The sequence below is a fragment of the Scardinius erythrophthalmus genome (genome assembly GCF_964197995.2).
Source record: "Scardinius erythrophthalmus genome assembly, chromosome: 11".
Taxonomy (NCBI): Eukaryota; Metazoa; Chordata; class Actinopteri; order Cypriniformes; family Leuciscidae; genus Scardinius; species Scardinius erythrophthalmus.
Genome location: NC_138231.1, coordinates 27,114,019 through 27,402,376, shown reverse-complemented (window position 1 = coordinate 27,402,376; position 288,358 = coordinate 27,114,019). Strand labels below are relative to the sequence as shown.

At 40.3% G+C, this 288,358-nt stretch overlaps 9 protein-coding genes across 12 annotated transcripts; 5 read left to right on the top strand and 4 right to left on the bottom strand.

Moving 5' to 3' along the window:
• Positions 1-5,605: 5,605 nt before the first annotated feature.
• Positions 5,606-34,107, top strand: nid2b (nidogen 2b (osteonidogen); the record flags this gene model as incomplete). Its single annotated transcript, XM_081379478.1, has 19 exons — positions 5,606-5,800; positions 6,057-6,332; positions 7,224-7,450; positions 16,868-17,268; positions 17,354-17,599; positions 17,712-17,912; positions 19,408-19,632; positions 19,749-19,895; positions 20,059-20,187; positions 20,673-20,795; positions 21,102-21,338; positions 22,437-22,661; positions 23,371-23,540; positions 23,643-23,772; positions 24,168-24,339; positions 32,757-32,914; positions 33,299-33,422; positions 33,523-33,629; positions 33,742-34,107. Coding segments are annotated over 19 exons (3,495 nt in total). The 3' UTR covers positions 33,744-34,107.
• A 34,095-nt stretch (positions 34,108-68,202) lies between these two features.
• On the top strand, positions 68,203-73,051 carry zfp36l1b (zinc finger protein 36, C3H type-like 1b). The gene is made up of 2 exons (XM_081377790.1): positions 68,203-68,419; positions 70,223-73,051. The coding sequence occupies exons 1-2, from the start codon at positions 68,369-68,371 to the stop codon at positions 71,225-71,227; spliced, it is 1,056 nt and encodes a 351-aa protein (XP_081233916.1). The 5' UTR covers positions 68,203-68,368; the 3' UTR covers positions 71,228-73,051.
• Positions 73,052-73,984: 933 nt separating this feature from the next.
• Positions 73,985-141,990, bottom strand: rad51b (RAD51 paralog B). 4 transcript variants are annotated; one of them, XM_081377786.1, is made up of 11 exons: positions 141,673-141,990; positions 141,446-141,559; positions 141,252-141,356; positions 134,320-134,456; positions 134,120-134,239; positions 132,845-133,028; positions 123,878-123,950; positions 110,103-110,212; positions 99,006-99,084; positions 76,107-76,270; positions 73,985-75,848 (listed from the first exon to the last, which is right to left on the bottom strand). In XM_081377786.1, exons 1-10 carry the CDS (start codon positions 141,757-141,759, stop codon positions 76,155-76,157), a joined length of 1,125 nt encoding a protein of 374 aa, XP_081233912.1. In that variant the 5' UTR covers positions 141,760-141,990; the 3' UTR covers positions 73,985-75,848; positions 76,107-76,154. The 4 variants fall into 4 exon arrangements, with proteins under 4 accessions (XP_081233912.1, XP_081233913.1, XP_081233915.1 ...); XM_081377787.1 differs by having other exon boundaries at positions 132,845-132,950; positions 141,673-141,989; XM_081377789.1 differs by lacking the exons at positions 73,985-75,848; positions 76,107-76,270; positions 99,006-99,084; positions 110,103-110,212 and adding exons at positions 114,232-114,488; positions 123,670-123,771.
• Positions 141,991-145,419: 3,429 nt separating this feature from the next.
• Positions 145,420-163,289, top strand: crip2l (cysteine-rich protein 2-like). Its single transcript, XM_081377791.1, has 8 exons — positions 145,420-145,626; positions 150,998-151,092; positions 159,378-159,435; positions 159,707-159,832; positions 160,261-160,329; positions 160,476-160,570; positions 162,600-162,657; positions 162,749-163,289. The coding sequence occupies exons 1-8, from the start codon at positions 145,584-145,586 to the stop codon at positions 162,811-162,813; spliced, it is 609 nt and encodes a 202-aa protein (XP_081233917.1). The 5' UTR covers positions 145,420-145,583; the 3' UTR covers positions 162,814-163,289.
• A 757-nt stretch (positions 163,290-164,046) lies between these two features.
• rdh14b (retinol dehydrogenase 14b) lies at positions 164,047-168,241 on the top strand. The gene is made up of 2 exons (XM_081377876.1): positions 164,047-164,479; positions 166,813-168,241. Exons 1-2 carry the CDS (start codon positions 164,126-164,128, stop codon positions 167,422-167,424), a joined length of 966 nt encoding a protein of 321 aa, XP_081234002.1. The 5' UTR covers positions 164,047-164,125; the 3' UTR covers positions 167,425-168,241.
• A 1,362-nt stretch (positions 168,242-169,603) lies between these two features.
• Positions 169,604-178,705, bottom strand: LOC308698295 (brain-enriched guanylate kinase-associated protein; the record flags this gene model as incomplete). Its single annotated transcript, XM_081378250.1, has 6 exons — positions 169,604-170,977; positions 172,716-172,796; positions 172,915-173,022; positions 173,838-173,904; positions 176,371-176,532; positions 178,608-178,705. The coding sequence occupies 6 exons, from the start codon at positions 178,703-178,705 to the stop codon at positions 169,604-169,606; spliced, it is 1,890 nt and encodes a 629-aa protein (XP_081234376.1).
• A 59,113-nt stretch (positions 178,706-237,818) lies between these two features.
• Positions 237,819-243,382, bottom strand: nt5c1bb (5'-nucleotidase, cytosolic IB b). Its single transcript, XM_081378764.1, has 6 exons — positions 243,187-243,382; positions 242,936-243,103; positions 241,026-241,155; positions 240,595-240,717; positions 240,251-240,435; positions 237,819-238,985 (listed from the first exon to the last, which is right to left on the bottom strand). Exons 1-6 carry the CDS (start codon positions 243,292-243,294, stop codon positions 238,620-238,622), a joined length of 1,080 nt encoding a protein of 359 aa, XP_081234890.1. The 5' UTR covers positions 243,295-243,382; the 3' UTR covers positions 237,819-238,619.
• Positions 243,383-260,277: 16,895 nt separating this feature from the next.
• Positions 260,278-271,849, top strand: syt14b (synaptotagmin XIVb; the record flags this gene model as incomplete). Its single annotated transcript, XM_081378971.1, has 6 exons — positions 260,278-261,235; positions 264,706-264,855; positions 264,948-265,162; positions 267,260-267,697; positions 267,807-267,987; positions 271,533-271,849. The coding sequence occupies 6 exons, from the start codon at positions 260,278-260,280 to the stop codon at positions 271,847-271,849; spliced, it is 2,259 nt and encodes a 752-aa protein (XP_081235097.1).
• A 3,665-nt stretch (positions 271,850-275,514) lies between these two features.
• Positions 275,515-283,936, bottom strand: kcnk5b (potassium channel, subfamily K, member 5b). Its single transcript, XM_081377720.1, has 5 exons — positions 283,683-283,936; positions 281,200-281,311; positions 279,074-279,240; positions 278,813-278,981; positions 275,515-278,046 (listed from the first exon to the last, which is right to left on the bottom strand). Exons 1-5 carry the CDS (start codon positions 283,902-283,904, stop codon positions 277,319-277,321), a joined length of 1,398 nt encoding a protein of 465 aa, XP_081233846.1. The 5' UTR covers positions 283,905-283,936; the 3' UTR covers positions 275,515-277,318.
• Positions 283,937-288,358: the final 4,422 nt, after the last annotated feature.

Sequence of the window (288,358 nt, the reverse complement as noted above, 5' to 3'; positions counted from 1 at the left end):
GCATCTTTGCTTGAGCTTAACGATGCCCAAATGGCCCTCATGCGCCATTGATAGGACACGTGCATGCAGACTGCCCGGCACCACTGCACAGAGGCCCTTGGAGACACAAACATCACCCCAGCAGGACAGTTCATTTCGCACTTTAGCAAAAGGTGTCAACTCCTCAGGCATCCATGCTGGCCACCCCAAGTGTATATATGTGAGGAGTGTTATCAGTGTGGGGTCACACTTTGACTCCCTCTGCAACTCCTCCAGAGAGACAGACGCTTTCAGAAGTGCATGGCCATGCAATCTGGATGAGTTCTGGCTCCATGTCATCACTCCCTGGCGAGGCTGTTGGTGTGGGCGCATCAATGGATCGAGATAGAAGATCAGCGACCACGTTGTCCCTCCCTGGTGTGAATTTGAGTTGGTAATCATACTGCCTTAGGCGCTCACCCCATCTGTGCAGACGTAAGGGTTTATGACCTGAGCTGGAGGCTGACAAGAGCGTGGTCAGAGCCTGATTGACTCGATGATGGAGGATGAAACGAGGACCATAGAGGAAAAGGGGCCATCTTTCAGTTGCCCAGATACACATGAGGGCCTCGCGTTCACAGACAGAGTAGGGTTGTTTCGTGGGGGTCAGAGCTCTGGAGGCGAATGCTACTAGTTTTTCCACTCCAACCTGCTCCTGTGACAGCACCGCTCCCAGGGCCTGTGTAGATGCATCACAGGTGACGATAGTCTGACTGTCAGGGTCAGGGTCGAAGTGGGCCAGGACAGGTGGTGCTGTAAGCTGGGACTTCAGTGTCCGGACGGCCTCAGAGCATGCTGCAGTCCAGTTCCGTGTCTTCTCTTTTTTTAGTAACTGGCGAAGTGGTGCTGTGGTTCGGGAGTACTGAGGCAGGAAACGAAGGTAGTAGGTCATCATGCCCAGAAACGAGGCTACCTGGGAGGCAGAAGTGGGTTCTGGGATTTTTTGAATCGCTTCGATATTTGACTGAAGAGGCAAATATATATATATATATATATTTTTTTTTTTTTTTTATAGAAATGGCAACCACTATATAACTTTCATTATGACATCATTAATGGAGCAAATTGTGCTCATAGAGTTCCACAGGGATCAGTACTAGGACCTTTTTTTAATCTCTCTTTATTGAATCACAAGCAAATTTATCAAATCTAATGGCTTTCTTTATCATTCTCATGCAGATGATACTCGGTTAAATCTCTACTTCTACCCTCTGACAAACAGGGCCCTCATTTATCAACAGTGTGTAGAAAAGGTTCTATATTTTGTCCAACGAATGAAATTTAGAATGTGCCTAAGTACAAGAAAATCCGCATTTATCAAACGTGCGCACGCAGTTCTTACGCACATGAGTAAGCAATCATTGTTGATAAATACCACATGTGCGTAAGTACCATGCTCGTTCACATTCATGGTCATTAGCATTCGGAAACGCCTCCAATTAACCATATATGGTGACAACACTTCCCTTTAAAAATTACGTGATTGTGTTTTTTCCTCACTGCAATAATGGCAAAGAGAGCAAAGAAGAGGAACTTCACAAACACAGAATTAGAGATACTTGTAAATGAAGTTGAATCCAACCAACAGATATTGTTTAGTTCATTCACTGCAGGAGGAATTACAAATAAAAGAAAAAATGCTGCATGGGAGAATGTCACCAATGCAGTTAATTCCGTTGGGTCTGAGGAGAGAACTGTCCCAGAAATAAATAAAAGGTTTGATATTAAAGTATTGGCTAAAAAACGTGTCACAGCACACAGACGAGAAATGTCCGCAACTGGAGGAGGACAGACAACAACGGAACTTTCCCCATTGGACAACCGCATAGCCTGCATCATCGGAGACACGGCTCTGTCCGGGATAACTAAGGACGGTGACACTGATGCTCTTGCGACAGAACAAACCGGGCCATCTAACACCCAAAGTGAAGGTAAAATAAACCAACTGGAATAGGATATTGTGTTTGCATACATTTTATTTCAATTTGTAAACTTTTAATGAAATCATTCATAGGATAAACTCAATTAAATTAATGTGAACATGTGTTTCATTAATAGCGACACCCGTTGTGCCTGAGGAGCTTGAGGAGCCGGGCCCATCCATTGCCCCTTCCATGCGCCGTGCGCCAAGAGTGCTGAGTGAGGCGGTGCTACAAAATCAAGAGGAAACAACAAAATCCATTAATGACCTAAAGGATCAACTGAGCAACATAACGAATGTATTGATTCAAATCAACGAGTCTCTAAAACAGATTGCCTCTTGCGCAAATACAATTGCTAATAAGCCATAAACCGCTGACTAATGTGATTTCAGTTATTTGTTTCCACGAAGCTGCAAAACACAAAATGAAATCGCTGTAATGTTTCTGTCACAGTGTCTGGTTGTGTTTCCCTGGGGTTCACTAGAGGTCCTCGTTCTCACGGTGTCATTCACATTAGACTACATTTCCCAGCATTCTGTTCTGTCACTTATCTGATTATTGCACTCAGCTGGTTCCCATCACCTTGTTAGTTCTGTGTGTAAATATGCCCTGTCTGTGTTAATGTTTGTTACGGAGTCCTTGTTATGTCTCACACTTCTTGGTTTGTTCCTGCTTGTTCCTTGTGTTCATTGTTCTCGTTTTGATTGCTTGTATGGTATTTGACACTTGCCTGGACTGGATTACGTTTCACGGATTACCCAATAAATATCTCACTGCACTTGGATCTACTGCTTCCCTCATGTGTGTCGTGACAGTTTCTGCACTCGACCAATGGCCAGACTTACCTAAAATGTCTGTATGATCCTTACAGACATCCTGTATGATCTTGTCTGAATGCCAGCGGCATTAGGAGGTGGCAGGGGCACTGCATCGGGCATAGGGCCGTCTGGTCTTGGGGGTTCCTGCAGAGGGATGCCCTGTCTGATGGCCAAGTTGTGTAGCACACTGCAAGCCATGATGATTTTGCATGCTTTTTCTGGCTGATACTGCAGTGTCCCTCCTGTGCTTGACAGACACAGCCATCGTCCTTTCAGCAGGCCTATTGCGCGCTCAACTGTGCTCCTTGAGCGTGCATGGGCACGGTTGTACGCCTGTTCCTGCTCGGTCCTCGGGTTGGTTAGGGGGGTCATTAGCCATGGCTTTAACGGGTAACCTTGATCACCTAATGATGAAATAGTTTTAAGTAATTGTACATAGCCCTACAATAGCATTTTAAACATGTTGTAGCCTTAAATTCACTAATGAGCCAGCCATCCTCAACAGCGCCGCCTTGGAGACGCACACCCACAGAGCTATTCTGCAGAACGAACGAGTCGTGTGTTCCTCCAGGCCACCGCGCAACGACGTTTAATAACAACAAATTTGCATCACAAATTATTTGCACGTTAACAGAATGAAACCCTTTTCTATTTACGTAATTAAATTTGTTGGTTGATGGTGCTTTTATGGCGATGTGGGTGCAGTCTATAGCTCCAATTATGTTTGGGAATCTAGCAATGGCATGAAAGTCCCGTTTTATTGCGGCTTGTTGAGGATTTCGATAAGGGAACTGGATGTAGGTTGGGGCCAAGGAAATAATTGCATCCAACACTGCCGGCATGATCCTACTCACTGATGGCTGGGATATACCACATATGTCTCCAACCTCACGCTGAAATGTGCCAGTAGCTAAAAATCCAAGGGTGGACAGGAGTTGGATGTGCACGGGAATGGCTTTCGTGCGATTTGTTTCTCTCTCCAACACTGGTCCTAAATCACGACACAAATCCAGCAGTACATTTTTGGGAAAGCGGTACCTACTTAGAAGCCACTCTGTGCTCTCGCCAAGCAGATCAGCGCGATCTTGGAAAACGCGCTCTCTGCGGAGCGCATTGTTTGCCAAGTCTTCCAATAACGCAAGATAAGCCATTGCACTGAGACAAATATATTTCACATCTGTCTTTTATAGGGTTTGACACCAATTAAGCATCGTGTTTAAAACTAGACAAATTATAAATTGAGTGTTTTAAAGGAAACACAGGACATGTGGATTGCTTAATGCTTACTGTGACACTCTTAAATGCTTTTTATGTGTAGTGTCGCTATTCTACCACTAGATTATCTGCGTAAGCATGCTCAGAGGTGTGCTTATATTTACACACATTTCTACGTATAAGTACAACTTGGTGAATCCCACACTTTGCGTGAAATTGTTCTTACGCACTCACTACGCACAGTACGCATCTGTCCGTACGCACCATTGATAAATGAGGGCCCAGGTTTCACAGCATTTCTGGAAGACATTTCTGTGCAGATAAATGAAGCAAAAATACTGAAAACAAAGCAGCTGTTCATCCTAGGCAAGTTCCAACCATTGGCAAGACCATGTAATTTCAATAAACAAACTCAACCATCTCACCCACTCAGACAGCCAAGAGCCTTGACAACGACCTGTTGTTTGCACCTTAAATACCACAGTCAAGACATGCAGATTCCTCCTGCAAAAAAATCCAGAACATTGGTAGAACAATTACATGGGCTCTACATACAGTATTCCGAGTGCAGTAACCGATGCAACTGCAGAACAATATTGTCTTTCAGTGACTGTATAATTTATATTTATTCATTTATGTAAATAAAGGACATTTTATAGTGAACTTTGTACATTTAAAGGGTAGTTCACCAAAAAAAAGTCATCATTTACTCACCCTCATGTCTTTCCAAACCTATTTATTTCCTCTGTTGAAGAAGATATTTTGAAGAATGTAAGTTACCAAACAGTTTCAGTTCCCATTGGCTTCCATTGTTTTGTTTTGTTTTTCTTGTTGTTTTTTTTTTTTTTACATATATATATATATATATATATATATATATACATATATATATATATATATACATATATATATATATATATATATACATATATATATATATATATACATATATATATATATATATACATATATATATATATATATATACATATATATATATATATACATATATATATATATATACATATATATATATATATACATATATATATATATATACATATATATATATATATATACATATATACATATATATATACATATATACATATATATACATATATACATATATATACATATATACATATATATATATATATATATATATATATATATATATATATATATATATATATATATATATATATACAGTATATATAAAACTCTTATTTTAAGCCAATAAAATATGTTAGGGGATTCCAAGGGTTCCAAGAATTAGATAACGTTTTTGAAAATTATCCTAATTTCTGTGAATGAAAGTAATTTTTTATATTTAATATTTAAAATACACATTTCTTGAAACAGGTGTCTGTTTGCAAAAATCATTTTCTATTCTCCATAAGTAAGTGCAAGAAACCTCTTTATTATTTTATCCATTCTGTTCTATTCAACCACATATGAGCATTGGATGATGCTTTGTACTCGCCTACTAAAACCCTCCCATAGACATTTTGAATGTGGTTTGTGGTTGAGGCATCCTTTCATTTTAAATCACCACATGGTCACATCTCATGAACTTCTTCTGGGACAATTATATTCAAGTGCTCCAGATCGAAGCTGCTTCGTCTCGAAATGAAGAACTGCTGGGTTTTTGCTTTACTTTTTACAAATGTTTATTTCATGAATGCGATTCAAAAGGACGCACTTTTCCCTTTTGGATTATCTGAAGGCGATTCAGTTCTTCAAGAAGGTGATGATGAACTGTCTGAAGCCCTGACGCTAAAAAAGCCATTACAGTTCTACAATGTGCAGTTCAGCGTTCTTTATGTAAGTCACACTATTTTATTTTCATTGCCATTACATTCTAAAAAAAAAAGAAGAAAAGTTTTATTTCCCCATTATTTTAGCATGAATTTTGCATATTCAACCAGATCTATTGAGCATGTGGAGTCTGAAGTTTAACAATTAATTGAATTGCTATTTGTTGTCATACAAAATCATGAGCAAAAATTTTAAAATGCATCCAATTATTACAATATGATAAGTCTTGAGTTATCACAAAGGGATCTTCTCCATTCCTCAGGTTGCCACAAATGGCTTCTTGTCCCTTCAGCTTCCTCCTGAAGAGAGTCAGTATTTAAGAACCATGTTTCCTCTGAGCTTCTCAGCCATAGCACCTTTCCTGACAGACATTAGTTCGAGACATGGGAAAGGATCTGTGTTTTACCGTGTGGAGGAATCATTGGATGTATTAAACTGGGCTTCTGAAATGGTGCAGCGTGGTTTCACTGGTTCTACATTTAAGTCCAGCCACACGGTCATCGCCACATGGGACAACGTTGCATGTGAAGAGGACAGGCTACTCCAGTCACCATTTTTACATTGTGTAACAGTCTTTTGTATTCCTTCATCATGCCTTTTTGGTTACACTTTATTTGGTAACACTTTATTTTACAGTGTTCTTGTTACATATGTTACATGTTATGCCGTATAATAACAGTACATTATGCATAATTAGATTAAATTAACCCTCAACCAAAACCTAATCCTACCCTAACCCTATAGTTAATTATTATTACTCAGTACTTAAGTGTATCCCTTTATTTTAATGTGTCCATGTTATTTATGCATTTATGTACTGTGTAATAATAATTAACTACTGTATGTACTTACTATAGGGTTAGGGTTAGGATGGGGTTTAATTTAGGGTTAGTTGCGTGTAATTATGCATCATTTATAGTTATTTATATTTATAGTTATACTTTAAATGTTCGCCGGTTTCCGCCTCCTTCTTCCCATAACAACAAACTGCGTTACACTGGTGCCGAAACCCGGGAAGAAGGAGGATGGAACCGGCGAACATTTAAAGACTTTAATGACATAAAATAAATCAATAACAAAACTAAAGTAAAAGACAGCAGCCCATCACGGACGATTGCTTTAACATAATAAAACACAAAAGCCACAACAAAAGTCCATGCCTGTCCTCTCTCGCTCTTCACTGTCGTCGCTCCTCCTTTATGCTTCCGCTCCTCCATGAGAGATAAGAGACCGGTGCGTCGCTCATCAGTAATCACGCCACTGGCTCTCTCACGGCCCTCGGCCTCGTCCTGCTCGCCACATACATATAACAAGGAAACGGTAAAATAAAGTGTTACCGCCTTTTTACATAAATGTTTCAAAGAAAGTAATGTTTTGATTTTGTAATGCTATTATCAATATTATCTATGTTGTTCTGACCTGCATGCAGGTAACCAGTTTCCAGGTTGTGTTGGCTGGTAATAAATCAGATACATATGCCTTGTTCCTGTATCCCGAGGATGAGCAGCAGATGCTAAATATCAGTCACAATTATACTAACATGTCAAAAGGACATGCTAAACGTCAGGTTGGTTTTAGTAGAGGTGATACATCTACCACAGAAGAGCTGTTCTACAGTCTGATTGGCTCTGATGAGACAACCAATAACCTCCAAAAGTGAGTGCATGAAACCTTTTTTGTCCATTTCAAGTATATCTGCAATTCATTAACATTACATATTTAATGCTGCATTATAGGTTTATTTATTTTTGCTTATTGTTAATTCATTTGAACTGATAATACAATAAAGTATAAAACATGATAAAACATCTAAAATGTATGAATCAGTTACAACATTTCTGAAGTAAAATTATTTAAACATGACAATTAAGGTTACTTCAGGTTGTAAAATGTCATGTGGTGCAATTCTCCCAAACTTTATGATATTTTTAAATATTTTTTAAGTTTTTCACAGTCATTTTAAACGTATACTTTTCTTCATTATGGACACTAGGTTTTTACTACACTAAATGTAAATATATATATATATATATATATATATATATATATATATATATATATATATATATATATATATATATATATATATATATATATATATATATATATATATATATATATATACACACTCACTTAAAGAATTATTAGGAACACCTGTTCAATTTCTCATTAATGCAATTATCTAATCAACCAATCACATGGTCAAAACAATCTCCTGAACTCCAAACTGAATGTCAGAATGGGAAAGAAAAGTGATTTAAGCAATTTTGAGCGTGGCATGGTTGTTGGTGCCAGACGGGCCGGTCTGAGTATTTCACAATCTGCTCAGTTACTGGGATACGCACAACCATTTCTAGGGTTTACAAAGAATGGTGTGAAAAGGGAAAAACATCCAGTATGCGGCAGTCCTGTGGGCGAAAATGCCTTGTTGATGCTAGAGGTCAGAGGAGAATGGGCTGACTGATTCAAGCTGATAGAAGAGCAACTTTGACTGAAATAACCACTCGTTACAACCGAGGTATGCAGCAAAGCATTTGTGAAGCCACAACACGCACAACCTTGAGGCGAATGGGCTACAACAGCAGAAGACCCCACCGGGTACCACTCATCTCCATTACAAATAGGAAAAAGAGGCTACAATTTGCACACGTTCACCAAAATTGGACAGTTGAAGACTGGAAAAATGTTGCCTGGTCTGATGAGTCTCGATTTCTGTTGAGACATTCAGATGGTAGAGTCAGAATTTGGCGTAAACAGAATGAGAACATGGATCCATCATGCCTTGTTACCACTGTGCAGGCTGGTGGTGGTGGTGTAATGGTGTGGGGGATGTTTTCTCGGCACACTTTAGGTCCCTTAGTGCCAATTGGGCATCGTTTAAATGCCACGGCCTACCTGAGCATTGTTTATGACCATGTCCATCCCTTTATGACCACCATGTACCCATCCTCTGATGGCTACTTCCAGCAGGATAATGCACCATGTCACAAAGCTTGAATCATTTCAAATTGGTTTCTTGAACATGACAATGAGTTCACTGTACTAAAATGGCCCCCACAGTCACCAGATCTCAACCCAATAGAGCATCTTTGGGATGTGGTGGATGTGCATCGCACAAATCTCCATCAACAGCAAGATGCTATCCTATCAATATGGGCCAACATTTCTAAAGAATGCTTTCAGCACCTTGTTGAATCAATGCCACGTAGAATTAAGGCAGTTCTGAAGGTGAAAGGGGGTCAAACACAGTATTAGTATGGTGTTCCTAATAATCATTTAGGTGAGTGTATATATAGTAGTAATTAACATTAACCTATAGTGATAAATGTTGTAAATGCTTTACTTTAAGTTTAGATTTTTTTAACATAAGTTATCTCTGTTAAAGTAGTTAACATGAACTAACAATGAAAAATACTTCTACAGCATTATTTATCTTAATTAATGTTCATTTCAACATTTACTAATACATTATTAAAATGAAAAAGGTCTGCAAAGTTACAAAGCACAAAGCCACTCCAAAGGGAGTTGTTCTCTATATCAGTGTTCACTGTTTCTGAACTCCCTGAAACCTCCATTGCCTCCATTCTCTCCATTGTAATCTTGAGTTTTCTTCCCGTAACGTACAAAACTCTGGCAACACTATATGCCTCTGCTTTGGGGCACATCTGTAGCGAGTGTGTTTAATCTATGTTTGTTTTTTCAACACGTGCAATATAATCATCAGAGATGCATGCGATTACATTTGGAAATGGGCAAGCTTTGCTTTGTTCCCAAGTAAAGTCATCTTGTCAATTTTATAAACTTCTGTAAACCCAGTCAGTAAAATCACAATGAAAGCATCTAAACTGGAACATTTAACACACACACACTCACACACATATGTGTGTGTGTGTGTGTGTGTGTGTGTGTGTGTGTGTGTGTGTGTGTGTGTGTGTGTGTATATACTGTATATACTGTGTATATATACTATATACTGTATATATGTGTGTGTGTGTGTGTATACTGTATATATATATATATTTGCTGTGTATATATAACAACTGCAAAGCATCCACTTTGTAAACAATATAATTTACGCACAAAATTTTCTAAACGCACGCGTTTTTAAACTCTCAAGACAGATTGTCTGCCATGCAACCACATTTTTCCCATTTTATATCGTCCCATCGTCGTCTGATGAATCATGCAGTCAAGAAACTCAAGTTCAAGTTGCTCACACTCAAACACATCGTGACTCAGATCAGATCCAAGGACTTGTTTGTCACCATAGATCTAAAGGACACATACTTCCATGTCTCCATCCTCCCTCAACACAGGAGGTTCCTGAGGTTTTCTTTCGGGAGCAAAGAATACCAATATTGGGTGCTTCCATTCGGTCTAGCTCTATCACCCCGCACATTCACGAAGTGCATAGATGCAGCTCTGGCCCCACTCAGGCTGCAGGACATGTGCATTCTAAACTATATCGACGACTGGCTGATTCTGGCGGAATCAGAGCAGTTAGCGGTTCGGCATCGAGATGTCGTCCTCGCTCACATTGTAACATTCCCAGTTTCTTTGCACTGGTCAAGTTACTTTTCAAAAGGGAAGTCACCTTGTGGGTAATGCTCAATTTGTCTCAGTTGAAAAAGATCTAAAATAAACTTTCATACAAACAAGTGTAGTGCTTCTTTCTTCATAAAGCTTTACTCATTCACTATTCAAAAACCCAAGATTTCACAAAACATACACCTGTAGACAAAGATACAATTCATTCATGAGCTAGTATATACATATCGAAATGTCCAACACAGTCCTCTGAAGCTCACAAACCCCAACAGTTCAGAAAATGAAGTCTTATCTGTAGTTTGAACATAGGTGCAAAGGTGGATAGTGAATTAGAAGGTAGTCCAACGCTTAGTTGTTTGGTGAGTCGTAAGTTTTCCCAGCAAGCAAATCAGAAGAGTGCTTCAGTAGTATAAGCAGGGTGTTTGGTCATCAACACTTAGCAGTATCCACAGCTGATGAGCAATAGTTACATCCCACACAAATCCTTTACAAGAAAACATCAAATACATCAATTAAACTATATAGATTCTACATTAGTTCACCCAAACATTTCATACAAACAATTAAACTTACGTTTGAGCAGGAAACAAACAGTTTCTCAAACAGGATTGGGAACCATTAATCAAACAACCATGAGACAGCATCAAATAGGCCTTAGCACTTACTCTACTGCTTCCTGTTTTATCTCACCCCATGTGCCCTCTTGTATCCCCCTAGTGGCTAGGGAAAAAAATAGCACCCACAACTGGACTAAAAGAAACCCTGTGACAGGCGGTGACTGTTACATATCCGTCCCCTCATGTTAGCACTGTTCCTATATTGCCAAAATAAGGTTTCAAATTCTGCACATGGAAAGAATCTACCTGCTCTGGCTGTTCAATGAATGATATTGAGTAGTTAACAGGTCCAAGACATTTAACCACTTTCGCAGGACCTTTCCATTTGGCAGCCAGTTTAGCCATAAAACCGTCATCAGCACGCGACAGAGGATGTGTACGAACCCATACTAAGTCTCCCACTTGAAAGTGAGCTTGTCTCCTTCGAAGATTATAGTACTTGCGTTGTTTGCTCTGGGCCCTCTCAACATTCTTTTGCACAGTTCGAATCAGTTCTTCTGACTTTTCCAGGATAGGATAGGCTGGACTATTTGGGTCAGGTGGTCTCAGAATAGCTCTCTCCATAGGTCCCTTCAATTTGCGACCAAGCATGACTTCGGCTGGGGTGAAGCCAGTACTTTCTTGCCACGCCGTATTGATGGCAAATCGGAATTCGGCTAACCACTTGTCCCAATGGCGATGATGGTCTTGCACATATGAGGCAATCATAGTTTTGAGCGTTCGATTAACTCGTTCAGTCAAATTGGTCTGTGGGTGAGCAGTAGTGGTGAGTTTCTGGATAACATTCCACTGTTTGCAGATTAAACTGATGAGTTGAGAAGTGAATTGTGTTCCACGGTCAGACACCAAGTATCTGGGAGTACCCCATCTGGTGAAAATTTCTTCCACCAGAATACGTGAAATTTGCGGAGCTTTAGCCACTCGCAATGGGAACAATTCCACCCATTTTGAGCAGTAATCCACTACTACGAGGAGATGTTCATTCTGCTTTTGACTTCTAGGGAATGGCCCCATGAGGTCAATCCCCAGCATATGCCCAGGTTCCACTACCGGTGTTGACTGCATATGGCCAGCTAATTTCGAAACGGTTGGTTTGTACTTTTGACATACCTGGCATTCCTTGCAATGCTTCCATACATCAGAACGTATCGTTGGCCAGTAGCATACGTCCACTAGTCTTAGCAACGTCTTGAGTCTGCCGAGATGTCCACTTAATGGATTGTCGTGAGCGTATTTCAGAAATTCAGCTCGCAAGGAAGTAGGAATGACAAGTTGAAGTTTTTCTCCATCAGGCCCGTGAGATAGGCTTCTGAAAAGAAAACCATTTTTCGGAACATAGTGTATACGATTAGGGTCTGTAACAGAGGTTGATTGTACTTCTGCCATAAGTTCTTGAATTTCTGCATCCTCTTGTTGGGCTTTGTCAATATCTGACCATTCTATGGGAAAAGTTGCAAAGGCATTTGAAGAATCCTTAGATTTAGACGGAGTGAGTAGACAGAGTGATGAAGATTCAGCGAAACCACGGGAAAGGGTATCTGCCACAATATTACATTGTCCTTTTCTGTACTTGACAGTGAATTCAAACTCCTGCAGACGAATGCCCCAGCGTATCAACCGAGATGAAGGTTTTGGATGGTTGAAGACCCAGGTAAGAGCAGCATGATCGGTGATCACTTCAAATGGTCGTCCCTCTAAGTAAGGCCTCCATTTTTCTACTGCCCATACCACAGCGCAACACTCCTTTTCCGAAACAGAGTAAGACTTTTCAGCTCCTCTTAACAGACGTGAAGCATAGGCCACTACATGTTCCACTCCCTCAATGTCCTGGGTCAGGACAGCTCCGACTCCAAGATCACTTGCATCTGTCTGGACTTTGAATGGTTTACTCAGGTCAGGTGCAATGAGGATTGGTGCGCTAATCAACTCACCCTTAATCAACTCAAAGGAATTCTGACATTCTTCTGTCCACATCCAAGTAGCTCCTTTCTTTTTCAGTGCATGTAATGGTGCAACCTTCTCTGAGAAATTTGGAACAAATCTGTGGTACCAGCCTGCCATACCCAGAAATCGTTGCACTTCCTTCAGAGATTTTGGTACAGGGAAATGGTTAACAGCATTGACCTTGTCTTGATCTGTCTTTATTCCTTCAACGGAAATCATGTGTCCAAGAAATTTCAATGACTTCTGCATCAAGTTGCACTTATGAAGATTCAAAGTTAAACCTGCCTTATGTAAGCACTGCAACACTTCTCTCAGATGGGTAAGATGCTCTTGCTCAGATTTTGAGTACACTACAATATCATCAATGTACACAAAACAGTTTTTTCCTTTCTGATCCTTCAATACAAACTCCATAAGACGTTGGAACGAGGCTGCCGAGTTTTTAAGGCCAAAAGGTAATCGTAAAAATTCATATAATCCTGACTGTGTCACAAAAGCAGTTTTATGAATGCTTTCAAGATCCATCTCCACTTGCCAATATCCACTTTTAAGATCGAGGGTACTGAAACATGCAGCTCCATGCACTGACTCAAGGATATCATGGATCTGAGGCATTGGATACCCATCTAAATACGTCTTGGCGTTGAGCCCTCTGAAATCAATACAAAATCGTTGTCCACCATCTTTCTTTGGGACTAATACGACAGGAGCAGCCCAAGGAGAAAATGAAGGACGTATGATCTTCTTATCCACCATCGACTTAATCTCCTGCTCAATGAAGACTTGTTTTTCTTGTGACACACGGTAAGCCCTCTTACGAACAGGTACCTCGTTGGTAGTGATAATGCGATGTTTAACTACCTTGGTGTGTCCTAAGTTTTCCCAGCAAGCAAGTCAGAAGAGTGCTTCAGTAGTATAAGCAGGGTGTTTGGTCATCAACACTTAGCAGTATCCACAGCTGATGAGCAATAGTTACATCCCACACAAATCCTTTACAAGAAAACATCAAATACATCAATTAAACTATATAGATTCTACATTAGTTCACCCAAACATTTCATACAAACAATTAAACTTACGTTTGAGCAGGAAACAAACAGTTTCTCAAACAGGATTGGGAACCATTAATCAAACAACCATGAGACAGCATCAAATAGGCCTTAGCACTTACTCTACTGCTTCCTGTTTTATCTCACCCCATGTGCCCTCTTGTATCCCCCTAGTGGCTAGGGAAAAAAATAGCACCCACAACTGGACTAAAAGAAACCCTGTGACAGGCGGTGACTGTTACAACATGAAGAAATTAGGGTTGAGACTCAATGCCAAGAAGAGTGTGCTTTCTCCACTACAGAGAACCGCTTTCCTTGGTGTGGTATTGGATTCAGTCACGATGCAAGCCACACTATCGCCCGTTCGTGTAGCTGCTATCCTCACAGGCACACAAAAGAGTTGAAGCTGGGCCAGTCACGCACTGTGAAACAGGCCTCATGGCAGCAGCATCCTATGTGATACCCTTTGGCCTACTGTACATGAGACCCTTGCAGTGGTGGCTGAGGACCAGAGGGTTTTCCCCGAGGGGAAATCCACTTCGTATGATCAAGATCACGCGGCGGAGTATCCGCGCCTCAGTTATATGGAGGAAACATTGGTTCCTGTCCCAGGGTACGGTGTTAGGAGCTCTTTGCCATCGAGTTGCTATCTCGACAAATGCTTCCCTCACCGGCTGGGGAGCGGTAATGGAAGGCCGCTCAGCTCAGGGTCTGTGGAGGAGTCATCATCTCTCTTGGCACATAAACTGCCTGGAGATTATGGCAGTCTTCAAGGCGTTGAGACATTTTCTCCCAGACCTGAGGGGCCATCATGTGCTTGTCCGTACAGACAACACATCAGTGGTCACTTACATAAATCGTCAGGGGGGTCTGCGTTCGTGTCCACTCTGCAAACTGGCGCACCAGATCCTCCTGTGGTCCCTAGGGAAAATACTCTCTCTGAGTGCAGTGTATATCCCAGGGGGGCAGAATATAGGAGCAGACATCCTGTCGAGGCAGGGGCTGAGGCCAGGGGATTGGAGACTCCACCCCGAGGTGGTGGAGCAAATATGGGAAGCTTACGGCCAAGCAGAAGTGGATCTGTTCATGTCTCAGTACACGACACACTGTCCATTATGGTTTTCCCTCACTCAGGCCGAGGCTACGTCTGTACGCATTTCCCCCTGCCCATCGTAGCACCATGCTGGCTGAGTCGAATTTGGTTTGCGGACCTAATTCATCTCCTCGACGGCCCTCCCTTGGAGATCCCGATCAGGAGAGACCTTCTGTCTCAGGCAGGGGGCACAATATTTCACCCCCGGCCAGAGATTTGGAAACTATCGGTTTGGCCTCTGAGGGGGCCCAACTCATAGAGAGTGGTCTCTAAACTGAGATTGTTGAGACCATCCTAAGCTCTAGAGCTCCAGCTACGAAGAAATTATATGCACTAAAGTGGAGAGTGTTCACTTCTTGGTGTCACCAGCATCAGAAGGATCCAGTTAACTGTTCAGTTAGTACAGTACTCAAGTTTCTACAAGATTGCTTTGCATCAGGTTTATGCCCATCCACCTTAAAAGTCTACGTGGCGGCTTGCCCCGGTGGGTAGTACATCATTGGGTTGAGACCCCCTGATCATAAGTTCCCTTTGTGGCACCTTGAGGCTGAGGCCTGCAACTCGCACTAGGGTGCCAGCTTGGGACCTGGCAATAGTTTTGGAAGGCCTGTCAGGTGCTCCTTTCGAGCCCCTAGAGTCGGTTTAAGAAAAATTTCTGACATTCAAGACCATCTTTCTTCTAGCTATTTCGTCCCTCAAAAGAGTCGGAGACCTTCAGGCCCTTTCGGTTTCTCCCACCTGCTTTGAGTTTGCACCCGGGATGGTCAAGGCATTCTTATACCCTAAACAGGGATGCGTCCCTAAGGTGCCGACCAATATTCCGAGGCCTATTGTGCTGCAGGCTTTCTGTCCTCCTCCGTTTGCTTCTGCGAGCACTGGATAATTATGTCCACAGGGGTGTCCCGTGGAGAAAATCATATCAGTTGTTTGTCTGCTTTGGATCACCTAAGAAGGGTCTTCCAGCCTCTAAGCAGACATTCAGCAAGTGGATAGTTACTACTATCTCTCTTGCCTATGAGTCATCTGGCCAGCCGTGTCCTTTGGTGGTCAGAGCTCCTAGGAATATGGTGGCTTCTAAAGCCAGGGGTTTGTGATGCAGCCGGGTGGTCCTCACTGCTCACATTTGTGAGGTTTTATAGCCTGAACCTGGACGCTGCCCCAGGGTCTCATGTGCTTTATACTTAGATTGCAGACAGTTTCACATACAGGCAATTGTAAGTATGGCGTATTGAGTATTCTCGTTCCCAAGGCGTCATCAACGCAGCGCGAGTTCCCTCGAAAGGGAACGTCTCAGGTTACGATTGTAATCCTAGTTCCCTGAGAAGGGAACGAGACACTACGTCGCCCTGACATACTTCCTGAATCCCTGTGATTGACTTTGCTTCGGCTCTCGAAGCTAATGCCGGTTGCACCGGATGTACTTTTATCCTTTCCTGGTCATGACGTCACCGCCTGTGACATTCACTCTTTCCATTGGACTAGTTGACATACGTGCTTTAGACGTAATCACGCGGAGGCGTTCCCAAGGCGTCATCGACGCAGCGTCTCGTTCCCTTCTCAGGGACATTGGGTTACAGTCGTTACCTGAGACAGTTGTTTTAACATTCAGGCATGAAAACCTATTCTAGTAGACAGCAAAAACAAAATCAAGACTTTGAAAAAGAGCATAATAGGTCCCATTTAATGCATTAGCTGTTAACAAATGAGACCTTACTGTAAAGTGTTACCATACATGCTGTAAAAGAACTGTTCATTGTTAACTCATGCTAATAACAGTGTTAACAAACTGAACCTAATGGTAAATTACCTATGCAACTCTCAGGGCAGGGAACACCGGGTTAAATGGACTGTGGATTTTCCACATCGGAACCAGCCGCTTCCCATTCCAGAAGGTAGTTCCTGCTTCAGTCTCCAAGTCTGATTCTGGTTTTGGTAGCTTGCGCAACACCACAGATGAAGATTTCTACATTACAGAAGAATCAAACACAGCTGCAGATAAATCTACTTCTGGGGCCCAAATGGACACCCCAGCTTCACTGGTCCAACAGCCATTAAAACCAAACCAAGAACTACTACACGCTAGTTCAAATAATGGAACCAAAATGTGTGGCATGCACTTGAAATTCTGCTCCCAGGATGGTTACTGCACAGACTATGCAACTGGTCCATGCTGTCATTGTCGTTCTGGTTACTATGGGAGTGGCAGACAATGTTTACCCATGGGTGAGTTTAGTATGTTCTTTTCATATCATTTCTTATGACTATGATACCATCTATACAAAAGTGGAAGATACGATTGTTTTTACAGGTATTTCTCAGCCTTTAAGTGGAAAGCTGAGTGGAAGTGTTTCTGTCGGAGACTCTAAAGCTCAGCTAAACAATGTGGACATCCATGGCTTTGCTGTGGTGGGAGAAGGACGCGTGTACATCTCCATCAGTCCTGTCCCAGCTCAGGCAGGTTGGGCTCTGATGGTTGTGAGCCCGCTGGTCTCCATATTTGGCTGGCTGTTTGCTCTTGAGCTCCAAAACCATCCAAATGGCTTCAGCATAACTGGTATTATTGTTTTTGTTGTTTTTTGTTTGTTTTTTTCTAATCTGAAGCTCCATTACATAATATTTTTACAGATGTCATGTCACTCTACTGAGTAAAAACACATTTTCTTCAGGTGCTGAGTTTTTTCATTGGGCAGAACTGGTTTTCAGCCCACAAGGCCAGCGTCTTACCATTATTCAAGAGGCTAAAGGACTGGATTCATTCAACCACTTGACATTTAACATAAGGATCAATGGAGATTTACCTACCATTCCCAGTGGTGCTAAAGTTCATATTCTGCCATATAAAGAGACCTACCAATACAACCAATCAGGTAATTCTTGTAAGCAATCTTGGAGGGTATGACTAGGGTTCAGTAATTCCACATGATTTTAAGTGTGATATTGTTTTTAAACAAACAGTTCAATAAACAAGAGGTTTATACTAACATATGTTTTAGACTCCATATCGCCGATCACTTTGTCTATTTGTGCTCCACCAAAAAAAAAAAATAAAAAAAAAATAGTTCCAAACCTTTAAGTTCACTTAAAAAAGTCAAATAAATCTCCAACACTAACTCACAGACTGACAGTCTGGAACTCAAAACAGAAATAGGGAGTATGGAAGCCCATTTCTGCCACATAAGAAAAAATAATAATTTGGTAAGTCATAATTATAACATATAAAGTCATAATTATTACACAAACAGAAAACTGAAATGTGAAATTATGATATACTGACTAATGTCACTATGAGATAAAAAGTCAAAATTATGATATAAATAGTCATGACATTAAGGTGAAATTATGAGATGTCATAATTCTAACATAAAATATATTTTTTATTTAGTTATGATTTATCTCATAATTTAGATTTTCTCTCATAATTATGACTTCATCTCATAAATTCGAAATAATGACACATTAAGTCATCATTTTGAGATAAAAAGTCCTAATTATCACATAAATGTAGAAATTACGAGAGAGAAAAAACATAATTACAAATAATGTTAATTGAGAAAAGTCAATTATGACTTATGGGAAGTCTAAATTCGACTTATGTCATATTGAATTTTTATCTCGTAATGTTGACATTTCATCTCATAATTGTCACTTAATATGCCATAATTTCGAATTTGTATGTAATAATATTGATTGACCAACGGCTGATTATTTTTCTGATGTGGCCAGAATGAGGTTCTTTAAATGAGGCTATAACGCTTTTCCAAGGAAGACGAAGATGATTCTAAAAGAAAACAAGATTTATTAAATAACTTTCAATAGAAAAGCAAACAACAATCTAACAATACGAAACAGTGTGCTATGCAATGAATGATACAAACAGAGGAACATAAATAGACAGATAATGAACTAAATGATGAGCAGCTGTGACGATTAATCAGTGTCCATAGAAACTAATGATTGGCGGGAAGCTAAGACAAAAGAGAACATGTGACTGAAAAACAAACTAAAAGTCCATGAAAATGGAACTAATTGAACAGAACTGTGACGGATACACAGCAAAACAGTAAAATGTCCTTTTTTGTCCAAAATAATTGAATGTCAATTATGTTGGACTAAACAGCACCACCCCTTCGCCCATCAAATTCTTGAATTCTTATACATCAGATATTCTCTTATATTACCTGAAGAATTGTTTATTCCAATAATGATTAAAAATTAACAAATGTAACTCTTTATTGGACATTTGTGTCTTTTATCATAGAGCTGTCACATGTTTTAAAAGCAATAAGCCACTCAAGTCTAAAGTTAGTGTTTTAATATGTGTTCTTTGAGCATTATGGGAGATGTATTTTGTTTCTGGCTCAGTTGTGACATCATCATCACTGCAAGAGTACATGGTGGTGTCAGAAAATGGTGGATCCGAGGCGTTCTCTTACAGGCTACACCAGAATGTAAGTTTCCGTAACTGTGAGCATGGCCCATGGACCATACCGGATTTTCAGCAGGTGAATGTGGAGCATCTGATGGTCACGTTCACAGAAGGAACCACCCTTAGATATGCCATAATCAACCAAGTGGGACCTGTAGGAGGTTAGAACATACTGTTAATCAAACCATTCTACAATGTGGGTCATTCTTAGTTCTATTTTACATAATTCTGGTTCTTGTTGAGGACTTTGAAGACTTATTTATCTGTATGTTATCAGGTGAGCTCCCTGGGCTTGTGGAGTTGAACCCCTGTTCAACTGGGAAGCACCATTGTGACCCCATGGCCCTCTGTCTGCCAGGGGACGGTATTCAGTACCACTGTCAGTGTGCCATGGGCTTTCATGGGGATGGACGCAACTGCTATGGTACAGATTTTTCAGTGTTTATCTTTGTTATATTTTGACATTGAGCCAAATGCTTAATCTCTATTTCCCTTAGAGACTGTGTGTCATCTTCTGATGCCTTTAATAAATGACTGCCTAGTTAAAGTGCTGAAGGGCTCTCTTGGATTTTGAATCTGTGATCCAGATGTAGATGAGTGTGCTGATGGGCTCAGTTCCTGTGGTCCTCACTCTGAGTGTGTGAACATGCCGGGTGGACATCACTGCCACTGTGAACCTGGCTATGAGTTTGACCTCGATTTGCATGTGTGTGTGGGTAAGTGTTCTGCGTTTTGTAATGTGTGTATGAACATTTCGGTGTTGTGTGTCGCATTTGAGCGGCCAGATCATCCAGGCTGAGACACATCTGTAAAAATCTGATTGCAATCATAATTCATACCGCCTCCAAATGTGGTTTGAATCAGATTTGGAAAAAAAATCTGATTTATGTTGTTGTTGTTTTTTGTTTTGTTCTTCTGTCCAGACTTTTGAAAACCCATCTGGATAAAATCTGGATAAAAAAAAAGATTTTTGCTGGCTGTCTAAACATAGCCTTAAACACCTGTGTTTTGATCTGGAGATCCTGTACTCTTGTGCAACCCATATCGCATATTGCCGGAGAAGTGTTATGTCTTAAATTACGGAAGATTCTGTCAATAATGGGTTAAGAAATATCATGCTAGAAAGGGTGCTGTTCCAAAAATCAGCAGTTAATCAGCATTAGCAGCAATCATTGAGGCCCATCATTCTCTTCTTTTGCAGATATCAATGAGTGTTTTTTGCAGCTCTGTCATCCGTTTGCTTCCTGCTCCAACACCCAGGGCTCGTTCCACTGCCAGTGTTGGCCTGAATACAAGGGCGACGGCTTTCTCTGCCAGCCACCACGTAAACCACACATTTATCAAGCAACACACAATGCTTCCTCCCCTGTCAGCTCAGTAACAGACTGTTCTCTTTGCTTATAACACAGAAGAAGTCCAGCAAACAGATCAAGTCAAATATTATGTTCATTGTCGCTTTATAAACCAATCGAAAACAAATGTGTTGTTTAATCATTCATGATGTGGTTGAAAACAACTAGAACATGTTCCCGGAACAACATCTCTTGTTCCAGGACTTAGATTAATCACATCATTGCATGTACTGAATTCCCATACATGTTCTTTGGTCCTATGTTTATTTCTACACTAGAGAAGCCCAAACCCTCATTAACTGTGTGCCAGCAACACAGAGACAGTCTGCAAGAGAGTCTACGCATGTACCGTGGCCTGGAAGCCTTCATTCCTCAGTGTGATGAGAAAGGGCAGTACAAACCCCTGCAGTGCCTGGGCACCACTGGACACTGCTGGTGTGTGGACAGTAGAGGTCAGGAGAGAGTGGGTACCAGGACAATGCCTGGCACAGTACATGCCAACTGTGATCAGCCAGGTATGGATTTGTAGTCTCATCCCTTCATGGTCTGTTAGGATCAGGTTGATATTTTAGGATATATATTTAAAAGTTTGGGAAAACTTTTTGAAAGAAGTTTATGTTCACCAAGTCTGCATTCATATTATTATTATACATTAAAAACTGTAACATTGTGAAATGTTATTACAATTTGGGAATAACTGTTTTCTATGATGTATTTTAAAATGTAATTTATTCCCATGATCAAACTGAATTTTCAGCATCATTGCTCCAGTCTTCAGTGTCACATGATCCTTCAGAAATCATTCTAATATGATGATTTGATGGTCAATAAAGATTTCTCACAATTATCATCTGTTTTGAAAACACAGTTTTGTGGAAACGGTGATACAGTTTCTTTCAGGATTCTTTGAATAGAAAGTAAAAAAAACAGCACTGATTTGAAATAGAAATATTCTGTAAAATTTCTTTACTGTCTTTTGATCAATTTAATGCATGATTTCAAGAATAAAAGTATTAATGTACATAAAAAGGTTTCTATTTCAAATAGATCTAGTTCTAATGAACTTTCTATTCTTTAAAGAATCAAATTTATTGGATATGGAGCCCCTAAAAACATATTCGAATGCTTGCGCTCTCTTGCAAACCTTTTGCGTTCCCCAGAGAAACTTGAGATTATATTTTAACATGATTATTTTACACATACATATGGTGAATCTCAACAGAGTCTAGCATTTTGTTTGTATTTAGATATTTATTCTGCTCTAATATCCCAGTTCATTGACATTGAGGTTGTTAAAAAAAAAGTTGCAATATGTTGCCAAAAAATCCGAGGCATTTAAAAACACAAGGACACACTTCCTGTTCCTCACTGTTGAATTGCATGCGTGTTGTGGGAGTGGTATGCACTTCCAACTATATATGACATAATTATCATGGGACGGCCTAACTGTAATTAACGCTCACATAGTCATTCATTGAGGCAATATATATATATATATGGATGCGGTCAATGGTCACAGAATTTAAAGAATTTTAGGAAAATGTCTTTACAGTGTTTTCCAAAAGAAACATTACTCAGTAAAATTGACAGTGTGTACTGTGTCTCTTACTCAGCTGCCCTGGTTCCCCGTGTGGAGACTGTGTGCGAGCGTTGGAAGCTTTCACTCATGAGTCACTATAATGGTCAGCCGTCCCCTGAGGACTACATGCCCCTGTGTGACGCTCACGGGAATTTCCAGCCTGTGCAATGTTACGGCAACAGCAGTTTCTGCTGGTGTGTGGACCACCAAGGCGTGGAAATTATTGGAACCCGGTCCTACAATGATGTAAAGCCCCCCTGTGAGTAATGAAGTTATTTTTGGACTGATTACCCTGAAAATACCGAAACCAAATCGCAGGGGCTCCCCAAATGACGGCGGCCCCTAGAATCATCACCACCTTTCTCCCCTCTAGCGACAGCCCTGAATTTCAACAAAAGTCTGATAACAGGCAGAATACTAAAGCCCTATTTGCTTTGGATTAGTATTATCTGGGGACCTCATGTGATTTAGAAATTTAGAAAGATTTCAATATGGCTGCCCCCATGAGGGGGTGACCCTGTCAATTTTAAATATGGCAGTAACTGATGTGAGTGTTTTTTAATAATATTTTTCAATTAATTTGTTGGGGTTAAAACACTTTTTAATGTGTTACTTTGTACACTCTTGAAGTACTTCTCGACTTAGGCTACGTCTACATTAATCCGATACATTTGATAACGGCGTTTTCGTTTAAAAGCGCTCTCCGTCCACACTAGCGTTTTCAGGCGTTTTCCAACGTTTCAGTGTGGATGAGAAATTTTCCCAAAAGCTAACTGAGATGATTCAGACGGAAAAATAAATAATAAAGTTATCGCGCAATTCTTCTGACAGGATCATTTTATTTAGCAAAATATCTCACCATTCACCAGTGTTTCCAGGTTTCACTCAGTCACCATATGTTTTTTTTTTTCCCAAATCGTGTAGCCCTAGATTGTCATATTATAATGTCTCTTCTTTTTACCTGTCAGGTATCTCAGGTGATGCCCCCCCATTGAATAATGCATTGACGTATCCTGTCATAAGCTCCTCCCCTTCAGGGCCTGCTATCCTTTATGCACAAGCCTCACAAATTGTAGTCATTCCTCTTGATGAAACAGACCCAGTTCAAGAAAAATCCACTGTTTTACTGGCCTTAAAGGTAGACCCTCTTAACCACAATACGTGATTATATCCAGATTCAAAACCTATTGCTTTCTTGTTCTAATTAATCGTGAAAAATAATGCTTGTATATCATTACAGGACTCCGTTGTGATTGGAATGGACTATGACTGTCAGGAGAACATGTTATATTGGACAGATTTTGGACGACATACCATTAACAGAGTGGTCTTAGTATTTGGGTCTCAGCCAGAGGCTATTATCAGCCAAGGTGATCTATCTATCTATCTATCTATCTATCTATCTATCTATCTATCTATCTATCTATCTATCTATCTATCTATCTATCTATCTATCTATCTATCTATCTATCTATCTATCTATCTATCCATCCATCCATGCACCCATCCATGCACCCATCCATCCATCCATCCATTATGGAGAGTTGGAGACTATAGCCACTAAGTGACTGAGTCTTAACAATTAGTCTGACCAACTAGTATAAGCAAGGGGTAATCAGTCTAACTTTTCGGATTCAAAAATTAGACCAATTTACTTTTTTTATTATTATTTTTTTATTTGCTTTATGAATAACTTGTAAAACTAGTCTCAGCAGTTTATGCAACTGACTCCCAGATTCCATAATCATACAATGTGAAATTTCAGGCTTGGTCCAGCCAGAGGGAATTGCAGTGGACACTGTGCACAGGAAGCTGTTCTGGGTGGACAGTGGGAAAGACAAGATTGAGACATCTGGCCTGGATGGCAGGAACAGAAAAGTGCTGATTGATTCTGATTTGGTCAATCCCAGAGCCATCATTGTGGACGCTAAGAGTGGGTTAGTGAGATGAAATCAAAATCCTTAATTTGCTGTCTATGTATTTTAATATACAAAGTTCTGTCATGAAACTCTAGATGGCGCAGACTCCTTAACTCAATCTGCTGAACGCGCGAAGGCCGTTCCTAACCCCAGTGGTTTGAGCTCTGACGTCCATAGTTCCCTTGTCATGGCCATAGAGACTGCTCCTTCTTGGATTCCTGCACCGCCAGCACCATCCTGCCAGCACCGCCCTGCTCACCTGCTCCCTACCGGTCATCTCATCCAACACCATGGCGCACACCCGCCCTCCTGGTGTGATTCTTTTTGGCGTGAGGTCACTCCTTCTGCGAAGGGGGGAGTACTGTCACAATCACCTGTCACCTTGGAAGGCACAGCTTTGTATGATGCGTTAACATAATTTCCACTGAAACAGGAAGCTAAGGTGGGACATATTGAATGGCTCCTCACACTTTTCCAACAGCCAATAGCGTTTAGTTTACCTCATAGACTGCAAGTCATACTTGACAGCACCATGGAAGCGATTACGAGTGCTGATGATACGTTGGATTCAATAGTAGAGGTGTGAATATATTCAAGCCATTTCATTCTTAACCAATGTACAGTTGGAAAACGGAATAAAACTTGAGTGTTTGAGCAACCGAACACACACCTCCAACCCATATTGCTCTGTGAAGTGTCAACAGTCGCTTTGGCCAGGTGGTATTTATAGCATAGGGGCAGAGCTTTAGATTCTAGAGAGCATTTGATTGGACAGAAGATGTGATGAGAAGCTGAAGTCCGTGGTGATGTCTTAAAAATCCTTCATCCATTTTAGCGGAGGTAAGGGACTGTACGTTTTGAATGCTTATATCTCCTAAATGCAAATTTTGTCATTGCTTTGGAACACACCAGCTTATTCATAACCTTAAGGCTAACATATTCATACCAAAAGCTAAAAAAATTAAATTTTGATTTCAGAGGGCCTTTAAAGCCTGCACCACACTCTTCATGATTGTTTGGTCTACGACTTGGACTATCTAATGCACTGGACTATTCTCTGTACTATGAAACTTACCTCTGTGATTGTCTCCACATCTTCATCTCCTTGAATTCTCTCTCCAGTCTCCAGTTTTCCTTGTGTTTGTTTCATAAACCTGTAAGTGAAGGATACATGTACTTAAATCTTTGAAGACAGCAACATTCTGGTACGTGTGTGTGTGGTGCAGCTCACCTGACCTTGGACTGTTCCTCGTCTTCTCATCAGCTGATATTTTCTGAAATACTCACCTTGTGCACTAAAGCTTGTAAATAAACTACTTGATTGTGTATTCACCATCTCTCTGTGAGTCTGTTCCCTGACTAAATGGGATGGACCTATCAGCCTGCGCCCTCTAGAGTTCTCTTACGAGAGGTTCTCTCGTATTGCGTAGTTAGCTTACGCTACGGGAAAGCCTTTCTTTCTCGAGATACTGAAGCCAAAAATGATCCTTAATTTTTATAATCTTGTCAACGCAGTGCGGCAGCCTGCAGACCTAGGGCAAGCTAACTAGCGTGCCCATTGGCTGCCCTGCGGCAACTGCAGCAGCCTACCGCTGAGCCCTTGGCGTGACGTCACGACCAATGAGCGCGCTTGGCGCGCTTAATGCGTCACAGCCCGCGAAAAGGGGTGTGGCTTAGCGTATATAAACAGGGCTCGGAGGCTGCTTCTCTGATTTCTGTCTTTTCAGCGAAGCTCTTCGCATCGCTGCTCTCTGAGGAAGCCGCCGTCGAAACAAGCGACCAGCACGCCGAGGATCTCAGCCTGAGGACGCCGGCCGCCTTCGCCGCCTTCAGCTTTCCCTGCCTGCTTCGCTATCCGGCGATCATATCCTTTACTGCTCTGTTTTGTATGTGTTTGTGTGTTCGCCCCGCGACACACTTTTGCATCTAAAAGAGCGCGAGGCGTTGTTGCAAATGCCTCGCTCATCCTGTGGCTCGTGCAGAGCCCCGCTCAGCGATGGAGACCGCCACGTGGTTTGCGCTCTCTGCCTGGGCTTCGACCACGCAGCCCGCGCCCTCTCCTCGGGCGGCTGCGAACAGTGTGAGGACTTGCCGATGTCGACCCTGCGGGCTCGACTCGCCATGTTTGACGATCCTCCACCTTCCCCGGCTGCCTCTTCAGGGCCGCGTAAGAAGAAACGCCGCTCTCAAAGGCCTCCAGAGCCGGTGGTTATAGCTGAGCGCTCGCCGGAGCCCCTCCCGCGAGCCTCGCTTTCTCCTTCTCCCCCGCCCTTCACCGACGCGCAGCGGCCGGCTACTGCCCGCACTGCCGTCGCCTCAGGGGATGAAGCAGATGACGCCGCTGACAGCTGCTCTCTGCTTGCTTCGGACAGCGAGGAGTGGTCGGGCTCTCACCGCTCCGCCTCCTCGACTCCTGAGTCTGGCAGGTCCCGCTCCAGTGTCGACGCGGAGCTTATCCGCCTCCTCACCAAAGCGGTCGACCGACTGGGGTTGGACTGGTCCCCACCCAAGGAGCCCGCGCCTAACCGACTCGACGGGTGTTTTCTGCCTAGCCGCCGCCAAGCGCCAGCCTCTAGGTCAGCACCCTTCCTGCCTGAGCTCCACCAGGAGCTGTCGAAGTCGTGGAACGCGCCCTTCTCCGCTAGACTCCGCTCGTCTGTCTCCTCGGCTCTCTCCCAGGTGGACGGGGCCGCCGAGAAAGGCTATACCGGCATCCCTTCCGTTGAGGAAGCGGTGGCAACGCACCTTTGCCCGCCGTCTGCTAGATGGCGCTCAAAGTCTGCCCTGCCGTCTAAAGCCTGCAGGACCACATCAGCTCTCGCCGGCCGCGCATTCGCCGCCTCCGGCCAAGCTGCTTCTGCCCTGCACTCGATGGCTGTTCTTCAGATCCTGCAAGCCGACCTCCTCCGCGAATTGGACGAGAAGGGCTCGGATCATACAGCCTTAACAGATCTGCGCAGCGCGACGGACCTTTCGCTCCGTGCTACTAAGACCGCTGCACAAGCAATCGGCAGATCTATGGCCGCGCTCACCGTCATCGACAGACACTTATGGTTGACGCTGGCGGATATGAGTGAGTCAGAACGCGCTGTCTTCCTCAACGCCCCGCTCTCGCCCACCGGCCTCTTCGGCCCTGCGGTCAGCGGGATTGTGGACCGCTTCTCTGAAGTGCAGAAGGCGTCGCAGGCTATGAATCTCTTCCTGCCTCGCCGCTCGAGCCCAGCCGCAGGCCGCTCTCAAGCTCAGCCTCCTGCGCGCAGCTCCACACAGCGCTCGTCTCGGCCACCAACCACTTCGCAGCGACGCCAGGGCGGCCGCCCTAGGTCGCGCTCGACCAGCCGTCACAGACCGCCGCCCCCCCGGGGTCCGCGTCCCAAGATAACGCTGAAGTCTGAGCCCGCGAAGTCCTCCTAGCACCCGCAGGGAGGAAGAGATGGCTGAGTCCCGCTGCGGCCGGACCGCCATCAAAACGCCCAGCTCTGTCAGTCCCCTCAGTGCAGGCTACTGCAGCAGCTTACACCGCAGCCAACGAGCCAGTAATACCACTCGCTCGCCTGCACACAAACGCCGTTTTTACGGCGGCCCAAATAAATCTCAGAAAGAGTGTAAATTCGGGCTTTCCGGCTCCGGCCGAAGGTGTTGTAAGTGTAGAAAATGTGCCCACTCCCACGTGCTCACTGCTTCACACAAACACGATCCCCATGGTAACGTGTTCAGAGCGCTCTCTCATAAAGCGGTCACACGCCGCTCGAGTAATAAGTGTAGTAAATGTGCCCACAACTCTGTGCTCACATCTACCTGTAACTCGCTCTGCCACTTGGTTACCCCGGGCAACAGCGGCTCAAGCCGAGGGTGTTATAAGTGTAGAAAATGTGCCCACTCCCATGTGCTCACTGCTTCACACAAACAGGGTCCCCATGGTAACGCGTACAGAGCGCTCTCTCATAAAGCGGTCGCAAGCCGCTCGAGTATTAAATGTAGGAAATGTGCCCACAACCTTGTGCTCACACCTACCCGCTGCTCGCTCTGCCAGCCAGTTACCTTGGGTCACGGATCCTCTAAAGCTCCCAAACACTGGCCGTGTCATAAGTGTAAACCCTGCGCCCGCTCACGAGCACGCGCACTCACTTGTAGACATGATAATCCCCACGCCTCTCTCGCGCCTGGGTTGTTTGACAGCAAATCACGCTCCATCCGATGGGACCGAGCTACTGAACGCTGTACAGTCGGCCAATACTGTTTACCAGCCCCCGTGTTCGAGCACCAGCGGCGCGCGCGCCGCGCCTTTCTCTCTGATACAGGCTCCCCATCCCGCGCAGCGCGGCGATCTGAGCCCAGAGACCATTCGACCCCTAGCTATGCATGCGGAAGCATGGGAAGCGATTCAGGGCGCGTCAGAATGGGTGCTGAAAACTATAAAACACGGCTATTCGCTTCAATTCGCTCGTCGCCCTCCGCGCTATACAGCACAGACGGAGACGAGAGTGAGTTCAGAAGCGGCGCACTTGCTTCAAGCAGAAATAGCGAAGCTGCTGCGCAAAGGGGCTATAGAACAGGTTCATCCTTCTTTGAGCGAGTCGGGCTTTTACAGCCGCTACTTCCTCGTGCCCAAGAAGGACGGAGCGTTCAGACCTATTTTAGATCTGAGACATCTGAACAAAGCCCTCATGAGACGGCCGTTCAAGATGATCACAACCAGAAAAATCCTCGCGCAGATTCGCCCAGGAGACTGGTTTATCTCTCTCGATCTAAAAGACGCATACTTTCAGATCCAGATAACTCCCCGTCACAGGCCATTCTTGAGATTCGCCTTCGAGGGTCGAGTATATCAGTACACAGTCCTGCCGTTCGGCCTGTCTTTGGCACCCCGTACATTTACGAAATGCATGGACACGGCCCTCGCTCCCCTGAGGAAACAGGGAATGCGAATACTGAATTATCTGGACGATTGGCTTATTCTAGCGCAGTCAGAGACGGAACTTGTGTCTCACAGAACAGCGCTTCTCAGCCATCTGGAGGAGCTGGGTCTCTCGGTCAACTGGACCAAGAGCTCGCTATCACCCCGTCAGTCAATTTCCTTTCTTGGAATAGAACTGGACTCGGTGGCTATGACGGCCAGACTGTCGGAGCAGCGCGCGCGCCGCATCCGCCTTCTCGCCGCATCCCTCCAAATAGGCAGCCGGGTTCCGCTGAGGACATTCCAGCGTATCCTGGGGCATATGGCCTCAGCTGCAGCAGTGTTCCAGCTGGGTTTACTGCGCATGCGCCCGCTCCAACGCTGGCTGAAAATGCGCGTGCCCCACCAAGCCTGGGCGGCCGGCGGCTTGCGAGTCAGAGTGAATCAGGGATGCATTTCAGCCCTGCAGCCCTGGCTGGCAGCCGAATGGTATCACACAGGAGTGACTATGGGAGTGATTTCACACCGGAAAGTTGTCTCGACAGACGCTTCCAACCTAGGTTGGGGAGCGCTCTTCGAAGGCAGACCGGTCTATGGCCGCTGGTCAGACCAGGAGAATCTCCTACACATAAACTGTCTAGAGATGCTCGCGGTCGAGAAAGCGCTCAAACACTTCCTCCCATTCCTCCACGGTCACCATGTTCTAGTCCGTACGGACAATACATCGGTAGTGGCCTACGTGAATCACCAGGGCGGTGTCAGATCAAAGATGCTCTGCACCCTGGCGGAACGCCTCCTCGTGTGGGCTCAGCACTCTCTGCGCTCGCTGAGAGCCGCGCATGTGCCTGGCCACCTGAACGAGGGCCCCGACAGACTGTCCAGGGACAACGTTCCCCCTGGGGAGTGGTCTCTACACCCCCAAACAGTCCAGTCACTGTGGCGACGGTTCGGCAGAGCGAAAGTCGACCTTTTTGCGTCAAAAGACAACGCTCACTGCCCAGAGTTCTTCTCGAAGAACGAGGACGCGCTGGCCCAGATCTGGCCCAGCGGCCCGTTGTACGCTTTTCCCCCGGTCTCTCTGCTGCCTCAGGTCATCGAGAGAATCAGGGAAGCGCGCCACTCAGTGCTCCTCATAGCCCCATGCTGGGAGAACCAAGCTTGGTTCCCGGATCTAATACAGCTGGCAGACTCAGCCCCCTGGCCGATACCGGTGAGGAGAGACCTCCTCTCTCAAGCACGCGGATCGATATGGCATCCCCATCCAGAGCGCTGGTCTCTGCATGCGTGGAGCCTCAACGATTACACGCTAATCTGCCAGACGGGGTCATGAACACGATCATACAATCTAGAGCCCCCTCTACGAGGCGGCTCTACATGTCGAAATGGTCAGTGTTTAACACATGGTGCACTGCTAAGGGGCTCGATCCACAGACATGTGGGGTATCGCGAGTACTGGGTTTCCTTCAAGAGCTACTGGACGCGGGCAGGTCCCCCTCCACGCTCAAAGTCTATGTTGCGGCCATTTCAGCGCTCTCGGTTTCTGAGCAGGGCCGCGCATTAGGAAGGAACGAGCTCGTCATCCGCTTCCTTAGGGGAGCCAGGAGGATGAACCCCCCGCGACCCCCCTCGGTTCCTATGTGGGATCTCTCTCTGGTCTTGGAGGCCCTGAGAGCGCATCCCTTCGAACCCTTGGAAACTGTGGATATGAAATACCTCACGCTCAAAACCGTTTTTCTGATAGCACTGTCGTCAGTCAAACGAGTGGGAGACCTTCACGCGTTATCTGTTAACGCCGCGTGCCTCGAGTTCGGACCTAATGACTCCAAAGTCATTCTCAGACCGAGGCATGGGTACGTTCCAAAAATTTTGGGCACTCCCTTCAGAGCACAGGTCATTTCCCTCTCAGCCCTGCCGACGCACGGCAGCGAGGCCGATAGTAATCTCCTCTGCCCGGTCAGGGCGTTGAGAAACTACATTTCACGGTCCGCCGCTTTCAGGCGCTCGGATCAGCTCTTTGTTTCGTTTGGTGGGCGCACCAAGGGTCTCGCCGCCTCGAAACACAGCCTGTCCAGATGGATAGTGGACGCTATTGCTGCTGCTTATGCGTCTAAAGACCTGCAGTGCCCATTGGGCGTTCGAGCTCATTCCACTAGAGGCATGGCCTCGTCGTGGGCATGGTCCAGCGGGATTCCCATTCATGACATTTGTGCAGCGGCAGGCTGGGCCTCCCCCTCCACGTTTGTTAGGTTTTACAACCTGGATGTTCCCGCCTTGCAGGCGAAAGTCTTATCAGTCTAAGTCTCGCGTATGCCAGCCCACTATCTGTGCGCGGGCTACGTTGTGTGATTTAGCTCTACTGGTTGAGCTGCACTATACAGGGAATTGGCAGTTAGGACCGGCCGTGCCGCTCCTAACCCCCTAGTGTGTGCTTATGTACGGCGCTAGCCCTCTTCGGGCTGCCCGGCTCTCCGCTATCACGTTCCCCGGGCTCTCCCTGGGACTCATTCAGTGGATGCTGGGCGCGCACGGCGTTGACAAGGGCGTTCCCGTAGCGTAAGCTAACTACGCAATACGAGAGAACCTCTCGTAAGAGAACGTTTCGGTTACTCACGTAACCTCTGTTCTCTCTAGAAGAGGGAACGAGTATTGCGTAGCCCGCCGTGCTCGCGCCACGAGCTCATTTCGCTTCATGCGACAGAAACCAGAGAAGCAGCCTCCGAGCCCTGTTTATATACGCTAAGCCACACCCCTTTTCGCGGGCTGTGACGCATTAAGCGCGCCAAGCGCGCTCATTGGTCGTGACGTCACGCCAAGGGCTCAGCGGTAGGCTGCTGCAGTTGCCGCAGGGCAGCCAATGGGCACGCTAGTTAGCTTGCCCTAGGTCTGCAGGCTGCCGCACTGCGTTGACAAGATTATAAAAATTAAGGATAATTTTTGGCTTCAGTATCTCGAGAAAGAAAGGCTTTCCCGTAGCGTAAGCTAACTACGCAATACTCGTTCCCTCTTCTAGAGAGAACAGAGGTTACGTGAGTAACCGAAACGTTTTATAGCTGAACTAGAAATATTCAAAAGTTGTGGGTCAATAAGAATTTAATAAGTCTCTTGTGCTCATCCATCAGAAATCCTTTTATTATTGTTAATTGATACTCAAGAAACATTTCTTATCATCATCAATGTTGAATACGGAATAATTATGCTGCATAATATTTATGTGAAAACAGTAATACATTTGTTTTCAGGATACTAGAATGAATAGAAAGTTCAAAGGAACAGTATTTATTTGACATATAAATCTTTTGTAACATAAACAAATTCTTTACTTTTACTGTTTTACTGTCAATTTAATGCATCCTCACTGAATTTCTTTCAAATTAAATCTTACTGACCCCAAATTTTTGAATGGTAGTGTATGTTATTTATTTTGTATAATAATGAGCATATACATTGACATCTTCATTCTGTATTACTGCAATAAACATCAATATATTCACTTACCTGTTTTGTTTGAAAGTATTAATCTACTGTATGTGTTCTTCAGAACCTTATATTGGACCGACTGGAACCGTGATGCTCCCAAAATTGAGAGCTCAACATTAGAGGGACATAAGAGGAAAATCCTGGTGCAAGTGGGTCTCATGTTGCCCAATGCCTTGACACTGGACTTCACCACAAATCACCTGTGCTGGGCAGATGCAGGTACGAGTCTTCTTAAAATATAATATCTGACTTTATCAGCTACATATAAGGCATTGTCACGAGTACTGTGTAGTTAAACCCAAATAAGAGCAAAATGCAGGAATAACATAAAACTAGAGACTTTAATGAACATGGAGTATGAATAAAGCAACTTTACATTTAACATTGACGACGATGAACCCAGAACTGAGAAAACTATGGGCTTATACCCAGTAAATGATGATCAACAAAACAAAGAACAGGTGTGTAACTAATTAGAAACCATAGTATCAAACAAACAATGTCAAGAACTCAGGCATCCAGAAGAGTGAAAACAAAACCAACACTGAACATGACTGTTACAATGCAGTGTATTATTAAGATTAAAGTCAACTAAATCCCCAGGCTCAAAGAAACTGGAGTGCATATCTCCAGATGGGACTCAGAGACGTGTGTTCCAGGATGCTTTGGAATATCCGTTCAGCCTGGCCATCTATAACAGCCACTTTTACTACACTGACTGGGAGAGGTGAGTCTCTGACACATTATCCTTGCAGCTCTATGGATTTTAATTAACATGATCTGGCTGGCTCAGTGTTTCCTTACTCATGATGAAAATGTCCTTACAGAGATGGGATACTGGTGATAGATCAAATCAATAGGAAAAACACATCTTATGTCCCTATTCAGCAGTCACACTTGTATGGGATTACAGTTATTCCATCACAGTGTCTATGTAAGTATTCAAATAACATATTTTTTTGGGGAAAAAAATAATAATTATGAAAGCAGTACAGAATTCCTGATCACTCTGTTTGTTTCTGTTTTGTTTTTTTGTTTTTTTATAGAGAGACCTGCAGACTTATGTAGACTATATGGATGTTTGGTTCTGTAACAGAAATGTCAGAAAATAAATAAATGACAACGAAACTAAACAAAATTGACTGAAAAATGATTTGGCCACCCAGTGTTATTTTAGTATTATCTATATAGTTTTAAGTAATATTTTGAATTAGTTTCATAGTTTAGTAATTTGACCATGTGCTTTTGTCATTTCTTTTTGTATTTTTTTATTTTTATTTTTAAATATTACTAGTTTTTTTTTTTGTTGTTGTTGTTGTTGTTTTTTCAGTTTTTATTTATTTGAAGTGAGTAATTTCAATACTTATTTTCGCTCTAATTTTCGTTTATTTTTGTTTTAGTTACTGATAATAATGATGCCACTCTAAACAACCTAAAATACTGCCTGAAGTTGAAGTTCAATATTTTCACCAATAGGTTGCGCTGCTAACTAACTAATTGAAATAATAGTTCATTACTAAAGCCTGAATGGTTCAAAATGGTCCTGTGTAAGTGTGTATATAAATTAAACTAGATGAAGATGACAAAGCAGTTGAAGATTTTAGCTTTTTTTATCAGATAAACCATTTTTTCAATTAAAAATATATGAAACAAAATAAAATTTAAATTAAGTTTTATAGTTTTTTTAATAGGTCTCTCATATCAATGCATTACTGTCATGTGATGCCCGTCAAGCATAATGCACGGGAGAAGTGCAATTTGGCCCTCAACCACAATGGAAAATTCCCACTGTCTAAAATAATGTTGACACATAATGGTTCATTTTAGACTCTCAGTAAGGCCAAAAATACAAGGGTTCCATGAACAGAGAGAATCTCTTCCGCAAGATTGCTCCCACAACCCCTCGCCCTTGTCTTCGCATGATTCCAAACCTATGTTGTTCTGCTTGGTTAGAATATAGCCTAGTTTCACTTTATTCTCTCGTCCGTGGGAAGGTGTGGAATAATATTTGAGCATTGCCATGGGGTTTCTGTAAACCCATGGTTTGATATTGCTAAACAAACAGGATGGGTTACCCACAAGGCACAAGAACCGCCAACAGACGGCAAGACTTCACCACTGCAGAGGCCAGACCTCCCAGCCTGTGGAGGGCAGCCAACACTGGCTTCTATCCTTCAGCCTCAGACCCCACAGCAGGTCAGAGGGTTCAACACAGTTTACTCAACAGAGTAGCCATATACCCAGAGGTGGGGTGTGAACTTTGGCCTGGTCTTAGAAGCCATCAGGCACCCAAGGGAGCAGTTTGAGCCCATTGGGTGCAGTGAGTGCATATTTCTCACATTTAACACGGTATCCTCTTAACTCCTTCTGGATTAAATGTTTATTGTACTGGGGCGTAGGAACTATTTGGCTTTTTAAAAGGTTATTTCATCCAAAAATGAAAATTCTGTCATCATTTACTCACCCTCATGTCGCTCCAAACCCATAAGACTTTCATTCATCTTCAGAACACAAAAGAAGATATTTTAATGAAATCTGAGAGATTTCTGTCCCTCCATTGACAGTCCATGCAACTACTAATTTGAGGCTTCAAAACAATTCATAAAGAGATCCTAAAACGAATCCAAATGAATTGAGCGGTTTAGTCCAAATTTTCCGAAGACACTTGATCACTTTACATGTTGAACAGATTTAATTTAGGCTTTTATTCACATATAAACATTCATCGACGCTCAAGCATGTTTACTTGACGTGCGAGAGCCAATGAGGTTCATTCTCGTGTTACGCAGCACATTTGAGCTTCAACAAGAACCAATGAGATTCATTCGTGTGTTATGCAGCACGTTTGAGCTTCAGCAAGAACCAATGAGGTTCATTCTCATGTTATGCAGCACGTTTGATCTTCTGCAAGAACCAATGAGGTTCATTCTCGTGTTATGCAGCACGTTTGAGCTTCAACAAGAACCAATGAGGTTTGATTTCATGTGTCAAGCATGTTCAGTTGAGCTTCAGTTTATGTTCGCTGATCAATGTTTCTATGTGAATAAAAGCCTAAATAAATCTGTTCATCATATAAAGCGATTGAGTTGCTAACATGAGGGTTAGTAAATGATAACAGAATTTTCATTTTTGGGCGAACTAACCCTTAACAACAATAAGGTCTGAGATTAGGAACACGCTAAAAGTTAATGTTTTTGTCAAATTAACAATATTAACTTGCGCTCAAATACATCTTCCCTTGCTCACGTCTTCTCTGAGGTTGCATATGGTCAGCAGCTCAGTTTCTGTTGAGCTAATATGAATAATAATGAATATTAAAGTCACCATGAAATCAATTTAAAGTTTGTATGGATTATTGCAGTTTATGATAAATTATGTATCATTGTTATTTTTTTAATTCATGTGCCCTCGTAATCTTTAATCAAAATATCTTTACCTCTCACAACGAAATCTCTTCTCTTCTCTTATACTGGCGCGAAAGAGGGGCAATCTGTCACTCACAAGAGATTGACCAATAGCAAATCACAACCATCCAATCGATTCCTCATGGACAAAATCAAGTCCACCCTATTTTTGTTCTTGTTTGAGAAGTCGTTACACTCAAATATACATCACAACAGGAAAGAAAAGACTATCACAATTTTAACTGAATGCTGACTTTAAGAACATGCAAATAATATAATGTGAAACATTTGCTAATGCACTATAACAGACAACTGATAGCATTCAAGCTACAATTACGTGTTAAGTGAATATCCTAAGTGTGCGTTCAGCGTTGCAATAAAAAATGGATGCAGATCTGAATGCAAGCTTGCAGTTATGATATTTAGTTTAACAATGTCAAGCGGCTGCCATTGTTTTCCTTGGACGGAACGCACAATTGAGCACAATAAAATGTTTTAGTATTATTCTGCAAAAAGTGAAGACTAAAACTTGATCTTCAAAAAGGCCAATTTTGCAGTTTTTTACCAATAAATCCAAAAATGTAGGCCTACGCTCAAATTACCACAAAGGTGATGCAAGACACGTTCCCATGGCATCAAAGCCAGGTGAAGCATCCAGCTGCTCGTTGGTTAAACATATGGTGAATTTGATAGTGAGCAACAGCAGTGTGAATGCTAAACAGCCCTCTTCACACGCAAAACTCAATAAGCAAATATTCTGATTCATGAAGGCTGTGTGCTGATGTCTGAAGTAGACTGTGCATAAAGATGCCCGTGTAGATTTAAGATTGGATAATAGGCATGATTATAGACATCACTGTGGTGTCCAATTAGAGTTAGCATGAGAGCAGTAGTTTGTACTGTAGTCTTGGTTTTCTGTCATCCGTCCCAACTTCACTTCCAGTTAAGTAGGCTTCTCAACTCTTCCCTTCTGCCCTAAATCTTTTGTATGGGCCGTGCGTTCAGTGACGCAAATCATAATTCCTTAAGGTCTTTGAAAATCATGCCAACTTTGACTTAATGGTGCACTTTAACAAGCAATAACAACATGCATAGTTCAAATTCATGTGTGTGTGTGAGAGAGAAGAATAGAAACAGAGGGAGACAGGAAATTGAATGGCATTTTGATTTGTACCAGGAGCTCTGTGTGCAAGACACTCCTATGGACGTTGTTAATGTACATAACAGTACGGTTTGTTCTAGCCCTTGTCTGAAGCCCATTTGAGACTAATATATAACCTTAATGTATAACCACATACACACACCTCTCATCCTCTCTATACAAACACAAACACAAACCTTCCTCCTTTCTCATCACACACACACATTGAGAGAGAAATGGGTGGGGCCACTTCTGTGGTTAAGGTTGTATGTTACATCAAAGAATAACCTTTTGATTATGAGTCAGCAAGAGCATTCAAAACAATGTCAGTTTAATTTAGGCACCATGAATAGGGTACAAATTGTTGTCCAATTACTTTTTTTCAAAAGCACATCTCATGTTTTAGGTTTTAAATATGTTTTATAAACTACTATCTACAAAACAATAATTAAGCATGAAAAAGTAGGCAGTTTAAAAAAAACATAAAATTAATGATGACTGGCGATTGTCCCTCCTCTTGAATGTGTATCCAACAATGAAAATCAACAATATCACAATATGCTGATAAATTGATATTTACTGTAATATTGCTATGTTATGGAAGCTTGATTCCGCAACTGAATAAAAATATATAAAAAGGTAATTGCAACTTTTTATTTCACAATTCTGACTTTTTTCAGAATTGCGTGATATTAAGTCGCAATTGTGTGTTATAAAGTCAGAATTATGAGTTTTTCAATTCTGCAATTCTTTATAACTCATATTTGAGATCAGTCTTTTTTTCATCAGAATTGGACTTATAACTTGCTAGTTTATTTCTCACAATTCTGAGAAAAGAAGTCAGAACTGCGAGATGTAAACTCGCAATTGCAAGACAAAAAGTCAGAATTGTGAGAAAAAATGCTGTCTGATATCTAATATCTTTAAATCTGTCTTTAATATCTTTAATCTTTAATATCTTTAATTTTATTTCTCGAAATTGTGAGTTTATATCTCGCAATTCTGACATTATAACTCGCAATTGAAAAAGTTATTTTGAGATAAAAAGTCGCAATTATCTTTTACATTTTTTTATCCCGTAGCGGAAACAAGCTTCCATACTATAGTTCACTTCACTGTGGTATTGTAAAACTATTTTAAATATCAATTTTGTGTGCAATCCTATTACCTCGTGGTTTTCCTTAATTACAATAAATAAATAAATAAATAATAGTATATTTTGACAATAAAAGAGTAACAACATTAGGACCTTTCTACTGGCCTCCATTTTTTGGTAACCTACAACCTTTTGTGTAGTGATGGGTTCATTTTGAACAAATCTTTAATATGACTCCGGACTACCGAGTTGTCTCAGAGAGCACTTTGTTCATTTTGTGTTGACCACGCATGCGCAACATCCTTTGGGTTCTGTACTGGAAACAGAAATGATTAGTTCACATTTGATGTGTTTGGGGAATTTGGCTAACATATAACATTTTAAATACATTCTGCTGAAATGAACAAAATTACTCGAAAAAAGATTCGTTCATTTTGATGAACGAGATTCAAAGATCCGAGTCAGTAAAATGATCCGAACTTCCCATTACTACTTTTGTGACTTATTGCTTCCAAAACTATTTTCTGGCATCTTTTCTGATTTGTATTTGTCTGGCAATGGCAAGCTGTAAGCAGTAAGGCATTGCTGTATGTGTTGACTTTTTCCAAATGGTTTAAAATACAAATGCTATTAATCAACTTTAATGTTCTGTAATTTTATCCATTTAATAATAGGAGCCAACATTTAAACACTAAATGAATTCATGTGGGCCGCACCCTCTACCAGGAAGACATATGTGTTCATCCTTTGTCCTGCTGAACCCTGAGAGTGAAATGAGTTACATAAACCCTCTCTGCTGTAAAACACAAGATTACAGTACAGTAGAGTACTGTGCTACACTCTTATCTCTAAGATTATATACAGTGTGTCAGAAAAAGATTGAAAGTAAGTAATTGCATTTAGTGGTCATTTCTTTAAACAAAAATGGTTAAAAAGAGATGAATCACTTCATGAATGTTGTCATAGTGTGTGTGTGTGTGTGTGTGTGTGTGTGTGTGTGTGTGTGTGTGTGTGTGTGTGTGTGTGTGTGTGTGTGTGTGTGTGTGTGTGTGTGTGTGTGTGTGTGTGTGTGTGTGTGTGTGTGTGTGTGTGTGTGTGTGTGTGTGCGCACATGTTCTTGTTCAGGCATTTTTAACAAGGTTGCAGGTGACTGAACAGGGAGCAAAGAGCATTGTGGGAATCTTCCCAAGAAACCAGTCCCAAAAAGAATTGTTTACAAGAGATGGCTGAATTTTTTGCATGTTTTTGTTGTTTATAACTTGTGTCTGTGTGTCGGGAAAATTACTGAAGCATATTGAAGGTCCCTGGGCAGTGAGCAAAAAAACATTGTGGGATTTTTTCCATTGAAGGTTACTAAAACCAGTCTGTGCTTAAACTCTACATTGTCCAAGACTCTAAGGGCCAGATTTACTAAGAGCTTGAACCAGCACAAACCCTCTTTTGGCATTAAAAAACTACTGTCAGGATTTACTAAAGACACGCAGAGAAAAATTAACAATAAAAAGTCACAGACAGTTATTTTTGCTGCTGAACTCATTGTTGTAACAAGGTTTGTTGATAAGGGAAGAAGGAGGTGGGAACTGGCAAACGTTCAACATAAACTTTAATCCCAAAAATAAACAACAAATCTAAAGTAAAGCGATAGCACCTCACAGACGACTGCCGCATATAAACATAATAAACCACAACATAAAGTCCAGGCCTGGTCGTCACACCTCCTTTTATCCTTTCAGTCCTCGGTCCTCAACCAGCCGAGAGGCCCTCACTCGCGGTGACATGCGATGGAATTGGACACTTCTCGGTGGACAGTTCCATACTCATCCATGACGACCGATATAAAAATGTCTTTGTACTCTTTTAAACTAAAGTTGCAGGTTTCTCTTAAACCCTCACACAAACACTTGTCAGTGAAGATATCTGTTGTTGTTGCAACATCTGGAATTTGGTTGTTCCGTCCCTTTAGTCCGTCCCCGGCTATATAGTACGCACATACTATTCTGTTGACGAAATTTGCAAAGAAAGAACTAAACCCGGGTACACACTTTGCGAAACCCGGAGACAAATTGTGCAAATCCTAAAAGATTCCTCTGATTCTAGGCTAAAACCTGAAGTACTTGATCATTAGTTTGACATGTTCACCAACAGCAGATGACCGTTGCGATCAAATTTTACCTCAGACAAAATTCTGCCAGCGTCATTAGTTTTGACTCACAGTCCTGCAGTGTGACTTTTCCTACGACGACCGTCAGATTGTCTTCGTTTTTCAAGACAAGCCATGATCAAAATTAATGTTACAGATTTCTTTGTAGCCACCATTTCAATCCCGTGTGTAGTGCAGCTCACTGTCACTGAACGTGTCATTGATTGATGATGGAAAACTCTGGACAAGTTTTCTTGCATGGATCTGTTTTTAATGCGTACAGTCTGACATTGATGACTGAGATCTTACAATGTGACATGGCTTACAGCGATGATTGTGTTCGTACAGTCTGACAAGCAACAATCGTAAAGGACTATTGTAAATCGCACAGTGTGCACCCGGCTTAAGATGTAATATGAGAAAAGTTAAAAGAATGTTAGGGTTGCGTGCAAGAACCCTAAGACCATAGATCTTTTGTCGTCAACTTCAACTTGCACCAATAAACAATCTTCAAGAGCTTATTGGTGAGGGGAAATGAGGTGAGAGAGAGAAAACTGCAGCTTGGTGTCTGGTAGAACAAAGATCAATTCCCACTTGTTAACCGTCACCCCTGGCACATAATATTGCTCTCTGATGAGTCCCTGGATGGAGGCGAATCACTCAGCCATGTCTCCGCTCGACATGTGGAAGCCATCGGAAAACACAACTCCCCTCTCCTCTGTGGGGGTGGGAATACAGCATCTGGACTGAAGCAGGGTTGAGCCAGGGAGAAAAGTTGTGTTTGGAGATTGAGTGTTTGTCTGCAAGCCTTGGCTTCGAGTGTTCTTAAGGTTACGGGAAAATTCCCCCCGTCAACGGTCGGTTGATTCATACTCAGACTTGATTATCGGAAATGACATGTGCTGATGAATGTTTGTACCTGCTAAATGACTACCTACTTACACCCCGGATCTCATTTCTCTCTAAATACTATGTTTACCTGTGCTGATTGTTACAAGGTGGATGAAATGGCACAGAGTAAGCTGCATTCAAATTTTCCATTTTCCCATGAAAAAAGCCGACAACAAATTTCCAAAAGTTTGTTGAAGTGCTTGGACCATCTTCACTCAACTGGTTCTTATCCAAAAGTCCTAAAGAAACTTCCAAAGTCATGCTGCTATTCTAATCCGTCACGGTGCTAATGTCTGTGATTTCATTATAATTTCTGGGGTGATTCTATGCGGTGGGTTGAACAACAATTTCAGGGAGAGCACTTGGCAATAAATCCTTATCCTGCGGTTTCTGGACAGGCAGAATCCTGTAACATACTCAAAGCAAGCATTCCTGCTCCTCTAAGCTTGATTTTCGAAGACATTTCTCATTGCCACTGCCAAGAAGCCAATCCCATGTCTACATTTAAATGGATGTTTTTGGCAGATGCTGTCATATCGAACCTACAAAAGAGTGCATGTTTTTGACAGTTCAGCAGGTAGATAAAGATGAAATAAATTTCTAAGAAAAAAAACCCTCAAATTTACAATACTGCTGTGTTCAGGGATGTTGAGCAAAAAACCAAAAGTTTAGTGCTAGATAAAAAAAAAAAAAAAAAGTCATTGCAACATGCTAAGCATATCTAGCATATCTGTCTCTTTCCATAGACCTGTAGACACTAATATTTTTCTTTAGGGCTTCATGGTTGTTTAGGCATCCAAGCAAGCAATGGTGGTGAAAACATAAAACATGCAAGCTGGAATTTTTAGACCACCGTGACATTTATTGTCTTTGACTCGTAAACATTAATATAAAAGAACTATTGCCTGATTTTACATCAGCGTCAAAAAGCGGTACGGATGTAAACAACACGTGATTTTGTATACAGAACAGCTGTTTTTACGACAGCCATACATACTGTATGAGGACACAAGATACAAATAAATGGGATCATGACTAATGGTGTGTCTTGTTCTTTGCAGGTCTGTTCTGGGTCAAAGTCTGATTACATCCAAGAATGCATTGCAAAAACTCTAAAAGCATTTATCCAAAAAGGGATGTAGATATATTCCATTCAATACTGTACATAATAATCAATAAAACAATTGTCAAATTAGAAGTAGACTATTTTACGCAATATTGATGTGGGTAGTGTGTTTTGTTTATTAAGCTCCACATTAGTTTAGCGACATGCTAACGTCTAAATCTACTGGAATCAAGTCTCCTGCATGAGGAGTGCTATTTTTGTGGTGCACACAAAGTTGCATTTCATAAAGTTGTAGGCTGTAGATAGTTAGGTTTCATTATGTATTAAATTAAGTTGGCTAACAAAAGATTTTAAATTAGCTAAAAGTGGTAATGGTAGCCAAAAGTGAATTCTTACTAATGACTTTAAAGTCGACAAGAAACGAAAGTTGCGATAGTCTTTTGTGATGTATTTCCAGGAGAAACGGCTCTCGAACAAGCACAAATGTATGGTGGGACTTGATTTTGTCCATGGGGAATTGATTGGATGGTTGTGGTTTGCTATTGGTGGATCTCATTTGAATGACAGGTAAACAGAAAACATGTCATTAGAGAAGAGAAGAGGGGGAAAGTTATTTTGGTTAAAAATTATGAGGGCACATGAGTTAAACAAGTAATACAAACTCGGTGAGTGTTTTAGCGCAATTTTCTCACCTCATGGGATCACAACACTAAGAGATAGTAAATCTTTTCCTGGATTTTTTTTGTGCGTTCCCGAGATTAGACCTTCCTTAACATAATGCCGAAAACCAGAAGTCTCTAGGTGCTCTGGTTGAGGAGTAGATAGAAGTGCAAGATTGGTGCGCACAGACGCACAGAACAGAAATCATGAGTTAACAATCGCAATTTGTCCAGTGGAAAATTGCGCTAAAAATTTGTCCATGTGGATAAATGATTTATAATATATACGCAATATTCCATATAAAACAAGAATTGTCCAAATTTTGATTCCATGGTGACTTTGCAGGGTGTGTCTTTGCATTATTCTTTGCAGGGCTTTTCTAGGTCAAGCTCTAAAGAGAGAGGTCTGTACAGAGGTCAAGTCATGGGTAACTGATTAACACTGGCTAGCTTTCACAGACGGCAATTTTGCCGAAGGTCAGAAACATTCTACGCACGTACGCAATCTCAGACGCAAATGCTTCGCCAATGCATTGCAAGTGCACAATTTGATTGTAAATACATAGGCCTACTGTAAATGATATGTTTTTGTAGTACTGTTGAAGTTACAAACTCAAGGGGGCGATATAGTTACCTGTAAATGTCCACCATTGTCCATGCTAGCAGTTTAACAAACTTCAGCCAATTCAAAGACTTCCTCAAACTGTTGCTCTGCCATGCCAGTGGTTGACCTGAAATAGAATGCTTGAGTAGCCGTGTTTGCAGTCACATACTTGCGTAGAGTATGTTTTGGGCCAAAAGCTAGTGATTTTTTTTTTTTCATATATTCTTTCACACAAGTCAGTTAAAGGATTAGTTACGGCTGCTTTATATAATGATCAGATAATAAAAGCCTAAATTAAATCTGCTCATCATATAAAGCAATCATGTCTCTTCAAAAGACTTGGATCAAACCATGGCAGAGTTCTGGGTGAATAGACGTTCAATGAAGGGACGGAAATCTCTCAGATTTAATTAAAAAGAAAATCGTAATTTGTGTTCCGAAGATAAACGACGGTCTTGTGGGTTTGGAACGATATGAGAGTGAGTGATTGATGACATAATTGTACTTTTTGTGTGAACTAACCCTTGTTTGGAAATGTTCAAAATATGTTCTGCTCCAAAAACAAAGACTACAGTTTATACTTAGTTTTTCTTCTTCCCTTGTGTCATAAATTAATAAATTATTATATTAATAATAACTATATTGTATATATTAAATTTATATTGTACTATATATATTAAATTGCCAACAATATTTGTTTCTTATTTTTATCTGTTTTATTTGTGTTTCTTCCCCTTTTTGTTCAATACGGATGTATGAATGTGTTTCTATGCACCAGTGATAAATGTACTTGATGATTGGCATGGCAGACATCACTGTTTGTCCTGCTTTCCTTCTTCCCTCGTGAACCCTGGTCCACTTAACATGTGTTTGCTCTGTGGACTCTCTGGGCAGTGTCTGTCTTTGCCCTCACCTGTGGCTCGCATTGGCCAGTGCTTCCCCTCCTCTATTTGGATACATCGATTAGTTCCATCTTATCTCACACATGATATCACAAAATCACAAAATACCCTGAGATACAGAGAAATCTGTTATCCAATTTCAACTACACACAGCGGTGGGAAATAAGATGGACCAGGGTTCAGAAGAGACATGGCTAGTGTGTTGACAGAGTGTGCACGTGCTAACAGAGGGAAAGCTTCCTTCACTTCTAAGAAATTCAGATGAGAAAACAGCTGAATCTGACACTAGCCACAAGCTCGGCAGGTAAAACAGGTGCTCTGTTTACTGGAGAAACAACAAAGTCCCAGATATATACTGACCCAGTTCTTTCACGCCTGTCCCACACCCTATAGCTTCACACAGCAACCACGTGCAGCTTTTTGTGTGTGCGACCGACCTAATCCCAAAGCCACCGTCTGACTTGCTCAAAGCTCAGTGTTTGATCTTGAATAGATGTAATAACCATAAAGTCTGGATTGCTTTAGTGCTCTTATCAGCTCATGAACACGTCTGGTTATGTGTCATGTGTCTCTGCAAGAACAGAGTATGAGACAACATGCACAGAACTTCAAACTGCGCAGGAATGACTTACAACAATCAGGGAAAGTATATGAAGGTGTCATGGACTTCTGCAGCAATTCATCCAATGGTACACACAGACACAACGATTTTTTTTAAAGTTTTCATTTTCTTGAGAATGTCAAGCATTCATGTAATTATTGCACACTTTAAGACTTGAGACTCTTTGAACCCACCGATCAGTGAGAACAACATCTGAACATAACAAAAAAAAGTCACGTTTAAAAAAAACTAATTAAAACCAAAAACTGTAAAAAGCAACAAAATGGTCAGAGACATCTGTCTGGGAAACCAATTGAAAAACACAGCTGGCAGACATAAAAACACTTTTGGTGTGAATTGCTGTTTACCCAGCTAACAATTTGTTGGTTAGTTCTGAAAGATACAGTTATCAGAGCGCAATATTCTAAATTAATTCCGCCATTGACAGAATTTTTCGTAATTTATGACACGACACTTCTGCACTATTGACAGAATTTTCCAGTAATCCATGTTTTAACTGTTATAGACACACATAATAAATGATGACAAACTCGCATGGAAAACATTTCTCAGGTCAGTCTGAGCGCTCATGGTACGCAGTATGCACAGTGTGTACAGCCATTCAGATGCAGGTGCCACTGCATGAAAACATGAAAAGCTCTATCATGTCCTGGGAGGCTTTGACTTGTGTCATGCCTCAGACACTTCAAATAGACGGTGACATCATCTCGCCTCAGGTTCGGCTATGTGTAAACCACAGGAAGACTGAGCTTAGGTCATCAACGACAATGACCTTGCAGAATGGCCGTTTGGATACAGGCCAGGAAGATAAACAGCTTATTTTGTTATTTGCAACAGCGCAGTTAAAGTTAAATGTAGCGATAGCTAGTTAACTGGTGTAGAGGTTCTATGAGGCTGACATACAGTAGTAAACAAATAACTTAAAGCTAAAGTGTAGATATAAAGCGAAGTGTGGTTCATCAGGGTGACGGAGGTGTTGCGAAACCACACAATGTTGAATTTGGCAGCCGTTCAACAGTGCAAGGTTCACAGTCTCGCTCTGAAGTGGTGTGGTAGTAGCGATATAGGGTGCCAAAAAGTAAGAAAAAGCATGATGGGAAATTCCCTTATGATCCTCTAGGGAAGAAGGTTTCTTTGTCAAAACAATCAGTGTTAATTCATTTGTTTCACACATTAGCTCTGTCCAAAACAGAGCGCTGCCTACATAGAAAGCATTTAAAGGAATACTCCAGGCTCAGTACAGGTTAAGCTCAACTGACAACATTTGTACCGTAGCATAATGCTAATTACCACAAAAGTTAATTTCCACTCATCCTTACAATGCAGTGTCATAAACATTAAAGAATGACAGTAAAAATGCTGATTTAAACAGCTTTACAGCTCAAATAAAACAGAGGAAGTGTTTTGTTAAAATAAGCGTTACATTTCTGATTTTAATTCTTCTAAAAACTTAGAATATGTGCTATTCATTTCCATTGTGCATGCCCTGTAACTTTTTTCTTTTTCTCAAGAGTGATGCAGAGATAGCATATTTCCGTATAGGCCAAAGCCTGAAATCAGTTAGCATTTTAGCACTTCAATGGGTTTTTGAATGGGGTTTTGGTCAAATGCATGAAATATGGTATGTGGTGAACACAAGCTCAAGATATTTTCACGTTTTTTCTATGACATAAATTACATTAGTAATAGCCTACCCCCTTGTGATTTTTTTTAAAAGCTTTTATTATTCTTTAAAAAGGCGGATGCTAACAAGTGGCTGAATGTGACTACAGAGGTTGTCGTGTACAATAATGTCATCAAACCGAACAGGTAAACTCATCTACCCGCTAGTCTGCTTTTATAGCCTAATGATGGTGACGTTGAAGTCATGTGACTGTTGTGCAGTTCATATTGTCAGGGTTATGTTTGTTTTTGATCTGTTTCCCTGTTTTGTTCATGTCAGAGTTTCACATGTTCCTTTGTTCAGTTTCCCGCCTTTGTTCAGTTTCCATGGTTACTGTCATTATTAGTTCATTGGTTTTCAGCTGTGTGTCATTTATTAGCTCGTTTCCATCCATCCATCCATCTTCCGCTTATCCGGGACCGGGTCGCGGGGGCAGCAGTCTAAGCAGGGATGCCCAGACTTCCCTCTCCCTAGACACTTCCTCCAGCTCTTCCGGGGGGACACCGAGGAGTTCCCAGGCCAGCCGGGAGACATAGTCCCTCCAGCGTGTCCTAGGTCTTCCCCTGGGTCTCCTCCCCGGGGGGACATGCCCGGAACACCTTCCCGGGAAGGCGTCCAGGAGGCATCCGGAAAAGATGCCCGAGCCACCTCAACTGACCCCTCTCGATGTGGAGGAGCAGCGGCTCTACTCTGAGCTCCTCCCGAGTGACCGAGCTTCTCACCCTATCTCTAAGGGATCGCCCAGCCACCCTGCGGAGAAAGCTCATTTCGGCCGCTTGTATCCGGGATTTTGTCCTTTCGGTCATGACCCACAGCTCATGACCATAGGTGAGGGTAGGAACGTAGATTGACCAGTAAATCGAGAGCTTCGCCTTGCGGCTCAGCTCCTTCTTCACCTCGACAGATCGGTACAGCGACCGCATTACTGCAGAAGCTGCACTGATCCGTCTGTCAATCTCCCGTTCCATCCTTCCCTCACTCGTGAACAAGACCCCAAGATACTTGAACTCCTCCACTTGAGGCAGGAACTCTCCTCCAACCTGAAGCGGGCAAACCACCCTTTTCCGACTGAGAACCATGGCCTCGGATTTGGAGGTGCTGATTCTCATCCCAGCCGCTTCACACTCGGCTGCAAACCGTCCCAGTGCATGCTGGAGGTCCTGGTTTGATAAGGCCAGCACGACAACGTCATCCGCAAAGAGCAGAGATGAAATCGCGTGGTCCCCAAACCCGACCCCCTCCGGCCCCAGGCTGCGCCTAGAAATTCTGTCCATAAAAATTATGAACAGAACCAGCGACAAAGGGCAGCCCTGCCGGAGTCAAACATGCAGCTCCTGCTCCGGTCGTACAGGGACCGGATAGCCCCTAGCAAAGGGCCCCGAACCCCATACTCCCAGAGCACCCTCCACAAGATGCCGTGAGGGACACAGTCGGATGCCTTCTCCAAATCCACAAAGCACATGTGGATTGGTTGGGCAAACTCCCATGAACCCTCCAGGACCCTGTAGAGGGTATAGAGCTGGTCCAGTGTTCCACGGCCGGGACGAAAACCACACTGTTCCTCCTGAATCCGAGGTTCTACTATCGGCCGGATTCTCCTCTCCAGTACCCTGTCATAGACTTTCCCGGGGAGGCTGAGAAGTGTGATCCCCCTATAGTTGGAGCACACCCTCCGGTCCCCCTTCTTAAAAAGAGGGACCACCACCCCGGTCTGCCAGTCCAAAGGCACTGTCCCCGACCGCCACGCGATGCTGCCGAGGCGTGTCAGCCAAGACAGCCCCACAACATCCAGAGACTTGAGGTACTCAGGGCGGATCTCATCCACCCCCGGTGCCTTGCCACCGAGGAGTTTCTTGACTACCTCGATGACTTCAGCTCGGGTGATGGACGAGTCCGCCTCCGAGCCCTCAGCCTCTGCTTCCTCAATGGAAGACGTTACGGCGGGATTGAGGAGATCCTCGAAGTATTCCTTCCACCGTCCGGTGATATCACCCAGTCAAGGTCAACAGCTGCCCACCTCCACTGTAAACAGCGTTGGTAGGGCACTGCTTCCCCCTCCTGAGGCGCCGGATGGTTTGCCAGAATCTCTTCGAGGCCGACCGATAGTCCTTCTCCATGGCCTCACCGAACTCCTCCCAGGCCCGAGTTTTTGCCTCCACAACCACCCGGGCTGCAGTCCGCTTGGCCCGTCGGTACCCGTCAGCTGCCTCAGGAGTCCCACAAGCCAACCAGGCCCGATAGGACTCCTTCTTCAGCTTGATGGCATCCCTTACTTCCGGTGTCCACCACCGAGTTCGGGGATTGCTGCCTCGACAGGCACCGGAGACCTTACAGCCACAGCTCCGAGTGGCCGTGTTGACAATGGAGGTGGAGAACATGGTCAACTCGGACTCAATATCTCCAGACTCCCTCGGGATCTGGTCGAAGCTCTGTCGGAGGTGGGAGTTGAAGATCTCTCTGACAGGGGATTCGGCCAAATGTTCCCAACAGACCCTCACAGTACGTTTGGGTCTGCCGAGTCTGTCCAGCTTCCTCCCCCGCCATCGGATCCAACTCACCACCAGGTGGTGATCAGTTGACAGCTCCGCCCCTCTCTTCACCCGAGTGTCCAAGACATACGGCCGGAGGTCGGATGAAACGACCACAAAGTCGATCATCGACCTCCGGCCTAGGGTGTCCTGGTGCCATGTGCACTGATGGACACCCTTATACTTGAACATGGTGTTCGTTATGGACAAGCTGTAACTAGCACAGAAGTCCAATAACAGAACACCACTCAGGTTCAGATCAGGGGGGCCGTTCCTCCCAATCACGCCCCTCCAGGTGTCACTGTCGCTGCCCACGTGGGCGTTGAAGTCCCCCAGTAGAACGACGGAGTCCCCAGTCGGAGCACTTTCCAGCACCCCTCCCAGAGACTCCAATAAGGCCGGGTACTCTGCACTGCCGTTTGGCCCATAGGCACAAACGACAGTGAGAGACCTACCCCCGACCCGAAGGCGCAGGGAAGCGACCCTCTCGTTCACAGGGGTGAACTCCAACACATGGCGGCTGAGCTGGGGGGCTATAAGCAAACCCACACCAGCCCGCCGTCTCACACCATGGGCAACTCCAGAGTGGTGAAGAGAAGGGTGGGAATTATACCGCGGCCATGCGGCCATGGCTGCCGTTGCCCTACACTTTGGCCTTCATGCCCCGTGAAAAAAAATCATCGTACGGCCACAGTGGCCTGTGTGCCCTGGCCCTGTCCAAGTTCCATGTATAAAGCGCCAGTGCGGCATAGTGGGCTTGCTTTGAATTACAGCGAGCCACCCAAGTAGTCTCTGAACTGAATTTTAGCGCGGCTCTGTGTTGCTAGGAAGTTTGTTTTGTTTACTGTGTTTTTACTCTGGTAAAAGCGCCCGTGTGACGTTGTTTGTGCGTCGTGACTTGTTAGTTTCGCTTGACTAAACAGGAGGGCGGGACCTAAGCCAGTTAAAGTATTTATTCTAACAAAATGCTAGTACTTATTAGAAGAAGCAGTCGAACAACAGGAGAGACCATCAGTCTGTGAGTGTTTACTTTTCCCAGTTGATTTTAGCGCGGCTCTGTGTTGCTAGGAAGTTTGTTTTGTTTGCTGTGTTTTTACTCTGGTAAAACCTGTTAACCGTTGCCACTGCGTCGGCGCACTGAAGCGTTTTTTTTTAGTTCAAAGTTACTATAAGATTTAATGTTATTACCTTGACAAACTATACATCATTAAAAAGATATAAGACTCACGTTTCAGTATTTGACCACTATTGTATTCTGAGAAATTTATATTGACAGTTATGTCTTAATTTGTGTCAGGAGTTATGAAATGCAAAAATGAGTCGATACCTTAATAATATGAATTATGAGCGTCAGACGCTCCCATTCATAAAAAACTCCTGTGCTGTCGTCATGAAAGCGATTCACAAAACAACGTCCCTCACGGCTTTTAGCTCAAAAGTGTGCAGATTTGGAGAAATATTGATATATTCTCAGTTTACATCAGAATTCTATTGACAGGAATAATATTTTATTGAATTTATAGCCAAATGCGTCGATGTAATCATTATGAGCGCTGTATACTGATGTGCTGTGTTTTCAAATCATACCAGCAGCCTGAGGGCGCTCTACTGAACATTATAGTCCATATTTGAAACACATGAAGAAGAGCGTTCGACAATGCAGGAAATCCCAAATCCCTGACCACAAACAGAGCTAACAGATTGCTGTAACATGCAGAATCAGATGATGTCGTTTTGAAGACAATAAACATTTTTGCAATGATATTTGACTTACCTGTGTTCTTCGAGCCATGTCAGGCATTTTCATAACAATAGATTATATGTATAATGTTATGCTAATCGACTTAGAAAAAATAGACTTTATCATCATTGCATTATACATAAAATATTATATTTTCTGTCTGATTTTTTTTTTATCTGAAGCCAAATCAGATCACAGAAGGTTATTTAGAACACTCGACTTGCGTTATAAAGTAAGTTTGGAGCACAAACATGGTTTTAATCTCATTAATTGTCGTGTATTGATGGTGTGCTAAGCTAATAAATAAAGTCATATGACATGATCTTGAAAAACATTTACCTAAATACAGAGTTTTAGACATATCATCTTCAGATTTTAAGTATAACATGGTCAGACATATGGCTTTAGCTGCAGTGCATTTCTAGATAGATACAATGCCAACTTAAATTTTATTTTCATGAAGATGTTTCATAAAAAAAATTCTCATAACTTTAAATAAAAAAAAAAAGTCATAATCCATGTCTTATTCCAAATTAGGATGTTATGGTATCAATCTGAATGGGAAAACCATCGAATTGTACTCAATGGCCTTTGTGCCCTGTCATATGGCCTTGGTGCCCCTAAAAAAAAAGAAAAGGTGGAGGCCAAATGGCCTTGCCCCTAAAATGACATAATTCCCACCCTGGTGAAGAGTCCATCCTCTCTCGAGGAGTGTGGTTCCAGAGCCCAAGCCGTGCGTAGAGGTGATCCCAACTATCTCTAGTCGGAATCTCTGAACCTCACGCACAATCTCAGGCTCCTTCCCCGCCAGAGAGGTGACGTTCCATGTCCCTAGAGCTAAATTCCGCGTCCAGGGATCGGGTTGTCTAGGCCCCCGCCTTTGACTGCCGCCCGATCCACTTAGCACCGGCCCCTTACGGTCCCTCCTGCAGGTGGTGGGTCGACGGGAGGGTGGCCCCACGTCGCTCCTTCGGGCTGAGCCCGGCCGGACCCCATGGGGGAGGCCCGACCACCAGGCGCTCGCATACGAGCCCCAACCCCGGGCCTGGCTCCAGGGTGGGGCCCCGGCTGCGCCATGCCGGGCGACGTCACGGTCCTTGAATTTATATGCATCATAAGGGTTTTTGAACCGCTCTTAGTCTGACCCGTCACCTAGGACCTGTTTGCCTTGCGTTTCAGTTTGTTATTTAAGCCTCACCCTTGTCTTCACTCTTGGTCCAGTCTCTGTTATGTTGAGATGTGCTTGCACTGCCTGTTTGTTTGCTTTTTTAATTAAGAATTAAACATATAGGTGTTTTGTGAGAACCTGAGTCTTCTGTCTTCAGCTTCCCTGCATGCATCGTTACAGAAGACTGGACCAAAACTGAAAGATGGATCGCAAGGTACTGCCAATTACAGTGGTCACAGTATCCCCAGGTCCAACAACAGCACCTGTCTAAATGGACGAAGTGGCTCACTCATCTTGTACTCCATTTATCAAAATAGCTGTAAGATTGAATCCTACCTAGAGGAGTTCTGAGAGTACAGCCATCTAACTGTTAAAGGGTCAGCAGCTGATGGACTTATTTTGAAGTGGGTTAGACCCACACTTCACCTCGTGGATGCCACCGGGAAATCCCAACATGACCCTTGAATGGTACCTGGACTCTGTGTTGAGATGGTGTGGCACACCGTACACGGTCAGCACCATTCAGTCATCCCGGTTCACGACAATCCATGATCCTCTACCAGAGCCTCGTCCCAACATGGCCGCCCTTCCAGAGTCTTGTCCCGTCGAGGCCGCCGCCACGGACTGTTGACTTCTGCCGATTGTATCAAAATTCAATACAATTCAGTTATGTTAATTTGAAGATTATCACAATGAACAAAATGTGTAAGAACCACAAGCTGTTGTTAGTCATAGACCATACACTTTCTGCAATAATCCAAAAGCTAATTTAAAATTCCTGGGTATTTGTCGAAGGAAACCAAGATGATGCTAATGTCCCTAACTTTGGCCTACAAAAATGCCTCATCCCTGCATCAATCTAATTCTTTGTGGTATTCAACATTATGCCACAAATGTTGTTGATTGAGCTTCCACATTATGGACTGCCCAAGGAGATAATATTTAGGAAAAACGTTCTTAGAATATCCTAAATAAAAATAAAAATGTTATTTTTATTTTAATGCTTTTGGAATGTTTGCATAAAACATTGTGAGAACAATTTTAGAAAAATGTCCTTAGTGTTATTTGTCTAAGTAAAAATGTTTTTGTGTGTGTGTAGAGCTTTTCACAATACACATTGTTTTAAAGCAGCTTTACAGAAAATCATGATTTTATAAATTTCTTAAAATCTTCATGCCTTATTGACACATTTAGCATATTCCCAGCTCAGGGAATGTTCTCATAACTTTAGCTGACGTTCTGGCAAGGTTCTCTCAAAGTTATGAACAAACTTTCTTCCAGAAACATTAATAGAACATTTGCTCTAAGCTATCTGGTCTTTAAAAAAAGTTCTCAAAACGCTAGTACAAAAATGTTATTTATATATTGTTCATGGATAATATTTTTTGGAATGGTTTAGTTGGACGTTAATCTAAATTTTTTTTTAGAATGTTTAAAAAACGTTCAGAAATAACTTAATATATAAGTTAGCAAAACATATATTGTTTACTGTGATAAAACACTCTACTTTTCTAAACCAGAATATAGTTTTTGTTGGGGATAAATGTAAAACGTTATGAACAAATAAATAATTAATAATTAAACACTAGATATTGTTCTTATATCTAGTGCAAATTAAATGTTTCTAATAGTTAAGTGTTCCAAAAGCACAACTCTCTATAGTTATCAATAGAGAAACTGAAATTCAAGCTAATTAAAATTAGACCATTTGACCCAATGTGTGTTAGCTCTGATTTTTATATATATATATATATATATATATATATATATATATATATATATATATATATATATATATATATATATATATATATATATATATTTTAAGGTATCACAACATTAGCTTAGCAACATGGTAACATCAACCCTATAGTCAGAGTGGATGCCAAATTGAATTATATGCGAATGTAAATGAAGCAGTGAGGGATAGACTTACCGCCTTTACAAGAACTCACCTTCCCCTAAAAAAGTTTTTGAAAAGATGTTCATGAGCTGAACAATTGTCATTGATGTTGTCTACATAGAACAATCCTGTTGAGTCACTCATGAGGTTTCAACCAGACAACTAGGTTTCACTAGGTTTTAAGTAAGCTAACACTTACTGTACTTTGTAAGTTTATATCTTCCTATTAAGCTTCAATGTCTCTGTAAAAGAAAACAGATCAAATCTACTAATTTAAACACTCTTAAAGAATCAAATGGGGGCAGATCACAACCAAGAGAAAGGACAAATCTGCGTCATTCATTGTCTAGCTTTATCTTGCTGCTCTTGTCCTGTAAGGATTAGTTTTCAGGAATGGGAATAAATAGGGATAATCTGCCGGCCACAAAAGAGAGGCTTCTCTTTCATGTGAGGTGAAATACTAGAAGCCCGAGGCACTGCAGATTCCCTCCCGACAACAGAAGAGTCTCGTAGATGATCCGCAACCTCACGTGTTGATTTCCCCTCTGGACAGTGACGGGAGCTGCAATTGAACAATGGGGATTGTTATATCACAAATGCAAATACCACAAAAACCATCCCCTGGAAAGAGCTAGTGACCTAAATGCATAGGTACTGTCAGCTGATACTGCAGTGGGAAAGGCCCTAAGGATAGGGCCAAAAATAACTTTGCAAATCAGGATGACAGTGTGTTAGATGCATCTAAACTGCTTTGATCACAAAGTTAGTTTGTCATTTTAAAAGATTGTTCGATTTAAAAGTATGTTTTAAACTATTGTTGTAGTTTCTTGGTGTTATGAGTAGTTTTTTAGAGAATCACTAGGGTGTTCTGGGCGATTGCTGAGTGGTTGCTTACATGACTTAAGTCAAAAGAGTGCAAGTCTCTAATTTGAACTGATTTGAGGTAAGAGGCAGGATGCAGAGTTGTATTTCACATTTGAATTAAAGGAAGTCAAATTAAAATGATTAAAAGACTTTCACAGAACTTGTTAGAGTATATATAGCCTATATATATAGTACAGGTCAAAAGTTTGGAAACATTACGATTTTTTTTATTTTTGAAAGAAGTCTCTAATGCTTATCAAGGCTGTGTTTATTTGATCAAAAATACAGAAAAAAACAGTAATATTGTGCAATATTATTACAACTTAAAATAACAGTTTTCTATTTGAATATACTTTAAAAAATAATTTATTCCTGTGATGCAAAGCTGAATTTTCAGCATCATTACTCCAGTCTTCAGTGTCACATGTGACATCCAGTCTATCACATGATCCTTTAGAAATCATTCTAATATTCTGATTTATTATGAGTGTTGGAAACAGTTCTGCTGCCTAATATATTTGATGAATAAAAGGTTAAAAAGAACTGCATTTATTCAAAATCAAAAAAATATTTTCTAATAATATAAATCTTCTTTACTATCACTTTTTATCAATTTAACAAATCCTTGCTGAATAAAATTATTGATTTATTTCAAAAAAAGAAAGAAAATATATATTGTTACACAAGATTTCTTTTTTTTTTTTTTTGCTTTGCTTTTTTTACTTTTTATTCATCAAAGTATCCTAAAAAAGTATCACAGGTTATGAAAAAATATTAAGCAGCAGAACTGTTTCCAACTTTGATAATGAATCATCATAGAATGATTTCTGACTGGAGTAGTGATGCTGAAAATTCAGCTTTGCATCACAGAAATAAATGATAATTTAAAGTATAATGAATTGAAAACCAATTATTTTAAATTGTAATAATATATCACAATATTACTTTTTTTCTGTATTTTTGATCAAATAAATGCAGGCTTGATGAGCAGAAGAAACTTCTTTCAAAAACATAAAAAATAGTAATGTTTCCAAACATTCCAGTATTGATTGATACCTCATAAACATGTTATCATATGCACACCAAATGGGGTATTATTGTATTGGGGTAATACATTTGTATTTAATGTATTTTCATTTCACAAAAAAAAAAAAAAAATTCATTCACCCTCATCAAGACTTTTTTCATCTTTGAAACACAACTGAAGAAATTTTCTCTCATAATTTTTGCCCATCCATTGAAAGTCAATGCAGCCAAAATCTGCATGCTCAAAAGTACAAAATGACGTTGTAAAAGTAATCCATATGGATAGAGTGGTCTGATCCAAGGCTTCTTGGATTAAACTGGAAGCTCAAACGTGACATACAAGAATCAATGAGGTTTGTTCTCGCATGTCAAGAAAGTATAGTTAAGCTTCCGTTTATCATATTTGATTGTGCATTGTTCAATGTTTATATGTAAGGTGATCGTGCCTCTTCAGAAGTCTTGGATTAAACCGCTCAATATTTATACAATAAAATATCTTCATGATTTTTTAAGTCTTCAATGAAGGGACAGAAATCGCTTTGGTTTCGTTTAAAAATATATTTGTGTTCAAAGATGAACGAAAGCCTTATGGGTTTGGAACGACATGAGGGTGATTATTTGATGATGGAGTTTTCATTTTTTTTGGGTGAACTATCCCTTTCATATTACAAACCATGGTGGAAAAACATGTAATATCCCAGACTGCTCTAATTTACCGTATAAAGTCTTCAAATGGTGCCAACCCGTTATCTCTGTGTATTAATGTAGTGGAAATTTTGTGGTCATTGGTTTTGTTTATGACCTTTATTAAGCACAACTCTTCCCTTAAATTTGTTGCATTCAGGGTATGAAAGTATGTTTTCAGCTTACGTTTAATGAACACATCATGGTCCAAAGGTAACAATGCTGCAAACTAGTGAAAATAAATTGTACTGCTCTCTTGTACCATGTGTCATTATCAACAAGAATAGTGTTTAGGCACAGAATTACTTGCAGTCAGAGATTGTCGTGACTGATTACTGTATTTGCATGTTCACCTGGCAGATATTTTCTCACCAAAACACTTAATAGCTTAATGCAAAACAGATGAATGTAATACATTTCGTAATCCTCTAAATCTGCCTTTGTTTTTCCCTGGATTTCTGCAATTTAACAAGAGTTATAGGGTGTTTTTTTATGCTGTTCACGCAATGCTTTTGACACGCCAAGGCTCCTTTCGGCTGAGTTAGATGGCTTTTTCATTTGCACATGACTATCCTTCATTACATCAAACAACATGGTATGTTGTTGCATTAGACTCTGAATCAGTCTTCTATTAGGGGTACAGTAGAAATACTTTAATGGGGTTAGTTCATCCAAAAATTACTCATTTACACACAAATTTACCAGTGGTGGACAGTAACGAAGTAAATGTAATTCGTTACTGTACTTAAGTAGCTTTTTTGCGTATCTGTACTTTACTGAAGTATTTAAATTTGGGAAGACTTTTACTTTAACTCCACTACATTTCAAAGTCAAATATCTTACTTTTTACTCTACATTTTCAAAATCAGTCGTTCCTTTTTATTTATGAGTGGATAAAAACTTAACTGGTCAAACGAGCCACCAATCACAGTAGCCTACAACGTGCGCGCTTTGTTTTGAACTTGCCTTGGTGGTATCTACTAAGCATGAACCAGAGCCGTTAAATATGAGAGTTGCGACCATAGACAGTATATAAGAGGTTGCGAGTGACACACAGGCTTGTGCGACTTGAACCGGCGCTGCACAGACCGATCAGTTTATGACATCAAAGTATAGAGCGAAATCGCGAGAGCGATTGAAAAGCATACAGAGCCGTCAACTCTCTAATCACTCTTGCGGTATTTTAATGTCATTCACCGATTGGTCTGTGCAGTGTGCAGCGCCGGTTCAAGTCGAACATGATCTCGCCGCCGCGTGGTCACGTGATTCGTGTAGCAATGATTTTAGATCAGCAGCTATTATTGCACTAAAACTAAACTAAAATGACTTGCATATAATAGCATTTTTTTTCTGGGGAGTAGCAGAAACACTGCATTAATACGTTTTGGTGTTTAATTTTGGAGGGGAATTGGCTGCTCCCATAAAAAAATATATATTGGCTGCTCCCCAAAAAAAAAAAAAAGTATATATATATATTTAATGGCATTGTGCAGGTTTATGTGAATGTATCATAACATTAGGATGTTTATAATTATGACCATAGACACTTGTGAAAAATGTATACAGTAAATACTGTAAATGTATTATACCTTGTGGGAACAGTTCCCTTCCGTCCAAAATTAAACACACAAAAAATTTATTCAATTCATATATATATATATATAGACTAATTAATGTAATTTTATTAATAGATTGATGTGCAAAGAGTGACATTAGAGTCTTCACGTAGACTGAGTTAAGCAAGAGTCTTGTGACAAAAAGTATAATTGGACATTATAGCAATAAAAAAAATCATAGTACTTGGATACTTAAGTACATTTGAAGGCAAATACTTTTGTACTTTTACTCAAGTGAATGTTTAAAGGCAGCACTTCTACTTTTACTTGAGTAATATTTTACCTTGAGTATCTTTACTTTAACTCAAGTATGTGTACTTCGTCAACCACTGAAATTTACTCATCCTTCCAGAGGCCTGTTGCATGAAGCCGGTTTCGGTTGCTACCAGGTAAGTTTTAGATTTGTTTGCACAAACTCTGTTTTTTGGAGCTCAAGAACGTGGATTGGTTTTTAAATAGTTCACTGCCATGGGAACTTAAAATACAAGGCTAACCTGTTCTGGAGCAGGTTTTATTCTGGGTTAGAGATTGCAGACCAAAACTGGACCCACACAGCAACATGATGTCGGCCCAGATCCGGCCCACATCTGGTACACGTTTCTTCTGGTGACCAATCAGCTTCGAGCAAAGTGATGTACATCTGATGCAATAAAGCCACTCCCCCTGTATCTCTTGCTCCAAATTAAAGCTGTTTATACTGAAAAAATTGCTTGTCTTGCCTTCTATTTATTATATTATTCCTAGTTATTTGTCAATGTTCCACGTGATTGGCTGTTCGCTGCACATCACGCTTCAGAGTTAATCACAAACTCTGGATCAAACCCTGAGTTGACAGAGAATTTTTTTCACCAGGATGTTGATCCAGGATCAACAAAATATGTTGACCCAGTAACGTGTCTAACTCTGCAAAATCTGGACGTGCGAGCGTTGTGCGCCTGCTGAAGGTTGGATTTGTATGGTTATGACAACTCTAAACGTACTCTGAAACTCTGAGTTTGTTCAACTAGCTTCATGCAACAGGCCTCCAACCTGTGTGACTTTCTTTGTACACAAAAGGTGGATTTTTGAAGGATTCACTGCCCACTCAAATGTATAGTCAATAAAGTACTATGAAAGTGGTCTATGACTTGAATGCTGTCATTTTTCTAAAGTCTCGAAGCTAAAGATGCATAGATCTAAATTTAAGTCATTATACACTGACATTTTTGACATGAAAGTTCATGAGAGAAGCAAAGTTTGATTCAAGACCGAATGTTTCATGTAAGTCATATCCAATAAATCCTTGATCCACTTCATAAAACCCGATTCATTTAGTTATATCTGACTGACTGATCTGGTGGGTGCTTCCCAAATACATCTTTATTCACCAACTATTGCATTTTGCCACTTATTTGGAGCATGCTAGCTGGAGCCGTTTACCTCCAGTCTTTGTGCTAAGCTAGGCTAGCGGTGGGTGCGTCAGACAGAGTTGTGGCATGCTCGGAGATGAGAAGTGTATGTATGGACTTATCTAACTCTAGGGGATACGATGAATAAGCTAAAGTCCCAAAAAGTCGGCATGTTCCTTTAACTTATTGATTAAATTCTTCAGTCACAATGTTAGCTCACTGGAGGGAAAGATTATCAGTGAATAATGACTTATAGTTTGTTCTGTTCTTCACAAAATCTATCGTATGGCTTTAGAAGACTTAAATGTAGGAGCGAAACTTGAAGCGAAATCATGGAACGAACTGGTGTGACGTCATTATGATCAAAATCAGGCCAAAACGTAGTTCGTTTGGAGATTGAAACAGCTTACCAAAGCGAACTTTCCAGAAAAGTCTTACTGCTATTGGTTTCATGGCGATGATGTCATATGTAGATGTGGCTCTGGGGCTCTGCCTTCTTTGACATGGAAATCTTCTTCGGGTCAGTCCGTCATGGTTAGGCCTGAGTAAAACAAGAACACACTGGAGAGCCACTTTAAAATAGAAATTGAAGGTGTCATTTTAACTGAAAGTGATACTGACACTGTTTTGTTTTGTTCACGTTGCTTTAAAGTAATCTATTGTATAAAATGCTATATAAATAAACATGACTTGACTACAGTGCCAAATTGGGCAGAGTTTGTGCAAACATATCCTCATAACTATGATCAGATAGTGTGACGACAGACCAGTTTAGTGGACCATCAGACCAGTTTTATATTGAAAACAGTTGCCAGGACATTCTTGAGTTCCACAAACAGTATGAAAGAAACTCATATGGGTTTGGAATCAGAACAACATGAGGGTTAGTAAATATTACAGCATTTGGAGTTAACTGTGCCTTTAAAACAAACTATGACAAATCTGAATTCATGCTTTGAATTGATTCATGGATGCATGAATCAAAATTTGCCACAGTGTTGAGCTCCACAGAATGCACAGGGTAATTTCAGGCCACATTTCATCACCCATGAATGTTATAGCAGCATAGTAGCCTACTACTTTGTTTACTGTTCTCTCTCACAAATATATATAAAAAACGCCCACATCCTGGACCTCCATCACCAGTCTAACACTGAAGACGGCCTGCTCAGATTACATCTCTGGGAAATGCTTTAGTCACACCGACAAACGCCCGCACAACATTCCAGCAGCGTGACAATGCACACTCCTCCTACTCCCTCTCTTTCTCTGCACTTCACTCTTACTTTCACTCCTTTCAAATTAACTACTGTTGTCTTTTCCTGTCTTCTGGCTCAGTGAATAAGGTCCTTATCCATTTCCAGCTATATCGTGGGCTGTATTTAATTCTTCCCTTGTGTTTGACACTTGTTTAAAAGGAATAATCCAATGCAGATAAACAGCTTTGCAAAGAAACACCCTTAAGCTTTAGCCTGAGTGTCAGTGAGTTCGTCTGAGACTCTTGTTTAGTGATATATAGCATCTTTGCATGTTTAATGAAGCTCATATTTTGCTTTTATAGTTTAGGAGACTTTGGATGTGCGCTGTAAAAACATTTGAGATCTCTGGTATGTTTGATTGAACTATTGAATTTGAAATTGCTTGTTCATACAATGAAAGTCAATGGGGTCAAATGGTTTTGGGCCTAAAACATTCTTCAAAAAATCTTTTATGTTCCACAGAAGAAAGGAAGTCATGCAGGTTTGGATCAACATGAGGGTGGGTAAATTATCACAGATTTGTTCCTTAAGTGTTCCTTTATGTTCAAATCTGTGACTTTTGATAGCACATTTTGGCATCTCAACAAATCAGAGCCAAGTTTGCAACATTTTTGAAAACTCTCCCGAAACGTCTCCATTTGCGCTATACGGTGTCCTTTCTGTTTATCACACATGCCTGATTTCTTGCAGCTTTAACAAACATTTCTGGCCTACACAAATCACACCAGATGTGTCTATCTGTTCCAGTTCCTTAAACCTCCCAGATGTTGTGGGGTCTCTAGACACAACAGTTTTGGCACTGTTTTTTGTACAAAAATGTTGTGTATGACAGCGACCTGGATTTTCTTTGTGAAATTATGTCTTTTATCTCTTTTCTGTTACATAAAACAATATATGAGCGTAATAGTCATAAGTCCATAGAGCAGAATTCCATGATCAATCATATTTTAAAACACGAAGCCCTTATCTGGCCAAGGGCCTCTTGTGAAATAACATACCACAGTGTGTGAAACAAAATAAATCACTGCACTCCCTTTTCCCCTTGATTTTTTTTTTCTCTTTCGCTGTTTCTCTCGTTCCCTCTTTATCATACATGGGTATGTCTACAATATCAGCAAAGAGATTCAACAAGTTGCAACATTCTGGCATAAAAACTCTATTGAAAATTAAACCAACTCATTTTCAATAACAAAACACATCATCAGTCTGGGGGAAACTACAGTTCCTGCCAAGGTCTCTGGGTTCTGGGTACAACAGGGCAAAAAGTCCATATGACTGAATATTGATGAAGAAATAAAATAAGTACAAAAAAGAAATGGACTTTTTAACCCCTTCAATTAGGGGACTTCCTATCCCAAATACTATCCCCCAACTTATTTGCATAAACAAACATTAGATCATGGCGCAAACAACCCCAAAATCATAGGTTTGATTCCCAGGATTGATTCTGTATGCAGATGTTCAGTCAAATTTCTTGAGTACAAATTGATAAAAGCTTCTGCCAACTGTAAATATGACAGTTACTGAAAAAAACCCAATTGAATTAATCACCCTGAACAAAGTTAAAAATCATAATCAAGTCTTTGTCTGAAACATGCATGTGTAATAGGCTGATTGTCATTAGCTACATAAATCTGCAAATAAATAAATAACAATATTAGGTACGCCTGTTCTACTGCTCGTTAACGCAAATATGTAATCATCCAATCACATGGCATCAACTCGCACAACAATCTCTCGGGTTTACAGAGAATGGTCAGAAAAAGTGTAAATATCCAGTGAGCAGCAGTTCTGCTGGTGAAAGTGCCTTGTTGGTGTCAGAGGTCAGAGGTGAACGGCCAGACTGGTTTGAGCTGATGGAAAGGAGGAAACAGTAACTCAAATAACCATTCTTTACAACCGAGGTCTGCAGAAGAGCATCTCTGAACAAACAACACGACAAACCTTGAAGCAGAGCTACAGCAGCAGAAGACACCGGTGACACTCCTGTCAGATAACAACAGAAACTGAGGCTACAATTCACCCGTGATCACCAAAATTGGACAATAGAAGATTGGAAAAACGTTGCCTGCTCTGATGAGTCTCGATTTCTGCTGTGACGTTCAGATGGTTGGGTCAGAATTTGGCATGAAGTCAAGTCAAGTCAAGTCTTGAGCGTTGTTATGAACAACATGAAAGCATGGATCCGTCCTGGTTGTGGTGTAAATAGTGCGGGGGATATTTTTTATTGGCACACTTTGGGCCCCTTGGTACCAATTGAGCGTTGTTTACATGTTAAACCAAAATGTTAAATTGGTAGCGAATTCGCATCAAATTCATGTTTTCCGATGACCTGCTTACGCCCCATTCTGGTTAAGGTTAAGGGGTGATGTTAGAGGTGAAACTTTGTGCTTAGTTTTTTTTTTTTAAACAATCCAACAAATTCATACAAATTCGCTACCAATTTGCAAAAACATAGAGACAAAAGGCAAGATATGAGGAACAGCAGTTGGCATTACAGGGAAAGCTAATGGCCACACATATAACATCACAGAAGAAAAACATTTGGACAGCAGCAACATTTCCTACAGAATGGAAAAGAAGAAGCTCAAACTGCAGATTATTTGAATCCGTCTGAACCATAAATAAGCAGTTAATTCAAATGGCTTTAGGAATTAACTATAATAAACTCACTGCAAACATGAACCCAATGGCACCATGATTGGAGCAGAGAAATCTGTTAAGAATAAGCATCAAATGATAAATCCCTGGTGCATAATAGATCACTAACACGCAAAAAAACCAACATGTGCATCATCAGGATAAAGCTGTTATGACGTTGACAATGAACTCATTGTACTGCCTTCATTAAAAGCTGAGGGAAACTGGTTCTGATTATTTTTGAAAGACAAAAAAATGTTTTCGGGTGACTCACTATGAGTAAAGACAGGCATGGCTTTGGTGCTTATACATTTTCAGGCATGATGATTTAGATACGAGTCATGCGCAAACGTTGCCTGCTGCGACCTGTAGAGCATCAGTATCATGCAAGTGTGATTTCAGGCCATCTCCAAGGCCACAGCCTCAGCCTCAGATGCCCATACCGAGGTAAATCAGGACATGGCAGATGATAATAAACATAAGCTATAAGCGACAGCTGCCTGGGGACACGTTCTCCGGTTTCATATCAATGCATGAACATAAGTGGAAGTCCTTTCACACAGGTTTGAATCTAAAAGCTGTTTCACATTAGCAATGCTGCTCTGAAATAGGCTCTAACCTGAAACAGCTACACAGCTAACCACAGTTTCTGAACGCCACTCGGGCGCCACAAACCTAACCGTTGTTCTGTTACTTTCCATTTCCTCTGACACTTTTTACACTTGGGAGACAGGAGAGAAGGAAACGTGTGCATCTTTACATTAGAGAACGTCTGTACAAAGGACTATCCATCTCTTTTCTTGTCTTTCTCCCATATGTTGCACATTACAGGCTAATCACATCCAGACTTTGAGCCATGGAATGTCACCACCTTGCTTTTGGTTTTATTTTCCATTGCGAGTTCTACTCTCACAGGAACAATCATATCTGACTCACATTCCGCTGACTTCACTGAATAATTTCAGCAATTAATCTCTGAGTTAATGTCATAAACGGAATAGGAAGCAAAACATGACCTATGGTCACGAGCGGGGACTATAACAGGACTAGTCCCTGCGGTCACCCACCCAAAAGACAAACAAAACTTAATTTGACTTGGCTGTTTGTGCCGGTTCAGGTTCTGAGTTTGTTGGAAGTCCTGCTCAAATGTGACCTTTTGTTCTGTAAATTCAGTCACATCCAGAACACATACTTTTATTGATGTGAAAATACATCAAAAACAACAAATGGGCTGTTGGGTAATTGGAAGGACTCAATTGAGCGGAGATTATGGTTTTCAAGTGCTTCAGGGAAAACAAATTTTCCATGGAACAACCTTTTGGAAGTCCAAAATAAACTCATCCCTCACGAATCTCTAATAAAATGGAGAATACCTGAAAACAGACCTTCCCACCAGACACAACATGAAAAAACATGTCTTCCCATTTGAAGTCCTTAATTCTAACACAATCTTTGAGTGTGATAAACAGTAAGCTATTTTAAATATTTCCCTCCAATACTGATTTCAGGTACAGTAAAATGTGGCATGTAAATAAGCTTGTAATTTTATTTTATTTTTTTCAGTGGAAAAAAACTGACGGTAGTGGTACGGACTTTAGCGTCCTGGGTAGTGTGCCAGCCTCTCACACTGGAGACCCTGGTTTGAATCCCACTCAGAATTGGTTGAGTAGGACCGGTTACATTTGGCGCCGTGACCCGGATAGGGGTGAGGTTTAGGGGGGTGAGTGTTATGTAGGCCAGTAAGAGCTGTGCATATAAACCTCACTCCCCTAATCTCAAGAGGCGCTCTAGCGACTGACGCTAGTGGCTACGGTCTTTAGCGTCCTTGTTAATGAACCTGCCTCCTATGCCGGAGGCCTCGGTTTGAATCCAACGACCTGAAGGAATCGTTCACCACAAAATGAATAAAGTAACCCATGTGTCATTTCAAATTGGTTTGGATTATGAGGTATGGACTACTGTTATGATACTTTAATGGTGCTTTTACATCCTTTTTAATGTTTGAAAGTTAAAATCTTCATTTGTTATATATATATATATATATATATATATATATATATATATATATATATATATATATATATATATATATATATATATATAAATCATATGAGTTTAGAACAACATGAGAGTAAAAAATAAAAAAAACATTATTTCCTTAAAGATGCAGTAAGCAATTTCTGAGAAACGCTGTTGAAAGTGGATTGGACCTAGCAGCACAACATGCTTGTTGCCAATCAGCAGTAGGGGGCGTGTTCACTTATGATGGGGGAGGAGAGTGTGAGCCAATCAGCAGTAGGGTCCGTGTCCACTCATGATCGGGGAGGAGAGAGAGTGAGCAAGAGGGAGATTTGAAGAAAGACTGTAGAAAGAGAGATGACTGAGAGACATTACAAAAGAGGAATATCACTGGAAAAAGAAGGGTTATGATCAGGCAACAGCTTTAGGACCCACGTTAATATTAGAAAAGCTTTCCAGCACTGGAGAGACCGAAGCGGTAAGGCCTGAAAACAGATGCGAGGTTGCGTTGTTTCTGCTCCATATGTGAGCAATGTTTCAAAGGACCAAGATATGCTGTTGTTGTAATGTTAGCTCTTAGTAACAGGACAGTTTTGAGTGTTGTTGTTCATCTGGAGCTGCTGTGCTGCTGACTAACAACCAACTCTTGCTTGTGTATCTTGTGTACTGTATGTTAATTTTTTGTTCTTCCTTATCGTTTGTTTGTTATCCTCACTTTATTTTTTGCGAAGCACTGTTTTGCTTCACTTCAGCTATGATAAAGAGACATACTCTCTTACATTATGTGCATTTTGGGGGCGGAGCAATGAAGGGAGGGGTGTGTTTGTTTGAGTTGATTTCAAATATCAACAATGTTTCTCAGAAATCGCTTACTGCACCTTTAATTCTAAAGAAATATACTGATGTTTTGACTTTTGTAGTTCATCAAACGATTAATTATGTCATTTACTCACTGTTATGTCTTTCCAAACCTGATACTTTGAAACGAAATGAATAAATTCAGTTGATCCAAACAACTGAACCCTGTTGAAAACAAAACATTTTTAAAAAATAATCTTCTGTGTTCCTCGTTAGAAAGAAAGCCATGGGTTTGGAACAACATGAGAGTGGGTGAACTATTGCTTTAAAGTAACTTTTATTTCATTAGCATTCTGCATATCTAAGCATGATTACTAAAGTCTAGATACAGAAAACAAGCTGAAATAGACTTTGAAAAGCACTTCTGTGAATACTTTGGATACAGCTCTAAGGCTCTGATAAAAATTGAAACCGAAGGTCAGGGTCTTTGGCGAGGGACGTTGCGGTTGACAAAGCATTGAGGACAGGAGGTCCTGATGGGTCAGCTGAATCTGCAGAAATTATTTTCGGGTAATGTTTGGAGAAAACAACACAAAGGAAACCAGAAACTATCAGAGACATGCTAAACATGCCAGTGCCTGGGTTTACAGGATCAAGACCCTGGAAGCAGTAAAGGATGCTGGCTTCTGTTGTCCAGCATGAACTGTATAGCTTACTGTGCGTCCATTTCATCAATCAATGCCTTTGAGTTAGTTTGCCTCATAAAAATAAAATAAAAAAAATAAAACCCTGTTTAAAAAAAACTCAATCAATCATTGAAGGAAAATTAAAATGAAGGAAAAAACTTCAGAATATAGATAAGAATAATAATGTTTGGTGTATGTAAGTGCTGCTGAAGTGGAGATTTCTGAGATTTCTGCAGGAGAAAAAAACCCCCCAGAAACGGCCTTTTGAGAGACTGTAATTGAAATCTTCAGACACAAATAGAAAAAATGCTATAAAAGATACACTTAAAAGAGTATTTTGGATGTTTCCTTCCACTAGTCTGAAAAAAAAAAAAAAACTTTTGAAAAGCCAAAAAAAAGAGAAAAATCTCAAAACTGACAGATGCATAAAAAAAAAAAAACCACTGTTTTTGCCTGAAGACAGTGTTTCGTCATAAATAGTAATTCTATTTGGAGCCTTTAAATAAATTATAAATGAATACAAAATCATTGTATATTCAAATGTAGCCTAAGTGATTTTCTAAAAATATACGGAAACATTTAAACTAATAGCTGGATTTTATATTAATATAGTGTACAATAGCCTACAGTTTATTTGCTTATACACTGAAACCCACTGTCCATTAGAATATAAATCTAAAAAAAAACCAAAGAAAAAAAAAACATTCATGATATTATGACTTCGGCTACTAATGCCACCTCTTAGGCTACTTTAAATAGTCAAATTCATATTTGTGTTGTTTGATTTAAATATAACATCTATATTTGGAATGCACTGAATGGGTTAAGTAAAACGCTCGGGAAGAACTCCAGGCTGTGATTGAATGTATGGTAATGAAGTTTCGTAGAAATGAAGTTTCGTAATCAGTTGAGTCTACATCACGTCAAAGCGCCAGAGAGACGTGCGGAACAGGGGCGTGGCATGAAACAGCCCCGCCCACTCCGCCAGGAAGACTGCGCAAGTTTTTATAAAGGATATGCGCGCAAGTTTTGGCAGGACAGAGGGGGCTCTCTGCGGGGCAGAACTATATCAAAGACCCTTCAAACACAGGAATACTCCCACCGTGCCTTAACAAACCATCTGTTTGTCAACTTTTAAGTATTTTCAACAACTCCCGATTCCACGATGACTGCAGCCGTCGTGTCTTCTTTCTTCGATTACGAAGTGACGAATAAGGTAATTAATATTTTTGGGGAAGTAGGTTTAAGCATTGTATCAGTTTACTTGAATGCGTAACAGATCAATATATCATATAAATGCAGCAGTAGTTTGAGATGCTGTTTTCTACACCGATGTCAAACTTTTCTGGCTTATGTGTGTGTGTCTGCGAGTGAGTGAGTGAGAGAGAGAGAGAGAGAGAGAGAGAGAGAGAGAGAATCTTGCTTGTGAACTTTATCTAGTTTCGTGCATCTCATGATCTGCAGTCATCGATTGCTAATCGATTAAGAAAAGCTAATAGATTAGATTACTTGCATTCATCTGCGTTTATGCGTCATTAGTTAAACGGATGGTTCACATAAAGGTTTGCATTATTTGCTCTCGATTCGATTATACACAACAGGGAAGGCCACAAATCTAGATTTGATTTGGAATAAAACGAGTTCTCTAACATGGGAAACATGGGTTAGACTTAGACTAATGGATTTAATTTTATTGACTTTTTTTAAAACTGTAGCATTTCTTACCTAAAATGAAGGCAATTTTATTACTTCATTGCTTTACTCTCCCTCAAGTTGTTCCAAAACCTGTACGAGTTTCTATCTTCTGCTGAACACAAAATAATTTAAGACATTTTTAAGAATATTGGTAACCAGACAGTTGATTGCAACCATTGACTCTCATAGTACTTTCATTTTAATTTATTTTTTTCCTACTATGGAAGTCAATGGCTACCGTCAACTGTCTGGTTACCAGTAGTCTTCAAAATATAATCGTTTTAGTTCAACAGAAGACTCATGCAGGTTTGGAACAACATAACGGTGAGTAAATGATTACATAATTTTCTTTATTGGGTGAACTATCCCTCTAGCGCAAAAGGAGATGTTAGGCTAATTTCATTAGGTGGCGTTTCGCTTTAATCAAAATGGATAATTGTTTTAAACACCTATGTTTAAGCAAAAGTCGTTGGTGAGCAATATTGTGATTCTTCTGAAGTCATCATTCATTTTAAACATAGTGTTGCCATCACGTGACTTGCGAGAGCCAGTAGTGTTTGGTATCAGTTAGGCTATATCCACCCTATAATGTCACATAATATTTTAATTGAACCTACTGCTAATTATGTTTTAGAGTTATTACTGATGGGAATATTATCAGTCAATTACGACTGTAATTTCTTACCATGTGCTGTAATTTTACCAAAAAAAAAAAAAAAAAAAAATAAGTATTGCTCACCATTCAGCATAGAAGTTCATGGGGTAAGTAAATGACACAATTTTTGGCATAAAACTTGACACGCCACTTTTAAAAACCTGATACTCAGTGAACAAGATTAAAAAAAGATGCAACAAAATGGCCAAAGTTGTCTCAGACACATGTGACCTACCTAGAATTCAAACATAGCCTGGGTGGTCATTTTTATCATCCCCAATACATAAGACAGATTTTAATAAAATGCATATTTTCTCTTACCTTATAGAAAGCCAGAAAAAGTTATGAGGTTTTGTAACTTAATGAAAGTGTTTCGTAGTTATTGGTTATGCAATAAATCATCATGCTAATGCGCACCATTTCAGATGATACATGAGTCTTGCACATTCAGTTTTATGACTTAATAAACCTTTCACTTTTAAAGAGATTGCTGTGTGGGTTAAAAGTGCTGGGTCATTAGTGTTATCTCTTAAAAACAGACCTTAGAGCTGACCTGAAGCCAGAAAATACCATCAGCGTGTAATAAACTCCCACTGGTGGTATTTGGGGCAAAGTGAGTCATAATCATGCCAAATTTTTGAGACATTGTTCTGTTTACTTCATTTTCAGAACAATAAGATGATGACCTACAACAGTCCCCTCTCCAGTCCCCATATACAGTCTGTCCCCTCCACCGGTGCCAATACCCCCTTTACCCCCACCGGGTCCCTGCTGGACAGGAAGGTGGTGGGTACCCCTTCAATGGGACTCTATCAGCGTCGCCACTCTGTGTCCGTTACCAGCTCCAAATCAATGCAGAACCAATATATTAACAGTCTCAAGATGGAAGGCTCGGTTTCCATGAATGGGAGCAGTAACAACAAGGAGAACCGCTTTCGTGACCGGTCCTTCTCTGAAACCGGGGAGCGTCTAAGGCCGAGCAACATCACGTGCATTAGTGCCAACGGAAACAGCCAGATCAACTCAAGCCGCTATAAAACCGAACTCTGCAGACCCTTCGAGGAGAACGGCACTTGTAAATATGGTGACAAGTGCCAGTTTGCCCACGGGATGCACGAGCTTCGTAGTCTAAATCGCCACCCCAAGTACAAGACCGAGCTCTGTCGCACATTCCACAGCATTGGTTACTGCCCATATGGGCCGCGTTGCCACTTCATCCACAACGCAGAGGAGCGCCGCGGACCCCCTCCGCTCTCTGCCTTCAACAAGATGGAGCGCCCACGCCTTCATCACAGCTACAGTTTTGCCGGTTTCCCAAGCTCAGGTGGCTCCCAGGACAGCCCAACCTCTGTCACACCTCCGCCCATATTTTCCACCGAAGACATCAACGAGTGGCCCAGCAACCCCTTCACTTACTCGAGCCAAGAGCTCGCCAACCTGTTTGGGCCCAGTTTAGGTGGCACCACTGTTCCTGATCTTCCCGGTCCTCACTCACCTACCGCACCCTCCTTCTTCAGGCCCATGTCCGAGTCTCCACCAAGCCCTCCGGACTCCCTCTCCGACCAGGAGGGCTACCAGAGCAGCCTGGGCAGCCAGAGCGGATCTGAGTCACCCGTGCTGGACGCGACACGTCGCCTCCCCATCTTCAGCAGACTCTCTATCTCTGATGATTAAAAGCTGCCCCTCAAGAGATCTCAGGCCTTGAGAGGGACAAAGCAAAGATAGAGTAATTTTCCTCCTAGCAATCCCTTCCTGTCCTCGGTTTGTTTACAGCAGAGAAGTGGAATAAAGTACAGTGTTCTCGTAGCCACTGAGTCAAATCAGATACCATATTACCCTGTAGCGTCAACTTTGAGCATATACCCACGTCTTAACATGTCTGATGTAATGCAAAAAAACCCCAGAACTGTTCGCCTCTAGGCCCGCTCAAATGTTGAGTGTCTCGGAATCCTCAGTGGAACATGTTAAACAAATCCCTATTTAGTTCATTTTGTTCAATAGTTTTTCCTAAATTGTTCAAGGATGTTCTTGTTCAAAGAATCTACTGAATATTATTGCAACGATGTGCTTTACAGACCTGAAAGTGCCACTTTTCTTGCAGAAAACTCTCGCCGGTAGATCGTCTGGACTTTAAGTGCCTATCAAACAATTACTTTCCTACTTTTCCAATCACGTCGATTTTTTGGAGATCCGGGGTAGAAAACCCATCTTAGATTTGTATGAATCATTCTGAGAGATATTTGTACGTCTAGTGGTGCTAAATGGTAATTATCCCTAGAACATGTGATCCCTTACGCTTAAATAGTGTCTGCTGGTTGTTGGATTATGTAAGAGAGAACATGTGTGAGAGAGGACATCCTTCCTTTATTCCTTCTGTTCATATTACCACTAAAGATGTGACTTCAGTGGCCACTAATTGTTTCGTTGTAAACAGATCGTTGAAATGTTATATCATTAATTCAATATCGTATTTCCCCTATTATTGTTATAATATAGTTGTTATTACATCATTACAATTATTGTTGGTATTTTCTGTTTGGAAATGAGAACTTTCAGACTGAAAGTTTTGCTTGTCAGTGCTTATTTAACTTATCAAAATGTATTTATTGCTGATTGTAAGCATTTTTTTTATTTTGTTTGTATTTATCTGGATAATGAAACAATAGAATATATTTTCCTTTATGTTAAATTATGATCTTCCGTATTAATCGTAAGATTGTGAAGACCTTTTTCGTTAAGTTTCAACAGTTAATATATTATACTGCAATGACATTTTGTAACTACATTTTGATTTATTTTTAAAGTGAAGCTTAATTTAAAATGAGAATGCAAGAGGATTGTTTTGCATTTATTTATTATTTTTCTCCCTAATGTTGGACTGCAGTTTCAAGATGTTTATGCCTCTATAATCCTTTATTATTTGGCTCCGACCGGCTAGAATGTAAACTGAGTTTTCTTGACAATAACAGTCCTGTGCCTGTGATTTTAGAAATCTGATGTTTAGACTGGGATCGTCTCACTAAGACTTCTTTTGGTATGAACAAATCACAGACAATAAATGCATTATAGTACCAATCTCATGACCCCCGCGGTGGTCCAAACCTCTGATCTGAAATGTCTAAAATGGACGGTTAATAAGGGAATTGTGAAATATGCATTTGTGTATTTATTTTGCCCATTTTGAAACCATGTTACGTACACCAGCAAGCATGTGTTGTTTTGATTTGTTATGACTCAAAATTCTTATTTATTTACAGATTTTGGACCACTTCTACTTGCTAAGTGCCTAACAGTACATTCCAAGAGTCTTGTACCTTTTAGGGTTGTAATCCAGAGTTCATTATATAGATTTTAGTGGAAATTCGAGGTTAACAGGATTGACATTGAGAGAGCTATATTTGAATGTGTCCTATGTTAGCAGCTATTGCTGTTCACATCAATATGTTTTCTTTTGTAACGACAGATTGCAGTTTAAACCAATAAAATACCTATTTATAAGCAATTCGACATTGTGTTTTATTTCCACACGAATGAAAAGCTCGATAAATGTGACAAAAGAACCAAGAATGACTCTCGGAACTGTTTTTGTAAGTTTGGCAAAGCAAGGGTAATACACTCCAACGCAGCTGTGCTTATTATTTCATGCCATATTTTTGACATTCTCCCTGAAACAAATTCTTATTCCTAAAAGCCACAAACTTGCATTCCACACTGATCCCAATACAGACGGGGGCTGGGGGGGGGGGGGGATGTTAATGAACCAGCTAAAATGCTCGAACTGCTTTCCTGGAAAAGTGCTCATACACAGGAAATCAAAATTCTGTCCCAGCCCAATAGTAAGGATGTGAAAGCCCCTAAACTATGTCTTTCCCTGGCACTGATGTCAATGGCTTTTGGAATCTCTGGGCTGCTTTCAAAAGTACTGGCAAAGACTGGACTACTAGATAGAAAGAACAGGCCTCTTGAGAACAGACAGTTTGTTACTGTAGCAACAGTCAGGAGGGGTCTATGTGTTTGCTCCCTACGTCACTGAACAAGCATCCATGCTCTGCGAGCACTGTCAGTCCTTGCTGGGTTTAAAATTTAAGTAATTTCCCTTAGAGAGAGAATACCAAGCTAAGTTCCTGAGGAAAGCTGTGATCATGAATACAATCATAGCAGATAGGAGCCAGATGGCCATCTGAGTAGTACAAAGTTTAGCATTTGCATTTTTTTTTTATTTATAAAAAGTAGATATTTCAGTACATATTGCTGCCTTTATATTTTAACGCTTTCCCTGCCAGCGTTTTTTTTTTTTTTTTTTTTTAGTTGCCAGCCAACACCAGCATTTTTGATAATTTTCACAAAAGTTTTATGGCCCCCAGAATATTTTGTTGTATGAATATCTGAACATTGCAATATATCAAAAGAAAGAACAGACCCTCTGCTTTTAAACAAAAAAAAAACTGCTTTATTCTCTCTTCATGCATTCTTTTTTTATCAACACTTGAATGTGGGTAAGTTTCTTAAAAAAAGCTTTTAAAAAAAAAAAAAAGCTTTTAAAAAAAATCATGAAATGACGTTTTTTTGTCAAAGAATACATCTGGATCAGATTCAGAACGATGACCAAAACATTGATGGACTAGATGGACCCCATCTTTAGAGACTTTATTTCTGAGTTTTTAGGTGAAGCTACCCATTAAAAAACAAATTATGAAGCAAAGCATAACAGCAATCCCGTATAGGGTTGTCACTGTTGATAAAAGTGTTGTTATTGTTAAAAAAGGTACTCTGTTAAGAATGCACACGGCAGTCAATGTCTATGCACACCAGGGCTGTGGGTCACTGGGCCTTTAAGAACAGGCGAGAGGAATAAGGCCAAAGTCTCAGTTGAGCAATACTCGCACCATAGACTTTGTAATTTCTCTATCAGCTCTTTTTGTTCCTCTGAGTGTTTCAGAGGGCAATGAGTAAACAAAGAAGAGTTCACAATGTCAGAAAATTGAAACAATTTATTCTAATGTGTGCATAAAAGGGGCATTTTGGGGAGTTTTGAGCTAGGGGAATGTGTGGTTGTTGGTTTAACCTCAAGACTAAATGAGCCAAGAACAAAACAAAAGGTTCTGAAACAGAACTGACTTCAGTTCATGAGTATCCAGTTTTATCAATTCAAAAGCAAACACAGCATAAAAAAAGAAGAAAAAAAAAAGAAAGAATCAAGGTTAATTTGAATATACTGATATTCGACACATAAATCATTCAACAGTGTTATCTCTCAGAACAATAAAGCCCCAAGCAATGTGTGTGCATACTGTGGTTGGTTTGTATTGTGGCACTCATTGTAAGCCTGATGTGAGGGATGAGTACAGATCAATGTGGATTTTAGACTCACGTCAGAATCTTATGATTCTCTGCTCTGATTTTTAAATTCACCATGAATGTATCATTCTCCAGAGCCGTCTGGTTTGCAGGGGAAAAAGGAGTTTCTTTGGAAGGAAGGAGAGTTTTCCTCCCCTCGGTACAGGCAAAGGCAGCGATATCGCCACAGGTCAACCATTAAATGATCTGTCAAAACATGTGAACTCTCAGCCTATCAGCCTGCTTATGGGGGGAAGGGAGGAGAGATATACAGAAAGAGGATGAAAGAGAAAGACAGACAGAAAGAACACCTACTCAGCATTGCGGAATGGGTAGTCAAAACTGACTTTATCTGCTGGTGGAGAGAGCTAAAGATCGTCGTTTGCGCTGTCAGCACAATCTGCTAATGAAGCTGAAATAATTAGAGAATAGAAGACGTTGAATTTGAAAATCAATTAGATTTATTAATGTTAGAAGTATAAAAGCTGTAGTTTCTGCACTTAACTCACTAGAAAGGAATAGACCATAGAGAATGTGTCGATGCTTATATGTGCAGATACAACCAAAAGCAAAACAAGCTGAAAAAGGAGGAACCACCCAAAATAACACCATTGTTCATCTAATCAGACAAACTTCCCTTTAAGGCAGAGGAACCATGGGAACAGGAGTCATGGGAACAGAAGCCATGGCAACGGCCAGTCAGGGTCAAGAAGCGTTTGGCCAAGACTGCTGTCTTATCACACGACTAGCAAGAGGAAAATTAAGCCTGTCAATCAATAGCTGACTGATGCTGCAGTTTTCTAACTAGATGAAAACTGAGGTAATGTTCTACGAAGGGGAGTCTTGGCCATCGACTTGTGGAGTTTGCTCTGTCCGCTTTGTGTCTGTCGTTCTTTGTTGCCATAAAGAAGCTGCTGATCCACCACATGTTCCTGCAATGTTTAACCATGACTTGTACCTGAAAGAAATCATAAAGCAATCGTATTATTTAATTGTTAGGAATATCTATGGTGCATGATAAATATTCAATGATGTGTGCCTCTACAATTTCAATAGCCTCATGCAAACTGAAGTGTCAGTATAGTCATCAAATGACCATCGAAATAACCTTGATGTCTCAAATGCATCATCACACTTCGTTATCTTCAGATAATGGACGGCATTGAGTGTTTAACTGACATAGAAAACATTAGTCACTTCACATTTGTTTACTGGCCTTAAAAATAGGACAATAACAGCCACTAAGTTCTGCAGCCAAGGGTTCTCAGCAAGAAGAAGGCGTGGCCTGGGAGAGGTTGTAGATGAACCCCGTCCTCAATCTGATTGGCTGAAGCCCTGGATCTGTTCCATGGATAAAAGAACTTTCTGGATTTTCATTCCCTGGAAAGCATAAAAGCATAAAATTAAAACAGGAATTTATATCATCAAGGACCCCTGACCACCATGACTATAATATCAGATATTTGGAGGTAAGGTTAATTCAGGTAAATTTTCTTGTGAGTATGAAATCAACATGAATACAAATAATTAATTTCCAAAAACATTTTTAAAAGATTTCCCCATTTCATTATCTTGGGCATTCTTATTTTGCACTGACCCATGAGCAACCCTTTAGTCTTGTCCACTGTCTCCCTAGTTTACCTGATTAGATGCAAGTGGCTCATGTTTCCGGTAACTGCTTCAAAAAATTACTCCACAAAATACTAGACAAGAAAAATAGGGGTTGGTTTTGCTTTGGCACAGGCTGACATCATGGTATTTTACACAGATATACAGTATACAAACAGGTATCAATTTGAGTGAAAGTTTGTGGGAGGAAATAAAGGCTCCACTGATCCTTTAGGTTGAAACTCCATAGCAATCTACGATACTTCAAGTCTTGGTAAGGAACAGAAGCAGTTAAATGACCAATATGTATTCCTATAAAACCCAAGAAAACATACTCCTAGTGACCAGCTGAGGGAAATTAGTGCCACATTTTATGTGGCCAGGTTTGAGGGGGAAGACAGTGTAGAACATGGCTAAATACACATCCAGCTATGTTTTGCCACTGTCATTCCTGTGGCTGAGATGCTTATTATGAAACCTCTTTATTCCCAAACTCTGGCTTTTCATGAGAACAACACCTCCCATGAGGCTGGGTGCTAGTCTTGTTTCATTTTCTGTTAAAACCTCATGATGGGGCCCTAAAATAGAAGGCAAAGACATGAACATCAAACTTCAACACTCAGTGAAGCAGTTCCTATCGGCAGAGATAAAAATCTGTATCGGGTGTAAGATCACAGTGGGCACTCATATTGGTAGGCTCCGCATTGCTTATCTTTTTAAATTGAAAACTCTAATTGAAAACGAATGATGTCCATCGCTTTGACACTGCACATCACGATCTGTGTAAACACACTTAAGACTTGTGTACTAAACTAGCACAACCTCTGTAGAGTGATATTAGCATCCCACACACTGGCAACTTCCATGCTTGGAGTAATAACAGGCATGAGTGATTTTTCCAATTCCCCATAGAAGTAACAATCAGCAAAACACATGACACATCAAAACAAGAGGGTTTGTTCTGGATGAGTCCTTCAAAACTATGACTAGTGATGATTTCACATGACTGGTATTCCAAAGCTATAAGCATGAACATACTGCTTACAAACATAATTATTCGCTTCATCTGGTTCGGTTTCCATTGCGTCATTCTACGCCGCCGAAACATCTATTCAATCTGGAGATAAGCAAACCCATAAACATACTTGAACAGAGTGCAGACGGATGTTGACTGGATCTCCTAACAAGCCTCTATATGAGACGTAACACATTAGTTTCGAGAGGCAGCGCCCTGCTAATACCATGAAGCAGAGTGGTCGGGAAATGCTCTCCAGCAAGTAGGCCACTCATACTCATGTGCTCTGCATTTTCCATTCGACTGCCTCTGTACAGTACGGCCTCTGTAATCACACCAGCAGCTTGATACAAACCGTAAATGTTTACATATGCCTTTAAGGGGGCTGCTCCAAATTCCCTTAATATCCAGCCTTTCTCTCACCCTTTGTCACACTCAAACAAGCGCACACTGTGCTGTTAATAAGAATAGATGAGAGCTATTACGCTTTTTTATTACTCCATAAAGCAGAACACATGGGGCAAGTCTTAGCAAGATTGGCGAGACAGGAAATAGCGGAAAGAAACCTGTAGCTTCAGGAGGCGCGAACATGGCCTATCACTCACCATTTTTCATTGTGCCCTTTTGGAAATGGAATGCAAGAGCTTTGAGAACTTAGAACGAGCACAAGTGAACATGTAGTAGTACATATGTAAAATAAACAATCCGGTTCGCAATGCCCAACTCACTGATCCAGGACCAGCACAGAGTGAACAAGAGAAGACTCCTCTTGAGTGTTCTCGCATTGACCCCCGCAACTCTGCCACTTTGATTTATGGAGCTCAGATGGAGTCTGGAGGGCTGCGAGGAGGAGATAAAAGGTTTCTGGAAATGAACACCTTAGTGAAACCTCCTGCAGTATAACATAACACAGAAAGGGCCCCTTCACCTGGAGCACTGCAGTCCAGAAAACTTCTCCATAGGGGGACACATCAGTAAGACCGTCTGGGCACAGACAGAATCAGCCCCACCAGAATGTGTTTTTGCACTTGAGTAGCATGTTGTAAGTCTTAGGAAACAGAAATCATTAGTAAGCCCCCTTTTCTCATAGGCCTGAGCTATTCTGGGTGCAGTCGAAACAAAACCCCCACAATAATCAAACCGAATCACTAAATTACAGAGATGAGCAGCTTGAAAAACGTCTCACAATCATGGGAGCTTTTACCCCGCAGAACCACAGCAGCTAAAGCCATCCAGATCCAACACTGATTGCTAATAATGAGTCAGTGTGGTACTGGCCAAGACACATGGTACAGCTCTGTAAAATCCCTCTACTCCTCACCCTGCTGGAAACATTGAGTCAGCCAAGGCCCTTTGTTTCAAGTTTATCTGTGTGAAGATAATGTGAGGCTTCAGCTTAGACACGCTGGGTAAATAAAATGGCACCTTCATGTTACCCAGGCTTCAAATAAGTTGCTTAGTTTGTCTAGAAAAATAGGCCGTAGGTTTAGGATCCTCTGCCATGCTTTCCTGACAGGATGAAGAGTTTCGTTGTTCCCTTGTTGTTCCTGCAGATCCCATTGAACTCGCAAATCCTCCATGTGGCCTGGCAAAGGGGCAGCTTAATAAGGGCCTCGTTTTGTCCTTTGTGAGCCAAGGCTGGGGACATCAGCAAAAATGTTCTGATTCAGAAATGCTCCATTTCCTCTGTGAGATTTGAGGACACTGTGGCTTTTTAAGAGAGCCAAAATGAAAGACAGGAAGGGGGAATTGCAGTTGTGTAATTGCCCTTACATAATCTCGATATAAATTTAATGAATTGGATGATAACCACCCTTGACAGTAAACACCATTGTTTGCAAGCTTGTTTTTTTATGTGAGGTAGGGTCAGGATAGTTCATGTAGTTCAACTTAACCTCCTTCTTTTTAGGTATGAATTCAACTGACAGTCATCTGTCCAGGTCTGACTCAGAGCCTGAGAGTGTAATGCAAAGCCCATTTTACTTTCAGAAGTTTGGGTTTTGGTACCCATGTACTGTATGCAATGCCCTCTGCTGAAAGCGAAACGCAGTTCTGGGAGTGCGGACATTTGCAGCTGTGACAGGGTGAGTCATTCTGTTTAGCACTTAAATAGAAAGGGGGTTTCTGTTCAACAATGACACTCACATAAGTACAGACAGAAATCTGCACATGTGTTTATGTGCACGCACACACATACACTACGTCTCAATGGGCGCTGGTAAATCAGCACCTGTGAACAGAATGAATCTTAAGAGAAACATGGCTTATGCAGAGGCTTTCATTTGTTGCTTCCATATTCACATGGATGCACGTGTGGCTGGAATACAGAGCAGCAGCTGCAGTCCGAGATGTGAGCAGATGACGGTTCCTAGAAGAAAACCCGCCAGTTCTTGCACGTCTTTTATCCAATTGATCTGGCAGGAGGGAAAGAATTCACCAAAAATTGCCCAACACCTGGGTAAATCAGTAACCGAGAATGAACTGCCTCTCAGCAGGAGTTCTCTCAATGTCTCTCCTAATATGAACTTGAGGAAGTGTCTTACAACAAAACTAAAGCATGAAGTCCAATGCAGCAAGTATGTTTTTGTGACAATTTGGTCAGGTCCCAATTGAGATTTTGCAAACTGGTCAGTACTAAGTTGATCATCAATGAGAAAGCAGAACTAAATTTTGCATTAATGCATCTTTTGAAAATAACATAGTCATTGATATTTTTAATTATCCCATATGAGAATCACAAATATAGTTTAAGTGTTTGGTGGGGCAATGCAAAAAAAAAAAAAAAAAAAAATGTTTTCTTGTGCTGCTGCTTTCAGCAACGTATTTTATTTATAAATCATAAAGAGAAAACAAGCAATAACACACCATGAACAAAATGAAACAGCACTCCAGAAATATGACCTTCCAAACTAAATAAAAGTAGGGGAAGGTATGGGAAAAAAACAGAATCCATGAAAGAGAGAAAGTAAAAGTGGAAAACAGGAACATTGACTAAGTGGCTGAGAGAGAGAAAAAGTAAAACTGGGACAGAGCAAAGCAAATGAGAGTTAGAAGGAGTCAAAGAAATAAAAAGTCGAGAGAGAGAGAGAGAGAGAGAGAGAGAGAGAGAGAGAGAGAGAGAGAGAGAGAGAGAGAGAGAGAGAGAGAGAGAGAGAGAGAGAGAGAGAGAGAGAGAGGGGAGAGGGGGGAGAGAACAAAGCCATCTTTGTGTGAGGCGCTGAGAGAGTGGAGCAGAGCCAGGGCTTAGGGGGTGTTTCACAAGAGTACACTGACTGCATTCCTGCAATGTGATTATGGCCACATTTAATTTATTCTCCTGCAGGAAACACACTTAACCCTTCACTGTCCAACGGCTCTCATCAACTGGTCTTGAACCTGAAATCTTTTCCTTTATAATTATCCAGTAAGTAAATATTATGCAAGTGAAACAGTTGTGTTATGACCTAACACAGCTTGCCAAAAGACCCAACTACAGACTCTGTAGTTCATGGTGATTGCTTTACAGTCATTCATTGACTTTGCTTTGTGTTTTGCGGCGTCAGGCAGCCCTAAATCCAGGCTAATTCAGCCTGAAGCTATTACACTGGGGATTCCCAGCACTTGATATTCTTTACGTACACAAAGGCACATCTGAGGTGAAACTTCACATGCTTTATCTGAAACTAGAAGTATTTGTTGAGGAAATTTGCTAGAACAAATTAAAACATATCTAGCCTCGCAACTCTAGAGAGGATAAGTGGTAAGATGGATGGATGGATGGACTCAAAGCATGCCAATGCACGTAACTTGAAAGAAGGACCTTATCAAATGTAGAGCAATACACTTACACAAATGATCGCAAATGTTTCTTACCAAACACTGTAACAACAAAACTTGCATAAACTAAAAATGCCTTTTCACTACTCTTCATACAGTCTTGTACACTCCTCTCTACAACAACTGTACTGATCTCTAACCATTTACTGGTTAGAAAAAAGGCAGTTTTCAGGGAGAGGTAGGGTGGGCAAATATATAGCAAAACCAATGCTGGCCTAAATAAAATCCCCTCTCCAAAGGATCAAAGTTGAACTTGGCAATTTAATTCCAAAAGGATATTGCCGTTCCCAAAGGCTTCCCCTTGCCTCCAGCCATTTAGGCCTGTTACCCCTTTCATTAAAGGCAGAGTCTTAAGCTGTAGAGTAGCAACAGGGGCAGCATTATTCCAGACCTGCTTATTCTTGCCCATTATAGAAAGAAAGTTCTGTCAGTCCAATCACAATCCTATGAGGTTGGACCAAAGAATCTTATCCAACACTACTGTCATTAAAAGGAATTACATAAAAGTTTTGCAACATAATCTAATAGTGCATAGGTGGGGCTAAGACAATTAAAAAGTCGCATTGTTTTAGCTGTGCCAGCACATCTGAAGTTCAGCTTCTTAGAAAACTTAAATGTATAATTTTCAGAGAGGCAAAATCTCAGTTCAGATGCTAGTTATCAGCTAGTATTAAATATTTTTTGATTCATTAATATCGTATAATATTGGAGATACAAAAACAACTGTTTTCAACATTGTTAATAGTAATAAATGTTTCACGAGCAGCAAATCAACATATAATGATTTCTTATGTGTCACTAAAGACTGGAGTAATGGCTGCTAAAAATTCAGCTTTGCCATCACAGGAATAAATGCAGCCTTGGTGAGCATTTTTTTTTATAATAATTTTATTACAATTTAAAATAATGAATTAAATTCAAAGATGTAAGTGAGCTACATCATATCAGCTGAGCCCGAGCTTGCTCTGAGCATTAGGTCAAACAATTATACTGCTTATATAATGAAAAGTACTGCTTAGATGTTTCAATTCAGCTACTTGCTAAGAGTTCAGCAAGAGTGCAACATTCAAATGCAGCATCATGCCATGAGCAAAAGGCAGCAAATCTGGTACAGTGTCAGAGATAATACAATTCATTTTGAATGCATTATGGGCGAGAGGTGTACGTAAAGCCTTGAAGTGAATACTGTTAGGAGGTAATTAGAAACTTGAAGATACAAATCATTGGGCAAAATTACTGATCTGAAAGAGGACGTGTGTTAAAAGCCAGAGAGAGAGGGGCGGGGGGGGGGGGGGGGGGTATACAGCTAGAAGGGAGAAATAGACAGCTAATCCCTACAAGCAGCTGTTGTGTTCTGACCTACACCAGAAGCTGCCGTCTGTGACCTCACTAACACTGGTGTAAAGGTTAATCATTAAAGTGCATATACACCTACACTCATCTCATAGGTACAGAGAGGTGTGTGACTAACCCCATGACTACCCCAGGTTATCTCAGACTTGAACTGCAAACCTACCTTGAATCACACATTTGAGGTCAATGAGTTTTACTTTCTGCATAGAATTCATGTACTACTTCAAATACTAAACCTCAAGGACGTAATGTTTAAGATTTAGTTTTTTAAGAAAGATGCGTGAACTGTGCAAAGTATTGTTGAGGTCTTAGGGTAAGGACTAGCCTCTGATGCCCAAGACTAGGGCTGTGCAATTTGGGGAAAATATCTAATTGCGATTTTTCTGACAGATATTGCGATTTGATTTGTGATTTAATTTTTTAAAGTCAAGCTTCAGCTTAATATTCTCAATAGTGTGGAGCACACACTCTAAATTGAAGGAGTACAACATGCCTTTAACTTTAGACCCCTCCACTACCTTGTAGTCTAGCAGATGCAGTATGCTATACTTTTCTATTAAATGTTCATTTTGTCAGCTATTTTTTATTTTATTTAGTCTTAGTCCTGTGTCAAATGAACTTTTTAGTTATCATATTTCATCAACCATGTATGTCCTGTATTTGTTTTTGTCAAGCTGCATAATGGTTAAAGGGGACATATCATGCTAAATCAACTTTTTTAGCCCTTAAATTCATTTTGTTGTATATTTGGAGTGTTTAGAAGTACAGAAAAGTTGAAATTATTCTCTTTAGGTGCTTCGTTGATATCTTTATATTCTGTTTTGGTCATATTTTTCAACCTGTTCCGATTTTTCTGTTCTCTATGACGTTTTTTGAACTAATACGTCACAGTATTTGCAGCGGAACTGCCAAATAAGGACATTGACTTCCGGCCCACCACTTCGAGCAATCCGCCATTTTTATTTCTCACTGCAATTTTGTAGTCCAAGCTAAAGGAGGCAGAAGTTACGAGAGGGTAAGTTAAAATGTTCGGTTGTTGGATGTAGTAACCCTCACGCTTCATTACACCGTCTAATGTAGATGAACTGCCGCGCTTGTGACAGGGCCATAGACTGTAAAAAATAGGACAGGGCGCTGAAAGAACGAGCAAAGAGAGAGACCCCGGTCGCGCGCGCGCGCACTCTCTCTCTTCGGAGCCAGGCGAAAGTGTAAACAAAACTTCACCGTCTCCAAACTAGACGCTCTCTTGCTCTCTCTCCCTCGCACATATTAATCAAAATAAATCGACACGGTGGTAAAAGGTCGAAAGACCAAAGTTTCATGTGTAAACACACCATTGCGATACATCCATATGAAGACGTTGTTCTGCAGGTTCGTAGTCTTCCTTTTCATCTCGCTCCGGCTCCGGCTCCGGCTCCGACTCGAACATGTAAGGCTGGCTGGACAAGTCTTCCGTTGTTGACATTTTGTTAATAACGTGTGAATAAAACGTTTCTGTGCCGCTAGAAAATTGTATCTCTGCTATCAAACTACAAAAATGGACGAACGGGGTGGAGTTGAACCGAGTGTCACCTCTGCAACCTGGAGAGGGGGCGGGGTATGAAGTGTCTCAATTGCATTTAAAGAGACTGCACCAAAACGAGTTGCTCTCAGACGCACATCAGAAAAGTGGTAGAAAAGGGGCCTGTGGAGCTATAATAACGAGGAATTCAGACCCAAGCATTGCAGTTCCGCTTTATATAGACTACAAATGTATGATTTATATGTAAAAAGGAACGATTTAAAAGCATATGTCTCCTTTAAATTGATAATCAAAATTATAATCATAATAATTATTGTCATTTGAGAAATGTATTTCATCAGAATTATTGCACTTTCAGGATTTAGCACAAATCAAGAGAATGTCAACCTATACACATGGTTTATTTTACCTCATCTAGTTTCCTGATTTATAGACTATTTATCATATAGGCCTACTGGTAAAACAAGAAACTTCTCTCAAATTAAATCAGTGAAATTCCTAGTAATCCAATAAATCCAAATGACTTTAAAGGTCCCGTTCTTCGTGATCCCATGTTTCAAACTTTAGTTAGTGTGTAATGTTGTTGTTAGAGTATAAATAATATCTGTAAAATTATAAAGCTCAAAGTTCAATGCCAAGCGAGATATTTTATTTAACAGAAGTCGCCTACAAAAAACGGCTGGATTGGACTACATCCCTCTACTTCCTTCTTTAATGACGTAATTAAAACCGTGTTTTGACTAACCTCCGCCCACAGGAATACAGGCGTATTGATGGCGAACGACAGACGTGGTTGATGTTTATCTATAATCGGATACCGCAAAAGTTTAATTCGAAGTTGCTAGTTTGCTCTGTCCATTTCACCACGGACTGTTTTTCTAACCTGGGATAATATCAAGCAGGCTTCTCTCAGCGTTTCATACTGACGAAGGGGACAATTTCAACTATATTCCAGCAAGCGGTAAGTAGTGATTTACTATGGAAGTAGCGATCAACTTCACATTGTTTCTCTTAGTAGGATGAAAATAATCTTACTTAAAATGTGATTAATATACAGAAAGCGATCAAAGAACAATCCCTTTCCAATCGCCCAAGCTGTCAATCACACAGTGCAAGTTTATCTGGACACTTTCCAAAACTCGTTATGAAATCAATGATGCTGTTACACTGCACAACGAATCTCTTACTGTATTTATATACCTCATGTTTGCATTGGTGAAATCATTAGTGAGTGCAGAAACTGCGTTGCAATGATAAGATCTTTTTTCACGCGATCAACAGACTGTCATCTGCTCAATACTGCAACCTTTTATGTGACTGAAATAGATCTAAATACTTAAAAAACTTCTCAGGATTCGTTAATCCCGATAGCTGTAATAGTAAAAACGTATAATAGCTGTAATAGTAAAAGTTTTCCAGATAGTTCCACATGTAATGCCAGATATTTCATATGCAAGCATGTCAGCCAATCACAGCAGAGGGTGTTTACATTGAAGTCTCACAGCAGACACGCCCCTTCAAACAGAGTGTTCAAATCAGGTGATGAAATCAGGCTAGGAAAAATGCCTTTTATTTCTAAATTATAAAAAAAAATTGATCTAAAAAACATACTAACATTATAAGGGCACCCCAGGAAACATTATAAAATAATAAAATTATCCATGGAATGGGACCTTTAATGGTTTTCTATTAAAACAACAGCAGCAAAAAAAAAAAAAAAAAACATACAGAGCTGCATAAGTGCAATTATCATACAGAGCTGCATAAGTGCAATTATTCAGCAACCACAATCAATAGGCTATAGTCAAGATCCATGTTTGGATTTACTGCAGTTCATCACTGAGAAGGTTTGATCGCAGATTTAGTCGAAGCAAACAGCGCAAGCAGCTTGTGACAGAACACAGACTGACTGAATGACACTTTCATTTAAGCAGAAAATCTCATATCTCAAATAGAGATCGCAAAACTACAGGTTACTTGTTGGTCCATGTTTTTTTTAGATCATCCGTGCTTCTTCAGCAGAGAGAGCGTGTGCGCATGGTTGCAAAGATTGCAAGATTGCAAAGAAAACGTGTTATTTTAACAGAAAAGCTCTGATTGGGGAATTTAAATTGTTGAAATCTGGTAACCGCAAGCATGAATGCTCATAGTGGCTTGTTAAAAACAGTCTGTCATTTTTTGTCGTCTCATTTTTTCCCGACAAAAACAAAGAGAAGTTTTTTTTTTTTTTTTACTACATTTGCAATTTTTTCGTCAACGATATTGCATTTCTATTTAGTCACAGTTGTTGTTTAATGACGCTGGTGTCATCTCGTCTTCGTCTCGTCTTATGGAAAAAAAAAGGTTGTCAACAAACATTTTCATCACGTATAGGCCTATACAAAATTTACACTGCTTTCTATCCAGTAGATGGTAAGCTTCTTTGGGGTAGAATGGAGGTGTGCTCACTCAGTTGGTTAGTAACCACACAAAGAGGGCAGTCATGCTTTTGCTCTGGGACATATTTTTCATATCACATCCACATCACAGCCTTTTGCGATTAGCTAATCGCAATCGTGATTTGAAACGATTTCAAATCGATTTTGATTAATCGTTCAGCCCTATCCAAGACTTGAGCTAAGCACAAGGCACAACCCTGAGTGACTGTAGCCTAAGCAGCGCCCCAGGAATGGCAAGGTAGTTTCTCTCCAAGAAATTAAGGGATAAAGGGCCTTCATACACCTGCAAATTGAGGGGGCAAAACAACAACACATCCGTTGCAGTCGAGGCCAGCTCAATTGGGCATTTCAGGTGTTTTTTTTGTTTTGTTTTTTATGTGTGGTCTAGCTAAGGAAAAGGAGTTGAGATGCATGCAAGATGCCCCAAATCCGCAGGCCTGTTGCTACATTGTTTTGCTACTCTTCTCAACTTAGGGGCATCAACAACTGTCTCTTGTTGCTTGTCACCAAAAATTGGCTACTCTCATTGAAAATTAACAATGTCTGTCAGTGTTGTAGTTGAGACAAGCTCATTGGAATATGAGTTAAGACTGGAACCAAAAAAGAGTTAAGTTCGAGTTAAAACCGAAACAAGAAGAGGGTCGAGAGCACGTCTCAATCGAGTCCACATGCTCCCAACTCCAATTCATTTGACCAAGACCATTAAAAATTATGTCAGTCAGAAGGCCCCTGAGCGATCCTTAGCCAATGAAATGTGCTATGGAGTCCAGACCTTCTGCCATCAGTCCAAAGGTCTGGCTACGCGAGACTCTCAGGAAACCTAGCACGAATCTGCATTAGATTTGCAGTAACACATGAATTTCTTCCAGATAGGGGCACAAGCACAGAAAGTTTGGACATGTAGCCTGCTGTCTGTTTATTATAGACTGTCAGTCTGCTGTTTGGAGCAAATTTTCCTTTGCCAATAATTAAGGTGTGACAAGTCCAATTATTTCAATTTGATAAGAATGGGACCAAGTTGGACTTGATGCGGTCTGCATTTCTCATAGGCGTTCAAGAAGAGATCAACTTCAGCAAGTAGAACAACATTTCATCACCAGCAGAATGTAGTACTGAAATATAAAAATGACCAGTAAAGAAACACGTTTTCCAAATTTCCCGGCAAGTCATGAGTGGTACACCACACATTACATTCTCTTTGCGGTTCTACCAGAGAACTATTACAGTACCAAACCAAAAAAGGTTTTTTTTTTTTTTTTGGTTTTTTTTATTACAGGGACAGTGCATATTAATAAACATTTCTGCCAATATGCCAGAGTTAGCCAGAAGGCTATTTTTCATCTGCAGTCCCCGGACAGATGTTAAAAGTCACCCTAAAAGAGAGTAAAATTACATATAAAAAAAAAAAAAAAATTAAAAAATATAGTCGAAATACAGCAAACCAACAATCAAACAAACATCTGACTAAAACATGACATATACACACACACAAGGCAAGAAACCAGCAGTGGATAGAGCAGGTCTAGAAATGTGTTAATGTTGACAGATCTGAAATTCAAGAAGCCATTTCTTTAAATGGTTCTTAAATGTACAATATGTGTTTAGATTTCTGATAGTTAAAGGAATGCGGTTCCATTCAGTAGCAGCTCGAACAGAAAAAGAAGTATGACCAAATACACTTTTTCTAAAGGGAATGATACAATCTCCCCTCGCTGCACCTCTGGTTCTGCTATGCTCAGCTGTACGGATGTTAACAAACTGGTGGAGTGGAGGAGATGATAAACCATGAATAATTTTGTATAGAAGACATAGGTTTGAGTATTTGACCATGTTTTCCCAGCTGAGTAATCTATGTTTTTGTAATATTGGACAATGATGAGAAATAATTGGTTTCTTATCCAGAATTTTAACAGATCGTTTGTAAAGTGACTGCAGAGGTTTCAGAGATGTAACACCAGCATGTGACCAGATGGGTAGACAGTAAGTGATATGTGATAAGATCATAGAGTGCATGTACATTTTTGCTGCCTGTGTGGACATTTGATGGCGAATGTGTCTAAAATTCATGAGGTTAAATTTGATGCGATTACAGACCCTTTTTACAAGCGAAGTAAACGACAATTTTGAATCAATCAAAACCCCCAGATATTTGTACTCTGACACGATCTGCAGCCTTTCCCCAGAAACGAAAATATCTGGCTCAACACTAAAGTTTTTATGGGACTTTGTGAAAAACATTGCTACTGTTTTTGATGTATTCAGCTGCAGGCAGGATTGTTTCAACCAAGCTGTAATGTTATCCATGGATTTAGTGAGCTTCTCAGCCACCTGAGAGATATTTTTACCATGAACATAGACTACAGTGTCATCAGCATACATCTGCATAGAGACATCAGGACAGACGGACGGAAGGTCATTTATATAAAGTGAGAACAATAGAGGCCCTAAAATAAATCCTTGAGGAAGACCGGTGGACAGACTAAGAGCGGCTGATTTAAAAGACTGGACTCTGACATGTTGGAGACGGTCAGTGAGGTAAGACTCAATCCATTTAAGCGCATCCGAGGAAAAGTTATAACTGCATAGTTTTGCCAACAAAATTGTATAATTAACAGTGTCAAAAGCCTTCCGGAGATCCAGGAACACCGCACCAACAACCCCACCTCGGTCCAACAGAGCTCTGATGTTTTCAGTAAAGAAGCAAGTCGCAGTCTCGGTGGAGTAATTGGCTCTGAAGCCGAACTGCATAGGGTGGAGGGCAAAGGGTGTGGTATTTAGATGGTTAATAATTTGTTTTGCTATTAGTTTCTCTGCAATCTTAGACACTGCAGGCAATATACTGATGGGTCTGTAGTTTGACATGGAATGAGGATCTCCACTTTTGAAAATTGGAGCAACAACAGCTGGTTTCCACATGCTTGGGAAAATATTTTGTGAAATAGACATGTTGATTATTTTGGTGATGGGGGATATGATTGATATACTTAGTGCCTTAAGCATTACCGTATCCATATCAAAAATATCTTTACATTTTGATGGTCTAAGTGATTTAATGGTCTGTGATACCTCTGATTCTGTGATGTTAATTAAACCAAAAACTAATTGACTTTTGTCTATTGACGGAATATATATGTTCTCTGGTGTAAAACAGTTCGCTATGTTAGCCACAGAATCAATAAAATAGTGATTAAATGCTTCTGCTATAACTGGAAGATTGTTTGTCGGTTTTTCATTTATTTTAATTTCTGGAGTGTTTTGTTCTTTGGAGCGATCACCCATCATTTTTCTTAGCTGATTCCATATTGTTTTAGTATTTCCATTGGATTTTTCAATTATAGTGAGAAAGAAATCTGCCTTTGCTTTTCTTAATGACCTTATTCACAAGTCATTCTGTAATGACTTGGCCTTTGCCCTTGGCTGGAAGCAAGCAAACTTGGATTCAAATAAATACAATTCCTTTAAAATCCTAGAGCTTCTTATGCGTATTCTTAGTTCTTGCATTGGAAGCATTAATAAAAAGCAAAATATGGCAAACCACAAGTAACAAAAGAGGAAGCGAAAGACATTAAAAACCAAGAACTCATGTTACCAAAATATATTTTACAATCCCTTTGACTGGATAAAAATTCTGAAATTCATACAGGGGAAATGGTAATGAAATACCTCACTGTGTTTGAGTAATGACTCAGATGATAGAAATCTGACTTTTGACTGTTAACTGGTCCAATAATGTAAAAATATATATTTTCTACAAATTTATGATTGCAATTTAAAGAGGACATGTTATGCTTTTTAACATTTTCAACTTTCCTTAGTGAGTAATGTTGCTGTTTGAGCATGAACAAGGTCTGCAAAGTTACAAAGCACCAAGCCACTCCAAAGAGAATTGTTATATCAGTAAGCAGTAAGCACTGTTTCTGAACTCCCTGAAACACCTTGATTGTAGTCTTGAGTTTTCTTCCGGTAACATACACATCCCAAGATGGTCTGGCTGAGTTGTGTTAGTTGTGCGTTGAAACACACAGTAATGGTAAAGGGTGTGGCATTTCCGAAACACGCTCAAAGAGGTTGACCAATCACAACACACTGATCCAGCCGACCAATCAGAGCACAATACGCTTTTCTGAAGGAGGGGGTTCACAGAGACAAGAACTAAACAGAGCGTTACAGAATGTACAGTATATTTCTCAGCCCAAAGTTCTAAATTGTCCTAGGTCGCCCTTAATGGTAGAACTAGGACTAGTTACGCTTTGTTAGACCCTTAGACCATAAAGCTCAATAATTTTGTCCTCAAAGTGGCAATTGGCAAAGCTTAGGTGATTATCCATGAATCTGTTACTATTATGGATGGATGGTGACAGGTTAATAAGACATGTGAGGCATAAGTTTGTTCTTACCTTTTGTTCTTTTGAGATTGTGATGGTAAACGGTAATATAGACCTTATATGTATTACTCATCAGTATTATGGCCATAATAGTCTTTAGAGCTCATTATGAGTGCTGAGTTATTAAATGACGGCTCCTGATATTTGTTTAGGCGTGAAGCTGTAAGCTAAGTCAAATGAATCAGCATGTGCTACATAAGACTGAGAGGAGAGAGAGGGAAATTCATGATTAATGTTAGCATGCTTATATCATCTGGCATTACGGCATTTACTGTAACGTATGAAAGCAAGTTTAAGTCACTTCTTGCTCATGGTGAGATAAAAAGGGTGACCATATGGAGACAGACAGACAGATAGACAGGCAGACACAAACACACACAGTGCCGTCCAGCTCTTCTATTCTGCAGTGACAGCATGTTCCATATGTGCTCCATGGTGAGTCCCAGCAGGCTGTTAAACAATCCTGTATCCATAAGTGAAATCCCAGACATGCGAGATATTGGGTAATATCTCTTTTGTTGCTTTCTCTCCTCTCCATTCTGCCTTGTATTAGGACTGCACGATTATGAAGATCAAGATTATTTTGATAAAAATAATTTACTTTAAAAATACTTATTTTGTAGGGATCAACTGCATGTCTTTTTTCTTTATTTAGGCTACAACTGAAAAACAAGCTGATAATTGTCTTCCTCAGTTTATTAATGTTTTAGTGGACTTGCACAAGTGCTCTCATTTAAAACTACACTGATTACACTACACAGAATCACTTGTGACTGATGATTGCTTATTTGCACGCAACAAACCCAAATAATTGCAAATTGAATTCATGCGCACAATTGGTTACAACTGATTTTTGGTTACAAGTATTTTGACGCAACATTTAAGCATACTTTTTCACAAGGCTTTCCCCCAAAAATGTGAAAATTAGGTTACACTTAATTTTAAGGTGTCCGTGTTACACTATAATTATACATTTAAGAACTGAGTAATAAATTATAGTTATTACAACAGTAACTACATGTAGATTTCCTATTTGAATACATTTTAAAATGTAATTTATTCCTGTGATGGCAAAGCTGAATTTTCCCATGATCCTTCAGAAATCATTCTAATATGCAAGAAACAGTTCTTCATATCAATGTTGAAAATAGTTGTGCAGCTGAATAATTTTGTGGAAAGTGATTATTCTTTCAGGATTCTTTGATAAATGGAAATAGTTTAATATGGTTTAAAAAACAGCTTTTATTTGAAAAAGAAACATTTAGTAACATAAAACATATCTTTACTGTCACTTTTGCTAAATTTAAAGCTACAATATGTAATGTTTTTCTTACAATAACAAAGGCGTAGGTTGATGACGCATAAGCGGAATTATGGAACTTGTCGTCATGCCGATGGATCTAAAAATGTTTATGGATGAGTGAATACATTGATGATTTTTAAGGTTAGAGTTAGGGCTTGGTTTAGGGTTAATTATTTGTAATTATGCATGATTTACTGTTATTACTAGTAAGTATTAGGAGTTTCATTTAGAGTTCATATTACGACTTCAGATTTTTTTAAGTCAACATTTATGTGTTTAAAATCGAATCGACTAGTCGCTGATGACAAATACGCCTAAACCTCGAGCTTAGACTCTATGGCATTTATTTGTCATTTTAACTGTTGGAAACGGAACATAAAAGTGGACTTCAACGATTACTTATCCTGTTGCACCGTCTATAGGCCATGAATGATCAGCGACTAGTCGACGTTGAGCTTAAAGCGGCATGGCAGACCATTAAAATCGACTAGTCGACTGGTCTTTGCAACCACTAGTAAGTATATGTTACATGTGTAACTATGTAACCTTAAAATAAACTGTTACCGAAAATCTTTTATTCAGCAAGATTACATTAAATTGATCAAACATGAATGTTATATAAAAAATAAATAAAAAATATTTCAAATAAATGTTGTTTTTGATCTTTCTATTAATGAAATAATCTTAAAAAAAAATCATGGTCATCAGGGTTTCCAGAAAAATACTAAGCAGCACAGTTTTCAATTGGGGTATGTAATGGAAGAAATAAATCATATGTTAAAACGGAGTTGGAGGAAGAGGTGTTTGTTTCAGATGAGGAAGTTGAGGTTTCTATTATTTCAATAATTTGCATTAGCATTTTTGGCATCATCCACACACCAGTAACCAACAATAATCATTTCTGGATTAAACTGAAGTACAGAGGCGTGTTGAGATCAAATATTGGCAGGAAGCATTAGTGTATGCGTGTGCGATTGACTTTCGGACGTCGTGTAAGAAGCTCAGAGAGAAGTGTGTGAAGAGTGTTTCAAAGGTCTTTCTCATACAGGGTCTTTATTTGAAGCTGGCAGGCTTTGCGAGCCACACATCAAAGATGCACTTGTTGAGAGAGAGACTGATTAACACAACTGATGCAGAGAGCCAGACCACAGCAAAACTATTCAATAGCTGGATTGAACTGGACACACACAAGACTTTCTCACCCCAACACAAAGACGCACAACCACACAATCTCTTCATAGAGAAGCTTTGTCAGCAAAGTACAAAAATAGGGAATTGCTTAGATGTAGTGATACAACGAAAAACAAATTCTTGACTGAAACCAAAAATTCACGACACATTTGGGGTGAAAATTTAAACCGAAAATATGAAATAAATATTTGGTTATGCTTTATTTATTTATTTTTGGTACTCAATTTTTATTGTATTAGAGGGTAACAATATAAAAGAGGTATTGTAACAATTCAGATACAACAGCAACACTTACACCACCCTCCCTCCCCCCTCCCCCCACCCCTACCGCATGGGATACAACATAACTATCAGTGTAGCACAGATGCTTTATTTTAAGGTGACGTAGTAACATTGTACTTACTCAAATAAGCACTGAGTAATATTAATTAACTACATGTACTTATTATAGAGTTATGGTTAAGGGTTGGTTTAGGGTTAGTTACTTGTAATTATGCATAATTTACTGTTATTACTATAGTGAGTACATGCAGTAATGTGTAACTTTGTCACCTTAAAATAAAGTGTTACCAAATATTTTAACTTAGACTTCTGTTTTCTCAGGTTCTTCCTTCAGGCATCATTACTACCATAACATCTATGCTCCAACATTTAAAAAGAATTGGATAATACATTTTTTAAATATTGCACAACTGTAAGTTGTTGTAAATTATTGACATTTGGCTAATCTAAGCACATTTGTAGCCTATAAAATGCACAACAAAGTAAACACTACCGTTCAAAAGTTTGGGGTCAATGTAATTTTATATATATATATATATATATATATATATATATATATATATATATATATATATATATATATGGGAAATTAATTAATACTTTATTAAGCAAGGGCAAATTAAATTGATAAAAAAAATGATAGTAAAGACTTTAAAAAAATGTATTACAAATAAATGCTGTTCTTTTGAACTTTCTGTTCATCAAAGAAAAATGTATCATAGTTTCTACAAATATTAAAAAAAAATTAAGAATGTTTCTTGAGCAGCAAATCAGCATATTAGAATGATTTCTGAAGGATCATGTGACACTGAAGAAAATTCAGCTTTGCCATCACAGAAATTACATTTTAAAATGTATTAAAATAGAAAACTAAAAATCTAAATTCTAAAATAGAATTTTAAATTGTAATCATATTTCACAAAATGTTTCGTTTTTACTGTTTTTTTTTTTTTTATCAAATAAATGCAGTCTTGGTCAGCACAAGGGACTTATTTTTATTTTATTTTTACAAATCTTGTAACCCTAAACCTTTCAATGACAAAGGACCAATGTATATTTTCCATTTCTAAAGGAAATGTGGCAGGTTCTTCAGCAACAGAAGATTCTCTAACTTTATCAGAATAGTAGTTTGTTGCAGCCCTAAATGTTTTTCGCTACATTAATTGCCAAGACAAAATCTACAGCATCTCTCTAAACAAAAGCACCGAATGTGCTAATTTAGTACTTGCTTCCTCTAATAAAACCCTGCAAAAACAAGAACAAGCTCCTGAATGTGAGCTCATATCAGCATGAGGCACAGGCATCAACAGGAAGTGAGCTGTTCGATTATTCATTGTTATTAATTTATGCTGAACTGAAACCACTGATATCAATCATAGCTTTAAGTAAAACTGCACAAGCAAACTACTTCCATTCCAAACTCGAAAATGAACTCGAGTACATCAAGGTAAATTACTTTTGAATTCTTCTCCAAGTGCTGTTAAAAGTCCACCACATACACCACTATAAACCTCTGCTGAAGAGCCAAAACAGCCCCACTGTGTTTTTCCTCTGATATCCTGTTTCCCATTAAAGTTTTGTGGTGTTGGGAATCCACACAAACCGCCCCGAGGTAAACCGTGAAGCCCACGGATGAATTCAAAATGATCCTGACAGGACAGCCAGGGGTCCTGGAAGTTAAACTGCAGTCAGTGGGCAGAAGTTCTGACCCAGAAGGTTTAACAACACAAACCACACACACAAATGAGAGTACTTGTATTATTAGCTTTTTGAAAAACCAACCATGTTATTTTTTTTATGATTCCGATTAATGACACTAAAATAAACAGTGTGACTTTCAGTTACTAAAAACTAGAGTCGCAACAACAACTGAAATACACATTGCATGACAAAAACAAATCTAAAACTTAAAGGCGACCTTTATCAAAGTCTTGATTTTGTTTTTGGGGTCCACTAAAATAATACGTTTTTGAGCTTGAATGTTCAAAAACCACATTATTTTTTCAAATATTTTACATTGTTGCAGCACCTCTCTTCTCAGTCTGTCTGTAACGCTGTGTAATTGGTCAACCACTTTGAGCGTGTTTGGGAAATCAACCCCTTCCCATAACCGCGAGTTTCACACTACTAATGAAACTCAACCAGGCCTCGCCCCCTTTTTAGAATGATTTGAGCGGAAATTATTTAAATGAGGAATATTATGATGTGTATGTTACCAGAAGAAAACTCAAGACTACAATGGAGCGATTCAGGGAGTTCAGAAACTGTTACACTGATCCAGTGTTAATTTCCTTAAAGCTACACTGTGTAAAATTTTCATTGATTTTTAGCAAAAAACACTTTTTTCTTTTAAAATTATACGTTCTCATTAATGTGTAATAACTTCAACCAACTAATTAAGTATTCTCGTAAGTCTATAATCTGCCATTTAGAATACATACGAGCGAGTCGCTCGAATGGCGGAAGCCATGTTGCGCATCCATCTTGAAAATATATTAGACAAAGAGGGACATACCTGGAAATTCAAGCTTCGCCTTTTGCGTTTTTACACTCAGTGGCACCGAGACGAATGCGAGAGGGAGATTACTCGCGACTGCCGGCAGATTTGAAATAATACGGCCACTGTAGCAGTTAAAACAACCCTTGGAATGGGAGGGGCTGGAAAGTAATATTCAGTTGGTAGTCATATACAATTTCACCACTAGATGGGAGTAAATCCTACACAGTGTAGCTTTAACGAAAACTATGATGAAAAATGTTTGTTGACGACCTTTTTTCCCCTGACTAAGACGATGAGAGACGACACTCACGGCATTAAACGATAACTGTGACTATATCAACATGCAATATCGTTGACGAAAACAGACGAGACTGAAACGTGTTTAAAAAACTGTAAAAAACTTGACCAAAACCACTTGTTTTTGTCGAATAAAGGAGGAGACAACACGTTACAGTCTGTTTTTACGAGCGTTCATGCTTACGCTTGCCAGATTTCAATAATTTAAACCCCAAGTCAGAGCTCTTTTTCTGTTAAAAGAACACGTTTTCTACCCGGTCTTTTCAATAGTATCTGGCAACCACGCGCTTGCGCACGCTCTACACTGTTGAAGAAGCGTGGATGGTCTGAAAACACAGACAAGTAAGCTGGGGTTCAGCGATCTTCATTTGAGATTTTCTGCTTAAATTAAAGTGTCATTTAGTCGGTCTGTGCTCTGTCACGGGTCGCTTGCGCTGTTTGTGCGATCCAAAAGTGGTTTTAATGTTGATCATATTATACGAGCAAGAATGCAACGTTTTCCGAATATCCACACGATTTCAAATGTGACACTGATTTTATACAACAGTTCAACAAACAAAACGGGTAACTTTTGTTAAGTGATGTTTAATTGTGATGTACTACATTTAAAACAGTATTGTCAGTAGGCAATATCACTGTTCTATTTTGGAACGAAATCCATAGCAGAACTACAGCACACAGCGGTGATTTGTGAACGAATCAGTGGCTTTGAACGAATCGTGTTCATAAACAGCCACTTGCTTCATTACTGACTTGATGACTCACTCATAAAGACAGTGACTTACCGCCACCTACTGGTGATTTTAATTTAATATTTAAAAGTATCACTTTGTTTTTACCATCATTGCATATTTATTGAACATTGTTTTATTTAAAGCATTATTTATTGTATAAGGGTAAAAAATGAACTGGAAAAATCGATTAAAGGGGGCAAATATTGTCCCTTAATGGAAAAGGTGTGACTGCAGTCTAAAGCCGCTTTCCGACCGCAGGAACCATTTCACAGTTCCTAGAACTATTGGCTAAAGTACTTGGATGTCGGCGTGTTCGCACCGCAGGAACTAGGAACGATTTTAGTTCTAGGAACTCCATTTGGAGGAACTAATTTAGATCCTACTTCGGAGTAGGTTCTAAACCAGCACTATAGGAACTACCCGTGACGTTAGTGTACGCTGATGACCGAACGCACGCAAAACACCAGCACCCGCCATTTTTAAAACAGCTACTGTATAATGTAAACTCACAGATTATAGCCTATATATTTACTCCAGAAACTAACTATACAAACATGGAAAACAGTGATAGATGGGTCTCTAAACCTTTATGCTGAAGAGAAAATCCAACGCAACTTTGAGGGGACCAAGTCAAACATGATTATGTTTATCTGCCAAGCTAGCAACACTGGACATCAACCACACGGCATAGGCTAATAACCTTTTTTTCATATACTGTCTACTTTCTATAACAGTTCTATCTAATAACATATTAAACAGTACTGTGTTAGACAGATCGCTAACTAATAAACACAGAGAATGCGAGCATTGTTTGCTCTGGCGTTCTCAGCGCCACCAAAATAAAGGTCTGTCGCGCCGTCAAAATAAAAGTCACTGTGCTTGCGTCACTCCCTTACCCCTCCTACCAGTTCCTATGGCCACTTGGCCAGTGCGAACGCAAACAGCAAAACCGAGTTTGGGGGAGAGTAGTTCTTAGAACTTTTTAGAAGTGGACAGTTCCTAGAAATAAGTTCCTGTAACTACTTGGTCGGAAAGCGGCTTAAGTGGAAGAGGGGGGACAGAAGGACGTCAAATGCTTCAGGGGGTACGGCACTCTAAAAAATTGGAGAACCACTGAACTAAGGAAAAGGGATAGGCTATGTAAAATTGCAAAAGTGCTACTACTAAAGAGTGCAATGTCAATACATCCTGTTACACTGATTCTAATTTCTCATAAGCTTAACTGAATTGACCTAGAGAGAAAAATGATAATGACATTTTTAATAAAGACTACATATAAAATAGCTACCAAAATTAATGTCGGTAACTGCGGTTTGACTTAAATGAATGACTAAAAGTTGACAAAAAATGCAATGACTTTTCAGATGTTTTATTCCCAAACAGCAACTTTAAACTTTATAGAAAGTTAAAAATCTATAAAGCATAATAGGACCCCTTTAAAATATATTATACATACTTTTTGAGGATGTGTACTTCCCATAAACAATTTCAATATGTCAATTTTGTCACCTAAAACGAGTTCCTGTGCTCTTAGTGCAACACCACATTAATTCCTATCATTTTCATTTCCACTGGCATTTCCACTTCATAACATGTCCTTACCTGTCTCACACTGGTGTCATGTTTTTAAGGTTCAGTTTTGTCAGTACACTGTTCTTCAAGCACACTCACCCTCAAGACGGATGCCCTCCCTCTGAACAGTGTAGCTCAGCACGGCAAAAGGGGCCACGGGTGACTTGGCAATGATAATCTAAAACAAGAAACAAGAAGAGATGTAGAAGTAGTAAGAGAAGGGCTCAATGTCACTTCATGGCCACCATGGTATCAATACAAGGCCAAAGTGTAATCGCTAATAATTAGGGCTAACAATGGACTTAATTCATTAACTTAATATATTAGTAATTCTAATTATGTCATGACAACTCTCGCAAGATTTGGTAGTGAAAATGTATTTGGTCTTGGCTGAATAGATCTGTTACGCTGCTGCTGCAGAGCAAGTACCGAGACTTACTACTGCCAATACATTCACATCCACACTGCTGTGATCATGTAAGACATGCTGCTTCTGCACATGTAAAATACATGTTGATCTGCAGCTCATTAGCCACTGATGCAACAACAACTAATCAGCTGTGCTTTGTAGATAATGATGTGATCGCAACAAAATGAGTTTAAGACCTATCAGCCTGCACCATCTAGTTTCATGCCAGAACTAAGTAATTACTAATTGCAATGATTATTTTAATAATTACACACATTTGTTCAAAGGTTTTGGGTCAGTAATTTTTTTTATGTTTTTAAATCTCTTATGTTCACCAAGGCTAATTTATTTAATCAAAAATACTGTCAATTCTGTTTCTATTTTAAGTAGGGATCCACTAAAAGTTCCGAAAATGGCATTTTTTTGGGATTTGGGCCGAAAGAGAAAAAAGGCCGAAAATATATGTGGCCCCGCTACTCAGGTTTTACTCCCGCGCAACATTTTTTGTAACTTTGCGAGATGCACACACGAGATGAACTCGAAGCGACTCTGGCTGATCAGTTACATCTGTACCGGCACCCAGTTTGCTCTGTTTAATGTTCCACTCCGTCTGTTTGCGCTCTCTGCTCAGTCGCTGACGGCCCAAGCTAACGCTCCACTTATGTACCGCTCACACTCACCAGAAAAGCAAAGTCTGTTCAAATAATGTCCCGATATGAAATTTCTGTGTAGTAGTAGTAGTAGTCTTGTTTCTGTTTGCAATAGCCTTATACTGTGCTGTAACATGGTGTGGTAAAGCCGTGCTGGGCAACGCTGGTAAAATGACGCTACCCTCTCGTTCCGTGATCCGCTCTCTGCCATCTGCTCACATGCTCTGATAATAATAGTTTTCTAGGACTATACTTTATTTTGGTAAGTGGTCAAAAATGAAATCTGTTCAATCTAATTATGTTGCATAGAACTGAATGAAGATGAATGTTGAGAATTAACATAGCACATTTTAGGTATATTAGGAACTCTTTGACCATAGATGCATCTAATTTATATCTAAATGCGATGATAATTCCGCACTTTCGTTACTGCATGACAAGTTGGTCACAGGCATGCAAAACAGCATTACGGCCCCTGGAATCATTGTTCAAAAGTTCTCTTAAGGTTCATGACAAGAAATCTCGGCTATTTCACCACTGTCATATTCTTAAAAAACATGGTATATTAAGTTTTGAAAACATAATCATGTATTCAAATCTCTGTCTTTTGTTTAAGATAATAAATGGTACTGCAGCTCCTCCGTTAAAAAAGTTTATTTCACTGAGCTCAGAAATTACATCTCGAGCCACTCGGTCAACTGTTCGGGGTGTAGGATTCCTCAGTGTAAAACAGCATTCGGCAGCTCAGCTTTCTCGAGTGTGGCCATCAGACAATGGAATAAATTGCCAACAGAGCTGACCACATGTGTAAATTTTAACACCTTTTCACATCGGGCCAAAAAATGGCTACTTTTAAAACAAACATGTTCACATAATGTATTGTAATTGATGTGTATGTGAGAGTGTACTTGTAATTGAATGCTGAGGAATGAATGAAGGGTGTGATCTTTTTAATGCTATTTTGAGATAGATGTATTATTAACTTTATATGTTGACATCAGCCTGCCCAGGGACTACAGGTGGAAATTAGCACATGTGCTACAACCTGGTAAAATGCATCTTTCCTTTTTAAGGTTAATGTATATTTTACATTGTCCCTGTTCAAATAAATAATAAAATGAAATGAAATGAAATGAATGAAGAATAATATATTGATATTTAATATTTTAATATATTTTCTATGGAATTTTGGTGTGTTAAAATCAGATTCAATAAAATTATTGAATTTAATTAAAAAGTCTATTTTTAATTCAATTATACAAAAAAAAATATTGTAAAATAAAACAGTAATTATTAAAAAAAGGTAATTTTCGGCTTTTTCGGCCAAGTGTATAGAGAATTTTCGGTTTCGGGTTTCTGTCCAGAATTTTTGTTTCGGCGCATCCCTAATTTTAAGATATATTTTAATGTATTTTAAAATGTAATTTATTCATGTGAAGGTAAAGCAGATTTTTCAGCATCATTACTCCAGTTTGTCACATGATCCTTCAGAAATCATTCTAATATGCTGATTTGCTGCTCAGGTTACATTTCTGATTATTATCATACGTTGAAAACAATTGTGCTGTTTAATATTTCTTGATTCATTGATGAGCAGCTCAAAAGAACATTTATTTAAAAAAAATTTATATGTAGGCTATAGCTATATATATATATATATATATATATATATATATATATATATATATATACTGTATATATATATATATATATATATATATTGTAACAATGTCTTGCATATAAAATATAAATATAAAAACTTTTGAATGGTAGTGAACACACACAAACACAAACACAGACCCCAAATGAATTTTTTTTTTTTTTTATAAATTATTATTGTGGTACTAATTTTTAAGTGAATCACTGAATAAAAAAATTTGCTTTAGAAGATAACGTATTGTTTATTTTGGTTATATTTATATTATATTATTTTATATATTTACTCAGATACTTCAGAAAATAAAGCACTTTTTTTGTTTGTTTTTACAAAATGTATCAGACTAAATTAACAACCTTACTTGGACTTCATTATTAAACATGTCTGAACTCCTTCCCCTTTTTGCAACAAAAAAGGCATCTATCTGGCTGTTACGTCAATGGGCATAAAAGCAAGCATAGGATCCTGGAAAACAGCCTGTAGGGAAGCAGCAGCATTGGGTTACCAGACCCAGCAGTGTCTGCCGGCAACCTGCGTCAAAGCCTATTAGAGATTCTGGTGAATCTACATTACTCCTTTTGTCATCAGCCTCTAATATTGAAACCCTGCACTAGGGGTGTGCCTTGATCAAAATGAGATACCTTAGTGAAAACTACTCAACAAAACTCAAAAGAGGAAACAGGCGCAGAGTGAAGGGTGAAACTGTCTGGAAAATGTTGCGCAAAAACAAAAATCGGAAATGAATCAGACCCCTCAAACCAAAGTAAACAAATGAAGCTTTTGTGCCTTCTGCCTAATATGACTGCCTTATAACTTGTGTACTCATGAAATGAAAGGCATTTCCGTCTCAAGTTAACCGTCCACAGACAGCAAGACTTGCTCTAGGCTTATTTGTATAAAAATAAACTGGTGCATTTCCTTAGTTTCACCTTTGCAGGAGTGTCTTATCTTGTTACTTGTGGTTAAAAATGAGGAAACGTGCTGCCAGTTGCTTTGTGTGAATGCGATTCCCCACTGATACGCCGTGACACACAGACGCAAAGTTTTTCAGTCACCCAAACCAGCCCAGTTCCCCTCACTTTAACCCAGACGCACATCTTTCACATATGAAGTAGCATGACTTTACCTCTAATGGATAACATCCACAGTAAATGGCGGAAAATCAGGGAGTTTCTGAGTTTTTTTTTTTTCACTGAAGTGGCCCTGCCAGAGCCACTGAACCGCACAAAAGAGCCAGGCACCATTGCCTTCCTTGTGTACCAGCAGTTTTGGACCACTGCCTCTCTATCAGTGTGCCTTTCTTTAGGTGGGAGCTCAGTCGGAAAAGAGAAAAACAAAGTCTTCAGGGCTCTAAGGGTGTACGGGCAATGAGGTATGCCATTATTTGACAGGATGAAAACAAGTAGGGCAGACTGAGACAATGAAAGGGGTGGTGGAGTAAGACGTTTTCTTTCATTTAAGCTCGTCTTAAAAATGAAATCGCTGGATGAGTGCAGTTTTATTTTCTTGTGTTGACATATTTCCTGTTGAAGCAGGAAGTTTAGGGGGACAAATTGAAGATAGTGTCCTTTAATTTTTTTTTGCTGAATCATGATTTGCTTTAAAGGTGGCCCACTTTTTAAGTTGCATTGGTTCTGGAAGTCTCTTTCCATTTATTTTTGAACCAGCTATGAGGGTGAATTGCAATGTCAAAAACTTTTATTTAAAGAAAAAAGTATTTGAAAATCGGATGAAAAGACAAAAGGCACAAGACTTTTATTGATTTCAATGAGGGAAAGAACAACAATCCCATGAAGCATTGCGAATGACTTTCAAATAAAAAATAATGGTTAAATATAAATGTATTAATTTAAATGTGTTGATTATCTATGGCAACAACATATTTTAAGTTTATTGCAAAATAACAATTACATAATTTGCAGTGCTTCATAAGAGTGGGTGATCCATACCATGTTTTGGCATGATTTGAATGCCGTGACTCTGATTGGTGGAATTTTCTGTACAGCATCATGGGTGATCTGTTTTTTTACTACAAATTCTGCTGTTAAACATTATTATTTAAAAAAATAAGTTATAATAAAGTGAACGGATGGCAACGTCGTAGCTCACAAAAGGTGTGTCTTTAAAGGATTATACGTTTTTGTTAAAAATAAATTTCCCTATGAACAGAAACAGAAAATGAACAGAATTTTAACTTCCGGAACCCAACTGTTGCGCTCTATTACATTATCATTCTAGAGAGAATCTAACTGGAAAAAAAAAACGGTGTGGTTCAAACTTATGTCATCAGTACTTTTGGTCCATTTTTTCCCAAGAGAATAACTGTATATTTTTTATGCGTATATCTACTAAATATTTCAGTCACTTGGTTAGGTGTCTTTTGTTCCCTTTCAGTCGCTCACGTTCGACGTAACGTCGACGTGACGACGTAATTGGGATCCCATGGAAAACGCCACGGTTGCTGCCACATCCAGCGCCCTACGCAAGACTCTCAGACCCCCAACTGCTGGGGCGGAAGATCTGCGTAGAGGGAGTTCAACTGCTGTTCCATTATACCCCACACAGCGGAACTCTTGGATAACACTGGGAAAGCGTACCTCTCCAGGGGAAAGAACGCTGCGGAGCCACATCCTGCCCGAAGGGAGGTAACATGTGGAGAATACACATATGGACTGGCCGAAGGGGCAGTGCGACATATGGAATGTCACTGGGGTGGCTCCACCCGAAGGGGGAGACACACCGGACAGTGACGGCAGAGCAGACTCTGCCAAGGGAAGACACGGGCTCACCGCAGGGAACTGGTCGTGGAAGAATACACATATGGGATCGCCGCAGGGATCACCACATATGGAACCCAGCCTAGCACAAGTTACACAAGCATACGAGCACTAGGCCTGGCGTCGGACGCTCCGCAACGTCCGACTGCCGAAGGGGTGCGGAGGAACTCACAGGGTTCGCCAATGGGGAACTCGACTGGAGTAAAAAGCGCACGTATCCGTTCCTAGGAAGGGAGTGGCGCAGCAAGCCGACACTAGAGCGGGAACTTCGGTGTTACCGGCTAGTAGAAGCGAGCACACAGGAAGAAACCGGCTCAACACGTAAGCTATAAAACCTAGCGAACGTGTTAGGTGTCGCCCAGCCCGCAGCTCTACAGATGTCTGTCAGCGAGGCGCCGTGAGCCAGCGCCCAGGAAGAAGCGACACTCCTAGTGGAGTGGGCTTTCAACCCAGGCGGGCAGGGCACGCCTTGGGCTTCGTAAGCCAAGGCGATGGCATCCACTATCCAGTGGGCCATCCTCTGCTTGGAGACAGCCTTCCCTTTCTGCTGGCCTCCGTAACAGACGAAGAGCTGATCTGAGGTCCTGAGGCTTTGCGTTCTGTCCACGTACAGACGCAGAGCGCGAACGGGACAGAGAAAAGCCAGGGCTGGGTCTGCCTCCTCCGAAGGCAGCGCTTGCAGGTTCACTACCTGGTCCCGGAAGGGAGTGGTAGGAACCTTGGGCACGTATCCGGGCCGGGGTCTCAGGATGACGTGAGAGTTATCCGGGCCGAATTCTAGGCACGATTCGTCGACCGAAAATGCATGCAGGTCCCCTACCCTCTTGATAGAGGCCAATGCAACCAGGAGTACTGTCTTACAGGACAGAATTTTTAACTCAGCTGATTGCAGAGGCTCAAAGGGTGGTCTCTGAAGTGCCGAAAGGACCAGAGACAAGTCCCAAGAGGGTATAGAGAGTGGGCGAGGAGGATTCAGTCTCCTCGCTCCCCTCAGGAACCTGACGATCAGGTCATGCTTTCCCAAAGACTTACCATCAACAGCATCGTGATGTGCGGCAATAGCGGCAACATACACTTTAAGGGTGGAGGGAGACAGCCTTCGCTCCAGCCCTTCTTGCAGGAAGGAAAGCACGGCTCTGATCGAGCAAGATCGGGGGTTCTCCTCATGAGAGGAGCACCAGTCAACGAACAGGTTCCACTTCAATGCATAGAGGCGCCTCGTAGAGGGGGCTCTAGCGGAAGTGATGGTGTCAACTACCGCAGGGGGTAGGTCACTTAGAACCTCCGCGTCCCGTCCAGGGACCAGACATGGAGTTTCCAGAGGTCTGGACGCGGGTGCCATAGGGTGCCCCGTCTCTGAGAGAGCAGGTCCTCTCTCAGAGGGATGGGCCAGGGAGGGGCTGTCGCGAGGAGCACTAGTTCCGGGAACCAGGTCCGGTTGGGCCAATACGGCGCAACTAACAAGACCTGCTCCTCGTCCTCCCTGACTTTGCACAAGGTCTGTGCAAGAAGGCTCACTGGGGGAAACGCATACTTGCGAAGGCCCCGGGGCCAGCTGTGTGCCAGAGCATCCGTGCCGAGGGTCCCCTCGGTCAGGGAATAGAACAACTGGCAATGAGACGTGTCCGGGGCGGCAAACAGATCTACCTGAGCGGTCCCGAAGCGCCTGAAAATCAGCTGGACCACCTGGGGATGGAGTCGCCATTCTCCCGGTAGCACCTGCTGCCGTGAGAGCTCGTCGGCTGCACGGTTGAGCAGGCCCGGAATGTAAACGGCACGAAGCGACCTCAGATGCTTCTGACTCCAGAGGAGGAGATGGCGGGCGAGTTGTGACATGCGGCGGGAGCGTAGACCACCTTGGCGGTTGATGTACGCAATGGTCGCAGTGCTGTCCGTACGGACCAGTACGTGCTTGCCTAGTAGCAGCGTTTTGAAACGGCTCAGTGCAAGACGTACTGCTAACAACTCGAGGCAGTTGATGTGCCAATGCAGTTGAGGCCCCGTCCACAGACCTGAAGCTGCATGCCCGTTGTACGTGGCCCCCCAGCCGGTGGTAGAGGCATCCGTGGAGACCACAGAGTGCCTGGACACTTGTTCCAGGGGAACACCTGCCCGCAGGAACGAAGGGTCCGACCACAAGCTGAGAGTTTGGCGACAGTGCGGAGTCACTTGGACCCGGCACGAGCCGCTCTGCCACGCCCATCTCGGGACTCGATCGTGGAGCCAGTGTTGGAGCGGCCTCATATGAAGCAATCCGAGCGGCGTAACCGCGGCTGCAGATGCCATATGCCCCAGGAGCCTCTGAAACAGTTTCAGTGGTGCCGCTGTTCTGCGTCTGAGCGTGCTCACGCAGTTCAACACTGACTGGACACGGGCCTCGGTGAGGCGCGCTGTCATGTTGATCGAGTCCAACTCCATACCAAGAAAAGAGATCCTCTGCCCGGGGGTGAGTTTGCTCTTTTCCCAGTTGACCCGAAGCCCTAGATGGCTGAGGTGACTGAGCACCATGTCCCTGTGTTCGCACAACTGCTCTCTCGACTGGGCCAGAATCAGCCAGTCGTCGAGGTAGTTGAGGATGCGAACACCACGCTCGCACATGGGAGCAATGGCCGCCTCCGCGACTTTCGTGAAGACGCGGGGCGACAGGGCCAGCCCGAAGGGTAAGACCTTGTACTGATATGCCCGTCCCTCGAACGCAAAGCGGAGAAACGGTCTGTGTCGAGGGAGAATCGAGACATGAAAGTACGCGTCCTTCAGGTCGATCGCTGCAAACCAATCTTGGGGACGGATGCATTTGAAAATGCGTTTCTGCGTAAGCATCTTGAACGGTAGCCTGTGAAGGGACCGGTTCAGGACGCGCAGGTCCAAGATTGGTCGTAACCCACCACCTTTCTTGGGTACAATGAAGTACGGGCTGTAGAAGCCGGTCTTCATATCGGCTGGAGGGACCGGCTCGATCGCGTCCTTCGCCAGTAGGACTGCGATCTCCGCCCTGAGCACGGGGGCATTGTCCGCCAGAACACGGGTGAACAGGATGCCCTTGAAAGCAGGGGGGCGCCGGGCGAACTGAATCGCATAGCCGAGTCTGATGGTACGGATGAGCCAGCGAGACGGGCTGGGAAGCGTTAACCAGGCTCCCAGAGACCGAGCAAGCGGGACTAACGGCACCACAGACGTACCCGGGGTGGGGCAGCGCGGCGGAATGCAGGGACCCGACTCGGACGGCACAGCGGCCCGAAGTGGGGTCTGAGTGTGTGGTGCAGCACATACCTGCTTCCGTCGAAGGGCAGAGTGAGTGTGTGGAGGCGACCGCACGTCCGGAACACAGCCACTGCTGCTCGCTGGCGATGAAAGAGGGGCTCGGGAGTGACAAGGCATGGCGGCGTCGTCGACTGCCAAGCGCGCCCTCTTGGGGCCCAGAGGTTTCAGAAATTGCTCTTTTTTTGAAAATGTGGGTACCACTGACCCGTGGGTCAGTGGCGGAACAAAAAGAAAAGGAAACAAAAGATTCTCCGCCCGGCCCTCCACCGGGGGAAGGAGTGGCGCCTTCGCCATCTCCTGAAGAGCAACTTGATCCACCTCTGGGCCGCCCGTCTCAGGGTCGTTTGCACCGTCGCTTGCCTCCTGGTTTGGCAGCGGCCTGGACGGGCGGGGTCGGCTTTCTGCGGCTTGCTCCACGCTGAGGCCTGGATGATGGCTGCTGCTGCTGGGGCTTGGCGGGAGCGGAGGACGCCGCAGAAGGCCGACCTCGGCGACGAGTAGACGGAGGGTCTGCGGCCGGCGGACGGGTGGGAGCAGCAGCGGTCCGCCGGGGCAGGATGTGCCGGATGGCCTCCGTCTGCTTCTGTGCGGCCGAGAACTGTTGGGCAAAGCTCTCGACCGCGTCGCCGAACAACCCAACCTGGGAAAGAGGGGCATCCAGGAACCGATATTTATCAGTGTCCCTCATATCCGCCAGGTTGAGCCAAAGGTGGCGCTCCTGGACCACCATGGTGGACATCGCCTGACCAACTGAACGTGCGGTTTCCTTCGTCGCCCGGAGGGCGAGGTCGGTTGCCACACGGAGCTCCCGGAGGAGCTCTGGGTCAGAACCACCCTCGTTCATGTCCATGAGCGCCTGGGCCTGGTGGACCTGCAAGAGCGCCATGGCATGGAGGGCGGAAGCAGCCTGTCCACAGGCCTTGTAAGCCCTCGCCGTTAGACCGGACGAAAACTTACAGGCCTTGGACGGGAGGCGTGGATTACCCCGCCAAGAGGAAGCGGACGCCGGACACAGCTGCATCGCGACGGCCCGCTCCACTGGGGGGATATCCACATACCCCTTAGCTGCCCCGCCGTCGAGGGTGGCGAGGGGTGAGGAGCCACTAGAACGGCTTCGGGCACTATACGGTGCCTTCCACGTCCTAGAAAGCTCCTCATGCACTTCCGGAAAGAAAGGTACCGGGGCGGCGCACTGAGAACCAGCACGGCCCGCCCCGAGAAACCAATCGTCCAACCGAGAAGGTTCGGGACGTGGTGGAGGATTCCACGCAAGCCCGACCTTCTCGGCGGCCCGGGAAAGCATAGCAGTCCATTCTGGATCTGGCTCGGACAACGCTACACACCCCGAGGGGGGCAACGCAGCCGAGTCGTCATTTCCAGAGGACAGCTCCCCCTCCGATGCTGCGATCGACATCTGATCGTCAGCTGGAGCCCCAAAGGAAACGGTTGGCCGTTCCGGAGAAGGACCAAGACGTTCACTAAGGAGCCCCAATGGCGACAGCGCTTGTGAGGCGTGAGGGGCCCGCGGAGGATGACTCGACGGGGAAGCCCTCACGGTAATCCTCAGATCACCCTGGTCATGCACCGAAGTAGGTATATTCTGCGGGGCAGAATAGACACTAGATCGGGGCATAGGCGAGGGGACTGCACCTCCCTTGAGGTAAGCGAGTCTCGATCTAAGCGCTGCGATAGTCATATTCCCGCAATGGGAACATGAACTATCCACAAAAGCTGCCTCAGCGTGTTGAATGCCCAAACACGAGAGGCAACTACTGTGGCCATCTGCTGGCGCCAGGGAACGACGGCATCCAGAAACGCACAAGCGGAATGACATCTTGAAAAAGACGCAGGATCACGCTTGTGTTGCTCTTTTAGTGAAAACAAAAAAATAGAAAAATAACTCTCTCAGTGCTGAGGCACCCAGGGGTAGCCGCGGTGTGAATGAACACACGGGGAAACGCCCACCGAACCGACACACACACACACAAACACAGAACAATAGTGCTGTGAAAACAGCAGTTGTGAGCTGCAATGCTCGCGGCCACCGCTGATCGCGCCGTCACACCAACACAAGGAGAGTCCTCTTCTCGTTTTCAAAGGCAGTCTTTTCCTGTAGAGTTCGGAAGTGAAAGCAAAAGCTCGGCTCCGAAGTGAAAGACAATGTGTGCGTGCGCCCGCTTCCTGTTTATACCCGCGCGGCGGGGCGGGGCGCGTGACGCGATTCACGCACGCCAACGTTCATTGGCTCGTTCTGTAGACACTCGAAGTTGATAGGGCTCCCTGAAGTGATCCCAATTACGTCGTCACGTCGACGTTACGTCTCCCGTTCCCTCCTTCAGGGAACGAGGGTTACATCAGTAACCGAGACGGTTGGTTTTGAATTCGTTGATTATGGCAAACAAAATTTTGCTAATTCCCACAGAGGAGTAAAAGGGTGTGTACCTGTCTCCGTTCTGTGTCTTCATACTGGACAATGAGGCGTGTGTTAACACAGTGACTCCATGTGTTTCCCAGCGCCGCTGTCACAAACCCAGAGTCCTCCTCAGTAGATACTGAAGGCCCAAAAAAACAAAACAGATTTCATACAGTCAGGGTTCAAACTTTACATTTGTCAAGTGCCAAATTAAAGTAAAAATTGCCTTTGGTCAGTAAATAAAACTGTTGTTTGCCAACAGTTAACAAGTTGCTTTATTAGAACTGTAAAATGTAAGATGACACACAACTGTCCAAAAGTAAGAGTTGTAAGATGGTTTAAATTTTTTAGCTGACAAGAAAACATGCGAACAAACTAGCTGTTTTCATCCAAAGTTGCAAATTTAACGTCATCATTTAGGTGAATTAGCTATACTGTTCAAATGTTTGGGGTAAGATTTTTTCATCTTTTTGAAAGAAGACTCATACGCTCACCAAGGCTGCATTTATTTGATCAAAAAAATAGTAAAAACAGAAATACTGTAAAAATATTAGGGCTGTCAAAAGATTAATCGCGATGAATCGCATCCAAAATAAAAGTTTGTGTTTAAATAATATATGTGTGTGTACTGTGTATAATTAAATTTGTATATATAAATACACACACATGTGCGTATATTTATTTAAGAAAAATGTGTAATTTATATATAAAAAAATTGTAATATAAATTATATATAAATATATACAGTATATGTATGCAAATATTTCTTAAATATATACATGCATGTGTGTGTATTTATATATACAAAATAATTATACACAGTACACACACATATATTATGTAAACACAAACTTTTATTTTGGATGTGATTAATCTTTTGACAGCCCTAATATATATATATATATATATATATATATATATATATATATATATATATATATATATATTGAATATGTTATTTATTCCTGTGATGCAAAGCTGAATTTTTTAGCATCATTATTTCAGTCTTCAGTGTCACATGATCCTTTAGAAATCATTCCAATACACTGATTTGTTGCTCAAGAAACATTTACTATTGTTACCCTTTGTTGAAAACAGTTGTGCTTCTTAACTTTTGGTGGTGATATTCAGCATTCCTTGCTAAACAGAACGTTCAAAAGAACTGCATTTATTTGAAACAGAAATCTTTTGTAACAATATAAATGTATTTCCTGTCACTTTTAATCAATTTAAAGTGTAATATCTGACCGACAGTCTGACCCCAAACTTTTGAATGATAGTGTATATATAAATAGTTTCATAGTCAGTAACAAATATTTATTGCTAGTACATTTTCTCATTTCACCCACCATTAGGAGGTTCATTTTGGACTCAGCATAAAGCTGTTTAGCCATATTGCACCATTTCCCAACTGCTATAACTCACTCATCCACAGTGAATCACTTGAATACTTGGAGCCATCGAGTCATTATTGCGGTTTAAGGACAATGTAGAACAGATGATAAGCCCAAAGAACAATGGAAACGCTTCTTTGGGTCAGACACCTGAGGAAGTTACCAATGTTACTATTGACATAACACTCATCCGGGTCTTCTTCGAACTGCTATGTAAACACACCTGTGTGTTTATGTTCGCCCACTGCGCCGCAACCAGAAACAGCCAGGGCCTCTGAGGTCACGGTCTGAGTGTCTTTCTCATGATTCTGTGTTGTGTAACATTTTAAGCACCATGCTGTAATCTGACAATACTATTCACAACTGTCACATCAGCAACTCTCACTTCCTCAAAACATTTCCTGTGGAAAGTCGAGTGCGGGAGAAACCTGAAAAGGCTGGCACGGCATGTCAGTGAACTGGATGTCTGGAAGGCCCCTCCTCTGAAAAAAACAACATCCTCAATAACCCCCCCAAAGAATTTTTTTTTTTTTTTAACAATAGCCAACCACTTTTACAGCTCCAGATGGGTTTTGAGCTCTGTTTCACATTAACGGATAAAAAGGGCGAATTCACTAAACAGCGCCGCTTTTCACACAGAATTTTACCACCAAATTGTGCTTTATTTACTAAACACACGCAATCCAGTCGGACCAGGTGCTAGGCTAGATAGACTGAAATACTGTTTAAATAAAGTCAGTCATTCTTTTTGGAGCAAACAACTGAAATTTCATTTTAAAATACATTTACATTTTTATTTACCATTTCAAGATTTCCTAAGCTAAATTTCACTTAAACATTATGTTTGTGTATATTTTCTATTGATCAATAAGTCATTAAATAAGAAGAGCATTACAACTTAACAACTTTTAAACTTTGTGGCATTCCTAAAATTCACTAAAATCAACGCATACGAGACCGCTTCATTCGGTGTAACTCAAACCGCCACTACTTTAAACGGTTAGTTCACCCCAAAATAAAACAAAAAAAAAAGTCATCATTTGGTCACCCTTATGTTATTCCAAGCCCCATATGACTTTCCTGCAGGTATAAAACACAAATGAAAATATTTTTTTTATGAAACCTGATTGAAAGTCTATTCCACAAAAACGTAATTCACATGAATAGAGAGGTTTAATCCAACTCTTATGAAAAGACTCAATCGCTTTATATGATGTTCAGACTTCATTTAGTCTTTTATTCACTTATACACATTGATCAACAAACATACAGAGCACATAAAATATGGTAAACAGAAGCTCAAACATGCTCGCTTGACGCACAAGAACCAATTAGGTTCGTTCTGCTCGTCAAGCAAGTACGTTTACCATGTTTGATGCGTTCTATGTGTATGGGTTGATTCACGCAACTTTGTTTGACAGCCGAACCACTTTAACCTAAAACATTTACTTGAAATACCCCCTGAGATTTATTTCAATAATTTCAATGTTCACAGTTCTCTGATGTTGGTCACATGACAAGTAGGCAAACAAAATATTTCATCAATTTAATCTTTTTTTAAGTGTTTATTAATTTAATTTATTATGTTAATTATTAGCTTTTCAAAAAACTCGAACCTCATGCATTTCCCACGTGAACCCCCAGGGGTTTACGAAACCCTGACATAGATTAAACCATTCTATTCATATGGATTACTTTAAATGTCTTTGAATGAACTTTTTGAAACATCAAGGTTTTGGTAACATGGACTTTCAATGGAGGGACAGAAATCGTTCGGGTTTCATGAAAAATATTTTCATTTGTGTTTCGAAGATGAACGAAAGTCTTATGGGTTTGGAACGATGTGAAGGCGAGTAATAGATAACAGAATCTTCATTTTCTTGTTGAAAACCTATTATTGTGTCTAGTATCACACCACAGACTCGCTTCCTCATTTAATACAAACGCAACTGCAACCCATCTTGCATCTCAGTTATCGATTATAGGACTGTAGTGAAAATGACCTTAGTGGACTTCAATATTAATATTACTTTAAAATTGTTGGAATGTTCATCTTGATCTTTTTCATTTACAATATTTACAATATATACTTGTACTTACTACTTAAACTCAAACCAATACTTCATGTCCACATATTTATTTGGTGAGTATCAGAGTAATGTATAATGTAAAATAATGTAGTCAGTCAGCCAATTATTATTGCTAATAAACACTTACTTGATGTGTTTAAATGAGCACATTTTATAAAGACGAGTCCTAGTAAAATACAACAAAAAACGGTAGTCTGCTGTATTCTCCGCAGTACAGAACCGACCTGCAAGATGGGGAACTGCATTGTGTGAATTGTGTTCAACAGATTTCGTGGGTTACTTTATTTGCATAATTAATATATAGTGACTCAGGCACTAAAACCATGTGCAAATATACAGCGCTATCAACAGGAACAACTCATTCTAAGTGGATTCCCTTAACAATGTCTGAAAGAATCGCAGACTAATGACCATGCGACTTAATGCGAGTTCATGGTAATAAGGTTGGAAAGGGCCAGACTAAACAAATGTGACGCCCTGTTAAGACCCAGCTTCTTAAATCAATGCTCTGGGTTCCAGTATAATCCGCCTACTCTCTCCGATCCCAACAGAAGCCATGGGCGCTGCTTTCCCACACTGTGAAAGCAGGGCTATTCAAAGAATTCAATCAGCTGTCTTTTTAATACCCTGCAAATCAGTTATTATAGGATCCAATTTGCGTTTGCACCAAATTCAGCACGTCCAAATGTTTTTATTGATGGATTGTCAAACAGGGGAATGGGAGAGTTGTTGACTTGGGCTGGACATAGACAAGGGAATGGCTTTCATGTGGTGATGTAGATTCAAAGATAATGTGGTTAAAAAATGTGCAGAGTTCTTTTGTCCTATGGGCTGATTTTGGCTTGAAAGCTGAATTGTGCCAAGAATCGCGCCAAGAATCATGCAGAGGTGCAATTTTTCCAACAGTCTTCTCTCTAATGTTACCCTCCTACTGGAAAAAAAAAAAAACATTTGTGAATGTTTCATTGATGTTTATAAAGCTCATCTGCTGATTTGTTGTACATCTACAAGCATATATGTAAAACGATATTCTTTCATTGGTGGGTTGTTTGAATGACTAGTTGGTTTTAAGGAGGCCCATTTAATTACATCGTTTTGAGGTCAGATCTAGCACAAATTGATCAGTTGTTTCTCAATAGGTGATTGCATTTTTGTGTTTAAATTAAAGCTGCTTTAAACTTTGATTGCACAATTATCAATTTGCTTTGGATAAGAGAAAAAATGTCCTCGTTTAGACATTTACGTGCAAAGTAAACATCAAAACCCTTGGATCGTGCATAATCTAGTTCCGTTCCTCATGGTAAGAGGACTATTTGTAAAAATGCTACAGTACAAAATTGTTAACTGCTTTAACTTTAAGTTACCTTACTGTATACAGATTGGTTTAACATTGCATTATATGTCATCTGAATGTAAAATACTGTCAATTTTATAATTTTTTTGTAAGGTAAAACTACGAATTTCTATATAGTTTACAATCAAAAACGGTAAAATGAAATTTCTAGAAGTCTCATGACATATCACATATTTAAGTTTGTTTTTTCTAAACAAGAAAAAAGTTGTTAACGTACATTAGACGTTTTGTATTACATTTTCTGTTATTTAGTTAATTTTAGTGTCGTGAGTATTTTTAGCATCTGTTAGTATTTTGTCTTCATTTTTGATTTCAATACATTTTAAGATAAAAAGTAGATTTGGGGAGTTCAAGTAGATATTATATGATGGTATTATAACATTATATTACTTAAAGTCCCCGTGTAGACAATAATTGTATCCCTTAAAACTCATCTTTGATCATCAAAATTACATATTTAAAGGTTTTTTCCTTGAAATAAATTATTCATGCCTTAAAATAGCTCGAATGTAACTCTACACCCTTGCCTCATTTAGTATACGTGGTTCTATGGATATGCAGATTAGCTCCGCCTCCACTTACTCACACCAGCTCAGAGATCCACTCGTTGACGATCACACGTTGATCAGATAGTTACACTACTTTGTGATGTCAGAAACATCAGCAATTTCAAACCGCGATTTTAAGACTGTAGTTCACTGCAGTTTTAAAGAGAAAATATTCAGCAATGGTGTTGACTTATGAATTTGCACATGGTTATGCTTTTAAAGCATATTAAAAACACCACAGACATATAAACAACATTAAAAGCTTGATTTTCAACACAGGGGGACTTTAATAAAATATAAGTTGTAAAATGTACAATTCTCGTAATATCTATAATATTGTCACTGTATTTTTAACAGTGAATTTCTTGCAAACCCAGTTGCCGTTTTTTATGGGAAAATAGGATTTATGTAATAGGATTGTTTTAGTGTAGCTACTGGACAATAAATCTTACCTAAAGCTACCACCGCTTTTAAACCCCTGATTTGAGCTTGCTTGATGTTTTCATAAAGCATCTTCATACTTAAAAAATAACAATGTGAAATTTCCTATAAAACTCCCTTTTTGTAGGAAATTTAACAACATAATATCAGCATGCTAAAATCCTCTAGAAAGTAACAGAAATGCAGGAGAAAACGAAACAAAGGAAACCTGCTCTGTCATGCTTTTTCCTATCGTACTGCACAAAATAGCCTTCTTATCAGTGTTCAGAGGAGCTCTGAACTAAATCACAGTGGCCTCTTTTACACATCGACCTTACACTAGAAGCACTGGAATCAAATCTGACCCCAAAAGTAATTTGAAGCCAATGCCTGGTGACTAGAGCGGAAATGGTGAGTAAATCTGCTGAGGTCTGTTGTGATTTATGTGTATTGGCCTCATCACAAGCTTGAAGCAGCAGCCAGTTGTAGCCGAGAGCAACTACTATTCTGGACAATAGTCAACATCTCAGATTAACTATGGAAGCAGATACAAACTGCAGGTGTGGCCTTTTGTCTACAACTTCAACAAAAGACCTAAAAAGTAGTTTCCAATACCAAGGCCAAGAGGAAAACACATTTTCTCAAGAACTGGCTGTCTTAATTAGGGATGAGTGAGACAAGTCAACTAAACGATACTGCTGCTAGTCAGCACTGAAAATACTAGTTGTTTTATTACATCTTTTTTGCACATTTATGTATTGCTCTTTAATTTTATAAGGGTATGTTCAAATGACTGTCGTTAATGTTACATTTTAATATAACACATTATGTTATTGTATATCTGAAGCGGAAAACAAAATAATTTCATGTTACCTCAGACTTTGATATTGCATATATTTTTCAGTGGTATTTTGTATGAGATTGGACTGTTTAATTTATATTAAGTAGGCTGTTTTAAATGAACTGCTTATACAGACTTTTTTAACTGTCCTCTGGGGGTTTGTTAACTGTAGACGGTAACAAAATTTCCGATTGAAAGTCAATGTAACTAGTCATGGCACATATCCCTAGTCTTAGGGGCCGTTTACACGACACCATTTTCAACTAAAAATTAAAAACATTTTATGCGTTTTGGCCGTTCATTAACACGACAATAGGGTTTTGGGGGCCTAAAAACACAAAGTTTTGAAAACGAGTTTCAAAGTGCAAGTTTTTGAAAATGATAACATTATTATCTCTGTGTAAACTACAGAAACACGAATTTGTGAAAACTGTGACATGCGCACGCATATTACGTGTTCAGTCTGTAGGCGTGTAGTGTTTCTTTACAAAGTGACATGGCCAACTACTGGCCTGGCAGAATACTATTTTAGTCGTAAGTATATTTTTTCTGCACAACTGAATCTTTGATGACTGAATAAGTGCAATTCACCTTTATTCCAAAAGATGGCAATGTCTGAAACGCAATGATGAAGTGACATTTCACTCATAGTTACTGCAGGCAGAAAACAAAAGAATAGGAAGTATCATCAGCAAATCTTGAAATGGTTCAGTGATTTACTGCAGATCAAGTACTGAACGCAATCAAATATTAGTGTCACTGTCACTTGATGGTGGATCTGGTGAAGAAGCTGTCAGCTAGCAAAATATTGCTTTTGGAGATGTTGAAAACTATAGTTTTGTGAATATGTTTGAGATGGCGAATATGAGCCAGATGCTGAATGTACTGTTTACGATTAGAAATGTCAAACAAATTTTGCCTACGTAGGCGATTGTAGACCGTAGCCCGAATCTGTATCTGTATGCATGAGACTGTCTGCATACCGGCAGAATTCACAGTTTTTTTGTAAAAAGAGACACATTATGCAGAAGTATAATTTGCTGTTATGCATGTTTGTCAGAGCCTGCAGTTGCTGTGTGACGCGCGTTCGCTGCAGGCATATCGTGACGAGTTGGACGCGCTCCGAGAAAAGACCGTTAAAATCAATTCCCTATTTTCGTTTTTGAAACTTGCGTTGGTTGGTCCGATCGATTGTGCAATCGATTTTCGAACGTAAAGTGACAGCCCTAAACTGGACCCTTCCAAGCTCCAGAAGCAGGGGCGGATTAAGGTGGTCAGGGGCCCCTAGGCTGCTCTTTGTGTGAGGCCCCCCCTAAAAATTTATTTAGTGCCATGCATGGTCCACACGCAACTACGGTGAACTGGCACACATTGGCCCTCATTTATCATTCTTGCGTAGAAACGGGCATATAGGCTATGTTGGCGTAAGAGAGCCAACACTACAATGTTTCTTTTACATTCCTTCAAGTGGTGGCCAATTCACATCTACCCTGCTTGTTTTTTTATCTTTTTTTTATTTTATTTTTTTATTATGGGCTAGTTAGGGTCTTTTTTTTTGTTCGCAACGCGGTTGTTTGTTTTTCTTCACAAAAACAAACTTTTAATATATTCTCATTTGTCAAGAATTATAAAAAATCGTTAATAAGCTCATAATTTGTGCTAAAATATAGTCTAAATGTTTAGTTTTAAGAACAATTTTAAAAAGCTGGTTATGTCCATTTTGATGTTTCTGTGCAAGTTCAGCAGACAGTGAGGTTCGGGTTTGTTCCGATCAGAGCTCGTGAGCGGAGACGGAGAGCGCATTTCTGAATATTCCGCAGGTTCACACGCTCAACACAGAAGAATGGCCTGCTGCTTGGCTCGGAAATATGTGGAATAAGGGCTGCTTCCGACTAAATTTTTTTCTAGTCGACTAGTAGTTGTTCATTTAAGCCATTCGTGGACAAATCGCCCCTTTATATTAATTTAATTACTTAGGCCAGGGGTCACCAAACTTTTTTCTCTGGGGGCCACATTATCGTTCCTGACTGTGATGGGGGGCCGGGGCCGGGTCAGCTATATAACATAGAATTGTGACCCAGACCAAAATGACCACCAGCAGGCCTCATTGTGTAGTAGAGATTACTAGCCTGGCACAGCCATCCCCACTACTATATCCACACTACTATATCAATACTAGTGGTTTGCAAAAGTTGTAATCGAGTCTTCACACTTTGTTTTATTTAAAGTTATTCTTCACAAATAATCGTTGGTCCACTGTTCTTTGAAAATTCTGCACTCTCTTTTAGGGGTGGAACGGTACACAGAAGTCACGGTTCGGTTCATTCCTCGGTTCAGACATCACGGTTGGGTACAATGAAGGGAAAAGCAAAACAAAAATGCAGAAGGCTTGTGCATGTCTCAGGCTGGACCACCAAAAGAAGAATAAATGTCTTAAGCCTTGTATTTTTTTAAAAATAAGTTTTATTAATGAAGTAAAGGCATAGAACCAGTTTATTTGTAGTGCACTGACAATAGTTTTATATAATTAGTTCATTAATTCAATTAATAAAAATACCTTGATATGGTTGGTAATTGTAGCCTACCTGAATTAATTGAAAATAAATCTGCTACATTTCAGATTAATATATTTGTTTTCCTTAAAAATGTAATTAACAGTAACTTAAACACTTTGCAGTTTGAATGATGTCCTGCATAAACTAAATGACGGAGTATGTTTTTATGTTTCCACTGTTCGATCTCGGTCTCACACACACACACACACACACACACACACACACACACACACACACACACACACACACAAATATAAGTAAACACTTTACGACTTTCCGATCGCGCCCACACCTCTCTCTCGACATATTCCAGCATAGCAATCTTTACACCGCAGCCTGCTTCAGAGCTTCAGAGCTAAGGCGGAGCTACAGATTAGGTGTCCCTAAGAATCCGCGTATCTAACAGTAGTTCCGCATTATATTAATTAAATTGCACGCAAGTTTTATTTATTTTTATACCGTGTATTCTCCGTGTAAATGTATGCACCAAACTGTGACGCCCGTACCATGACGTACCGTCCATGACGACTTATGGGGATTGCCTCATAGGGCCGGTTCAAGTAGTGGGGGGCAGAGGGGCTGGGGGGCCAGTCAAAGGGGGGTGGCGGGCCTGAGTCGGCCCGCGGGCCTTAGTTTGGTGACCCCTGACTTAGGCTATATACCCTAAGAGCGTTTATAGCCGCATTCAAGCGCACGAACACACGCATAAAGCTTGCCACAAAGAACCGGTAAAAGTAATGATTATGAATGTGTCTAAAAAGCAAGGAGACATTTAATTATTTATTAATATACTGGTGTTTTCTGTGTCGCTGCAAAGATGACGATGCTGACTCGCCATGAACGCCAGAGAGAAATGCACATTTCAGATGACATATTCAGAGAGTAGCCTATTTCTTTTGGTTTTGAATATTTTCGTTTGCAAGTAGACATTTCAAGCTTTCTATAATAGCCTATATTTCTCAAATCTGTGAGGCACAAGCTGAGTTTCGGCGCCCTCCAGTTCACGTGCAATGCAAGTGATCCTGCCGGCGCCTTATTACATTGTCTGCTATATATTTTCTTCTTATCTATTAAATACAGGCAATTGGTTGATAAAACATTGATCAAAATTAAGATACAATTTATACAAAACGAAAATCTTTTAAAAAGAGACTTTCTACAAAACAAGACTCAATGAAGTGGTCAAAATCATGTTTTACCCACTCCATGTCTCCAGACATTGCGCATCTCATGGTGTATAATATCTTTCTCATGCTGCATGCTCACTTTCATAATCAACATTGATTAAATTAAAAAACATAATGACGTCAAATATTTTCTAACCCAGCCCTTGGCCCTGTTGCAACAGTCGTTGTTTAGGTAGGCTACCTTAAACGCGCACACAGTCTCGGAGTCATCGCTGCAACCAGGAGATGAAGAGAGCTGAGATCCACATCACCTAGCACATCTTCGTCTCTGCCACCCCAGGATGATAGCATGGCCGTTGCTAGGAGGGCGCCAGCGCCTAGTAATGGTATACCTTTAGTGGTAGACCAGTATACCTTTAGTTACCTTATGAGTCTTCGTAGCGCGCTAAGAGACAACATTATCGGGAAACGCAGCCCAGGTATGATGCGTAGGCTATGATGTGTAATGGAGATTCCAAAGCGCTCTTCTTTGGTCAGAACCATGGAGAGCGATCGCGGATAGGTCCGTCCTATGCACCGAAACATTTTACAATGCAACAAAATATTTAAAGGTCATCAAGCTATTAAAATCTATATTATGTATACGCACAGATAATATAACAGTATAGGCCTATTAGTCAGTAATTTTTATTAGGTTAAACAGTGATTCGATAAGGTTTTTAATTTAAGGCCCACCCACAATTGGTCTGGCCCATTCAAAACTGGAATCCTGGCGCCGTGCCTTTGCGCTTCAGTAAAAAAAAAAAAAATTGTCAGGCCAATCCGAGGCCCCTGCACACGTGGGGCCCCTAGGCTGCAGCCTAGGCAAGCCTGTGCATTAATCCGCGCCAGTCCAGAAGGTAATAAAATACGCTTTATTTTATTCTTCTGTAATTGTTACTCTAATATCAGGAGAGTTTTATATTATTGCGACAGGTAGAGATCTATCCGTGTTAGTAGGGCTGAAACGATTAGTCGACATTGTCGACAACGTCGACAATAAAAAATTGTCGACAAATATCTTTGTTGTCGAGTAGTCGTTTGATCCCACGTGACCTAATGTAAGGGCCTGCAATATCGCGATTTGACCGCTACGGCGCTGTAGCGCTAGAGTGTAATGCAGCCGTTACAAATGCTATTGCGGTAGAAGAAAACACAGCGCGAATTATGACGGAGTGCAAACGAATCCGAACTAGCTAACTTAGGTGTGTGAAAGTTTCACAAAACTTCAAACCAAGAATGCTGTCGTGTGCAATACATGCAAGGCGTAACTTGCTTTTCACGGGAGCACAACATGAATGTTAAAGCACTTAAAGAGGAAAAACCCGGCACGAGACGAGCCGGTGAGAGGTGAATGTTCTCCAGCTGGAGCTAACGTAAATAACTAGCAGTAAATCTCTTTTTAGAGAATGCAATACTACTAATAATAGCAATAATATTAACAAAAATAATATAATTACAGTAATGTGATGATTATTTTTGCATAGAATAAAGCTTGATCGAGCTTAGGATTCAGGGCTGTTTTTATTATTGTAACTATTAGTTATTACAGTCTTATCACTTGCCTGTATTTTGTTCCATATTCATGAAGACTTACAAAAGAGATGTTATGAAGAATATCATGTCTGTTGATTTTTTATACTGTAAATTAAAAGGTGAATGAGAATGTCTCTGTCAGCTCAGCTGTCAATTTTTTTTTTAAATTGTGTTCTTATAATAATTGTTTGCAGTTTAAGTTTGTCTGTAATGCAGCTGATAATTTTTTTTTGTTCATTTTTTTTATTGAAAGAGAACCGAATATTTAACCAATGCTTTTTGCATTTGTGTGTGATTTGAGTTGGACAGAAATCTGAAAACTTAAAGAGAATGACCTGTTTAGTTGACTCAAAGTTCATTAAACCAACCATTTCAAAAGCTGAAGTGATTTTCTTTTTTTATATTATAGTTAGAATATGTATAACTCAGTGTTTTAACAAATTGAAAAGGCTGAATAATCGTTCCAAACTTACTGATTAGTCGGCGAAATAATCGACGATTAGTCGATTAATCGTTCTAATAATCGTTAGATTAATCGATTATCAAAATAATCGTTTGTTGCAGCCCTACGTGTTAGATATAGATATGGGTCGCTACAGACCCGAATATGTAATAATGATTGGTGAAACATTCGTGCATTTAAGGGTTTAAGTAAATCATTGCACTGGAATAAGTTATGGCGTTTTTCTTTTCAAAATTTCTATAGATATGATAATATTGTTAACATTGCCCACTTTATTTAAAGTCTTCTGAATCCATGATATCTTTGTGAGATGTCACAGACAGAACAGACAGAAATTTGAGTAGTTATTCGTGAAGAACTCGCAAAAATCTTTCACTTGATCAGAAGATTCTCACTTGTGCACATTCAAACATGGCATCTCAAAGATGTACAGGACAACGATACTAGTTCTCTAGTGTCTTGTGACAAATTGAGATGCATTTAAATGTTGATTTGAACGCAAGCATGAATAAATTGTACTTTTATGGGCGGGGGGGGGCTGACTTGACTTGAAGACAGATGACTTACAACCTAACAAATTTCTGGTTCTGTGTTCATACATTGATACATTTGGAATGTTTGACAATGTTTTAATTTCTGGGTGAACTATCCGTTTAAGTGAGAGGTCAGATAAGACCAAGGATGGAGATAAACAGGGTGAGGCTGTATAAAGGCCATTCTTTCCCTACATAATCCCAAGAGATGGAAAAACATTTGTGTGCATGTGTGAGAGAAAGATACAGAGCAAATGAGTGGGAGAAAGAGTTCCTGGTAACTCCACCTTGCCGAGTGGAACAGTGAGATATTAAGAAACCGATGTCTGGGGGTAAAGTTACAGGACAGAAACGTGTCTGTTAGATAACATGAGAACGGTGCCTGTTTCTCTTTCCTCAAGGATTTGCCCCAAAACAAGACCCTCTTCAACTGTACACCTGGATGTACGCCAGAGTATACTTGCACTATTCCATACATACAGCGACAGAAGACACGGGTCACTGCACAGCCATGGAATCAGAGATGTCGTGAGAATCGCATAAGGCCCAGACATGTTTGTTGAGCGGGTGGATCGTGTTTTCAGCCCCCTGGTTAGAGTAATACCATCTTCTCCAGGGTCAATGATGTAGTTCCGAAGAACCTACAACAGCTGCTTGTGTGGAAGGTCATATCTGATGCTCATTTATCCCACATACCATCTCGGAATGGCTTGGAACGATGACTTCCATTAGCCAGATCAGAGAACGGCTCATTAGGGACGGATGAAACAGAAGAGTCTCTTGACAGGAATTTCTGATCTAAATTTCCACCATCAAATCCCAAAAACACGGTCATTTTAAACAAAAACATTCTCCTCAAAAAATCAAGTTTAGACTCCAGCAGACGATGGAAGGCTGTTCTTACCATCTGCCTGATTCCTCTGAGGACAGTGAGCCTTCTCGCCCACATGTGTGGTGATCTGGTTAGTTAAAACCACCTAAGGGAGACAGAAGGGAAACATCTGTACTGCAGTTTAGTCCAGTTAGATTAGATCACAGAAAGATGAGAATAAACAGTCTGCTGACACTATGCAAGTTCAGCAGATATTGAACTCCATCATCACGCTACTTAACAAATGTTGACATAACTCATTACATAATACTATTTATTGGGCCATGTGGTAAGTAAATTTTAAACAGGCAAATGCATAGGCCTAAATACAGTATCTCACAAAAGTGAGTACACCCCTCACATTTCGCAAACATTTTAGTATATCTTCTCAAGGGACAATATTACAGAAATTAAACTATATATAAAATATATATTTTAGTGTTGTCAATGTGCTGCTTGTATAGCAGTATGTATTTACTGTCCTCTGAAAATAACTCAACATACAGCCATTATTGTCAAAATAGCTGGCAACAAAAGTGAGTACATCCTAGTGAACATGTCAAAACTGTGTCCAAATTGTCAGTATTTTGTGTGAGCACCATTGTTATCTAGCACTGCCTTAATCCTCCTGGCAATGGAGTTCACCAGAGCTGCACAGGTTGTTGCTGGGACTCTCTTCCACTCCTCCATAAAGACATCTCAGAGCTGCTGGATGTTGGACACATGGCACCTCTCCACCTTCCGCTCGAGGACGCCCCACAGGTGCTCAATAGGGTTCAGGTCTGGAGACATACTTGGCAACTCCATCACCTTCAGCTTCCTCAGCAAGGCAGTTTTCATCTTGGCGGTGTGTTTGGGGTCGTTATCATGCCGTTCGGCCCAGTTTCTGAAGGGAGGGCATCATGTTCTGCTTCAGAATGTCACAGTACATGTTGGAATCCATGTTTTCCTCATTGAAGCACAGCTCCCCAGTACCAGCAGCACTCATGCAGCCCCAGACTATGATGCTACCACCACCATGCTCGACTGTAGGCAAGACACAATTTTCTTGGTACTCCTCACCAGGGCGTCGCCACACATGCTGGACACCATCTGAGCCACACAAGTTTATCTTAGTCTCATCAGACCACAGGACATGGTTCCAGTAATTCATGCTCTTGGACAGTTTGCTTTCAGCAAACTGTTTGCGGGCTTACTTGTGAGCCAGCTTCAGAAGAGGCTTCCTTGTGGGACGACTGCCATGCAAACCGACTTGTTGCAGTGTGCAGTGTATGGTCTGAGCACTGACAAGCTGACCTCCCGCTTCTGCAACCTTTAAAGTAATGCTGGCGGTACTCATGTGTCTGTTTTTTGAAGCCAGCTTCTGCACCTGACGCACAGCACGAGGACTCAACTTCTTTGATTGACCATTGCGAGGCCTGTGACGAGTGGAATCTGTCTTGGAAAACCTCTGTATGACCCTGGCCTGTACTGTAACTATGTTTCAGGGTGTTACCAGTCTTCTTATAGCCTATGCCATCTTTGTGGAGAGCAACAATTCTAATTCTCAAATCCTTAGAGAGTTATTTGCCATGAGGTGCCATGTTGAACATCCAGTGGTCAGTATGAGATAATTTTACTCAAAGCACAAATTTTAACTGCTCTAATACAAGATACAACAATTTGTATGGTCCTGCCAAGCAGACAAAAACATGAAGATGATGAATAGGACATGTGGCTTTGCATGGTTAAACGACATACAGCTATTATCACTAAGGGTGTACTCACTTTTGTTGCCAGCTATTTTGACAATAATGGCTGTATGTTGAGTTGACAAGCAGCACAATGACTACTCTAAAATATATCCAAGATTCATTTCTATAGCATTGCCCCTTGAGTAGATACTAAAATGTTTGCTAAAATGTGAGGGGTGTACTCACTTTTGTGAGATACTGTATATATTTCACATGAATGAAAAAGGTGATGGCAATTTTGTCAAGTCAAAGATGTCAATGGCCACTACTGTATAAATTCTAAAAAAAAAAAAAAAACATTTACATATATTTAAAAGAAATTGTGCAGTAACAACTTCAAGATGAAATTGTATCCTATTTTATAATACATATTATATGAAATGTATTCGCATGAAATTACATTGTAATAAATTTTGTTATTGTGTAATGTTTGAGTTTTTAGAGGCTTATCTGATAGGGCTCTTCCAGAAATATGCAGAAGGGTCAAACAAGGGATTGTTGAGAGCCTTACAACTTGATCTATCTTAACCCTAAAACCCTATTGGGGACAAATGTGGGCAAAATTATTTTGATTTATTTTTTAAAAATACTTCCCTTGATCTGAGCGGTACAAGACTTGGCTACTTTTCCTAAGTTTGCCACCTGAACACACACACAAAAAAAAGACTCGATTCTACAGTGTTAAGTGGGTGAAAAAAAAAAACTCCTTAATTGTCTGTTCGTGGACAAAAATGGGCACCCATAGGAATGAATGGGAAAAACTGTAATATAGAGCATTCTTGTTGTTTTTTTGTAAAAAAAAAATCAATAAATCCAATACAATGTATATCTAACATACACAAAAATGAAGGGCTGATCCTGTACAACATTCTCAACATGGGAAAAACTCTCACTCATACACACACACACAAACAAACACAAACAATGCATTCAATGAGCCTATGACAGAGCTGGGCTTTTTTTTTTATATATATCTAAAAACTCACTCACACATACAAAAACAAAGAATTGAATGAGCCAATGTCTGACCATGTTTTTTGGTATGATCCAATCAATCATCCACCTGGCTCATCACCCTCTCTCTCACACACACACAAACACAAACAATGAATTCAATGAGCCTATGACAGAGATGGGCTCTTTTTTTTTTTTTTTTTTTTTAAATAAAAACTCACACATAAAAAAAAAAAAAGAATTGAATGAGCCCATGTTTTTTGGTATGATCCAATCATCCACCTGGCTCATCACCCTCACGCACACACTCAGGCACACTTCAGAGTCAGATCAAAGTGCTACTGTCATATTTATCTAAGCATATTTTGGCATCTTTGTCTCACCTAACACAGATATATTTTTTTAAATTACAATTTTAACTTGTGATAGTCAAAAACTTAAGAGGTTAAATTAATTTGATATAGTGGTTCATAGAGTTATATGCACATAGAGTTCACAGCCTATATGCAGCCATTGAGTACTATAGCCATCTAGTGGCTATTGATATTATTGTTTTTTTCTTAATTTAATACCAATATAAGACACCAGATGACAGCAAAAACACTTCATCTTTAGGTTTTAACTCTCAGAACTTAGTGGAATGATAGTTTAATGTAGTTAAATAAATATAAAAAAATAACATAAAAATAAGCATAATTTACAAAGAAAATGTGGTATTTTAGAGGTAAATAAATTCAAAAATACCCCCAAAATAAAAAAAAACACCATAAATGGATAGAATAAATTTTATCGAAGACAGTGATATAACATTTATAATAAATGAAAAATTGTATCACACCTGAGACCTCTGTGCCCACATTTGTCCACGAACAAACAATTAAGGGCTGTTATGTGAATAGGGTATGAGGGTTAAGTACATGAATATTGGTGTTAATTAAAATATAGCAGTATGTCATTAACAGTACTTGAGCTTGCACACAAAAAGCTAACATTGTTGGAACTAGGTCAATGTTCTGATTTGATCAAACGTGGTATTTAAAGCGGCCTAAAGTGAACCACTGCACTAGTGTAGGTCTTCCACGGCTCTCTTAATCAAAACTACACAAATAAAAACAATCAGCCAAAACATTTCAACATTCCTTTATATTTCTAAAGCTTGGGAGAACAAACTTAATTACCTCATTACGGTTTGGCTCTAGGTGCTAAAGTGTAAGGTTTTATTTTGGAAACTTAATGGGTTGACCTATTTTACGGTTATGAGCTTTTATGTGTGTGAGGGGGGCTATAACATAGTTACCTACCTCTAGGAGTTATCTACCATGTGGTTTCATGTTGAGGCCCATTTCTACTGCTGTGGAAAGCAGTATTAAAACTCACTTGTGGCCACTGGCAGTGTCAAGCCAGACATTTACTGCACTGATTTAAAACACAAAAGCTATCTTTAAAATGAGCATGGCTGGAGGGGGACGAGAGGCAAATAACTGCAGATCAGATGAGTTTTGGGGTTACAGCCTGAGATGTCCTCTGAGAATAGTTGACTAGTCATTTTGAAATAAGGGAATGCCAAGTATTTTGTTGAAACACACTTACATTTAAACCTGATCCTAATGTCAACAAAGCACAAAAATAGTCAATAAAATGATAGATCCATCCTAATTTGCCTCAAGTAACAATAAACATGATCTGTAACTGCATTTGTAATGCAACCCATTTTAAATTATAGTTTGTAGATACACGATGTCCAAACTTAAGTCTGAAAATCTGGAATTCAAAATCAAATTTGAATCTAGAAAAAAGTAAAGCAAAAGGAACAAATATAAAATACTAAGACATCTAGTGTTAATTGCTTCTATTTTGTATTTTTAGTTGTAGTATAACTGAAATGAAAATTAAATTTCTTTATTTAAATTGCTGTGATTATAATATCAAAATATGTATAAAAAAAGTATTTTATATGTTTCTCTATAATGATAATAATAATAATTTACATTTTTAATTATAATTTGCTAGAAATATGTATTTAACAAAGACAAAAGCGAACAGAAAAACAGAAGCAATTAACAAACATTAACTATTATATAAGCATCGGACCATTAAGCTTTGACTTCGAACATCATGGGGCTAGTATCTACAAGCAGTCCAGTCATTCCTCTTTCAAATAAGCAGCTTATTTTCTTTGTTTTCCTTTGTGTGGCATACATCCGGTAAAACAACAAAAGGGGAATAAAATTATGGATATCCCCGCTGTTTGTCTCCTACTGCTGGAGCAGGGGAATAGCTTCCTCGAGGATCACATGACTTCCTAGATCTGGCATGCCTTACCCACTACCCTGAGGGCTTGTTTTGCGTATTCTTGAACACCAGCCTCAACAAGCCTCAACGGGGTCAAAGGCATGCCTACCTAGGATGGTGCTTGAGGGAGCTTCGCAAAGTATGTGGAGTGGGTGCTGGTGCAGTGAAACTTGCCATTTACCATCTGCCAAGCGAATGAGGGCAACGCAAGCTCCACTCTGGTCCCAGAGCCCAGCCAGCCAACAGTCATTCCCACAACGTATCACAAGCCAGAGCCCACCATGAAAACAGAGCCAGGGCCATTGCCAGAGGCCACGTTCATCCCGGAGCCCAAGCCCATCGCAGAATCTGTCCAGGAGTGTGAGCCGGCATCAGCGTCTGTCATCGAGGGCATATTAGTAGAGTTCGTTGGAATGGATTGGAGCTCCACCCACGCTCTCGTTGCTGAGGTGCGTGAAATGAGCTATGTTACTGAGGAATTATTTTATGAGCTGGATGAGAAAATATTTGCTGGTCTACAGTTTCCCCTAGTTCCGTGCAGTCCGATGTTGTCTTCGTCATTGCTGGTTAAGCCCAGTTCCAAGTCATTCTTTGTCGCCATTGAGTCAAACCAGCACCAAGTCTCCTTCTTCATCCAGCACCAAGTCTCATTCATCGTCCTGCACCAAGTCTCCTTCAATGCCATTGGCTCTGCCCAGCTGCAAAGCTCCTTCGTCCTGGATGGTCCCACCCTTTTCCTCCTCTTCTGCCAAAGCCATCCAGTTCGTCGGCCTCATCGCCACTGTTTCTCTTCAGCTCCTCAAGTGGTTCCGCCTGGCTGCATGGATCCGCCTGGGGCTTCCCAGTCATCAGCTCTGCCGTGGTCTGTGGACACCTCATCTCCCTCTCGAGCCTCCAACCCCAGACTCCACCTCAGCCCTCCGACCCATCGGCTCCACTTTGGCTCTCCCTAGGCTTCACCCTGTCCTGTCATCCCTCAGGCTCCGCCGGGCTTCCTCATCCCTCTGGCTCCACCTTGGTCAATCATCGCCTTGGACTTGGAGTTATCAGATGCGCCTCAATCCTCCACCCCTCTGGCTCTACCAGGCTTCTCTTTCTCTCCGGTTTCATTCTTGTATTCACTCCCACCGTCTCTCCCCTGGTCTGCCAAGTCCACGCCTCCACCTAGGTCACGCCGGCCTGCAGCTCCACCATGGCCCTCCAGGCATTCGATGTCACCCTGGTTTTACGTCTCCTCTGCTCCACCTAGATTCCCTCTGGTCAAGTCTCCACCTCACTCGGTCAGGCTCCTGACTCCAGCCTGGCTCCTCCATCCATCAGTTCTGCTGTGGCCCTTCAACCTGTCTTGGCTCTGGGTCATCCTCTGGCTCCTCCCATCTCTACTCTGGTTCCTCCAATCTCTGCTCTGGTTCCTCCCATCTCTGCCCTGGCTCCTCCCACCATTGTCTCCCCCTTGGGATTATTTTCTTCCAGCCCCTTCAAGTTCATGTCTGTCTCCAGGTCCTCATTTCCACCAGAACCCCCTATTGCATCTGCTGGACGTTTACAGCGTGAGGACGTGCTTTCCTGGGGGTGTAAAGTCACGATCATGTCTTTAGTTCATAGTTATGTTCTGGTTCATTGTCTTGTTCCATTTAGTTTCTAGTCATGGTCATTGTTTTGCCTGATTCATCTTTCATTCATAAGTTGTCACAGTTCCTTTAAGTACACACCTGTTCCCTGTTCTGTTGATATTTAAGCCTAGCCTGATATGAGTCTGATACTGCTCTATTGGGCTGTGATTAAGGGGCATGTTTCAACCTAACCAGGAAAGAAAATGCCTCTGCACTCAATTGGATAGACCTACAACCAATCAGAGCAACGGAGTAAGTGACGCATGTTCTTCATTCATCTTTCCAATCGACAAATGCCTTGATCGCGGTTCTCTGTTCCTCTTTTAAAATTAATGCACTGTCGATATCTTCTATAACAGACACTATGGTGGAATCTACACATGATGTTTCATAAACAAAGTTCGGGAGGAGCACGTTCAAATAATCAATTCAATCAACTTGTCATCAAACAATTACCATGTCTACCCTATCAGCATGAGAGGAAGCATATATCCACTCTGTCAACTCACCTAACATTCCTTGACAGTTTTCAGCATCCCTCCACTCACACTTGGCTTGTTCTTCCACAGCCTGGAATACGGGGTACTTTGGGTTCGGGCCGAATACCGAGCCCGGAGCCTCTCCTCGGACAGCACGCCAAATATGCTTTTATTCTATCTGACTTATTTGTAAGTGTGAACTCATAAAATCTCAATTCTCCAGCGGCAGTCATCTTTGTTGTAAACAAATTCAACCCAAGCGCTCTTTGGTGACGTGGATGATTATGTTACTGTTGATCATCTGTCCATCATTGTATAAAGCCCGCCCTGACAATTTGATTGGTCCGAACAGCTCTGGCTTGAGCATAATTGCTCCACAACGGATCAAGTCCAGACCGAATTTCCTGACCTAAAAATGTTGTGGGCGGGGCTAAGTTTGGCTGGCATCCAGGACAATTTAAGCCCTCAGTTTTCCTCACTTCAACATCGTGTTAAAGTTATGGTAGTTGTGTTCTGTGTTCATTAAAGTTATTCCTGATTGTTGGTTCTGCTTCACGCATTGTCTGTTGGATTATCTATACAGCTCAACTGTGAAATTAACACAGTTTTCAATAATAATAATAATAATTAAATGTTTAATATATAATTTGCTAGAATATGTATTAAATAAAAACAAAAAATGAATAGAAATACAAAAGCAATTAACATTAATTAACATGAATTTCTTAATATTTTATGTTTCTCTATAAATATATTAACAATAATAATTGAAATGTTTAAAATATAATTTGCTGGAAATATGTATTCAATGAAACAAAAGTCAAGTTAAGTCATCTTCATTTAAATAGCGCTTAACAATGTAGATTGTTTCAAAGCAGCTTTACAGAGATAAACGTATAATTTATGGTAACAGAGATTGTTTTGGCTTTATAGCGGTTCTTTAATAAAGTTATTTTCCAGCTAAAGTTAGTTTTGATTGATTCGCTTCCGTCGCAACGATCATTTGTTATTAAATTAGGGGGCCGCTAAGATGACACCATTCTCTCTACACAGACTTTAAACACGAGCCTATGAGTAACGCTGATGGCTTTCACATGCGCATTAAGAATTGGTTCTATAGTTATGTGCGTTTGAATATATGTGCGCAGGTTTGGAATTCCCTATAGACCAAGCCTAAACAAAGTACTGGGCTTTCCTTATAAATTTTGATACAGAATTTTATTTTATTTTATCACTTCGGGCAAGTTCGGGGTAGGTACACGAAACGAATTTCCCAAAAATGCTTTATCTGGAGTGGTAAAGGGATCCTCCATAGGGAATGACTAAGTAAAGTAAATAGAACTACAGAAGCAATTAGCTTACATTAACATAAACTCCCTATTATTGTATACTGTACTTTTTTCTATACAATAATCATAAAAATGTAAATGATTCAAAAAATAATTTGCTCAGACTTTCAAACCCACTTTATGTATTCAGCTGTAAACTAGTGGATAAGAAGAATACAGACAGAACACAACCTGATCCTGGAACAGCCCTCCAGCTGTTACACTCTTCATGAGTAGGAAGCAGAAAACCATATTCCGGTGCAATCCTATCTTTCCTCTTCTAGATAAATGTGTTGGTGATGCAGGAGGTGAGTAAAGGCTTCACGTATGTATCTTTGAAGATCTTAAAGTAGTGTGGAAATTCCCAAGATCAAATAACATGGAAAAGGAGCAGGCTTTGTGTGAACAGGCCTAGAGTGTTTTTCTAATTCATCTGGGCTTTCTAACGCCCTCTGGTGTTTGAAATATAGAGGTGACCTATAACACAGCACTGAAATGCATAAACGTAAATGTATAGCGACACCTTGTGGTTGACAATATGCACTACAAGTGTGCGATATTTGAAAAAATCAGACATACACAACCATGTAAATAATCTTACTGGGATGCAGAACTCCTGCGAGAGGTACTTCAGTACAGCAGCTTCCTGGCCCAGTAAGTTACTCCTGTGCATTAGATTACCCGGCAGCGACGTGTCAAACTCCTTCCTTACAACAGAGGCCACAGAATCCAAAATAATGAGCCCCACTCGACAAGCAATTATGTCCTCCTCCAGACGCTCCAGTCTGTGTAACATCAGAGCAGCAATAAAACGCCCCACTAATGTGTGTTCACAAGATTAAATACAGCCTGGCCTAGCATAAGAGACCATCATGATCTTGTAGTCAATTTTAAATTCAGGATTTGTAATCATTGCATTTACATTTTACTTTTACATTCATGCATTTAGCAGACGCTTTGATCCAAAGCGAATACAGTTGCATTTATTATTCTATACACTACTGGTGAAAGGTTTGGAATAATTGCGATTTTATGTTTTGGAAAGAAGTCTATATAGACTTATATATATTACTTACTATATACTATATAGACTATATACTGTAGGCTCACCAAGGTAGGATTTATTTTTATAGATTATTATATATTAAAATGTTATTTTGATGTCATTTCTTTTGCCACAACCAGACTATCTTGTAGCCAAAGACTGGTTGTGCAATAATTCTAACCTTATTCTAAAATATTGTTTTTTGTTTTGTTTTGTTTTTTATCCAAAAGACAAGTGTAAGTATTTCAAATATGTGAAAAAAGTGTGTGTAAAAAGTAATATTGACTTTAATTGACTTTTTTATTTAAAGACAGAAATAGTTTATTCAACAAAGCACTAGTTTAGTAATAAAAAAAAATCAAATGGTTTGTTTTTCCCACTGCTGTACCTGAAAACATGCAGAACCATTACTTCAAAAACGAGATATGTACTAAAAAGTCATTTTTAATTAAAAAAATAAACATTTTAAATTGTAATATTTTTTGACAATATTACTGTTTTTACTGTATTTTTTTAGTTAAATGGTGAATATCAGAGACTTCTTTCAAAAACATAAAAAAGCTATTATTTCATTTTGATTGGTAGTGTACATTTAATCACTTCATGGCATGCATTCCCTTAGAATCGAACCAAAGACATTGGCATTGCAAGCTTCATGCTTTACTGTTAAGAGCTACAGGAAACACCTAACAGCACTGCATAGAAATTGAGCTGGAGTGAATCTCATGAATAAAAGGAAATATTGACAAGTGTCATTTTTAAATTAAAAACTATTATTTTAAAAGTACATTAACTGTAACTAAATAGTATGTGTTTGGGAGGTGTTCTAACCTATTCAGGACATCCTGACAGGTCAATTCCCTGAAAAGATGAACACGAGATGCCATCTCCAGCAGACGCTCCTTCACCGAGAAGAATTCTGGGAATCTGGCCTGTGCCATTTCTATCAGTCTTAGAGAGGAAGATGGTTAGTTTAAGAGGAAACACAAAAAAGTGAAGATCAGAGAGAGCATGCAAACGTTTTTAAACACCTTTCAGCAGAGAATGCCGACTCTGTGTCGATGTAGATGACTCCACTGTCCAGACCTCCCATGCTCTTCGGCAATGTAGCCAAAACGCTGAGCATAATACAGAACTGAGTCTTTCCACAGCCTGACGGGCCGGTCACCTGAGATCACAGACGGTGTCATGATTACTAAAAGAGACAGTTTACTCAAATAAAATGACAGTAGGCGCATTTCCATTACAGATTTGTGCAAAACTCTTATGATTTTTTCTAAAAAAACTATTGCGAAATGACGGCGTTTCCATTAACCGATGTTATGCGACTAAAACTTAATTTTTTCCTCTCGCGATAAGTCATTCCAAAAATCATAGCAACGAACGTTGGTAGGTTTATGTATCTCAGCCACTGCACTGGCCATTATTATTAATCAAAGGAGACGTAGGCCTATGTGTGTTATCCAGTCATTAATGGCAAAGAAAAACCCTTAGTCTATACTTGAGAGCGGCACATATGAGGTGTTTCTAGGTGTTTCTCACTCATGTCATTTCTGCTTCGAGGACTTGATTGTGACATTTCTTTGAAGTTTAGAATCCAGTGTTTTAATCTGTACCCTCATGAACTGAACTAACATTTTTATTTAAGAACCAGAATTCACTCAGTCTTGGAAAACCTGTATATATATATATATATGTGAGGTATTTTTTAGACCTGGAACAGTCATGGAAATTGATCAAATGTACAAACTTATTGATTAAATGTACAAAAATAGCATTGACATTTCTATAAATGAGTTTTTATATAATTATGTAAAGCGCTAAAATATTTTATCAGGTAGAAATTGCTATTTCTGAGCAAAAAAAAATAAAAAATTTATTTCAAATGACTTAAAAAATGTTCCTAATTTAATCATTTTATTTATTGATTTACAAATAATTTTATCACTTTAATTATTTAAAATGATTCCATTTATTATTTTAATTTAAATACTCCTATTATCTGAAAAATTTGCAACTTTGTCCAGCAGGACTTTGAATATTGGGAGGACTTGCTGAACAAGTAGTAATGCAAACGCAAGTCTCTTTAAGACAGACACTGACTGTCAGCTCGTCTGAGGAGCATTGCTGGTACGTGTCAGCATTTTGAACAAATCTGTCTCTCTCCGTCACAGTTTCTCTCATCAGCCTTGTGGTCTAGAGTTAACCTATAATATTACAGTCCAGAGAGCATGTTGTTTCAAAGTAGCAACTTAAAAGTCATTTAAAACTCTGACTAAATAAATAAATATAGCATATTAAAATGACCAATACTGGCATTATTGTTTTTTTTTGCTTTCTAAAAACAGGCCAGATATTATTCTTCTATTATTATTTAGGCTATTTATTAATATATTATTTACATATTATTTAAAAAAAATCAAATAATACTTTACACAGTACAAACAGGTTTTTATACAATACATACAGTATGTGTGTTTATATTTTATATATAAACATATTTGGCTCTCAATGACATAAACTAAAATAATTGTCTAAAAGCCAACAAATAGGGGGTTCGCTTTTTTAAAGAATGCATTTAAATGCGATCATCACTTCCAAAACAGATTGCGGTTTGTATGTGGCCACAGATTTTTTTTTTTTTTTTTTTTTTTTTCATAGTTCATAGTGGAAAAGACAATGGAATGGAAAATGGAAAAGCACCATAAAATAGTCTGTACATCTTGTGTGCTATATTCTATACTTTTAAAGCTATAAAATTGCTTTGTGTATTGTATTTCACTGATAAACTTTTCCTCCAATGAAGCTTTTAACCAACTATTATGCAAGTTTAACATCATGATTAATGACATTTAATCTTACTGACATCTAATCTAAGCAGCATAATGGATAAAAAAATAAAATAATTAATTGTGTTGCATAAGGAAAATAACATCATGGATTTGGAACATCATGATATAGAAGCATATGGAGGCGAAACTATACATACCTAGGCTATATATATATATATATATATATATATATATATATATATATATATATATATATATATATATAAAATGTGTATGTATGTATGCATGTATGCATGCATGCATGCATGCATGCATGCATGTATGCATGTATGTATGTATGTATGTATGTATGTATGTATATATATATATATACACACATATATATATATATATACATACATTTATTTATTTATTTATTTATTGTCAAGCCCTGCTGTATTTTGTACAAATTACATTTTGTTTTAGCAAGTATTTGATTATTTTACCCAGAGAAAAATGTTGGATTATGCACCAGACATTATATAAATCAAGCGTAGCGTCAGTTCTGGCAGGTTACGTTAGTCAAGCTTGCATCAGCTGACTCTCAGCTGATCCACGTCTACCTACAGGAATACAACGCTCTTTCAGTATTATCAGCAGCTATGGCGTTTCTCAGGAGCTAATTACCCTTCTCCATCCCCTGCTCCTCCTCTCGTCAGTCAGTATGGCATTCTGATTCCCCTTGAATCAGAATAAATTCTCAAATCATGTTGTACTTTAAAAATCTTGAATTAACTGCAATACACTTATGCTGGTTATTGCTGCTCTCCCTGCTCTTATCCATGCTAGGCTGCATGGGTGCGCAGGGAGTTCTTGCCCAGAACAGAACCATACGACCAATCCTAACTACATGCTAACTGTCAATCGTATTTGACGATAGTGGTCCTGACAGAACTCAGTGCCTTCACGCAGTTAATTAATAAACCATCAGTTTGTTATATAGGCCTTTTTCATGCTATAGCCGATATTCAGATGGTGTTAAATAGTTTAAAAGCATCTGATAAATATCGGCGGCCGGTACATCGATGCATCTCTAGTGACTTTTCCCAACTATTTCTACTAACAAGTTAGCCTGGAAATCCAGACCCAAATCTGAAAGATTAAAGGAGAACTCCGGTCAATTTTAACATTGAGCTCATTTTTTTGTACATTAAGAGTGCTGTAAATACAGAGAACAACGACAAAAAACGGTGTTGCCTACACCGAGTTATTCTATTTTTAAAATTTGCACCCTGTTGACTTCAATGGGGCAAGTACTAAACCTGCTTTTAGGCTCTTAACATCCTTGATGTGTCATTACAAGTGCACAGAAAATGTGAGTGATTCCTTCTGAGTGAACACGAGTGGATCTGACTGCAGTAGATGTGAAAGAAATGTATAAAAATGATGTTATTTAAGCCAGCGCAAATACCTGTTTACATCCTGTTTTTCGGTTGAAGTCCAAAGTAGTCGATTGCCGAGTTCACGCGCGTGATCATATATACTAAACCTATGCGCGTGAACTCGGCAATCGACTACTTTGGACTTCAACCGAAAAACAGGATGTAAACAGGTATTTGCGCTGGCTTAAATAACATCATTTTTATACATATCTTTCACATCTACTGCAGTCAGATCCACTCGTGTTCACTCAGAAGGAATCACTCACATTTTCTGTGCACTTGTAATGACACATCAAGGATGTTAAGAGCCTAAAAGCAGGTTTAGTACTTGCCCCATTGAAGTCAACAGGGTGCAAATTTTAAAAATAGAATAACTCGGTGTAGGCAACACCGATTTTTGTAGTTGTTCTCTGTATTGACAGCACTCCAAATGTACAATACAATGAGCTCAATGTTAAAATTGACCGGAGTTCTCCTTTAAGGGTCTGGCATTGAGTAATGAAAATCGCCCCAAATCGAGGGGCAGCACCAAGCATACATTTGAAAATCTCACTGCACGCAATTGGATAACACTATGACCAATCACAACAATACATGGGGTGACGTATCCAGAGCCCCATACGCTTAGCTACCAGTGGAGCAAACAGGTAGATTAGACTCTTGCCGTATCCGGTTGGCAAAACAGTAAAAACGTCCTTCTTGCAAAGGAACGATTCGAGCGCCGTCTTCTGTTCCTCTTTTAGATAAAAAGCCAAGTCTAACTCGTTCATTGTAGCGGCCAAAGCCATTTCAAACAACTGGTGTGCATCCATAGTCAAACAACTGGTGTTTATCCATAGCCATCTTGCAATGTTTACTAATGACTTCGACGTCACAGTGCTGTCGTCATCTGTTTAGCTCGCCTCTGGCCCGCCTATATCAGATACACCGATGTGATTGGTGCAGCTCGGCTATACAAGGGCATAGTTAATGAGCATCATTACTTAATGCCAGAGTGACTCGCTGAGCAAATTCAAATTGTGCTCTCGCGAGAACTATGGATTTCCAGGGTACTAGTACGTCATAATTTCAACATTTTATATCATAGTTTCGACTTTTCTGATTATGACTTAAGCCGGATGCACACTGTACGATTTATAAAAGTCCTTTATAACTGTTTCTTGTCAGAATCAATGTACTAACATGATCCCCACTGTAATCCATGTCACACTGTAGGATCACAGATGTCATAAATGATAGACTGTACGGCAGTCAAGACGCATTAAAAACGGACGCACGCAAGAAAACCCATCAGGAGTTTTAAATCATCAATCCGTGACACGTTAGGTGACACTGAGCTGCATCTACATGTGGGATAGAAATGGTAGCTAGAAAACAAAAACAATCTCTAGCGTTAATTTTGATCATGGATTTTCTTGAAAATAAAACTGGGGGGAAAAAACTAAGATGTGTGTGTATAGCAAGTGGCAGTTTGTTGTCTCACTAATCACGTCTTTAGGTTCTGCACTCTTATTTTTTTTATTTTTTTTTATTGATGGTTGTAGGAGAAGCCACACTGTAAGACTGTGCCTTAAAATTTCTGACACTGCCAGAGTTTCGTCTGAGGTAAAATTTGATCGCAGTGGTCATTAATCAATCTGCTATCGGCGAACATGTCAAACTAGTGATCAAAGACTGCAAGATATCTTTTAAGATCCACAAAATTTGTCTCAGACGGCCAAATAATGGCCATAATCACACAGAGCACACTAGGATTATAACTTTTTGACTATTCCTGTATCATAAATCGATGAACTTTTGCTTAAAAACAATGAAAGAGGAAATTTACATAGAGTCAGAAAATTATGGAAGAATAAATTGAACTGGAAAATTCAATTTGTTTAAGATTATTACAAGATTATTGGTCCAGATAACGTTGTTCTTTTGTAAGGTAGTGTCACTTATCTTGTGCAACATTATATATAGCTATTGAAACAAATATCAAACAGTATCAAGTTGAGCTCTCTCTCTCTCTCTCTCTCTCTCATTTTGATTGTTCTAGAAAATTCCAGACAGTTCTAGGAAGTTTTAGGAAGGGCTACTTACTTATAAGCAGTAACATTTGTTATATGTTTGATCCAGTTGTTTATCTGGGGTGACTTTTTTTAAACTTAGAGAAATTAGGGCCTTTTTCATTGTTATTAATCAAAAGTTAATCGATTTATGAAACAGGAAAGCTTTTATTTGAAAAATAGTCAAACCGTTTTAACCCATAGTGTGAACCTGGCTTCATATGTCATAATTTCGACTGTTTATCTCATAATATGATTTACAAGAGATTTTCATTTCCTTATGTGGTAAAAAAAAAAAAAGGATTCAACAGCATGATGGGGAGTAAATGGCAGCGCCGCCGCTCCCACCACGCGCATCACGCGCTGTGCGTAGGGCACCAAGTGCTGAGGGGGCACCAAAAATAGCCTAATTAAAAAATATATATAATGCCGATATTATTTCATTAGCTAATAATATAGAAATATTATTAGGCACATTTTAGCCATGTATATGTAACAAAAAAGGGGGAACAAGATCATTTAATTGCTCAAGTCTAGAAAGTACCGCCCCCCGCTTTGGATGGTCCGTGCCGTTTGTTCGCGCAGGCGCCTTTACGAAGGACGAACGCAAACGAAGTTTGACAGACAGACAGTAGGCAACTTTTTTGGAAATGGCCCCTAAAAGACAGCAGGAGTTAGGATGAGAAAAGAAAGAAGAAGAAACTGCGAGATGATGCCCGTGCATCACTTGCAGGTAAGTCCATGTTTAATCATTCTTAAATAAGGGAAATGTGCTGCTGCTAACGCGCCTCGAACTTGCTGACGTTAATGTTAGCAAACTATGTAATTATAACTTATAACTTCGGTGCAAGCTAAATTGAGATTTTACTGTTAAACACTACCCGTTTTACAAATAACTGACGCCAGCTAGCTGTTACTTTCTTTACTATCTTTCTTTAGATATTGAGCAGTAGTTTATGGTTTATTTTGACGTGACGGTGGTTAATACTTTCTCAGTAACAGTTAACGTTAGCAGTCAGTGCAGTGCACATGGTAGGCTAACAATTCCTGTTAAATATATAAAAAAATATAAAATGTCAATATGAATGATGTAAAGCAAACAATACTGTTTAATTGTGTGCATTATTGCACCTCATTCTATTATGCTTTTATATTATATTATATTTATCAAATAGTTGATAAATAAGGAATAAAGGGGGAGAACTCCTTGGCTGCCATGCTTTCAGTTTTAAATGTTTATAATTTTTTTCTCGTATGAGATTCTTTGTTTGAATATTTTGTCTAATAAATGTAATTTATTCAAAGTGACATTGAATTTGGGAAAAACATGTCTGGATTATTTTGATAGTTTTTTTTTATTTTGCTATTCTGTTTACTGAAAAAAAGTTTGCACTTTCAAATGTGTAGTGTGTGTTGGCTATTCTACATATGTTTACAAAGTCAGCAAAGCTGTGAAGATTTTACTTTCTCTTTTTAGTGTTCTTAAATTTTATACTGTGGTGCTGCCATTGTGTTATTGGTATTGAGTTATATGTTTGGTAATAAAAAGTCAAACTGGCAAAAACAAACGTTTTTTTTCTCGGGGTCGGGGTGGGGGGCATCATAAAGGAATTATGCTTAGGGCACCAAAATGGCTAGCAGCGGCACTGGTAAATGGCATAATGTCAATTTAGAATGCTACAAAAGTAGACCACTGTACCTCAGTGAGAGCACCTCGTGGCAGACCTCCCTGCAGTAACCTGTCCAGGACAGGAAGTGATGTGGAGAAACACAGCTCTCCTTTTTTCCTCCATAAATCCAGTGCCTGCCATCAAAAACAAAACAACATAACTACTAATGAAAGGCTTCGCGCGATAAGTCAACAGGAGCTGATGGGGTGTGTGAGTGACTTACGGTTCTCACGGTCGGTGAACAAGCTTTACTGACCAGACGCAGGAGGTCCAGAGCAGCGGGATAACTGAGTCCGGCCAGCCGCATGAGCTCCACGGGAGTGACGGACAGAACATCCTAAAGGGCAGAGTTAAGTTACACAAGTCTTCACTGTACGACGGTTCCTCAAACAGAGCAATATATAATATGATAAAAGAGCAGGTCAGGATGGTTGAACTCTCTTAAGTTACCTGGCAGGTTTCCACCTGATGCCGCTTGAGTCGCTCGCAGAGATCAGCTGAGACGCCCGTCCTCCGTAACTTCTTCTTACTTGCCATTGACACACACCATAGCCATAAATGGCTCTGGCACACACACACACACACAAAACCTTAAAATAGTTATGCGATCGTGATATAACTATGCTAAGCTAAATGACAACCTTTGGTAATGACCGTACACATGACACAGACAGCTTTAGGTTTTGGTTTAATAACAACAACAAAAAAAACGTTATGAGTTTTGCAAAGCGCGCCCGGAAACAAACAGAAAAACAGCGCATGTGCATTGTGGGTAATGTAGTTTATTATACTAATATGGAAAAACTTAGTAATATGATAAAAGAAGCAAGATTTAAAATCGAAAGGGCTCATAAACAAAAATGTAAATCTGGACAAACTACAATAGTAAATATTCTGGCATATACTGTAGAGAAGTTTACATTTGCTGTCTTATTTCTACTTTGTCTCAACAAAAATTAACCATGGTTTTATCATAGAAAAAGTGTAGTAAACATGTTTTTTGGCGGATTGATTACCATTTGTATAACCACAGTTTTACTACAAATACCATGGTTAAACTATGGTTAGTGTAGCAAAAATAGTTTGGTTAATTTGTGGTTACCATGGTTTTACTACAATAACCACAGTTTGTTGTAGTAAAAATCATGGTTAATTTTCATAAGGGTTAAGGTATTTTAAACTCCAAAATATTTTCACAAAATAATGAAGAACTAAGGTAAATGAGGGTTTAAATTTCTCCCATTTACATGTGTGATATTTATCATATCATACATTTATGATGACACAAATAATTTTCAGTGGGCAATGAACATGAAGTATTGTTATGAACAATAACAAAATTATTTGATAATTGATCATGACACTGAAATAATTATGTTGATTAAACATTGATAGGGGATGCCATGAGCAAAAATGATGATGTTGTGTTTAACTAAAGAATGTAATGGTTAACTGCTGAAAATAAATCATAATCATATTTACCATATTGTTTGTTTTGGCTTTATTAAATGCTTTCCTCTTGAATCTCTTTAATGTTTTGATAACCTTGGTGATCCTCCCAAGTTATTTTTGTCATGCCTCGCTGTCAACTCTGCCCTCTTGACGTCAGGACGACGGAGGTCTTTTTATGATTTCCTCATTTTAATAATCTTGGGAATTTTCTTGAGAAGAGACTTAATTTACACCTTCATGGAGGAGAAGGTGTGGTAAGATTCAACCAATTTCAGGGTCTACACAAAGAGAAGAGACAGAAAACTGTCAGAAGGTTTTAAGTACAATCAACTTAAACTAGCCTACATTGAACTGACTTTAAAAAAAAAAATAGTTGAATCTTGTAAAACTTAAAAAAAAAAAAAAAAGTTGAAAATTGCTTTACATATGTTGTCATAACTCTCAGAAAAAAAAGGTACAAAAGCGGTGTGTGTACCTAAAGAGTGCATCTTAGTACCTCAAAGTATATTGGTACCAAAAGTGCACATATTACCTAAATGGCACATATTAGACCCTTTTGAAAGGGTAGTAGTAGTAGTACCCCCAGTAGTTTTTTTGTTTTGTTTTTTTTTTTGAGAGAGAGAGAGAGAGAGAGAGAAAATAGAGTTCCAAAAATGTGAGGGGATGAGATAACAAATTTAAAGCATTTCCCACAATTTTTTTTAACATGATAAATGCATTGGAATCACAGCACTCCTTAAAAATAGTTTAGAGTCATTATGGCTTTTGAAAATAAAGATTCCCTTTTTTTTAGAGTGCAATAGTCACCAAATCAGATGACCAAGTCTTTGAGGAGATCATTGTGAAATATATAAAAACACCAGAAATATTTTTAACATGTAAAATCAAATCAAACCGCCTCAAATACCCTTTTAAATGGAAAAACATGCCCTGGAGAAACTCTCTGACCCGTCACAGACGTTTGAGCCACAAGCATTTGAGAATGCTCTCATATGGCATCTGATGGCCGGTGTGAAGTTTGACTGGGACACACAGGAGACCCATGTATGGACAAAGTATCGGGTCTGTCTTTCACTATCTCTGTACCTGATAGAGATAAGCAGCCTGTCTGTCCATGACACTTGGCAAAAGATCAACTGCAGGGTCTGGTTAAAATAGACTGAGAGGAATTACTGCAGATAAATCTGGCCGATATAAATATACATATAATATATCATTTTAATATAAAATACTTAATATATTATAAGTAAAATATTTAATGCAACAGAACTCAAAACATAATTTTGTCAATTGTTAATTTTATGGGGGAAACTGTTTGAAATACAGAAACATGCAGGACTTTTATAAAGCTTAAACATTCTCAACTAAATCAATCCTTCCGAACCGATGTTTAAAGGTTTTTGCATGTGCTCAACAACATGATCCACCTGTTTCTGTCTACAGTAAATGGCCCTTGTTCGTTGTTATCAGTTCCTTCATTTATTGATTTACTTTATTTGTTCACTTGTTATTCTAGTTATGTAAACAGCACTGTAATGGCACACAAGGGTCAAAATGGATACATGCGAACTGTTTGAAAAATGTCAGTGGCATCTCTTCATTTGAATCTCACACATACTCATACTCTTTCTCTTGCTTTCTCTTTTATAAGCGGGTCAAAAGTGATTTATTCATTCAGTCTTTTAAGTCCCCATGAAGGCAATATTGAAGTTTTTTGGCTTTTAGTATGAATATGTTAGCCTTACTGTTATCTATAAGCTAGTGTACTCCAAAAAAATGACAAAATTCACATTTAGAAGATAAAAGCGTTCAAACCGTACAGTCTCTCACTTCCGCCAAAATGGATCAGTGATTTTTATGACATCACTCTGCACTTCAGCTTCTTATCAGATTTTCTGTCCAATCAAATGCTCTCTAGAATGTAAAGCCCCGCCCCCAAATAGACACTGAAGCTGTGGCTAAAATTGGTCACTTGTTCTTATGGTGAATGGCAAATAGTGCACTAGGGGATAGGGAACAAAAACAAATTTTGTTATAAATATGTAATTTTGATTATAAAAGATGAGTTTTAAGGGATGCAATTATTGAATGCAGGGGGGCTTTAAGAACTGTTCTCTGAAATGTTTTTTGGGGAATCCAAAATGTTTCTTTTGGAACCTTTATTTATAAGAGTGTGTCCTGCTACCCCTATATTAATATTTGGAAATTTAAAAAATAAATTCAAGATGACAAAATGTAGGGCAAAAGTCTAAAATATATTACTAATACATAAAATAATACACCTCACCATTTAATAAAGGATAAGCAACCGTGTTACCTGATATTAGATTTGGAATCAGCACATTGATTTAAGAACATTGACTAAGAAAAAGGGTTTACATGACATTTAATTATTAAGCAAAAATATTAAATAATTGAGTACGTCTCAGTCATAGCTGCATGAGATCTCAATTTCAAAATTGTAATCATCTTAAACGAGATAGTCTGTATTTACTTACAGTTTAAATTTGTGGTGGTGTTGTATTGGTTGATCAATAGCCTTTTCACTCAAAGCTGTTCACATAAAAAATGAAAAGGTATTCATCCAGTGTGGTTAGGTTAATATTTGTATATTAATATTTACATTATATAATATTTTATATAATTTCCATTATGTCTGTGCTGTATAGCTCTGCAGACAGAGGGGGAGAGAGCAGACATCAGTAGTTTAATGAAATGAAGGGTGAGCACATTCACTAGCCCCCTGACGTCATCGAGGGAGTATCCGCGCTCGCGCTGGCAATATTGAAATAGAGGATGCGCTCGAGCTTCAAGCATCGCTAAGAACGAAGGAGTCGTATTTACTGTATCAGATCTAAATTAAAGAGAACTTGCTCATATCAAAAGGAAACCCTAGCTTTGCACGGAACATGGCATCAAAATGTCCCAAATGTGACAAAACTGTTTATTTTGGTAAGTCGCCAATTTTGCTTCCTTTTCAAAATCCCATGAATTAAACAATGCACACGCTGTCTGCAACGTAGATGTCATGATGTAGTGTGAATTTAGCCTACTTTCATTCTCATTTATCGTGGTATGCGTTAACGTCTACAAACCACACAGTGTGGGCTTGATAATTAACTGTCTAATCACGAGTGCACGATATTCTTACTAAATTAATTACGTTTTATGATTAAGATTTGTACACCTGATTACAGACGCTGCGGCTAATAAAACTATTTTATCTGCTGAGATTTGAGATACAATGCATTTTGAAGTGGTGCAGTGAAATAAATACCATGGAAATCACCAATATGAACGAGAGGGAGAGAGCTTTTGGTTATTACTGATTTAATAATGTATGACGCATGAAATGCAGAATCGGGATGAATGAAAGTGTATAACTGTGTATTAGGCTACATGACTCTTAGAGCTCAGAATCCCATAGTTTATATTATTTAGTTAAAACGGGTGACTATACAATAGGTAAATATAATAATCAGGTGGATTTTCAATAGTCTATAACAACTCAGGTTCATATTCGTATACTAGACTGAATACCTTTTCATTTTTTAATGTGATCAGCTATGAGTGAAATAATTAGCATCAGCCAATACAACACCACCACAAATTGAAGTGCATAACTAGATTGAACATTCAGTTTTAATCTGGTTTGACCCATTTAATGCGGTTAACACTTCGACACTCTTCTGTCCAGTCTATACATTATTTATAGGCCTTTACTTTCCTTTCATTCTCAAAAAGCCTCCTGTGAATGTAGTGTGTGCCACATTTTGATTTATTGGACTATGTTAAACAGTGCTCTGCTTTTTTCTTCCTCTTTATCTTCTCTGGTTGAATTTAAACTGCAGGTGTCATTTGGCATTTGTCCCTACAGTGTAATTAATCATTAAATTAATTTATTATTTATCATTAACAGCTGTCGGCTAGAATCATTTTTTTGTAAAACTCCCTACGAGGTTTCATTTTTATACTAAAACATACTCTCACTGTAAATGAACAGCATTAGTTTTGAGCAACACACCATGACGCTCAACATCTATGGCCCTGTTTACACTTGGTATTAAGATGCGTTTTGGTCGATCGGATCACAAGTAGACGAGGGAGACACAAACCTGTTTACACCTGGTGTTTTAATCCATCTCTTTTGTCCACTTTCGTCCACATTCGATCGGATTGCTTTCATAGTGTAGACACTCGTGTGGTCAAATGCATTCGAGCAGCCACAAAAGACCATCTCTCTGCCTTCTGAGATAATGCGTAAACATTATGGGAAGCGTAGCCAGACGGGACTTAAACTTTTTCGGTTTGGTTGGAAGACGAAAAATGTACCAAGCACAATGTTCTCTCACCATTCCTGATTTCTAACACACACTCACAGCGTTTGGCGTGGTCTTAGCGGCTGTCAGAGCAGAAACTAAAACTGCTGCTCTCCTTGTGTTTTTCTGCTTCGTGTTCATATGTATATTGTGCAACCTTATTTAGTCCATAAGATTGAAAGATCTGGAAAAAAAAAACATACATTTACCCGCCCATAGACCCTCCCCTTAAAGAAATCAGGACAGAAGTGGTTGAAAGTGGACAAAAGAGACGGATTAAAACACCAGGTGTAAATGGGAATGTGTCTCCCTTGTCTTGTTGAGATCCGATCGACCAAAACGCATCTTAAAGTCCCCCTGTAGTCAATTGTATCCCTTAAAACTCATCTTTAATCACCAAAATGACATATTTAAAAAAAAAAAATCCTTTAAAACAAATTTATTCTTGCCTTAAAATAGCCTGAATGTAACTCTACACCCTTGCCTCATTTAGTATACGCGGTTCTATGAATATGCAAATTAGCCCCGCCTCCACTCACTCGCACCAGCTCAGAGATCCACTCATTGCCGATCACACGCTGATCTGATTGGTTACACTAGTTTGTGACGTCAGAGACACCAGCGATTTCAAACCGTGTTTTTGAGACTGTCTTTGGTTCACTGCAGTTTTAAGGAGAAAATACTCAGCAATGCTGGTAACTAATGAATTTGCACATGGTTTCTATTAAACACACCACATAGACATATAAACAGCATTAAAAACTTGATTTTCACCACAGGAGGACTTAAATATCATTGAATTGAATTCATATAAAAAAAATTGTCCGTGCTAATATCATATGCTGAGTCTGAGCTGACTCCCTCCCACTGAGCACTATAGCCTAATAATTAACAAGTGAGAATCTACTTTGTCTCTGGCTGCTACTAGCTCTCATGAGACTTGAACAGCTGAGTAGTGTGACCTGGAAAAAGCATTCCTATTAAATTGAATACCACATAAAGTCTTTAAGTACTCAACCTGGCACACGGCTACTTTTAAATGGCTTTCAGTGGAGGAACACCCTTTTTGCCCACATAATTGTGCAGTTATGCCATAAGGCTATTGCTGAAGCGAACCACTTCTTTATCCTCTGATGTGTGCAGGACTTTCTCTCTTCAATCTTTTTTCTTCAAGTAACCTTTTTTTCCTTAAAGAGTTAGTTCACCCAAAAAATACATTTATCTCATTAATAACCCTGTGAGAGATTTGTTCATCTTTGAAACACAAAATGAAGATCTTTTTGATGAAATCTGAGAGCTTTCTGTCCCTCCATAGACAACAACGTCATAACCACTTTCAAGGCCCAGAAATGTACTAAAGACATCGTTAAAATAGTCCATGTGACTAAAGTGGTTCAACCTTAACGTTATGAAGCGACAAGAATACTTTTTGTGTGCAAAAAAAGAAAATGACTTTATTCAACAATTTCTTCTCTTCCCTGTCAGTCTCTGACACTGAGGTTGACGCCACGGTAGTCACATGGACTATTTTAACGATGTCTTTACTTCCTTTCTGGGCCTTGAAAGTGGTTATGACGTTGCTGTCTATAGGGGAGTCAGAAAGCTCTCGGATTTCATCAAAAATATCTTCATTTGTGTTCCGAAGATGAACGAAGGTCTCACAGGTTTGGAACAACATGAGGGTAAGTAATTAATGACAGCATTTTCATTTAGGGTGAACTAACCCTTTAAAGACACCATGAAATCAATATCGCATAAATTATCCTTTTTTTTTTTTTTTCATGTACTCTCCTAATATTTAATCAAAATAACATCCCCTCCCTCTTCTCTTATCTGATGATGTGTTTACTGACGTGAGGGCGGGGCAACCTGATGTCACTCACATGAGATCGTCCAATAGCAAACCACAACCATCCAATGATCCAATCTTGTCCCATTTGTCAAGATCAAGTCACGCTCTTTTTTTTCTTGTTCGATTTCACTCGTTTCACTCAAATATATGTCACAATAGGAAAGAAAATACAATCGTGTCTTGTTTCATACCAACTTTTAAGTTATTAGATTATTTCGATTATTAGTTTATCTAAAACTCTTTTTCAGTTTTGTTTCTAAAGTGTTTGCGACCTCTGCAACTTTCTGTCAGACTGAAATTTGCCATGCATATCCTCACTGTGGAAATAGCTAATTTGATACTCAGGTGGACATCATGCAACCATTAAGCAGAACAGCAAATCTAGAGACAAGGACTACTGTCTGTTCAACTCTCTGCACATTTGTCTGCACCACAAAACGTTTAGTTTTTCAACCTGTTCTGCCAGATACGATTGAAGACAGAATTGCATGCATTTAGCATGAAATGGAGATCAAAAGGCAAAAATAAATGCTGAAAAACAATGTTATTAATATATATATATATATATATTAAATTAATAATATATTATAATAAATAAATATATTTCCATTTTAGCTAGTTGCCTAGAAACAACACTACATGCCAATGGAAGATGCCAAACTGCTACATGCCAGAAAGTAGCAGTGACTGGGTCCATATCTACTGCATTCCATTCAATTTGATGCATTTAATTATATACTGTACGCATTATACATTTAGGGTCTTGTGCTCACCAAACCTGCAAATGATTGATCAAAAAATACAGTAAAACAGCAGAGGTGTCAAAACAGTATGTAAAATAACTGTTTTCCAATTTAATATGTTTTAAAATGTCATTATTCCTGTTCATCACTAGTCCAGTCTCTAGTGTCGCATGATCCTTCAGAAATCATTCTGATATGCTGACTTGATGCTCAAGAAACATTTCTTATTATATATATATATATATATATATATATATATATATATATATATATATATATATATATATATTTTTTTTTTTTTTTTTTTTTTTAAGACAATTATTCACTAGAATATAGTGTAGGAAAAGAAACCCTTTTTATTGGTTTATCCAAAGTCGTCCCTTCTTTATTAGCTGTTTTATTGTGTTATATGCATCTCGTGCTTGCAAATTGAAGAAAATGGATTTGTTACCCTGAGGCAACATCCTGCAATAGAACACATAAAAATAAACATACTTCCCCAAACATCCCTGAATGGATTTCACAAAGTTTGACCTAAAATGTGATTGTGCTGTTCTTCAGTCTTGACTCACACTGACATGATGTGATGTCTGCTCTGTGAAGAACGGCTCATGAGGGTGTTCTGTGCTCCCTCAGGCATGTGCCTGGAATATACTGGCCTCGATATGAAGGGGTCAGGTTTGATAAGACCTTCACTCATCCACATATCCCTGATGTAATCTATGAGACAGTAAACAGATGGACATTAGGCATATTCATATTATTTCTTATTGGACACGCATTAAAGTCGGCATGAAAAAGAAACTGCGATAAGTCTTTTCTTCCATGTTGTGACATATATTCGAGTGAAACGGATTCACGAACAAGACAAAAAAAGGTTGGGATATGATTTTATGCATTGGGAATTGATTGTACGGTTGTGGTTTGTTAGAAGAGATGTCACTAAGAAGGAGGGGGAAGGTACTTCTATTAAATATTACAAGTGCACATGAAATGTAAGAAAAAATATGTGCACAGATAAATTATTTATAATAAACACTGCAATATTCCATTTAAAAAATAAGAATTGTCAATTTTGATTTCATGGTGACTTTAATATGTGCAACATAACTAACTATGTGTTATCTAAATAAATCTGTATGTGGTTCATAGCCTTTTTTGTTTTTCTAACGAGACAGTCTCAAGCAAGACTCAAACCACTATTTCATAGAAGCTCTGATCTTTGCCAGGCACCATTACAGTAAGAGTCTCTACAAAGTAATTTCAGCTCAATTGTTATAATGAATTTATTTGCTTCAGTGGAGAGAGTTAACACTTTTATCCAAAGAGCCTCTTAAACCATCATTTAAATGTACATCTTCAAACGAATGATGATCTGTAAAGGGGATAAATCTTTTTGTGTTTTGTAGCGGAGAAAGTGACATCTCTGGGGAAAGACTGGCACAAATTCTGTCTGAAGTGTGAACGCTGTAACAAGACCCTGAATCCAGGAGGACATGCAGAGGTGAGAGTAAGGCAGCTAAAAAACTGAGAAAAAGAAAGTGCTGAAGAAGATAAAACCCCATTAAAAAAAAAACATAAACCCATCCCCCCTTTTCCTACCTGTATATTAATATTGGTTTACAGTCTGAAAATGTATACAATTAAGTAATATTACATGAGCAAGAGTGCTGTTCCAAATATCAAAACAATAACAACAATGCAAAAACATGAAAACTCTCTGACAGTAGGTGGCTGTTATAGAAAAGCAGAAATATAGAGGCCATCCCGGTTGCTGTGGTCCACAAAACAGTGCTGTGCGACTTTCTGTTTCTAACCTGCGGGGGAAAAAAGCCAAACAGTATTTACATGTTTTCAAACAGCCATTCAGATTTTTGTATTAGCAATGTTGTTAATCACACAAAACCAAGCGTAAAGAGAGCTGGTTCTGGACTCTTCCTCTCCACTCTCTTCCTCACTGTTGCTTAGCAAAATAGTCTGTTTGTAAGTTTTATGTAGCAGAAGCAGATGAAGAGTTTGGTTCCAAAACGCGATAAACGCCATTTAAAAAAGAAAATGGGGTTCCCTCAAAAATCTGTATTGTATAGGTCGGTATTGAAAAGTACATTTTTAATTTTACGTAAAATGCGATATCCGCCGTGTCATGTTTTCTCCCTTTCTTTCCAAACCGCGACAAACACCAGTCTCCCTTCTCGCAGAATGCGATAAATCTGCTCAACCAATCACAGCGCACCATTCCACGCATTGTAAACCATAATGGCGGTGCTTTGAATACACCTGGCATCCTAGTTTCCCTTAACTACTATGTACTTTTTGATCAACAAACAAACAAAAAAAATTATAATTTTGACGGCATTGATGAACCTGTGGTGGTTTCTGCGGTTGGGAAGAAACGTAAGCCATCGAAATCTAATCATTTACGTGAGGAGATTAAGAAGATGAGGCACTCGGGAGGAGGAAAAATGCAGACTGTTGCTTGTTCTCACACGACAGCATCAAACTTCTGTCACGCTGACACGTTGACCCCAGGGGATCTTTTGAAAAAACTTTCAATTGTTTTACTCAAAGTCAACGAAAACCAAGCAGGACCAAGCCATTACAGCTGATCGCCGTCAAAAAAGTTCAGGAGGTATTTCCAAGCGATGGCTGATTGAATGTATTTTTAGTCCAGTGCCTGCATATATGATTAGTATTGACCGAGTTCTGAGGCTGTCATATGTGGATCAACTTAATTTGTTGTGTATTTTCAACAGTTTCAATATGAAAAATAACTTTTATATTGATTCAGTGGATTAATTGCATTTTGAAAAAAAAAAGTGTCATGAATTTATTGCATTTTGGGGAAAAAATAATACATTTTTATAATAAATCTTTGAAAATCAAAATCTGGATTTGAATTTTTTATGTTATTATAACCTAATGATGCTATGTGATAGTTTGAAACAGAAAATAGTGGTTTTCATCTTGCCACTTTCTTGGTAAAGAAAACACATTTTTACTCAAATTAAAATGGATTTATCGCGTTTTGGAACCAAACTCTTCAGATTATCTTATTGGTATCACGTTAGGTGGTTATAATGAGCGCACGAAGATTACAAAAGGAGTACAAAATAAACAGTATTTTAATAATAATATTTAAGAGAGAACATGCAGGAGAACAGAGTAACATAACCACATTATTCAAAGATGACAAGGAACACAGAACTAAGGAAACTTAAATATAGGTTAAATAAAGGACTTAAATATACAAGAAGTGGTAATGAATGAACTGAACAGAAACAGGTGCGTAATTAATTAGGGACTATGTAAACTAATAGGGAACACAGACAGGCAGACAGGCAAACAGGAAAAGCCAAAACAGCATGATAATAAAACAGAAATAAACAGAGTATTACTGTTATATTAGTTCCCCCTTCCGGCACGTCCTCACGCCGAGGATAGTTTAAACTGATGAGAGAGGGAGGGCGGAGACTCTGGAGGAGGACGAGGGGCTGGCAAAGGGCAGGAGACAAGAGGAGATGGTGGTGGGAGAAATCAAGGCAGCAGTGATGGTGGGAGGAGCCAGGGAGGAGAGGAGAGCAGGATGAGCCAGGTGGGAACCGAGACCATAGCCAGGACGAAGGCCCACGGCAGAGTTGGAAGAGGGAGAAGCCATGATGGCGATTTGGCAGGTGGAGGGACGACAGATGGAGACAGAGCCGATAGAGGTGGAGACCCAGGCAGAACCGATGAGACCTGCCAACACCAATGGACCAGGAGACCAAGGCGGAGTCACAGTGACAGGCATCTGAGGTGGAACCAGGGTGCCAGGGGACTGCGATGGAGCCGGTGGGACCATACCTGTCAAGTTTTGGATTTGAAAATAAGGGAAATTTTCCGGCGCCCACCGCGAGCAGTCCCACCACCCCAACCAAGCTCCAGTATCCCTTACATTTTAAGACAGGTGTACAAGAAAGCTAAAATCACCACTTGTCAACCACTTACAAACTACAGTTGGCTTTATGCACAGCTGCACTACTTCCTGAACTTCATCCAGCTCCTTTGTTTCCTGTCTGCCATTATTGGACAAACTGATTAATCCAGGTGTGTCTGATTGTTGTTGTTGTTGTGACTACTGAGGTCAGGCACACCTGGATTAATCAGTTTGTCCAATAATGGCAGACAGGAAACAAAGGAGCTGGCTGAAGTTCAGGAAGTAGTGCAGCTGTGCATAAAGCCAATGATAGGCCTACCTTTGTTGACATTGACATGCTGTGAACATTCATTATAACCTAAATGAAGACACAAACGGGTATATATGAAGAGCATTTATTTAAAGGCTTATTTGCATATTTTCTGTTCATTTAACATTGCTTGTCTTTACATTTACATTTTATTTTCATTCCACACATTCTTTTCATTTCATATTGCTTTTCTTTTACAGTTTTTCTTTTCATTTCACATAACTTTTCTTTACTCTTTTAGTGAGTTATTGTACAAATTTGTTGCAGACTTTGCATTCGCGGTATTTACATGAGGGTTTTGTTTTTTTGGCAGGAGTGCCTTGCGTCTGTTGTAGCGTCCATCATCCGTCTCTGTTTTTTTTTCTTTTTTTTCCCGCGTTGTCACTCATCATCTGACCTCACACACTAACCTCGTGACAACTGCCACCTACAGTACCTGTAGTAGGCTACTGCAGGTGGCAGTTATCGCGAGGCTAGAGACAGAGCTCAGATTGGGAATGTTTTGGGGTTTTTTTACTCCGCCCGGGCCCAGGGTATTATTATTTTTTAATAACGCAGGTTAAAATACGGGAGATTTATGGGAAAATACTAATACAGGAGGACGGCGGGAAAGATACTTGACAGGTATTGGTGGGACTGAGGACCAAGGTGGAGCCGGAGGAAAAGCAGAGCCTGGCGGAGCCAAATGAGTGGAGGGATAAAGCACAGCTGAAGGCCCAGAAGTCCGTGTCACAGGCGGAGCAATAACTGACCAAGGCAGTGCTAGAGGGATGAGGGAGCCCGGTGGAGCCGTAAGCACAACGGTTCTTGGTGGAGCCTATGGAGGGACGAGCCAAGGTGAAGTCAACTGGTCGACAAGCTGAGGTAGAGTGACAGGCTGGAGGCGGAGCCAGGGGATCCTCTTGCCAAAGTGGAGCTGGAGACCGGAAGATCCCATGCAGATCCACACAGCAGAGTGGGGTCGGAGTAGGAGCCGAGGGACTGAAGGGAAACAGCGGAGGCGGGGCAGAGGAACTGGCTGTCATTAGTAGAGGAGGTGGGAGGGAATGCTAGGCAGGATTACTGGAGATCCAGGAGTCTTGGAGCTGAGCGAAACTAGTGGAGATGGGAGACTACAGAGATAATCCTTTTCCAAATTCTCATCAAAAATGACAGAGGCCAGCTGCAGCTCACCCTCAGCGAGTGTGGGCAGGGCTGTCTGTTTTAGATAATAATGCAGATAATTCACTGATTATAACACACTGGGTCTCATTCACTAAGCATGTGTACGCACAAATTTGTGTATGAGATCTGCGCACAAAAGTTTTCACAAACAAATCATTCACTAAAAACGTTCATACTAAAATGTATTCTAAATTTACAAAAAAAATTAGGGACAACTGTCTCTGTGCGGCTGTCACGGTTAGGTGGCTGTAGTGAAGCTCACGACGATGAAGATTATCAGAGCAAACAATCCTTTAATAAATAAATCAAAATGACACAGGTAAGCTCAAGAAACAGGTATCACAACCACATAAAATAAACATAAAACAATCCAAGATAAGGAACAGACAGAAACTGAGGGCTTAAATACATAAGGGTAAACAAAGGTGGCTGATGAGTTAACTGACGAGGGACAGGTGAATAAGATAAACCAATGAAAACACATGGGAAAACTGGGTCAAAGGAAAACAAGCAAACAGAAAGTGAACAAAACGAAAACACAAAAAGAACATAACCCTGACATTCCAGTCCAGCCGGGGAGGGAGGGAGGGTGTCCTGGAGTCATGGCAGGTGAAAGTCAGGTGGTCTCCAGGATGGTACCGGTAGTTTAAGGGACCAGGGAGGTGCCGGTAGCTAAGGGAGCCATGGAGGTACCAGCAGCTCAGGAAGCCATGGAGGCTCCGGCCTTTCAGGGAGCCAGGGAGGTGCTGGCTGTTCAGAGAGCCAGGGGTGATCAGGCCTTGCCACGGGAGCTTGGCTCAACCACTGTGGTCGAGGACGTATAGTTCTTGAGTGGGCTCAGGGGTTTGAGCGGGCTCAGGGGCTGGAGCCGGATCTGGCGCTACTTTCTCGGGAGCGGGCTCTGGTGCAGCAGACTCTCGCACGGGCTCTGGCACAACGTCCTTAGGAGCAGGCCTTGGCAGAGCGTCCTCTGGTGCGACTGGAACAAATTCTGAGATTTCACTCACTGGAACAGAAGTGGGAATTTCTCTCACTGGAACGGACGTGGGAATTTCTCTTACTGGAACAGACACGGGAATTTCTTTCACTGAAACAGACTCTGAGATTTCCCTCACTGGAACAGACTTGAAAGCGGACTCTGGAAGTGGGGACGGGAGAGGGGAAGATTTCATCTGAGCCACCCGGATGGAGATAATAGAAGGATCCACCACTTTCACTGCTAGGTCAGCGCTGTTCTAAACCATCTTCTGGGCTCGAGGGAAGACTGGAGGAATGGGTAGGATAGTCCCGCTGTTGAAGGATGTGGAGGGTTCAGTCGCAGGCTTGGGGTGAGCTGGAGCACCCAAATATTTTTGGGATGGGACTTGATGATCTTTTATATTGTCCTCTCTAATTTCATCAACCACGAAATCAGAACCATTTAGCCAGATGACGTAATTAATATAATCAACCAAGGCTAGGCTACATTGCATTTACTGGTAGAAAGAATTTTAAATAAATCGCCATGCAGTCCCATCCGAAAGCAGGCACTGAGTATAGAATCGCAACAGCTCACCAGATGGGAATATTCCACAAAATCCTCCACGATGGTGTAGAGGAGATGGTCCTCAGCCCTTCTTCTTCTCTCCGCCAGTTCCATCTTTGAGTCTTGTTTTGGGTCTTGGATTCTATCACAGTTAGATGGCTGTTGTGAAGCTCACAGCAATGAAGATTATCCAGAGCAAAACATATTTCATCATATACAGTGAAAGAGTAGGAAAAGCTGCGTTATAACCTCAGCTGTGAGTTTTCTCTGAATAATATACACATATGTACAGCTGGCTAATGAAAGGTCTGTATAAAAGTTGTTTATTGTGTTTGAACTGGTTTTGAGAATGACACAACTGACATTTCTCAAGGATCTGGCGAGAGCACGTCTGCAGAGAGCCCCATGTAGACAAGAGTACTGAAAGGCTGTAAAGGAAAGGTTGTGTGGAAAGCCCTTATATGGAGATGGTTTGGGCATCTTTTATGCAAATTATCAAATGACTAATCTCGTGCACGCGCACGCTCATTTAGAATACTCTAAATTCACTAACATTAGAACGAGATTGAGAACAAATTCACGTGCATACTCGCGTGTTGTAAATTAGACTAAATTCTCATGTGCGTACAAATGAGAAATAATCCATGCAGTTATTAGTGAATGAGACCCACTGTCATCAGCGGTGCAAAGAGCCTTAGTTCTGCGAAAATATCATCCCCATTTGAAATATGCGCACTTGTAGTGTACCTCATTTCTTAAAAGACCATATTTCAAAGACAATAGAAGTACTGTGGTCTTAGTGCTTTTAGACTTGAGCTCGCTTTTGACTAATTAGACCACAAGATGCTTTCATCTCGGCTGGAACTTTCTATTGGTATCACAGGTACGGTACTCAAATGGTTTCAGTCTTTCCTGTCTAATAGAAGTTTCTGTTAGTATAGATGCTCATTCATCCTTGGCAACTCTCCTCATCTGTGGTGTACCCCAGGGATCGATTATGGATCAGTTATGAGTAGATTTGGGGTGTCGTACCACTGCTATGCGGACGACACCTCTCCACTTCTACATACCTATAACACACAATTATAATTCTGCATATAAGAGATTGGAAGTCTTCACAAACTCATATTGTGGCTCACTAACAATTTTATGCTACTTAACAATGTTAAAACCCAAATTATCCAATTCGGGCCAAAAGAGCATTCTGATGATAACGTGATCGATGTAGGCACCCTCACGCCGTACCTTACATCTGACGTTAAAAAGATTTAGGAGTTTACCAAGATAGTAGTCTTAAATTAAATAAATAAATTAATGTCATAGTTAGCACTAGCTTTTAGCATCTTCGTCGGTTAGCCAATGTTAAACCCTTTAAAGCAGGGATAGTTTTGAAATTGTTATTCACACCTTTATTTCAACACGACTCATTTACTGTAATTCATTGTATGTCGGGTTACCTCTCTCCTCCATCTCTCATCTCCCAGTGGTCTAAAATGCGGCTGCCTGTCTGCTCACGGGAAGCCGCAAACGAGATCATGTCACACCAATTTTACGCTCTCTGCACTGGCTGCAATCCCAAACCCGAATTGATTTTAAAATTATATTATTTGATTAAAACCTCTCAACAATCTAGCCCTTAAATACCTTCCCGGCTTAATTGTTACTCACAACTCATCACTTACTCGAAATCATCATCTCCTGTCTCCCACAGATGAAGCCAGTGCCTTCGCAGTGGCTGGCTCCAAATCCATGTCCTTTTCTTCTGTGCTTTTAATCTTTTGTAACTTTTATGTGTTTATTGCTCTTATTTTCCTTCTCTCTTTTTTATGTACATCACTTTGTTCAAACAAGGTTGATTATAAATGTGCCTTACAAATAATCTGAATTGAAATTTAATTGAATTATGAAATTACATCAGTGATGTGCATGTGTTCTGAAATGAAGAGGCAAAGTCCTCCGTTTTTATACACACACACACACACATATATATATATATATATATATATATATATATATATATATATATATATATATATATATATATATAAATGTAATTAATGTTGTTGTCATGTCTATTCACATGGTACTTGTTAAATATCACTTTACGTTTACATAAAAAAAATAAAAAATACACATCTGCACGCACGAAAACAAGAGGTGGGATTTATCAAGTGAACCAATCATAACTAATCATAACCAATCATAACGTGATAGAGGCATTGCCTCCTCTCACGTGACTTTTCCCCATTCATTCTTAAATACCCCCCACTAAACCCTCCACATGCTTTAGAGGCTCTGTTAAAAGTCAATGGGCTCAGGGGAGGCAAGACACACGCAGTGTCCCACTGTAACTTTACCCGCTGTTGGACAGTGTTACTTTAAAAAAAAAAAAAAAAAAGAAGTGATTTATACACTTCTTAATGTCACATTTTGAAATATTTGCATTGTTTTATTTTTGTAATATGGATTATTTTCTCATAATTTTTTTTTTTTTTGAGGAGGCACTGCCTCCATAGAGAAAATGGCAAGATGTACTTAAGTCCTACTTATGTGGGTCAAAAAAGCACTATTAAGTTAAACTAATTGCATTTAATATAAATTCAAACTATAACACATTCATTTAATTGTAAATAAGATGCCGTTAAAGGTCCAAAACATTCAGTTTGCACTTAAGGATGTTCTTTTAAAGTATATTATTTCTGTAAGTATGTCTTTTTCACAAGGGCCGGTACAGTTGTTTGCTCTTTCGATGTTGAGAATATTTCATGCTCTAATCTTTGGACAGCATGAGTGTTAATTTTTGATGACAGCAGACAAGGTTGGCAGAAACTGGATGCCTAATTAATCTCAGTGATGTGCTTTATCCACTGTTAACAGCATGATGGGAAACCATACTGCCACAAGCCATGCTATGCTGCCCTCTATGGACCAAAAGGTACAGTACATCTAATTAGTGTCTTGGATCCAACTATTCATAATTTGTGGGGCTTGCAGCAAGTAGGACACTCTCTCCTTTGATGCTACTGTTTCTTAATGAGACAGAGAGCCTGCACAGGAGCAGTTTCATCTCTTAAATCTCCGATCTTGAGATATGGATTAACGCTACATGAATTTAAAGCCCATGTTGAATTCTTACAGACTGAAAATTTTTAAAAAACCTCCCATATAACAGAATCAGAAAAGAAGCAATTGTCTTCTCTCTGTAGGTGTGAATATTGGTGGGGCGGGATCATATGTCTATGAAGCACCTGTCAACGATGATGCTGCCCCTGTTGCCATGGAAACCAAACCCAAGGCTGAAGAGAAAAGGGCTACCAGGGGTCCAGTGAAGGGTGAGTTTGTCTGAAATACTGGTTATACTACTGTAGATAATAATACAGAAACTTAAGTTCATAGGTTTTTTAAATTTTTATGGTGAATCATTTTATTAATCAAGTAATTAATGACGGAATTTTCATTTTTGGGTGAACTATCCCTTTAAAAGTGTATTTTTTTAGATGTTTCCACTAGTCTGAATCAGCATGTTATGAAAAGCCAAATAGCCCCAAATCTCTAAATGTTTTTGCCTGTAGTGTCTTGCCTTAAAGAACACCCCAATAATGACCTAGCAATTTACATGGGAAAATCTACTTCTACTGTGTTTTTTAGAACAATATCAGTGGGGACAATGAATTCTGTATTGTATTGTCTTACATTTATAATTATAGTTATTTAAATTAATGCTATGTATAAGAATAATTATTCACCTAATTTCCTCCAGCTGCAAGTTTCAGTTCGTTCTCTGGTGAGCCGAACATCTGCCCAAGGTGCAACAAAACAGTATACTTTGGTAAGCGCTGACATTCAGACATTAAAGTTCACCAAAAATGGATTTGTGCAGGGACATGTGTGTTCAGCAGTGCCAGGACATACATTAGCATTTTGTTGTGGTCGACATATGTTTACAGAAGGGCCTGTGTTTCCTGTGTGTTTCAGCTGAAAAGGTCAGTTCCCTGGGTAAAGACTGGCACAGACCCTGTCTGCGCTGTGAGAGGTGCAAGAAGACTCTGGCTCCTGGCAGCCATGCAGAGGTGAGTGACAGAAACACACTGCAGCTTTATTACTGTGCTTTTAACTCTTAAAGGGATAGTTCACCCAAAAATGAAAATTAGCCCATGATTTACTCACCCTCAAGCTATTACTCATGCTAGGTGTATATGATATTCTTCTTTCAGACAAAGACAATTGGAGTTATATAAAAAAAATGTCCTGGCTCTTCCAAGCTTTATAATGGCAGTGAATGGCCGTTTCTGTTTTGAAGTCCATAAAAGTGCATCTATCCATCATAAAAGTGCATCTATCCATCTATCCATAAAAGTGCTCCACGCAGCTCTGGGGGGTTAATAAAGACCTTCTGAAGCTAAGCGATGAGTTTGTATAAGAAAAATATTCATATTTAACACGTTACAAAGTAAAACTCTAGCTTCTAGGCCAAATGGCCATACACAGTCTACTTGCGCCTAAGCAACTTGTGACGTCGGAAGTAGCGTGTAGTGCGTCTTGGCATAGTGTAAATATCAGCAGTACGTCGCATTACTCGCTTAAGTTGCGCTTAGACTTAAGTTGAATTCGTATATGTTCATGTGTCCTTTAGTTATTTTACTTCATAAAGTTTTTAATATGGATATTTTTCTTACACAAATGAATCGCTTCGCTTCAGAAGGCCTTTATTGACCTACCAGAGCCGTTTGGAGTTAGTTTATGATGGATAGATGCACTTTTATGATGGATAGATGCACTTTTATGGACTTCAAAACAGAAACGGCCCTTCACTGCCATTATAAAGCTTGGAAGAGCCAGGACATTTTTTTTTATATAACTCCGACTGTATTCGTCTGAAAGAAGAATGTCATATACACCTAGGAGGACTTGAGGGTGAGTAAATCATGGGCTAATTTTCATTTTTGGGTGAACTATCCCTTTAAACGTATGCCTCAGATCTTTATCGACCCGCGATGTCATTCACTACCCTCCCCGTCATTCATTTTTTAAAGTTGGACATAAGCATTCTTAGTATTCCACAATCTATTATAAACAATCTAAATAAAAAATAAATAAATACAATTATAAAAGAACGTCTGTTTTCTATTTTTTATATTTTTTTGTAAAAAAAAAGTGTATAGGGTCGCTAGCGACCCGAGGTATGTAATAGTGTAAGTATATATTTTTTTCTGCGCAACAATAATTGAATCCCTGATGACTGAATAAGTGCAATTTACCTTTATTGTACACGGTGGCAATGTCTGATACTCAATGATGAAGTGACGTTTCACTCATAGTTACTGCAGGCAGAAAACAAAAGTAAACAAAAATAGGTATCAAACAAAATAGGAAGTATCATCAGCAAAACTTAAAATGACTCAGTGATGTACTGCAGAGCAAGTACTGAACGCAATCAAATATTACTGTCACTTGATGGTGGATCTGGTGAAGAAACTGTCAGCGATCAAAATATTGACTTTGAAGACATTGAAAATGATAGTTTTGTGAATATGGTTGAGATTGTGAATTTGAGCCAGATGCAGTATGAAAAAAGCATCTGCTCAAATTGAACCCTTCCACGTTCCAAAAGATAATGATATATGCTTTGTTTTATTATTTTGTTATTGTTCATCCAAGTTAGATATAGATCCGGGTCGCTAAAGACCCAAATATGTAATAATGAGTGGAGGAACATTATGATAATTTAAGAATTATGAGAATTTCATTTATATTGTTTTTATGTTTTTATTTGATCAAAATTGTATTTAAAAAATATATTTCCTCATATATTTTTGGCCGTTTTCATATTTTAATTTTATATTGTGCAATATATATATAAGTATTTGAAGGTTTTACTTGAATATATTTTCAATTTGAAAAACATATTTCCCTGCACCATGCTGTTTATATTTAGCATATATTTGAAATTTAATTTGGTCAGATTAAAATCTGAATGGGTTGCATGTATATGTCCTGTTTCAGTGCTTTGTAATATCATAAAGCTGCAGCTCAAACTGAAATGAAATGTGAAAACAAGTATTTTTTAATAGTGTACATGGGTTCTGTTTTAAACTACAGCACGATGGCCAGCCCTACTGCCATAAACCCTGTTATGCTGTTCTTTTTGGGCCAAAAGGTACATTTTCCAATTTAATATATATATATTAAATAATATATATATGCTCATCATGATACGAGCATGATATTTTCTCCCTGTTTTTGTTCAGGAGTTAATACCGGAGGTGTTGGCAGTTACATATACGAGGACCCAAACACTGAAAGCCAGTCCTAAGAACCACGAGCACACCAGCAGTATTAGCAACCTTAGATTCGAGCCTTTCGTCTGCTTCCTTTGAATCTCCCTCTCTTTCTTGAATCTGCACTGATCTTGTTTATCTACAGAGTGCCACTTACATACTAATTGTACTCAAAATGAGCTAGCATTACTAATTACTAACAGAAATATGTGTTTTGCCTTTTTGCTGTATTTATGTATGTTTTTTTATATATATATTAAGAATGTAGTAGATAAAGATATTGTTGTTGTTGTTGTTTTTTTTTGGTTGTTTTTTTTTTGGACTGACATTAAATTACAGTTTTAGTTAATTTAGAATAAAACGTTTTTGTCATTAGTTCTAACATATGATTAGTTGTGTAGCATTTTAGCACACTTATTTATTATACATTACTGACACAAACTTTGCACTTAAGATATGTTCATGTATTAAAAACAATTTGTATTTGTAATTAAAAAATATTGTTAAGTGTATTGAGTTGTTTTGTTTCATTTCACTTTTGGGATGCAGAAAGAAAGAAAGAAAGAAAGAAAGAAAGAAAGAAAGAAAGAAAGAAAGAAAGAAAGAAAGAAAGAAAGAAAGAAAGAAAGAAAGAAAAAGAAAGAAAGAAAAATAATTTTAAAACTGAAAACAAAAAATATAAAAAAAAAATATATAAAAAAACTTAAAATTACACATTTTGTGGCAAGTTAAATGGATGGGAAAAGGTGCTGTAATAATGATTATGTTGTTATAGGTCTAGTATAATAATTAATGTTTGTCTGCACAGAAAATAGCCTACAAGGATCTGCCACAAGTCATATTGAAGGCTAAAACAAACCAGTTATATGCATGAGTGCTATAAATACCTCAAAAACATTTAATCCCACGACATTCGTAACCAAAATTTACATGGGCTTGACAGGTCTAAACACATTTTTAATTTATTTTACAGTATGTTGAATGTTGTCAAATTTCATTTGAATATTTTTACATCAATACCTGCGAGCCTACATAAAAAGACAAGCGGTTTGGAGTGTGGATAGATGGATTTTCACCGCTGCAAACACTCGAACTTTTTTTTAAATAAATGATCTAAAATATAAAATTATTGATTATATTATTATTATACATAAAATATTATAAATGTAGGTATATGCATGCTGTAGGCTATGCCGTGTAATAAACTAGGCTTGAACTGTAAACCTAAAAAGAAATAGGAAATATATTATTTGCAACCATAACAAAGCAGTGCATTCTGGGTAATGTGGTGCACGGCTATCACGCGTACACGCTGTCATTCAACACTGGTATTCCTGCACTGCACTGATGTCGGCAGCGGTCGTTTTAGCCGCTGTCCTTGGCGGTGGAGTTATCTTCATTGCCCGGAGAATATTCTTCAGGCGGAAAGCGCTGAAATTACTGACTTATCCATCAGCTCTGATGCACGGAAAGACTGTGATAGTGACCGGGGCGAACTGCGGCATCGGGAAGGCGACGGCAGCGGAGCTGCTGAAGCTACAGGCCCGTGTGATCATGGCCTGTCGAGACAGGCAGAGGGCTGAGGAGGCGGCCCAGGACATCAAGAAACAGGCCGGTCCGAATCAGGGAGAGATCATGATCAAACACTTGGACCTCGCATCGCTCCATTCCGTGCGCAGCTTCTGCGAGGAAGTTATCAGGGTTTGTTTACATTTTTTTGCCTTATCGTTCAGTCCCTGAAACTGTGTTGCATTTACATTAAATATAGGCTACTGCACCATAAAGTATTAAATAACTCAAACCGTGCAAAATATATTGAGAAAATGGCTGAATTAGTCCATATCAGCCATGAGGAGTGCTAACGTTTACATATTGTGTAAGTAAAGGTCAAGCAGAGAGCATGTGTGTAGAAATGAACTATCCAGTGTCCTGAAATATGATATATCACTACTATTGTTTTTACAATTATTAGCTCAATTAAACTGTGGTATTATCCCACTATCATCATTGCTTCTCACAAGGACATATTAAAGGGATTGCATATTATTATTATTAATACCATATATTAGTATGATAAAATATCATCAGCATTGTAACTGTGGTATCCTGTTACCTTGATACATATTGTGTTCATAAATGGCACCTAGGTTAGTTGAATATATCCACCATAATTGGCTATGAAAAAAAAAAAATTCTTCATTTTATTGACACTTTATGAAGGCCTACCCTAATTGAGAAGGACGCCACATTAAATGGGCTTCAGTTTAGACAATTTAAAGTTTTATTATTTTTCAGTGAAATTTAACAACAACAAAAATAACATGAAATGCATAAAACTGTCAAACCATTATTTTGACCAAAAGAAATTGTAATTAATGAATTACATGAAATTACGACATTTAAAACATGTGACCTATTTGATAATGCATGTCAGCTTGGTTTTACTTTGGCTCAACACCTTTTAGATTACATACAGGATACAGTTATGTAATAACTAGCCCTGATGTCCTGTGTATGTAGGTTTATTAAAGGGGTCATGAATCTTTTTTTTCTTTCTTTAAAATGTTCTCTGAGGTCCACTTATAATTTGACATAAAAACATCCCAATTTAGAAGTAATAGGCTATTGTTCGTCCTGTTTTTGACCCTCTCTTTGATAGGCGTGCTGCATTCAAGACTTGGAAGTAAATGCCCACTGATATGATTAGATAGCAGATTTGCATATTAAAAGGCACTTCAAGGAAGGCCCTTCAAAACATCTTGTAATCCTCATAGGCATCTCTGTTGTTCTGTTGCTCGATCCTGTGAATTGACATTGACATGACATCTGTGAATTGGTGGGCAGGGCTAAAAAAGCAAAGATGTAGGCTAGAAGTAGGATCTTCTTCTGCAGAGGCGGTCTTTCATCACACTGAGACTAAATACAAAACGAGTCATTTTGGGAGCTTTGTTTCAATAAAAGCTGTTTTTAGACTAACAAGGAAGTTCTGAGATTTGAAACTTATTGGATATTTTTATAGTACAATAACCTCTTATATGTCAAAAGATCAAGGAAAGTTTGATTTCTCAATTCATGACCCCTTTAAAGCATGTTTATTTAAGATATTTAAATAAAGCCATTCTAATTCCATGTTCTGCAGTGCGTAAATGTGCACAAATTTCTGATGAATAGAATAGCATTTTCCCTCTTAGGCCCTGTTTACACCTGGTATTAAGATGCATTTTCGTTGATCGGAACACAAGTGGACGCTAAATACAAATGTAAATTGGGTCTAAAACGTTTTGAGCTTGTAATCTTTCGACCACTTCCAGTGGTAGTCAAAAACACAATGCTTTCGGATTGCTTTTGTAGTGTACTAGACATTCAAACATCTGCAAAAGTCCACCTACTCTCCGCCTACTGACCTAATGCATGAACACGCATTCACAGCATTTGGCGCCATCTTAGCGGCTGTCAAAGCAGAAACTAAAGCTTCTGCTCTCCGTATGTTTTTCTGTCTTCTCCAGTTGTCTTTATATGTAAATTGCCCTAGCTTATTTTGTCCATTAGATCGAAAGATCTGAAAAAAGTTCATACATTTATCTGCTCATAGACCCTCCCCTCCAAGAAATCAGGACAGAAGTGGTTGAAAGTGGACAAAAGAGACAGATTAAAACACCAGGTGTAAACGCGTATGTGTCTCCCTCGTCTACTTGAGATCTGATCGACCAAAACACATCTTGATACCAGGTGTAAACAGGGCCTTAGATGTGCTACCGTCCTAAGTTGATCCCTGTAGTCCTCATACAGCGTCCTTGAGGTTATTGTTTTCACCATTCTTGATTCTTGCCTCAGAAACAGTCTGCCAGAGAACTTAAGGGATCACAATCTGTCAGTATTTTTAAATTTCAACCAAGGTAAACAGCTATATGTATTAATAATTTTTCATATGTTTATTTTCTGTATTGCATTTATACAGTAGGTGCAATATTAATAAAGTGTGATTGGATGTGTATGAACTAAAATTTCTAAACCTGATTGTGTTACAATATTAGGAGGAGCCAAGGATTGATGTTCTTATCAACAACGCTGGTCTCTACCAGTGCCCCTACAGTAGGACAGAAGAGGGTTATGAAATGCAACTGGGAGTGAACCACCTAGGTCACTTCCTTCTGACACATCTCCTGCTTGACCTCCTGAAGCAGTCGGCTCCCAGCCGTATCATTGTGGTTTCTTCCAAACTCTACAAGTATGGCAGCATCAACTTCGAGGACTTGAACAGTGAAGATAATTACAACAAGGCTTTTTGCTACAGCCAGAGCAAGCTTGCCAACCTACTTTTCACTCGTGAGCTGGCCAGCAGGCTGGATGGTACTGGGGTCACTGTAAATGCCCTCACTCCGGGTATCGTAAGGACCAGATTGGGCCGACACGTCAACATACCCCTGCTGATTAAGCCTCTTTTCTTCCTGGTCTCTTGGTTGTTCTTCAAAAGCCCACTGGAGGGTGCTCAGACCCCACTATACCTGGCATGCTCGCCTGAAGTTGAGGGTGTGTCTGGAAAATGCTTTGCTAATTGCAAAGAAGAACAATTGCTTTCCAAAGCCACAGATGACCATACAGCCAAGCGGCTGTGGGACCTGAGTGAAAGCATGGTGGGCCGTTGAAGGTGAAGGGAAGAAGCAGAACTGCCTTTCATAAATGTGCCAATTTCAAACCTCGAAACATTAGTGCAATGGATTTTTTGGTGTGTGTTTTTGGCCAAGTACCTGAGGGACTTACTGGATAAGAGACAGGAAATTAAAATGTCCATCTGTTCCCCATATCTTTGCTGCAGTGTTTTCAGAGATGGCCTCCGGCTTGTGACTCACTCTTCTCTGTGAATGAGAGCCTGAAAGTACTGAGTCCAACATATCCCTTGAATACAAATGACAGGAGCAACGTGCCCAAGAAACATATGGCTCAGAGCTAAGATGAATACAGAATAACATGAACACTTATTGCATATCTCTCGACATAGATTAAAGATTTTTGAATGTTGTTCTGCAATTCATTTTACAGACTTGTTCGTCTATGAAGTGAAATAGCGACACTTTAGCCTCTCTGAATATAATCTTTTCATAATGCTGTATAGTATACCCAGCAACTCCCACCCTTTGACTTTCAAGATATATTTGAAAATGTTTGTGACATCCCAGTGTCCAAACGGAATAAAAAAGAAAATGCGTAGGCTGTGGCTCTGCAGATACTGTAGGGTGGTGTCACTGCTCAAATAAAAAAATGAACCAGAGTAATGGCTGTTTAAACTTCATTACCTCCGCTATTTACTGCTGTGCATTAGCCATTATTAGATCATTTCATTCACTGTGGAGCTGTAGGGATTTTATTGGCTACAGTCCTTAATCATACACACTAACATGAATGTTTTGAGTGTAAATGCAGGGCTTCTGTTATACTGTAAAGACTGAATAAATTGAATGCTGCAAAAGTAGTTGCTCGTTTGTGGAGGAGGACCAAGGTCCTTCCTTTGTATGCTGTCATTCACACTGTACAAGGAAACATTTCACGTATGAAACAGAACTCTAAGTTATAAATTCTCCCCAATACACCTCAGCAGCAGCCTCACTCTCCGACAGGAGCAGAGCAGGAAACAAAAGGTAGTTAAAGAGGCAGACATGGTGCAACTATTGTGCTTTATTAGATATAGAAAGCAAAACAGAAGAAACAGAGTCATGCATCATTGTGTCAACTGACACAGGATCCCAGCTGATTAAGAAAGAAGAGAGGGATTGAATCGTGAGGTAGAGAGGGCCTGAGGGAGGGGGCTTACAGCACTGAGGAAGAAAGGAGAGAAAACATCAAAAAGAACTATCACCTCAGAAATTCCATTGCCCAACAAAACACATCAGGAGTTAAAAAAAAAATGCCCAGTGCTTTCAAGATATTGTACTCACTTGATGAAGCAATAGATTTGAGTAGTATCAGATCTATTTGGAAAAGAAATAGATTAGAAGTATCACTTTGGTTAAGACTTAATCTTGACGGGCTGACTTAGGGGTATTATGATTCCATGCTGAGTTATTCTCAAAATTATTTTCACAAAGTCTTGTTCACAAATCTGTGAAACAATCCGTCAATATCAGTCAGTTAATTCTCAAATTGTTTTTATGACTTAACTCGTTTGAGGCATTTTTAATTGTTTGCAGCGTGTATAATTGTGCCGATTGCCTTAGTTATAGCAATAAAAATAATTTACAATTATATAGATTGTTCAATCTCTCCATAGTGTTACATTTATTAAACAATTATAGATATAGCATACTTAATAAATACAGCTATTCATAAATTATATAATAAAAGATCGAATTTCTTGTCAAAATTAGCATTTCTTTTTACAAAGCATGTGCTGTCCATTCACAAACCCTTTTTGAGCCCGGAAGGCTTTTGGTAAAACAAAGATAATCTCTCTCTGAAGACAAGTTTCCAAAAATCCATAATGCACCTAATGCACTTAAATACTTTCTCACAAACCACACAGAACCATTAATAAACTTTCAAAATAGGCTATACAAATAGTGCTGAGTGTTAGAGCTTCATATCAACTGTAGAAACATGAGCCGGTTATGTTCGATGTTTAGAAAACACTGTAACAGATACAGAAATAGAGAGAAAAAAGATAAGAGAGCAGATGGATTGAAAATATTCAACAGAAAATCCCATCATGTGTTTGGCTCAAACTGTAGCTTAACATTCAAATCCTACTGACAAAAGCAGGTAACCAGGAAACCCTGCTCTTAGTAGAGTTCCACAGAGCTGTAAAAGAGGATTAACCAGGAAACCCTACTCTTAGTTTAGTAGAGTACCATAGAGCTGTGCCTTGGTGAGACTGTCCTTGCGTGACAGCCCTAGTGTGCCAAATTTTTGGTACGGTTGTTGTGGAGGAGGTGGTGGGGTGGTTCCCTGAGGGGACACGCTGTGCCTCTCGGGTTGATAATGCTGCAGCTCTGCAGCCATTTCCAGAGATCCATGGTCCAGTGACTCATTTGAACTGTTGGGACTTACGTCAACGTACTCTGTTGCCTGTCCCCCAGCTGCCACCACACCGTCCTTGGGGCTGTATAGGCTTTGCTCGGACTCTTGGCTATCCTCCTTGGAGTGGTACAGGTGAGGCTGGCTTTGCTGCTGCCGTAGGTCAGGGCTGGGGCTGGAGAAGGGGTCTAGTACCCCAGCATGATGGTGATATACATCAGTACCCTCCTGGAAGCTACTGTAGAGAGGACCAAGGCGGATTTTTGCAGGCCGGACAGAGAAGTGCTGCTCAGAGAAGCTGTAAGGTGAGGCCCGCCCGGGACTGCGGTATGAGTGTGCACTCAGATCCTCCACACTCAGTTGCCTCCACCGACCAATCAGCTCTTCTTCCTCAGGAGCAAAAGCACTTCCACGGCGACTGTCACCATAGGTGATGCTGGGTGAGGTGGAAGTTGGCAGGGGCTCATAAGGTTCACTGTAACAGGAGGACATTGTTCTGCTGTAGATGGGTGAGCTACCATTCTGATGGTGGCTTGCCTCAGGTGGTTGGAAAGCATGGGCCTTTGTGAAGGCGCTTGGACTCTCCCTCTCCCAGGAAGAGTCGCTTTTGTGCTCATATTCAGCCCCATCCCTCCATTCCATGTAAAGGGCAGGGTGGCGAGGAGAAGATGCAGCACTGCTCGGAGGATCCTGACCCTTGTCTTCTGACCCTCCTGCACTAAAGCTGGAGTAAGAGCTGGAGCCGCCTCCCAGAGAGGTTGTAAACTTCCTGAAGTGGTCCTGCGAGAAGCCAGGCTGCAGGGCCATGGATCCGTCTTCTGGGTTGCTATCAGTGGAGTTCTGGGGTTCATAAACCTTCCGCTGTCCATGGAGGTCCATGCTGGGTCTGCGCTCTCGTCTCCGTTCGTCAGGGCAATAAAGTGCTGTGTCACTGCTGTACAGATCTGACTTGTAAGTAGCTCGGAGGCCGAGGCGCTCAGTACTACCCACAAGGCTGGTGCCCACAAGGAAGCCCTGGCGTTCCTGGGGTTGTGGGCTAGGTGAGCGAGAGGCTTGACTGCTGCAGACCTCATCTGGTTTCTCCAGGACCTTAGCAATGACAGAGGCAGGCACTGTGTCGGCATATGGGGAGTGGCAGAGGGAAGAACCCTCCATGTGCAAGCTCACACGCTCCTGAAACTCTGCAGGCAACTGAGAGAGAGTGAAACAGATTTCCATTAGATGTACCCAATGAACAATAAGAGCTGAGAGATTCGCATACAAAGAGAAAAGTGTAGGCTGTTATGGAAACCTATCAGGCAGGGATAAAAGGGAAATAATAGCTCAGATCAGGTCAATATCCTTAAGAGGCTGTAAGAAACATACAAGATGGAACTGGAAATGGAAGTACATTTGCAAAGCAGACAGCCAAAGATATTAAGACTTCAAATCTGTACTAATGGTCTACGCAAGTACATGGTTTTTAGTTTTTCATTTAGTGAAAATTGGCCAGAGGGAAGAACCACAGATTTCATTGCCACTGACACTACACACAGAGTACTAGTCATCAATATCACAATTCTTTTTCTTTTCTTTTTTTTCTTACCTCAGTTCATTCACCATAGCAACAAGAAGAAAGTAAATTGCAGCTAATTACCTAACAGAACATGGCTAATTATATAAGCATGATAAGAGGAGCCAAGACAAAGCAAAAATGTTAGTCTTTTTTAAACCAAGAGGGTTGGTCTTAGTTCAACAAATCAAATTTGATATCTAAGTAATAAGACATCTACTGGTGAAACTCAAAAAATTTGAATATCGTGCAAAAGTTATAATTTTGATGATTATGGCTTACAGCTTATGAAAACCCCAAATTCAAAATCTCAGAAAATTAGAATATAACATGAAATCAATTTAAAAAAAGGATTTTAAATACAGAAATGTAGGCCCTCTGAAAAGTATAATCATGCATGTGTATATAGTTATATATATACTAAATATATTAGTTTCACCTTTTAATTTGAATTACTGAAATACACAAACTTTTGCACACTACTCAAATTTTTCGAGTTTCACCTGTATTGACCTTCTTAGTATTCTTGCTTTTAAGACTTTTGAGCAGCTTTTAAAGAAATTTCTTTGTGGTTAAACAGAAACTCTCATAACCATGTGACACCTTCAGCTATGTCCAACTGACTATTTTAACGAATGCTTAGTGCCAATTCTTTGACATTTTCATATAAAACAATATTCAAGGCTGAATTCCCTGAACACGTTGTTACAGAAACATTGATGTTTCCATTCAGGTACATCTGCCAAGTATGAACAGGTTTTTAAAGCAGGCAGCATGCCAACATAAGTCTCTGTTCTAGACATCGTGGGACTGGCATATGAGGCATGGAGCAGATTTGATGAATAAAATGCCAAGTTTATTGGCACACACTATTATTATTTAAACTTCCTCCCACATTCGCCCTTCCAGAATAGTCCCTCATTCTTAATTGGGACAGAACCTCAATATTTCTTTAAACGAGGACTTGATTTACTATAGCTGACCTAAATACTAGTATATCTCACTAAATAAAAAGACTCCTGCTACTTGATTTGCTACATTCATATCAGTCCAAAAACATTTAGCTAACAAAGTTAGAGGTTAAACAATATGGCACTAAAGGTTTATTTAGATGAAATATCTTTTGGAAAAGTATTGTGTGGAGAATGTGCAAATAGGCTATATAAAGAGACCATATGTTGTGCTGTAAATAACAATTATCCAGCACTTTGACAGACTGCATTCTATTGTTATTCATCATTGTTATGGACATATTCGATTATATTTCAGAATATATTTTTACTGTAGCACATGTATGCTTTGCCGCCTAAACCATTTCACTTATAGGTAGTTTCAGAACTGCTGTTCTTTGTTAAAATTGCATGCATGCTGACTTACCTCAGATAACTGGGCTCTGTAGTGTGACTTATTGCACTGCAAGAGCTGTGCAGCCAGGTTACAGTCCTTCCTGTATAAGTCCTATTGAGAGTGGTAGAAAAGGAACATTAGATAATCCAAAGCAAATACACAGTCCTCCAAAAGGCTTCCATTAAGCCGCCGTGAGTAAAAGAAATCAAATTGTCATTATTTCTCTTACATTATCCTCTCTCAGTTTCTCAATGGTCATCTTAGCTTCCATGAGATGATTGTTCAGGACGATGATTTCTCGGCTGAGAGCCCGTTTCTCATCATCGTGGTGCTGTGACTGGATGAAAGGAGCACATTTTCAGAAAAAAACAACTCTATGATATGCATTTGCAATGATAAAGGCCCTAATGGACCACCAGTAGGAATATTGACAAGTTCACACAGTGAGAAGTCAGTGCACGTGTTAAGTCACCCTGCAGCAGATGGGAATTAATCGGCGTACTTTTAAGGAACATCAATAGAAGGCTGATGTCAGATGATTTTCACATAATTTTCTTTTCATACTTGGACCCATAACCTTCAGGGTCATCATTGATGCAATATGTTGCTAAAAAAAAGTGTTTACTATAACAAACTTGGAGTAAACCCTGAGGGTGGATCCTAATACAGACATGTACTGGTCATAGGATGTACCGCGGCAGGCAGGCTAATTATAATTTAATTGTTTTGAACTTCAAATTAACAAACAGGCTGTGATGCAGATTCAGGGAGCATAATAGACTCACTATCACACTGTCATGTGAAGGCGGACAGGTTGTTGTAATGGACTGTAATTAATGTCAGGCGCACCAGTGGCAGTGTATTGATATTCAAATAGACTCTTAGTGCATTCAGCGCTATAGTACATTTAACACATTCACTAATATGTCACACCACAAAACACGTACACACATCGACAGAAGTGCGGACAGCGATGTAAACGCTTTCATCCAAAAACCCATTTAAACAGGAAAACGCTTAAAGAGGGGGATGAGTACTTGTAAACACATATGCGGACAAAAACATTCGCACATTAAAACAAAAAGCAGTGCGCCCAGACACCTCTTAAATAATTTGTGCTTTTTTTTTAGTGTGGCCAATGTGTGCACTCACATTTCGGTGTATTTTATCCTCTAAGTCCTGGTTGATCCTCTGCAGCGCTGAGTAACTGCTCTGTATTCTGTGGGAAACACATGAACAAAACGTCTTTCTTCAAATCCTGCACGCAAGAAGGTCTTACGCCTTCCTTATTTCCTTAGACACATCTGTTACATAAAGGTTTTATTTATTTTTTAAGTCGGTTGCCAAAACTCTCATCAGCGCACCTGTTCATCTTCCGCATTATGTTATGGTATCTGTTGCGATATCAATTCACAACATTTATTTTACAATGGACCGAGGAGCCCAACACATTGCCAAGCCATAACTGTACAACTGACTCCTACACACTTGGCACTGGCCAGCACATGCCTAAGTGAAACAAGTCTCCCAGTTCACTTACTATTCATCCAAAATTGTACGCTAGGTAAGAAATAGTGCATGCCAAATCATGGTATGTTTGAAATATTAAGGCAAAGGTGTCTGGATGATATAGTTTTCCAGTGGATTTTCGAAGTGTGCATCTGTGCAAGTTTCTTTTTGGATAATATTGTCCACTAACCCCTGCCAAAAGCAATTTTTAAAAGTACATGGTCTGAAGAAGTCAGTGATATTTTCTGTTATTCACTATTTGGAGATAAATGGTATTCTCAACTATTTCACAGAAAATTGAGTGTAAGAGAATATTTTGATTTACATTTTGATTTGACTAGCCTTCTTTGATAGCCTTCACAAATTTTGTGAATTGATATTGCTTTGAAACAATCTACGTTGTTAAAAGCGCTATATAAATGAAGATGACTTGACTTGACTTGACTTGATTTACTGATTACATTGCATAAATGTGACCCTGGACCACAAAACCAGTCTTATGTGTAATTTTTTATACATTGAGATTTATACATCATCTGAAAGCTGAATACATAATATTTCCATTGATGTATGGTTTGTTAGGATAGGACAATATTTGGCCGAGATACAACTCTTTGAAAATCTGGAATCTGAGGGTACAGAAAAATCAAAATATTGAGAAAATCGCCTTTAAAAGTTGTCCATTTCTATTGGCGATAGTGCTGCATCCATTCACAAAAATAAATGTTTTATGTATTTAAGGTGGGAAATTTACTAAATATCTTCATGGAACATGATCTCTTCATGATTTTTGGCATAAACGAAAATCTATAATTTCGACCCATACAATGTTTTGTTGGCTATTGCCACAAATATACCTGTGCAAAATAAGACTGGTTTTGTGATCCAGGGTCACAAATGTGCAATTGTAGGTAGTATTTGACAGGTCGTGTGATCTCAAAATGGCGGCCCCAATGAGTTGACCTGCTCTGTGTAAAATAAAACAGCTTTTATGAATTTTATGTTACTGATTTTTTTTTTTTTAAAGTAGTGTTTATTATTTAAATACTGAATGCACCTTTATAATACACTCATAAAGTCCCCTGTGAAAAGTAATCTCTATTGGATTAAAGTCAGGGCTTTGACTATAGGGCAATCCATAACCTTAATTTTGTTTTTAGCCATTCAGATGCGCACCTGATTCTGCATTGGTGTTGGATTCTGTGTGAATTATTTTCCTGCTGCAGTACCAATTACGATTTATATTCAGCTCACACACAAATAGTCAGACATTCTTTTTAGGAATGGTCTGGTATGTCACAGAAATTATACTTTCTTCAATAATAGCATGTCATCCAGGTCAACGGCTGCAAAATATCTCTGTACAATCACAGTGCTGCCATCATGTTTCACTGTAAGTACAGCGGCATCCTGTATTCATTTGGGACCAAATACAAGCAGACTTTCAACCTCCAAAAAGTTCCGTTTTGATTTTTGTCTACAGAATATGACCACAACATTTTTTCAGCAGTTTCAGTTAACTTTTTGGTGACTTTTTCTATTAATAAACAATCAAACAATGATTTTGAAATATATAGGTGCATCCAAAATCATATATTAGAATAGGAATAAACTTTAAACCAACTTTAGACCATTAAAAATGATGTTCTATATTGTATGAATGCGTGTAATATGAATTAAATCCGGACATACTACATCTGCGATGTTGGCTTTATCATGTAACCTACAGTGTCAGTTACGTTACTGTTTTATACGTTTTATGAATACTATGAATTAATATACTATTAATTTCACATACGTTTTTTATTTAGTATAGCATATTCAGACACCGTGTATGCTTTGTGTTCTGACTAATATAAATCCATACTGTGAGAGAAACTTAGAATAAAAGACGAAAACATGTTCTCGCCACAGTATTAACCTTAAAGTTGAGTCATTTGTATAGTGATGAATTTAAATAGATGCTAACATACTGCCATGTTCTTTTGCTACACGCTAAAAAGTATCTTCTTTTCCATCACCAACGAAGTACAAAGAAGGCTAGTTGGGATGAAGACAATTTCCAAGTTTAAAGTCCATTGTCCTGTTTGAAAAACATGTTCAGTTAGTTACCATATGTGGATGGTAACAGCCCCACTGTTTTAAAGCCAGATGCTATTGTGTACACTTTCCTTACCGGCGTAATTTGTCGGTGAACTTGTCGAGCTCCTCCTGGGCTCGGCGCAGCTCTGTCTCCAGGTACTGCCTCGTGGAGTCAAACTCACGCTCTAAAAGCTCCAGCTTATGAGTGGTGTAAGAGAGACGCTTCCGCAGGTCTTCCTTCTGTTCCTGCAGAGAGCTACATAGAGGTGCGCATGTGATTACTTTCACAAAATCTGACAAAAATACTCCCTGAATCCTTTCTACATGGACCAGGCAGAGATTCAGGATCAATAATGGGAATGTAAAAAAGAAGCAAAACCTCAGTTTACGAATGTAGTTCGCTTCATTGTCACTTACGTGATCAATAACTGTCATATAACCCACTAATCGCATTTAGTTTAACTCAAACACACTTGTGTCAGGAGTGTTTTGATGACCTTTTTAATCCCCAACACTCTTTTTTCCCATTTCTCTCATTGATCCTTAGTCACATGACCAATGCCATGTTCATCTATTTATAGAACAAACACACAAGCGGATGGGGTGAGAGAGATGGATGGAGCCAAACAGCTTTTTACGATATGTAAGAAAACCACTGACAGCTCTTAATGGGTTTGTATTGATGGACAGATGTGTGGTGAACGATAATGACTTCTCTGGCGTGCCACAAACCAAGCTTGATCAGGCGGTCAGACAGCACGTGTCTGAAGCAGTGAATGTAACACGCCTGAGAGATAAATGTACTGACAATCGATACACACATGTATTTGGAAGCGAGCGCACATGCAAGACCACACACACACTTATTCTCAGCAGGCCACATGTACAGCGGAACACACACACCGCACAGGGAGCCTTAAACCAGACTAAAAATGAAAATTCCCTTTACAAAATGTAGTAAGCTGGTACCATTAAAATATTATGATGAATAATTACAATATTCATATCATGTTATTCATAATGCTCCAAGAAATGTCAAAGAACACTGTGGTAATAATATATATTATTATCACAATCCGAATTCACATTTAGCAGGGGGTGGGGGGTTGGCGGTCGGAGATCGCTCGGCTGAAATTATGTTTAGCTCAGCCGAAATCACGTTCGGGGTCACCCCAGTCAGTCGATGCACTAGTGTTCACTTTTTTTTTTTTTTTTGGTGAATTAAAAATTAACAAAAAAGTCATAAAATGAAAAATTAAAAACTAGGGTTGTTGAGTGGTTAGAAAATTCACAAATTAATCACGCTGTAAATAATACATTTCTAAAAAAAATTGCAAATAATCACATGCAACATTAACATTTGCAATCCCAGGCCTACTGTAGAAACAACATAAATACAATATACGATATACAATTTGAATTTATGTTTAACATTTAAACCCCTATTCTAATTTAAGTGAACAATGTTCACATAAGCCTACAATGTCTCATTTAATGTAGAAATATGTATTTCTATTTGAAATTTTCTTTGTAGTAGGTGTGAATTAACCACTGAAAATAAACCAATCAGAATGGGAATGCAAATTGCGCAATCTCATCTGATTCCAGCTAAAATCAGCTTTCATTATCATACAGTGAATCTGCCAGCCAGCTTATGATTAACATGTGGAGGTACAAAATACGGATATAAAATAAATTTAGCAAAGATATTGAAACTGTCCAAATTATTACTGGATCTCAAAATAACTGAAAGACAGATTAACGGCAGACCAAGCTATTTGTCAAATGTTTTCTCCAGTGTATATTTTTCAGGGGGATAAAAAAAATAAAAACATAACTTTTACAACGATAACTTGCCCTAACCTACCCTTTTCTAAATATACGCCATTGTATCTTTTACTCAAAACCAGTTACTGACATAGAGTGTGACAACTAGCCCGAACGCTACTTCATATGAATTTGTCATATGAAGGAGACAAGATGGAGGTAAGTAGATCTACAGTGGTCTGTATATGACACTGCATGATTTGTTGTTACCCACTATATGGACAAGTGTTGGTTCGTGTATTGGTTTACTAATTCCTTTAAACAGCCCTATTTAGCAAACCAATAACACTTCCATAGTCACAAGTGGATTGGAGAGTATGATTATCGCACTGTATGTAGTGTGTACAATAGCACATTCATTGGCCAACACTTGTAGCAACAGCACTCATGATGGTGAGGGTGGAACCAATCTGTCACAGCACTATGAGTTGGGCACTCGACGGATGCACATGGCTGATGGGATGACTGTGGTGGGCGGACGACGGGGTTGAGAGAGCATCTTACCTCTTTTTCTGATGTTTACAACCATTTCGAGGGGTTTTTAGGGCCGTTTTCCCAATATATATCTTTTTCATGGTTTTTCGCAGTAGGCAACCTCTCATGAGGGTTCTGTGTATAAATTCTCCGCTCCCTATCAGGGATTCGGCTTATTCCTGCTCGAGTCTGAGGTTAGCTTTCCCATGCAGTCCTGACAGACCGCTGGAGATCCTGCCAACAGAGCAAAGAGAGTGCCGGGGTGGTGCTTGCAATCATATTACAAAATAATAGCCACAGCAATTAAGAAAGTGTCATCAAATTTGCCGTTCATCTTGAAGCTTCATGCGTGAAACTGTCACGGCGAGAATGAGCATGCAGCGACAGGCGTAATTAACCTCTCTGGGCCGATGCCACTGCACTGATGTTTCGTGTGACTGGGGGTCACAGGTGCGTTCCTGAGCAACGAGATGAATTAATGTAGGAACGCGATGAGACAGCTTGCGACTTCATCAAAAGTAGATTTACATGCACAACCTTCTGTGAACGTAGATCCGCCTAGTTCATCTATAGAGCCCTGCAGCTTGGGGAATATTTACACCACACTTTCCACTAATAGGGTTCGAAACAAGGCCTGAAACTCTTCAAAAGTTTGAAAGGAGCTGCTTAAATTTCAGAAAAGGACTTATATGAGGTCTTATATGAGAAATTTTTGCAACCCTGTTACCAAAGTTGGGTTACCATTCCCAAAATTAACAAAACATGCCTGAATACAGTTTAATACTCTGATTAAGGTGTTTTTGTTAGAAACATTGCACTAAACATTAAATGAATATATGATAAACACACATACACATATATAATGAAAAACAAAATAAGTATACAATAGCTATGTTTCCATCCAAAGTTGCGGATTTAACTTATGCGTAAAATTGGAAAATAAAACATTTGCGAATAATGTGTTTCCATCCCATGTGTTCAAGAGAACAAAATCATTTCTTCCTGGGAATTTAGCACAAAATATCTGTAGTAAAAATGGAATTTGTTGGAAATTTATGAGCGTGTTTTCTTAACTGAGAAGAAATGATCCGCCTCAATTGATCTGCATTTTTAGAAATTTTGCTCATTTTGGCATTTCCATCAAGCGTTTTTTTTTTTTTTTTTTTATGTAATATTCCAAAATGCACGTAAAAAATATGTGGAAGGAAACATAGTCATAGTTTACAGGGTTTGCCTAAATTTAACTCTGACTCATTAGATGCTAGTTACTTTGGGGCCCAAAACCTATGCTGTATATTGGAGAAAATAATTGCTTGATAATTTTTCTTACAATAACTTTAGTAACATGGCTGAATGTTTGAGCTTGTGTGAATGCAGTTACTATATCTGCAAAATTTGAGAAAATTTTATGAGATTATTCCGCCATAAAATAGAAAGAGTCCAAATGATGTTAATTATTTGTTGTCACATTTTAAAGGAAGAATAAATTTTTCTGGAATAGGGAGACATGCAAAATGTGAGACACAGCCAAATATTACATGTTTTAACAATGAGTAAATAATTAAATTCAGTTTTAACTAAAAGAACTTACATAACAGAATATGTGAAACTTACTGCATTGTGGTATGATTTTAATTGGCGGATACCAAATGTTGCATCATACTCCAAAAGTGGTGGGGCAAAATGATTTTGGGGTGCACAATGGGGATTAGGATTTTGTGATTGTGAGCGATTTACTACAGTACATGTATACATTTGAAAAGTATTTACTACAGTCTAATTTAGGGATCATTAATTCATTTTTATTTCATGCATTTGATCACCTTGGTTAATGTTAATTTAGAAAAATATGAGAATTTTTGTGTAGTTATGTAAGAAGATACAACAAGACTTTTGCAGACATTTGAAGTGGTTTAATTTCACAGGCAGTATCCAATGCTATTTCAGTATCATTGACATACTATCAGAGTTCTTGTTAATATTTTGGATTGGATTTTATTTTTAGATTATCTGCATTAGTAAGTTTTTGTAATTTTTATTAGTTGTTTATGTCTGTATAGTTTAGATTGAGTTTATTTAGTTTTATTTATTTAATTACTTCAACTTAAATTAAATGAAAATGAGAAATATTTCCTTGGCAACTAGCTTAACCCTTTATTGGTACGGTGTTGCCATATGGCAACAATTAATTTCTACTCGTTTTCTTGTTATTCAGAACAAAATACATATTGCACAATGGGAATTAAAAGGGCAGGCCTTAAGGTAGCCAATGATGTGCTGTTTTTAAGTCACGTCCCTCCAAAACTCTCTTTCTGTCACCCTCACACGGTAGACACCTGGTGAAGTGCTCCAGAAATTGCTCTATTAACCTAATTTCTAAACATCTCTTCTCAAGGGGGATATTTTTTTGCAGCATCTTTGATAAGTAAATTAGATATTTTTATTCACAAATCAACTTTGTCTAACATAGTAAATTGAGAAAATATCAATGTTTCCATGTGGCAACGCTGTACCACTTTGGAAAAATAGGTACATATGTTGCTGTATGGCAACGCTGTACGAATTGTAGTAATGTATTTCCCCATTGGATTTTGAATATAGCAACATTTTACGGAAAGGGCAATAGGAAGAGTGCAGAGTTAGCTCTTCCATGTGATGAGAGTGAGGATGAGTTAGCCAAATGATTAGGAATGATAGGGATTAAATGACAGGGATCTACTTATTTTTTGGTTTGCATGAGTTCTAATATAAATCTATCAATTTCTAAAAGAAATGTGCAATTAAATATAAAAGAAAATCATAATTCTATAGAAAAACTACTTTTTTGACCATTTTCCATTGCGGTACAGTATTGCCACATAGCAACGTTTATTATGATTTTAATAATAACCCTTCTTGCAGTTAACAGATTTATTTAGATGCTAAAATGTTAGTTAATAAGATAATTTAACATATGGTTAAAATTAAAATTAAAAAACATGTTTTTTGTGTCACGATCATGTCCTGTTTAGTTTAATAGTCATGTTCTAGGGGTACGTTTGCACGACAATGATGTACTAAAAAAAGAAAACGTTTTTCTTTTTTCTTTTGTTTTTCACGTACAGACGACAACGTTCACACAGATCTGCGAAAACAACCAAAACGCTGTATTATTCTGCCAGGCCATCAGTTGGCGATGTCACTTTGTAAATAAACACTACGCGTCTACAGACTGAATAGGTAATATGCATGAGCATGACGTCACCGTTTAGTTTACGTTATCGTTTTCAAAAACGTGTACTTTGAAACCCGTTTTCAGACCCCCAAAATGCCATTGTCATGTAAATGACCGGCCAAAACCCATAAAACGTTTTCCGTTTTTTTGTTGAAAACGGTGTTGTGTAAACGACCCCTCAGTTCTCATTCATTCGTTTGTTACCATGGTTTCTGATTAGTTCCACACCTGTTCCTTGTCTTGTTAATGATCAATTTGAGCTGTTTTCTTATGTTGCGTTCCAGACAGCTTGGACTTTCCAAGCTTTTTTCTACCTCGTTCTTGGAAATAACGTCTGGAACGCCACTCAAAGTCGGACATTCGACATGTGAACTTGAGATGCATTGATCAACCCCAACCTCAGTGAGATGCTTCATTTGACGTCACTTCCAAGATGTCACAAGTCCTGCTTCCAATGAGCATAAATGTAGAAACAAACTTTAACATTAGACATTAAGTTTATGTAATAATACCTTAGTTTTTTGCTGTTCAACAGCTGATTTCAAAGCGATTTTAAGTTGTTTTTATTCTGTTTTTGCCATAATTAACACAAAAACATGACATGCACTCAGTGTCGTGGCGACATCATGGGGTCAACATGTGAACATCTGATTGCCTGGAACTCAGAGGTCTGATGTGTGACATTTAATTTGCGATATTCCCACATCCAACCTCGTCTGGAATGCAGCCATTAGTTCTGCGTTATATATATATATATATATATATATATATATATATACACTCACCTAAAGGATTATTAGGAACACCTGTTCAAATTCTCATTAATGCAATTATCTAATCAACCAATCACATGGCAGTTGCTTCAATGCATTTAGGGGTGTGGTCCTGGTCAAGACAATCTCCTGAACTCCAAACTGAATGTCAGAATGGGAAAGAAAGGTGATTTAAGCAATTTTGAGCGTGGCATGGTTGTTGGTGCCAGACGGGCCGGTCTGAGTATTTCACAATCTGCTCAGTTACTGGGATTTTCATGCACAACCATTTCTAGGGTTTACAAAGAATGGTGTGAAAAGGGAAAAACATCCAGTATGCGGCAGTCCTGTGGGCGAAAATGCCTTGTTGATGCTAGAGGTCAGAGGAGAATGGGCCGACTGATTCAAGCTGATAGAAGAGCAACTTTGACTGAAATAACCACTCGTTACAACCGAGGTATGCAGCAAAGCATTTGTGAAGCCACAACACGCACAACCTTGAGGCGGATGGGCTACAACAGCAGAAGACCCCACCGGGTACCACTCATCTCCACTACAAATAGGAAAAAGAGGCTACAATTTGCACGAGCTCACCAAAATTGGACAGTTGAAGACTGGAAAAATGTTGCCTGGTCTGATGAGTCTCGATTTCTGTTGAGACATTCAGATGGTAGAGTCAGAATTTGGCATAAACAGAATGAGAACATGGATCCATCATGCCTTGTTACCACTGTGCAGGCTGGTGGTGGTGGTGTAATGGTGTGGGGGATGTTTTCTTGGCACACTTTAGGCCCCTTAGTGCCAATTGGGCATCGTTTAAATGCCACGGCCTACCTGAGCATTGTTTCTGACCGTGTCCATCCCTTTATGACCACCATGTACCCATCCTCTGATGGCTACTTCCAGCAGGATAATGCACCATGTCACAAAGCTCGAATCATTTCAAATTGGTTTCTTGAACGTGACAATGAGTTCACTGTACTAAAATGGCCCCCACAGTCACCAGATCTCAACCCAATAGAGCATCTTTGGGATGTGGTGGAACGGGAGCTTTGTGCCCTGGATGTGCATCCCACAAATCTCCATAAACTGCAAGATGCTATCCTATCAATATGGGCCAACATTTTTAAAGCATGCTTTCAGCACCTTGTTGAATCAATGCCACGTAGAATTAAGGCAGTTCTGAAGGCGAAACGGGGTCAAACACAGTATTAGTTTGGTGTTCCTAATAATCCTTTAGGTGAGTGTATATATATATGACCTTTATATATATATATATATATATATATATATATATATATATATATATATATATATATATATATATATATATATATATTTATTTATACGACAGGGCCGTTGAATGCTTGAATCTGATTGGTTGACGAACGTTCTAAGGTGTGCATTGTTTTCAGGGAAACGCACAGCTAAAGTAGTTCCAGGCAGGTCTTGACCGCATTACAGTTCCAAATCACTTTGCGTAGTTATCGGTAATAACGGAAAATAGGATACAATTCATAACAAGAAAAAACATTTTGCCGCATGCGCTTGATCTGGAATTTTCAATGTCTAGCTTCACAATCAATGGAACATGCAGTTTAATTTGAATAAATAAAGTATATAGTCCTATCTATAGCCTAATCAATAGAAAATTAAACTGAATATAGGCTAAATAAATGGATAGTCCTGCAGCACGGATTATTATTGCAGATAATATAACAAATAAATAATTATTGATAGGCCTACTTGTTAAAAGGGCTTTGTGTTTCATTTATTTGGCTAGTCTGTCATCTGTCAATAACAGAAAAAAAAAAGAATGAATTCGAATTAATTAAAAGGAATTGAATTAATAAATAAATAATAATATTGATGCACATGCTTTTCTGTCTCATTATTGCAACATCTCTCTCTCTAATAACTGCATTAATAACTGGGGACACACTTTAAGGCCGGTTATGAATGTAATTTGATACGTATGACTGATCATGCCCAAATGCGTGTTCAGCGCGTTCAGTCTGTGTTCAAAGCGGTTCAAAGTTGGTGTTTAAAATATGCTGCGATGAAAACAGTCAGAGAAAATGTGTCAGCTAGTCGTGTGTCCCCAGCATTAGTCTGCTATCAGTGGCTCAAACCTCCGTTACTAACTCTAAAATGACGTTTTGGAACTAGCAACGGAGGCATTGGATTAGATGCGTAATAAATGAGTCCTACATACAAGAGCGTTTTAATGACAAAAACTTTACAAACGTCTTGAAATACATAATCTGAACAATGTTTCGAGGTGTGTTAACTGTAGTATAAGCGGAATAATTGACTTCAGGCCGTTGAATTATTAGAAAAATAATGCACAGGTTCAGAGCCGATCCGCCCTATACGCACACTACGCAAGCTGCGTAGGGCCCCGCAAATTACTCAAGGCCCCGCCTCCCCCTCGTGTCAAAGCGCGTCAATCAAAGTTTACAACATCGTTGAGAAATGAGAAAATGAAGCGGAACTATCCTTCTGGTCACGAAGAAAGAGGAAAAAACACCATGCGAGTGAATTGTGGGAACAGCAATCAGGTAGACTGAGTTTGCTTGTTTATAAACTGCAGCTGGGAAAAGATAACGCGTCGCACGTTAACATGATGCGTTCATATGCGCGTGCACGAAATGAAACGCGCACTTTCCAAAATAAACTACACTAGCGGGATGACAATCCTCATTATAGGCGTAGGCACACATACTTTTAAAACAAGACAATGATCATCTACTCTCCAAGTCAAGGTTAAGTTACAACTCTGCAATGCCAGATGGAAAACAATGTATTGGCTTTATAGTCTATTGCAATTAAGATGTTGATTGACTGGACATACTGGTCAATATGGATGCACATCCCTCAGTAAATAATAACCTTCAAGTATTAAGTATTGCTGTTATCATTTAAAACACAGTGACATGCTGTGGCAGTTTTAGCTAGTTTTATTCATTCACAGCACAGGATGCATTTGTGATTTCAAGAATTCAATTTGTTCTATTTGAAGTGTGAATACTTAATATTTTACTAGTAACACTGTCTATTTCTGATATCAGCAATTACCTTTATTATATTACCTTTATAATATTATTACTCAGCAAGTAAACAAAAGCTTAAATATCTACGTAATAAAATACAAATTCTGATAATTTGGGGCCAATCATGCAGTGAACCTTGATTAATTAACAAGGTTAATTCTTCACTGTTTTCCAGCTGTATATACAGTTTTATCATTGCTTTTGTTGTCAGGATTAGTAACTTGCCATTTTGTGACATTTGGAGTTCATTTTCTATCAAATGTTATTGGCATTGTGTATTGTAGTATTGAGTATTGAGGTCTCTGCATTCACATTATGCTTAACATCTGACATGTAGATATGGTGTCTCACAAAATATCTATAGTATAAAGTACATGGATTTCCCAAGTAAAGCACATACCATAAATGTGCGGTATAATTTAATATTATATTGTTTGAGTGAAATGTAATGCAAAGGAAATTTCAACTAAATTGATACCCAACCTTTTACAAGCCAAGTTAAAATTCTTTCACCTAACTTAGTTAAGTAACGTATACTTAATTCCATATGTGAAATTAACTTAAAAAATATGCGTGTGAAATAAAAAAAAAAGTAAATTTTACTTATTGTTTATTTAGTGTGAGTCAGGTAGGAGGGCCCCTTAATTTTTTTTTCGCTTAGGGCCCCAGGGAGGTCAGGATCGGCTCTGCACAGGTTGTTATATAGTGTGTAAGAATCATGGAGTTCATACATAAAGCTGCTGCTTCCTTCCAATCTATTTCTAAAAAATCTAAAATTGGCTAAACTAAATTGCACTGTGTTAACTTTCTTCACACTTCACTTATTTTCCTTCTGAGAATCTGTTATTATTTCTAAATATTTAATTTCATGTATGAGCTCAAGTTTCTATCCCTGGACAAACACTTCTGCTTTTGAATCACAATTAGCACTTTTAGAGAAAAAAAAAAAAAAACATAGAAATGGTATTCTTGGCAATAAGGAATAAACAACATTTAGTAAGCCATTGTGAAACCTGATCCATCGTAAAAGTCAATTTCTGAGCAACCTGTTGCTGACTTTTTGCATTTACGTACAAAACAACATCATTAGCATACATTTGACAGGCAGACATTTGGTAAATCATTTACATATATACTAAACAGTGGGCCTAAGATAGATCCTTTGTGGGACTCCAATATTAGAATCTAAATATTCTGATGTTGTGTTTATAACCCTTACAATTTTATAAATATGATTTAAACCACATTATGGCCTCAACTGAAAAATTTAAATTAGATAACATAGAAAGCAAAAAAAAAAAAACACCAACTACACCTAGTTTATCCATCTTTGATTTGATATTTTCCAGAATAAAACCCTATTTAACCCTATTTATGGAAAGTACCTTATGCATTTATTTTTTTACTTGTCTGATTTTATTTTTGAACAAATACTCTCAATAAAAGACATTCATTTTCCTGTTTTCCTGTCCTTATTTCCATCTAGTCCATCAGGTGAGGATGGAGAGATTTTTTGCAACAACTGATTATGCATTTCTCTTTGGTTTCCCCCACCTCTGACTCATCGCACACTCGCTTTTTTTTCTCTCTCTCTCCCATCTGAATCACTGCAGGGCGTCAATATAACACATCTCCCTAAATCCTCGCCCACGAACATTTACCACATCACGAGGGGCAAGTATACTCCCACAGCAGGCCATGGAAGTCAATGCGTCTTATATCACGAGGGGCTACATCCACTGCATTGGCTGCATTTGATCTTTCGGAAAGAGCAGCTGACATTTTAGAGGCGCGAGGGGAGGGTATGAAAGACAAGTGGAGCTGGAAGATTAGAGGGGCAGGAGTGAGATGGAAGAAAGAAATGAGAGCGACAGAAAACAAGAGGTGTGAAACGGCCTCTCATTTCACCTCCACTTTGTATTCTGCACTTCTTAACGCAGGGAGATTATCTCCCAGGAAACCCCTCATCACAAACGCACTCATTGTTGCATAGACATGGACCCCAGGATGCACCAAACACTCGTGGATCAACTAAACCGCAGTCAAACTGTCTGAGTTCAAAGTCAACATGGCAACCAAATTGACCAAGTTTACAATTGTATCTCATGTGACATTTGTACAACATTTACTCCAATAATATTGTGTAATAATAAAATAATAATAAAAATATTTTGTTGTTTTGAATATCTTTAATCAGTAACAACAAATTTCCATAGTATTTTTTTTTAATACTATGGATGTCAGTGGGGACCAGAAACACCAACGTTTGGATACCAACATTCTTCATAATATCTTCCCGTATGTAAGAAAGAGCTTAATGCAGGTTTAGAACACCAAGAGTAAATGATAACAGAATTTCCATTTTGAGGTGAACTATCCTTTTTGAGGTGAACTATCCTTTAACTATCTACATTTCTTATTATTGTAAATTTTGAAGTAGGCTACATAATATTTTTTGTGGAAACTGTGATACGTGTTCTCTTACGAGAGTTCTCTCGTACTGCGTTCGTAGAACGCTGCGGGAAAAGTCTCTTTTCACGAAATACTGAAGCAAAATTATCCTTAATTTTCATATTTGTAAAACGCATTGCAGCAGTGCACAGCCATGGCGAGACGGCTCGCTCACTCATTGGCTGTTCTGCGGCAACTGCATGAGCCTATCGAGCGAGGGCTGATGCAATATCAGACCAATGAGAGCGCTTCGCGCGCTCCTCGTCACATCCCGCCGAAACGGGTGTGGCCATCCCCTATAAAAGGAGCTCGAGTAGGCTGATTCAACTGATTTTCATCTCTTCAGCGAAGCTCACGCATCGCTGGATCACGGAGAAGCAAGCGTCGTCGAGGCAAGCTTTTCAGCGGGACGAGCCCTCGAAGCCGCTGGCCTCGCCGCCTTCTACTGCCGTACCTGCTGCGCTTTCCGGCGCTTCATATCCTTTATCTGCTCTGTTTTGTGTATGTGTGTGTGCAGTGTTCCCGAACACTCACCCCTAAAAGAGCCGCGTCTTTTTCAAGATGCCATCCTGTGGCTCGTGCCGAGCCCCGCTCATCGATGGAGACCGCCATGTTATTTGCGTCTTCTGTCTGGGCGAAGAACACGCAGCGCTCGCGCTCGCTGACGGCGGCTGCCCTCACTGCGAGCTTTTGCCGATGGCGACTCTGCGGACTCGCCTGGCACAGTTCTCCGAGCCTGCGCCCCCCGCCGCGTTGCCGCGCCGTAAGAAGCGCCGCTCGCAGCGGGCCCCGGAACCCACCTCTTCCCGACAAAGCTCGCCGGCTCGCCCGCCAGCTTCACCGGCTTCCCCCGAAGCACTTCCTGATGCTCAGCGCCCGCAGTCTGCCGCCGCTTCATCTGAGGAAGTTGTTTCTGAAGTCGAGTCGGTCGAAAAGGATTCCTGCTCTCTGCTAGCTTCAGGCAGTGAAGACTGGGCGAGCTCTGCGGATCTCACGCCTCCTGCCCGAAAGCCGTCGGCTAGAGCTAGCATCGAGAGGGAGCTCATGCGAGTACTCGCGTTGGCCGCGGCGAGCCTCGGCCTCGAGTGGTCTGCACCGGAACTCCCCTCGCGCACCCGGCTTGATGGTAGCTTCCTCCCTGGTGAGCGTTCTTCTCCTGTGTCTAAGCCCGCTCCGTTTCTTCCTGAGCTTCATGAAGAAGTGGCGAAGGCCTGGAACGCTCCCTTTTCTGCACGAACACGTTCGTCTGTATCCCCAGCATTTTCCTCCCTGGATAATGCTCAGGATCGAGGCTACCTCACTCTGCCGCCGGTGGAACAGGCGATAGCAGCCCACCTTTGCCCGCCCTCTGCTGGACGGCGGACTAAGCCAGTGCTGCCGTCGAAAGCCTGCCGCATGACGTCGTCGCTGCTCGCGCGGATCTTCTCCGCCGCTGGGCAGGCGGCATCGGCCCTGCACACCATGGCCACGCTTCAGGTGTTCCAAGGCGATCTCCTCCGCAAACTGGACGAGATAGGACCTGAAGCTATCTGCATCACGGACCTGAGAAGCGCGTCGGATCTTTCCCTCCGCGCTACCAAGGCTGCAGCACAAGCCATGGGACGCTGTATGGCTTCCGCTACCGTAGCCGAGAGGCATTTGTGGCTGACGCTCACGGAGATGGCTGATGCAGAGCGCAACGCGTTCCTCGATGCCCCGCTATCCTCCGCTGGCCTCTTTGGATCTTCTCTCTCCGAGTTCGTGGAGAGATTTTCCGAAGCCCAGAAAGCGTCACAGGCATTCAAGCACTTCCTACCGAAGCGCTCCAGTTCCGCAGCGGGCCGTGAGAAACAGGCCCCTCGGAGCTCACAGCCTCAGCATCCGGCCGCCCCCTCTCAGCGACAGCAGCGCAGCTCACGCCCTCGCTCTCGCTCTACCAGCCGCCGCCCCACTCACCGCGGGCCGCGACCAAGGGTTGTGTTGAAGCCGGAAGCCCCAAAGAAGTCCTAGCACGCCTAGGAAAGCGCAGGTGTGTAAGCCCCGTTGCGACCGGGCCCTCACCAAAGCGCACCGCTGTCTCAGTCCCAGGAATTGCGACTGCTTCAGCGTTCTCAGCAGAGCACAAGCCCGCACAGCTGCCCGCTTGCCTGCACACAAAAGCCGTTTTTACGGCTACCCAGATAAATCCCGAAAAGAGTGTATTTTCTGGTGTCCCGGCCAAGGCCGATGGTGCTATAAATGTAGTGTTGATGCCCACTTCCCTGTGCCCATCCCTACACACAAGCACAGCCCTGCACACAGGGCCCGTACTCATAAGATCGACACAGTTCGATCGCGCCACAAACATAGTCAAAGTGCCCACTTCCCAGTGCCCACAAACGCTATGTCTGGCAAGCCACAGGCTCCCTGTAAAAACGGGACCTGTGAGCACCCGCTCTGTTCAAGCAGACAGCGCGGCCAAAGCAGTAAACGTGCCCGGTCCCCGCCCACGTTCACTTGTAGGCTGCATGAGTCCCATGAGACCTTCTCAGACCTCCCTCGTTCAGATAAACACTGTAGCGGGGTCGAGGATGAGCGTGTTGCCCGCTGTATTATGCGCGCTCCCCGCCTCAAATGTCACAGGCGTAACGCCTATGCTAGCGCGCCCCGAAGCGCCGCCGTCGCACAGCGAACAGAGCGCGCTTCGCATCCAACCCCTAGCCGGCCATGCAGACGCATGGGCCGCGCTTCCAGGGGTTTCGGACTGGGTGCTAGACATTATAAAGAGAGGCTTCTCGCTACAGTTTTGTCGGCGCCCTCCACGCTTCACAGCGCGCGTCGAAACTACGGTGAATTCAGAAGTAGCACATCTGCTTCGCGCCGAAATATCAAAACTGTTGAGCAAAGGGGCGATACAACATGTATCCCAAGCTCAAAGCGAAGGGGGGCTATACAGCAGATACTTCCTAGTCCCCAAAAAGGACGGTGGTATCAGACCCATACTAGATCTAAGACGACTAAACAGAGCTTTAGTGAAACGCAGTTTCAAAATGCTCACAACCAGCAAAATCCTCGCGCACATTCGCCGAGAAGACTGGTTTATGTCGATAGATCTAAAGGACGCGTATTTCCAAATACAGATAGCGTCACGCCACAGGCGATTCTTGAGATTCGCCTTCGAGGGTCGGGCATACCAGTATACAGTCCTGCCATTCGGCTTGTCCCTGGCACCCCGTACATTTACGAAGTGCATGGACGCAGCGCTCGCCCCCCTCAGACTCAGGGGCATGCGAGTGCTGAACTATTTGGACGACTGGCTGATCATAGCTCAATCACGATCTCAGCTCGTGGAGCACAGAACCATGTTACTCGATCACCTCGAGAATCTTGGTATCACGATCAATTGGACGAAGAGCTCCTTGAACCCCAGCCAAACTATTTCGTTTCTGGGCATCGTTCTGGACTCTCGTTCTATGACGGCGCGGCTGTCGCAACAGCGCGCGCTGCGCATACAGCACGCAGCGAGGTCCTTCCGCTGCGGTGCGATTATCCCGCTCAAACGTTTTCAGAGGATGCTGGGCCTCATGGCCTCAGCATCATCAGTTCTCCAGCTGGGCCTGCTTCGCATGCGCCCTCTGCAGTTCTGGTTGAAAGCGCGAGTGCCACGCGGAGCGTGGGCACTCAGCCGATTGCGCCTCAAAGTCGATCAAGACTGCGCAGCAGCCCTGAGACCATGGGCGGCGGGCGATTGGTACCGTTCAGGTGTAAGCCTGGGGACTTCCTCGAGAGTGAAAGTGGTGTCTACGGACGCATCCACCTCGGGATGGGGAGCGCTGCTCGAGGGCAGGCCGTTCTTTGGCCTCTGGTCAGAACGAGAAAAGCTCCATCATATCAACTGCCTGGAAATGCTAGCAGTTCACAACGCGCTGACGCGCTTTTGTCCCCACATCAAGGACCAACACGTCGTAGTCCGCTCGGACAACACGGCCGTGGTGTCCTACATAAATCGCCAAGGCGGCCTCGGTTCCAGTTCCCTTTACAGGCTGGCCGAGCGCCTCCTAATATGGGCTCAGCGCAACCTGAGCTCGCTGAGAGCGGTGCATGTGCCCGGGACACTCAACCTGGGTCCAGACAGGCTGTCCAGGAACAATGTTCCCACGGGCGAATGGTCTCTACACCCACAAACAGTCCGGCTGTTGTGGCGGAGATTCGGCAGAGCGGAGGTGGACCTTTTCGCGTCCCCAGAAAACGCTCATTGCCCCGTGTTCTTTTCAAAGAACAACAGCGCGCTGTCCCACAAGTGGCCGCACTGCCCGCTATACGCGTTTCCCCCAGTCTCCCTCCTACCTCAGGTGCTGGAGCGAGTCAGGGAAGTGAAATGCCCGGTACTGCTTATAGCACCGTTCTGGGACAACCAAGCCTGGTTTCCAGTCCTGATGCAGTTAGCAGACTCCGCTCCATGGCCAGTGCCATTGAGGAGAGATCTCCTCTCGCAGGCCAGGGGCTCGATTTGGCACCCACACCCAGAGCTGTGGTCCCTTCATGCGTGGACGTTCAACGGTTACCCGTTAGCCTCACGGATGGAGTGCTGAACACCATCACTCAGGCTAGAGCGCCTTCCACCAGGCGGCTTTATGCCTCGAAGTGGTCGGTTTTCTCCAGCTGGTGTACAGCTCGGGGCCTGTCACCCCTCGATTGTGAGGTGACGGAGGTTCTCTCCTTCCTACAAGAGCTGTTGGATAAGGGCAGATCCCCTTCCACGCTCAAAGTCTATGTGGCGGCTATCGCAGCGTGCTCGACAGCAACGCCAGGCCAGTCACTGGGTAGGAATGATTTAGTCATCCGCTTCCTCAGGGGAGCTAGGAGGCTGAATCCCCCCAGACCTCCCTCAGTCCCGGTGTGGGACCTTTCTACGGTCTTGGCAGCCATGAAAGGCCCCCCCTTTGAGCCTATCCAATCTGTTAGCCTCAAACATCTGTCTTTCAAAACGGTGTTTTTGATGGCCCTCGCTTCGGTGAAGCGCATAGGCGATCTGCACGCGCTCTCTGTGAGTCCAACGTGCTTGGAGTTTGGGCCCAATGACTCCAAAGTCATACTCAAACCTAAGCACGGCTACGTGCCGAAATCCCTCAACACTCCGTTTAGGGCTCAGGTTATTTCCCTGTCTGCCCTGCCGGGGTCAAACGAGGAAGGGGACTCGAGCTGTCTTTGCCCCGTTAGGGCGTTAAGAGCTTATGTGTCCCGCTCCGCTGCCTTCAGACAGACGGAGCAGCTCTTTGTCTCGTTCAGTGGACGTTCCAAGGGAACGGCTATTTCGAAACAGAGCCTGTCCAGATGGGTGGTTGACGCCATAACAATGGCTTATACTACCAAGGGCCTTCAGTGCCCGTTGGGCATTAGAGCGCATTCCACGAGAGGCGTTGCCTCATCGTGGGCCTGGTCTAGCGGGATTTCCTTACAGGAAATATGTACGGCGGCGGGCTGGGCCTCGCCGTCTACATTCATAAGGTTCTACAACCTAGAAGTTACCGCCTTGCAGGCCAGGTTGTTTTCGGTTTAGCCGTATCAGCTGTCTACCACGACACTGATTTCGCAGGCGCACAACGCCACCGAATACTTCACCGCACTTGCAAGCCAAGTGTTTTCGGCGTATTCGAGTCAGCTGTCTAACACGGCACTGATATCGCAGACGCACAGCGCCGCCGAAGTTCTCTGGGCAGAATTGTGTAAGACCCATGTTTTCCCACATTAGCCAGGCTCCCTCCTGCCTATGTGATGTTATATCGCGTCTAGAACGCACCTATTTGGGCGAAAGTGTGTAAGTCCCACATTTCCCACATTAGCCAGGCTCTCCCTGCCTATGTGACGTTGTATCGCGCTTAAGGGCGCATCCATTGGGCGAAATTACGTAAGACCCACATCTCCCACATCAGCCAGGTTTTTCCCCTGCCTATGTGGCGCTGTTTCGCGCCTAAGGGCGCATATATCTGGGCAAAAATTTGCGTAAGACCCACATTTCCCACATTAGCCAGGCCTCCCCCTGCCTATGTGATGTTATATCGCGTCTTAGGACGCAGCTATCTGAGGGTGGTTGTCCCCCCCCCCCTCCAGACTCTCCGAAGTCTACCGGGTGATTATGCACTGTATACCTGGACTAGCTTCCAGTGGTCGGTGTTTTCTCATCCCAGCACGCACGGCGTCTTACAAGTGGTTCCCGCAGCGTTCTACGAACGCAGTACGAGAGAACTCTCGTAAGAGAACGTACTCGGTTACTAACGTAACCTCGGTTCTCTCTAGAAGAGGGAACGAGTACTGCGTTCCCTGCCGTGCGCGCGGTTCGCTCTGGTTCGCTTCGGCGATGAAAACCAGTTGAATCAGCCTACTCGAGCTCCTTTTATAGGGGATGGCCACACCCGTTTCGGCGGGATGTGACGAGGAGCGCGCGAAGCGCTCTCATTGGTCTGATATTGCATCAGCCCTCGCTCGATAGGCTCATGCAGTTGCCGCAGAACAGCCAATGAGTGAGCGAGCCGTCTCGCCATGGCTGTGCACTGCTGCAATGCGTTTTACAAATATGAAAATTAAGGATAATTTTGCTTCAGTATTTCGTGAAAAGAGACTTTTCCCGCAGCGTTCTACGAACGCAGTACTCGTTCCCTCTTCTAGAGAGAACCGAGGTTACGTTAGTAACCGAGTACGTTTTACAGGATTCTATGGTGAATAGAAAGTTTAAAGAACAGCATTTGAAATAGAAATTGTTTGTAACAGTAGCCTGTGTATTTACTGTCACTTTTGATCGGTTTATTTTGTCCTTGCTAAATAAATGTATCAATTTCTTAAAGCAAAAATATCTTACTGTTGTTAATTAGTAACGACTACTTTTTTAATTACTTTTAGATTTTGACCTAAGCTGTTTATAACATTGATTTTACTAGTAAAATATTGTACCAAACTGATAAAAAATATGAAGATACAGAAAATGATAAACTAATTATCAATCTGCTGCCGTTTTGTGAATATTAATTAATCCTGTAATCAATAATTGAATAATAAAAGTGACTTGACTCAATAAAAAAGTAACTGTCATCTGATTATTATTAAAATGCAATACTTAATCTAATTGCAAGTATTGATTTTTTGGAATCTGATTACATAATCCAGATTACATGTAATCAGTTACTACCCAGCACTGTGCATCTGTGACCATTTTAGTCACAGTCGGGACCTGTTTAATTTCTCACATTCATGGTCTCATTATTCATGTCATTCCGAAGTAGGAAAAAGTGCAAAATGAAACTTTGAAACTATTTTCTTTGGCCAGACATCACCAATTAACATTAAGCAAGAGCAGAAGCAGCCTAGATAAATAGGTATTTACGCATTATTTCAGTATACTGTTTTAGCAAACACAACTTAGAGCTTCATTCTCCACATTCCCGGCCAAAAATCCTCCTCAAAAATCAAGACGGAAGTACTCCTCCACAATCAACTGTAAACTCACATTCAGGTCTGGCTCCTTTCTGGCATGAAACGCCCACTTTTTACAATGCACTCAATTCCCAATAGCTACAATCAAGCTTTGCCCTACATTTTTTTTCTCACTGAATATTCATATTATGGAAGTACAACGACGTGTGAATGCCATTTCATTCTGATTTTAAAAAGAAAAGCCGAAAACTCACACAAGGCACACTGGAACAATCCAGTCATTTATCTGCACTGACTTGATTTGTTGTTACTCTCTCTGTCTTTCTCGCCTCTATCTCTCACTCTCACTTTCAATCTCACATCATCCCTCCTTCCACCAGCCACCCACTTGCAAACAGTGGGGAATAATTATGGTTTAAGTGGATTATGCGGCCTGCAGATGGCAGATAAACGAAAAGGAGATGAATCAGGACAGTCTATCCGGGCAGAATTGAGGATGAGCAATGGAAATCTGATGGGTGGAATGGGATTCCAGGAAGCAGCAACAACACATTGTGCCGAGGGCCATGTTAAAATGTGTCATGGTGCCCAGCAAATCAACTGGGAGTCATTTTTGTTCTGAGACGAGATACATTTTTGTGGAAAATTAGGATAGGAAAGTTTGCTGGGATTCCATCATGTCCTGACACCGAATGAGAATGGAATGTGTCATCCCAGAGGAACTTTTTGGTCGGGGTAAGCTTTTCATCAATGCTTAATGCCTACGATTTGGTACTTTCAAAACGAGGGGACCATTTACGCAACACCGGTTTCAACAAAAACTGATTTTGTGTGTGTTTTGGCCGTTCATTTACATGACAACTGTGTTTTGAGGGCCTGAAAACTCAAACTTTTGAAAAGATGTTTCAAAGTGCAAGTTTTTGAAAACGATAACGTTATCGTCTCCATGTAAACTACAAAAACGAATTGTGAAACCGGTGATGTCATGCGCATGCGTATTACGTGTTCAGTCTGTAGGCGTATAGTGTTTCTTTACAAAGTGATATCGCCAACTACTGGCCTGGCAGCAGGATACAGCATTTTCTATTGTTCTATTCGCAGATCCATTTGAACGGAGATTATTTTGATTACATTATCGTCTGTATGCAAAACTTTTCAAAAACACAAAGGATGGTGGACAGGTTACCCAGAGTTGGGTAAGTGACTCTAAAAAAGTTATTAATTACTTGCTACTTGAGCTGCATGATTAATCATTAAAAGATCAAGATCTCAATTCAAACTTCCATGCGATCTCATTCCTAAATGACATCGATCCATCTATCTATCTACCTATTCAAATCAGCATCGGTGCTGCCGCTGATCCAGAGAGAGCAGTCTCTTATCACCCTCATATCCCCCTGAGAGGAGAGATTTATGTATTTTTTGTCTGGAAAAAAATCCTCCGATGACGCAAAACTCGTCATTTTGCGTCATCGGAGGATTTTCTGGCCAGAGGCTAAAGACTACAGCCAGTAGACGGCGTTGTTCCGCATGTGTTCAGCCCTCCCATAGAGGGTGGGATCTCACTCACATAATGTACACACAGTCAGCCGTTTTTCTTTGGAAGCTAAGCTTGCAGGCTCTTGTTCTGTGGAGAAAGCTGAATAGTAGGAGAAAGTAAGTAGGGGTTACCATCCTCCTTTTCCCGGACTTGTCCGGCGGGCGAGATCGTTCAAAATGTCCTGGATTCGGCTTTTGCTTTCTGCGGTCGCCATTCATTGTTTACATGCACACCTCTTGTTTCAATCTAGCTGAATTCATTCCGATTGGTGAATCTGAATGTAGTGTTTACATGAACGCTAAACAAGTGATTGGTTGATGTGCGTTTTAACATTGCTAAGAAAATTCCCGCACCTCCGTTGCGACCGGCGCGTCTCAGTAATGACGCCACCGGCCTCGCGCCGTTCTCCCGCGGCCCTCAGCCTCGTCCTGCTCGCCACAGTAAACATAATGAATGGCAACTGTAAAACGCAAAAGCCGAATCCCGGACATTTTGGGCGATCTCGAAATCCCAGGCAGACTCGTCATGGAGACTCACTGGTAGCCTAACCTTGTTTTCAACTGCGCTCTCTTACCGGTAGGCGTGGCCTCCTAGGGCAGCGAAGCAAGTGCATTCTGGGAGTTGTTGTCTTTCATCCACATAAGCCAAAAATACATTTTCTGGCTTTTCTCAGTCTAGAAAGCTCCAAATTAAAAAATTTCTTCACATTTCTTCTACATAAATGACCTATTTTAAATACACATTCATCTTTCCAGAGGTGAAGTATCCCTTTAAGTGTTTATGAGTGAGTTGTTGAATCATTCAGTCAAACCAGTTTTTTAAATAATTAACTCAGATTTATTAAACATTTTAAACAGACTGCAGCCATTATCATTTTGTCAGAACCTCTAGTAAATTACATGTTATTTTGTTTAGTTGTCTGTTCAGAATCGTGACATCTATTTAAAATTCTCAATTTATCCAGAATCGTGCAGCTCTACTAGCTACTAATTACATCATCAACAATGTAATGATGTAATTACTCTCTAAAAAGTATTGGATTACTTTCTAAATCCCATATCAACATCGACCAGTTGAACAATACAAGGATAGACACAAAACTGCACTTTTGATTCTTCCAAATAAACAATATACAATTGCCCAAATTATTCTTCAACTGACCAAAGTGTGTAAAGGGAGAAGGTTACATGAAAAATAAAAATAAATAAATAAATAAATAAAATTAACATTATAAATTTGATTTTTTTAAATTGTTTTATGTAGAATTGTTCTATACAATATTTAATGCAATTACATCAGAAATAACTGTAAATAAATTACAGATTAAAAGTAATCCCTTACTTAAATTACAGTAATTTGATAATTTAGTTATTTGCTACACCCAACACTGGACAGGTTATATCAACAACTCATAAGGAACATCTCTTGATCATATTTCACACCAAAATAAAAACAAAATAAATTAATTAATACTATTTGAAATTACTTTAATAAACACTTCTTTTTGGGGGAAAAACAAGCAAAACAAACAATTACAATAACAATAAAAAAACTTAATGGTCCTAAAAATATGAGTATTTTTCTTTAAGCAAAATGTATTTTTCTCATTATTATTATATACTTTTGGTGTGAAATATAAGTTGTGCATGTTCTTGACAGTTTCGTGAGATTCAACAATTTAATTGATGTAGAAAATACACATGCACACACCACCAATACCTCTGAGAGGCAGGGATCTGATATCAAATATTAAGCCTATACAAGGCTTATTAATGTTGGCAGGCTGAACGGTACGGAACAAATTCTGAACATGTGGGCATTTGAACACATACAAGAGCAAACAGACAAGCTCACATGTGTTAAAAATAGCAGCGCTGATTGATTTAAAACATGTACTAATAAATGATTCTTCAGAACAGGCAGAGAACATCAGAGCCCAAGGCTGCAAAACATGGATTGTTTTCAGCCACGTCATTGCAGATATCATTCAAATGATGGAGTAAATACACAAAACAACATCAACTGAAACCAACAAAATGATCATATGCAACTGGTTTGAACAGTCTTGTAGACCAACTATGCTTATATGTAAGTCATTTTTAATACTACATTGATGACATTCAGGGGTGTACATTGTTTAAAAATTTTGCTAAATAATTATATTTTTCAAAAACCCTTGCCGTAATGTGTTTTAAACCCCTGATTACATTACGCAAATTTCTGCTAGATTAGTCTTTGTTAACTTAAGTTATTGAAATTAACTCCAATAGTCTCATACACATCCTTGTGATATATTTCTATACATTTCATATATAGAAAACTGTATTGCAAAACAACAACATTACCATATTTTGAAAAGGGTAACCATGCATGCATCCATTTTACATTTTATCATTTTACATTATATCGTGACTTGTACAAATGTTACTTCCTGTCCTTTGAAATGTAATATCTGAAATAAACATGAATGGTGCAAGTCCTTTTTTACTGTGTAGAAGAGGAGTAAAAGACCAAGAAGCAGCGATTTCAGTGTGTTACATCAGATTTGCAGCACTGAGGGGTCAAGGCCACATTGGCCATTTGCAATAAATTGGACGATAATTGGTGTTTCACCTTATGTTTGCATATTCTGTCCACCACCCCTCATGTATCACCTTTGCAGAATCATTGCTGACCTAAAGATCCAGACCTCAGCTTAGTTTGCATATGGTTATTCCACACAATGCAGCAACTTCATCTATGCAGATTTTAATGGAAGTTATCCAACAACTTCTTCCCATCTAATCAATTAAAATAAATTGTTCATTATTCAATCCAGCTCAGGTAGGATCAAATTTGACAGATTATAATTTGGTGCACTGTTAATTTAAAACATTGCGCATAGTAGACCAGTGGTCCTGGAGTTCCCCAAGCACTGCACATTTTGGGGTTGTTCACACAACACGGTTTTCAACAAAAAACGTAAAAAAGTTTTGTGTGATTTGGCCGTTCATTTACACAACAACAGCGTTTTGGGGGCCTTAACAGCCAAAAAAAGAAAAGAAAAGAAAAAAGGGTTTGACATGTGCATGCGTATTATGTTTTCAGTCTAGGTGCGTAGCGTTTCTTTACAAAGTAACATCGCCAGCTACTGGCCTGGCAGAATAATATAGTGTTTTTAGTCGTTTTCGCAGGTCCCTGTGAACATTTGACAATGTTGTTGTCTGTACACCGAAAATGCGTAGGACTTTTTTCTTCCATTTTAGTACATCATTGTTGTGTAAACGTGCCCTTAGATGTCTCCCTAATCAAACACACCTCATTCAACTCATCAGTTTGTTAGTAAAGACCTCAGATGGGTGTCAGATAAGAGAGAATGTGCATCCAGCACCAGGGATGGGAACCAATAATACTAGAGCAGGAGTTCTCAACTCTGACCCTGAAGATCCACTGTCCTGCAGAGTTTAGTTCCAAAACTAATCCCCAATTCATACACCTGAACAAGCTAATCAAGTTTTCCAGGATTACTAGAAAGCTACAGCCAGGTGAGTTTGATCATGGTTGGAGCTGAACTTGAGTGTTTGCCCAGAGTTGCCTGGCATTGTTCTAGACTTTATACACCTGAGTACCTGAGAACTGCATCCCCTACTGTGATTGCACATAGATGATTGAGTTAACCAATGTTCTTCTTCTATCTTCTCATTGTTTGATTGCATTTTAATGTATTCATTGCAGTAAATTTAATCTGTAAATAAATGTTTAGACAATGAATGCTGGACTACTGTTCTGCAAACTGGCATCTTCTCTGCCAATCGCAGTGAATCCACCGTGACAAGTGCTCTTCATCATAGATGCCGAGTCCTTGCAAGCACCTTTACTTTGCAGTTTCTCATTTCTCGTAGCAATACGAAAACAAGTAAGCTAAAAATCCATCAGCATGACTCAAAACATTTCTGTTTCTCCCTGTGATTTATTAATAATTCATGTGGAGGGGAAACCCCCAATAAATCCGGCCAGCAGAGCTTGAGTCATCCCTTTTCCCCCCACATGACTTCTATACTATAATATACAGCAGCAGCAGTGAACACCTAGCATGCTCATAAATAATTTCCCGAGCCCCATCTCTCATGTCGCCTTAGGGAACAGTGATCTGATGACAGCACATGCACAGCTTGAATATTCTCCAGCCAATGGAAAGGCGCAGTTCAGTTTGGGAATGGCCAGTATGCGCCTTGCTATCTCTCTACAGGTCTTCTCCGATCAGTTTATATGCTTGGGAAAGAGGGAAATGAAACATGCACATTCTGAAATGCAAATGTAAATAGTCAAATGGATGTGGTCTATGATACGTAACCAACCAAAACAACTGAGCTTTCATAAGAAGCTGGAGATTTTTCAACTAACTAAACCCCTTTTTTGTGGTGGAGAACGCGGGCTATTCCTGCTTCCTACATCATCACGAGGGTGAATTCCTGCTGCAGTCCTGCTCTAAACTGCTTTAACAGGCATTTAAAGAGTGTCGTCAATAAAAGGAAGAGAAAAAGAGGGGTAGAAGAATAGAAAATGACAGAAAGGTGAAGCTGCTTACCTTATGGTCTGCATCTCCTCTTCCGAAGCCTGGAAGAAGGAATAAGAGGATATTACTGAAACGAATGTGTGCCTGGTTCCCGAAGCTGCCAAGGCATCACTGCGCAGTCTGAGACACACTCAGCCTCTCTCTCTCTCTCTCTCTCTCTCTCTCTCTCTCTCTCGCTCGCACTCTCTCTCCTTCTGTCTCTCTCTTTTCTCTCGCTCTCTCTCCCAGTGCCAGTATACTTCTGCACCGATCTCATGTGTGAGGAGGGGAAAAATCTTGACAGATTAAGTGCGAATGGAAGGCACAGTTGCAGCCAGAATGCAGATACACAACATCATGCACGCCGCCCCCTCCCCGAGAGAAACTCACTCATAGGCTTCACGAAGATCCAAAGGATGTGAGGACAGACAGCAGAACAGAGAGAGGGAGACGGTGAGAAAAAGAGTGTAAGAGAGAGGTTTAGGAGGGAAACAGGTGGGCTCATCTGTTGATGGGGATGGGGAGGCTCTCCGGTTCTCAAATCCACTGCGTGTTACAGCTTTCTCTCTTGCCTGGTCTGTCTCTCTGCTGCCCCATGAATAATGCAAGAGTGAGATTATGTCAGAGGAATTCACATTCTCATTCAGATTTAGTGTGCAGCAGTGACCAAGGACCGTTCCAGCAGTCCTATTAATTCAACACCAGGCAGGAAGTGTGTGATCCAGTGTAGTATAAGACATTCAAGTTAGTTTAATAATGTACATGCCAATATAAAAAAAATATATAAAGCCATTATGCTATGTTTGTACATCATGCTAATTTTACGCAAATGTTTTTTGTGTTGCATACATAGTCAATATATTCGTTTTACAGACCAAAAATCTCTTTATACATAAATAAAGAATTTCACATGGATGTCTAACACCGCTGTAGTATTTGTAATTACACAAAAGAAAGTTTGTTACAGTTTTGTGCATGGAATTATTAGATTTGTCATATAAATATTTAACTATGAATTATGTAATTTCTACAACACTTGTAGCACCAAACGAGACGGCATTCCCAGCATTCCCATTCAAAGACAGTTGATCGGCTGATGCAGGCAACCCCAGAAGATCTTTGCCTCTTTAAAGGTGCTTTATGTCAGTTTTTGACTTTACTGAAGCATAAAAATACCATAATATGTTTGCAGATATTTAAGGAAACGTGCTCACATACGTATAATTAAGTTCACATAATCGTTTCTCTGAAAAACAATGCTATTCAGCTTTGAAATGTACGTTCCGTTTCAGAATGTCTATTTTTGTTTTGGTCTGTGTGATCCCGCCCACTGCCAATTTAGACAATAGTATATTGACACCCCGGGTTGCCAGTTGGTGGAAAACACAGCGTATTACAGCCAAGGGTGCCAGCAAACAAACTGGGTCAGAGATCGCAGATTCTAAAAAGCCTTGGCATTCTAAAAAGTTCTCTGTTCATAGGCATATTAAAATGCGGATAAATCAATTCATCAACTTACAAGTGTGTAATGCCCGATACACACTGTACGATTTTGAGCTGGCGATCTTCGTGGCAATTTCTGTTGTCGTAGCTCCTAAATGCTGATCCGTACAGTAGCAGAGGTTCAAAGACGGCCATTGTCACAGACTTGCGACCAAAGATAGTCTGCGCTAATTTTCTGTCAGTGTCAGAAATTTAGCATGATTTAGTGTTTTAACGTCTACTGACTAGCCAATAAAAATGCAACATGAAATCAATGTGACATGGTGCTAAAACTTAAAACTACTTACCTCAAGCTCTATTTGCAAAATTGACATGCCAAGATGGCCTCTTTTCTTTAGCCATGATTGCGTCCATTTTCTCCTCTTTCACTTCCTCCTCTTTTTTTCAGCGCACATAAAATTTACAAAAGTGCGATTCATCTTGCTCTATTTGTTTACCACTAGCACATGCTGATGACGTTCTTTATACTAACTTGTGTCGTAGCCTACAATTCAAAAGGTGTCATCATTGTACAGTCTACATACATGTCGTACCCAAGTTTATTAGATCCATGTGGTACAGTGTGATTTGTAATGATCTTATAGGATTGCAGAAATTGCAAATCTGTAGCAGGCATTAGTCTTCCTGCCTTCCATTGTCAATTGCGCTCGCTCCTGTTGCGTGTCCTCAATCTGGCAACCCGCGTGAGCGTCGTGTCTGAGGAGGAGCGCTCGGGGGAAAAAACCCTCTCCAATATTTAGAATAGCTGTCAATATTACATACTGCACCTTTAACACTAAGACTCAGAAATATATTTGTTTAGCTATAATCACCTGGACTTTAAATGCCATGAATGGGCCATAGATGGTCCACGGATTTTTGAACTCTTCAAAAATGTTACACATCTCCTCTAATATAATATATAATATAATTTTTGTCATTTATATATTTATTACAAAACAAATGACAGAAAACATGCCTGCTTTTTTCATATCTATGGGAATAGTTATGCAAAACCCATCTGGCTCCTTGCACTGTCCTACTAAATGAAGAAATAAATTCAAGTTTAAGGACAAAACAGGACTAAAAGCAGCACAAGCTCAATTTTAAGAGGCAACATAATAATAAAGCCGACAGTAAAGATGAAGCTGTTGTTCGCGCCCAGTTTGTATGAATGAATAAAGATGATGCAGATGGGCGTTTCTTCAACATAGCACTTTAGGCCCTTTAAAAATGTTTTTAAAAAACTCTCATGAAACATTTTTCATACACTCAGTGGTTTAATTACTTTTCTTACCAACAATGTCTAACATTGAATGTACTTACCAGGAGAATTTTGTAACATTTAAAATTTTTAGTCATGAACATTTCCACCACATAAATTATGTACTCTATTATATTTGATTCTTGAATGAAATGGCAAATCATTTGTTTTGGTAAGGGTAATTTCATACCTAACATGTATCTTAAATACACACAATTAAATAAAATATATTTTTTCTTTCTTTTTTTTTAAATAATTTGACCGCTTGATTGTTATCACTGTTGACTTGGTAACAAGTACACAAATTAAAAAAAATAAAAATACCAAAAATTTTGGTCACGGTGGAAATGATGCCACAACTATACGTAATTCATATTGGGTCGCAATTTTGGAAAAAAATTACAGATTTAATTTCTACACAATAAATATTGAAATGATTTGCTTCACTCTATTCATTTCACCAAGATGAATAGAGTCAACTATTCAACATGTTCAACATGTTATAATAATGTATAATTCAACATATTACATCATATCAACATGCTATAATATTTTTCATAATAAAATTAGAAAAAAATTAGAAAATCACATAAAAATAAAAGTGCCCGAGTTACAGCATCGGCCAAACCCTGAGTCCTTGGTTTGCACAAACAACTCACACCCCTGCTTAAGACAATGTTGCACCACCACAATAAACAGTAATATTTTGATAGAATAACAAAACCACAAAACCACAGTGTTTACACTTGCAGTCATTCATAAAATCAGTATAATGCTGTGATAAAAAAATAATAATAATTCAGTAGCACTTTATTTTACACTCCGGTTCTGCATATACATACTATGTACTTGTTATAGTAATTACGGTAACACTTTAGTGTCCAATTCTCACTATGAACTAGTTGCTTATTAGCATGCATATAGGATATCGGCTGTTAGTACTTATAAAGCACATATTAATTCCTTATTCTGAATGACCATATTGTACATCCCTTAATCATATCCACCTAAACTTAACAACTACCTTACTAACTATTAATAACAGTAATTAGGAGTTTATTGAGGCAAAATTCATAGTTAATTAGTAGTTAATAGTGAGAATTGGACCCTAATCTAAAGTGTGACCGTATTTACAATAATGTGGTAATAACTGGGTACTAACCCTGAACCTAGCCCTAAACCCTTATATTACCCAGTACTTAAGTACACTGTAAGTACACATAAGTGCTCTACTGTAAAATAAACTGCAACCAATTTTCCCATTGAAAAAAAAATGCACCACCCTTACATTTCTGATCAAGATCCATATTTTTTTATCTTTGTAGTTCTGACGGACTTCACGTTTATATGCAAATTTGGTACCACTGTAGTTGATGACACGAAGGTTCACACTTATTAACTGCAGAGTTGATTAAATCAGGAAACTGACTCAATCTTCTAATATAAAGATCAGCATCTTCTTTCAAATGAAGGTTGTTTCTGGCAACGACTTGAGATCTCACTTTCCATCAAATGGCAAGGGAGCACTGCGAGTTTCATTTGTCAGGCCTCTCTCTCTCTCTCTCTCTCTCTCTCTCTCTCTCTCTCTCTCTCTCTCTCTCTCTCTCTCTTTTCTCAGGCATACACAGACTTGTCTCTCTGCCCCCTCACCGCCCACCTTTTTTCAAGCAGTTGCTAAGGTGACGGCAAAGACTGCATTTTAATAAGATAATAAATTAAGGCAACGATTTTTTGTGTGTGTGTTCTACAAATGAATGCTTTGTGAATTTAACAGGTAAACATCCAGAATAATGAAGCCTAATAAATAATGGGCATTTTGCGCCTGAAAGTGTATGATCACACCAATTCAGTATGACACGGCACATGTTTATCTACACTACAGTTATGCAAAGCTACATCGATCCAATTAGTTGGCAGATACAGTAAGTGATCCACAAACTAATGAGAAACCCATTTCCCTTAGTGCCGGATTAGTTATTGATCTGATTATCCTTCACACATACAGTTTCTTCTGCTGAAATCACATCAGAACAGAATGGGACGAACTCTGCATCTCTTCTATCTCTTTAAAATATGGCTATCGACTATTAACTCACATGCAGAGGAACAGAGTATTAGCTCACAACATCACAAGTGTACACACACTGTGTTTTAGTTTAATATGGATAGTAAAGTGCTATGGCTCAATTCTGTGTGAGTTCTGGCACTCTTATCCTTTCAGAGCTCAGCTCGACTAAAAGCTTGATTCAATAGCAATGCCTTCTGATATATTTATGAGTCAGGGACAGACTGCATTGTTTACTACGGTTTGTATGATAACGCATCCTACACAGCCCAGCCTTTATATATCTCCAAAAATCTGCTGAGATAGTTGTTAAAAAGCTTCTTTTTTTATTTTTTTATTTTTGGATGGCACCAATACCTAAAGGAAAGTTTAATTGCTCAGAGGTTCTCAGGAGACTTTATGGACTTAATTGTTTTATTTGTGGAAAAAACTTTTGCCAATTTTTTTTTATTAAATTAATATTATTTTTTATTCTGAAGGCGAAATAAAATCTAGATTTTTTTAATTTTTTTGTGAAACTCTGGCTGAGATAATTTGGTCTTGAGAGAATGTTTTTGCAAAATAATAATTATAACAATAACAATTATATAGGTGAACATGATTTCACCAAGTGCAACATGTTCCTGGATTAACATCTTTGTTGATCCTGGAACAACATTCCAATCAACCAATATTTGAGGGACAAGTTTACAGTTTATGTCAAGTTTAGGCTTAGAACCAGAGTTAGGTACTTCTACATCAGTGTTATTAACCTATCATTTGCCTCTGTCTTTAGAGGTAAGTTATGGGTAGTGTTAGGTTTAGGGGTGCACAGTATAAAATTATATGATGATGAAAATAAGTTATAACAACATATGTTTTTACATTGCTTTAACTCAAGTTATACAAAATTCAACTCATTTTTTTAGGTCAGCTTAATGCAATTTAAGTTGAAATGACTTAAGCATCCAAGTTGACTGTAGTTAAAAATTTAAGGCAGAAACTTTTTTTTTTACAGTGCATGGATTGGGTTACAGTAGCACAAAATTTTCAGACTTGGTGTCCATATATATTGATCTCTTTTTAACATTATTGATGTCAAGGAAAAGCAAGTGATATTCTAAAAGGATGAGATTTGTGATTCCACACCCTTTCCTATGTGTATGTACTGATCAAAATGCACTGAAAAAATTTGACAAAAAAAAAACTGGACAGGAATAACTTACCATGTTGATGTCCCTGGGAAGGGAAACAGATCGGTAGGGGTTTCTAGAGAGGGTTTCCTCTCTATAGAGCAGCGGGCTCGAGGGTCTGATTCTCAGGATGCGGTGTGAATGACATTCTGGAGGAGTCTTAACTTCTCTTCTCTCATTGCTCTCAAATGTAATGGCCGTCTCTTTCTTGGTCTTAACTTCCTTTATCTCATCCTCCCTTCGCACACAGTCGATGTCCGTCTCGAGGTAGGCTTTTCCTACAGTCTCTGGTGCACCTTGTTCTTCCTGCATCCCGTCCACCGATGGGATGTCCTGAGGCTGAACTGGGCTTTGAGAAAAATCCACGTCCCCTGGCTGCTGTTGGGGGTCTGGTGTCCTGGACTTACTATTACTATGAATGGAGATAGAAGAGCTAGACCTAGAGGACTCCGTCTGCCTGGAAAACACAAACGTGTTGGTAGGACGAAGAACTCGGCTGCTCACTTCATCCAAGAACTGCGAGAACTTCAATTTGGCTTCGATTATTTGTTCCAGCTGATGCTGTAACACAGCCGGATGCGACACGGCCGGATCAGAGGTCACACTGACACCCCTACTGGAGTCCCACCCTACCTCCCCACTGGTCAATACCGCCCCCTGCTGGCAGCTCCCTGCTTTGAACCTGAGTTCTCTAAGGGGACTGCGGCCTCTTGGTTGGTCACAACGCTGTTCTGCTTCATGGGATCTGTCAGTGTTGAGCTTTAGGCAGGTGGTTGCCTCCGAGCTCATACTATCCCAGCTAGAGGCCCGTGGACTGCTGCTGGTGCTGGTACTCCTTCCACTGGGACTGGAGGTGAGGCTGCATGATTTCCAGCTGGTTTGTCCGGCTGCAAGATACCAACCTACACGTCCTCGAGACGAATAAAATAGCTGAGCGGAGGTGGACGAGTTAGAGGAGGTCGTGGAACTGCATGATCTTCTTCTTAACTGGAGCTGGTGGTGCATGTTCCAAGCAGGATCCATCATCCCATGAAACTCAGTAATAATGTTGGCCTAAGCAGGAGGTAGGAAATGTCCACTGGATCTGATGCCTAGACAGTTAATGAGCACGAAACCCAGTTTTTAAAGCATTTAGCCCCAATCACTGCCCACCGTCTGCATTAGTGGCTGGGAAAAACTCAATATTTAGGCCAGAGAATCATTCAGTGCCCTGGCTGCAATGTATATAGAAGTGTGAGTTTACCATCCTGATTTTATTTAACTAACAAAAATGGAGACACTATGATACACACTCTTATTAATATAGAATTTTGTTCCACGGCAAAGAAAAGTAAAAAAAAAAAAAAAAGTAGTTGAAATGTTCTTAGATCATTTAGTACTTAGTACTTAGTTCTTAGTACTCGTCATGTTTTTTTATATTTGATTTGAAAAATTATACCATTTCCAAGAAAGGTTTAATTTTAATGATTCTACTAATGTCAAATGCTACAACTGTCAATTAATTTATTTATTTTTTAATCCTTACAGCCTTAACACATGAGTCTACACATTTTTTGAAAGCAGTATTACTAATTTTTTATTTAGTATTTTTGACAAATATCATAAATTATTAATTTATACAGATAATGTCTTTTTTTCAGATATTATAAAAAGTTGAAATAATCTTAATATGTATAATATATGTATAATATGTATTAACATATAGTCATGAGGGTCTGTATGGGTCTTCTCTGTGATATCCTTTCCTGGATTCATTTTTTCTTCTTCTGCAGGTTGGTTGTGCCACATGAATTTGATTTGAGTACAAAAGTTTTTTTTTTTTTTTTTTTTTTATATTAACATTTTAACAAAACTGCTCCTACTGCTTATACTTGAATGACATTTTTGAAAGGAAAAATTTGGATGAGGCTTTGTGTTACATTCGTGTCTTGTTTCCCTGGTTTTATGTTGTAGGACTTTTATTTTAAAGTGTGTTTTCTGCTCCCATTGTTTCAGTTGCTGCTTCCAAAATCGCATACTCTCTGAGTACACAATTTACTTTGCAGCTGTTAAAAAAAATGTTTTATATAGTTGATATGAATATGAGTGATATGAATGCAATTCTTATGTACTACATCTACCATGTTGTTACTGTCACGTGACCTACCAGTGTCAGTTGCGTCACACCGCTTCATAAATCCTCACCTGTGGTCATGGGATAGTAAAGTGTCCATCGAATGCGCACTTCAGAATCATGCCAGAAGTGGTAGATCATCTGGGTACTTTTCATCTACTGTTTTTCAAAAATAAATATTCGGACACACTACTCTTTTGGTGTACTGTTTTTCGCCTATAGTAGGAAGTATTCGGTTTCGGACACATCTAGTATCTCACCCTTGTGATTTATTCCTGTTTCCTTTGTTTACATTGCTGCTTTGTTTGTTTCCATGACTTTAATCACATTCACCTGTCCCTTGTTAGTCCCTTGTTATCTTGTGTGTATAAATATATATGTATGTATGTATATATATATATATATATGTATGTATGTATGTATGTATGTATGTATATATATATATATGTATATATGTATATACACTCACCTAAAGGATTATTAGGAACACCTGTTCAATTTCTCATTAATGCAATTATCTAATCAACCAATCACATGGCAGTTGCTTCAATGCATTTAGGGGTGTGGTCCTGGTCAAGACAATCTCCTGAACTCCAAACTGAATGTCAGAATGGGAAAGAGAGGTGATTTAAGCAATTTTGAGCGTGGCATGGTTGTTGGTGACAGACGGGCCGGTCTGAGTATTTCACAATCTGCTCAGTTACTGGGATTTTCACGCACAACCATTTCTAGGGTTTACAAAGAATGGTGTGAAAAGGGAAAACATCCAGTATGCGGCAGTCCTGTGGGCGAAAATGCCTTGTTGATGCTAGAGGTCAGAGGAGAATGGGCCGACTGATTCAAGCTGATAGAAGAGCAACTTTGACTGAAATAACCACTCGTTACAACCGAGGTATGCAGCAAAGCATTTGTGAAGCCACAACACGCACAACCTTGAGGCGGATGGGCTACAACAGCAGAAGACCCCACCGGGTACCACTCATCTCCACTACAAATTGGAAAAAGAGTCTACAATTTGCACGAGCTCACCAAAATTGGACAGTTGAAGACTGAAAAAATGTTGCCTGGTCTGATGATTCTCGATTTCTGTTGAAACATTCAGATGGTAGAGTCAGAATTTGGCGTAAACAGAATGAGAACATGGATCCATCATGCCTTGTTACCACTGTGCAGGCTGGTGGTGGTGGTGTAATGGTGTGGGGGATGTTTTCTTGGCACACTTTAGGCCCCTTAGTGCCAATTGGGCATCGTTTAAATGCCACGGCCTACCTGAGCATTGTTTCTGACCATGTCCATCCCTTTATGACCACCATGTACCCATCCTATGATGGCTACTTCCAGCAGGATAATGCACCATGTCACAAAGCTCGAATCATTTCAAATTGGTTTCTTGAACATGACAATGAGTTCACTGTACTAAAATGGCCCCCACAGTCACCAGATCTCAACCCAATAGAGCATCTTTGGGATGTGGTGGAACGGGAGCTTCGTGCCCTGGATGTGCATCCCACAAATCTCCATCAACTGCAAGATGCTATCCTATCAATATGGGCCAACATTTCTAAAGAATGCTTTCAGCACCTTGTTGAATCAATGCCATGTAGAATTAAGGCAGTTCTGAAGGCGAAAGGGGGTCAAACACAGTATTAGTATGGTGTTCCTAATAATCCTTTAGGTGAGTGTGTATATATATATATATATATATATATATATATATATATATATATATATATATATTTATATATATATATATATATATACATATACATACATACATACATACATACATACATATACACACATACATACATACACCTCAGTGTTTCAGTCTTTGTTTGTTGATTACTGTCTTTACATCCCCCTTGTAAAACTGTTGCATTTGTTTCTGCCTTGTTTGCATTAGGGTTTTTTGCTTGGATATCTTGTTTTGATTTATGTTATGTTCCTTGTTTCCACTTCCTGTGTGTGCACCCGTGCTTGGATCTACTCTGTTTTTGTGTTTTCTCAAATAAACTTTACTGCCATTGGATCCTCGCCCCATCTTTTTCCCTTCCGACGCTTGACACTTTTTGTACTTAAATCGTAACTGTTAAATCCCTCTGACATTCCTGATGTACGTATATCAAAATTTTAATTTAGAAATTAAAAACATTGTCATCATAGAAGAAATGTATTCAAAGATGACCTGAATGACGTGCATTTTGAGAACTCTGTATTCAAAAAATAAACCAAAGCCAGTCATGCTTTAGGTGTTTGTCCTTAATTAGGACATCTATTGATAGCACAACAGACTGGGTGTTTTTTCTCTCTCTCTCGAACGTCTTTCTTCCAGGTCAGTGCTTACTGCTCATTGATCACAGATAACCAGATAACCACACAGAGACCCATTTTTATAGCTGAGAGTTTAACGCTCATCAAATATAAAGCCACCTGTCACACAAGAATTAGATTGTTCTATCATTTAGGTGTGTAAATAGAAATTCATTATTTTCAGATGTCACCATTACACATTATTGACCATTCCTCCCTCCACTGTTTGAGGGTGAAGTGATGAGTCACTGATGACTAGTTTTAATTAGGTTGCTTGTGTGGCTAATAAGTGTGCCAAAAGTTCAACCCAATGAAAGATGTTCCTCTGTGAAGTTACATCTGTGAAGTGTCTCATGCAAAAACACCCCAGATACAGCCTGAACAAACCACCAGCTCAGCTGTGCCTCATATGCCTTCGGTACATTTTATCTAAACCACCACGCAAATTACTTTTACTGCCGTGTGTCTTAACCATAGACTGTAGGTCTTAACACAGACTTTAAGCTTCATAGCGATAGTGAATATTTATCTAAATGAGAGGGGCAGAGGACTAGAGGAGGTTTGGAAACAAGAAGGGAGTAAGGAAAATAATGGTGCTAAACCAGGGTCTGTTCATGAGTAATTTGTTTTTATTGAGCAGAAGTTGAACAGTTACAGAAGAGAGAACAGTAAAAATCACTGCTGACTCTTTCTACACCCTGCATCATTACTATATCCATTGTTGGGGAAGCTACATAATTTCACAATTAAATTGAAACCAAAACCTTAGATTTCATAATTCTCAATAACACAGCAAAACCGAATTACTAACTTAAAATGTCAAGTTTACATGCATCCGATTACAACTTCTTACATATCATGAATCTCAACTGATTGATTGTTTATATTGTCGCCAAATTTTTCAATGCTTTTGCGTTCTCTTTTACATTCCCTAAACTATTTCTTGTAAACTGTTTGCGCTCTTTTTGAGCACCCGCAAAAGTTTTTAGCTCTGCGTGCAAATGCAAATTTCTTTAGTGAATTTTTCAACCTGATCTCAAATATTTTACAAGGTGGCGATTTCGTGTAAATTCGTACAATGTAAATCGTACAAAAACAAATGATTTTTAGAAAAAAGTAATCATGAAGGACCACCCGTAACCCCACTCCTAACTGTACCATCACTGGGGTGTAAACAGATCATACGAAAATGTACAAATGAGTTTGTATGAAATCATACTAATTAGCCGCCATTTCGGCAATGTTCAAAATAGTTACAAATTGCCATTAGATTATGCAGATTTTTCCACCCATTTTATATTTTGTTCCAACACCTTTTCTCCTCATGGGCTTCACAGAAACATATTCTCATTGTTTTTAATGCATGTATCCAAAGAGACTTACATTGCATTCAAGGTGCACATGTTCATTTTTTATCAGTTCTTGCGTTCCCTGGGAATCAAACCCATGACCTTAGCATTGTTAGCTCCATGCTCTACTGTTTGAGTTGAGAAGGTTTTGGGAATGTGTACAATTTTTATGGTGAATGCAGCCAGTCAATGTTGTCAGTGGCTAGTAAACTGACCCTGCAAATAACTGATATATCCAGCACTGACTTAGGCGTTTTTGTCGTTGGACCTCAAAAGAACAATGTTGCACTGGTAGCAAACATGGTCACAAAATGTACAGTAGCCCTAATGGTTGCCATGACTTACCATGGTTACCCAGAACTACCCCAAGCCCATGATGCTATGCTGTGAACGTTACTAAATATAGCCTTGGCTTGAGGGCATTTTCTTGATTTCCCCCTGGTGCTGTGCTACAAGCCCAGCCTTATGCACACGTTCAGGCAAACAACTCCTTCTGGGCTCCTTCTCACTGCCAAGTGTGGGAAGAGCCCAAGCAAAGGGGATATTTATCCCACAAGTGCTGCAGATCTCTATTATATGAACTGTACTTCATAAGAAGTGGACAGTTTTTGATTCTCCTATGATGAATGCCTTTAATAATCTCTCGATATTCCGATGGTGCCAGAGGCAAATTTAGCCCCACATCCTCTGACGGGAAGACGATGAGGTGATGGGACCCTTGGGAGATCGTAGCTGTGAAATTGATTCCTGTTACATCAGCACAAGTGGGGATAATTGGTGATGGCTCGGCAAAAATATGCTCTCTGTTTACTCTAATAGACAGTCCCATCGTTCACCATCAGGAATCCTTGATTGGACATACGCTGAAACAGGCAAGTCTAGGATCCTAGACTGGGAGTCAGTTCCCAACTTCTAAAAATGACTGAATATTCTTCACTTGTTGCAGTAACCATAACATCACCTTTATTTACTCAAAGCTAATTGCACATTTTCTTCATCTGACAAACTGCATTACCCTTTGGAGTTTTACCTTTGGTTCGTCTGGAGAGATCCTATCTTTCAGGGGCCCAGCAATTCCATTTGTTCTTCAGAGAAGACATTTGTTTTTCTCTGAAATTACAGTATCTTAGACCTGTCTTTTATTAATTTATATTTAATTTCCTTTTTAAAATGATGTTCTGTGGTTGTGAAAGCAGAAAAGTATGTTTTTGAAAGAAATTAATACTTTTATGCAAAGATACATTAAAATGAACAAAATTAGTCAATTTTGACTTTTTGATTAAGGCATTTACATTGTTTCAATTAATCTATTTCAAATAAATGCTGTTCTTTTGAAGAAGAAAAAATGCCAGCTTCATGTAATGGAAAACATGGAAATGTCTGAAAAACTCCATTGTTACAGAAGACATTAAAGAAGAAAATTGGAAATATTTTCATTAAAAAATTTTACTGGAAAAAATGCTGATTTGTCAAAGAAAAACATCTTGCCTTGTCCTGAATTATACAAGGACATAAAGTTTTGTCAATTTAAAAAAAACGTCTAGGTTACTACTGTAACCTCTGTTCCCTGAGAACAGGGAACGAGACACTGCGTCGATGACACTATTGGGGAACGCCCTCCACGTGAACCGGTGTCTGAAAAACTATCCAATAGTTGGGGGCCTTAAAGGGATACTTCACCTCTGGAAAGATGAATGTGTATTTAAAATGGGTCATTTATGTAGAAGAAATGTGAAATTATTTTTGAATTTGGAGCTTTCTAGACTGAGAAAAGCCAGAAAATGTATTTTTGGCTTATGTGGATGAAAGACAACAACTCCCAGAATGCACTTGCTTCGCTGCTCTACAAAGCCACTCCCAAGCCACACCTACCGGTAAGAGCACGCAGTTAAACAACAAGACTAGGCTACTAGTGAGTCTCCGTGACGAGTCTGCACGGGATTTCGAGATCGCCCAAAATGTCCGGGATTCAGCTTTTGCGTTCTACAGTCGCCATTCATTATGTTTACTGTGGCGAGCAGGACAAGACTGAGGGCCGTGGGAGAACGGCGTGAGGCTGGTGGCGTGATTAGCCTACTGATGAGCGACACCTGTGAGACGCACCGGTCTTGTATCTCTCACGGAGGAGCGGGAATTTTCTTAGCAATGTTAAAACGCACATCAACCGATCACTTGTTTAGCGTTCATGTAAACACTACATTCAGATTCACCAATCGGAATGAATTCAGTTAGATTGAAACAAAAGGTGTGCATGTAAACAATGAATGGCGACTGCAGAAAGCAAAAGCCGAATCCCGGACATTCTTGACGATCTCGACGGCCGGACATGTCCGAGAAAAAGAGGATGGTAACCCCTACTACTCAGCTTTCTCCTACTACTCAGCTTTCTCCACAGAACAAGAGCCTGCTAGCTTAGCTTCCAAAAAAAGATGGCTGACACTATGTGTACATTCTGTGAGTGAGATCCCACCCTCTATGGACGGGTTGAAAACATGCGGGACAGCCCCTACTACTGGCTGTAGTCTTTAGCCTCTGGCCAAAAAATCCTCCGATGACGTAAAATTACGATTTTAGTGTCATCGGAGGATTTTTTCCAGACAAAAAATACATAAATCTCTCATCTCAGGGAGATATGAGGGTGGAAAGCACGGTAATTCGAAAAGACTACAGGTTTTCTACTAATACAAAGCTTAATGCTAAATCTTGAAGCACATAAATATGTCATTTCGTGCAAATTCATCTAAAAGTGCCAAATTTGGCACAGATGTAGCTCAGGTAATGCTGAAATGATTTAGCAAGGGCGCCGGAGCCAGCAACCCTCGGGGCCAAGATGGCGGCCAAATCCAATATGGCCACTGCCCGAAAAGGGTTCCGACAATAACTTTTAAACCACATGAGCTACAAATACAAACTTGATGTCTTTTTCAGCTTAATTGATCATGGGAAACACATAGGAATGTTTATATTTATGACCCAGTATATCTGGACCCCTTAATCCTCCAATTACAATATGGCCGCTGTCCAAAAAAGCAGTTTTGACTGTAGTATGGGGCCTTACACCCTATTGTTTGCGCCAATTTATCTACAAGCACCAAATTTGGCACGGATGCAGCTGACGGCATACTGAAATGATTTAGCCAGGGCGCCCGAGCCAGGGATCCCTGAGACCAAGATGGCGGCTAAATCCAATATGGCTGCCACCTGAAAAGGGATTCGGCTGCATATTTTGAACCAGATGAGAAACAAATGTAAAGCTGATATATATTTCACCTTTCCTGGCTATGGGAAACACAAAAAAAATATTTATATTTATGATTGGGTATATGTGGACCCTCAAAGTCCCCAAATCCAATCTGGCTACTGTCCGAAAAAGGATTTTGACTACAACTTTTGAACCAAATAAGCTACAGATGAAAACTTAATGTCTATTTAATTTTTTTACCATGACAAACACACGGGAATGCTTACATTTGTGATTTCCTATGTTTAGACCCCACATTTGCATTTACAAGAAAGCAACTACCTGATAATTCATACTTTCCAAATATTCCCACCAATTTTCTAACTGAGAATGTAGATTGAATATTGAGAATACTAGTTGACTGTATGGACTGTTGTGGAGCAGCTGTTTAGTGCTACTCCATGCTTGTGAGCAAGATGGACAACAACAGTGAAAGATGAAAATGACCGACAACAGTGTTTAGCCAACTACTTCCTTTCCTACCAACTTCCTTCCTCGTGTAAGTAACCAGATGTACTTTTTACTACAAGTGTTTTGTTCTTAATGTGACTACAATTGCAAAATAGAAAAAATATCCTGCTTTATGTCCCTCACAACAAGCTAGCAAGCTGTCACAACAAGCTAACGTTAGAGGTTACGGCATGTAGTGGGCACTGCAAGTGCTGTAAAGCCGGAGTTTGTTGCACTTCTGTATGTGCATGTGAGGGTGCTTGTACAAACAATGATGGTGGAGACGATGAGTGATCCGGTGATTGTGGGTGATAATGATAATTCATGTGAGAGAGACCATGAGAATGAGAATTCACGAGAGAGACCATGAGAATGCACTGTTGTTTTTTATGTTATTGCTGTTTTTTTGTTACTTTAAGAGTTTTGGACAAATTGACTATATTATTCTTTTAACAATGTGACATAATTTAAATATTGCCTTGCAATAATAATTGTGTCTTATTCTTTATTATATGATTACACTTTGAAATGTAGTCACCTGTGGTATACTGAATGCATTTCACTTTTATAAAGAAATGAATCAACATTGAGAATAACCTTCAAAGTTGTGGTAAAAAAAGATTTTTCAACCACAGTCTTGAAAAGAATACAGGTTCCAGACTTACACAAGCATAAATATAAATATGCCAATGGACTTCCTGTGGTCAATAAACATAAAATAGACACCACATCCTCATTTGTAGTGCATTTGGTTAAAAATTTGTAACCAAAACCGTTTTTCGGACAGCGGCCATATTGAATTTAGGGAATTTGGGGGGTCCTGATATACCCAATCATAAATGTAAGTATTCCTATGGGTTTCCCATGGTCAAAAATGGTAACATAGACAACAAGTTTGTATTTGTATCTCATCTGGCTCAAAAGCTATAGCCGAATCCCTTTCAGAAGGCGGCAATTTTGGATTTAGCCGCCATCTTGGTCTCAGGGACCATATGCTCAGGCACCCTGGCTAAATCATTTCAGTATTCCCTCAGCTACATCTGTGCCAAATTTGGTGCTTTTAGATGAATTTGCACAAACAATGGGGTGTAAGGCCCCATACTACAGCCAAAACTGCTTTTTTGGACAGTGGCCATATTAGAATTGGAGGAATAAGGGATCCAATGCACCGGGTCATAAATATTAACATTCCTATGTGTTTCCCATGATCAATTAAGCTGAAAAATATATCAAGTTTGTATTTGTAACTCATGTGGTTCAAAAGTTATAGCCGGAACCCTTTTCGGGCAGCGGCCATATTGGATTTGGCCACCATCTTGGCCCCAAGGGTCGCTGACTCCGGCGCCCTTGCTAAATCATTTCAGTATGACCTGTGCTACATCTGTGCCAAATTTGGCGCTTTTAGATGAATTCACGCGAAAATGTGCTTAAGGCCCCCAACTACCATACACGCAATCGATATTGACCGGCGACAGCCTATGACGTCACTACTAGTACGACCCGGATGTATAAAAGGGGCGCCTAAAGAACATGTCATACACTTTCGTCTGAAGGGACTGTTTAGCAGGCATCCCTGAGGCATGGCTAACGACGCAGTGTCTCGTTCCCTATTCTTAGGGAACAGAGGTTACAGTCGTAACCTAGATGTTCCCTTTTGAAAGGGAACTCGCACTGCGTTGATGATGCTATTTGGGAATAATGTACAATCCCACCATGCTGAGTGGAATGCATGCCAATTATGGCTCATGACAAAAACGTCAGAACTGGCAGTTTCAACCTGAAATGCCAAGAACACACTCCCCCTTCGGGTCACATACAGGCTGTCAGTTACATTATTCCCTACGGTCATTTCCCAAGCTATAAGCCGCCGAACAACGGAAGGCCTACCAAGGCCGCTCACAGGCTTGGAACCAACAGCTTCCATGGAAGGGGTTCCTTTAAGGGAATATGGCCAGGGGGTCCGAAATAAGTCCCGTCCAGTCACTTTCTGAGGGGAACATAAAGTCAACCCCACATGCCACCAGGGAGGCTGACCTGGTCAAATTTACTGACCTAGTCTGGCCAACAACCTGTCTGTTTCCTGAACAGAGTCTCTCACAAAATCCAATAGGGAAAAACTGCAAATAATGGCAGTAGTTCACTCACAAACCGGATCATAGAGATGGGCATCCTGGAGAGTAGAACTCAGCATAGCGCATGTTAACCCTTGCAAACGAGGGGAGTAACTCTACTCGATCCTGGATCTACACAGTGCTTCAAAGCCTTGTGGAGGCTGGGCACTCTAAAGGGACCCTAATAAGGGGGGGGGTGCCTCCAGCTCTTGGGCTGATCTAACAGGGAGGCTTCGTTTGAGTCCTTCGACCTTCCGACCAGACTTAGGGAGTTAAGTCTTCAAACAGAGTGATCCTCAGATAGATTCTGGAACACTATGCTCAACCTGATAAGTACTGACCAGGCTCTGGGCTAAAATCAGGGAGGCTCCATGGGGCCTGCAACATGATATTTAATGCCTTTGCAATGCTAAGCATCCAACTCGTATGGGGAGCTGCCTTCAAGGAGGCATGTTAAGGCCTAACTACTTGATAGCGAGCCATCAGAAGCATAGGTGCTCTCACAGACATTTCTGTAGACCTGGTTATATTTATTTAACATTGCCAACAGGCAGTGTACTCAACAGAAGTGCTATCAATCCTTTAAAGCAAGGAGAGTACAATCTTACGCTACCGGAGTATCGACAAGGCGTACTGTAAGGCCTACAGGTTCGACAGTCACGGGCGTCAGCCCGGGCAGTGCTTTGGCTCTAAAGGAGCATACTCAACCATCCCAAGTGGGAGGGTGTCACTAATCTGTCTCTACCTGAGCCTGGGTGGTGAAGGGTGATAACATACGAGCTACAAAGTACTCTAATTAATGACCCTAACAAGGGGAGCAATATCAGCATGACCCTGAAGGATGTATCAGGGTCGAGGCCTATTATCTTGTAATTTTACAAGACAGATATTATTTTTCTCTACTAAACCCAAGGGAATGGAGGCCTCAGTAAGTGGCCACCAACATTCGACGTTATGACTTGAATACTTATATTCAAGGGTTTCAGAAGAAAAATCCTTTTTTTAACTTGAGGCCTTGCTGCCAGCTACCACACTAGATGCGGTAAAGGGCGGAGGCCTGAGCACACTGCTTCTTACTCTCAAGAGAGAAAGACCTGACAATGCCCATAGATATCTGCATGGGAGGCTTTTTAGGGCACTTTCACACTTGGTTCGATTGCCTGTTCCGAACCCGAGTTCGATTGCTCCCCCCTCCCCCTGCCCCCGATGGACTGTGTTCACATTATATTATTTGTATCTGAACCGCGGTACGCTTGCGTCATCAAGCTGCAGCTGGCGCGTGCTCGTGTTGCTTGGTAACCGCTATGAAAAGGCGTCAAAATGGATAGAATTGCTCGCTTCACGTTTGTTCTTCTTATTTTAACCTTTGATTTTGTTTTCAAAGAAAAGATACAGAAACACACTTGCGTCTGTCTGCCGCAAAAATATTAAAACCGTTCTAGACAGCGGGATGTCCGCCGAAGACAATTTTTGTGGAGGCAAGCAGAAATCATCTCTGCTTGCAGTGCGTCAATCCCGCTTTTCGTCAAGGTAAGTGTATAGACCCTTTTAAAGTTGTTAAACACACGCACGCAGGCACGCACCACATTATATGGCATCAATAGTGGTTCACTTCCGCGATTTGGTTCGATTGCGTTCATATCAGCAGCGAACCGTACCCGAGTTCACATGAACCGTACCCCAGACCACCTTTTTAAGCGGACTCGAGTACGGTTCGCGGGTGCGCACCCGAGTTCGGAAAACAGCGTTCACATCATCCAAACGAACCGAACTCTGACGTCATTCGAACCCGGGTGCGCACCAAAAGTGCTAGTGTGAAAGCCCCCTTAAAGGTAGCCTGCTACCTATGCTGCTATCTACCCTATTACACCACTAGCATTTACACCTAATGCAAAAGGAGGGCCTTGGCAGACGACTCTTGAGTAAGAGGAGGCTAGCACTAGGAAAAATTTACAGGAATAAAATCTCCTGATGGTATAAGGAATCTACACCCAGATACTGAGAGGTATACATGAGGAATGTTTAGCAGACTGCCACCAAAAATCCTAGATACTAAGCCTAAGCCAGATATCAAGGCAGCCCCATGAGGGCCGACACACAAATATATATGTCTGAAGTTCAGAGCTATAATCTCAAAACAACTCTCAAAAGTGAGAGGAGAACTACTGCTTTTGTATAAGGTGGCTATTAAGGTGGCCTGACGAGGACAAACGCTTGATTCTGTAGTTTTATCTGGAGCTTGACAGAGCGGTGGCCTCAGTAGAAAGACTCCCGATAGGGAGGAAGCCATCTCACACAGAAATGTCTGTTTGATGCTCGGATGAAAGGTGGCCTGACTAGAATTTTTTTTGTATAATGCAGTAAATCTGTTCACTACCACAGATTGGCACTACCCACTTTATAAGCCTGAGGACTCTAATCAGAGGAGGTCTATGGGAAGGGTATGCATAGCCTACCTATATATGGGAACTTTAGGGCCCTATTTCTACTCCTTTAAAAACCTTACCTAACACACCCCTTAATACTTTCTAACAGGGAATCGAGGTCTACTGTACAACCTTATTAAAAAAAACTTTGTAAAGGGAGGAGACCTACAGAGCTCAACCTGCTGCCCGTAGAGCACTGGCCTAAATGACATTCACAAAATGGAGGCCTATCACCATAAAGAGCTTGAAAGAGTGCACTTACTACCAAACCTGACGCCAGACCTACAGAAGGGTTCCAAATTGAAGGAATCACTCATTACAGGTCCAGCCTCAGAGCTGATGCAAGAAGTGCCTGGGATGTAGGAAGTGTGCAGATTCGGACCGCAGTGTTATGCAAGATTTAATGCAGCCAAGCACGCCTTCGCCTCTCTGAACTTTGAGACGGTGATGCCGAAAAGTTCAGAAGGCGACACTGGTGCATTGAGAATAAAAGCTTTCTTTCTCCCCAATGTCATCCAAGTTCAACCACAGATGCCTTTCCCTGGCCACCATTGCCGCCATCGAGTTCGTTCGATCGCGGCGGCTGTTTGTATGGTGGCCCGGAGAGATAATCTGTAGTGCGGCGCAGCTCGTTTTCACTGCATCAGGGGAAAGACCCCAACCTTGGTCCAAATCTTTCAGCAGATCAGCGTGGTATACTTGCAACACAGCCATTGTGTGGAAGGCATCACCAGCCAGACCCGCCATCGCGTATGCTCTGTATTTTAAGCGCAATGTTTGTTTAGTATAGATTTGTTATTGTATAGATCGGGCAGGAGTGGAAGGCTCACAGGAGCTTGAGCGTTATGGCTGGAAAGAAACCATTTGTAAAGTCTGCCACGAGCGGCCTCTTCCCTCACTCGCTCCTACGGCAGCAAAGCCTCACTGAGCGCGTTCCATAACACTCACAACTCATCATACGCGGGGCAGGGTAGCTGTGAGGGTTCGGGTTGTAAATCCTCTTCACCCTCATCAGCCATCTCCTGCTTTCTTGGGCTGCCAGCAGAGCACTCGCTGTCAGATCAGAGGATGTTAGTGACAACACATCCTCATCCGGCAGCTCAAACTCGCGAGCCTCCGAGGGGCGTGAGAGATAAACAACTCTCTCAAACTCCTCGGCAAGCTCCCTCTGAAACCCCAATAATCTAGTCTCTGCTCTGCCTCAGCGCGATTGGGACCTGAATTGCCTGGCTGTATCAGACGAGAGTGGAGTTTTCTTAGAGGAAAACTCTCACATTCTGCACAATCAGATCCCTCAAGAGCTGATTGTGCGTGCTCTGAGTCCAAACAGTAAACACACAAGTTGTGTGTGTCATCTGGTGTCAGAAACCTGAGTCACGGATCCACACACTTCTTGAAATGCTTATCACTTGCCATAATCGTTCTTACCTTTTTCAGGTGATGGCAAATCAGACAAAACAGTCCCTAAAGATGAAAAGAGGATGACATGTTCTCCAGGTGCCCCTTTTATACTTCCGGGGTCGCACTAGTAGTGACATCATAGGCTGTCGCCGGTCAATATCGATTGCCATGATTGGATTTTTCAAGACACCTTCTCTCATGGAGGGCGTTCTGGAAAAATTAATGGAAAAAATACTTCCGGAACCAGCGCTGCTAATAAATGGGGCGGGCACTAATGCACTCTATTTCCTTTTGTATTTATTTATTTTATTCTGTGCTGTAAACAAGCTTCCATAGCGCTTCCGAAAGTTAGTGCATTGCTTATCTCTCATCATATTGTGTGTGATTCAGAAACGGAAAATCTAAAGATCTGAAAAAACCAGCAGGCTGAATAAGTAACGTTGTGGGAACCAGTGATGGAGAGAAAATTAAAACAGTAAATCATTACACCCCACTGGAGCTCTATACCTTTCAGCATTACCTTTACCTAGAAAATGTGTTGCACAAGCAAATGAAAATGTGTGGAAAATAACAGACAGAAGCCAGGCTTTCCCAGATGGGTGGGGCTTGGAGCTTCGGATCACAGGGGAATGGTGGCTTTATTGGACCAGGCATGATGTTTTTGTAGAAGCCATGAAGCAGCATAGTCGATGTGTCGCACTGGGACAGATTTAAATATAATTCAGGAGAACTCACAGGGCGATGGAAACCAGAGCTGTAAATCATACTTTTATGAATCCTTTAAATGCTTCACTGTGAAAGACATGCTGTCATGGTGTTTTACTGACTACTGGTTCTGGTTCCTGTTGACCTGGAAACCATTGTGCTCTGGGAGTCCCACAGGCAAGACGAGGGTTGGTCTGACCTGAATGCATTTCATTACGTTACATTACAGAAAATCTGAGGGGAAAAACACCAGTCTGCTCAGTCTGTGGGTTTGGCTTACAGTGTAAACATACTCAACAATCAAGGGCTCACTGAAATAGTATTTCAGATCTGTTTCAAGATGTTTCCTCAGTATCTTTTTTTGTTAAAACCACTTGACGTTCAGATTCAAAGCAGTTTGGGAACTGGATCACTTGAATCAGTTTTGCAAATATGTTTTATATTAACAACTACAATGAGTTTATAATCACAATATGAAACGGTGACCATTTTGAATGCAACGTACGCTGTATCAACATCACCAACAACACCAAACTAAAATTCATGTTTCACATTCAGTCTCAGTTACACTCTGAAAATCCAAGCTCCCAAGCATGACTTTCTAATGCTATTACACCCACGCGTGTCGCAGCCACACTTTCTCCCCATACCCAGAACGTGCAAACTGGCACATACGCACATCACCTCAGCCGCAGAAATATCACCTCTGACTGAAAGGATAGTGCAATTCAGCCAGGACTCTGAGTCTGTGTTTTTATGTTTAGTCCTCTTTCATGAACACTAATTATAGGTATGTGAGGTTAAGCTTCTTTTGCAGGAGCTCAGGGCGCTCACTGACTGTAATCCATTGTCATTAATTATGTCTCAAACACACTGAGCCCACTCACTTCTCCTGGAGTCAGTGCTGAAGTATCCATGGAAACTGGAGGACAGGCAGAGCTCATAAAGAGAGGCAGTCTGTTGCCCGAAAAGAGAACGGACAAATGTTTCAAGGGTCTGGGAAGGGACGTTGGCCTCCTTGTGCTTCAGTTTTGGTTCTATTCACTCTTTGGAATATCATTTAAAGTTATTCAGTAAATACGAAGGATTTTGCATTAAATGTACTCTTTTTGAAAAAAAAAAAAAAAAAATCAAAAAATCTTTTGGATTAATGGCACAAACATACTTTAGTCTCATAGTGCCCTCTTCTGATTAGTAAAGGGATTGTTATTAAAGAAATTATTATTTAAAGGGTTTGTCTTTTAATGTTCTGTTGGTATTTACTCACTTCTGTGGAAAACAAAATGTGATGCCCTTAAAATTTTTATTAGTGCATGATTGCAGAAAAAAAAATATGTATGTTTGTATTGAACATTTCTGGAGCAGCAGATTTTAAATAAATAAAAAAGTGAAATGAAAATAAATCAATATTGTTCAAAAGTTGTTTATTTTGTTTAAATAAAAGGGATAAAAGGGCCTTTTACCCCTCACACGGGGCTCACTGACTCGCAGCATGGGGCAAAAGGCACATGTTATTTAGGTACAAGTATTTTAGGTAAAATAATATGTTTTTAATAATGTCTAAGTTTATACCTGTTCAAAACAACCATTTTAGCAAAGTTTCTACTATTTTTGGTTTATTTAAAAAAATAAAATAATTAATTTTTGTTCAATAAATATACTGTCATTAAAATATGCTAATATAAAAATATATTTTAAAAATAGTCTACAGAAACAAAATAATTGTAAAAAGTAAAGATTCTGAAAGCATTGAAGGAGATCCCATAATAATTTAATATTATTTGTTTTTTAATATGATTGTTTAATTTCAGTCAATGATTATAGTTTATAATGTGATAAATATGGATATTCTTCTGACAAAAATGCATTGCTTTGCTTCAGAAGGCCTTTATTAACTCCCTGGAGCCGTGTGGATTACTTTAATGATGGATGGATGCGCTTTTTTGGATCTTCAAATTGTCTGTTACTATTCACTCATATTACAAAGCTTAGAAGAGCCAGGACATGTTTAAGCAAGTCAAGTCAAGTTTATTTGTATAGCGCTTTTCACAATACAGATTGTATCAAAGCAGTTTCACAGTATTAAATTAAAATAATACAACAAGGTTTGTTTCTAGTGAAATTTATTGATTGATAAAATTAAATTAAATATCCCCAAAATATCCCCAACTGAGCAAGCCAAAGGCAACAGTGGCAAGGAACCGAAAAAACTCCATCAGGTGACCTAATGGCGAAAAAAAAACCTTGGGAGAACCCAGGCTCAGTCGGGGGCCAGTTCTCCTCTGGCGTTTAATATAACTCTGATTGTGTTTGGCTGAAAGAAGAAAGTCATATACACCTGTCTTGAAGGTGAGTTAATTGTGGGATGAATTACATTTTTGGGTGAATTATCCCTTTAAGGTGTGTTCCAGAGATGGTATCATTATTGGGACATAAGAGGGTGTGTGGCTCTACCATTGTAAAAAGTTTAACAACTTACTTGGATAACGTGTGCCTTGATAATCAATCACATTTTTATTCAGGGTTGTGTGACAGTCAGTCACTGTTAGCTTATACCATTGAAATGAATGAGAAGTTCTGTAAACTGAATTAAACTTGTCGCGCAATTGTCTATGACTTCTCTTGTAAAACATCTTATAAAGTATTTTATCTTATAAAGCATTTTTTTTCAGTGTAAACTCTAAAAATAGATCAATCCAAAACTAATGTTTAAGAGCAAACATGTTGAAGATTAGTCGATGGGCTGTCGAAATTATAAGAAATTATAAGCTCTTCCCTCACAAAAGCAGTTTATTCAGCGTAGTGAAGCCGTACTCGGTTACCTAATGTAACCTCGGTTCTCTCTAGAAGAGGGAACGAGTATTGCGTAAGTTGCTTACGCATCGGGAAAGTTCTCTTTCTTCGAGATCTGAAGCCAAAAAATTATCCTTAATTTTGTATTTATTGTCAACGCAGTGCGGCAGCCGGCAGACCATGGCAAGCTGTATAAGCGTGCCCATTGGCTGCCCGGCGGCAAATGCTTAAGCCTACCAGTGAGCCCTGCGTGACGTCGCGCCCTCCACACCCTTCTAACCGTCAAGATGGGTGTGGCCAGTGTGTATATAAGGAGGGCTCACAGGTTGAAAAATCTGGTTTTCATAGTCTGAAGCGCAAAAGCTCGTGGCGCGTCACGGCAGGTTACGCAATACTCGTTCCCTCTTCTAGAGAGAACCGAGGTTACATTAGGTAACCGAGTACGTTCTCTTACGAGAGGTTCTCTCGTATTGCGTAAGTTGCTTACGCATCGGGAACCCCTTATCAACGCCGTGCGCGCCGAGCATCCAGCACATGAATCCCAGGGAGACCGGGGAAAACATCACGCTGAAACAGGTGGCCGGTCGGAGAAACGGGCCAACACATGTACAAAGCACTTCACTTCATATATAAGATAGAGCGGCACAGCCGGTCTATATACATCAACGTAAACAGTGCCGCCGGCAGCGCGGGCCCACACAGTACATAAGCACATATAAGGGAAAAGAAATAGAGCAGTCTCACCAGTCTATGTGTGGAGAGAATAATCCCCAGCACGACAGAGTGTAGGACGGGCGGCCAGCGGCGCGGGCCAGCACCGGTACACAAGCGCGTAACGGGGAATAAAGGAACAGAGCGGCACAGCCGGTCTGAGTACAAAATACTCCTTCCCTTGGTGCCATACCAGAAATATCACCAGTACGTGAACAGTCTGCGCATAAGCGACTGGGCAGAGCATACATGCCACGTATACTGACAACAGTTTAGCCTGTAAGGCAGGAACTTCCAGGTTATAAAACCTCACGAATGTCGATGGGGAGGCCCAACCCGCCGCCATACAAATATTGTGAATAGAAATTCCACTGGACCAGGCCCACGAAGAGGCCATGCCTCTAGTGGAGTGGGCTCTGCTACCCAAAGGGCACTGCAGGTGTTTGGAGGCGTAAGCTGCTGCAATCGCGTCCACTATCCACCTGGACAGGCTCTGTTTCGAGGCGGCGAGACCCTTGGTGCGTCCGCCGAAAGAAACAAAGAGCTGCTTAGAACGCCTGAAAGCGGCGGAGCGCGTGATGTAAACTCTCAGCGCCCTAACAGGGCATAGGAGGTTATCACTGTCCCCGTTATCGGATGCTGGCAGAGCCGAAAGGGAGATGATTTGCGCCCTAAAGGGGGTACCAATCGGTTTGGGGATGTAACCGTGTCTCGGTCTGAGAATGACTTTTGAGTCATTTGGTCCGAACTCAAGACATGCAGGGCTAACAGATAGCGCGTGCAGATCTCCCACGCGTTTTACTGAAGACAGAGCTATCAGAAAAACGGTTTTGAGCGAAAGGTACTTTAAATCCACGGATTCAAGCGGTTCAAAGGGAAAAGCCTTCAGGGCCTCCAGGACCAAGGACAGATCCCAAATAGGAACCGAGGGGGGCCGCGGGGGATTCATCCGTCTGGCTCCTCTGAGGAAACGGATAATAAGCTCGTTCCTTCCTATTGCCCGGCTGCGCGTCGTCTCAGCGAACGCTGCAATAGCCGCCACATACACTTTGAGCGTGGAAGGGGACCTGCCCTTATCCAACAACTCCTGTAGGAAGGAGAGCACCCGCGGGACCCCACATGTACGCGGATCCAAGCTCTTAGTAGCGCACCATTTAGAGAACACAGGCCATTTAGACGCATAGAGCCTTCTCGTGGAGGGAGCTCTAGACTGCTTGATCATGTTCACGACCCCTTCTGGCAGGTCAACGGGTATCCGTTGATTACCCATGCATGCAGAGACCATCGCTCCGGATGGGGATGCCAGATCGATCCACCGGCTTGAGAGAGGGGATCCTTTCTCACCGGGATCGGCCATGGGGATGAGTGCGACAGCCTCACTAGCTCTGGGTACCAGATTTGGTTCTCCCAACGCGGGGCTATAAGAAGCACTGGGTGGTGCGTTTACCTGATCCTCGTGATGACCTGTGGTAACAGGGAGATCGGAGGGAAAGCGTACAGCGGGAGGCTGGGCCAGGTTTGGGACAGCGCATCCTCGCTTTTCGAGAGAAATATCGGGCAGTGAGCGTTGTCTTTCGACGCAAAGAGGTCGACCTCCGCTCTGCCGAATATGCGCCAGAGGAACTGGACTGTCTGGGGGTGCAGGGACCATTCTCCCAGGGGAATGATGTCTCTGGACAGTCTGTCTGGGCCGACATTCAGGTGGCCCGGCACGTGGGCGGCTCTCAGCGAGCGCAACGAGCGGTTACAGGTTCCTGGACCTGACACCGCCCTGTCGGTTCACATAGGACACCACGGACATGTTGTCCGAGCGGACTAGCACATGGTGATCCCGTATGAATGGGAGGAAGCGCTTAAGCGCGTTCTCGACCACTATCATCTCCAAACAGTTTATGTGGAGGCATTTCTCCTGGTCTGACCACAGGCCAAGGACCGGTTTGCCCTCGAAAAGAGCGCCCCAACCTGAGGTGGAAGCGTCCATCGAGATAACTTTGCGGTGTGAGACGGCTCCCATTGTCACTCCCCGCTGGTACCAGTTGGCCGCTAACCAGGGCTTCAGTGCTGAAACGCAGCTCTGAGTCACTCTGATTCGAATGCCGCCGGAAGCCCAGGCTCTGTGAGGCACTCAGGCGTTCAACCAGCGTTGTAGCGGGCGCATACGCAATAGACCCAGCTGAAGCAGTGCTGCAGCTGAAGCCATACAACCCATCATCCTCTGAAATGTCTTGAGAGGTGCGGTGCTGCCCGGCTGGAAGGACGCGGCCAGGCGTCGAATACAGCGCGTGCGTCGTGTCGACAGACGGGCCGTCATTGCCACGGTGTCCAGATCCAAACCCAAAAAAGAGGTTGATTGACTGGGCAGTAATGAGCTCTTGGTCCAGTTGACCGTGAGCCCCAGGCTTTCCAGGTGGCTGAGAAGCACTGTTCTGTGGGCGATGAGCTCGGGCTCTGACTGTGCTAGAATCAGCCAATCGTCCAAATAGTTCAAAATTCGCATTCCCCAACCTCTCAGGGGAGCGAGAGGCGTGTCCATGCACTTCATGAATGTACGGGGTGCTAAAGACAGGCCGAACGGCAGGACAGTGTATTGATATACCTGACCGTCGAAGGCGAATCTCAAGAATGGCCTGTGACGGGGTATTATCTGGATCTGAAAGTACGCGTCTTTTAGATCAAGAGAGATAAACCAGTCCCTCGGGCGAATCTGCGCGAGGATCTGCCTGGTTGTGAGCATTTTGAACGGTCTTCTCATAAGAGCTTTGTTCAAATATCTCAGATCCAAAATCGGTCTGAGAGCTCCGTCCTTCTTGGGAACGAGGAAATAACGGCTGTAAAAGCCCGACTCGCTCATAGAAGGGGGAACCAGTTCTATAGCCCCTTTGCACAGAAGTGTCGCTATTTCTGCTTGAAGTAGATGTGCTATTTCTCCATTCACTCTCGTCTCGGTACGCGCCTGAAAGCGCGGGGGGCGGTGAGTGAACTGCAGAGTATAGCCCTTTTTTACTGTGCTTAGCACCCATTCTGATGCGCCTGGAATAGCTTCCCACGCTTTTGCGTGCAGCCAGGGGCAGAATGGGCTCCAGGCTCTGATCGCCACGCGTCGCGGGCTCGAGAGCTCGAAACGGAGGGGCGGGCGCAGCGATAGCTGGCCGTTTTACACACAGTGTCCCGGTGGCTTGGACGGGGAACATATAGTGTGAGGCGCGAAGCGCGAGGGCAGCGTCGGGGGCGAAATGTTCGTTAGTATGTGTGAGCGCTCGAGGGAGGGCACAGGACTTACATTTAAAACATGACCGGTCGTGAGAGGCCGTGTGACAGAGCGGGCAGTGAGTAGGTGTGGGCACGGTGAGGTGGACACGTGACCTACTTTTAACACTCAAGCGGCTTCTGCCTGCTTTATGAGAGTGGGCTCTGTAAGAGACACGGGATTTATAGTGCTTGTGTGCAGGGGTGAACAAGGAAACGTGGGTACATTCACTGCATTTGAAACATACGGCATGAGCCGTGCAACCAGACATTATGCTCATTTGAGATTTCTCTGGGTCGCCGTGAGAACGGTGGTTGTGCGCAGGCGAGCGGGTAGATATACCGGCTCGTTGGCTGCGAGTTAAACATCTGCAGTAGCCGTGGCAACGGGGACTGACAGAGCGTGAAGCTTTGACGGTGGTCCAGCCGCTTGGACTTAACCGTCTTTTCTTCCCTCGTGTTTAGACGCTCATAAATACTCGAGCACCATGAGTAGGAGTGGTGCGAGAGGCGGGTTCGCTTTCTGTATGCAAGAAAGACTGGTCGCGAGCTCGGAGAAGCGAACTGCATAAATTTTTATCTGCCGCGAGAGCCGGGATCGAACACGGGTCTCTGGCGCAAAAGCCTATGATTCTGCCACTGAACCACAGGGGAGAACACATTAGCTTTTGGTTAGAGTGAGCATATAAGAGAGCGACCTCATGTTTGTTTGCAGGCGTGCGTGTATTAAAACAGGCTTGTTTACTGCAATAGTAATATTTCCAGCCGCCTGAACTTAAGAGGGGACTGAGAAATGTGTGAGAACTGGCGGCTTGTCAGGCAACAGCGGGACTAAAACACTCTCTCTCCTCTTTTAGCCGGTGAGTGAGGCGCACGCGCTGAACGTTGCTCGTGACCGTCCACTCTGTCATCCCTTGTGAACGGCGCAATCTGCGCGGCCCAACAAGGGGGAGAGTGGGTTCGCTTCCTGTATGTAAGAAAAGCTGGCCGCGAGCTTGGAGAAGCGAACAGCATAAATTTTATCTGCCGCGAGAGCGAACACGGATCTCTGGCGCGAAAGCATAAGATTCCGCCACTGAGCCACAGGGGAGAATACATTAGCTTTCGGTTAGAGCGAGCATATAAGAGAGCGTCATCATGTCTTGTGACGGCGTTTGCTTGCAGGCGTGCGTGTATTTATAACAGGCTCGTATACTGCGATATGAACAATTCCAGTCGCCTGAACTTAAGAGGGGACTGAGAAATGTATGAGAAATGGAAGTATGTCCGGCCACGGCGGGACGAAAACACTCTGTTCTCCTTTCGCCGGTGATTGACGCACGAGGACGGAGTAGCTTTCTTGTCGTAAAGAGAGCTCCAAGACCGTCCGCTTCTGCCATCCCTTGTGAGCGGCGCAGTTTGCTCAAACAGAGGGAGGGTGTCTATATCATTCGCCTCATCCCCTGACACGGCGGCGGCGCGGGCGAGAGCCGGCGGTTGAGCGGCCAGGGGGCGGAGAGGGCGAGAGAAAAGCTCGAGGGAGAGGTTCCGGCGAGCTCCTCAGTCACATCAGTCTCCGGTGGTCTCTGCGAGCGGCGCTTCTTCTTGCGCGGCCCGGCAGGGACAGGCGGAGCGACAGCTTGGTCGAAAACTTCAAGTCGAGCCCGCAGGGTCGACATTGAAAGTTCTTCGCACTCGGGGCAGCCGCCCGTAGAGAGTGCGGTGGCGGCGTGCTCACGGCCCAGGCAGAGAGCGCAGATGAGGTGGCGGTCTCCGTTGCTGAGCGGGGCGCGGCACGAGCCGCAGGAAAAACTAGGCATTTTGACAAAAACGCCTCGTGCTCTTTTAGAACAGTGAGAGAAAGTGTGTGTCGCAGGGCGAACACACACAGCAGTAATAAAAGGATATGTCGCCGGATAGCGTAGCAGGCACGGATGGCTGAAGGCGGCGAAGGCGGCCGGCTTCCTCAGGCGCTGTCCTAGGCTTGCTGGTCGCTGGTTTCAACGGCGGCAGCTCTCAAGATCCAGCGATGCGAAGAGCTTTGCTGAAGACAAGAAAATCTGATTTTTCAGCCTGTGAGCCCTCCTTATATACACACTGGCCACACCCATCTTGACGGTTAGAAGGGTGTGGAGGGCGCGAAGTGCCCTCATTGGGTGTGACGTCACGCAGGGCTCACTGGTAGGCTTAAGCAGTTGCCGCCGGGCAGCCAATGAGCACGCTTATACAGCTTGCCATGGTCTGCCGGCTGCCGCACTGCGTTGACAATAAATACAAAATTAAGGATAATTTTTTGGCTTCAGGTCTCGAAGAAAGATAACTTTCCCGATGCGTAAGCAACTTACGCAATATGAGAGAACCTCTCGTAAGAGAACTCTCCTTCATTGACATCCTTTAAAAACGGCCTCTTGTCTCCTTCCCTGCATATCGCAGAGTTAGCAGATGTAGCCTACGCTTTTTCCGGTTAAGGTTGCATGCTTGCAGTCAAGTGGCTTTGGTGTGTTCGCTTTGAAGTGGCGCTGTGCAGATCGATCGGTGTGTCACATCAAAGTACCGCAAGAGCGATTCGAAAGCATTCAGAGCTTATTATTCATTATTATTATTATTATTCAGAGGTAATTATGACATGGCGTGAACGCAGCATCGCTGTCGATGAGTAATTAGCTGGTTTAAAATTTAAAATGAGCGGTTCATTTATAAATCCATAAGACCATACCTTTATACTGTGGAAATACAAACCGGAAGACAGAATGCAACCAATACAGCACTGAAAAGGGGCGGAGCTACATAAGCTCGGGTGAGGCAACAATTGACATATGGCTAAGCCACGCCCCCTCCACTCGGACAAACAGTCAACACTCGGTAACAGGCGCTATTCACCTTATTCCGCCCGCCCACTTTTACTTCTATCCAGTACTTCCGTTGTAAACCAACTTCCGGTTTAGCGGACCCTCATTCAATTTCGAGGAGAACTGCTGATCACTGATAAAATGTCACATAAGATAAGCTAATTTGTGCCAAATGTGCCATGTACGTGTGTACCAACAGCACAGCAATGCACTTTCTCGGGGTAATTTTTAAACGACTTTTAGGTGTTTATATGACCCATCTGCCTGTCTGATCACAGCCCGGCCGATGTGTAGTGTTTAGCCTACATTAGCCACAAACATCTACTGTTGTAATGGTCTCACTACAGGACACATACACATGCTATAGGCTACCTTGTTTGAAAGCTATGGTCCTCTAGAATTCAGTCGCTGGATTTATTTTACAGCCATTACTTGTGTTAGAGATCAAACCATAAGAAATTGCAGCTAGCAGTTAGCTAAGCTAACGTTACCCTCTTTTTCATCTAGTTGAGGCTCTACTTTCTTTCTACACCAGTTCGTGGCTATTTTTTTCTCATCTGTTGGCTATACACTGCAAATGTATCTGGTGATTAAGCAAACAAACTGTGGTGTAATAATGTTTCAAACTTTACATGTAGTAGTGTTTGTGCACATCTTCATAACTAAGTAATAGCTATTAGAAAGACACAGCTATTAAATAATTTGATTGTGGCATTTTTTCAAAAGCTTCAAGTGAAATGTACTTTAGTATGTTGCAGCAGTTGTTAATAACCATAGGCCAACACATTTGGCTATAATATTATAGTCTATCTACTTATATCAAGACAGATAACAGATTGGACCAGGGCAAACAAAGCGCTAAGTAGCTAAACCAGGAAGTGAGATTACGCGGATGGCGCCACCCAGTGCTACTTCCGGAATAAGGTGAATAGCGGTAGCTGTCACAGTAGGAGACATTTCACAGGAGGCAATTGATGATTTTTGGAGACAGAAAGATTATATATCATCTCGAAGTCAGCAAAAGGGCCTTAACTATGCATTGGAGGGTTATATTAATAATTTCATCGTTGAGAAGGTCGATGAAAAGCTAAGGTCTTTTATTGTTGAGAAGGTCAATAAAAGTGCGTCCTATTCGCTGTGGAAATGTTCAAGCGGCGAACTAGACGTGATACGTGCGAATTTGACGCTTTATTTGTGTTTGGTGTGAACGCAGCATATGAACAGGCTACTATGTCAAGATTGTAATGCTGGAATGAGTGTGTGTATGTGTCAGAGAGAGAGAGGCGCGGGCGCGATCAAACAGTGGAAACATAAAAACATACTCCATCATTTTGTTCATACAGGACATCATTACAACTGCAAAGTGTTTAGCCTACTTATATTTGTGTAAAACACAACATTGTGTCTGGCTATTTACAGATACGCTAATGAAGCTAAGTGACATGATGTAACTTACAACGCAGCTAGAAGCTAACTTTATGTTAGAGATCATAACGTTCAAATACATTGTTGACTTACCTTAGAACAGATGTAGACATCCTTGTTTAATTGCGTTTAGTTGGTGTTGTGGTCTACCGCATAACTTAATCCAGAGCAGACACTTATCTCAGTTGAAATGTGGCTTGGGAAAGGGTAAAAAATACACACCGTCGCCCAGCCTCTCAGAATACCTAGTGTCGGAGTTGCATGTACCCCATGCACACCGTTTGACCATTTTAAACTTAAAATGACAAGAAAAAACATATAAAAACGAATGAAAACTGACTAACTGCAATGCATTTCAATGGACGTGGAAGCAGAGAATGTCCGAGTGTATGGGTTAGCTATGCGCACTGTGATTGGCTCATCGTGTTTGGGGGCGTGGCTTAGCATAGGTCAATTATGTTATATACAGGGATTATATAGGCCTACAGTGAGGCAACAGTCAGCTGCCAGCTGGCAGACTTTCGGACCCAGTGTTGGTTTGATTTCGTCCTTGGGAATTGATTGTATTTTTGCAAGTTGAGCATTGCAACGGCTTGTGTTGTCGAAAATAGTATTGCTCAGAGACGCATTGTTTGGCATTGTTCACATTTTGGTTGACGGGGTGAAAACAGATAATGTAACTGGTAATATTGTGTGTAATGTAAGTCACTTAATATGAACTTGTAGCAATAAAACACTTGCACCAAGAGCTGTGATAACTAAAGTGGAGGATTAATGGCTTAATTTTTTAGCTGTTCATCCCACAAAGCTATCATATGGCTTTAGAAGACTTGGAACATAGTGTTCTGCAAGTGTTGTGGATGACTTCTATGGTTCTTTTGTAGCATCTCCTTTTGTATTCCACAGTAAAAAGCAATACAGGTTTGGAACGACATGAAAGTGTCAATTAACTCTTCCTTTAACTTGACTCATTTTTTTTTTCGCCTTAAAACCTTAATTAGCTATCCCAATTACAAGTCTGGAACAAAACCAATGCAGCATAAAATGTCATTTATTGAAACCGCCTGATCACATTTGTAAACATAAAAATAGCAATGCATTTCCATCTGGAGTTTAGGAGCTTACACATGACAAATAAATGACATTTATGAGACATCACATGACAAAATAATTATGAAATTCAATGACATGCAACATAACCTTAAAATCAATCGTGTTTTTGATCATTTTAATACAAGCAGAGACATCAACACATTATGTAACTCTCATTTGCAAAACAAGCAATGTGTGGAAAGCAAATTAACCCCGGAGAACTTTGATGAGAACATATCACAACAGTAAATGATTGCAACCATAAAGCAGCATAATGGGCAGATAATCAGCCTGTATTGCAAAGAAAACTCTAATAATGATAATGAATGTCTCACTTTAATGAAATCTAATGTGAACCTTGTTGATCCTCCTCAAAAATAAGAACAGTGCATTCAGAACAGACAGATAATATCTGTTATGATAAGTTGACTAAATACATTACAAAATGAGTCTGTGAAGTGTTTATTTGTTTAATTTTCTATTTATAAAATAGCTCTTTATTAATATATAAAGCAAATCAAAGTAAAACAAATATTCCAAAAATTATCAAACATTCCATATAAATATAGCATATAGGTAAATATAAAAAAAAATCCAAATAAAGATTTAAAAAATACAGTGCCCTCCACAATTATTGAACCCCCTGATAAATATGATCAAAATTGGCTGTAAAAAATAAATCTGCATTGATTATCCTTGTGATCTTTCATTCAAAAAATGTGCAAAATTCTAACCTTTCATTGAAGTAAAAGAATTGAAAGTGGGGGAAAATCACATTATGAAATAAATGTTTTTCTCCAAAACACGTTGGCCACAATTATTGAAACCCTTTTATTAAATACTTTTTGCAATCTCCTTTTGCCAAGATAACAGCTCTGAGTCTTCTCCTATAATGCCTGATGAGTTTGGAGAATAACTGACAAGAGATCAGAGACCATTCCTCCACACAGAATCTCTCCAGATCCTTCAGATTCCCAGATCCATGTTGGTGCTTCTCCTCTTCAGTTTAGCCCACTCATCAGGTCAGGGGACTGAGACGGTCATTGCAGAAGCTTCATTTTGTGCTCCACAACAAATTTTTGTTTTGATTTTGATGTTTGTTTTGGATCGTTGTCCTGATGGAAGATCCAACCACGGCATATTATAAGATTTCTAGCAGAAGGCGTCAGGTTTTGATTTTTTATCTGTTGATATTTGATAGAATCCACAATGCCATGTATCTGAACAAGAAGTCCAGGACCTCCAGCAGAAAAATATGCCCACAACATTAAAGATCCAATGGTATATTAAATTGTACACATGGGGTACTTTTTATCCTTGTGTTCACCAAACCCATCTAGTGTGTTTGCTGCCAAAAAGCTCTGTTTTAGTCTCATCTGACCACAGAACCCTGTGTTGTTTGAAGATCCAGTCGTGTCTGACAATTAAATTTGCTGGAATTTATTTTTGGATGAGCGAGGAGGGTTTTTTTTAAACCCTCCCAAACAACATGTGGGGATGTAGGGGTTGTTTGATATTTTTTTTTTAGGCTTTCTGACCCCAAGACTCAACTAATCTCTGCAATTCTCCATCTGTGATCCTTGAAGAGTCTTTGGCCACTCAAACTTTCATCCTCACCGTCCATTAAGACAGTATAGACACTCGTCCTCTTCCTGGCAGATTCGTAACATCTTTAGTTGATTGGAACTTCTTAATTATTGCCCTGATGGTCAAAATGGGGATTTTCAATTCTTTAGCTATTGTCTTACAGCCACTTTCTAGTTTGTGATGCTCAACAATCTTTTGCTACGCATCAGAACTGTATTCTGTGGTTTTACTCATTGTGATGGATGATTAAGGGGATTTGGCCTTTGTGTTTCCTCATATTTAAACTCCTGTGAAACAAGAAGTCATAGCTGGACAGTTTCATGTTCCTAGTCACCCTGGTGTACTAAAAAAGGTAAATATTAATGGGAATATACTTCAGAGATATTTTACTCGTAAAAAATTCTAGGGGTTTTAATAATTGTGGCCAACATGTTTTGGAGAAAAACATTTATTTCATAATGTGATTTACCCCCACTTTCAATTCTTTTACTTCAATGAAAGGTTAGAATTTTGCACATTTTTTGAATGAAAGATCACAAGGATAATCGATGCAGATTTATTTTTTACAGCCAATTTTGATCATATTTACCAGGGGGTTCAATAATTGTGGAGGGCACTGTATATATTGATACTAGATGATAGATCCTGTAGACAGATGGATGGACAGATGGTGACAGACAGACAAATAGATAGATAGATAGATAAATAGATAGATAGATAGATAGATAGATAGATAGATAGATAGATAGATAGATAGATAGATAGATAGATAGATAGATAGTGTAAAACAGATAGATAGACACAGTATAAAACAGATAGATAGATAGATAGATAGATAGATAGATAGATAGATAGTGTAAAACAGATAGATAGATAGATAGATAGATAGATAGATAGATAGATAGATAGATAGATAGATAGATAGATAGATAGATAGATAGATAGATAGATAGTGTAAAACAGATAGATAGACACAGTACAAAACAGATAGATAGATAGATAGATAGATAGATAGATAGATAGATAGATAGATAGATAGATAGATAGATAGATAGATAGATAGATAGATAGATAGATAGATAGATAACAGTATCAAACATAAGGCCTTAACATGTCCAAAAAAACAAACAAAAAAACTTTTCCAGCATTATTGCTAATTAAACAAGTTTTGCAAAAATATTTGTCTATAAAATATATTTCTACACTGTTTACAAGAACACAGCAGTTCCTCAATTATGTTTCCTTACATATCATAAAACAGGGGTAGATATACACAATATTAACTATATAATAAACTCCCTTAGTGACTAAGGCTGACCTGTAACATCCGAGTGTCATCTTTTATTTCTGCTGCTTTTCTGGTTCAATCAGTTTCCCTTTGTTATATTTCTGCCCTATCCCATATGGCACGTGGGCAGAAATAGTGCCCATCTCCTTGGCCCCTTCAATGTGGAACATCTGATCATCAAAGAATATGTGAGGGCGAATCTTCTGCAGCAGGGGCCCTTTAGGGGCCCCAGCGAGAAACAAAGCCTCATCGATCTCCAGGCCCCAGCTTCTGAGTGTCTTCAGCACACGGGCCCCAGAGCTCGCTGCACTTCTGGCCGTCACCAAGAAGGTACGGATAGGGCAGTTCAAACGCTCGTTCTTGGCATAGAATTTCTTCTGGAGCTTCCCTAGAGCCTCCAGAAAGCACTTAAGAGGACCCTGAACATGAAATAGAGCAACGTGTCAGCCAATGGGATTAGAGAGAACCCGATCATCTATTATTGGCAGCTGCCAATGCTGGAGCAATTACAGCAGTCCACAATCCACATAAAATAAGAGTCTTAAAGGTATAGTTCAACCAAAAATGAAAATTAGCCCATGATTTACTCACCCTCAAGCCATCCTAGGTGTATATGACATTATTCTTTTAGACAAATACAATCAGAGTTATATTAAAAAATGTCCTGGCTCTTCCAAGCTTTATAATGGCAGTGAATGGCCCTTTCTGTTTTGAAGTCCATCAAAGTCCATCTATCCATCATAAAAGTGCATCTATCCATCATAAACGAACTCCACACGGCTCTGGAGGGTTAATAAAGGCTTTCTGAAGTAAAGCGATGTGTTTGTGTAAGAAAAATATCCATATTTAAAAATGTATCGACTGAAATAACTAGCTTCCGGCAGACGGCCGTACGCATTGATTTACGGTGGAAGACTAACCCTTGACCTTGACGCACGGCGTAATGACGAACGCAGAAGCGCAGAGGATAGAGCAAAACAAAACACCAGTCAAAAATTAGAAGTCTAAAATTAGAATTTTTAAAGACAAATGTCGGAGGAGCTTGAGTTTTTTGCCCAGCCCTGTTTGTTTTAACCGCGAGAGGCGTCAAAGCTTATGCTACACCTACATCCTACGTCATATATCGTCAAGTGTTACTCTTTTGGTGTAAGTTGACTTGCATAGGTCGTCTTCCGGAAGCTAGTTATTTTAGTTGATAAAGTATTAAATATGGATATTTTTCTTACACTAACTTACTTATGAAGGCCTTAATTAACCCCCCAGAGCCATGTGGAGGACTTTAATCAAGGATAAATGCACTTTTATGGACTTCAAAACAGAAAGGGCCATTCACTGCCATTATAAAGCTTGGAAGAGCCAAAACAATTTTTTATATAGCTCTATTTGGATTCGTCTGAAAGAAGAATATCATATACACCTAGGATGGCTTGAAGGTGAGTAAATCATGGGCTAATTTTCATTTTTGGGTGAACAATCCCTTTAACCCTTAAACACATACCTTGTGTCTTTAGTGACCCGGGACGTCATTCAATACCTTCCCCCTAATTTTATCTCTGATGACTCTAAGTGCAATTCACCTTTATTCCTCAAGGTGGTAATGTCTGATACACAGTGTATACAGTAGATGCCATGCATAGAAGAAGAATATCATGTGATCCACGTTTAGTCAAAATACCTGACATACCTGTGCAAGCGGTTTGTTCTCATTCATTTTCTCATGCTCGAAGAATGTGTCCAGGCCATGCTGTTTCACTATGATCTCTGACTCATCTGAGAAGAGCACAGCGTCCCCATCAAAGGCCACACGCAGCTGAGTCTCAGACCGCTGAGTCTCCATATCAGGCTTAAACATGATGGCTGCCGCTATACCTATTACAATGAACAAAATGTTACAACAGCCCCTTTAATGTGAAGCAAAAAACACTGGGTAGTAAAGTAAGAAGAACATTCTTAGAACCCATTATTACTTTAAATGTACTGTAAATCCTTGATTTAGCTACATTACAGTTGTGTTTGTCTTCAATTTACCTTCCTCAATGGCCTCGTGGACTTTTGAGGAGTCTTTTGAGAGGTAAAGGTTAGTCATGTAGGCCTTGAGGTAGTCAATTGGGCTCTGACCTCCGGTCATGCAGAATCGCTCTATCGTTAGATCTGTAAGAGGGGAATTTTCATATTATCATTCAGCTACTGGCTACTTCATCTTCTAATAGAATTTCATTGCATTCCACTGTGTATTATTGACTGTATATTTGCCCTTGTATGTTGTACATTGTTCTGTATTTAATTCTATCCTTAAGACAAACTCCTTGTATGTGTAAACTTAATTGTCCAATAAACTCCAAAGTCAACTTTCAGTTCAACTTCAATTGTAAACTTTTAAGGGTTGCTCGGAATTATGACAGTTTGTCCAGGCTTATGTAACATCCAGACCAGAATGCAGTGAGAAATTGCACACCTACCATAGTGATTTATGCTGTTAATGAGTCGCACCCCAACTTGGGCGTGATTATTAGTCATGAGAACAATGTCAAACAGCTCTTCACTGTCCGGATAGAGAATCCTCAGCCGTTCATTTACAGTCATCAGTGCCTGTGTGCACATTACAAGGAAGAATGTTTTGTTTTCATAAGAAAGGAAGCAAATATCTATGTGTACATGTTATTCTGGAAAATCTTTTCTAGCAATGTGACATAAATGGAGAGTAGCATGATCCTGCAATACCTGAGGCTGCAGTTTTAGGACCTCATTTCTAGGACCCTAGTTTTTTGTATGTACTAGAAGTTTATACTATTTCATTGCACTTACTATTGCTTAAAGGTAGAGTGGGCTTTTCATAAAACATTTTGTTTTTCTGATTGAAACTCTCTTCACATCCTGATAGCAATCAATAATGTGGTCTAAATATAAAAAATTGTATATATATTGTCTGTGGAAGTCGCAGGATTAAAAAAAAATGCCGCCAATTATTGCATTCGGTCCGAATGCAATAATTGGACATTGTCAGCGCGTTCGATAAGGCTATGCAGAGTTGTAGATACACAGTCATTGAGTGCCACAAAAAAAACAATAGCCGCCTTTTACAGTTCCTCCTGAAAGAAAACAATGAGCTTATGCTGCGTACCATGTCGTAACCGTAATTTATAGATGGCGACCTGTGACATTCTACTCTGAGATGTTCACATCCTCAGACTCGGATTTGTGCATTTCTGTCAACACTGAAATGAATCGGCAGCAGTCAGGTGGTACAGGTCAGAGCTTTGTAAGTTGTTTACGTTTGTTATTGCAATGTTATGTGCTTTGAGACATGAGGTAATTTAACGCTGTCTCTTATGAGGCTCTGCTGAATCTGCTCTGGCTGTGTGTGTTCATGTGTTTTAAAGGAAGCGTGACTTTGGAGAAGGGAGGGTGGGATCTAATGCTTTTAAAGCTAGCTATTGCTAACCGCTCCGAATTTTCTTACCCTACCTTTAACTCTAAGCATTACTGTTAGTGACTGTCTCGACATTTCTAACCTAATTTGGTTCAATATATGAGCTCTTATAATCTGGTTATAAATTCAGTTTTCTTGGAAAGAAATAATAATTGGCTAGGTGGTTATGTAAAAAAAATAATAATAATTGTCGCAGGTATTGCAGGATTATACATTATTGTAAATAGAATGTTTCTATTAAAACTTGTGCACTTGCAGTATGGGCAGCTTCACTGATTAAAATTGGATTGCTCTAATGGTGTGAATTCTGTGAATCAGTTCATTTCAAAGAAACAGTGATTCAGTGATTCTTTTATGTCATGATATTTAGCCTACATCACACCCATATGCTTGAAATGTTTCACTAAAGAATGTTGCTTTTTGTTGAGTTTAAAAAAGGGTGTGTTCACCATTGTGTCGCCTGTTGCCATCATGATTCAGCTCATTCAAATGTAATTTAGATTTATAATTTTTACTGAACATAAGTTTACATAAATATTTTCCAGTATTTGTAACATTTCCGCCATTCAGATATTAAAGCAACTTCATTTTTACCCTATCAGGCAAAACCTTGATAAACCAAAAGGTTCTCTATTCGATGAGTCGATAAGCGTTTGGGTCGAGAACTCAGTAATATAATTTATTATTATATTATTATATTCAGAACGATTTTTTGAACAGAATCAATCGAGTCAATTCAAAAGAACAAGCATTCACGAATCGGACATCTACAGTATTCAATGTAGCCTACTTATTACAGTGACCTTACCCACAAAAGTACTGAGTATGCTAATGTAAGTAACTACGTGGGTTAAGTTAAGGTTTGTGGTTCAGGGTTACTTTATTACCCAGTTAGTGTGTGTGAATGCTGTTATAATGTTGAAGTGTTATTATTCTCACTTTAACGAAAGGAAAAGCAACTCCTGGCTTCAATGGCTCACTCTCGTGCTCTTGCTGATGTTGAACATACTTCTCCACTCCTTCTTCCTCATATATCTTCCTTTCCGCGACCATATCAAACAATGTCCGTGAAGAAACTGCGATAGTAACGGCATGTTTCGGCTTGGGCTGTTAAAAGACACGTCCAAAAACAGTGTTAGCTGCACCCAAACCTATATGAACATTGTTGTTGAACTTGACAGAATACTCACGGGTCGCGGTTTCGTTGATTTCAAGCTTTCAAAGTGCGCTTTTGCAGCTGCCCAGTCTTTTTCCTCTGCTGTAGCTTCCTTTTTTACTGTTGGTTTTATTTCGCTCATTGTTTCTTATTAACAGGTCTGATAATGTTAGTGTGCTTGGTAAACTTCCTATGTTGAGTCAGGGCTGTATGAATGTCAGACATCAAGGAAATGTAAAGGGGGTTTGATGCTGAGGAGGAGGAGTTCCCTTTTGACGCAGGACGTTTGTGCTTTCACTCACACAGCAGCGACTATTCCGAGACTCACAGGCCACAGCCGGGCATTTTTATTCACTGTGAACAAATATGCGTTTCATCCAAGATCATGCCACAGTTTTAACTCCTTTGTAAAAAATATTTTAAATATATAGGTCAGCTTCATATTTTTCTGTGATAGCCTACTGTGTGTTTGGGTATAATATAATATAATATAATATAATATAATATAATATAATATAATATAATATAATATAATATAATATAATATAATATAATATAATAAATGTGTTTTAAACTTTGACCACACATTTTTGTTGAATGTTACATTCACTCTTAAAAATAAAGGTTCTTTATTGGCATATTGTTCCATGAAGAACCTTTAATATCAATGGAATTTATATTCTACAAAAGGTTCTTATGATTCTTTAGATGATTTAAATGGTCTTCACTTTAAGAAAAAAAAAATGGTTCTTTTAAAAACCTTTCACTGAAAGGTTCTCGGAAACCAAAAATGAATCTTCTATAGCATTCTGTGGAAAAAAAAAAAAAAAGCCTTTTTCCTTTTGGAGCCTTTATTTTTAAGAATGTGGTGCATTTGTATCACTCAATCGCTGTTTAGAGCAGACTCAGGGTCTGTCCCGATACCCACACTTGTGGTCTTTGCACTTGACCACTCGTCTACTTACAATAACATATTTCCTGTATTTTGCCTAAGAGTTCAATTGTGCTGAAAGACCAAGTGTGTGTGTGTGGAACTTTTGATTACCTGTTGGGGCACACTACATAAGTGTGGTAAAACTGCAAATAAAGTTTTTTTGTTCATAACTTTGTTTTGATTTTCAATATTTTTAAAACTTAATAAAACTGCTAAATGTCTGTTCCGTATGTAACTGGCAATACAATTTAATAATTGTAATTTCACCATGAAATTATAATGGACCTTTTTTATGGAATGTTGCAGTATTAAAAATGATTTATCCGTGCACATCATTATTATTTTTTTTAAATCCATGTGCCCTCATAATCTTTACTCAGATTGAGGGTATGTTTACACGAAAACCATGTACTAAAACGGAAAAGTTTTTCTTTTCAACAGAAAACAACATTGTCAAAATGATCACAGTGAAAATAATCAAATAAAATAAAATCTGCATTCTGCTGCCAGGCCAGTAGGTGGCAATGTCACTTTGTAATGTAAAGAAACACTAGCACATAGACTGAACATGTAATACGCATGCACATGAAGTCACTGTTTTCACAAATTCGTGTTTTTGTAGTTCACACAGACGATACTGTTATTGTTATTATTTTCAAAAACTTGCATTTTGAAAACTGTTTTCAAAAGTTTGCATTTTCAGGCATCCAAAACGCTCTTGTCGTGTAAATGAACAGCCAAAATGTAAACAAAATGTTAGGCTTAAAAGCATAAAGGAACTTACAATTATAACTTGTCTTTGCACTGGTTGAAATCACTCATTCAAAAAAGGAAAGCATGCAGTACAATGTTGTGATCATGTAGAGACTTCAGACATTGTCCATTTATACTGCACATTTTCTCCCAGAAAGTGTAGTGAATCTTACATTAAAAAGTATTCTTAAATCTGATGTAAAAAGGCAAAAGAAGACAGAATATTATTAAATGAATAAAGTATCTCAAAGACACAGGTGTGGTCACAGGGTTCCCTCAGTCCACCTGTAAATATCAGCTAATTTAAAAATTGTGTTTTCAGGCTTGAAAAATGTATGACAGTGTTAACCCTAGAATGCACTAATCAACCAGAAAATCTACATGAATACATAAAAGGGGTTAAAATGACCCATGTTTGATTCTTTTGTCTTCTACAAAGAGAATGCAAAGCAAAATCTTCTTCAGTGTAGTGAAATAATTTAAGTATTAGAGGTCTGCATTCCCGTGGCTCTCTCTCCAATTCCTTGCGGCACGGGATTAAATTTCCCAATGAAAGACAGTAGCAGACTGTAATTCTGGTGTACTTTGGACGGGAGCGGGAGGTTTGACAATAGCCCGGCCACTCCCGACATCCTTTGACAACAGTCTGGTTTTCTGTCACAACACAGAAGGGAACAGACAGGTGAATATTATGAAACGTGTTTATTGAAAGCAGAGGGTGGAGATGAAAGCAGCAACCAGGCGATGGTGAGTGGAATGGTGACTGGAGATTGTAGATGGTGACGGCTTGAAGACTGAAGTATGGTTTCTGTGCAGGTGGAGACAAGATAGGGCTGGTGAGCAGGATATCGAGGACGGGTGACAGACAGACGGATGACAGGATACAGGCGTGACGATCATAAGTGATTAATCTCATGTAGTCGGTATGGCTATGCAGCATCGACGGGATCAGGTGTGAGCCAGGGAGGATGATGGGAAGTGTAGTGCTAAGGGAGACTGAGCTGGTGACTGTGACAGTATCCACGCTTGAACTTGAAGTGAACAAAACTTTCTGCAGTGGTGGCATTCACACAGTTCCCAGTTTCCTGCCCTGAGCAACCTGGCAAGATATGTTCTTTGCATGTCGATGCAGCTCCGTCACGGACTCCGAAGCCTTCGGAGTCGCCCGGTTCCATCGGCTCTCCATCTGCGCATAAGGCTCTACCACCATCGGCTCTCCGTCTGCGCCTAGGGCTCTACCACCATCGTCTCTCCGTCTGCGCCTAGGGCTCCACCACCATCGGCTCTCCGTCTGCGCCTAGGGCTCCACCACCATCGGCTCTCCGTCTGCGCCTAGGGCTCCACCACCATCGGCTCTCCGTCTGCGCCTAGGGCTCTACCACCATCGGCTCTCCGTCTGCGCCTAGGGCTCCACCACCATCGGCTCAGTCACCATCAGTCATCCCCATGGCCTCATCAAGGAAATCCCAGCCATATCTCCTCCCTCCTTTAACACCGGGAGGGGTCATACTGTCACAGTTATGCTCTGTTTGAGTTTGGTTTATGTCATTGCTGTTTTCCTTCCTGCCTGAGTTCGTTATTAGTTTCTATGGTTACTCATTTGATTAGTCATTCTGTTCATTCTGTTCTGTGTCCTAATTAGTTCCCTTTGTTTGTTCCTTGTATTTAAAGTCTTGTGTTTCATTTGTGAATTGTCCGGTCTCGTTAACACTACGGTTGTGTTTCCTTGCCTGCCTTTGTGTTAAAGGTACAATATGCAAGAATTTTTTGCCGCTAGAGGGTGCTACATTCCAAACAACAACAACGGCGTAGCTTGATGACGATGTGAAGGAGCGTGGAATGATGGGAACTGTCGTTTTAAACTCCACCGTGGATGTAAATCAGTCAGACGGGAATCGAAAAATCATGTTCATGGATGAGGCTAAGTTCTATTTTTATAATGACATGCTTTTTGTGGCGAGGGGGGCGTGGTTCAGCGCGGTCTGTAATGGGAGAGGAGAAGAGATGAGCGGGACGCAAGTAGGTCAAGTGCAAATGACGAACACCTGTGTCTTATTGCTGTGATCCGCGTGGAGAGACCGCTTATGAGCCGCGCGCTGGAACGAGAGAGAGACTGAAGAGAAAATTGGACGCAGAGAAAGAAAACCGGTGGATCTGAGCTCTCATTTTTGAACTGTTTTGTGTCGTCGCGGTTGCCACAGTGAATGCGCGTTGTGCACGACTTTTGTTTGTTTTGCTTTATTTTAATAAAGTACGAGTCCCAGTCACGCCGACCCCTGTCTTCTTCCTTCCTGACTCTTGAACCTCATCACACTTTTATTTCATTTAACACATTTAATTAAATGAATTAACCGCAAGAAAAGTAAGGTTTAATACTAAATTGGTTATCATAGATGTTACTGTATGTCGAATTCATTACTGTGATAACGCAGCGCAGTTTTACGTGTTCTAAACAATTGTTGTAAAAGTACATTCGAACATACCCACATCATTTGCCAAAATACTGATTAATCTTTATGTATAACACATGCTATATTTATTTACATGGCCATAAACACCAGACGTGATAAACAATGTCAATAAACTAAACACAAATCTAAAGCAATAATACTTCCCTTACATAAACATAACTATTACCGAATGCTACATTTGGAAAATATAAAATTAAGCATGCTTTGTCGACAGAACCAGCTGCAATCGGTAAAGAATAATTGTGTTCCATAACGACTGCAAGAAACAAGCTAACGTTTGTTGCTTGAAAGATGCTACAACTACAACTTCCGCATTTGTCCAGGACTCCACGCAGTACGAGCGGAAACCGAGGGTAACGCGGATATGACGCAATTGACTGGCGACTCCCAGCTCCCCCCTGCTCTAATGCCCTGTTTCCTTGGTTAAAATCGCAATTTTCTCACGATTTAAAAATAGTTGGAAACATTTGGGATATTGTAAGTAATCAACTTAACAAAATATATAACACTGGCCTTGAGATTATGGGATATTTTAATGCAGAATTCTTACATATTGTACCTTTAAATTACCTGTGGATACCTGCTTAAATGCTGCTTTGAATCTGATTTGTCATCGTTGTGTGTCTTCCTGCAACCTATCATGACAATAACTAATCATGACTGTAACTATCACGTAAAGTGTTCACCTATCTGTCCATGGCATTTAGGCAAGTTTTACATCTACATTGTATAAAATAAACAAATCAATCTATACTTGATCACACAATTTGTTTAACCAATTTTTGAAAAAAAAAAAAACCAATATACTTGAATAAACCCGTGTTTACCGATCAAACTAATACTTGAAGACACCAACAGCCTACTTAAGAAACCAATATACTTGAACAAAAAACAATGTGAATGTATACTTAGTCAGGTCCGAATCTTCAAAATTGTGTAACCCTGTAGGCATTTTTGAGGAAAAGTTGTTATACCACATTTTTAGAAAGTTCAATGTCTCCTGAATAAGGATCCACCGTATAACACTGAAATAAGTGTCCCATTTTCTTGTAATTGTTATTGAAACAATAGGTGCATTATTCACAGCCGAAACACTAGAGGTGGATAGGGTAAAATTTTAGTTATAACTCTGCAAGTTATAGATCATTTTTTGTATTACAAGTTTTCTGAAATGTTATGTTTACATATGCAAATGAGGCATTCCAGTATATGTATATATATATATATATATATATATATATATATATATATATATATATATATATATATATATATATATATATAAATAATTCGAGGGGCGGGCATACCAGTACGCGGTTCTCCCTTTCGGGCTAGCCCTGTCTCCTTGCGTCTTCACAAAGGTTGTCGAGGCAGCCCTTGTTCCTCTCGACGACTGGCTGATCCTAGCTCACTCTCGAGACAAGGTTTGCGAACACAGGGACCTAGTGTAGAGGTCTGCATTCCCGCGGCTGTCCCGCGGGATCCGCGGGACCCGACCAGATATTTTGCGCCGCGGGATTAAATTTCCGACTAAAAAACGGTAGCGGTCGGTAACTCTGGTGTAATTTGAACGGGAGCGGTCGGTCATTCAATATCACGTTCCCGACGCCGACGTTCTTTCAGAACAGCATATCTTCGCTTTACCTAATCTTAATCTTATCGACCAACAGGGTCTGCCATGTAGGCTAATCAGGACCGTTATGCACGCGCTGCACGCACGGACCAGTAACGGTTCTTTCTGTCATGCATTGATTGTATTTGCCTAACAGCAAAATGTTACGAATTTTGATAATACGAATAAAAATAATAGCCTACACTTCTTCTTTTTTTTCGCTGCGATATTTTTTCCCCTACTACTGTCTGCAGCAAAATGTTAAATTTTGTATATTGACAAGGCGAATAAAATAATAATAAAAAAATGTTTGTGCAGACTACATTTTTATTTTCTCTGTGAAAATGTAGGCTACATGTGAAATTCTGGGAGATCTATATTAAAGCGGGATGGTCGGGTCGGGAAGAAAATTATTCTAAGCAGACAGCGGGTGAACAAATAGTGTATATATAGCGGGAACGGGTGGGTGCGGGATATAACCCCAGCGGGAGCGGGCGGGAGCGGGACCTAAAAAACAGTCCCGCGCAGACCTCTAACCTAGTGCTCCGGAACCTAGCTTGTCTGGGCCTTCGGGTCAACTGGGAGAAGAGCAAACTCTGCCCCGTGCAGAGGATCTCTTTTCTCGGTTTGGAAATCGACTCGGTCGCCATGTGCTCGCAGCTTACGAGCGAGCAGGCGCAGTCACTGCTAACTTGCCTTTGTCAGTTCGAGGGCAAGAGTGCGGTTCCACTGAAACTATTTCAGAGGCTCCTGGGGCATATGGCATCCGCAGCCGCAGTAACGTCACTCGGTTTGTTTCATATGAGACCGCTTCAGCTTTGGCTTTGCAATCAAGTCCCGAGGTGGGCATGGCAACACGGCACGCTCCGAGTCCCAGTGACTTCGACCTGCCGTCAGACCTTCACCCCGTGGACGAACCTCAGTTTTCTATGGGCTGGAGTGCCCATAGAACAAGTTTCCTGGCATGTTGTTGTATCAACAGATGCCTCCACAATGGGCTGGGGCGCCATGTGCAATGGACATGCTGCCGCGGGCTCCTGGACAAGACCCCAGCGCCTTTGGCATGTCAATTGCCTCGAGTTGCAGGGTGTACGTCTTGCCCTGCACCGCTTCTGTGCGTTGCTCAGGGGTCAGCACGTATTTGTCCGATCAGACAATACCGCCCCAGTAGCGTACATCAACCGACAAGGTGGTCTACGCTCCTGCCGTATGTCGCAACTTGCCCGCCCCCTCCTCATATGGAGTCAGAAGCATCTGAGGTCGCTTCGAGCCATTTATATCCCGGGAGACCTGAACTGTGCAGCTGATCTTTCTCAGTTTCGGCCTCTCGCTGGAGAATGGAGACTCCATCCCCAGTCGGTTCAGCTGATTTGGGATCAGTTCAGGGACGCACAGGAAAATCTGTTTGCCTCCCACGACTCATCCCACTGCGACCTGTTTTATTCTCTGACCGAGGGCACGCTCGGCACGGATGCACTGGCGCACAGCTGGCTGCGGGGCCTACGCAAGTATGCGTTTCCCCCAGTGAGCCTTCTTGCGCAGACTTTGCGCAAGATCAGGGAGGACGAGGAGCAGGTAATTTTGGTTGCCCTGTATTGGCACAACCGCACCTGGTTCCAAGAACTAGTACTCCTCGCGACAGCACCTCCCTGGCCAATTCCTCTGAGAAAGAACCTGCTTTCTCAGGGACGGGGCACCCTATGACACCCTCGTCCCGATCCTCCATGTGTGGTTCCTGGACGGGACGAGGCAGGTTTGAGTACCCTACCACCAGCGGTGGTGGCTACCATCACTTCCGCTAGAGCATCGTCCACGAGACATGCCTATGCGTTGAAGTGGAACCTCTTCGTCAACTGGTGTTCTTCTAAACATCTAGAACCCACGAAATGCCCGATCAGTGTCGTGCTTTCCTTCCTGCAAGAAGGGTTGGAGCAAAGGTTGTCTCCCTCCACCCTGAAAGTGTATGGTGCCGCCATTGCCACACATCATGATGCAGTTGATGGTAAGTCCATTGGAAAGCACGACCTGTTCATCAGTTTCCTGAGAGGAGCGAGGAGACTGAATCCTCCTCGCCCTCCTCTCGTTCCCTCTTGGGACCTCTCAGTGGTTTTAACTGCTCTGCAGAGTGCTCCCTTTGAGCCTCTGCAATCAGTGGAGCTTAAGTTCCTGTCAATGAAGACAGTGCTCCTGGTTGCATTGGCCTCCATCAAGAGGGTAGGGGACCTGCAGGCATTTTCGGTTGACGAAGCGTGCCAGGAATTTGGACCGGCTAACTCTTACGTGATCCTGAAACCCCGGCCTGGATATGTGCCCAAGGTTCCCACCACACCCTTTCGAGACCAGGTGGTGAACCTGCAAGCGCTGCCCTTGGAGGAGGCAGACCCAGCCTTGGCACTGCTCTGTCCAGTACGCGCCCTCCATGCTTACGTAGACAGAACACATTGTTTCAGGACTTCAGACCTGCTCTTTGTCTGTCATGGTGGGAAGCTGAAGGGAAAGGCTCTCTCTAAGCAAAGGTTGTCTCACTGGATAGTGGACGCCATTGCTTTGGCTTACCAGCAGCAAGGTCGACCATGCCCCCTTGGTGTGACGGCCCACTCCACCCGGAGTGTGGCATCCTCTTGGGCTCTAGCGCATGGCGCCTTGCTAACAGACATCTGTAGAGCTGCAGGCTGGGCGACACCTAGCACGGCCTCTGGGCGACCCCCACGTGTGTAGTCCACTGTAAGCCTCTCTGAGCATGTGTCTTTCCCTCGGAAAGCCACCTTGCCACCCCTGGGTTTGAAATATTCCACCTGCAGCTGGACACCCCAGTGATTCTCAATATGCAGCCCCCTGGGGTCATGTGTATTCCAAGTCCCCCCCTTCGGGCTGGGCATAATTGCATATTTCCACTGATATATGCTTCCCAGTGTACCTTGGCATAATTCCAGCAGCCATTAAAAACTGTCCCTTTCATGTTAATGTTGTTTTTTCATTGTTTACATGTTTAAATATTCTGAGAATGCATAGTTTAGTTCTAATGTTTAATGTTTAAACTGCAATAAATGCATTAAAACGTTTTTTTTTTTGTTTTTTTTTGCAGCCATTTTGTTTTTATTGTTTATGCCAAAACAGTGATGTTTACAACTTGTTATACGGCAGAAATGGATTCAGCACCTAAAAATCATATAGAAACAACACTTGAAGTACTTTTCCTCAAAAATGCCTACTGCATCTTATCCAGGGCTATTTATCCATTTTGGGACTCGACTATACTTGGAAAAAAAGAAAAAATATATATATACTCAAAAAAAAAACAATAAATACTTGAGCAAACTGATGTGTCTAAACGAATATTTAGTAGAACAAACAAATATATACTTGAACAAACAAATATGTACTTGAGGAAACCATTGCGTAGCCTACTCGAGGAAACTAATGTAGCCTATACTTGAACAAACTGTTGTATAAATGAACAAACCCATGTGTAGGCTACTTGAACAAACTGATGTATCTAAACAGGGTTTCTGCATACTTTTTAAAGTCACATTTAAGGCTTTTTAAGACCTTTTTAAGAACCGAAGAAATCCTAATTAATACCGTGCATTAGGGGTGTGCAATATTGACAAAATATGTCTCGATATTTTCAAAGTTTTGTTGATAATAAAGATAGGCCTAATATTTTACTGATTGTGTCTTTGTGCTTGGTACCATTGCTGGTTTAGGCCTGTTGACAGCTGACTGATGAAGATATTCATATTTTTCATATTCTATGCAGTGGTCAGTTCACAACAGTGACAGAAATATTTTTTTTTATAAAGGTAATATTTGCCACCTTAAATTTATTTCCAGGGGCATTTTCACCTATATATGGACATTTGTAGATGTATGCATCACCTTTTATGTCAAATTCGAAAAAATTTAATTATATTAGAATAATAACATATTACCACTGTTAACAGTCAAATTAAATCATTAAATCAAAATCCATCTTTACAGTGCAGAGGTGACACAGAAGCGGCATCAGATCTGGCATTAATATATTTACACTGCATTTACAATTGCATAAATAAAGCTATGAGATTGTTGTTGTTTTTTTATTCAATATTTAAATATGAACTGATTTCTAATAACGTTCTAATTAAAGGGTAGCCTGGCTAACGTTAGACCTCTTCTCATTGAGACGTGGTCTGGGAACCACATGTTAATTTTCTCATATTTGAGGCGTGGTTTACGAATGCCCAGAGCCATTTATTGGGCGCTACGAATGTCTATCAAATGCGCCTGTACGTAGCTCATAGCCAATCGTTTCAATTATACCAGATGACGTATGTAGAGCAACAGAAATTCGACGAGGAAGAAGACGATTTATGTGATTTATGTTACAGAGATTTATGTGTACACAATGGCGTTCAGCGACTATTGCCGTTTGTGCAAGACAAACATGAGTAGAAGGTATATATGGACACTCTACAGACATGTTTTTAACGAAAAAAACACCGAGTTTATCCGAGAGGTTAGCGTTGTCTTGCTGCTCCCTCCCTGTTCTGTGATTGGTCCCCTCGCTGAGGCGAAAATCTGGTCCATGGAATCCAGGCTGCCTAGCAGCGTGAATAAAATCCAGGGGGCCAATGTTTCGGAAAACATTGAAGCTTCCCCGGACGCTGCCATTGATTAGCGGACCCCCACCTGCTGTTAGCATTCCATTGACTCCCATTCATTTTGGCGTCACTTTGACAGCGAATAACTTTACATCTGAGGCGTTTAAAGACTCCATTTGTCCATTATTTATTTCTAAAGAAACACGAAAATGTATAAAAGGTACCTTGTATCTTACGTTATGGCCCCGTAGAAGCCGTTTTTGTAAAAATAGGCTAACGATTGCATCATAACCACGCGACTCTCTATCGCACAGTAGAGAGATTACCGTATGGACAGGAGGAGAAGCTCGCGGGCAATCGGGGGGACGTGGAGGCAAAATGACAAAATAATTAATTAGAATACTTAGCAAAAGTTTCTCCTGCTCCTAGCTCATGGACATCTCCTACACACACTCTCCGTCTCTGCAAGTTTCGGAAGGGAATGATTCAGATTTCTCTTGGCACAGCTTCTAGAAGACAGACGGGTTGCTCACGTCACATCTATGAGGCCAAGCTCAGTTTGAGTCTGCGCAGTACGGTCAGCCATCAGGAAGTGAGTGCTTCTAATTGACTTTACTTTTCTCCGTTGAATCCAATGGGGTCGCTGTGTCCATTTCTTTTACTGTCTATGATAAAATCGCGCTGCGTGCAAGGCAGCATTGGGAAACCCAGGCTAATTAAAGGGTACTTTAAATGTGAAACTAAAACTGCCAGTAGGTGGCGGCAAGTCACTGTCTTAATAAGTGAGTTGAGGGAGTCATTCATTCAACCGATTTGTTCAAACAGCTGATTCATTCAGGAAAGAAGCAAGTCATTGTTCATTGTTCATTGAATCATTAAATTGACTCGTTCAAAATGCGAATTTCAGTCGAAAAATCATCACCTGTGCTGTGCTGGTTTCATTTTGAAATTCTCGTCTGTGAAATAAAGGGAAAACAAACAATATTGACAATATTGTTTATAAAATGTAACTCACAATGTTCATTTATTGTTAATTTAACTGTTTAAAATAAATATCACATAGCAAATTTGCCCGGAAAACGGTACTCTTGCTGATGTGATATGTAGGCCTATGATAACAACATAATATGATATAAATGAAGAGTTCAGATGCAAAAGCCAAGTGCCATCTGAAATTTTCTTCTAAAATTATCATTTTTATCAAGCTCGTATATTTAAGTTCAGTAATTTCACTTAAATGGCAAATAAAATTATATGAATTGTCATTTAAGTGAAATTACTGAACTTAAATATACAGTACAAGCTTGATAAAAATGATCAGAAGAAAATTTAAGATGGCACTTAGAGGCTTTTGCATCTGAACTCTTAAAATATAAGACAAAAACTAATTTGGGAACATATCTGCACACATCACGCAGTGAGCACGAGAGTCAAAAGCGATGCCAGCTCACAGTGCCTCGTACGTCGTTAAAACAATGATTACAATATCATAATAGACAATACACATCGCACACCACTACGCACAAAGAATGAACTTACAAATGAACTGACATTTACCAACTTGCTTCTCCTGTTTCGCGTGCAGGAGACAGACGTAATGCTGACGCGAAATGTCACGTGAACAAACAAATCCACAAAGAAAGAATAATAAATAAATAAAAGTACAAATGACATAGTTTTCATTTGGAAAACATTGATATGTCTAAGTCAAATTGCCATCTAAAATTTAAGACCTTTCATAAGTAAAAATAAGACTTTTTAAGACTTTGTATTGCCTATTTCGTGAGCCAACATGGCACATTCACATAATAGGCTACCTCTCATACCTGTAGCTTATGAATCCCAACCTTGATGAAATTCGGGATAGCAATTTTAACGGTTAAAATCACGTATACATAGCTTTTTATGATTGCAATTGCACGTTGGGACTTTTTACAGTGTATGTGTCATGCGTGCTGCAGCATGCATCACTGTCCCACTACTACACTGATTCTCTCCTCTCCTCCTCTCACATCTAACCACCCCTCATCACGTCCCATTCACAGCATCATGGCGTTTGAGGGTGAGTATCTTCACTGACCAGCGTGGCTAGAGTACACCGTGATCTTTATGGCTAACAAAATGTAACAGGGTCAGTCTGAACGTACTTTGCGCGAGACGTTTATAGGAATGTTAAACGTAAGCGATTTATTTTTAGGTGTAAGTTTAAATGTATTTTGACGTGGCCATAGCTGGTTACGTGCTACTGCACCATTGCGGACAGACATATGGAGTAACGTAAGCGCTCCTGAAATGACAGCTAAAGGGTAGAACACAATAACGTGTTTTTAATGAAGTGGTTAAAGTCTTCATTTATAGCGTGCTTAATTTGTCTGTTTGTTTTTTCGTTATGATCTCGTCGCGTTATAAAGCGACAGTGTTTATAACAGCATGTGAGCGAGGTCTCCATCTGTTGTGTAGTTCATGTCTTTGACCAGCCAGGTGGCCACGTAAAGTTAGATTAGTAATGCTACAAGATGGCTTACTTACTGATACATTGTAGCCTACTCTTCTGTGAGTTTTGACATATTAGTAAACAAGAAAAATCTGTAAAAAAAAAAACAAAAAACCTGAAGGATGTTGACATAATAACTGCATATAAATAATAATATAATAGCTTTATTTTACAAAATGCACTGTGGTCGCCTAATAATATGGCTACTCTGATATATAGAACTGCTGAAAGATAACATGATATTGACATGGTACTCCAATTCCAAGAAGGGAAAAAAACAACAACAATAACTTAGCCAGCCTAGATGGTACCTCTTTGTATTTAGTGTGTTTATGGGGGAAAAAAACAATAACTTAGCCTACATGGTCAGATAAAATAAACAAAATTTCAAAAAATCTCACCAAATAACTTGCATATGGGCTTGAAAATTAGAAGTGGAAATGCCTGAGATTATGAAGTAATAAACTAGCAGTAAGACAAAATTGCCTTTAAAAATATCCGGTCACTGCCACTCATGTTTGTCCTGTCTGACTAGTTCTTCGAAGGAACACAAAATGAGTCTTTTTACATTTTTAATTTAAAATGTTTAATTAGGCTACTTAAACTTCTCGGATCTGCACTGGAAGAAAAAAAAATGGTAACTAAAAAATTAACTGATTTTATTCAAAACAAAAGTATTTTTTAACATCACTGAACAAAAATTTATACCAACAAAACAAATTTTTAATCAAGTAGATATAGCTGTTTAAGGTATCAATTGCACATTACCACTTTATACGGTGTGGTAGGCCTACAACGTTCAGTCACCGTTCATTTTCATTGCATTGAAAAGATGGCATTCTTCAAAATGGCATTCTTCAAAAATTTTACTGGTGTGTTTTCAAAGAAATAACAAAGTCATACAAAGTCAACAATTTAGAACAACATGAGGCGATTAAATGATCAGAAAAAAAACTTTTTGATTCAGTGATTCATATTTGGGTGAATTATTGCTTTAAGAATAGTATGTGACAATAATGGAAAGAAAATGGAATAGCTTGAGCCAGAAAGGTGTAGTACAGCACACTGTGTACAAAATGATGCTCCTTCGAGAGAGAGAGAGAGAGAGAGAGAGAGAGAGAGAGAGAGAGAGAGAGAGAGAGAGAGAGAGAGAGAGTGTGTGTGTGTGTGTGTGTGTGTGTGTGTGTGTGTGTGTGTGTGTGTGTGTGTGTGTGTGTGTGTGTGTGTGTGTGTGTGTGTGTGTGTGTGTGATAGTGCCACTTAGTGTGAAGTGAGATATGCATCTTCATTAATCAAAATGTCACGGCAACATCTACTTATTTTGAACGGTGTCACTGCAGTGTGCATCTAGAATATGAATTGTAAAGTCAGTGACAAATATATAGCTATGACGTCAAAGAGTCATAGGCTTTTTCGTGATCACAAGTGCTATCTTAAAAGAGGTGTATCCTGTCCTCAGGTGGAGGGCGGAGCTGTGGTGTTCATGAACTCATCTGCGCTAGACGAGGTGAGAGCATCTTCCTGTTCCATGATAACATGCACCAATTGTGCCTGACTTGTAATGCTTTATACTTTTAAATAGATCAAATATAAGTAAATAGTGTGTGCCCCTTCACCTCCCTTGTCCCATACTTCTATCAATTATGAATGAGCTATCAAGTTTGGTAAACAAAAACAAGCGTCATTATTAATTCATGGCGAAGGATTATGTTACGAGCCGGAAGACCTATGTGTAAACAACACAATTTCTACTACTTAGTCCCTGATATTTAAATAATCATGTCTTTATCTCTGTCTATAACTGCCACAGAGCAAAGAGGAAGATTTTGTTACAGTTGGCAGCAGTGAAAGATTAAGGGTGAAATGTCAAATATTGAGCGTTGAAGCTTTGCCTTATGGGATTTTAGTTCATTTGGATTAGCAAAATTGCATTTGGTTGCATTGACACAAATGGGGTAACTCACAGATCTGAGAAGTATACTGTTAAGTGCATGTACAAAGATATTTGTTCTTGACATGTACAGTATAAAATGCTATTCAGTGCTATTCTAAATGCTATTCACTACAAACACTGCTTTATAATCTAAACTTGGTGGTGTTTCAAATTATATTTCTGTCTATCTATGGTTCAATTAGCATAAGGACATGTGTTTTGCCACTTATATCCCTGTCAATCCAGTTCCAGTTTCTTTTAATGTAGGGTAGGTTCCAATGGAAGGTCCAATAGTATTGTGTGCACAAAGTGTCAAGGGGCATCCGATTACCTTAGACTAGTGAATTATTCAGCACTGGGAGAGATAGATTGAAGACATGAGCTATAGATTCACTCACTGTAAGGGATAGAAGGCAAAACCTTTTAAATATCATGGCTTAACTGGTCTACGAGGAATAAGGAGCATTGGAAGAGGATATATAAAGGTATTGTTGTCCACAAACTGACTGAACAGCGGGATAATTGGATTTAAGACACATTGATGGACTCCTGCTACCTGCAAACTGCGGTAATATTTGCTGGAGTGTTGAGTGCTTTTACAGTTTTGCTGAACGTAATGCACTGTTAGGTTTAAATAAACTGCGACTAATGTATTTCATGGTCTGTTGAAGAAGCAGAGAAAGTCTGTGCTTTACTCTCATGTTTCTACTCTAAATAGGAGGTTCACTAAAGGTTAATATTCAAATATTCTTATCTTGCAAAATAGAAGCATCTTTTTTTTCTTTTTTTTTTTGTCTATACTTTGCACTTGTGAAGAGTGACTTGTGTATGACTTATAAGTGAGTTGCAGTTGTACAGGTTTAATGGTTGTTAAAAACTTGATCTCAGTGATCTTATGCAATTTTTAGAAAACTTTTCTGAAAGTGTTGTAAACATCTCTAAAATGCTTATGTCTTGTCATCTGTCCATGTTAATACAAATAATGGTAATCGAGCAATGACAGTGTGATTTGTTCCATATTGGCATTGAGAACGTATCTTTTCCTTTAAGAAAATTATACCAAGGTTTGTTGCCCTGTCATCACAATAGCATCCATCACCATCTACATTGCTTATCTGTTATCTGGGTAGATCAAGTTCTCAGCTCTTGACCTTTACTTTCTCAGCTTTTGTCCTCCAACCCTATGCTTTCTCTTTCTCTGTTTCTCTTTTCTCCTTTAGTATCTCCTGAACTTCTAGGTGTCCTGTCCTCCATTGCTTTCTTCATGGCCGTGATCGCTCTGTTTTTTCTTTACCTCAGCAGCAAGCTGTCAGTGGAGAGCCCAAGCAGTGATTTGCCACATTTTGAGGGTTTTAACAAGGATTTGCAAGGTAAATATTTGGAGAGTTGTCAATGTGTTCACTATTCAGTAATATATGTGTCTGTGTATCAAATCTGAAGGCCTGGGTATACTTAAATATACTTAAAAAATAAATACAAAACCTGTGGTAATTGAAAGAAAATAAGTTGACAAAAAGATTGAATCCAATATTTGGTCATAATATTTCAATGAGAGATTTATAAGCTATTTTTTGCAGGCTGGTCATTTTTGGAACACCACAAGTGTGACTTTGTGCAATTTTGTACAAGATTAAAGCATTTAAAAACAAACCTCCTGGTTAAACATTAAAGCACAGTAGTGTGATAAATTGTACAGAATATTTAAAAATTGTATTCAGCATTGCCAAATTTTTGGTCAGATCCAAAAAGAAATACAAAACCTGTGCTAGTTGAAGGAAAACAAGTTGACAAAAAGATTACATCTAATAATTGGTGATAATATAGAGTAATGATAAGTAATTATAAGTAAATGTGAACACCAATGTGGGGGAGGGGTGGGTACAACAAATTACAAAAATTCTCAAATTTTTGGGGGGGAAGTAGTTATTCACTGGGCAAGCAAAGTCAGTAAGTTTAGTCTAATGCAATAACGTTAACTAGCATTTTCGGGGAAAAGAAAATCCTCTCCGGGTCAAAATGACTCGAACACAATCTGAGGGTTAAATGAGCAGTCTTTCTAGCTTTTCTAGCCATCAAAGTCCATTTAAAATGATTTAAAATTAAAATTATTTCTAATTTTCAAAAGTATCGAAAGCAAATAGATCTGTGAGCAGGTTGCCCTTATAGGCAGCCTCAAGTTAGCTCACTAGGTTTTAAAATACCTGTATGTCCTGTATATCCTTTTTCCTTAAATATGAGATGCTTACAAACAAAATGTTATTGATGAAACTGAAGATTAATTTTCAAGCTGACTCTTCAACAGAATTTGCGGTCAGTTAGCAGACACATACCAAAGGCACAAAGCAATGGCATTTTTCAAGAACTTCCAACAGAGTCTCCCTTCCGTCAGTTCCCTTCTGGACTCTGTCTCAAACACTGTCTCGACTGCTGTGGACGATTTGTCCTCTGCAGTGAGTGACGTCACCTACACTGTCAGTGACCAACTAACGGAGCAGGTCAATACAATCATCAATAAAGTACAGACTGAAGAGGATGAAAAGGAGGCTGAAGGGTCTACGGACGAAGTCCAAAAGGACAGGAGAAAAAGCAAGCTGAAGCGGCAGGAGACAGAAGCTAATGCTGCAGACATTGATGGAGAAGGTCGAAAGAGCCGAAAATCAAAAAAGAACTCTATGTGGACTATTGAAATAGATGAAGAGGAAATCCAGAGAGAGAAAAAAAGACAAGAAGAAGCAAGAAAGGCTGAGGATGATGAGTGGGAGTGGTGTTACGCCCCTGCTAAAGGATGGTATCGTAAAAGGAGGGACCCAAACCAGCCACAAAGCTCATCTCAGAGCACAGACAACCAGACAGGGAACAGTGACCAAGCATCACAAAAGGTAGAGTCTGCCTCTCAGGATGAAAGTAACTCCTTGTCCGGCAAACACAAAAATGAAGGCGACAACCACAATGAAAATGCTAATGGCATGCACCCATATGATAGTCTGGAAGAACGGGACTCTCAGGAAATGTCTGCTGATCCTGTTACATCAGCATCAAAGTATGAAAAGAATGGAGAGCACAATAGTGTTGAGGCAGATGATTGTTCTGAAAGATGTGAGAAAACGACACAATCTAAAGGCAGACGAAAAGATGAAAATGAAGAAGATGAAGACAAAGCATCATGTGAAGAAGATAAAACATCAAAACAAAAGAAGAAAGGACAAGTCTATAGTGATGAAGAACAGGAGGAGGGCACTCAGGAATCAAAGTCAAAGAGCTCAAAGTCAAAATCAAAGGCAAAGAAGGACAAAGAGGGTAGAGGTGAGACTGTATGCTGGACTTGCTGTGCTCTTCTGGTTTTGTATCACTGGTTCTCTTTGGTTTCTCATTGCACCCCTTGATTGACACATACAAATGGATAGTGTTTTATAGGTTTTAAAACTTTTCTCTTCATAATATTTTCTGTTTTACTCCTGATGAGGGTTGTGTTTATCAAAAGCATTGTATGCTAAAGTAGATTGTTGAACCATTGGCACCAATGGTCTCTGCAATTAACTTTTGACACAATGCTTTTGAGAAACACAGCCCTGGGCTGTCACAAGGGGAGGACAACCTGGAAAATTGTCTTGTGGCCAGGGTGGCCAAGTAGGGACTATTGTAGTGGTCCCAAACCCTGGTCCCAGAGTCCTCCCAATAGTACACATTTTGGATGCCACCCTTTTCTAACACACTGGCTGCATCTGAAATCGCATACATCCCTACTACTAGGCGAAAAACAGTATGTGACAAAAGAAGTTTGTCCGAATTCACAGTACTCAAATAGAGTAGGCAAAAGAACCCGGATGACCTACTACTTGCGGTGAGATTCTGAAGTGCGCATACGATGGACACTTTACTATCCCATGAGAGGATTTGTCAATGGCAGTGAAGTGGCGCAACTGATGCTGGAAGGTCACATGAAAATGACAGCATGGTGAATGTAGTATGTCCGGGTTACATGTTTTCAAAATAAGCACCTACTCAAGAAATATGCGATTTCAGACGCAGCCATTCATTTCGGGTCGTGGAGTCTCTACTAATCATCTAATGAGTTGGTTCAGGTGTGTTTGATTAGGGAGACAAAATGTGCAGAGCTTTGGGTCTCCAGGACCAGGATTGAAAACCACTGGCCTAGTCCACAGGTGTTCAGTCTTGTACCTGGAGATCTACCTTCCTGAAAATCTGACCTCCAATCTTATGCCTGCTACAGACTGTGCGATTTTGGCAACCCTATATGAGCATTACAAATCACACTGTACGTCATGGATCTAATAAAAATGGGTATGACACGTATGTAGACTACGATGATGACACATGAATAGATGGGCCCTATCATACATCCGGCGCAATGCGGCACCAGGCGTGACGCAAGAGTTTTTTGCTTCACCTCCTGCGCCACGTTGTTTAAATAGCAAATGCATTTGCGCCCATTTGTGTGCCCATGGACTGCTGGTTTGAAAATGAGGTGTGTTCAGGCGCATGGTTGGCGCGTTGCTATTTTGAGGCAACTGAAATAGACCGCGCCATTGACCAACTGAAACGTGGTCTAAAGTCAATGGCGCAGTATTTTTTTTTATTTAAAGGGCACATTATTAATATGCACCTAGGCGGGTGCACAACGCACGTACACTCTGCTTATTACACACTCAGGGCACACAAAGCTTATTACTCACGTGCAGTAGCACACAAACATGCCAAATATAAAAAATAAAAGTATTATAATGTAAAATATTATTATTGTGTACATAAGGTGGAATCCGGCTTGTCCCGTAGATGGTCTGCTTGTGTGCTTTAACCTCACGCATTAGCAGATCCGTTTCCTCGCTAGAGAAGCGTCTCTCCGCTTGCAAATTCCGCCATGTAAATAGCAATCCGCCATGGCACGAGAGCAACTCGCAGGAATGGGAGATGAGACTCTGATTGGTTTATTGCACGTTATGACCAAAACACACCCATTACTCATTAAGAGAATAGGGACAACCCTATTAGACCATGCGCCGGGTAGCAAAAGTGGATTCGGACACGCCCTAAGTGCACTTGCGCGTGTGCTTTAGACCATGCGCTTAGATCGTTAAAATAGGGCCCATAGGCTACGACGCAAGTTAGTATAGAAGAATAAAACGTCATCAGCATGCGCTAGTGGTAAACAAAAAGAGCAAGATGAATCGCCCTTTGGCAATTGTGGTTTTTATGTGTGCTGAAAAAAGAGGAGGAAGCGAAAGATGAGAATAGGGACGTGGTCATGGCAAAGGAAAAGGAGCTTGAGGTAAGTAGTTTTAGCGCCATGTCGCTTTGATCAATACGCCATTTCATGTTGCATTTTTAATGGCTAGTCAGTAGACGTTAAGATGCTAAATCATGCAAAATTTCTGACACTGTCAGAAAATTATTGCAGGCTATCTTTGGTCGCAAGACCGTGACAACGGCCGCCTTTGAATCTCTCTTAATGTACGACGTAGGAGCCAAAACCACAGAAATCGCCACGATTGGTCAGCTTCCATCTGGGACAGCCCAAGTACCGGGCATTAATCAAATACACGTGAAACAGCAAATTAAGATCTTTATGGATACTTGATAACTACAAATATGTGTGTTGATGCAGGCTTGGAACTGAACTCATATGGTGCGTCTCAATCAGCTCCTGAGGTCTTGAATCAGTATATCCGTCCTTCGGATGAGACGTTAAACCGAGGTCATTAAAAATCCCCGGCATCCTGGCCAAATTTTCCCCTTGGCCTCTGTCTATCATGGCCTCTTAATCATCCCCATATACTGATTGGCTTCATCACTGTCTCCTCTCCACCAGTAAGCTGGTGTATGGTGGGCGTTCTGGCGCAATACGGCTGCCGTCGCATCATCCAGGTGGATGCTGCACATTGGTGGTGGTTGAGTAGATTCCCCCTTCCATGTAAAGCGCTTTGAGTACCCAGAAAAGCGCTGTATAAATGAAACAAATTATTATTTATTATTATTATATTGTGTACATGAATCCGGGCACTGATAAGGACCCTGGTTCACCACACATTGGGACAGTTATTACTCAATTTCCAGCGACATGATTACAGACAACATAAACGTGCAACGTTGTAGAACATTTTTATGCTTCACGCTTCAGTAATGTGACCTAATTTCCAGTAAGGGAGCATAGTGAGCATCGATGCTCCTTGATTTTTGCAGTACATTATGGGATTTTTTTAGGGGGCAAATGTTTCCAGTGCACTGGAAGGATTTTGCGATTGAGATAGCCCTTATAATGGCCGACTCCCTGATCAGTGCCCTGACTACTGAACTAGGGAGCTGATTAAGACGCACCCATGAAAATGATGTTCCAGGCTTGGTGAATTTTAGTGATGGCCCTCCCTTTACTGATGTTTTCCTTTTTATAGGTGAAGAGTGTAATGTGTTCACTGTAAAATACTTGCATATCCCGATTTGACGATGACTTTAAATGAGCCATTTGATTGGTTGTCAACTTCTAGCTTAAAAAGTTGTGGCAGTTTTGTGGCAGGACTACCTGTTTCCTCAAACAATGGAAGTGTACTTGGGGTGTGGAGTAGGAGGGAAACCTGTTTGGAAACAATTATTACTTTTGTGTTTGGTGCTAATAGTTTTGTTTGTAACATGGGTATGGGTTATAAATTACAAGAGGGTGAGAAATTAACAATGACTCTCACCTTTTGCATACCACTGATTGGCAAAAAGTTTACATTTGGGTATTTTGATTGTAGATCAAGTTCTCTGTTCTTTCTTAGACGGGGGTTGTCCAGATAAAGGATCATCTGAGAGTGAGGACGAAACACCAAAAAAACACAAAGACTCGTCCTCTCACCAGCATAGAAGTGGGTGGAAAAACAGGGATGCTGAAAATGAGGATTGCAGCAGTGAAGCCTCAGCTGAGCAGGGTAAATATTGTACACTGTCTGAATGATGAAATAATCTTAATTATGCTGCAATCAGGATGTAAAAATTTTTGCATTTCTGTCTCACTAACCAGTTAAAAGGAAAAAAGGTTCAAGTTCCCTGAATGAACTCCAGCCTCCACCATACCTGGACAAAGACGATCTCAAGTGTGGCTCAAGGGGCCGCAGTGATTCGGCAGAGGGCAGTGGAAGTGAGGGCAGTGAAGACCCTGAGGACACAGAAAGTTACCTGAATAAGGGCTATGAGGAGGACGCACCCAGTGACAGCACAGCCGTTTTGGGCCCGGAGGTGAGCCCATCGTCCCGTCGTTTCCGATGTGTTCTTCTATGAGAATCCTGGCCCCACCCTCCGATGCTCTTATTCACCAATGAAACTATTAAAATCCTCACACAGTGTTGTTATGTCTCTAGGAGAGAGCTGTTCACTTCAGTGTATGTTGTGACAAATATTTGCATGTTTTTTTTTTTTTTTTACTTTTTTCACCAATCCCTTGTTTTTTGACATGAGATTATTATTTTTTTAATCCATTTTCTTTTCTTTGAGTAATATTGTGTTCATCCACGATAATGCTTATAAATGCCAAACGGATAAACTAAGACACCTGGGGCCGGTTGCATATACTGCTAAGACTATTCTTACAAGGTAGTCATCAAGACTGTTCATAACCATCAAGTCAGGTACATAAAAATGTAGATTGATCTAATTTGAAACTGTAAAGTAAGACTGATTACCCCTAACTAACTGCTAGTTGGGTAGTTCTTGAGACACAGTCTTAACATAATGGCAATGTTTATGCAACTGGCCCCGTCATCCATTTCTATGTTTTTTTTTTTACATCTCTGTCTGTTTGAATTCCCATTCACTAGTGTCCTTTCTTTTAGAGACCATTGTAACAGTAACATTTTCAGCTGTTTATTAAAATATCACTTCATTGTCACATGAATGAGTCATATCACTGATGGTTTTAATTATGAGGAGCAAGGACGACAGTTCATGGATTCTCAGGCTGTGGCAGGTTTGGTTCATTCTGGCCACATCTGGTAAGTTTGCCTTTGAGTTTGCTTGTGATTGGAGACACTGAAATCCTGAATGCAGAAATAGACATCTTGTACGTAAAGCCAGGCTACTTCAGGCTACTCCAAAGATCAGACTGCTTGATTGATTTTTGGAGATAAAGTTTCATAGTACACTATACTGTAACTCTCAGAACTCAAAACTTACTTCCAGTCCAAAAAGAGCATTTATTGAAACTAATGCCCTGTTTACAGCTGGTGGTACATTAGGATGCGTTTTGGTCGATCGTATCACAAGTTGACGACGCTAAATACAGGTGTAAACGGGGTCTAAAACGTGTTGAGCTTGTCCACTTTCGACCACTTCCAGAGGTAGTCGAAAACGCACTTGGCCAGATTGCTTTCGTAGTGTGAACGCTCATGTGGTCCAATGCGTTTGAACAGCCACAAAAGACTGTCTACTCTGCGCCTACTGAGCTAATGCGTAAACATTATGGGAAGCACTGACTGAACTTAAATTTTTTCGGCTAAAGATCCAAGTTTGGTTGGAAGACGAAAAACGTACCAAGACCAATGTTCTCTCACCATTCCTGATTTCTAACACACACTCGCAGCGTTCGTCGTGATCTTGTGGCTATCAGAGCAGAAACTAAAACTGCTGCTCTCCGTGTGTTTTTCCGTCGTCTCCGGGCGCATTCATATGTAAATAGCTTATTTTGTCCATTAGATCGAAAGGTCTGAAAAAATCCATACCTGTATCCACCCATAGACCCTCCCCCTAAAGAAATCAGGACAGAAGAGGTTGAAAGTGGACAAAAGAGACACATTAAAACACCAGGTGTAAACAGGGCCTATGCTGCTAAAACAGCATGTTTCAAACTTCCACAACTTACTGATGTCAAATGAATACAATTCAAAACATGACCGTCCACATACTGTATCAATGATGACTATTCAGTGTTTAGAAATGGTCCGTGATCAATGTAATATTGTAAGAGTAAAATGGAAAGTTAAGTTAGCTTTTTACTTTTCATGGATGTGTGTAGCATTTGCCACCATTCTAACCTTCATTCTTAAGATTTCTGATCATTTATGCTCAATCATAACGGTTTCAGTAGCACATTACAGTGTGGATTGTTGATATGCAGTCACAATGATTTATAAAAATATTGTTTACATAGATGTAAACAATATTTATATTATTTCTAAGAGTAAGCAGGAGAGTGGACAAATGATCATGAACAAAATCATATACAGTAACTTGCCGTGTCACCAACACAGGCACCCTCAAGAATTTTGAGCTGTTAATTTTTTTTACATGCACATCCATTTCCCCCATCAAACATGACCCGTCTTTCCCTTTCTCTGACAGGATAGCTTAATCCCACCCCTTCCAGAAACATATGAACCAGAGGCATTGGGGAAATATGGCACACTGGATGTGGCCTTCGAATACAACCCTGGTGAACAACGGCTTGCGGTGACAGTGACCGCTGCCACAGATATTCCAACACTTAAGAGCACTGGAAACATTTCCTGGCAGGTCCACCTGGTTTTACTACCCACCAAAAAGCAGAGAGCCAAAACAGGAGTGCAGAAGGGACCCTGTCCCGTCTTCACAGAAACATTTCGGTTCTCATGTGTGGAGCAGGAGGCCTTGGGGGACTATGCAGTCCGGTTTCGTCTCTACAGTGTGCGGCGCATGAAAAAGGAGAAGGTCCTTGGGGAGAAGGTGTTCTACTTAACCAAACTCAATATGCAGGGCAAGCTCGCTCTTCCTGTCACTCTGGAGCCTGGCACCTCAGTTCCTGTAAGCAGTGTTTGTGTGCATGCAGGATACATTTTCCGTAGCCAATCAGGTTTCAGAGTCATAACAATCCATTTTATAATGGTAATCCTGTAATGTCACTGTTTTTCAGGGCTGTGGATCAGTGGTGAGTGTCTCTCGGAGTGCAGGAGCTCTGTCGCACCGCTCAACTGGAGAATCCTCCACTCCGGAGCTTCTGCTGGGTCTCCTCTACAACTCCACCACAGGGAGACTATCCGCCGAGGTTATTAAGGGCAACCATTTTAAAAACTCTGCCACCGATAAACTGCCAAGTAAGAAATACACCTGCATAATCCTTTTAAAAGCAAACCTGTTTCATGCATGTGCAGTCTTAATGCTTTTTCCTTTTTCTGTTCTGCTTGTAAATTGAACTGCTCTCTTTTTATCTGTCACTGTATTTTCTATCATATTCCTTTTTCTGTGTCCTGTCCTGTAGTTGGCCTGTTTTGTTGTGTAAAACACTTCATTAGTGGGCAACTGTATATCATGAGAGGTAAGTTTATTGCCATGTCAAAATGTCAAAACCACCCATTTAACAGATCTCCGTCTTTACCTGCTGTGCTCAACTGCCTCAACATTTGACTTTCAGTAAAGTTTCATCGAGCTGTGTCCTGTAGATCTTGTAGAATATACACTGCCAGGATATTCCAGGATGATAATGTCAAAAATCATCAGGCTCAAATTGTGAAAGAATGGTTGGAAGGAGCCTGAATAATCACCTCTAAGGGGCTGTTTACACGACACCTTTTTCAACTAAAATCGTAAAACCTTTTTTGCGTTTTGGCCGTTCGTTTACACGACAACAGCGTTTTGGGTGCCTGAAAATGCAAACTTTTGAAAACGGGTTTCAAAGTGCAAGTTTTTGAAAACAGCATCCGTGTAAAACAACAAAAACGCGAATCTCTGAAGACAATGATGTCATGCTCATGCATATTACATGTTCAGTCTATAGTGTTTCATTGCCATCTAATGGCCTGGCAGCAGAATACAGCGTTTTTAGTCGTTTTCTTGGATCCGTGTGAATGGGTCTGTATGCGGAAAACTCAAAGGAAAAACTTTGAAAATTGAAAATCTAGAGGACAATTTACAGAGAGCTGGACTCTTGCATTGTCAGTACAAGATCTTGACCAAAAATGTATGCACCTCTTGATGGAAAGTACATCACAACATTTATTTCCATACTCCCTCCCAACCATCCTTTTACAATTTGAGCCAGATACTTTTTGCCTGCTCTTTTATGAGTACTGTGAATTCAGACATACTTCTTTTGTCACATACTGTTTTTCGCCTACTATATAGAAGAGAAGTATGCGATTTTGGATGCAGCCTATGCCTTCCTGTGGCTCTAGCTCTTGAATAATTGATCACATGGCATTTATGGCTCAGTTGATTGGCTCAAAACAATCAGGCTATAGAACTGAGTGCCAATGAGTAAAGATGGCAAATTTCTACTTGCATACTTCTGGGAGATCCCAAGCAATTGCCATGGAGAATGGGAATGTTAACAGTTAGCTTTCTCTAGGTTTTTCAGTTATCTAATTAGCACCTGCAGCTCACACTCAGATTCTACTTTACTCAAAAGAGAAAGACATTTTTGAGATTTATAGAAACAACTAAAGTGTCATTTCTCAGGACACCTATTTCAGTGATATCACTTGATAAAGGCATGACTGAGGAATATTTATAATTCACCCATTGATGAATCATAATTTATATATAAATTCTACTGGTACTTACTGTAATGCAACGGTGATGTCAAAGTAAATACCAAAAAAATGCATAATGATTTAATATTCAGACATTTAAACACGTTCAACAGAGTTGAACGTAAAGTTTTTAATGTTGTTTATACAGGGGTTGGAGTTGGACAGTGAAACTGAAACACCTGGTTTTAGACCACAGTGATTTATTAGTATGATATAGGGCCTCCTTTTGAAGGCAAACAGCATCAATTCGTCTTGGGAATGACAGATACATGTCCTACACAATGGCCAGAAGGATTTTTGAGCCATTCCTCTTCCAGAAAAGTGGCCAGGTCACTAAGTGATGCTGGTTGAGGAAAACGTTTTCTGACACGCTCCTCCAAAATACCCCAAAGTGGCTCAAAAATATTTCGATGTGGTTCAACTTCACTTTCACGTTCATCAAACCACTCCGTCACCAGTCTTGCTGTGTGTATTGGTGCATTATCATGCTGATACACGGCACCCCCTTCAGGGTACAATGTTTGAACCATTAGGTGCACATGGTCGTCCAGAATGGTTCGGTAGTCCTTGGCAGTGACGGTAGGGAATGCCATGATATTGCAGCCCAAACCATCACTGATCCACCCCTGTGCTTCAGTCTGGGCAGCAACAGTCCGGGTGTTAAGCCTCTTTGGGACTTCTCCACACCGTAACTCTCCTGGATGTGGAGAAGAGAGTGAAGATGGACTCATCAGAGAACAATACATGTTTCACATTGTCCACAGCCCAAGATTTACACTGTTGGCACCAATGAAACCCGACTTTTGGCATTGGCACGAGTGACCAAAGGCTTGGCTATTGCAGCCCAACCATGAATATTGACCCTGTGGAGCTCCCGACGAACAGTTTTGGTGGAAACAGAAGAGTTGAGGTGCTCATTTAATTCTGCAGTGATTTGGACAGCTGTGGTTTTATGTTTTTGGATTCAATCTAGGTTAGTACCTAGACATCCCTTTCAGATAGCGTCCTCTTGCGTCCACAGTTACTGTTGTTGGATGTGGTTCTTCCTTCATGGATGTATGCTGACATTACCCAGCATACTGTGGCGCTCGATACACCACAAATACCTGCTGTCCTGGTCACAGATGAGCCAGTGAGACCCGCACCAACAATTTGTCCTCTTTTGAGCTTTTGAAACCTTCAACACTATATTGGCCAGTTGTTTCAATTCCATTGTCCAACCTCTTTATGTCTATGTGGTGTTTTTAATGTGCTTTAAAACAAAACCATTTGGAAATTTCCTACCGTCACAAACATGTAGCCAGTCCCTTACTAAGTTGCTCAAAGCGTTTCCAAGGATGCTGGTTTTTAGAAAGCAGCTGTCTGACTCTGAGATGGTAAACGGGAACATAGTTTGTATAACATTAGCATCACATTATTAGCTGTTTAATAACATAGTCAAGCCAAGGCATCATATCAACTACTTAATGTATCTGGTGTTGTAGAGAGCGATTCAAAAAACGCATTAGCATTCTGATACATTAACTTGTAGATGAATTTGTATAATTTGCTCTTCCTCTTCATCTTCTGAATCGTTTTCTGGTTCAAACATATATGGCTGAATTAAACCAATTATTTCCACTTGCCATTGTGTAGCGTTTACTACAGTTGAGCGAGTAGATCATGTAGTCCGAGCTGGTGTAATTGACTGGAGGCGGGAACTAATTTTGCCAATGTGCTAAGATTTGGCATTTGCTATAATCTGACATAATATATAGTTTAGAGTGTACGCAAATTATGATTCACCCAATATCTCCATGTTATGAGTAGCATACTATCATCATACCTTTTCTATTTCTGCAGTATATATATATTGTGCATAGCATGAAAATAAAATGGGTGATAAAGTCATGTGATAAACATTGTGATAATATAGCATACTACTGTAATATTTATCATGTTATAATGCCAACTGTTTCACTTTAAAATAGTATGCAGTATACTGCACAGTATTTGGTAAATAGTTAGCTAGTATTTTTTTTCTGAAATAGCCCATGTGTTTGACTTGTTGCATGAGATCAACATCACCACCAGGTGGTGCTAACTCACTGTTTCCCTTCCCATTCCATCAGACACTTATGTGAAGCTTACAATGGTGGACTCCAAAGGGAAAGAGATGTCCAAATGTAAGACCTCAGTCTGCCATGGCCAGCCCAACCCAAGCTACAAAGAGACATTTGTCTTCCAGGTGGCACTATTCCAGTTATCTGAGGTCACCCTGCAGGTGTCGGTGTACAGTCGGCGAAGCAGCATGAAGAGGAGAGAGCGGGTGGGTTGGGTCGCTCTGGGCCTCAACAGCACCACAGAGGAACAAGAGGAGCACTGGACCCAGATGAAAGAGTCAGAGGGACAGCAAGTCTGCCAGTGGCACACGCTCCTTAATCCATAGGGGGAAGCAGTGAAATGTGGTTTTTGGTCATCTGTACAGTACAGGGGTGTCCAATCATGCTCCTGGAGGGCCACTGTCCTGCAAAGTTTAGCTCCAACTGCAATTAAACACACCTGAACCAGCTTATCAAGGTCTTAGTAGGCATAGAAACTTCCAGACAGGTGTGTTGAGGCAAGTTGGAGGTAAACTCTGCAGGAGTTTAGACACCCCTGGCTTTAGTAGGATTTAGTATGAGTAAATATTAATGGATTTATTCACACTAAATTGAATATTCAATCCTAATTTATTCCTTCATGTCACTCCAAACCCCACAAAGGGAGTACATTTAAAGAATGTAAATTCTCTTTCATGCATTTTCAGTTATTCAATTGGAAATTGTCAAGCTTCAAAAAAGACATTTTGTGTATATTAGTCAGAAATAACAACCAGAATGATCAGATCATTGAGTCATTTAGTTCATGACTGAATCATTCAGGTGATGTCAAGATTATCAACTTAAATTGCAATCCATTCATCACAGAAAAAAGCTATCTTTAGGCTTCAGAAAACTGGAAAATCAAGTAGCTACTTTTTATGATACTTTTTTCATTTTTGGAGTTTGACACGCCTTATTTGATCAACTTTAATTAAGTCATACAGGGTTTAGAATGGCATGAATGCGAGTAAATTATTACAGAACGTTTGAATTTTGAGCGAACTATTCCGAAAGAAGTGGGTGACGTCGCAGTCACGTTAACGAAATGTCAGCGAAATTGTGCGGGCAAAGTAGATCTATCCAGTGCTTTATTTGTAAAGTGGGAGGTCCCGGAGCGCAGAGGGGGGGTGGATCCGGCGACTCAAAACGGGGGTTGGAGGTAACGGAACAAAAAAAATAAATAATAATAATTACACTGCCTGCGTAGCTTCTCTGCAGGGACAGCGCCAGCTGAGTGGGTGCTATAGATAGATCATTGACGGGGAGCTGCGCAAAACTTGGCCACTAAATATTTAATATTCAGTTATGTTAATGATCACAATTAAAGTTTTAATTTTATTAAATTGAACAAGTAGGCTACTTAAATAACATTCAGCATTCAATCAAATATTCTAAAAGATGTAGGCTATTATTAATAATAATGTTTATTTATTTTATTACAGATAGAACAAATAAATTAATAATAATGACTGTTATTTCAACAAAATATCTCGTTATTTCGAAATAATATGTGTGCGTGCATCTGTAAATCCGGTGACGCGTGTATTGATTTTTATTAATAAAAACAATAAAGTGTTTTCTCTAAAAGTGTCGACTCAGCTGCAAAGATGAAGTTGACGATCGCCATCTCCGTGTGAACGCACTTATAGAGAGAAATGCACATAAATAGGCCTAATGGATTACATAATCAGAGAGTAGCCTTTTTCCTTTTTCGTTTTGAATTATTTCGTTTAAAGACATTTCAAGCTTTGTGTATTTGATGTATTTGTCATGTCTGTGTGAGGCATACACTGAGTTTCGTGCTGCAGTTCACGTGCAATGCAAGTGAGCGCGCTGGCGCCTCCGTTATATTTTTTTCGTATTCAATAAATAGGCCTACAGGCAAATGGTTGATGAAAATTTGATTAAAATTAAGATACAATTTATACAAAACGAAATTCACTTTAAAGAAAGGCTTTCTAAACAACTTCAACTTCAACGGACAAAATCATGTCTGACCCGCTCCATGTCTCATATTGCGCATCCTATCTTACTCGGTCGTGCTGTTCACTTTTCATAAATCAACATAAATGAAAAAAAAACAAAAACATTATAATATTTTAACAAATATGAAACTAAATGTGCTTTTTTAATGGCTACAACGGCATAGTAGGCCTACATACTCTCTATTTGTACACATTTCTGCACATTAATTTAATTCTGAATTTTGCACACACAAGTGAAAGGCATTTGTTCAGATCAAGTTCACGGATAATTGTGCGTTATTAATCATTATGATACTAAAATCCTGACAAATATGCTATGTACAAAAAATCAGATGAGCCCATAATATGAACGCATTTACACGTTAAGCATTTTCCTCCCATATATAGAAAACCATTATAAGAACGCTTAATGTGGCAGATTAGAATGTCCCCTTATTATGTCGAAATAACGAGATATAATGTCGATACTAGGCTACTGTGTCCACCGTGGTCTCCTTTTTGATCAGCAGAAACGATTTTTGCTTGTTTGGGATCTGACTGTCTATAGCGTCTTTTTGACATTTTTCCCCTGAGTGAAACGATCGAGGCTAACATCAATCTCAACTCGTACAACAAGCGCGCAAGTCATGTGTCACAAACATTGAACACTAAAACAGTAATTTTATTTTATTTAGGCAATTAATTTTATTGACACGGGAGGTGCCGGATCCAATAAAAAAGGTTCCGGATCCAATGTCGGAGGTGCCGGAACATGTTCCGGCGTGTTCCGGCTCAAATTAAGCCCTGGATCTATCATTCATTGTCAATGCATGAAACACTGCTTAGTAGTCACGTCTAAAACAAGCAGCTTTATATCGGTTAATGCAGTAAATTTTGAATCTGATGCAAAACCATGAATCTGATGCAAAATCCACGTGGGGGAATTTTCAAGTCATGGGCTCTTCAAGCTAAATTCCCAATCGCGTTGATTACTACTGGAATGACTATTTCGTCCATGGAATTTCACCTAAACGTAAATGCGACTGCACCTTAATTTGAACTGTACAGGAATCCTCCATGTTGGAGGTGCTGTTGACCACTTAGTGATTGAGACTGTATTCCTCAGGATAGCAGTAATGGAGCTGCTGTTTTTTTTGCAGTGTTGAGAAAAGTGACCGACTGAAAAAAGACGCCTTAATGAATACTATACAGAACACTGAACTGACCCACTGCCATTGGCTCTGCCATCTGTACCAATTGTTTATTCACATCATAGCATAACTATAACTGTACTGTTGGCAGTTGCATAAGCATTCAAACTACTTGAGGTTTTGCCTTTTTACTTGACTTGCAAGTTGCAAATATGCAAATGCAAATATGCACTGCATGGTAACAGCTGAAGCATCAAGAGAATAAATTCATAATAAATATAGGACCAAAGCGCAAGTTCACATACATAATTCTATTTTATGAAGGGATATAAGGACTGTTTCACACCAGCAATGTTGCAAAATATTTAACATGAAAATGTACAAAAAGTAGGGCTGCTGAAGACTGTCTAAATGTAACTATTTAACTGATGCCTAAATGTTACTGATGCAAATCTGAGTAATTTAACTCATTATTTTTGTCATCTGATTTCATATTGTGGAAGTAAATGCTGCATTATGTATGTTAACGCTGATTCAGGTTCATTTTTAATCTATGAACAATGTAAACATTAATAAAATCTGAATTTAAAAACACTTATGCAATCATTAGGGATGTTATGAACTTTACTATGCTTGGAAAAGCAACTTTACAGTTAACTGATAATATAATTCAAATACACTTTTATACCTTATCTTACTGAGAAGATAAATGTTTTTAGAAATGTTGTAAATGCAAATGGGAAGGACTTAACTAAGAAGAACTTAGGTGTTATGCTCAGTCATGCTTAATAACTCATTTCAACACTTCTGACAACAGGCCGGATGAGGTTTGGCAACAGCAAAAAGAGGCATAATGTGAAAAAATACTTTTTTTTATTATCAAAAGTGGCTTACAAAACAAAACAGAAAATACAAAGGATAATCAAAAAGAATGGAAGGCAAAAATCTTCATAAAAATCCATAGTCAGTCAGGTGGTAAGATCAAGTTACGTCCCATAACATCCTCCATAGACAAATCTTTCACGAGGTGGCAATTTTCTGGAAGCCTGAGAAGGTGCTTCCTCAGTTGGCCCGTGTTTAAACGCATCCAAACAGTTTAACAGCCACAGCATTCAAGACACAAGGTATGCTTAAGAATTCAAAATAGGCTACATTAACTACATGGCATGCTATTTGCAGTATGCAAATATTGCAAAAGCAATCTACAACATTTGCCAAAACGTTCAGTACAATGAAACAACACTGTGTGGGAATACTGTATCCCACAATGTAGTGAGATCAATTTGACCTTTCATTTCCAGTTTGACTGGAAATAAACTGGAAGCACAATCAAACACACAATTCTAACAGCCCTTCCTTAAATAGTTATTTGACCGGACTCAGAATGTACTGTTTGTTTACATAAAACTAGGCAAAACCTTCTCATAAAAGATAAATGGATAAAACACAGATTTATACATACAATGAGGTCATGTGACAACAACAGCATTATACTCATACTGCATACTGTTTCACAAACTATTTTTAAAGGGAAGTTCCCGGTTCAATAGATGCCATTTTCTATTCCTTCTATCTATACAAAATAAGGATATTGACAATCTCAGCTTAATATTTAGCTGATTCCATCTGACAACACTGTAAAACAACACTGCAATGGTATTAAAACATTGCTCTGTTTGTTTGAGCATCCCGACACAGCAATATTGTCTCAACCAATGGCGTGAGTTCAGGGCAGGGCTATCTGGTTGTCCGACCAAGCTACAGGTAGTGTTTGTAAAACCTGCTTGAAAAGTCATCATTTTTCCAATTCCTTTCGTGTCGCTAGTGGTACAGCAATGGCATACGAGCTTAAGTTGTATTAATTAAAAAAAAAAAAAAAAAATAGCGCATTATTCAGTATATACTGCACAGTTAGCAGTGCGCTAGTATTCCATTTCAAACATAGCCATAGATTTGTCCTGGCAGTCATTTCGTTAACATAAATCCAGAGAAAGAATGAAAAACCCATGGTGAAAACCACAGAACCACACCCAAACTGTCCAATGTCTGTGAAGGCCCAGGGCATGGAAGGAAATCAGCTTCATTTCCTCTGCCAACCCTCATATCCTTATCTTGGCTGTCTGCAAGACCATGCGTGTTACCTGAATGTTTTTCAACACTGCGAAAAGCGATGAATAATTTTGCAGCTTGATTTTGCAAGAGGATGCACCTGTCTGCATATCAGAGCAACATTCTTGGGTCTTGAAGTTACTCTTTTTAGCTCCTCTAGTATCAGCTCAATCATAATGATCTTCACATCTGAAAATTCATGATTTAAAGCAGAGCTGAATTGTTTTGAAGACATTGTAGACCAGTCTATCTGCAACCTTGTAGATCAGTCTTTGCTTTAGTCGTTTAGACCTAGTAGATCAGTCTTCTTCAACCAATGCCTTTTCTTTTCCCCAATAGTCTACCGAAACTTTAGACACTGAGAATCTTGATCCCCTACTACTGATTTTGAAGACATTGTAGATCAGTCTTTCTTTCAGTCTTTTTCCAATGCTTTTTCTCTTTAACAAATAGTCTTTGACACATTAGACACTGAGAATCTTGATCCCCTACTACTGATTTAAAGCAGAGCTGAATTTGTTTTTGAAGACATCGTAGATCGGTCTCTTCTTCAACCAATGCTTTTTCTCTTTCCTACTAAATGGTCTTCTGAGACTTTGGATACTGAGAATCTTGAACCCCTATGACTGGTAGTAACGGTAGGGCTTTGAACAGGGCTCTGAAAGATTGATGGGTCAGATTTTCTGGTTTCCCATGAACAGAGTCCAGGCTTCTCAGCTCTCTTAATTCCCTTTCTATCAATCTTAGGGTCTTTTTGGTCTCCGTGGTGCTCTTTCAGTAGTGCCTGTTCCTCTTGGTTGTTGTTGAGGCCATCCATTAACTCTCCAGAAATGTCCATGCGCATGTTCGCACTGACGCTGAATCGCCGTTTCAGTCGAGGAGAGTGATCGAGTGGGATGATCAGGCCCTGCAGTAGGTCACTGCAGCTCTTGGACCGTGCCAGTTCCTCCTCCTGCTTCTTTTTCCTTTTCTCGGCTGCTCCAATAGCTCGTATGACATCGGTGTAGTCTTCAACTTTCTCAGACATGAACTCAAAGATGTCGATGGCGCCAGTGAGACGCGGCAGCTTCTGGGCTTTTTTTACTTCTTTTTTTTCCGGTACGTCATCAATGGGCAGCTTGTGGCGTCTCAGCCTCCTTTTCTTCAGCACTTTATGAGCCTCGACCACCATATGCACATTCCAGCTGAAGAACAGTGACAACCAGGCAAGACCCAGGCAGATCCATAGCTGCACAAAGAATCTGTAGAGATTCGGGTAGTCGTTTTCTGGGTTCACACCTATACAGGAACAAAAGTGAATTTCCTTTATTCAAAACATACACCTATATAGAGCTATTTTTACACCACATAGAAGCTGTTTTTAAGAAGCATATGTTTATACAGAATCAAAGAGTAGGCTATACCAGGGGTTTTCTAACTTTTAAATGCCAAAGACCCAATTTAGCATTTGCATACTATGAGAGGCGGCTTTCTCTGCGGATGTTTGCTCATAGAAAACAGCACGCGAGTGCCGAATTGAGATCTCTTTCGCATATTCTTGCGCTTGAATGATTTAGAAATAACATTAAAATGCACGCACAGGAATCAATAAGCAGAACTGAAAATTTTATTTTATATAAGCATCCGATTCCTGGAATCGAAGAGTAGCATTTACTGTGAATCGAAACTGAAAACACAGTGCTGTTACAGTTCTCATGAAACATGCACCCCATCAGACTATATATTTATATAATTACATCACAACTGTTGCGATTTGATGATTGCACTAGCCTAAATCATGATCACATTATCACCACCATGCATTGTCAAAATGCATTAAAAAAAAAAATACCGGGCAACTGGCGAATAACACCGTTTCGACTGACTTTTACTCGCATTTGGTGCTTTGAACACTGGCTAACATGGTGCTAATAGTGTCCTGCAGCTTGTGTAGAAATCTGTGCAAGTGTGCATGATATAAATGTATTACAAAACCTTACATGTTGCAGTTTGAGAAATTGTTTAAGACCATTTCACGATAGCAAAAATTTACAAATCTACATACCTGCTACATAATCACCGAAACCAACAGTCGTCACGGTGGTAAAAGAGAAATACAGGCCTTCCAAGTAAGTCCAGTTCTCAATGGTCTTGAACACAAAGGCTGGGATGATCAAGTGAACCAGGAAACCCCATAAAAGGAATACAATAGTGCAGATGAACTGTACTTTTTTCTGTAATGAAGGAGAAAACATGAACAGGGAAATGGTAAAAGCATTGTTTTTCTCTTTAGACAAGTGAAAGGCTCTGATCATGATATTCTTACCACAGTGAGGCCTCTGTGGAGGAGCACCTGACTCAGACGCTTTGCCCTGCCGGCAAAGAAAGTACCCAGCTCACTTATCCAGGTGAGGCAAAGAGGAATGCCACAGAGTCCATACAGGATACAGAACAAACGGCCTCCAGTTGTCTTCGGAGCAACATTGCCGTAACCTGAAATCATTGAGTAGACAAGTCCATGTTCAATATTTGTTTTCTGTCATTAGGAGATCTGGGAACCATTATTGTAATTACAAATCCAAGTGACACTCGACTTAATCAAATACTAATAATAATGCTTCGACACCGAAAACTAAAGACTTACTATTTTAACTCAACAAATCATTCTTTTAAGGATTAATTAACCCAGCTTATTCAGGAGAAAATCAACGTTACTGTTTAAAAGGAATTTTCTGGAGTTGATTCTGAATGGTGGTTTAACTCGCTGTTAAATTAGGGACACACCAAACCACCGCCAAAGAACCAGTGGCGGCTCGTCAGGGGAGGCAAAGGAGGCACTGCCCCAGCCTACCCAAAATTCTGAAGTGAAAATGGGAGAAGGACAATTTAATGTTAATAAAATTCCCAGTTATTAATTTTATGTCTCAGAATGTGTATTTCTTCTTTGTAATTTCACTACTGTAAGTGTAACAACCGAGAGCCTCTGAAAACCTCGAAACGCGAGTCTGAGGGGATAGAGAAAGGGAGGAGGAGATTTTAAAATAGAGGAGGCACACACAATTTTAGCGGTCAGATTTTAACTGCTTTAAAATGGCTTTTTTGGTCACTTGCAGACAGAGTATTTAAAGAAAACGACACATACATCAAGACAATGTAAATATAAGTTCACCCACTTAGTCCTAGCCTATCATTTGAAGAAAAAATCCATCCTTCTTTTAAATGTCTGTGTTAAAAGGGCACGTTCGGCCGTTTAGTGAAGCTGATTGCTGTATAGCCTAGATCCAATTTAGTCTTCCTTCATTTTTATTTTGTAACTGTTGCTTGAATGGTAGTTTAGTAAATTTGTTTTCAATCAAATATTGGTCCCACTTTATATTAAGTGGCTTTAAGTACTATGTAGGCCTACTTACATGTACTTACATTGAAATTAATAATTTGATACAATGTACTTATTGTGTAACTACATTTTTTTACATTGTACTTACATTTGAAAAATTCCTGCATGTAATTACAGCTGTAATTAATTTATGTAATTACATTTGTAATTACACAGTTGACCCTTCCCTTACACCTTAAACCTACCCAATCCACCACACCTGTCCCTAACCTTACCCGTATCACACCTCAATAGCAGCAAAAGTATTTTACAATACAACATGGACACAATAAGTACATTGTACTTATTCTTTAATTGTAGGTACATAGTACTTAACGCCACTTAATATAAAGTGGGACCCAAATATTCTATATCTCTACTCTCCATAGTTACAGCAGCGGTAGCAGTTCAAACTAATATCACGTAATTTACATCTTGTCGATGATTGGTTGATATACCAAGGGAGGCTAGCCTCCTCTGCCATGTTACTTTTCTCAACACTCCTAATCACTGTAAGCGAAATACTCAATGGTGATTGGCTAATTTTTTTTTACCATCGGAGGCACAAGCCACCGGCTATGGATTTACACCCCCAAATTTGCCTCCCCGGTGAGCTGCCACTGCTCTCTTGGTGAACGAGCCATTAAATCATTGGTTCACCCGATTGATTTGCTCAAAACACGGATTCATTCAGAAACACCACTGTGTGTTTCTCGGAGATGCAGAAGAGTTCTGCCCTGGCTTTATACAGGGGCATTTTTGCCCTGACATCTTGAATTTTAGGGGCATCTAACTGCATTCTATAGGCTTTTTATCACGCAGTAAGTTGTTGCCCTATGTCAGCAATCAACTTTTTGAAATGTAAGCTGAACTACGTAGATCGACAGCCTAGATTTGTATATAAAAACGTACTAGTATTGAATTGGTATAGACAGATACACAAGGCTACAGTATCGATAAAAGTGGTATCGATAAAAGCTCTGATAAAAAGTGGAATCGAGCTATCCCTAGTTCTAACTTAAGCCTGCAATAAGTCAGTAAAGACAGTCAAAACATGTCTCTATAGGAATATATACCTATGGTAGTGATAACTGTGGCAGCAAAAATAACTGCGTTCTCCCAACTCCAGTTGTTGAATTGTTTCTCTGTTGTTACAGTCACACCTCTTCCAGCTGCCTCGGCCACAACCTGATGTTGAAACATTAAACAAAATATTAACTACAATATATAACAATAAATACAAATGCCAAATGAGTATACTGCAAACAGAGTCTGAAACTAGAAGAGAAATACACAATGTTTGTATGTAAACAATGGGGATGAAAGAAGAATTCTTCACCTTTACAAACTATAATCAGATGCAGCTTTAGGGTTTATTTCATTTGTGTTGCAAGCATTAGTAGCAATAGAAACCTGCTTTAACTTTGAGTAAAAAGTTAACTGACTTAATTCTATAAGACTTAATGTCACAACTGTGACTAAAATTAAAATTGTATTTCACGATTGCATTTATTTTACACCTCATCTTACAGTTAACCATTTTATTTTTTACTCAGAGGCGGAAACGGGCTTCCATACGTCAGACAGTCAAAACAACAGGAAAAGAGGAAGAGTGTTTAGCGTTTGTGGAGATATCAACTAAATAAACCCTTGTCTTCATGTACACTAACAAGAGTCAGCCTATCTCTGCAGACGGTAAACATGGCTATTATTTAAATGCCTAAATTAGCGGCTAGGCAAACAAACACACCCTACCCAAAATGACTAAAAGAATAGGACACCCTACAGTCTTGATCTCATTCTGACTTTAAATGTCACCGAAACAACTCATATGTACTTTTCTTCTTATTCCTTTAAATACAACAAAAACAACTTATATTTAGCATCTTCCAGCTCACTTATTTGAATAACAGTATATTACATTCAGATAAAGGTTCTTTATTGGCATCTAAGGTTCCATTGCACAACTTGTTCTTTATATAGGCTAGGAATAAGGTTCTTTAGATTGTTAAAATGTTAAGAACTTTTTGCTGAAAGGTTCTTTGGGGAAACAAAAAAATGGTCACTGCAAAAACCCTCATGGAACCTTTAACATCACCTCAGTATTGTAGTATGAAAACTTGAGGTCTTATTTTGCCGCATCATGTTATATCACGCCCAAGAAACATAAATATGATGGCTTTTAAACATTTTTTTATAATCATGTTAGCACTATGGTAAAATTTAACAATCAGCTAATTCAATATCAAACAATTAGAGCCTTAGAGATTCCAAATGACAAATGTTACAGTACTTAAAATGTTAAGTCTCATATTAGAACACAAAACAAACTGAAAACACAAACCAAAAGAACTCTTTACATGAATAATATTTATCCTTACTGTTTTAAAAGTTGTGATTATATGCGTCATTATATGCCATTACTGCCTGTATCAATACTGTAAATCAAATATTAAAAGTTGTGAAACAAGCATAATGTACATAGGAATGACATTTACTCAATACTATAGCCTGCATACTTACTGGTGTTCTTCATAAAATGTTCTTATAGTATGACTGAATTTAAACTAGTTCATCTTTTCAGTAATTTTGTAGCGTCTGCAATATAATTGACTGGTTCTTCTCTTTTGCAGTAGGTTTATCATGTTCTCTGGTGACAAATTAAACATCGGTGGTTACCAAATGAAATGAGCAGGCAATTATCCCGTTTCAAACATGTCATAGATGTTGATTGATACTACACAAAAGTGCATAGTAAACCTTGGTTTATTAATTAACTATTAACTACTATCTGCTGGATTAAATGATACCAGAATTAGATGTAAAAGAAAATAGTTAACTGTATTATGTTACATTTAGCCTATGGAACTTAATGTTAAAACTTAGCCTAGGTGATTTTGCCTTATAATTAATTTAGTTGGGGAGGGGGGGAGGGGGGGAAATAGTACTAAAATTAGACCTAGAAGTTTTGAAGGTAGTTTTGAAAAGTACTAACAAACTGTATCAAAGCGAAACAATCATAAATGTAGGCTACAAACCAGCTTTGTTTTCATATTCGCACCACAAAGCACGTGGGCGCCCGCTTTCTCCTGGTACTTTGTCGCGCCTGAACGAGTGTAGGCTACATTGTATGACTGGCAAAGGCACATTCCTAAGAATGACTTCGCCACTTTTATTGCCCATGGGGGGGAAAGTCCACAAACATGAGACAATAGCGCTTCAGTCTTTTTAAGATCGCGAACCCCGTCACCTCCAGAGATTTGACACGTTTACGACAAAGTTTCCACTTGTTTCGTATTCCCATACTTGGATGAATTGGTTCTGTAGCCCATGCGTATGCGTAACAAAACCAGGTAAAAATGGTTCAAAACGCTCTTTTAGCTCACATTAAGTTCAGACGAGACTGTCTTAAGTCGCTTGTGCTTGAGAAACACCATAGCAACGGTTATGTTTTACGTCGGCAATAATCGACGCTTGATAAACACTTGAAAACTTTCTGAAATGTTTACCTAACCACCAAACCGTTTACCTAAACTTGTGGAATCAAAAATCATCTTACCTTAATGATCTTATCCAGATCACCCTTATTTAAACAAGGATATTCCTTTAATAAACTGGCAGTTTTATTTTTATAATCTTCTAAAGCTGATTTCAAATTCGGCTCTTCGAGAATTTGAAATATCGCGGCTCCGATGGACAAGTAGAAAATGATGACTGAGGTCAAAATAGGTCCTTTGTCTGCCATAATATTGGAGTAGCCTACTTGTTTTTCTATGCTCATCTACATCCAAGAAAACACTGTTGAAGACTCCCAAGTTTCTGGTGATGTGTTACTTAAACGTAATGATGCGGGTGAGGAGGAAGTGGATTTCGGAACCACGCCTGCAAGTGTGAACGCGAGGAGTGTCAGCCTGTCCGGATTTGCTAGAGGCTACTATTTTTTTTTTTTTTTTTGCTCTTTAATAGATTCTAAGATACATTTTAGTTTAAAGTTTAAAGTAGGCTATAGACATATTCAATGCGGCAAGTATGAAGACTATGAAAACAGTCGATGACAAACAGAACTCAGAACTCAAATCTTCTTAGTCATTTTTGTAATTATAAGGTGTTTAATCGATGTATGAAGTCAATTCTCCGCAAATTCACACCTGTGTCATACTGCAGAGTAGGCTACACTTTTAAAAATAAGGTTCCAAAAAATGGTGTTTTCACAGTGATGCCATACAGAAGAACCATCCAAGGAACAGTTCTTAAAAGAACAATTTTCAAAGAATATTTTTTTTCCAATGTTGTTTAAGGCTCCTCGTGAAACCGAACCATTGATGCCAATAAACTTTTTATTTTTGTATATCATCATCACATGAACAATGGACAAGTTCCACTAACGAAAATGTTCAGGACAGTACCGTCAAATGTTTGGAAACATTTATATTTTTAATTATTTTGAAAGTCTCTTATGCTCATCATCAAGCCTGCATTTATTTGATTAAAAAAATATTATTTTTTTTTTGTAATTTTGTCAAATATTACAATTTAAAATAGTTTACTATTTTAATCTACATTAAAATATTATTTATTTCTATGAAATTACATTTCTTTCAGTCAGTACATTTTTTCATCGGTGGTTTATTTTGTCTTGATCTATATGTTGAGATAAAAGATCCGAGGTTGTGTGACCAACTTTCGGTCAAGGCTTTTCCCCCCTATTTTTTCCCCTTATTTTCTGTTGCATTGCAAGTGTAACATGATTTGAAATAATCGTAGAAGTTAAACAATTCTAATCAATTTAATAGTGTTAAAAAGTTTAGAAGACATTTTATACTATAGGAGATTTCGAAGTTATCTCCTTCCTTCTTACTCATTGAGTAACATATGACCTACAGTAGATATCCATCTTACTGATTGAGCAAAATACTGAGTCTTGTTTTTCAAAGGAAATGTGACTCAAGGTTTCATCTCCGTGTGAACACCGGACAGCACTCTTCCTTCTTCACACCTGAAGAAAGCTATTAAAAGTTTGGGGGATTTTTCACAATATCCTGTGACCTTTAAATAGAAAACGCAAAAGCCTGTGAATTGAAAGTCAAATTCCCAAATCCCAAACAGGAACTCATGCCAACAGCGTAGTGGAAATCCTCCTCCTTTTGTAATGGAATGGGGAAGGGGGCTCTTCATGTGCCTAAGTATTGCCACTCCTTTGCAGAAGTCAAAATAGCCTCCATGGGGCATGTTCTGTCTTGCTGCATGTACTGAAAGTTTAAGCAATGCTTAAAGGGATAATAAGCCAAAAATGAAACTTGTGTCATCATTTACTCAACCTATGTGCATTTCTTTCTTCTTTGAATCACAAAAGGAGATATTTTGAAAAATGTTTTAGCGTTTTGTTAATTTTTTGTCTATAAACAGTGGGTTCGTAATAGTCGTAAATTGTAATTCTTTACAGACAGAATATATAGAATAGAATGTTTTTGTATACTTATGAAGTAACATATAATCTGAAAAGTATAACAGTATAACCAAGTTATTATGCTTTCTGTTCAAAACAGAGATTTGCTGATAACTTTGCAGTATAGCACACACAAAAATGAAATTACATAGGCTATTTCTGATATTTAATATAATTATTATAGTTCACAAATTTAAACTTTTTTATTCAAAAAAAGATATATTGACAGTTATAAATTTATAAACAGACTTTGGCTAGAAAATCATGCACTGTGATATGTTAAACATCATTGATTTGGTTTATAATTTTCAAACCGGTGCCTTCTAACCATTACAAATCATTAACGTTAAAGCCAACTAGATAACGTTACCTTGGTACCTCAGTCAGCACGAATGGCAACAATGTCAATGTTCAACATCAGGATGTTCTTTTTGTCAAGCCCTTGTTATGTATTTGACAAATCAGATAAATGTACAGTATAAGGTCAGTGCATTTAGAGTCAGGCTTACCACATTAAAAAAATACCAAACATTAACAGCCATTGTTACAAAATATCACTATGTCAAAGACAAATGTTATAATAGACAAATTATCATGTCAATCAACAAATAAGAAAAAAAAAAAAAAATTATGACAGAGCACCAGAAGTGATTTCACCCCCATCTGGAATGGGTTTCTTACCACAGGAAATGTTGAATGCAGAATGTCTCTTGGGTAAGGTTAGGGTAATGAGGTATTTACAAAGATATTGAATTAAAAAATGCTAGTGCATCATCTTCTTCACTGAATTTAGTGTAAGTCATGGCTTTTCTCTGTCAGTTCCACTGCATGTCTGCATGTTGGAGCGCCAAACTCTCTGATCCGCTAACATCATCCAAAGGTTCATGTTTTATCGCGATGGAAATTCTGGATGGTAGAAGCTCTCTTGACAGAAAGGTGTCCAAGGAATGAGGCTTGTCCTGTGCCAATGTGCAGATGGATGCATGGGACGCCAGCAGCATTTTCAGCTGTTCCTTCTCCTGTTGCAGGAAGCTCACCTGCCTCTGCAGCACGACTTGCTCCATGTGCAGGCGCTCAGTCTCCTGAAAACAAATTCACAGCTGGTTCTAATTAACATGTGCTTCTGGTAATTACGTAACAGAGCCAAATTCCCTGAAACACACTGCTGGATTGTCTAATGGAATTGTTTCCATTTTCTCAATTCATAATTTTCACATTACGTCAAACACTTAGGAACGAGGCTTTCCTCCATTGCCCACCATTAATTTTTACCAGTCAATTTTGTACTAAGTACTAATATAGTGAGACCAAATTCTACACTTATGCATACTATGTTTGTGCAGGTTTGATTATGAGCCCAGAATATAAATGCAACATGCAGATTCTCGTTAAGGGTTTTTCCATAGAAAACAATTATAAAGAATGTGTTGCATTCATATTCTGGGTTCATCTGCTTGTCTGTATTGCTTATCATATTCAGTATAAACCCTACCGATGATCTTTTAATATCACATATTTTCACGTTTAGTGTTTTCGAATGTCCTTCTGTTTTTAGTGATTGAAATACAGTTAACAGGCCTGTGCCGCAGTTCTATGGATGTTTGCCCCCCAAGTCTTTGCGCCAGTCATGTGACTGAAAACTATTAATTGAAACTATGAAAACATTAATTTATGTGTTGTAAAAGGGTATACCCAAAAAGGAAAATTCTGTCATCAATTACTGACTCTCATGTCATTCCAAACCTTTAAGACATAGAACCTATCTTGTTTTCAGTACATGTGTCTTGGTTTCATGTATACCCTTTCAGGATACGTTTACATGACTACAATGTACAAAAAACGTTTTTCCTTTGCATATTTCACGTACAGACTACAACGTTGTTAAAGCGATCCCCGTTCACACGGATCAGCGAAAACGACTAAAAACGCTGCACTATCATGCCATGCCAGAAGTTGGCGATGTCACTTCGTAAAGAAACAAACTCGCCTATAGAATGAACATGTAATACGCACATGCATGATGTCACTGTTTTCACAAATTTGTGTTTTTGTAGTTTACATGGAGACAATAACGGAACCGTTTTCAAAAACTTGTACTTTGATACCCGTTCTCAAAAGTTTGTGTTTTCAGGCTCCCAAAACACCATTGTCATGTAAATAAATGGCCAAACTGCATAAAAAGTTTTCAGGATTTAGTTGATAACAGTGTCATGTAAACGGACCCTTAGTTTAGTCTTTATTGAGCCCAAGTTGGTTTCCTTAGTTACTGATTTTGTTCACCTGTTTCTCGTTAGGGCCCTCATTTACTCCGTTCTGTTCAGTGCTTCGTCAGTCCTCATTGTTGGTAAATGTAGTTAGTGTATTTATACTCTGTGTATATTCCTGATTCTACTCTCTGTGTTCATTATAGTATCTTTTGGTGATATGGTGAGGCAGCATCGCTGTTCTTTCGCTGAGTTCGTAGACTACACCTCGTGACTGTGTGGTCCTCCCTCACCGTGGAAGTCGTTGAGGATAACAACACCATCTCCCTGGCACACATTCCATCGACAGCAGCAATCTTTCTGCCTGCTTCAGACAGATCTCATCGTCCCAGCCTGGAGTATCCAAGACAGCATGGGAGATCTTACGTTGCGGATCTGAATTTGATTCCCAAGCCCACCACAGATATTGAGCCAGAGTTAGCACCTGTCGTGAGCCAGAGTTAGCGCCTGTCACTGACCATGTGACACCCACCACATAACTAAGGCCTCCTAATGCGTCCGTCTCTGAGCTAGAGTCGGATAGAA

Bases quoted from the DNA above. Each gene is read 5' to 3' on its own strand.
- crip2l (XM_081377791.1), top strand. From the start codon at position 145,584: ATGGCATCAAAATGTCCCAAATGTGACAAAACTGTTTATTTTG. The intron at 159,436-159,706 runs GTACAGTACATC...TTCTCTCTGTAG, and splicing joins TGCCCTCTATGGACCAAAAG to GTGTGAATATTGGTGGGGCG. The intron at 162,658-162,748 runs GTACATTTTCCA...GTTTTTGTTCAG, and splicing joins TGTTCTTTTTGGGCCAAAAG to GAGTTAATACCGGAGGTGTT.
- nt5c1bb (XM_081378764.1), bottom strand. From the start codon at position 243,294: ATGAGCGAAATAAAACCAACAGTAAAAAAGGAAGCTACAGCAGAGGAA. The intron at 243,104-243,186 runs GTGAGTATTCTG...GTCTTTTAACAG, and splicing joins AATCAACGAAACCGCGACCC to CCCAAGCCGAAACATGCCGT. The intron at 240,436-240,594 runs GTAAATTGAAGA...TCATTGTAATAG, and splicing joins CCACGAGGCCATTGAGGAAG to GTATAGCGGCAGCCATCATG.
- kcnk5b (XM_081377720.1), bottom strand. From the start codon at position 283,904: ATGAGCATAGAAAAACAAGTAGGCTACTCCAATATTATGGCAGACAAA. The intron at 281,312-283,682 runs GTAAGATGATTT...TTTCAACATCAG, and splicing joins ATCTGGATAAGATCATTAAG to GTTGTGGCCGAGGCAGCTGG. The intron at 278,982-279,073 runs GTAAGAATATCA...CCTTCATTACAG, and splicing joins TCCACAGAGGCCTCACTGTG to AAAAAAGTACAGTTCATCTG.
- rad51b (XM_081377786.1), bottom strand. From the start codon at position 141,759: ATGGCAAGTAAGAAGAAGTTACGGAGGACGGGCGTCTCAGCTGATCTC. The intron at 134,457-141,251 runs GTACAGTGGTCT...CTGTGATCTCAG, and splicing joins CACGAGGTGCTCTCACTGAG to GTGACCGGCCCGTCAGGCTG. The intron at 99,085-110,102 runs GTACACACCCTT...TTCTTGTTTTAG, and splicing joins AAGACACAGAACGGAGACAG to ATTATCATTGCCAAGTCACC.
- rdh14b (XM_081377876.1), top strand. From the start codon at position 164,126: ATGTCGGCAGCGGTCGTTTTAGCCGCTGTCCTTGGCGGTGGAGTTATC. The intron at 164,480-166,812 runs GTTTGTTTACAT...TTACAATATTAG, and splicing joins TCTGCGAGGAAGTTATCAGG to GAGGAGCCAAGGATTGATGT.
- zfp36l1b (XM_081377790.1), top strand. From the start codon at position 68,369: ATGACTGCAGCCGTCGTGTCTTCTTTCTTCGATTACGAAGTGACGAAT. The intron at 68,420-70,222 runs GTAATTAATATT...CTTCATTTTCAG, and splicing joins ATTACGAAGTGACGAATAAG to AACAATAAGATGATGACCTA.